Source organism: Melospiza melodia, chromosome 4 (assembly GCF_035770615.1).
Source record: "Melospiza melodia melodia isolate bMelMel2 chromosome 4, bMelMel2.pri, whole genome shotgun sequence".
In the NCBI taxonomy this organism is placed as follows: domain Eukaryota; kingdom Metazoa; phylum Chordata; class Aves; order Passeriformes; family Passerellidae; genus Melospiza; species Melospiza melodia.
In genome coordinates, this window is record NC_086197.1 from 17,403,289 (window position 1) to 17,691,646 (window position 288,358).

At 39.8% G+C, this 288,358-nt stretch overlaps 4 protein-coding genes across 13 annotated transcripts; 2 read left to right on the forward strand and 2 right to left on the reverse strand.

Moving 5' to 3' along the window:
* Positions 1-1,520: 1,520 nt before the first annotated feature.
* Positions 1,521-93,119, forward strand: FGD4 (FYVE, RhoGEF and PH domain containing 4). 6 transcript variants are annotated; one of them, XM_063154074.1, is made up of 17 exons: positions 1,521-1,541; positions 49,823-49,987; positions 58,251-58,422; positions 62,217-62,694; positions 68,135-68,224; positions 70,230-70,375; positions 74,011-74,167; positions 75,222-75,360; positions 76,296-76,354; positions 76,976-77,122; positions 78,366-78,538; positions 80,723-80,753; positions 80,926-81,021; positions 81,952-82,077; positions 84,593-84,733; positions 85,869-86,009; positions 86,194-93,119. In XM_063154074.1, the coding sequence occupies exons 3-17, from the start codon at positions 58,331-58,333 to the stop codon at positions 86,449-86,451; spliced, it is 2,274 nt and encodes a 757-aa protein (XP_063010144.1). In that variant the 5' UTR covers positions 1,521-1,541; positions 49,823-49,987; positions 58,251-58,330; the 3' UTR covers positions 86,452-93,119. The 6 variants fall into 6 exon arrangements, with proteins under 6 accessions (XP_063010144.1, XP_063010147.1, XP_063010146.1 ...); XM_063154077.1 differs by lacking the exon at positions 1,521-1,541 and adding an exon at positions 7,203-7,348; XM_063154076.1 differs by lacking the exon at positions 1,521-1,541 and adding an exon at positions 23,219-23,514.
* An 8,090-nt stretch (positions 93,120-101,209) lies between these two features.
* On the forward strand, positions 101,210-137,618 carry DNM1L (dynamin 1 like). 4 transcript variants are annotated; one of them, XM_063154080.1, is made up of 20 exons: positions 101,210-101,386; positions 112,469-112,616; positions 117,520-117,558; positions 118,720-118,766; positions 119,837-119,908; positions 120,713-120,799; positions 121,411-121,573; positions 122,893-123,013; positions 123,616-123,747; positions 124,015-124,221; positions 124,422-124,542; positions 125,385-125,540; positions 125,654-125,743; positions 126,635-126,727; positions 128,515-128,571; positions 129,787-129,864; positions 132,051-132,218; positions 132,821-132,930; positions 134,098-134,257; positions 135,331-137,618. In XM_063154080.1, the coding sequence occupies exons 1-20, from the start codon at positions 101,285-101,287 to the stop codon at positions 135,385-135,387; spliced, it is 2,208 nt and encodes a 735-aa protein (XP_063010150.1). In that variant the 5' UTR covers positions 101,210-101,284; the 3' UTR covers positions 135,388-137,618. The 4 variants fall into 4 exon arrangements, with proteins under 4 accessions (XP_063010150.1, XP_063010152.1, XP_063010151.1 ...); XM_063154082.1 differs by lacking the exon at positions 129,787-129,864 and having other exon boundaries at positions 101,211-101,386; XM_063154081.1 differs by lacking the exon at positions 117,520-117,558 and having other exon boundaries at positions 101,211-101,386.
* Positions 137,619-140,404: 2,786 nt separating this feature from the next.
* Positions 140,405-145,132, reverse strand: YARS2 (tyrosyl-tRNA synthetase 2). Its single transcript, XM_063155797.1, has 5 exons — positions 144,291-145,132; positions 143,131-143,298; positions 141,875-142,030; positions 141,388-141,558; positions 140,405-141,073 (listed from the first exon to the last, which is right to left on the reverse strand). Exons 1-5 carry the CDS (start codon positions 145,130-145,132, stop codon positions 140,914-140,916), a joined length of 1,497 nt encoding a protein of 498 aa, XP_063011867.1. The 3' UTR covers positions 140,405-140,913.
* Positions 145,133-179,692: 34,560 nt separating this feature from the next.
* On the reverse strand, positions 179,693-221,832 carry PKP2 (plakophilin 2). 2 transcript variants are annotated; one of them, XM_063154084.1, is made up of 13 exons: positions 221,612-221,832; positions 214,510-214,622; positions 210,717-211,411; positions 205,069-205,207; positions 202,337-202,544; positions 198,049-198,226; positions 189,841-189,958; positions 188,071-188,232; positions 187,502-187,675; positions 185,987-186,140; positions 183,925-184,114; positions 182,322-182,409; positions 179,693-180,646 (listed from the first exon to the last, which is right to left on the reverse strand). In XM_063154084.1, exons 1-13 carry the CDS (start codon positions 221,817-221,819, stop codon positions 180,578-180,580), a joined length of 2,496 nt encoding a protein of 831 aa, XP_063010154.1. In that variant the 5' UTR covers positions 221,820-221,832; the 3' UTR covers positions 179,693-180,577. The 2 variants fall into 2 exon arrangements, with proteins under 2 accessions (XP_063010154.1, XP_063010155.1); XM_063154085.1 differs by having other exon boundaries at positions 214,510-214,618; positions 221,612-221,696.
* Between the last annotated feature and the right edge of the window lie 66,526 nt (positions 221,833-288,358).

Sequence of the window (288,358 nt, forward strand, 5' to 3'; positions counted from 1 at the left end):
CATCTAAGTAAGAACAAATGATTTTTAAGACTGTTTTGTCAAATTGTAAGCCAAAATGCTGGATCCTGTACTATATTGTGTCCCAAATTTAGAAAATTTTTGTACATTTTTATTTTATTTTCAAACAGCCCTGTATAGCAAGTAATACTGTTTTGAATGGATTGAGGCTCTTTACAACCTATTTATTCAAACCCATAATGTTTTCATTTGTAATGTTCTCATTTGTATATGTATTTTTCATCTCAGGAGCAAATAATCAGCCTTCAAAGGTTTTGAAACTATTTCCTTTGATAAAATAGTTTTGACCTATTTATCTTAGTCTGTGTGATAAGTATAGTTTTACCTTCAGAACTGTCTTCCCTGCAAAAGAAACTTTAAAGGATCAGAACTCCATTTACCTTCAAAAAGAGGAAGCAGCTACTATGTTTTATTTGATTGATATCTCTATCTTATTGGACAAATAATTATCAAAGCTTCTACTGCTGCATAAACAGCAAGGAAAGGAGTATGGATGAGAAGATTGCAGGTGATGTTTCTATATTTTAGGGTGTTTTTACACCACAGACTATTAAATTAGAGAAACAGGAATGGCTTATCAGATTATTGCTTTTGGCCTGCTCTGGCTGATACTGAGATTGCTTTGAGAGCTGTGCTGTGAAGAGACATCCTTCAAAACACTGACCCAGTGTGAAATGAATACACAATGTTTCAGCTGCAGGACTATTCCAAAACTGTTTTATATGAGTTTATTACTGCACTTGCAAAACTGAGAAGCAATTGCAGTAATAATGAGCGTTCTTTGTGTCCCAGATCTCAAAACAAAAAAAAAAAATTACTTCTTCCTTCTACCAAACAGCTGGGAGTGTGAAGTGTGTTTATGACCATCTCATAATTGTTTTCAATGTGGATGCCTTGTTTTACAGATAACTGGCAAGGATCAGGTATGGGTGACAGAAATCTCACTTTCTATTGATGGCAGCTCACTCATTCCTGTGGGAAGGATGGGGAATGCTCAGCAGGCAATGATACTGCTCTGCAGGGAATGATGAGTGCAGCCTGACAATATATTCCTCTGGTAGCCACACTACTGTGCTTTCCATTTGTCTGGGTGGAATTTCACTATCACTGAAGTTTCTGCTTTCTGGAGGAGGTTATGCATGCAGAGAGAACAGCAAACATGAAGTGGAGGTGTTCTGAGCTTGTGTGGGGTCTTGCCATCTTCCTCTGCATCCACAAATAAGAACAAAATGTAAGAATAAAGCTCTCGCTTTAAAAACATTTCCACATGTTCATAAAATAACTGAAGAGTGCAATAGTCTGGTGGGGAAACAAAAGCTCTCCCTCTAGTTTTGGCCTTGAAAACCACAAAAGGAAGTGAAAGAGGCAGTGGGCCCTTCAGTCTACAGGTTGTGCAGCCACCTTGGGTGGTGGCTCTGAGGATATAGCACAAAGTCAGCCTGGTGTAGAAAGAATCTCTTTTCACCTAAGGAGAAAATGTGAATCCCCAATTTCTTACCAAATGCTCGTAGATGTCTTCACTGGTAAGTAAATAAATTCCTGTATGTAGACAAGAATTCTTCAGAAGAATACGGTAGGGTGTGGATGTTGTAGTTTTCCACAGAACTTCTTACCTTAAGGCAAATATTTAATGCAGCAAATGTTTAAGTGAAAAAGTAATCAGGGATTTGTTTACTGAGAAACACTGAAGGACAAAAAGAAAGGGGAGGGGGGGAATAGAAAAGCAGTATTCTATTCTGCCAACAATGTGATTCAGAATTAAATTCCTGCCTGCAGTTAATTGGGATTGATTGTCTGTTTCTAAATTATGCATAGGAAAAGCAAAGATATTTCTCAGTGGGGTTAATCAGAGAGTTGTGAGAGCAAGTTTGGAGTTTTCTATTCTGCAGCCAGGATTTTACCTGCATATGTAACAGCTAAATATCCTGGTTTTCTGAGATATTGAGATTGAGCTCTTCTGAAAACCACTTCGCTAAGTTACAAGTCTGAATATTGGATTTTTATTTCTAACTTTATACATGTAAACCAACAGATTCAGGTATCTAATTTGGTGGATTAATATCAGTAAGTGAATTTCTAGGTATTTTAACTATTTTTGGAAACCCAGAAGTGTCTATCTATAAAACAATGATTTCTGCCCCTTTTCAGCCTTTTTCTGTAATTGCTAATTGTCAGTAAAAGCTAAATGTAAGCTGAGTAAATGGCTTCTGTGGACAGCTGAGGTTGGTGCTGCAGTGAAAATGCGAGGTCTAGGATGCAGTAATTAGAGAGGGTAGTCAATAGTTGTTAATGAAGGCAGTGCTTGTGATCTGTCTCTGAAGGGGGAGCAGAGCAGTGCTGCCCTTCCTGCAGTGCCTTATTGACCTGCTGCAGCAGCCACTCTGCTCAGCCCTGGAATAATGGAAGTGCTTTCTTCAAGAATAAATAACCTCTTTTCCATAAAACTGCTGGAAATAGTTCAGGAAAAATGAAAGGTGCTTGGGACTGCAAGGTGTATGGGTACATATTGTGTGTGTGCAATTACAAGGAGTGTTGGTGGGGTATACAAGCTCCAATAGAGGCCTTTTAGGAACAATTTCCCTATTTTTAAAATGTGACTTTCATTTTTGTTAAATAGATCAGTCTAAAGGGTTTATGCATAGCTCAAATGAGGGAAATTTAGTCTGTGAACAACTTGCTGCTGTGAAAGGATAATAAGTGAAATATGAGGTTTTTGGCAGGCAAGCTTCAGAAATGTTTCAGTGATTTACTTTTCTGGGAAAGACTGCTGCCACATAATTCCATTAACTGTATGACATGGCTGTGCAGTAGCCAGGCGTGTCACTGCCCTTGAATTTCCATTTTGCTCACTCTGTTATTTGTGCTGTTCCCATGAACTGCTTTGCTGCATCTTTCCTGGGGCGCCCGCTTCTCGGAGGTGATGATCAGAATAGCCAGCTTGTGGTGGTGACCTCTTCAGTATTGTAGCTGTCAGAGCGAGTTTGTGAGGATCAAAGATGGAGAGAGGGGGCTCTATTAGAAAGTGAGTCTTTGCATGGCATTCCTTTCAAGGCTGTTCTAAATCTGGCTTAAGATGAAGAACGTGTCACTGAGGTCTCTGCTGTGCTATTTAGTTCCACAATTATGGAAGAGAGTACCAAAGATGGAGAGCTGCTCATTTTCCCATGAAAAGGGAAAGCTACCACTTATTTCCTTTTAGAGCAAGGTAAATGAAAGGGAGAACTTTTGAAAATTCTCCTGTGAGGTGTTAGTACATTGTTTTAACTAATTTTGGTTGTCATGTGCAGGAAAAACAAGTACAACCCCCCAAATTCCACTTCTTCAATTTATCATGCATTTTATGGTTATTAACGTGATTTGGTAGTGATCAAGGCTGTTTTTAGAAGCTCTTACAGCACTCTACACACATGCTGGGTAAGGTCCTGATATTGAGATCACAGTACTCAAAGCTGCTTTGCATAAGGTAAAGCATTCCTTCCTTCCACTGACTCCTGGGCTCACAATGTTCACATTCCAGAATATATCACATGGAAGCCTGCGGTGATCCATATGGATTTACTTCTTTTCTTCTTTAAAAATGCTTCAGTTATTGAAAATATTTTATTTCTCAATTAATATTTGGAACAATGAACACTTGATATCCTACTGCTGTTGGAATGGAAGTGTTTTTTTGGAAGTGACTCCTGTCAGGACTGCTCCAACTTGGGAGTTGCAGGATGGTCAGTGACAGACCACTGGTGCTGGTGGTGGGCTTTAGATTGCCATCCTGATCCAATGGACACTTAAATCTTCTTTGCCATGGTGTTTGCAAGATGGCCACATAAACCTGAGTGAGTTTTGCCTGGTGGTATATTGAAACCACTTGTTGACCTCTAAAAGGAATGGTTTTCTTTGTAGATGGTTTATGTACTGGTGTTCAGTCTTTTACATTTTCTGCGCTAAACTCAGTGTGGTGGGACCTGAATGTGGAGCCCACTTCAAAACCACTTGTGTGCTCAAAGATAGAGGGTTGAGATTTCAGCCAGGCCAGAGCCATTAGAATGGCAGGGTCTTTCTGGTACATCTAAGGAGAGTAAAAAAGGTCGGAAGTCAAGCTTTTGAGTACACTGAACACCACCAAAGCTGAGTGCTGCTCTTCAGACTTATTTTTCCACTTGTTCTCTTTTTGGTAAATCTGCTCACTGTACTTGAAGTGTAGATGGTGTCTTGTTTGGGAAAGCATAACCTCAAAGCACAAATCTTATATGACTAAAGGATGAGTTACATTGGTCTACCTGTACTTTTTGACAGATGAAAAGCCTTATTTAGATATTTCCTATCTGCTGTCTTGCTGGAACCATGAAGTTCTTCTCTTTCAATGGAGCTTGTGTGTGGTTTGAAGCAAGGAGGAAAGAAAATTATTCTTTAAACAAGGCCTTTGTATCATTGTAGGAGTTCTGGGAACACAGAATAAAGAACTGATGCTATGTGCATGAAATACCATTTTCAATGGAAAATGTTTGCTTAGAGGAAAGTACATTAATGTTGCTCATTTCAGTTCTGTAAATTTTACAGAAGCCAGGCTGGGGTAGGAGAGTCCAGTTTTGCTTTTGTAAGTCCAAAAACCAAAAGCACAGGTGACTTCTGCACTTACTGTCTCTAGCTGAAGTGTCATCTGTCACACATTTGAAAAAAAATTAACCTTCCCATCTTCCTAAGCTGCTTCCTGTATGTCTAAAGCAACCAAGACAAACCAAGCCACACACAGACAGCTGTAATTTACACATGCTGAGGATATATGGCAAGTTTGTCTGGGTTTTAGACTCACCATCTCTCAGTTTGCATGCTCAGCCTCAGTAGGGGAGGCTGATGTGCAAGGTGTGTGATTCTCCCACAGACACCTGATCTGGAAAGTTCTTTGCTAACTTGGTTCTGTCATGAGCTCTTTCTTACTGTCATTTCTTCTTTCCCTCTGATTTCCTCAATGATCTGAGCTGGCCATACATAGCTTTGTTCAGGACACTTTCTGGCTCAAAAGTTTCTATTCTCTCCTCTCTTGGACATCCTTTTATGTGAGATATCTGCCACAGCTCAAGAAATCCTAGCCCTGTGTTCTTTCTCTACCGCCTTGATATGTAATCTTCCTGTGAATTTTTGTCTTTAGGATCCTGACATTGCCTAGAAAGAGCTCATAGTAATTCTATCCTATTTTTTTAAATCAAACTGCACTATAACTGTGAATCTGTAGGATACATGACTGTAAGATCTGTTGAACACAGATGCTGTGATACACAGCACTGTAATAGCAGTGAGAATCAAATTTAATGAAATGCAGTCCTTATGTGGGTGAAGGTTCCCAGTGATCACCCAGATATCTCAGAGAATAGCTTGGGTTTTTTTTGTAAAACTTGTGTCTGTTTTGAAACAAAAATTAAAAATATAAAGGAAAAAGTAAGCGTTCCTCATGAGTATTTTATGACTGTCAAATAGTCAAAATGAAACTGGTGAGCAAAGTGTCAGTGTCTGCAGTAAGGTTTATTTTTAAAACTTTTGTCCTTCTCTTGAATGTATTCCAGATATGTATTTTATCTTCACACCTCCAGAAGATACAATCTCTGACAGATAATTGTAAACTTGATAAACTTTCTTTGCACTTTTACATATCTTGACACTTGAACTTTTAAACATCACTGTTCTATATGTATTAGCCCAGTGGAAAGATGGGCTAAGAAACACATTTGTAAAGAAGGCACTTTTTAACTGACTTTTGCAGTGTGAATGTTAATTTAATTTTTTTAAAATTTAAATTTAGCTTGAATGTAGTCAAGCCACTCTGTCCTTACAAAAGGCTTCTTTGGTGTCCTGTCTTTAGGTTTTCTCTCTCCTTCTGTGTTCCTTGATAAGACTTTTGAGACTGAAGTAGGATGTTGAGGTTCCTGTTTCATGGACCAGTTTGTTCTGTAAATAGGTCAGTAAATGGCTGGCTGGCTACTTTCTCATCAGGAAGTTCATATGCCTTAGAGATTTATCTGTCACTGAAAGTGACATCCATGCTGATTGCTCTGAAACAGCAGTGAAACACAATAACCATGACTGGATTGCTGCTGTTGGGATAATGGTGGAGGGGAGCACCACAAAATAATGAACTGTCAGGTTCCAGCAGAATTCTGCTCTTTATTTAGTATAATGTTTGTGGTTTCCTGTGGCTTCTGCTTTTTGTCATGCTTGCTACATAGGTGTTTAAGCTTTTATAACAGTACCTGATGATAGCCATCTAGTCTTTTGGCAAATTATCACTTTCAGTGCTAAGTAGCTCCCCACACACACTGGGTAATACCCACCCTTGTTAATACAGAGGAAAAACATTGCATGTGCTTCTTCCCTCAAAAGTGGTGAATTTTAGGTCATTTGGTTGTTTCTGACTCAAGAGAAAGGGTGGCAGAATTTCTGGCTAAAAGTTTGTAATCTGGAATAAATGTTTCCTGGTTGTCTTGAGGGGTTAAAATAAATGTCAGCTGATTGTGGGGGTGTTAAAGGGCATGACACTCTGCTTATGGGTTTCTTCCTGCACCTGTCTTTTCAATGCTTTTTCCAGCTGATCCTCTGAGATATATTTGAAACCTAAGTGCAGATGTTATATAATGAATCCCTTTTTTTTTTGTTGGTTTGTGCCCCTTTACCTCACTTCTTCCTGCATCACCTGTTTGAGGGGGTTTCTGTTAAACTCTCAGAAATACTACAATGGTGGTTTGATCATCCTTCATGTCTCTTGATATCAATGCTGTGCCATACAGTCAGACTTTTCTCTTAAAAATACTTTATCTGAAAAAAGTAGTTTAGTTTCAAGCACACTGTTATATGAGGAAAACCTTGCTGCTTTCGTCTTGGATTTTTTGTTTGGTTGGGGTTTTTTACTAGATTTAGGCCTTTTAAGTCCTAAAATACTAGTGAGCTTATTAACAGTGCTTCTCTAAAATATCAACAAATAGTATTGCTGAGAGGTCTGTACATGAATAATCTTAAAATACCGAGAGAAATGTTATATCTGCTGTCTTCCCAGCAGCCCCGTGCATCAGCCAGTAAAAATAGATTAGTGATGATATAGTAGTAGCAACATTCTCAGTCTAGAAGTTGTTCCCTTTGGAGTGGGATGTGCAGAACTAAATCCAGACAGGCACATGGGAGACTGGCAGCCCTGTGGGTAGGGATGTGAGCAGAAAAAAGCAACATTGGTTGCATTTTTGGAATAGCTCTTTTGATGCTGAACCTGGGAAATCATGAGATGACTTTTAACAAAATTCCCGGGATCCTGGAAATTTGCTGTCTTCTCAGTGGAATTTTTCCATACAAGGTCAGTATCTGAACTCCCCAGTGGCATTTTTCAAATATACTTTTAGAAGAGCTAACTCTTGAAACTTGGCAAAGACAAGCAGCTGCCTCCCTAAAATGATCCCTGGCAGTTGATTACCGCTTTCCCCAGCTGGCAAGTTTTCCTGTTGTTTTCCCCTTCCCTTTTGTGTCAGGCAGTTGGTGATATTTATTTGTCCTCTAATAGGAAAGCACTTTCCTCTATCCATTATTAAAACAAAGTCTGATTTTTATTTTGATTCCTGAGGCCCTTTATTTTTTTCTCCTCACATGCAACTGCCTAAAAACACCACGGGTGCCATCAAGAACTGCATGTTCATTTCTCTTGCCTCATAAATATCTGCACAGCCTCAAGTAATTAATGATTGCTTCCTCCTCCTGTGCTCATAGTCATTGGGATTGTTAATGCTGCTGGGGTTATGCACACAGAAATCTGCACAGAGAACTGAGGAAGAAATATGTCGAAGAAAAAATTTATTGTAGAGACAAAGACTTTGAACTTAGTTTTCTTGAAGCAATTCGGTAGCTTACCATAGGAATTTTTTATGTTTTAAGTTCTCCATGCAGGATATCAGCATAATTCCATTGTTGTTTGGATTATCATATTTCCCACATTTCTTCATTAATGGTTTTCTGTTTGTTTGGCTTTGGTTTTGTTTCATATTTTCTTTTCTATCAAAGCATCTCTGTGACAAATGCAGATATCTCTAAATTGGTTTTGCACTTGAAAGTGAGAAGGGCACGGTGAGAGTGAATTTTCTTTAAAAAGGAGTAAGGTACCATAGTTTCTAATGGAGCTCATTTATCTCATAGAAGGTGGAGCCACCTTTCTGAATGGAAAGGCTTTTTAAACTAACTTTACATGTTTTCTATGGTGTCTTCTGGATAATCTATGATCTCTTGTCTAAACTTAACCTCTCATCTAAACTTCATCTCTCCATTGCCCCAGAGTAATCGTGTAAGCTATTCCTCTCCATCCTAAATAAACTGTGCAAGATTTAATGCTCAGCCAAAAGTAAAAATTCTAGATGAGTGAAAAAGAGTCCAAATTAGTTTTTTTTCCATGGTATGAACTGCATTGTTTGAGGGGATATTTTAGCAGCTGTGCTTATTGTTAGTTTCTAAATTTCCTGGGGCACTGCATGTGTCACCAGTTTGCATATGACTTTAGCTAAGTTCCAAGGTGGTGCTGCACTTCATCTATGGAAATTATCTGCAAACTTTTTCTCTGTGAATAACGATAAATTGATATTGCTATTATATTTTCCTAATCCTTGCCCCTCTGAATAAAAGCCAAAGAACCCAAACCTAACATCTTACTCTGACATTTATGATATCAATTTATTTTTATACAAATAGTTGTGCCGTGCCTTCATACACCAAAAATGTAAACATTCTTTCTGTTCTATGAAGTTACTGAACTCAAAAGCTCTTCAAAGGACCCTTGGGAAAGAAACCCACCAGAACAGCTTTGCAAAGTTCTTCTTGTCTCTTTCTTTGTTTATGCTTTCCTTCTGTCATGTACACAAACAGTTCAGGACAGGGAAGAACTTAAAACACTCGAAGCATAGCAGATGGAGACAGAGAGTGACTAACAGTTACTGATGAGATTCTTGTACTTTAAATTATGCTCTAAGTAAAGCAATTTGCCTGGAGGTAAACTGGTATTTGCCTGGAGGTAAACTGGTATTTAAGCTTAGAGGAGGAGCCACCTTCTGCTGTTGTTCTTACATTTGGGGAATGTCGCTCTTTGGGTATGGACACCATGGTCAGACAGCGATTCTGGAGATGGTTTGGCTCCCAAAGCACTTTTGGTAGTCCTTTAGGAGACACTGGTCAATTGATAGGCCAGCCAAGTGGCAGACAGGGAAAGAAAAGGAATCCCATTTTTTCTGGGTTAATCCTGACATTGATACTGTTCCATGCTGCTGTGAACTACCTGGACAAGGGAAAGCAGAGCATCTTCACAAGTGTGGGAATGAAATTACATAGAGAGGGAGCAGCTGATATGGGTAGGGCAAGGATGCTTTTCAGAAGGACTTTTTCAGACTGGAAAAATGGATTGAGAGGAAGTGGATGAATGGATTGAACTTCCATGCAGTTAATTATGAGCAAAATAAAAAAGGTTTTACAGTCCCTAATGGAAAAATCTCTGTGCAACAGCAGAATCTGGTGCTTAGGGAGTAATGAAATGGGGAGCTCATGAGACAATTTGTGCACCAACTGTGTTGGGTCATGGAAAGTGAGCCTGTTAGGGGTCAGACTACATCTGGAGTATTGCCTCCTGTTTAGGTGGATATTGAGAGGAGATTCTTTACTGTGAGTGTAGAGAGACACTGAAAGAGTGCACAGAGAAGCTGTGGCTGCCCCATCCCTGGCAGCGTTCAAGGCCAGGCTGGATGGGGCTCTGATCGTTCTGGTGTGGTGGAAGGTGTCCCTGCCATGGCAGGGGGTTGGAACCAGCTGGTTTTTAAGGTTTCTTCCAATTCAAACCATTCTATGATTCCTTCACTGCATGAGCAGTGCAACTTGATCCGGAGGGGGTCTGACAACCCTTGCTTGCCTCTTGTGGTCTGCAAATGTTCCTCTAAGAGTTTAGATGCTTGCTGTTTAACTGGAAATATAAATGGCCCAAAGCATGGGCCTGCTGAAATAACCTTTCCTGTTGATTGCTGTTCTTTGTAAGGGAAATAAAGCAGTTGTTGTGCCTCCTAAAGCAGAAAAAAATGCACAATCTGCTTTGTCTTGGGTAGCAAAAGAAATCATGTTTTGGTCATGATTCCTGCTTCCTCTAGTTCAACTCCATAGCTGCAAGAACTTAAATTATGTTCTCATTGAATATGTCATGTAATATGTGTTATTGTATCTTGAGACATCTTCCTCATTTTTTAAGTTACTGTGAGCTTCTGTCCTGAAGGAACTATAGACTTAAGATGGAATTTATTCTTGAATACTCATTTTTCATTTTTCCTTCTAAGAGTTCAGGTACATTAAAAAAACAACAGATAAGGTGATAATGAGCTGCAGGATCCAAATCTTGCAAAAATATATTCCTCAAGGTAGGACAGCAAATACATGCCTGTTGTTGCTGGGTATTTATTTCCTTGATTTTGAATTGATTTCCCAGCTTTATGCATCTGCTTTGAAAGTCTTATGAGAATGTCATCATTCATATAAATAGTTTCAGTTCTGGAAGAGGTAAAAAGTCATAATTTCCACCCCCACCTTCATTCCCTCCCCACAGTCTCATGTCAGTCATGGTAGTTGATAGAAAGGCTTAACAGAATATTCTGATTAATGTCTTGGCTATATTGCAAGTCAATGAAGATGTTCAAGCCCTGTACAAAAGAGGTCAAAGAAATCCTTGGAGAAGGCAAAACTGAACTGTTGTTTGGTTGGGTTTTTTTATTTGTTTGTGGGGGTTTTTGTGGTTTGTAAACACTTCAGTGATTTTTAGTTCTTAAAGGTGTGTTTACCACAGAGTGTGTCTTTCTGTGTGCAACTCATTTCAGAGCCATAATGATGATGCCCTAAACCATAAAAAGATTAGGAAGCAACTGAAGAATAACTAGCAGTGCTTGCAGTGTAAAATGGTGAGTCAGAGTCATGGGTGCATGTGGCCAGGACTTGGCAAAAAGTTGGGCAGCTGCTGAGAATCTGCAGGAAAGGGAAGGGACCCAAATTAAAGTGTGTATATTTTTGTGTGTGTGTAGATGTGCATTCTGGTTTTTTTTTTCCCTTCTTCCTTTTATGGCATTGTTCATCTAAACACTTTTTATTTGAAAGAAATTTTAGAAAAAAAATCCAGTGTGCACTGGATGAATAATAACATGGATAGCATGAAGATTTTGGCACAAATCAAACTTAGAGCTTTTGTTCTTGTTTAGCTCTGTGAGTAATTTCCACTTTATTTGACTTTTGCTGCATGAAAATATCTTGTGTGCTGCCACTGCTGATTAATATTTTACCATTTTAATTCCAAGGGACACGTACAGAATGTACAAGTGTAAGGGCAATCAGATGTTGACAACCTGATGTGATTTGATCATGATTAATAATAACTCTGCAGGGCCTGGCTTGTTGATAGGCTTCAAACCAGCCAGCCAAGCAGCCTCACCACCAGCACCCACCCTCAATATTCTCAGATACCAAAAATCTTCAGTGCTTATGTGCATGTCAGTGTTCTCTAGCAGCTCCTCTTCTGCTTTCTTGATTGCAAATCTGAGCCAAATTATGGATTGGACTGGAGGAATTTCAGTTTTGTTATCTAATTTTCCTGTTTCAAGGAGTTAGCACTTTTTTCCCCCTGTTGGCTAGGGGGGAAAAAAAAGTTTTCTACTGAAACTGGATATTGAGTAGATGAGGGCAAAATACTGCTAACTTACTGTTTCCAGAATTTCTGAAGCTTTCTCCTTTGCTGTGGTGTAGTGTATGAGCAACAAACTGTAGCCCCAAAGTACTCATTAATTTTGGTTGTTTATTTAAAAATAAAAGTTTTTTTTTTATTATAATCAAATATAGCTATTGTTCTGTTGTATTCCTGGAAATAGGAGAGACCACAGTGTGAACACAGAAACATTCCTCTGAGCACAAATAACAATTCTGCTTATTTTGGGTTAGAGGTTGGTTGCCTTCCTAAACCAGCATCCAGCAGAGATCCTTGCTGTCAAAGAGGAGAGAGTAAAAAGCAAATATTTATCATCAAGTACTGCCCTTAACACACAGGCTTCCTGTATATCCCAAAAGAACTTCTCAAATCTTTCTGCTTACAAATCCAAGCATCATAATCCCTCAGCTCTCCAGAGAGATCACTGAGAAAGACTGTAAGTCCTCAATGTCTAAATAATTGTGACTGGAATCTCTTTCAGCTATATCACTGTTATTTTTCAAGCTCTTTGTGAAAACAAAATGGATGAATTTTCCCCTTTAGAATCAAGTATTGAACACTGAATAGGAAGCATAGGTGTTCCTAGCAGCCAGCTGCTGCTTTAGAGGGAGGTGGCAGAGGTACGGGATGTGTGCTGTGCTCAGAGAAATGCACTCGAGGTCAGCTTGGCAATCCTCCACTGCTCTGTGCTGTGCTGGGTCAGCTGGGTATTTATATCCACTTCTAGCATCACTTCTGATAAATCACATATGCACATGTCTTTGCTGTGACAAACACATGTCTTAAATTTAAATGTGATTTCTTCTGAGTTGGGGAGTGGGTGCATTTTGGAGATTGGTTGTTTTGGATCACATAGGACTGAACTGAAAATCATTTCTGGGGTGCTTCGTCTTCATTTTGTAGCTTTCAGGTATGAATGTCACAACTTATTAAAATTTCTTCTTGTTATGGAATAGAGGGACTGATTAACAGCTGAATCTGTAACCTGTTAGACTACAGATTTGCTGTATTGTGTCCCATGATACTGTGGGATGGCTTAAAATTAAATATTAGATTACAGTTTACTGAAGCAATGGAAATAGACTAGTTCAAGAGTCAATACACCCCCCTCCAAAAAAAAAATAAATCCCAGTCTTACAAATTAGCCTTAATTACTTGTCATAAAAAGCTTAATGGAAGCTGAAATAAAATAAATTAAATAAATGGCAATGTAATAACTGATATAATGCTAGTGAATTCTTTGTGATGGAGTCCAGGTGAGTGAGTGCCCTTTGCAGACTGTGGGATGCAGCTGTTTTCCTGTTGATGACAGCAATCACTCCTAATGGTTGTAGTGTTGAAGTCAAAGGTAACTGCAAACCACAAACTTTGAAAACTGCAATTTTTCTTTCATTAATTTCTGTTCAGCTATCTCTTCCTTCTATAACCTGAAATTTTGAGAAGAAAGAGTGTGAAAATTTAATGTTTCTGCTGTTACAGTTGCAGGAGGTTGTTAGAAGTAATATGATCAAAAAGATCATTATAATTCATACTGAGCTTTCAGATTATAGATTCAGAGCTTGAATGAAAGGGTCAGAAGTTTCTGGGTGAAATAGGGAACAGTATTGAGATATGATGATGTTTAAACTCCATTTTTTCATGAGAATGCTGAGGATCTTTGCCCTGCTGATAGGAGAAAATGAGAGTGGTTGATTTACACTGGTAGCATCAGACAGCTTTCAACTGAAGAACCATTAAAAAGTACTGTCTTCTTCTTTCTCTTCTATGAAGCTGAGAGAGGTATAGTTCATACTTCTGATGATGTAGTTTCCTCATATTTAACTTCCCAGGATGGGTTAGACATTTTTGCCAATTTTGCTTCAGGGCTGGGTGTTGGACCATGCAGTCTCCTGTTATGTCTTCAGTTTGTGTATTTATAGAACTCTTATTGATCATTAAACATAATTTTTCTGATGTGTAAGTTCTCACAGTTCATGAAGCAGCAGTACAGTAGACACAGACTCCCCTTTTTGGTAGAACTCAGCTCCTCCTGCTTTAAAAAAAAAACCAACAAATTGAGGAATGGACTTCTAAAGAAGCTGCATGGAGTGGGTGTTGTGTCAGGTGAGTGTCTGGCTGTCTAGAGAGCTGCTGGCATCATCCATGCCTGATGCTAGGGGATTGTATCTTAACAAGTTTTTTTGCTGGTGTTGTTTTTATTTGTTTGTTTGTTTGGGTTTTTGTTTTTAATTGAGGCATGGTGGAAATTGTCAAGTCTTCTTCTTTTCCTGAAAATTCTCTCATGCCATTTCAATAATGTAACAGTCAATGCAGAAAGGAGTCAGGAGCTTTTTGCAGTCAGGGCATGCTTGTTTCTGCTGAATTTTGCATGGTGCAAGTGTTGGAGGCCTCCTGCTGAAGTTGGATATAAAGACCACAAGGATGAGAAGCAAAAATAGAGGAGCAAATGACAAGACCTGTCTTGTTTACAAGTTTCCTGCTACAGGAAAATAATAACTTACTACTATACAGTTTATTACTGTAAAAATAGTGAGGCTACAAGTGAAAGTAACTCACAGAAATCCTTTCTCTGAATTTATTCATGTGTTTCCACTTCTTAAAAGCCAAAATACAGGACTTCTCTTCTAGAGAGTAACAGGCATTTTGCACTGCCAGAGCTGCTCATTATTTTCTTAGAAAGCGAGGGTTCCCAAAAGGCCTTAAAGGTGAGATTAGAATCTAGCTTCCATAATGTAGTAAAGAAAAGAACTATTCTTGATGGCACTGAGACAAACGATTCCCAATGTGTAAGGATTTTTTTTCTTTTTAAAGAGAAATTTTAAAGACACATTTCCTTTGACATAGGTGCCCACTCACACAAGCTGCTGTTAGTATGTGTTGAAATGCTTCTTGTTGCTTAATTCCTGAGCCATGTCACTAAGTTATGAAATTCTGAACTTCCTTTTTCATAGAGTGAGTTGATAATGCTCATTCTATGCCCACTTTAAAGATTGCCTCCCAAATAAGTAAGTTTACTTGCATAGAATCACTGGAATGTGAGGATTTCTGCTTGGCACTCCTTCATAAGGCATGGGTAGCTGTAAGTAGCTGTCTTTTGCTTTTGTGGAGATTTTTTCTTTAACAGTTTACTGGTTTTGATGTTAAATAGATGTCCTCTGGGACAGTCTCAGAAATATTTGAAAATCAAGATACACACAGTTTTTCTCATCTTGGCCTGTAGCTTATATAGATCTCTCTTGAAGAATCAGAAATCTGCAGGAGGCCAGTAAGTTCTCTAATAGCCTGTGGTCAAACTTTTCTGTGCAGGAGTGAATCTGTGGTCTAGATGTAGTCTTTCTGCTGGTATCAAAAAGAAAGCTTGTTTCTTGCTGTTGTTGAGGACTAAGTCATCTGCCAACATCCAAAGGCATTTGCACTAAACTGAGTTCTCATGGCTTGGCTGAGCAGCAGCAGAAGCAGAACGAGAATGTGTTGATCCAAGGCAGTTACCATTACAAAGAGAAACAGAGGCTTGTGACCTTCCTCATTGCACACCATGGACTTGTCTTCAAATTTCAACTTGGTTTCTGACATTTTCCTGACCTTTCCTTCCCATTTTTCTGTCACATGCAGTCTGAGAATAGTGATGATCTTCAAAATTGCGGATAGGAGACAAGGGGTGAGTGTCACTATGGTCCCTCACATCACTACCTTGCAGTGCATTACCAAAGATTTTCTTTTCCTGGAAGCTAAGTGTAGGTAATACATTTACTAGAGTGCTCTTTAAATATATCAACATGTATTTATAGATATCAAAACATTTCTAGGTATCAAAATATAAAATACATCCTAACTGTTTAAAATGTAAGTACAGGCAGGCTGGATGGAAAATATTTTATTGTAGTGCATATTCACACTCTATATACACACTTGCACTATATTGTATTAATTAAGGAACTTTGAAATGCAGTTAATTATTCACCCCTGCTGGTACTGCATTCTCTGGACTCATTTTTCTCACTAGTGCAAAGACAATCAAAACTTTAAAAGAGTCTCCAAAATTTTTTTGTTAACAAGATCAGCTTGTTCTGTTTTGTGCCCATGTGTCAGTCTTGCTCGTTTCTCAGAATGTGGAGTCTTTCTTTGTAGGTGTGTCTTGATTTATTTTTGTTTATTTTGCTGTTTATTTTTTTTCCTTATCCTTATGTCCAGTAATTAAAGGCAAACTATGAAAATTCTAGACCTTCCAAGGTACTGCAGTGACTCATGCACTAATATTATTTTCTGTTTCCTTGTAGCAAAATAATACAATCCTTGCAAGATCCCTCTTTGTTGCATTATGTGTTAGTAGCAATAACAATACAAGCCTTACCAAGGTGCTTGCTGCCAGCAATACTGTACAGCAATAGGCTGTACTGGGCTTATTACTTTTGTAGAAAATGATCTGAAATAGAGACAACCTGCTGTATGCCTCTGTATTTGTCAGGAGTCCACCTGGAAGCCCTTACTGTGACCAAGGCCCCCAGTAGTCATCAAAATTTTCTAAACAATTTCTGGCAAAACCTCTTTTTCCTTTACTTTTTGCCCCCACAGCTGTGAAACTGGTTGCTTATTCTTGTGGGAGGAGGTAGACTGCAAAGAAATCTCTGAGCCATTGAAATAGAAACAAAAATAAAACCCAGGAGTATTTGGGTGGCTCCAGTGGAACACAGAGCTACTGGTGGCCTAAGTGGCCCTGTAAATTTGGGTTGTAGAAAAGCTAACTCTCTTGTGTGAGCCAGCATGGGAGGTGGGTACAATTTTTAGGTTTTGTTGGTGTTGTCAACTATCACTAAATCTGGTGATGTTGCTTTTCCTTCCTCTTGTCGGTGGAGCTGTCAGCTGTGGGCAAGGAAGGAGCATGCTCCAAGTTTGCCTGATCAAATACCCTCCAAAATTAGGTTTTTTTAGATGGCTTTTTGCTCAGTCAACCTGTGGAAGGAGCTTCTGGGTAGAGAAAGGCAAGTTGTGTTGTAAAATGAATGTGAGCTGTTACAGACTGCCCAGAAAAGTGCTTGTTTGGGCTGGATCTGGCTCTGGCATCTCTAGACCTTAGAAACCTCTGGCAAAGTGGTGCTTGGTGAGTTTGGAAAGGAATTTAAATCAAATCAATGTGTATTATATGGGTGGATCTGTTAATTGCATTTCAAGAATTTTTTCTGCATTGTTTGCCACTAATAAGTTCTCCACATGCATTGGGCTGAAGCATGATGCAATATTTAGTACTGCTCAAATACCACTGCTCCTGCTGTACCTCAGATCACCTCTGCAAAGACTAAGTTCAACTTCTGGAGTTATAACAACCTCTTTTCTTTCCAAGTTGGATTGATGGAGTATGAGAGCTTCCTGTGCCTGTGTGGAGGGGACAAGCTCACTGAGTACCCATAATGTTGTGAGTTACTTCATTGTGGCTGCATTGGTTTCTCTACATTTCCTTGCTCTCCCACTGGTTTTGATCATTACTGTAGGATAATTTATAGAGGAGGGAATGTACGGGCTATTCTTCTTCCAGCATTTCTAGCTTTGTTTTGCCAGTTCTGTCCAAGAGCAGGCTTTCAGTCTGTACAGACTTTGCAGAAACTCTTTAGTGGAACCTAAGGAGAAAGGAAAGCCCTGTGGCCACAGCTCCCACCCATGTGCTGCTCTGATGTCTGTTCTGCTTTCATTTGGGACTTAACTGGTAAACAAAAAGCACAGAGCAGACCCCTGGGGTTGGGCTCTTCCTCAGAGCTGGATTTAGTCCTGCAGTGCTCAGAACCACATCCAAAGAGCTGTCTGTGATCTCTCTTTGAGCCTTGTGAGTCTGAGCCTTGGCTGGCTCAGCTGTCAGACGCTGAATGTCAAACCTAGGAGGCTGCTGCTTTTCCATGGAAACACTCTGTGAGATTGCAGCAATAATCAGGCACGTCTGCTGGTTGCTGTGCCCTATTGTTGGGTGCTTCCAGACAGTGACCTGAATTGTCCTACCTAGACAAACTGAGTTTTTAGCTGAAATCTGCTCTACTTTTGTCATACCTCTTGCTGCCTTCTTTCTTTCTTTCTTTCTTTCTTTCTTTCTTTCTTTCTTTCTTTCTTTCTTTCTTTCTTTCTTTCTTTCTTTCTTTCTTTCTTTCTTTCTTTCTTTCTTTCTTTCTTTCTTTCTTTCTTTCTTTCTTTCTTTCTTTCTTTCTTTCTTTCTTTCTTTCTTTCTTTCTTTCTTTCTTTCTTTCTTTCTTTCTCTCTTTCTTTCTCTCTTTCTTTCTCTCTTTCTTTCTCTCTTTCTTTCTCTCTTTCTTTCTCTCTTTCTTTCTCTCTTTCTTTCTCTCTCTCTTTCTCTCTCTCTTTCTCTCTCTCTTTCTTTCTCTCTTTCTTTCTCTCTTTCTTTCTCTCTCTCTCTCTCTCTCTCTCTCTCTCTCTCTCTCTCTCTCTCCCTTCCTTCCTTCCTTCCTTCCTTCCTTATTGAGTGCATTAGTGTGACAGCTTTTTCTGCTGTTGCAAGGCAAGCCTCTTGATGTTGGCTTTCCATTTCTCTCCATTTGTACACCACTTGCAAGGCCAGATCCACCCCTCTTGCTGCTGGGTAGGTAGCATCAAAATGAGCATTTTCCTGCCTTGGATGTGTGAGGCCTGACTGCAGTGTGCTCCTGAGGGAGCCTGTGCAATCATACGTTCTCCTTAACAATTCCTCTGTGCACAACGTTTTGCTGTTGACATAAAAATAATCCAGTGTTTACAATGTAAAATTCTGTTAATTAGCTGTGTCTTTATTATCAGCAGTTAGCAAGAGGATTTTCTTTACTAGAGGAAGGGGCTGAAATCTAGAGCCTTTCGATGGCTGGATTTTCTTGAGATTAGATTTTTACATCATTTGCTTTCCATAATACTTGAAAATTATATTTATCAATGTGCCTGGATAACTCTTGATATGCTTTAGGAAGAAACAATATCTTTGATGCAGGCATTGCTAACTTGAAGGCAGTGCTGATACAGCTCAGTGGGAGAGGTGCCATAAACTGCTTGGAAATGAAAGCAGTTCTAGTTTAGAGAATGTGTTCCAGTGTATCAGGCTGGTGCCCTGCCTGATCTGAAAATAACTTATCTTTGGAGACATAACAGTAAAAGTCTTGTTTCTTATATTTCTGTGACTGGAAAGTTATTCTGGAGAGCTGCCTAATAGGGAAGGAAAACTTCCAGGCTTGTGGACCAAAGAGATCACTAAGAAGGCCTGGTAAAACTTCTGTCCCTGTTTCTTTGTTGTCCTTTAGTGAAAGTTGCCAGAAACAGGCATCCACAGGAACAGCTGTTGTAACACTGAGGAAGGATGGCTGCAGGGGATGGAGGCAGCGTCAGGAGGAGGAGAGGAGGGGATGGCTCCTCTCTCTGCTGCAGATCCCCTTCTGTACACAGCAGCACTTTGGAAGGGGAAGGTTCAGCACCTGCAACGCTGGCATCATGTGAATCAAACGCTGCCTGTCAGAACAAAAGCAAAACAGCTGCCCTTCTTCCCAAGCCCAGTACACATCTCCTCTCAGGGCACCCTCTGAAAGAAAAATAAATGACATAGTCTTGTTTCTTGTGGCACTGAGGAGTTTGAAATGGCCGAGGAAGTAACAGGAGGGCAGCCTGAGGTCTCCTTTTCCATCTTCAGAGCCTTTATGCTTGCTTATTAGAGTAGATGTATTTTGTAATGCTCTTAAAAATGTACACATCCTGTCTCCCTTGAGGTGCACTTCTTCAGTACTGGATGATTTGGAGCTAAAAGGAGCACATGAACATTTTGTGCCCCTGTGCCTGGCACTGCTGGGGATGCACCTCAAATTCTGTGTTCAGTTCTGGGCCTCTCACTTTGAGAAAGACATGGAGGTGCTGGAGAGTGTCCAGAGAAGGGCAGTGGGGCTGGGGAAGGGTCTGGAGCACAGATCCTGTGAGGAGCAGCTGAGGGAGCTGAGGGTGTTTAGACAGGAGAAAAGGAGGCTCTGGAGGGACCTTATCACTCTTTACAACCCCCTGAAGGGTTATAGCAGAGTGGGGGCCATGCTCCTCTCCCAGGTGACAAGAGACTGTCCTTCAGTTTACACCAGGGGTGGTTTAGATTGGATTTTAGGAAAAAAATTCTTCACTGACAGGGTTATCAAGCATTGGAACAGGCTGTTCAGGGAAGTGCTGGAATCACCATCCCTGGAAGAGTTAAAAAAATGTGTGGATGTGACACTGGTTTAGTGGAGAATACAGTGATGCTGGGTTAACAGCTGAACTCCATGGTCTTGGAGGTCTTTTCCAACATAAACAGTTCCATGAGTCTGTATTTATATTGAAGTTGTTTTCTCTGTAGAAACAAAGGTGGTACTATAACAGAGCAGATCCATGTTGTATTGTTTTACTTTGTCTGGCAGTAAATGTTGCAACTGTCAGGAATTACAAGCCTGTTTCAGTAGAACTCTAAAAAATAATATAACAAATGGGCAACAACTTGAAACCATGTGTGTGTGGGGCCTGACATGTCAATTAGATGCTGTGGTTGGTATTAGTTTAACTTTCAAATCTTATGCAGACATTGGTGACTAACTGCTGTCTATATACCTCATTCTAAACTCACATAACTTGTTTTGGGTGAATAGATTTTTAAGTGGTCATTACCAAAAAGGCACACCCCACCCCACATCTAATTTGAAAAACATACATTTCTAAAGCTTAGTTTCAGACTTGACCAACCTGAATAAAATGGCAAAACCTTGGTCTGTCAGATAGCAGCTGGGGCTGGAAAAGCTGAAGCACATGGTGCCATTGTTGTGGAAGACAATCCTTACAATGGAATTAGTTCAGGACACCGGATGTCAATATGTTCTTTATTTCCCATTCATGTCTTCCAGCTAAAACCAGTTTATTCCTAAACTTCTGTCCCTGAGCCAAACAAGAAGGAGAGATGACTAAATTTTCTTTTCTTTGTCCACCCCTCCTCAGAATCATTTTGGATGCGCTGTTTTCCTCTGTCCCTTTCAAGGAGCTTGAATAAAACTTTTGTCATATGAACAGAAGAGACTTTTTTAAGCATTGGTCCATGTATGTTACCTATTGCCTTTACCAAAGATTGTAGTGTGTCCCATTGTCCCTTCCCTTGTGTGATGGCTGCTGCATGTAGTTCATTTTTTTTCCATTGTGTCTTTGTAAAACCAGACCTAATAATTAAAGAAATTCCAAGTAAGAAGCTGAAACAGATTCTGACTGCTGTTGCCCTTCATTCTGCTTGCAATCCTCCTATAATGAGTACAGCTAGTTCTTGTTCAAGAACAGATGGTCTAAGGGTTTTTATGGTGTATGGAACAGGTTTTCCAATACCAAGATGGCTTATAATATTTCAGTAAACAACTTAATTTTTAAATACAAAGTTGGAATTAACATAAATCTAGAAAACTGTTTTGTAGGAGGTGTCCCTTTCATGATGGAAAAAAGACCGAAACTGAACTTCAATCCCTATAATTTTGAAGTAATTTTGCTAATAATTATAATTGCTCCATTTTTAAACCCCAGAAATGCATAAATGCTTAAAGATCTCTAAGTACATCAAACCTAATTTCTGAGTCACTGTCTTTATTTTTAAGAGGCAAAAAGGAAATGCCTTTCATGATTCTTTAATGCTGAAATTTTTTTATTATTAATAATTGGCAAGTTGAATAGGATACTGGTTTTTTTCCCTTACTTTATTTTACTGCTGTTGCTGATGGTTTGGTGTCCATATAAGCTTAAGAAATTTTTGATGATGTAAAATTTGCTTATTTAGAGGAAGAAAATGGATTGAAATTAGCAGCATGAGTCAGAATGGTCTGCTAGTCCTGAAGGGCAAGTTGGCAGACCTGGGTTTTGTCCCACACCTTTCACCAGTATCCACAATAACCTTGTGAGTTCCTTCTGAATTCTGGGTCCTCTTCAGCTTTCTGTGATGGGGACTTATGGGTTGATTTCAGATATTCTTGTGCCGTCTGAAGGGCTTCCAATGGTAACGCACCAGCAGTTTAACAGTGGTGTCTCTTACCAATGTAAACTTCACTGGGCTTGCTGTGAAACAAAATAAACATCCTTGTGCAGCAAGGATGAGGAAAATGAAAGATTTGGGTGGGAAGAGAGAGAAAATCATAGAGCTCTGTGCCTGAAACCACTTGCAGAAGAAGTTGTGCTTTTGTGATGGTGGGGTCCAGCTCAGGGTTTTTCAGTCTTTTAGAGGAATTAAAGCTCTTCCGCAGGACCGGCTAGAAGATCAAAGGAGAAAGGAAACAATTTTCCCTTCCTCAAAAGAATAATTTGCTAGACCTAAGTTAGCATGCAGGAACCTGAGGTCCAAATTTGGTGCAGCTTCAAGTAAAATTACCCAGGTTTTTGACAAGCCATTAGTCATAAGCACTGAGTGGTTTTGAGAAAGTTTGTGTGAGTCAAGGCTATTGTACATTCAGTGTTTCAAACCTTAAATATTTCGAGACTGTGCAACTCATCAGTATTTAAAACCTCAATATGTTCTTTCACAGCCCTTTTATTTTGCAGAGGAGATCATTATCGGCTGGATGTGAAAAGCTTCACTTTTCCCTGCAGACATCACCAGTGGGAATTTTCTGAGCTGCTGCACACACCTGCACCGTAGGTGTGGAGCTGTGCAGGGCCTGGCCCGGTGAGAGCAGAGGTTTCAGGCACACCTTTGATATGGAAAAAAAGGCTTTTCCAGACACGCCTCTGCTGGCAGTGCAGCAGGGACAGGGCAGTTCTGCCTGCTGCTGAATCAGCATCCATGCCGGCTGATGCAGAGCAGATGAGCCCGGGGACCAAAACAGAGGGTCTTGTTGAGCAATGGATTATGGTGTCTTGAGGGGAGCAATTTCAAAGTCCGGGAGATAGAGATCAGATACAGGCAGCAAACGTGCTGAAACCAAACCCATTCAGGGGAAATAAGCCTGCCTTCAGAAAATCATTTTGTCAAGGGAAAACCAGCTCAAAATAGCAAATAGAGCTCCCGCACAGCATCACCTCCATCTCAGAGGGCACACACTGCAGGGCGGGCAGTGCCAAGGTGAGAGCTGGCGGCAGCTGTTGTTCAGGTGCGGTGCCCGCCTGCTCCCCGTTTTAACAGCAAATAGAGCTCTCGCACGGCATCACCTCCGTCTCAGCGGGTGTTTCACCCACCTGCACCTTGGCCAGGCAGTGCCAAGGTGAGAGCTGGCGGTAGCTTTTGTTCAGGTGCGGTGCCCGCCTGCTCCCCGTTTTAACAGCAAACTGAGCTCCCGCTGAGCATCACCTCCGTCTCAGCGGGTGTTTCACCCCTGCACCCGGCGGGGCGGGCAGTGCCAAGGTGGGAGCTGCTGGCAGCTGTTGCCGAGGTGCGGAGCCGCCTGCGGAGGCCGGGCACCTGCCAGGCATGCCCAGTGAGCCGCGGAGCCGGCTCTGCTGCTGCCGCTGCCGCTGCCGCTGCTGCGCTCGGGCTGAGCGAGGCTGGAGCACAAAGGGCGCTTGTTGCCCCGCTCCCCGGGAGTCTCCCGGCTCCGGCGCTGGCTGGGGAGGGCTGGTTACCATGGAGGCTGCCATCTGTTCGCTCCCTGCTGGAATGTGATTATCCTCGCTGCGTTGGGAGCCAGCAAAAGCAGGGGAGCGTGTGCTGCCGGCAATTATCTGCAATGGAGTGCGTTAATGGAAGGCTGGAATTAGCTAGCTGGAGGAGCGCATAAAAGGATTTTTACCAAAAACTGTTCATGGTTTCTAGCCGAGAGGAGCGAGCTTTTCGCAAGGTTGGTGCTAAATTCGTTTTGGGTGTAGGTGATTTTTAATTGATGGAGTGGCTTTAAGGTTTGAGGATGGCAGCGCCACGGAAATAATGCTTATTGTTAGGAGGGTGTGGGGGGATTGTGTTTTAAGGATCTTCGTTTGTCTGCTGCAGTTCAAGCAGTTTAATCTGGGGTAGTTCAAGTAGTAAGTGAGAACAATAACTGGCCGAACTGACACAAATGGAGCGATCCATAACTCTCCTCTTTATGAAATGCTCTTTGCTGCCAGAGCTGTTTGATTTACGTGTCTTTTCACGCTGCTTGCTTTTTGTCTGAGTGATTTCTTTTTGGATGAGATACGTGTTTGCTTTTCCTGCTAGCACCAAGGGTGAGACGAGGGGGAAATGCTGGAGCAGAGCTGGTGATACAATGGATGTTGAGGGTGTTTTATGCAGTTTGCCCAAGGAGGCAGCGTGAGGGAGGCAGAATGCAGGAGCAGGTTTCCACTCCTCGTTCCCACCCTCTCTCCCTCTTTCTAACTCGCCAACTGACCGAACATTTTGGGCTATTTCTCTTATAGAGCTTAGTTGTATAAAGACTTGGCATGAGTTTTTGGGATTCTCTGCAAATACTGTGACTGTTTTGATGGCAGGATTTAATATGAAGGGGAAAATAAAATTAAAGGTATATCCTTGTGAGGTTTTCTTGTCCTATAAAATACTTTTTTTGCTGTGTTGCACGAGCTAGGAGTATTATTTTTTCCCCTAATATTTGCATGATGAACATCTTACTGCACTTAAATGAGGGACATGAAAATTTTGCCCCCCAAAACTGCAAAATGTTGCTTCAGCAGATGGTTTTAGTCACATATGGGCTTTCCCTTTTCAAATAAAGGTTTTATGCTGCATCCATCTCACCAGAACTGCCATTTTTATTTGGTGCAGGGGAGAACACTACTAGAGGCTGTTAATTAAAACTGTGTCAGTGCTAATTCAACCTCTCTGTCCTCTGCTTTTAAGCACTGAAAATATCGGGGCATTGGAGTCTGGATGGAAAGTTACTGATAGAGTTAATAAGTCACGATTGCAACATATTTGACTAAGATAAATTTTTAACCTACAAGATGCTTTTCAAGTCTTGGTGCCTAACAAAAGTGTGTGTGGGAGGTTGAGAGGGTTTTTATTTCTTTGAGTACTTTAACTGTTTGTGGTGGATGAGCTGTGCTTGTGGGAGGCTGGTATATGTGCCTGAAGTCCTTTCAGACATCATGTAACACTCTCATGTTGGTGGAATTGTGTGAGCACCCGTAATAAAAGCTGTATCAACTTGTAATTTAAAAAAAAATCCCCTTTTTAAAAATTCCTTTCCTTCCCCAGAATTTAAATATTGCATTGCCTTTGAAGTTGGTAATTTATGCAAAACTTGCTCTTAATGGGCTGCAGTGGACTTGCTCACACGTGCAAGCGCCGAGTCTGTAATTGCATTGTCAGGAGGAAGGGGGCAGGTTGGCTTTTGTCCTTGGGAACAGATCAGACTTTCACCCTTCAGGTGTTATCCTGGACCTGCCAGGAGTGAAGGGCAGCCCTCCCAAGGTCATGCTGCTGTGGGATGTGTTTCTCTTCCCTGCTCTGTTTCCAGGAAGGCAGCCCCCAGGATTCACTGTCACTGCCTGTGAATCACTGTCTCGCTGGCAAGCCTTCAGAGACAGCAGCATCCCGAGGGCAGGAAGGTAATGGCTTGGGTACCCTTTCCAGAGGTGATTTCTCCTGATTGCTAACTGGGGCTGAGCCTGTTTTCCCAGTGCCTCTGCTAAACCTGTGTCAAGGATAAATAGGGGACTGCACATTCTGTCCTCTCCAGCTCTTGTATTCTCATGAGCAGCATGCAAATATCCAAATAGTCTTAGGCAATCAATTTTTTTTTTTAAATTTCTGTCTTGATTGGTCTATATGTGTCTGTTGGATATTTTTTTTTTATTATTAAATTTTACTTTAGGTCACTAGGTCAGTGTTGATTTGTGGATGCAGGATTTAAAGGCTAGACACTGTTTAATCCATTTGAGCATCTGGCCTTTCACAGTAGACATCCCATTTCCATGTAAGAGAGGAACTGTTAAATGTCTGGTGGAAAGTAATGACCTTGTTTAAGGGCTTTTTTTTCTGTTTTTAGTCTTAGGTAGGTTAGTACAAGTGGCTCTGATGTTTATGCTTAATGCAAATAAATGATTGTCAATGTAATCTGCCACATGATCTCTTGAAGGAGATTTAGTCTAAAATACAGGCTCTGGGGGCCAGCAGAGACAATGGGTCATACTGAGCAGTGATTTGGTTGGGGTGATTTTAAGTGGGTAAGCTAAACTTAGGTACATCATCTCACAATAAAAGGGCATTTTGAATAAGCACTCAACTAAATAGTGTCTAGAAATGCAACCTAGTATATAATGAGCTCATAATAATCTTGTTTATAGTGTCTGTACTCACTAAGCTTTCAGGAAACTTGTCATTAAATGGTAAAATCCTGAGTCAATATATAGGAAAGTGGCTTGTACATAAACGATCACAATTGTTTGCTTCAAACAGACAAGTCTTTCTGCTTTTCACTTGACACATGACTGTGGAATGCTGCTTGACATGACTTGGGTTTATTTATACATTGTTTTCGGGCTGCTGCTTGGTGGAGGTTTTAAACACTGCTTCATTTTCAATGCGCTTTGTTTTTGCTGTGTACTCGTGTATGGTGAACACTAAAACAAAAACCCAGAAAAGCTCAGGCTCCCGACTGTCTCCTTACGGCAGCATGGCTGTTTCAAGGTTAAAGCCTGCAGCTCCCTCTGAACGGCCAGCTGTTTTGGAAAGTCCTGGTGCCTGTTTACAAACTGTTCCCTTTGCAAGTTCCATGGAATAATGGAGTTCTCCAGCCTCTGGATGTGGGAGGGTAAACCTGCTGACACAGACACTGCTGCTGTTGGTCTGTTTGCTGGGCCTTAGTCATGTAAAATTGCTGCTGCTTTTTTATGCTTTCTCTGGGTGGGGTCAAAATTCAGGCATTGACACTTCTTGTTCCCACGATGCTGGAAAGCACTGTTCCAGATTTTAGAAAACATCAAATTGGTTGAATTTGTTCTAAAGCTGATCACCATCCTAAACCTCTGCAGTGAGATGGGGAGTAACTAAATGGGAGAGACTGGAAGATGAATTATTTTTGCGAATTGTGGTAGGTTTTTTTAGCCTTTTCCAGAGGGGCTTGCATTTAGTAGAGAAGCACTTCTGTCCTTCCTTGTGCTTCCACCTCATTAAGGTGTCTACTTGAAGAACCTGAAGACTCAGAGGTGTTCTGCAAAGAGTTTCAGAAAGCATTTCTCCCAAGTAATTGTTATTCAAAGTTGGAAGAAGAACAGGATGGGAAGAAATGACTGCCGACAACAGAATATCTTGAAGGGGAATTTTTTCCCGCCCAGTTCATCCAGTTCCTCTTACTATATAATTAGCTGTTCATTTTAAGTATAAAAATACTACTTGGACTTATAAGAGCCATGGGAATTGTTTATTTTTTGATTAATATCTCAGCAAAGTAAGCCCTTGAGTACATTTGGGAATCTGGAGCCCAGGACTGGAAGGAGCCATTTGCTCACTGAGGGGTTTTTGTGCAGGATTTCCCCTCTGCCACCCTCAGTCACAGGTAGCCTTATAACTTACCTGCCATTTAGATAATCAGCAGGCTTTTCTTCTGGCATACTGCAAATCACAGACTCTTATGGCCATGGGAAACAAACTTTAAAGAGAGCTTTAAACTCTGCTAAATGATGAGAAGTCAGTGTTACACCATGCTTCAGAAATGAGCAGGAAAGGTTGAACTCATTGCCAGTGCCACGAGATCCCTGTCAGCAGCAAAGTCGAGCAGGCGCTTTGAGACATGGATTCTGCTCTCAGGATGATGCTTTCTGGGCTCAAGGCAGTCTTCAGTGCCTCAGATGAATGGTAACCCAGGGCAGCCAGATTTTGAATTGAGGGGAGAATAGCCCTCTAGTCCTGACAGATGGCTAGCAGAAGTGCTTTTTCAAGTAAAGTGCTTTTCCAGCTGCTGATCTTTGGAGGAACCTTCATGGCAAGTTTTTGTGTAGTTCTTCTGGCCTAACTGTAGACATTTTCTGGCTTGTGCCTTCTTAAGATTGTACTTTTTTATTGTGGTTTTCTCACTACCACAGATGCACTTTACCTTCATGGGAAGGGTGTAGGTGCAGCTAACCCTGCTATTAAACAGTGTTGTGACTTGTCTGTTCCACTTCTACTTGTAGCAACACTTACCAAAAACCAAAACAAAACCCATGTTCACCTGCTCAATTGGGTGTTGGTGTGGTTTACAGTTCTAAGTATATTTAGAGAATTTTTTAGCTAAGATTGAAACAAAGATTTATGCAAACCTTTGCTGAAAAGGCTCATGACCTGAGGATTGAGGCTGCAGAAAACCTGAATTGCAGACTTTTCTACAGCCAAGATTTGTTTTGAAGCCATAAAGTAGTGCCATGGGTGGTGTGGTGTATTTCCTGGAGAGGTGTTGAACACAGCTGCTGTTTGAGTAGTAGAGGGAAAATTAACTCAAGAGATTGTAATAATACTTTAAAGAACAGCTTGATTCTTTAATGAGTCATTCCTGCAGGGCAGGGCCTGAACTTCTCACCTGGAATTTTTCTTCATCTTATCTCCTCCTCAGTATCAGCATCCTTTGCGTTCTCCTACGCTGCTGTCCTATTTTGTACACCAGCCAATATTTATTTTTTTTTTTTATTCTCCTCCATTCCTAAGGAGGTCACTGATGCTCAGGAAGATGAGTGAAAGAATAACGTGGCTTTTTGTGATTCAAAATAGTTTTTTGGCTTCCCATAGCATGCTTGTAGCAGTTACTCTGAGATTGAGACAGAGAAGAAATAATTTACGCTCATTTTACTTGTTCAGTGTGGCTGGGTATTGTTCAGCTCTGTAAAACATCGAAAGGCTTCACAGGTTATGTAAGATTACCTGTTGCCTTTCTTTAAAGATCCTGTGCCACTTTTCTCTGCAGCTGAAATAGTTCTCTGGCAGCTCTATGTGTCACAGCAGTTTCCAAGACTAATTTTGATGTCTGTTCTCTTCAGTAGCTCTTCTCTTGTTCACGCCATTGCTTGGAGCCTTATGTTGCTGTTATGACTCGGCCACCCACTAGAATGGAACTGGCAAGTGTTTTAGTCCCTTGGCTTGTCAAGATTTCTGTGTGTAACTCAGCTTCAACTGTGGAAGCTGCTACAAACACTCTCAAAGATAGCTGCTGTAAGTCAAAATAAATTCAAAGGCTCAGTGATGGAATTAGAGCCTTGCCTGAGAACTGAAACACAACAGTTAAAATCCAATACGATGGAATACTCACAGTTAGCAGTGTGAGCACTGTTTGCCCTCAGTGAAGTCAGCAATGCTGCACCCCTCTGTTGTCTGCTAGCACCCTGTTATTTTGGGGGAATGCTCATTTTGAAATCTTAGTCTGGAACAGTGTAGATGAAGAGCCCTGCCTACGAATTTTGCCCACTTGCTCTGCAAGCTGTGGCCTGGTTATGTCATAAGAGACTGAACATTTGTGTGTGTATGTGTTTATAAAGCTGATTTGATTGATTTTAAAATACAGTCCTTCTAAATTAAAATTTTCAAGTTTGTCATTGATTTTACTGGTCTTATTCCTGGTGTTTCTCTGGTTTGCCTGAAATATTCCAAATATTCCAAAATTTTCCCACTGTTGAAACATTCTGAGAACTGTAGAATACTTTTTTAGTTGCTGCTTAACACAAGACCAAAACTTCAATTGGCAGGCTGAGATTTTTTTTTTTGTGTATGTGTGTCTTCCATGGAGTGTCCTCAGTTTATATGAGCAGAAGTGTGATATTCCCTCAATCTGATACTAAACATTTTCAGTGCAAAACAATGCCCAGGACACAGTCATGATGAGAGGGAAAAGCCTCTCAATCCAATGTGATCTACTTATGCTCTTTGATACTCCAGTCTGTTCATAATGTTTTAATGGATTAACATTTTCTTTGCATTGCTTTAATCCTGTTTATCACAAAATCAGATGGTGGTTTAGAATTTCCTTCCATAAGAAAGACAGCAATGAAACCTGGCTGTGTCTCTTTTATAGCTGATATCTTTTCTAATTCCTTTTTTTTAGAGTCCAGAGATAGCAGTAAAGGAACTGGGGGGAAAGCTTATTGATTGTTCTTGTGTTGAAATAAATGATGAAAAGTCATTACTGTCTGGCTGATGAGGTCTGGTGTGTGGATGGCAATAATTTAAAGGAAATTACAGTTTCATTAGTGAGGATGTGGTCTCAAAGGCTATGTTTAACCATCAGCACAACTTCACTATATAAAAACAGTCACAGCTCTCTCTGATCTTTGACCCTTACTGCTCCAAAAGCTGAAATACACTTCTACATTCTCTTATTTGTCACCACTGTATTTTTACTTCTCCTTTTGGAATCAAATTGGTTTGTTAAATTCTTTGTAATCACTTTTCTCTGGATAGTTGAGGTACACAAGGCTGGATGGACTGGAAAAAAATCAGCTCTATGTATTAATGGCAGGGCAGAAAACACCCTGCAAAGAAGGGTCCAATTTGCTGACTGTCCTGTAAATACTAGATTATATTGGCCCTAACAGGACAAAGTAAGGAGACTGCAGCTGCAGGTGTATTTGAGGCTGAAGGAAAGAATTGTGAAACAGATGGTGACATTTTTTTGTCCTGGTCTGGTGAAAGATGTCCTTGTCCATGCAGGAGGGCTGGACTGAATGCTCTCCATCCAAATCATTCTATGCTTCTGTGGTTTTTAGGAACTGACCTGTTCTGGAGAAGCTCATCTGATAGTTCTTGTAATGTGACAGGGAGGGTGGAGGAAGGGGAAAGGGAAAATGTCTTGTGCTTTCAAGCTTCTCCTCCTCAGAAAGCATGGAGTCAGAGCTAAGGTGGAATAGCTTAAAAATGCCTGCACTGTCACATATTCTGTTTAAGAAATGTAAATTGGATTCAGGGAAAGACTAAACAAATTCATGGTGAATATGGCTTTCAGCATCTGCACAGTTGCACAAATGACACGGATGATCCATAAACTGATGCTGTAAGCCATGGGGCTTGTGTGTTTGTTGCCTTCTGCAGTGGATTACCCAAACATTCCCTACTGCTTCTTGTCAGATAAAGAATATTTTTCAATCATTTTTTTCCCCTGATCATATTTTGTGTACTCTTATCTAGCCCAGCAGAGTATTAATGCATTCTACTCTGCTGTTTGTTGTGAACCCTCCATGCAGGTTTTATTAACTCAAACCAAGAACAACTGGTACTTTATTTTTAGTATCTAGCACTGCCCTGATTTGATTTTTATATGGAAGTGAAATCACAGTCCCTGCAATTTGATCTGCTTATTTTGTGAATCTGTTTAGATTTTTAATGTGGAGGGGGTAATTTTAAAGTTAGGAATTCAGCCTTTCACTGTGCTGCTGAATCCAATGACAATTCTGTGTGGTGGTCTTCCTGGATGGGGTTATGGCTTTTTTTGTGGGATGCACATGTGCTTTGTGTGTTTGTGTATGACCAAAAGCTGCATTAACTGGAAAATGAGTCTGCCTCCCTAAATCACAACATGAATTTGCAGGATATATATTTATTGTTTGTATATGTAGAAAGAAGCTTTTAGAAATAAAATCTGTTAAACTATTTTTTAAACAGAAGAGTTTGCAAATCACACCCAGTTGATGGAGATACACCCTTTGACCACTTTTCATGTCTAATACCAGAAATCCTTTAACAATTGCTGATCTTTACTGAACAAGATTAATTGACAAAAAACCCCACAGATTCCCGGATTTTAGTTTTTTGTTGTTTTTGTTGTTTTTCAAGTATGAAAGGTAGTTAAAGCTACAGAAATCCAGCTTTATATGTCAGTGTAAAACACACAGTTACCATAGGTCCTTTTTTAAACTCTAATAGAATAGAAGGCACTCAGTGATCTTTGAAATAGTTCTCTGATTTCATTGAATTGCAACCATTTCATTATTTGTTTGGAGTGTTTTGTAGTTGTCTGTATTACTCTTACTCTTGGACTAAATTGCAGACAAGATGCTACAGTGACAAATCTGTGCAAACAAAAAGGACAAAAAGTTCTTTTCCTCTAAAAATTTCTGTTGTGTGTTATTTGAGCACAACCACAGGCTTTCCCTTTGGGACACATAATACAGCTGAGCTGGAAGGAAAGAAAAAAAGGATGGAAAAATACTGTTATTGACTTTCTAATTATGGCATGGTAATTGTTCATCACTTCTACCTTGAGATTGCTTTTCTTGCAATATAATGAAGTCACAATCTCCTTGCATGTGAACCATGAGAGCTAGGGAGGAGAGTGATAGATGTTCCTGGTTTTCTGAATTTCAGAGGGGAAAATGTCCTTTCAACAAATGTGTTTCTGTTGGGCTGCAAATCCAGTGTTTCTTAGTATTTCTCACTTTGTTCAGGGTTAGCTGCCCATATTTTTAAAGATGATATTGCTTTTCCTTGTTGCAGCAGTCCTGAATACTCATTTCTAGATATCCTCCTTGCCCAGCCCACTTCTGTGTGGACTTCACCTCCTTGTTTTTCTGGTGATCACTAATCTCTGGAGCTCACTTCCTTAATATAACATTTCCCCCTATCCTTTTATTTAGTATATGCCTGCAAACCCTGAGATGTGACTCTTTCTTCCTTCCTTACATGCCACTGGGCAAAGCTTGAAGGATGCACTTTAACAAAACAGCAGCTTTAAATAAGTTGTGTGCTTTGAGGGTTTTTTTAATATATTTGTTTAAGCCATCCAGGCTTCTGCCCAAAATCACTTGTTACTGATTTTAGGCTATGCCATGAGTGATGAAAAGGAGAGCATGTGGAAGGTCTGACAGCAGTGAGGGTCACTTTGGGACACGGCTGTGTGGTGTCCTGTAGCTGATCCCATTTCCCTTAGAATAGCTGGGACACAAGTCCAACCCCTCTGCAGAATACTGCCCAGCTCATGGCTTTTAACAGCATCTCAGGAACTCTTTGGGGATGAGGAAGAAGCATGCTTTTATTTCTGCCCATGTCCCAAATCCTGTGATTTTCAAGTTCTGGGGTGTAACGGAGAAGAGAAAGGGGGGATCAGTGTGAGTCAGCCACAGCTGCTCTCTGGGAGCCCTGTGAAAGGGACCTTCCTCTCTTGGGCTCACTGAGATGTCTGTAGACCTCTCACATGGAAAAAGAAAGTTGGGAGGTGTTTCCATACTGAAATCCAGAAGTTCTCCTTTTGAATTCTGTGTCAGGGTGCAGGTGGGTTACTGATCCTTTGGCTGGGACAAAAATCCCTCTCCATCAGTGGCTTACACAAACTGTGCATCACTGTTCTGATGCATGACCCACAGCAAACCTTTCCAAGCACTTTGTGCCTGAAGTGAGTCTGCAGGGAGGAGGGGAGAGGCAGAAGCCAGCCACACTGGGGGCAGGACTGTCACTGTCACATGAGCCACTGTGGTTTTGGGGTTGTGTGTCACAGTGACACACTGCTCACGTAGCTCTTTAATACTTAGCTCAGCTTTCCAGGTTTCCTAACAGTGCTCATGTGACTTCCTTCTCAGCTTCATCACATTAAGAATATTCAAATGAGTTGTGTACACAGTTTGAGTCCCCTTGTATGCAAAATGGGGAAAGTACTGACAAAAGCTGGTGTTCCTTTGTTTGTATTCCAAGTGCTTGGAGGTGGAAAAAAAGTAAGTGCCTTCTATTTATTGTGAGGTGTTTGTGAAAACTTTCAATTATTGGAGTGAGGCAGTCATATATGAGCCAATAATTTTGATTTGGGGTAACATAGTTTCATAGAACTAGTCTGCTGTGCAAGGACTAAAGGGCATACTGTGTTTAGTCTGTGTAGTTATTCTGATTATACTAAATGATGGCAACTTATTATCTTAGTAGTATGACTTTTACGACACTTTAATGAGAATGTTTTATTTAACTAGATGTTCTCTGTGTCTCTTTATCTGCCTTTTAGAGAAAATTAAAAAAACTAATCTTATTTTTAAATTAACTTTTCTTTAAAGTTCATAGGCATGTTGTGGTGACAGGGAAGACATAGCTGCACCTCTTGTTGATGAGTTGGCAGCTTATACTTGCATTGTGCAATTCGCATGTTTCTGCTTTTAAAGAAAGCAAAGTTGGGCATAGAACACTTGTGAAACCAGGGTAATAGGTTAATGAGATATTCCCCTCTAGCAGTTTAATCTCTTCCAAATCCCCTTATCTGCTGGCTAATCAAATAGATATGGAACAATTAATATATTACTTTAAAAAAAAAAAGGAGGCGTTAATTACGTATTTCAAAGATGGGCAGTGGTGACTTCTTTATACCTGTTCAAATGTTGCTACTTCTGGAAGTGAAATAGGATCCCCAGTTTCCTTCATGTGTGTAAAATTCCTTCTTTCTGAGTGGTAGCAGAGCTGCAGTGACTCTCCTTGTCTGGCCCCTGCTTCTCCTTGTGTGACCTCTTCTCTTCTCTCGTTTCTCTCTTCTCTCCTCTCTCCTCTCTCCTCTCCTCTCCTCTGTCAGTAACAATTTATGTAGCTGCTTATCTAAAATAATTGCTTCTTTAATTTTCTGTAGCCATTTGTCTTCTAGTTTTCTAACCTACTATATTGTTTGTGTCAATATTGAAACCTATATTGCTGATTCAATCTGAATTTAAAATCAGGTATTTGTATGACAGGCACTGTCAGTGGTTTTCCTGGGCTGGGGAGGGCGGACCTGGCTGAAGAAAGGCTGGCAAAGCCCTCATTCACCAGCAGATGGACAACCCAGACTCCTGGGGAAAGTGGTTTATTCCAAATGTGGGAAACTGAGCAGAAAATTTGCCTTCTCAACAAAGGCTTTCCTGGAGCAATAAGGTGTTCTGTTATAAAGGCACTTTGTGTGCAAGCCCAAGCAACAGGGGCAAGTTTGAACTCCTGCAGGTGAACTTTCAAAACACAAATAAAACTTATGCACTGGAGTCTTCTTGGTCTGATTATGAAACTCAGCTAATTCTATTTTTTATTTTACTGGTGCATTGATGACCCAGGTGAATAAAATGTGTATGTGTCTTTAAGGAGCCTGGGGTTACTTTCAAGAAATATCAGGGATGAGGAAATGCAACTTCCTAGCTCAGCAGTTTAAATACTCAAAACAGAAAGAAAACTGGTAAATCTTGGCCAAGGTGCTAAAAATGTGTTCCATTTAGGTTTCAAATCCATGTGTGTGGAGCTTGCATCTGCTCATCTCGAGATGAATAAGGCACCAAAAATGTTGAAATGACAGGAGGAAAGTTGTTTTTTTGCTGGTTTTGGCAATATCCCTCTTCCGTACAACATCTGTAATAGAAAGGAAACAATTAGCTGCCCAGAGGGCTGTCCCCTCAGTGACAAACACATTCTCAGGGTTTGTTTTGCAAGTGTGTTCCCTGTAACCCTTGTTGCTCACCCCTCCGAGCAGCTCTGCAGTGCTGTGAGCGTGGGGATGGTGAGAGGCTGGAGACGGAAGGGGCTGCAGGGAGCTGTGGCTTGGGCCAGTGCAGAGGTTGAAAATGATCTCAGCTGCTGCTGTATTCTGATTCATATTATCAGAATTGGCAGGGCTGGATTTAAATCCCACGGTTTTTCTCCTGCTGAGATGAATGTGTGCCAGCTGGGGATCACATGGTGTGGGAGCGCTGAACAATAAAAGAAAGTTACTCGGGGTAACTTCCCTTTCCAGTTAATCCTTTTGCTTTTTGAAACTTTGTATTTCTTCAGTTAATAATTCACTCTAATATCTTTGTATTGTGCCCTGGAGCACGATACGTAGTTTATGTCATTTTAAAAATAGATTTTAAATTATTCTAATCAATTTCAAGCAATGCAAAATAAACTAATGTTTTCATAACAATTCTTTAATGTCGACTCTTTTGGTCAGTACTCTGGTATCCTTTGTCCTGTATACCTAATTCTTGGTATAAATTTAAAGAGAGACTAGTAAATGCAGAGGATTTGACATGAGCACCATGCATTAAAAAGGGAGAACAAAGCACCAAACAGAAAAATGTACTAGCTTGTCCTTTAACCTTGATGCTGTTTTAATTTCAAACAGCAACACAATGAAGAGTAACAAAACTTTCATAGTGGCTGAGGTATTAGACAAAACAACTTACAGCAGTCCCTCCTCCTCCTCCTGCTTTCTCCAGCAGTTTGTAGGTTACATAAGCAGATTTCTTTGTTTTTCCCCTTTCCTCGTGAACAGACTTCACTCTTTTCTCTGAGCAGACTGCTTTGCTTACGCCTCTCCCCTCAGCACAGGCTGGCCCTCCGAGAGGAGGAGCATCGTGTGGCTGAGCCCCAGCATGTGAACTGTGAGCACAAACCGAGCATCTGGGGAGAACTCCTTCCTGGCAACTTGTAGGGCTTGTCAATGGCATCAGTGTGAGCCTCTGGTGGGGTCATTGCCATTGCAAAAGCAGCTCCTCGTGCAGTGGTACTGGATTACGTTTGCAAACAATGTCTTCTGAACCAGGTAAGGCTGACTGGGATGCTTCTGGCAAGCTTTAGTCTCTTCAAGGCTTGGGGTGTGTTTGTGTGCAGAGACGCCAAGAGTTAAACTTTATACTCTGAGGCACATAAACCGGTGAACATCAGCTGCCTTGTGATGCAATACAGCTGGAATGCTCTGGCGGATTTTTGCTCCTATTTGCAGTAAATGAGCTTGAAGTCTCCTGAACGGACTGCCTGATACATCTGCCACACCAATAACCCCGCTGCTTTGGGCTTGTTTTGCTGCTGCTTTCACCAGCTCAGGACTTTCTTAAAAGCCAGTCCGTTTTTTGATGTTTGTAAGTGGTTTCAGTTCCTGGTTCATTTGCCAGATTCACTGAGCTGTGTTCATAGCTGTAAGGTTTCTAGAGGACATATCTATAAGAAAGCATTACCTCTGAGATTTTGTTTTAGGAAGTAGGTGTACACTTATGACTTACAGCCAGCTTTGCACCTATAATGTTGCAATAATCCATTTAACTAATGCTTATGCTACACTTAATGTACAGAATTTGCTTCCAGAATTTTAAAAGAAACTCACATTTTATTGCACCATCCAGTGAAAGGTTTGGATTTTTGCCATTGTATGCTTGTAAATGAGTTTTAAAGAATACTATTAAAAATACTGCTTTACTTCTGAGTGCATTTTTCAGTTCTGAGAAAAACTCAGCTTGGGGTAAGTTCAGTCAAAAGGCATACCCAAGCCTAACACTTAATGTAAAACAGCAAATATTCTGAATTAGGTTTTTCACAGAGAGAGGGGTGATGCTGATCTGTGGAAGGTTTGGGTTTAGCATGCCAGTCTCCCTCTCTGGAAAGCCCTCTGAGGCTTAAGAGAGGGAAGGAAGTTGCCAGCAGAGTGAGTTTGAGATTTGCTAGAGAAGCTCAGAGTAGATGTATGCAGATAGCTCTACCCATTTCTCCTGATTTCAGTACTTGTGAGCATCTGCTTTTTTAGGGGGGTACAAAGAACACTTGTTTTAAAAAATTGGCTCCTTATGTGTTTTATGAGCAAGTTTGAAACTGCCCTTTCCCCTCTAGCATTTAATAATCAACTAAAAGGATGGGAATCACAGCTTTCCTCCCACTCCTTAAATACCATTTTGTTGTATCCAGAGAAGAATTTACATGTGGATGTAGGAAACTTTCTGATCTTTCCCTGATCTGTCTCTTAAGAGCTGTTCTCTAATGTGTATCCTTTTCCTTTAAATGTGACAGGAACCCTTAGGGATCTTTCAGGAAGGATAATGTGGTGTTATAACCACTATTTCCTCTTTCCCTTTGGCTTGCTTTCAGTCTGCAAAGGCCTAGGCCTACAGAATTCTTACATGTAAGAGTGGCAGTCTGAAGGTCAAATAGAGTGGTGAAGCTGTGACTTTTGGGGGTTTTTTGCGATTAACTATGTGATGCACAAATAAATTTTTACAAGCTTTAAGGTGACATAAATTATGCTATCAGGTGTAGAAGAACTGTGGATATAGACAGTGCACAGAGAAAGGGTGACAGCAAATAATTCCAGTCTGTGTGGGTTTTAAATCAAGTGGACAGATATCCCTGGATCCCCCTAAGCAGTGTCAGAGAAGCAGCGAGTCTCTTGCTGAAGCATTGGCTGCCTCCAGTCTGAAACACAAAGAAATCCTTCCAGTGCTGAATGCTGGGACTGGGCGAGAGGGCAAAAGGAGGGACAGTACCTGCAGGAAATATAAATTCACATATCAGTCCATTCATTGCTATCACCGTGGGCAGTTTGTGCAGTTGAGTGTCTGCAGGTACCTGAGCAAAGCAGTTTTTCCAAGCACTAAAGGCCACAACAAATATGGAGAATGTACCTTTCATGGAGTGTTGATGTTTTTGAAGACTCAAACTTTATAGATTTATGTTCTTTTAGTGATAGCATTCACTATAAGGGAAAAAACTGATTTCAAGCAATGGCTTTTCAAAGGGTCACTGATACCATGACTCAGAAGTCAACAGGGACTCCAGTGTTTTCATTAGTGCCACCATTATGCTTTTCTTTGTGCCTGCAGCACTGAGTCTTATCTTAGCCTTTTCGTGATATGTGGTGTATAAACAGAAAATGTCTGTTGGTTTACACCAATGCTTGTAAACCCAGAGTATTTGTTGAGTCTACTAAAAATTCATAATATTTATGCAATTGTCCTCTATCTCTCTCCTTCTCTTCTGGGTTTATAGTTGTTATAAAACAAAGAAATTTCTTCAGTGTTAAGAATTTGGAACTTTAATGCCTGTGTACTTCTAACAGTTTTTGACAGGCAATTCTCAACCTTGAGAAGGACAGGTGGTCAGGAAAAATAGTCTTTCCTTTACATTGCCATAAGATATGTAATGCATTATGGTTACTCTTGCTTGCCTGTGAAAAACCCCTGCAGTCATGACCCGCCACTATAAAAAAGGAAACAAAAAGAAGGGGAGGCAACAGCTGGTTTACATCATGTGAGGTGGAGAGGGATTGGAGTATTGCCAAACCTTGTATTAGAAAAGAAATTAAATGCTTAACCTTAAACAAATGTTATTTTTACGAGTAATTTCGTAGAGTTTATTTGCTCTCTGTTTTGGAAAACTTTATTCCCCATCATGCAAGCCATCCACTTTTTTTAGTGACTATTACAGTGCTCTTTCTACTGATGCCAAGCGTTGAGGCTCTACGGAGAGCGCTAAATATTACATAGGAGTCAGCAACATTCTGTTGGGCTGCAGTTCTGTGAGCAGCTCAGTGATCCAGTGGGCAGCTGCTGCCAGGAGGCTGCCAGGTCCCTTCCTGGGGCTCTTGGGCTCACCCAGAGCCAGCTCAGCTCGTTCCCACTGTACAAAACTCCGGTGTAAAAGCCGCGTCCGCTCGCCCGGGAGCTGTGCGCGCTTACCCTGACCCGGAGAGAAACCCAGCCAGCCCTGGGGTGGGTAAGAAGGGAGCAGTGGGAGTTCCAGGGATGTGGAGGGATGGAAAAGGTGGAACTTCTCATCGTGGTGGGGGCTGCTCACTCTGGGCTAGCTGCAGTTTGGGTGGGAACAGCCTTTTTTTGGTCTGTCCTGGCGCCCTCAAACATTTGCGTTTTGAATGGTTGCGCATCCTCAAGGTGTTTTGGACAAAACTTCAGCCATTTCAAAATCATTTCTCTTCTTGGAGTCTAGTTGGCCTTAATGTATTTTTTACATTACATTACTTTTTTTTTGTTTTAAATAGCATTTTTCTATCCATTTGCACACTCAAAGATAAATATTCATAGGAATATTAAGCTTTTGGAACAGTATGATAGATATTCAAGTTTGCATATAAACAAGATGTTTAAATTATCAGCTTTTTATAAGTTTTAAGAAATTGCATTCAAAATTCATCATACTGTTGCTGTTTTTCTAATTTTTTTTAACATTTGAGATTTTAAATGTAGGTCTAGGAAAGAGAGGAGAGGGAACTAAGCAATAGAATACTTTTCAATTTTAATCTCTCAGCTGTTCAGAGCATGAAGTGTAAAGCTGTTTCAATCTGTATAATGTTCAAGGGGCAAATGCATTCACGTGCAGGTCTGTTCACCTGGAGTGAATTCTGTGGACAGTACAAAGAGAGGTCATTTCTGGCAATTAAGGGCTAAGGGATTTTTTTCCCCATTTGGATTCCAGGCAACTTGTATTTGGCTTCCTTACATAAGGATGATCATGAGCCAGTGGGTTACTGTGAAATGGTGATTAGTTTCTTGTTCCTTATGGAAAGGAGGTGATGTAAAATCTGGCATAATTGTGCTAGGCTTTACAGAAACTGGACAAGGAAGGTCCTTCCTGAATGATTGCACAGGAAGGATCTAAATGCACTTAAACGAGGCTTTTTGTAGCTATTCTTCACTTTTTTCCCTCAACCAGGTCAAAAGCAGGAAGCTCTTGAATTCTTGTGAAGTGTCCAGCTTGGGGTTCTTTATATTTCTGGTTTGGTGCAGCGAGCATTGCCTGGGAGCTGCTTGTTTGGGAGCTGCTGGTTGTTAATGACTTGGCAGGGAGGCTGGGGCTCCTGGGCAGCCGGGCTGGGGGAGGAAGGCAGCGGCCATGGGCGGCCGTGGTGCTGCACCGCTGGGGCCCGGGGCTTCTCTGCATCCCCACCTCCCTCTTCATCATAAAGTTCACGGGTTTGCATTCACTTGTAACCTTTCATGTAACAGGAAGCAGTGCCTGGTAGCCTGTTGTAGTGCTATTGTGCTCTCAATACCCTGCTGCCTCTTCTATAATTAGAGCATAGTTCAAACCATCCGTTTTTAGATAATGCTTGTTTTTATTACTTTTTTCCCTCTCTGTCCCTACTGTTTTCTCCAATCACACTGAGATATGATTCAATAAAATCAGTGGCTACTTGCTTCTGGAAAGAGAATCTTGTATTCCTTTCCCTATCAATAAATTTGCATCTTTGCCCAGGCTCCAGTGCATCTAAGGTGAACGAAAGCGTGGAACTGGCTGCTTTATTTTTTGGGCAGGGTTACATTTCTGATGGCTCAACTTTCCCAGACCACATCCTGAGGCTAGATGGGCGCCAGCCCTGGTGCACACGGAGGGGTGGGAGGGGAGTGGGTGGAATGACTTGTGTCCGTGACAGCTGGCTGCTGGGCGAGCCCTGGGCTGGCAGAGGCTGGCAGGACACACAGACTGCTCAGCAGCTGGATCAGGCAAACAGTTTCCATCTATCAGTGATAATTTTATTGTCTTACGTTGAGTAATTGACTTCTTTCTGCATCTTTGGCTGTTCTGCATTTTGGATGTACTATATTATGTATTTATTTCTTTAAATTACTTCAGTGTGCCTGTGTTTTACAACTTCTGCCCAGATCTTCTGCAATAATACATCAGTTACAGTTTCAATCTTCTGTAATTAGATACTTTATTTTTTTCCCCTTTGGGTCTCTGGGGGCTTTTTGCTTTGGCTTGTTTAGCATCCTGTTTCTAAAAATGTTTTCTTTTAGTCCTTTTATCTACAGAAATAGTTGATTTCATGTCTCAAAGCATATGGATAGTTTCCAAAATAGCTCTGAGTTGAGATGAAATAACTTCTCAGATAACTGGGCAGAGAACAAGATTGAAGTGTCAGTGACTTGTTAGAGAAGTTCAGAAGCAATGAATACCGTGCAAAATTATGAAATTTATAGTTAACTCAAATTTCTCTAAGCACACTGATATTTTATAATGGGTTATGAATTATAGAAGGGGAGATCTTTCTGTCACTGTCTGAGTAATCCCTGCACTTGCCTGGTAGGTATATGCTAATGAATCCTCTTGAATTATTCCAGTGACTTGAATGAGATAGTCAGATGCATTTTCCCTTCAGCTGACCCCCAGTATTGCAGGTGCCTTCCTTAATATGAAGTTAAATTGGGCAGCCAGCATGGTGTCATACTGTTTATCTGATATATAATAAAAGAAAGAAGAAAATAAATCATCCTAAAATTTGACAAATAAAGTGAAAAAAAAAAACTGGCTCACTGTAACAACCCTTGCCCAGACAAGTGATTCTTCTGTGATCAGAAAATCTGTTTTTACAAATGGGGTGTCTTGTTTAGTAAATAGGAGCTTGGGGCACTTAGTGAGTGATGATTGCCATCTGTGCAGAATATGCTGGTGACAAAAACTTAGTGAAAATTTTCATTGTTGCATAAAATAATAGTTGAGGAGACATTGGTCACCTCATGCAGCTCTGTGGAGAAAACTAAAATGAAAAAATAATTCTGGGAAAACGTGGAGGAGCGTATCCTGTCAATCTTTTCTTTTGGTAGGGTGCATAATCAAAGTGACTGTTAATGCAGAAGGAACTCCAGAAAGCCACACAAAACTTGCTCAAGCCCTTCCTCATCAAACATGAAGGAAGCTGTAAAGAGAGCATGGGATAGGGAGGGGAGCAAGTGCCCTCCAGACACAGAACTCACCCCATTAATGTGCTCCCGTTACCACAGTGGGGGAAGAGGTTGGCAGATGTAGTCAGGACGCTGCTGTGACTTTGTGAAATGCAGTCATGTGAGAAGCAGCTCTTGAGCTGAAAGTTGCCATCAGGAGTTATGGCACTGGCAAAAGGCAGTGCTGCCAAGGAGGGAGGAATTGCCTGAATTTTCCTGGTGCAGAAATGAGACAGTAAATAGCAGGGCAGCTGACTTGGGCGACGGGGTCAACTTGCCCTGCCTGCCCTGGAGTGATGGAGCTGATGCTTCTCATTGTACTCATTTTCTGTTTTGTTTTGTGGCTTTGGATCCTGTGGTTCTTAGCTACATGAAGTTCATGGTACATGGCTGTAGGGTCAGGAGCTGTATTCACTTGCAAGTCTTGTAGTCGTAATAAAAGCAAAGAAAAAATATTGTCCAAATCTGCTGAAAGATTTTGACATTATTTCATGAAGCACAAACCATTAAAAGTCTCTACTAGTAAAAGAATACTATTGCTTATTTTCTCTCTAGACTTTGTGCTTGGTTATACTTGTTCAGAGGCTAAAGTGAAAACAAGGCTTTGGGGGAACATATTGTAATACAGGAACTAAGTATGTGGAAGAGGGGTAATTTATTCCTCCGAACAGAACTCCTTGCACTCGGAGCTCTCCCTTCAGTCATGTGTTTCTGGAGATGTGGTTTGAACATTTATTTTCTCTGTGTACTTAAGAAACCCCCATTATTCATTAAATAGCTGATGAAGTATTCCACCATCAGCAAAACCATCGTCGCAGTGAGTACAAGTGTAGGTGAATAATAAAAACCTCAGTGAAGAAATGGTGTTGTTTGGCAGAGGACCTGTCATAAGCTTCTATTTTCAAACTACAATCATTTGAAGTTCTGTACAGTGCTTTTTGTTTTAATGGAACAGCATCAGCAGTGTATGTTATATTATTTTGCTAATCTGAAATTGAAACAAATGTTGAAAGATAATCCCATTAATTGTTGACTCATTTTAATAAGACTCCCAGCAGATGAGCAGGTTGGCCTGCAAGGAAATGATTATCAGAGCCAAAAGAACAAAGATTGCAGCCAGACAGGACAACAGAGTGAAGCACACTGAGTCTGCCTCCTGTAGCCAGCATTGGCAGGACATTTGTCGTGACTGTGAATTCACCATTCACGTCCTTGCTTTGTGTGATTCACTGTATGCTGAGACTGAGATCAGGGGATTACTGATAAATCTGATTTAGTTAATATTTTGGTACTTCATCTTAAAGCTTGGGCATTATAATCTTGAATTTATTACTTGGTGGCATCCATAGCAACTCCCATCTTTTTTGGTTGAAATTACTGAAAGTTCTATTTCAGTCTAGAAATGAAAGTTACCATGGGAAAGATGCATGATTTCTTCCAACCAAAACAACTGTAATGCTTGGCAAAACATGGGAAAAGCAGCATGGAATGAGCAAGTCTCCTAAATACCTGCAAATCAAACCAATCATCTTAGACCAAGCAGATATGGGAAAATTTGATGTTGGGTTCTGTCACTGATGCTCTGCATAACCCTCCTCAGTTTATTAGAAATGAAACTATTTCAGAAGTTGTTTCTTCTTTTAAAATAATTTGGGTGTTGTCCACAGTTAAACTTGCTGAAGTTTCTTTCACTTTTCCTTCTGTGTTGCTGCTCTGTGTATTTGTTGCCAGTGGTTCACACACTGTTGTGCATACCACAGTCTGGAAACCTTTGCTCTCTGTTACTAAGTAAGGTACCATATCTACCAAGAAGTTAAATATTTTCTGGTTCTTGGCAAGTATCATATAGCAAGTATTTGGTCTGACAGTTTGAAATTCAGTAAGGTTTCCTGTTTAAACTTCACTATCACATGTTATGAGGGCATTCACAGGGGTCATTAAACTAAAAGAGCAGCAGTATTTATATACTTTTTGCAATCTACAATTTATATGTATCATATTCACTTGAAGATTTATTTACTCCATCCAGAAAATGCTATGAAAGGCAGGTAATATTGGTTTGGTAGTTCTATTAATGTTTGTATCCAGTGAGAAATAATAGTTTTATATGGTTTGAATCTTTTTTACTCCCAGAAAATGGTCTACCTTCTTCTGTTGAACTTAGAATATTTTTGCCTGTGTCTGGGGAATAGCTCTGCAAGAAAAAACTCTACGTTTTTGCATTTTGTCAGCATAGGTATCTGAACTAATTCTTTAAAAGAACCTGATCTGCCCCCTATCCTTTGCCAAGATTCCATTTTTCAAAGATAATTCTAAACCGTCTGTTATTTGCTATTTATTTTTCTGGCCAGCACCTTCTTGCAGGAAGAAAACTAATTTATTTGGTGAGACAGCCCTCCTGACTTCAGCCAAAGCTATTTTTTTCTCTATTTGCAGTGTTTGGTTGTCAGCTATTTACAATATTTCAGCGATGGCTCACCACAGTAAAGGCTGGCCTGATGTTTAACCTTTTATAGCTCATCTGCACAGAATATCAGTGTGGAGTTTCTGCACTATTCTGTAGCTGAAAACATTCACAATTCTACCACCACTGCAGTGGGAGAGGTGAGGATGTATCAAAGCACAGCTGTGTCATTAACTCGGAATGATAGCATTTAATAGGAATTGGAGGAAGGAAGATTATTATTTTTTTTTTTCATGAGAGCAATGTTGACTTCCAGACTTCCTACCCTCCTCCTTCACACTCCTAATTCTCAGATAATTTGAGTTTAGTCCAGTTATTATTGACATTGGGTATGCTTCAGCAGTATAAGCCTCTCAGGAGCGTGTCAGCTCCCCTCTCAGAAAGGACAAATCTGTGAAGGGGAAGTAGCAGGTTACTTGAGGCTTAGGTTTGAGGGCAGGTTTGGACACCACTGTGTGCAGAATCTGTGACCTCATGAGCTGGATGTCTGGCTCGGCCTCAGCATGTGTTGCTGTGAGTGAGAAGCTGCTTGGTGCCTCCTTGTTGGTGACCAGGGAGCTGCTGCTCGCTCTTGCTGTGCCCTTGCCAGCTCCTGTAGTGTTTGGTGAGTAGGTGGGTGGCTTGGAGTAGTCTGTGCTAGCGTCAGTGTCGCTCAGCACTCCTCTGAGCTGCTCAGGAGAATGTCTGGTTTGGTTGCTGTGCCTGAGCCAGTGCCTTGGCAGGGTCTATTTGCTGAACATCCATTTCTGTCCAAGGCTGGCTTGGGTGAGGCTTTGCATTGATGTTACATCAGTGAAAAGATCCAGCCGTAGAACAGCCACAGCCACTGGGGTAGGTGCTCTTGGGACTTAACACATGGGGCATGCATAACTATATCATTTAAGAGAAGTAATTTTCATCCTTTAATTTTCCCTCTTGTCATAAGAGATTAATACTTCCCCCATTGATTTTGTTTTTACATCCAGAACCACTGCATTTCTTTCGTTCAGAATGCGTGAACAAGAGTGGGATCACAGTGGCAATAAAAATTTAGACAGTGCTGCAGCAGAAGAGAAGCACTATGTGCTTGGAAGTGGGAATGAAAATAAATGCAACAGAAGAGTTAATGGTGTTGAGATTGGCTTATGGAACTGCTGATGGAGGACCCATCAAATGCTAAGTCATTAGTGTAACCTTCCTGAATATAAATAGGCCATTTTTTAATTTTACTAGCACTTCAAGCTGGCTGGCTGTTTGTATAAATGTTCATGGATCCAAGTTATTTCTAATTAAAATGCCCTGAAAAAAAAATATAATGCATTGCCTAGCTTGAAACATACTTGCAGATGCAAGCATGTTTGCAAGCATTCTAGCTTCTCATTTCCTTGCAGATGATAAGCAAAGTAATTAAGTACTTATCAAATTTGCACTGTTTATTTCTCTTTTCTATTAGCTATTATTACCTCTTTCTCCCTTACACTTCTTAAATCTTTCCCCACCTTTCTCTCCTCTTCAGTGTATTTAATTATTCCTGATTAAAAGAGGGAGGGTTTAATCATGTACCAGTCAACACAGCAAGTGGCTGGTAGTATTTGGTTGTGCATGGCATTTCTGACTTGAGGTAAAATTTCTCAGTTTTTCATAATTCATGGGAGTAGCAGAAGTGCATAAGTGTTTCTTTAATCAGGTCAGAATTAATCATGGTGGAGTTCTACTTCAGCCCAGTGCAGGTTTTTTGCAGCATGTCTGCATTTTTGCATATCTAATGGGATTTTATGTTGTATTTACAGGGCAACAACTGTATTTTAAAAAGGCAAATTGTGTCACTGCTTACTTAAGCCTCAAAAATTGAGCAGCCCTACTGAAATGCATGCTCCTCATTGTGGAGCAAGTATTTGGGCTGAATATTGCATGTTTTGGGCTTTCGTTATGACAAAATGTATTGTTATATTACAATACACTTGAATACAATACGCTAGATACAGGAATTTTCACTATGAGTTTGTGTTTCTGCCACAGTTTTATTGTCTGCATCACCTGGAAGGTACTATTGTTCATCACTGTTCATATACTCTTCATCATCATTGCCTAGAAACTAGGGCTCAGATTTCCATGAGTGTTAAAGGATGTGCTTTGCCCAGAGAATATTCAGTTTTGTATAGAAATATGCCGTGGCTAGATTTTTTTACCTTTTACCATTCCAGCTTTTACACAATTAACAAAATCACTGGTTTGAAATATGTGTTGAATGTCTGCAGCATGTCCATCTTGAGCGAGCATGAGAGGAAGGAGGATTTGTTTAATGGCTCGTACAACAATCACAAGTTTGAAGTCGCTCTCTTTCCTCACAGCCCCATGTGCTGGGTTGTTGGTGTGAAGACAGAGCACATCTTGAATGAGAACACTTCTTGTAGCTTTTGTTTCCTGTAAGCAGCTGAAAAAATCCCATTCTAGAGAAGCACTCTTTTCTCTTGCTTGTGGTACCGTTCTGTCTTACAGTGGATGAGCTTTACCAAATGGCTTTTGCACACTGAATGCAGATAATATTTGCCAATCTAGTGGGGACTATGTGATGCTGACAACAAAATTGGTTCTTAAGGCCACCTACTATTTTTGCATTAAAGGTTTTTTTTTCAGCTGTTGCTGTTTTTGCTGGACTTTGTATTAAGGCTGTGTGTGTGCATGTGTAAACCAAGCAGAATGAAAGTCTGAACAGCTGCTGAGGAACTGGGGTTGTGCTGAAATGATCTTATCAGGCAGGTCTAAGGAAGGGCTGCTGCTGCTGGGAGGAGCTGTCCTGTCCCTTTCCAGCCATATTCCCAGCTGTTCCCTGTGCAAGCAGCAGTGCTGGGGCTGCTGAGTGAGGCCAAACCCACCCAAAATGCACTCCAGCTGCCACCTGCCCCATTTCTGCTGCTCATCTCACAGTGCAGTGCAACAAGGGCTGCTGCTGGCCCAGGGGAAGGAGTAGCCAGAAGCAGAAGCTGGAGCAGAAGGTGACAGGGAGCGGGGACCGTGGCTGACCACAGAGCAGCTCTATTCTCAGCAGCAGTTCTATTTACTGGGCGTTATGTGATTGTGAGTGATAACCTTCAACAGGTGTGAATGCCTTGATAAAGATGTGCGTGCAAAGCAAGTTCCCATTCTGGCCACAGCAGAACCTCATTTTCTTAGGAAATCCTTATAATAAATAAGATAGTATTTTGATGGAGATTTTTAGCCTTGGCCTGAGCAGTTGACACAGCAACGGCCCTTACTGAGCTGCACTCTGGGAGCTCTGGAGTTTGAAGCATCTTGGCTGACAAATCTGCAAACCAATTAGTTTTCAGTGAAGTTTAAGCCTTCACACTTTGACCCTCACTGCAAACTTATAACTGATCTGAATATAGATTTATAAATTGTGTGCAATTGCCTACCCAATTTGTACAACCTACTGATCCCACAGGAGTTACTCTTAAATTTGTTTCTGAATTTAGAATTGCCCATTTAGAGTGCAAACTGCTTCATCTGTAGCGGTATTTGTATGGGATTCTGTAGGAGAGGGAAATCCAGCCTGTCGGCTCTTAGGTGGAGACAAGGAAAACTTGCTGGTCCAACTCCCTGTACCATCAGCTTGGTCTTTCTAAGAGCTCTCAGAACTCCCACCCCCAGGAGAGACAGATATGGCACTTGAAGTACCTTGTTGGGCCTTCAGGAATGCTGTGGGACAGCGCTGTCACTGCTGTAGTACAACACAACTTTTTGGGGATGGGGATGACACCAAAGGAAACAGAGTAAAGGAATCTCTGCCTGAGATTGCAGGCATCTGAGACCTTGCTGCTGTGGAGTGGGGGCCCTGTTAGATTATCCTCATCACTCTGGAACAGCCACCTTTATGTTCTGGGGAGATCCCTTGCCACTGGGATGAACTAGAAGAGGGGAAGATGCTGTGCTGCTGCTGCGGGTGTTGTGCATGCATTGTCACCTGGGGCTTTGGTAGCAGGGATTGTTATCTCACCAAGGACCTCTGCAGGCATCTCTATTGGTAGAGGCAGCCTCTGGGTGCAAGGCTACCTCAGTGTCCAACAGGAAAAATAGGCTTCCAGGAAATAAAGAATAAATACTTGAAAGTATTGTTGGAATCCAGAAAATGCTGAAGAATCATTGAGCAGCATAGAGCAGTAGTTGTAGCATCCCTTTCCATTGCTGTTCTAATTGTACAGGCTTGGCTGTAGCTGGGTGGGCTTTGCAGTGGGAGAAGAAGTTGGATGGGACCAGAGGGTCCAAACTCTGCAGAGGAGTTGTTGTTCAGAAGATATAGGAAGATCACCTTATGAAATGGGTGAGTGGGTTTTGGATTTGCTTTTTACGGAAACATGCAAAAAAAACCCCAGCAAAGGCAAGAAAATAAAAAGGGTGGTAAAAAACAACAGGAAATAGAGATGCAGAAGCTCTACCCTAATATTTTTTTTAAATGAAAATAATTATGACAACACCACAATAATTGAGTAATGGGCTTTCCTCCTTTTCCTTGCTCCTCCCACAAAAATGTTCTGGAGTATTTTGGATTCAGAGGTAAATGAATCTTGACCTAAGTGACATCTCAAAGTCCTTCATACTATCCTTTCAGGTTTTTGATTGTGTTCAGAGAACCAATTGCTTTTAAGCCGGAAAACTAGAGTGCATGGTTTTGGCTTCCATAATTCACATTACTTACTGTAATAAGTGCTTTTATTACAGTTTCCATTGTTTGAATATGTTTTACTTTCTATTTTCTTCCACATTTTTTATCAATAACAGCATATTGAGCCCATGAATGAGAATAAATTCCATTCTGCTAAGAAAGAATTTCTCTCTGGCTTTGTGCTGTGCTCTTTTTTTTGGTTTTTTTTTTAAACTGCTTATAATAGGGTCCTTTCCTACCAAAAAAGACACAATTATTTTAGCTGACTTTTGCATCCTTCCACCAAGTAATTAACTAAGTGTTCTGAATATACAGCATTTTGTACACATTTTGAATACAGAAATAGAATAGATGAACAAAAATGCTGGTTCTGTTGAACCAGCTGATCCAGTTCTGTTGAACAAGCAACAATTCAAATGGGAAAAATATCTGTTGGATATTGTCATGTTCCTATGGAAGAGCTCAGGCTAATCATGGTGGAAGTATATTCTTCATATCCAACCCTTCAAGGTTTAAACGACACAACAAATTTCAGTGAAAGGCAAAGAGGGTTTTTAGGATGAGACACTTTAAATATTTTAATATTCTCTGTAGGGAGTTGTTAGCCCTCTAATAAATGTTCTTGTAGTCTATTCCAGCCTATACTCAATCCTATTTCTTACTTTCGTGTGTATTTATACTTTTATTTAATTATACTTATTTTCTATATAAATCCTTGTGTGTATTTATTTTCCAGGCAGCAGCATCTGTCCAAAGCCCTTGATACTGTCCCGGGCTTGTGCAGCAGGTGCCACAGCCAGGCTTGTGGAGCAGAATGTACGCTACGACGCGGCTCAGGGAATAAATGGAAGTGTGCCACTCAGACAGTCCCCACGCTCAGCTGCAAGTCCAAAGCCACAAGGTAAGTGTTCCCAAATGTTTTTGTTAGGGAAGTTGTTGTCTCAGACTTCTGAGAGCAGAGCACCTTGAGAGAATTGTATTTGAAAGAGATAAAACCATGGGGCATAAGCTTGCCGCTTAAATGCAAATGTTCTGTAAATGCCTTGTGATTCTGTAGTTTCTGGCTTATTTTTCAAAAGTATTGCTGTTTTTGAGCAGGGTGGTTTGGATACTGTTTTTAAACTGGAGTGTTTGACAGTCTGGCTTCAAGGCAGGGGTGGTGGGAAGATATTCAGGGTCTTCGGAGTTCTAGCAGAGATTGAGAGGAGCCTTCCTGCAGGAGTATGTGGAAAGATGGGAACTTCATGTTCGTGTATCAAAAGCTGACAGTAATGTACACAGACTAGAATTAGATCTCCTTTCTCTCTTTTTCTGTCCATAAATATCTTTACTTTTAAAGGCAAAATAGTATATAGTAAATAGTATATACTCTCTCTCTATATATAATATAGTAGTATATATAGTATAATAGTATATATATACCCCTGTGTGTGTATATATATGTATACATACTTTATATATGCACACTTTATATGCACATATGTATAATCATACATATATAAAATCACTATTCATATTGACTCAAACCATCTTTTTATGTGGTCTTCTCAGTAACATATTGTTGATTCTGCTGTGGCTGGTCACAGCTAAGAGTCACTACGTTCCAGAAATCTTGATTTCAAATCAAATCTGGACTGATATCTTTTAGAGGTGACATGCAATAGGAACTTTGATTATTTAAGTTTTAAAAAAAGTGAGTTTTGAAGGCATAAATCACAGTGCTGGTCAGTGCATTGGATTCTGAGACACAGTGCTGATAAGACAGAAATGAGAATTACTTACGGAAAATCAGATATGGAGAGCTGACCCTGGCTGAATGCCAGGTACTCACCAAAGCTGTTCTATCACTCCCCTCTTCAAATAGACAGGGGAGAGAAAATATAACAAAAGGCTCCTGAGTTGAGGTAAGGACAGGGGGAAGATCACAAGCTGATTACTGATTAAGCAACATAACAAATTTCAGGGTGCCCCCCATGGGAGACAGTTCTCCATGATCTTCTCCAGCCTGTGTCCTTCTGTGTGCTACAGTTCTCCATGAGCTGCTCCAGCATGAGTGCAGGGTGCAGCCCTTCAGGCACAGCCTGCTCCATCCTGGGTTCCCCACAGGGTCACAAACCCAGCCAGAAATCCTGTGCAAGTGTGGGCTTCCCATGGGGTCACAGCTTCTCCTCAGGCATCCACATGCTCCACCATGGGTCTCCTCCATGGCTGCAGGTGGATCTCTGCAACCCCATGGACCTCCATGGGCTGCAGGAACACAGCTGCCTCACCATGGGCTGGACCTTGGGCTGTGGGGGAATCCCAGCTCCAGCACCTGGAGCACCTCCTGTCCCCCTTCTGCACTGACCTTGGTGTCTGCAAAGTTGTTCCTCCCACATATTGTCACTCCTCTCTTCTCAGCACAGTCATATCTGTAAAGTAACCTTTTTCCCCTCTCAAATGTGTTATCACAGAGGTGTTACTCCCTTCTCTGATGGCTCAGCCTTGACCAGGGGTGGGTCCATCCCAGAGCTGGCTGCTATTGGCTCTATTGGACATGGAGGAAGCTTCTGGCAGCTCCTCACAGAAGCCACTCCTGTAGTCCCCCCAGCTACCAAAACCTGGTCACACAAACCCAGTAGCAGAGCACATCTAAATCAAGTACAGAAGCTAGAATCACACAGAGTCATCATGTGGTGCAGTCAAAAATATCTGTATCACTCAATGGGAAAATGCACCTTGAAGAATTTTGCATCAGTCCCGAGTTTGTCTTAGCGTTAAGGGCAGGAGGAAATTCTTAGAGGTGTCAAGAAAGTTTTGTTTCCTTCAGGAGAATGAGAGCAAAATAAAGCTGGTTTTCTGTGTGTTATTTGTTTTTACAGAACATTTGCCAGTATTGTTAACTAAACTAAGACTTTTTGCCAGTCATATGTAAACATTACTTATTGAGGAGCCTTTCTGCACCATTTCCTAGGTCTCTGGAATTAATTCTCTACAGGAAAGGGAACATGTGTTCTTCCCAAAAAAAATATTTTAGAAGTAATTAATGGATAAATAGAAATGTGCTATCAATAAAAAGATTTAAAGCCTTTCAAAAACAGAGCCAACATACTTATTATAAAATTTTAGCTATTAGATAAATTAGGAGTTTTATATTATTGGACCTCATTCATTCAAGTTACACAGCTGTTGTTGATCTTTCCTAGCCATGTTTCCTTTTGTTTGTCAATACTGTGTGCTCCAAAATGTGTCACAGCCAGGAATAGTGTGGTAGTCTAAGAAATGCAGCTGTGTAGACAGAATTCAATAATACTGTTGTAAATAGTATTTTGTGTCTCCTTTGTTCATGGCTCACTCTCCATTTAATAATATTAACTATGTGCATCAGATGGAAGTTTTATACTATATCTTTTTGTTTGGCTTTTTATTGAATTGAAGCAAAAGAAACCAGAATTAGTGAGAGAGGCATTTGGGAGACTAAATGTTCTAAGCAAACTAGGCTGCTCTGGTTTATTGGTTTAAAAGTGGCCACTATTTTTTTAAAGAGCTTTCATGCAGAGGTACAAAAATGTTTTTTGTTTTTAGCAGCAGGAAACATTTTTCCATATGCTTATTCTAGTCATGCAAATACTAAGTGGCCTTTAATAGTGAAAGGAAACAAGATGACAGACCTGAACTGTAATGACAATGTATTTGGTTGTGGAGGAACTAACTGCAAAATGACCTTCATCTAACCTACCAAAGTAATTAAAATGAGAGATATAAACATGGCTTTGAGGTTGTGTTGCAAGTGTGGTACAACCATTTTCAGTAAAATTTGCTTTATTAAGGGAAATAGAGTTTTAACATTGAGGAAAAATGTTCAAAATCTTGTACTTCAAGTGAACCCTGTACTTTCGTCTCTGCTTGGTCTCTGAGAAGCAGTTTAAGTATTTGGAAACAGTTCACTCAGGGTATCTAGGTCAAGTGAATAAATTTCTGCACGCAATCCTATATAAAATTCTTTATTTTCATTTTAATTTTTCTCCCTGGCATTTCAAGGAGTAAAAAACCTGTTTGATACACTGTCAGTAATAGCAGAATTTTTGTTCTCCAATAATTCCTTCCATCAATTTTTGTTCCCCAGTAATTCCTTCCATCAACAAGTCAGCAGTTCGTGTGTCAGATTTCTGTCTGAAGCAGAGTTTGATTCAGGAAAATCTTTGGAACAAATTTGGAGTAAAGCCTGAAACGGGCTGAAAAGATGATGAGGGAGTTGAGCAAAGGAGTCAGGGCTGCAGAGCAAAGCAGTCAGAGTCTGTGTGTCTGTCCCAGCTGTGAGATGTGCTGTTTTGCCTTTGCACCAGTGCAGTGCATTCCCTGATAAAGTGGACTAATCCGCACTGGAGGCAGTCAGTGGAAATAGCAAAATATGCTACCACATGTGAATCCACAAGAGAGGAAGTAAATTGTTAAATAATTTGAAATTTGCCCTTACCTACAAATATTTGGGTAGTCCTCTGAACCTTGCAATAGCAGAGTTCATGTAGAGTGACATGTAAAAATTACCTTTTCCCCCCCCCTAGTTTCTTCTATTCCTTGCTCTTTGATCCTCTTGCATCAGTTCTTTTATGATGTCAAGTTGCTAAATACTGGGCACTGAAACTGCTGTCTGTACAAGGCAGTTTTTTTGTAGGATGCAAAATATGTGGAAATGCCAACACTTCTTCAAAGCAGTGAAGTGCCTTGTCAGTTCAAGACTGTGCATCAGTTGCTCATTTAAATTTTTCTAATGAGAGCCTAGGAGTACTTATGAGTCTCCTGCTGAGGCTGAAGAGGCATTTTTGTTTGGGTTGGAGGTGAATTTCCACTCCAAATGTTGGCCTGGTTTGTGCTACTGTGAAATGATTGGGATGCAACAGATTCAACACTTAAACTTTGGCATTCAATTTTAGCTGAATATCTGCTGTGTAGCATGAATCCTGCCTTCCTTTCTCAGTTATTATATAGTCTGTGGTTAAAAGTTGACAGTGGCCTGGGCTTAAAAAAGCTGAGAGACCTCTTAAAGGACTGAAATATAGACTGTACTTCCCTGGCAAATGAAACTAAATTGAATGGGAGTGAGTGTAACTAAAACTGACAGCTGTTCCCAGGTAAGCTTCTCCAGTCTTGGTGGTCCTTTAAGAAACCTGCTACAAAGTCTCTTTTTAACTAAAACTAAAAAAATCCCCAAATTATCTCAGTGAAGATGACAAATGAGAGAACAAAAGACATCTGATTATTATTGGTCTTCTCTCTTGATATACTATTGAAAGATTCTTCTTGTGGCGTGAACCAAAAATGTGGAAACGCACATCTCAAAGAGAAGATGATTTTTTTTCTCTCTTTCTGCTGTGTTTAGGTTACTGGTTATTTCATGTTGTTCTTAAGAGTATAAATCTTTGGCATCTATTCAGCAGTGCTCATTTGATATTCCTGGTGATGATGGATGACTCAGCCAGGAGAGCTATAGTTGCTTACCACAGGAACTTTTAACTTCATTTCCATTGAGTCAAGGCATAGCGGCATTTTTAACCATTGAACACATTATACTTTATAAGACAAGAGATAAATGACCTTTGTTGATATGCTTTGGAGTCTGCAAAGGTGGTTGTATCTTTTGGGCCATTTATAAAGCATTACCTGACATTTCCTTATGTATATATGCAAAGTTGAATGCACAGGCAGGCACTGCGGCATAAATCTTGATTTTGGTAGCAGTGTACAGTATCTGCTACCTCAGGATATGGAAGGGTTTTCTTTGGGCAGAATAAGCAGTTCATATCTCCTAATGAGCTCAAAATTCTGCAGTACAGAGGCAAAAGTATTTATAGACTCAAACAGAGCTTTGTATTATGCAGGTTACTACAATAGGGCAGTCTTTTCTCTTTTTTTCCACTTAAGATCCTTGCTCTGTGCACCCTGAAAAATAATCTGATTAAAATAAAACACTACAGAAGTACATTGAGGAAAGAATTAATAGAATTTGCTTTCCATAATCCCTGTTAACAAGGCTGACCTTACAGGAAGGTTTGAGGGTTGTGGATTGCTTTTTTTTTTTTTTTTTCTACACTACTGATTCTTTTCTTTCCATTGATCTTCTGACTATTCTTTCTCCATGGCAGTATTTCTGAACCCTACACTAGCTACAGCAGCAGCTGGTGGGGGAAATGCAGTCTGCTAGGTGCTGATAGGGAGTAAGGAATAAAATATTTTACCTAAGTGAATTGACTGCTTGGTTTTGTGGTTGTCTTCTGAAGACATTAAAGTGATTTTCAGTATATGGGGATTGTCCAGTTTGACAAGAGGTTCCTCATTGCTTGCCATATGTGCTTAGCTGTGGTTTTTCAGCTGCAGAAGTTTGTGACACTTCCACAAAATGTCCTAGAATTTGATTTTTGTCCCTGTGGATCCAGTATAAAAATAGCTGCCAACTAATTCCTTCTGCTTTATCAGTAGATATTAATTCCCTCAAGTTTAGCAGTTTTAATATATCCTTGTGAGGATTATTAACATTTCATGAGATGTACAGAAGAATTGGAGAGCTGTACGAGTCCATTGCATAAGAGATCTCCCAGGACTGGGGGATACAGAGTCCATTGCAAGAGGAAGGAATGTTCCTACACATTGCTGTGGTGTGTTTCATGGCTTTGCAAGGGTTCCTCAGGGTGAGGGAGATAGACGAGAATCTTGCTTCATGGTCAGAAGGCTGGATTTATTAATCCATGATATATACTACATTATTATTATGCTAATAGGAATAGAGAGAGAAGTTCAGAAGCTGCTAAGCTAAGAATAGAATAGGAATCAATAAACAAGAGAGCTCTCTGTGAATCTGTCCCAGAGAGCTTGGTCCCTGATTGGCCCTTAATTGTAAACATGGACCATGGGCCAATCCCTGTTGCACCTGTTACATTCCACAGCAGCAGATAACCATTGTTTACATTCTGCTTCTGGGGCCTCAGCTTCTCAGAAGAGGAAAAATCCTAAAGAAAGGATTTCTATGAAAGGATGTCGGTGACAGTGGTGCTGGTCAGCAAATCCACTCCGTGTCCCCTTTGCTGTCCCCCTCCTCCCCGAGGGGATGTGCTTGTGATCAGTGCTGTGTCCTGCTTTTCCCCAGCCTGCTGGTGTCTCCCTGGCTCAGCTGTCCCATGGCTTTGTCAGCACAGGGAGCTTTTCAGTGCCTGGACAATTACGGGATGCTCGCTGGCCTCATTCTGCCAGGCCTTGCCCGGGATCCCTGGGGAGAGGGAATTGGGGAAAGCTGTTCCACTGCACTGCAGCTGCAGCGGGGATGCATGGGGCTGCTCAGGAGGGACTGCAGACACTGAAGCAGTTGCACAATTTAATAATCTGCTTGTTTCAGGGTTGCAAATAACTGTTTCAAAAGAGCAGCATTACTCCATCCTTCCCCAAACTTGCTTTTTTTCGCATGCGTTAATAAATATAAAACTTCTGAGGACTGAGGGTGCACATATGCACAGTAAAAGCATCCGACCTACACTAATTGTCTTCCTTCTCCCTCTGATTATTTCATCTATCAGCCTTTGCAGTTAATAGGATTGAAGTCTAAAGATTTTTATGGCAAATTCATTTCTTCACAGTGTCTCTCATGGTACTTTTCAGACTGTAGTGATCACTGCAATCCCATTAAACTGCAGTTAGGTTGTTGGAAACACAGACAAATATTACTTCCTGTATTACGTATAAATTAAATGAAGGGAAGAAATGAAAAATTGTCCTTAATTTAGTGTTCCTTCAAGTTTATCACCATCTATGATTAGTGTATTTGAAAGAATTTTTTCAACATCCCTTTCAAATACCAGTTGATGGGATCTAAGATCATTCCTGTGATGCATGGGTTTTCCAGGGCAAGTTAGGAAGATATTTTAGCACCAGCAATGCAAGGAACATGGCTTTTCCACATCCATCTATTGTGTATCCTGTACTGGAGCTTTTGTCCCTACCACAAGAGTGGTAAAAAAGCCAGTTCAAGTCCTCCTTCCCTTCCCTTGCTCACTGGCAGGTTTTATAGTTGCTGGAGGGCCAGCACTGTGCCCCACTGGAATGTGGCGCCTGTGGAGCAGTGCCTGAGCCCCTGGGGCACTGGTTCCACTGGCAGGATATTGCCTACTCCTGCCAATTTATGCCTGCCTTTCAATTACTTTTTTCCAATTTCATGTCAAATGCTTTCACTGCTCCCACAGTATGTTTTGGGGATGTGTGTGGGAATGAACAAGTGTTCTTGGGAATTAAGGTCCTTCTCCATCAAGTCTCTCCTTTTGATGGAGCTGGACATTCATTGCTCCAATGTGGAATGCATTTGGGCCCAGACTGTGATGTGCTTTTGTTGCCCACAAATGCTGCATGGTTGTTTAAAGTTAAAGATTTTAGTGATGTGACTTCAGTTGCTTTATGTGTCACCTTGTCTTTTGTGTTCTAGTCACTGCTGTATTAAGCAGTGGCTGATCATCAACAATCTAATTAGAAGGACTTGTGGTAAGGATGGGGAAAAAGCAAGAATTAAATTAATGTTTTCAGGGGGGAAGGTTTTCAGCAGTATAATTAGACAAAGGTTCAGTGAGTAAGGGAATTTTAAAGCTGAAGGCAAATACCTTTTCTACTGATGATTATTACTGAGGTCACAAGGGATAAGGTAAAGAATGAGAGCACCAGAATTTTGGGACAGCAATTTCCTTTGTCTTTCCTTTGTGCTTAATTCTTTTTTATTACAAAATCTGCAGTCATAAACTTCTCATATGTATTTCCTACAGTATACTATGAAAACAAACAGACAGAAAGAAAACAAGAAAACTCCCTAATTTTCTAGCTTGTTAAAGTAGCATATGGTTCAGCTTTTAGTCAAGAAATAGAACAAGATCCCTAATACCAAACAGTGCATGAAGTCCTTGTATTTGTAAAGCAGCTTTGAGGTTGAATAAAGCCAAGGGTATCTCTTTTTCATTGATGCAATGAGTTCTTTATGCAAAAATCTCATTTGTGAAGGTACCCTGATCTTGCAGAAAGTGTCCCTGACCATGGCAGGGGGTTTGGAACTCGATGATCTTTAAGATCCCTTTCAACATAAGCCATTCTATGATTCTGTATTCTAGAAACTCAAAGAAACACGAGTGATTGATTTTTGTTGTTGTTGTTCTTTGCAGTGCCTCCAAAGCCAGTTCATCTGCAGAAGGCAACATACCAAACCCCTAGGCATAAAGCTTTAACAAACCAGAAACCAAGAATGGAGGAAGAGACACCTGCTGCTGTTTCTAGTGTCACAAAGGAAAAGTCCAGTAAAGTGTCAGATCTCATCAACCGTTTTGAGGGAGGCAGGTATGTGATGGAATTTGTTTTGTAACTCTGCTTGTTGTGTGGGGATTGTTGGAACTTGAAGCTGTTGATGCCTTGTGAAGGCTGACCTAGAGCAGAGGCTAGGCAGAGTTAAAGAATAAAGTAGGGATTTATTAGAAGGCCTCAGTGGATGCACCTGGAGCAGCGCAAGAGCCCAGCCAGGGCTACACCTCAGATGAACCCAAAATGGTCACTAAATTCATGACCAGTCACTTTGCTAAGTTCTGGTCCATTTGCATATTGGAGTTTATTGTCCAATTATAGCTTTAGCTTATTAAGTCCCCTCCTTCTTGCTTTTCTCTCTTCAGTCCACGTTGTTTATGCTCTTGGGCCTGAAATTTGGATCATTTGTCCTTGGTTCCCAGCTAGAGAAGGAATTGTTTTGTTTCCCTACTCTGTGAAGAGAGCTCATCATCCCCTAATATGAGGCTCAGAACTACACAGCAGAGCAGCACAGAATCTGAAAAATGTAAAAGCTAAAACCTGAGAGGCATCACTGTGAGGAAGAACATTGGTACTGTGGTAGAGCTCAATCCTATCCCTGCTAAAGAACTTGATGGCAAAACTGCATGTGCTTTGAAACAGTGGGAGCCAGTTGTATATTTGGCTTAACAAGGTGTGCTTTTTCATAAGGCTTTTTCATTATTCCTAATTTTCCTTTAAAAGACAAAAAAAAAGAAACCTGCAGTATTTTAAAAACAACCTGGAAAATGTCAGCAATTGGAAATAATTTGAAGCTAATTTGAATATTTGAAAATGTCAGCAATTTGAAGCTAATATTAAATACTTCTTTTCTTGAAGGAGAAAAAAATACTTTTATGAGCAAATAGAAAAACCTGAAATACTGGTTTTAATTTCATACTGTCTTAACTTCAATTGTTCATGTATAGAGGGTGAACTCAACAAATTATTTGTAGTGGTATGGCATGCATTCCCTAAATGACTTGCTTTGTAGTACTTGGTGATTTTCGTGGAAAAGCTCATTGTTCTTGAGTTTCAATTCTGTGGTTTATGGAAACATGGAACTTTGGGAAAAAAGAACCACAGCCAACACTGCTTTCACAAAATGGTGTTTCTTGGGTGTTTTTAATTAGATGCACATGATGCATCTCTAAGTGGAGGCATTATAAACTCTGAAACAGAAGTTTCTAATATATCTGCTCTGTACAAAGAGACAGACTTTCCAGAAGGCCCGTGGCAGTGGAACAGAAACTGTCCAGTAAGAGTTGAGCATTGCAAGGTTTGGATGTGGTTCCTTCATGTTCCCTTGGGACATGAAATCCCTTGGATCTCAGAAGGGAGGCCCCCTGTGGGAGTGAATGAATGATGCACAACAGAGTACATGAATCCATGACCTGCTATGGAGTCAGAGTTTAAAAGGCTTTCATTGAAAGAATTTCCCCTCAAGATGGGTGAAATTTAATCCTTTATATGGAAGCTGCTGAGCATTGCAAAAGTGTTTTTGTCCGTTGGAATAGAAATAATTTCAGAGCTTCATCTGCAACAAACTTCTGTCATTAGGCAGAGATTTAATTGCACTTGGTGATGACAGGTTCTCAGAGATGGGAAAACAAGATTACTGCAGCACTGGAGGTCATGTGAATTCTTTTAGCACCAGTCTCTAATCCTGCTATCACTCTGTTTTCCAGTCTTCCTCCAAAGCATCACCCAGCTTTTAAACAGTGCAGTATCCTTAGAAAAATAATGTTAACCTTTCTGAAAGAAAACTCTTCAGGTTTGTTGTGCCCTGCAGCACTGAGCCTTACATTTCTTCCTCCTAGACCTGCTTGCTGTGCTGTGCAGGAACTTATTCCATATTATACAATCATAGGAAGCTATAAATAAAGAAATAAAACTTTCTTGTTGATAGACCTTTACAAGTAGGGACATTTTGTGAACTATGGGAAGCTGTGTTGTTTTTTGGCAGCATAATTTATTCGGTGCACCAGTAATACCTGTCCAATGACTAAATTCTACTCAAGTCTATGATCTCTGCTTATGAGAAACTTTCATTATTAGCATGCCGGGTTCTGGATTATCCTGCGTAACCAGTGGAGGTAATTCCTGTTTTTTTGAATGAGCTCAGCCCACAAAATATGTCTTCTGTGAAGCTGAACTTCAATTTAATTAAGGATCTTGAAATGGCTAGGTAGCATGTTCATGAACTGCAAATTGTGATTGTCAACTCTAATAACTTATTTTCATTAGTATGTTTAGCCCACAAGCATGTAGGCATGTCAGAAAGTTAATTAAACCTCTTTGTGCAGGCAGCTGAAAAACATATATTAATTTTATCCTGGAGTTAAGTTTATTTAATAAAAAAAACATAGTCTTTACATGACTAAAGAAAAAGTGATTTAAACTTTTTTTTGTTATATGATGGAAGAAAAAGCTAGTGTAAATTATTTTTCATCTGTATGCACAAAAGTGCAGGATATGTTTGCAACATTTGTGTAAAGTATCCTATAAATAAGAACTAAAAGTACATTTTGTAAGCAGTTTTCATCCTTCCAGAAGATGGAAGTCCATACCAGGAATAGTTAGGGGACAGTCAGGAACAAGAAATAATATGTTTAACGCAGAGACAAATTTTGGAGAACAAAGATCTTCAGAGAAGATGCAGCATGAAAAAAGGACATTGCTAAGGAAACAAAGGAAACTGGAAATGAGAAAAAAATGTAAAGGTCCTTGAATAATCTGAACTAAGGAAAGGGATGCTAAATGTTCTTGATTGATTTTATTTGATTAATTTTTAATAATTAAAGAGCTGTTAGGGAATGGGCTATTTGTTAGTTTAAGCAGTGAACTAGGACTTGGGAAACCACAAGCCTTGCTCCATTTCTATCAATAACCTTCTGGGACACTTTGGACAAGCTGTCTGTCAGTTTCTTGGTTTCCTGCTCTGTTTCATGGAGCTAAGAATAGAAAAATTTAGGTTGCAAAAGATGACTAAGTCCAACTGTTAACCCAGCATTGCCAAACCACTAAACCACCTCCTCAAGTGCCACATCCTCACACCTTTTAAATACCTCCACGGATGGTGGCTCAATGTCTTCCCTGGACACCCTGTTCCTGTAGCCATGATATTTTCTGAAAAATCCTTTCCTCAGGATTTTTTCTCCTGAGGAGCTGAGAGGCCTCAGGAACAAAATGTAAACAATGATTGTCTACTGCTGTAGAATGCAACAGGTGCATCTGTGATTGGTCTCATGTGGTTGTTTCTAATTAATGGCCAGTCACAGTCAGCTGTCCAGACTGTCTCGGTCAGTCACAGGATTTTGTTATTACTCCTTTTCTATTCTTAGCTAGCCTTCTGATGAAATCCTTTTTTCTATTCTTTTAGTATAGTTTTAATATAATATATATAATAAAATAATAAATTAAGCCTTCTGAAACATGGAGTCAGATCCTTGTCGGTTCCCTCATCCTGGGACCCCTGCGAACACCACCACATGTTCCAATGCCTGATGACCTTTCAGTGGAGAGTTTTTTCCTAATATCCAATGTAAATCTCCCATGCACGTGTGATTCAAGACACATAGGGATGCAATGGCTCAGAATGGGCAGAGGTCTGGGTTTCTGGTAAGAGAAGCTTGTTTGTAAGTGTTTTATTGCATTTCAGGTCTCAGAACTTCCTGATATTAACACCGGAAAAAGAAGACTTTTTGGGAGAAATCAGTTATGTGGTGCAACTCTCCTTTTTCACATGCTAGGATTTTCTATGAGTCCACATTTAACCCTCCTCTCATCCATGCTTTATTTGCTTGGTCTTTTAGCTCCCTGAACCCTAGTGACTTCAAGAAAGACCCCTCCGTTCTCCACATCACTAAATCTCAAGGAAGATATGGGTCCACTCCATCACCTCAGCCAAAACTCCCCTCCCAGCACTCACTACAGACACAGGGAACCAGTAACACTGACAGAACTCAGGTTGCACAGCTGCCCACGGCCAACGGCGTGGCGGAGCAGGAGGAAGAGGAGCGGCGATCGCCGGAGCGCGGCTCGGCCGCGTCCACCCCGCTCCCGGACGGGGCCACGGACAGCAGCTTGACCAACGGGGAAGGAGAGAGCGCTCACACGGAGCCCCTGCCAGCTGAGGCTGCCTGCGAGGAGCAGGTGCTCAACAGCTGCCACAGGACTCCCAGCGGCAACGTGCTGCTCCCACCCGACAGCGAAACTCTAGGAATTGATGCTGATGTCAAGGAGGAGCCGGCTGAGGAAAGGAGTAAACAAGATCAGCCTGTAGAAATAAAGGTAAAGACAGAAATGCTTTCATTCCTGATGTATCGCTACTTTTCCTATTTTCTCTAGGTTTTTATTTACAAAAAATAGGCTTCCAGGAGCAGGTCAGAAATTGGAAATATTTTGGTTATTTTCCCTCTGGAAAAAGATAAGAAAAAAATCTTGCTTGCCTTTTCCCACACTCTCCTCACCTTTTTACTCTTCTCATCCCCTTGGCTCTTTCCCCATTAGTTATCTGAGGTTTAAAAAAAGTGAAACTCAAATATGTGTGCCTGTTTAGCAGCATGCTTCAGCTGTGCTAGCCTACAAGAGACACATGTTAGTGGTGTATATGAAATAAAATGCCATGTGCAGTAAACTGTCATGATAGAGCTTCAGGCAGAAGAGTTGTGTGAATCCCTAACTTGGATGTGGTTGGCAAGTCAAAGCTGAAAAGGCAGTGGCAGTCGGCTAGTGATCAGATAGATGCAATGTTCAGGGTATACTAAATACATGACTTTTAGCGAGGAGAACTTATGATGAATTTGAGTTCCCTTGTGAGGAAGATTTTAAATGCTTAAGCGAAGTAAGTGGGTGGAAGGAAATCTGTCTTGGGAAATTAATTGCTGAAAAATAGTGCATATTTTTCACTTGTGAAAGTTTACTTGTGAGTTTGCCTCCTTGTACCAAAGCAGTGAATGTGATTAACAGTTCTGCTCCAGCCATCCCCTGTTTGGCAAGGGGAGCTTCTCCTCTTCAACACAGAGCCAAACAGCTGATGCTGGAAAAGCTCTGCACTGCTGGTCAGGTGTGCACCTGCAGCAGCTCACTTGAGTTTGGTTAGCTGGGGATCACATACATACATACCAGGAGGTAAATTCTGTAATTCTGTGAGTAGGAAAGGTGGATGAAATATCCTGGGTAATGATAAGAAAGTGATGGGTTGTGTGGTTTTCTTCTTTTTATTAGGGGTTGTTTTCTTCTGTAATGTTTTTTTTTCCCAGTAATGAATGTTCTGATCTCCACCTAAGCATAAGCCTGGGAACAGTCCAAGGCACTTTTGGCCCTCCACACCTGTGATAATGTTTCTGTCTCCTGTTGGGAAATGCTTTTTTCCCCTCTCTGTGCCTATAAAGTGCTGAATTCTCAGTGAGCAACAATGTTAAGCTTGAATCCAAGTCACGCGGTAAGGTGCTGGGAGCATTTTCAAGAAAAAAGCTGAAAAGGGAAGCAGTTCTGTCTTAAAGTTCAGGAAGGAACTGGAGAAATGCTAATGGCAGCAATCTCTTTAAAATCTGTCTTGGAGCTGCTGGGACCAGCACATGTGATCTGTCTAATATTGACTCTGAGTCAGCTTGTGAGGTGTAATGTGGCTGTAACTGGATGTATATTGTTCATTGGTGCTTGAAGGGTACAAAACCAAGACATAGCCATGCAGGGTGACTTTTAAGCTTGCACTGGTGCAGAACTGAATCTGTAAAACGGAGCTGGGTCACAGCAGCCCTTCCTGAGATACCTTGTGCAGCAAGGACTTCCCCTTTAGTCTGGGGGGGTTGAGAAGTGTGTCTGCCACCCTTTACAGAATCAAACACTGATTTAGTTTGCGTTAATGCAACCTGGAGATGGAAATCAGCCCTGTGGTGGTCTAAAGAGCTGCTGCCACGCTGTCTGGATTCGGAGAAGGATGATGAGCAACAGGAGAGTTCTGGTGGAGCCTTAAGCTGTTTCTGTGTTCAAGCACACACTGGTAAGAATTAAGAGCATTAGACAATCTGTGATTTTGCTAAATGCCTACTTAGTCATTATAGAATATTAAAACTGGGATGTAGTCCAGCTGAAGTTGCTCCACACAGGATAACAGCACTCTCCTGCCCTTTTGATTAAAAATGTAAGTACAGTTGAATAAAAGCAAAAGGAGCAGATGCTTGTGAGTCATAGTCAAACTTTGAGTCTGATATATGTATTTTGATGCTGATACAAAGTGTCTTGTCTCTTGCATGTCGTGTTTCTTAGTTCAGGAAAGAGCAGAAAGTGGTGCTCTCTCTCTTTGGAAATGTGTACATGTACAGTAGAAGTAATCCTAAATCCACAGCTGAAAAGGGTGAATTAAATTGGTGACCGATGCAAAACCAGTGCAGAAATTACTTTTTGGACTTGGAAAAGAAGGCTTGTTTTGAAATAGTGTTGCTCTTACAATTATTCCCCTCCCTCTCCCCCCAGTCAGTGTAGATCTGACTAAAGACAGATTATTGCAGGTTCTGGAAAAAGTTGAGCAAAACTTATTAAATTTGGCAGTGATCTGAAACAATTTCCCCAAACAACCAGAGTAGAGTATTCTTTATTTCTCTTATTGACTGAATTAGTTTGAAGGTAATGAAACACAATCATAACAAGCAAAAAGACAATTAAAACTTTCCTGCCTTGCAGCAGAAAAACCTCCTGTCAAAAAAATTGGTTTGTGTAAACTGCGGAGGCTGAATAGCACATGAACATCTCAATCAATTAACTTCCTGAACAACATCTTGTGGGGAATCTGCTGCTGCAGCTAACTGAGGACGAGAGGACAAATGTGTCAGTGTTTGCTGTGAGACTGGTAGGAAACAGGGATCCAGACTGCCTGCATGCCACAGATGGGGGAGAATCCACTGAACATCTTTAAATAAAATCCTTATATGATGTCTTCTTTCAGTGATAGTGCTGGGGGCTCTGGTGTTTCAGATGCAGAAACCTGGTGTAGATACTGGAGTTCTGAATGTGGGGTGATGTTTCAGTTTAACCAGAGTAAAAGTTTTGGTTTTGCAAAGTTAATTCTCTGCCAAGAAATGTTTTACTGTTGAAAGATTTGAGAAGTTCTACCAGCTTCTTGATTCTACAGTTTTTAGCCTTCTTTACCTGAAACAAAGCTGTGTATCTTCAGCAACCAATATAAATGCATAAATCTTCTTGTGAACAGCCACTACTTTAGGGATACCAGAATTTTCCTGCTTTATTGGTTGCTGTGCAAGAAACAAGCACAGTGTAATTTAAATTTTATTTGTTCATACTCTAGTTCTCTCACCCTGTCTGTGTTGTTTAATATATTCCTTCAAATCCCTCAGGGCAAGGGCTATGCCTGAGTAAGAGTGAATCATATACATCACTGTCATGTTGGCAGGTACAGTTTTCTTGACAGGAGATGGCTCCTGTTTGGTTTGGATAATAAGAAACTTCATACTTTCACCAGCATTTTTCACACTTCTTCTTAATTTCAGAGTTCAAAATCACTTATTTTAATTTCTTAAGCATGCATAATAATAGAATTATTCTAGGCATGAGCAGCTTTGTACTAAAGAACTAGATCCAGCTGATAAATTTACTGTAAGCATTGGAGTAGAGATTCAGGTTTGCAGTCCCTGCTGATGCAACTCTTAGTCTCTCACACTGTTGATATTTTGCTCCAGGGATTAAATAATGTGCCTGTGTAATGTAAATTTTCTCCGTATAGCACACTAGCCATTTCTGCCTGGTTTTATACATTCAGTTGCCATGTGTGCTGGATTGTCACAGAAGTTTAAAATGTTCCTTGAAATAATTGTTCCCTGAAGTTCCCCTCAACAACACTCCCTGCTTCCCCGCTGAGGATGTGCTGAAAGAGAAGCAGTAGTAGAATTTTCTGCTATTTTGCTCTGATCTGACCCTCTAGGTGTGTGTTTTTGTGCTGGAATAGGAACACGCCACAGTGATTAAAATATAACTCATCTGAGATGTGCATCTTACCCCACACGGAAGATCCCTCTGTCAGGTTGTGCAATTGATGTAGAAAGGAGGTGCAGGTTCAAGAATTAAGATGATGTCTAAGGTTGTTACTGAGAGGGTTGGAAATCTGGGCTCAGCTCGTTTTATGTGATTTTTTTTGTTTGTTATGCATGATTTTCCCTCTCTTAATTAGTTCAAGTAATGTTCTAAAAACTATGGATTGCTTCTATAGCACTGCTTCAGGGAGAAAGTGGGGTTCTCGGGTGAGGAAAAATAATAAAATTACTGAGGAACCAGTAACCTCCATGGTTTTGTGCCTCAAGTCCACATGTGAGATCTTTTGTAAATGGCTGCACTGAGCAGCAAGCTGCAGCTGTAATAGCTAATCTCCAGCTCCCTGCAATGTCTCTTGACAGCACTTAAAACACTGTTCTGCAGGTTACTGTGGTTGCTATGCTGATTTAAACAGATTTAATGAACAGCTTTGAAGTCACTATTGAAAGCCTGTTTTTAAGGAGGAGGTTTGCCATGTAGCAGTGCAACTGTGAACACTGCATATTAGAACTGAAATATGTTGAAATTTGGAATACTTATTGAATACCAAAATGGGGAAAAATGCACTGAACTGCTTTAAATATAAGACTCTACTTAAATATTTGATATTCTTCACACAATTTTTGTAAAGGTACTTGCAAATGTTTATCATAACCTTGTGGGAAGCAGTGTGCAGCTTGAAATCAGAAACCACTCAAGCTCTCCTCTTTATTTATTTTTTTTAATGAAGAATTTTCATGGTTTGTCTAGCAATTACCAGTTTCCCATAAGCAGTGTGGTAATCCTGCCATTTATTTCAGGAAGACTCTGTTGTTGTTAGATGTGAACAGACAGACTATCACTAGATCTGGAGAAAGAACCTTGTAATGGAAGTGTCAGTTTGTTGAGCCTGACACTTGCAAGCCTGAGGCATTTCCATAATGTTTTGACACTGTAGAAGGCTGTCCTTTCATTGTTTGTTTTGGAGTAATTTTGCCCAGCAACTTACAATTACATATTCTAACATATTTAGTTTAATACTGAAAATTCAATGAATGTTTTAAGTTTCTGTTCAGCAGAAGAACCAGAAATATATTTTGCAGAATAAAAGATTTTAAAATGAAAACTTCCCTCAGAATGCAAAAATTACTCCCATAAAGACTTAATGAAGGAGTCCTCTAATTGCAGTCAACAGTTGTTCAGCAGTGAATGTATTGGTGAACATAAAACATTTTGTACCACATTTTTCAATAATTTTGCTGTGCAAAGAACACGCAGTTCAAATAAGTCCTGAAATGGGGCGGGGGTGAGCACTGAGTGCTCCCATCTGTTCCCTCTCACTCTGTAAATCAGCTCCTCCAGCTCTGAAAGGTCAGTGGTACTCACTTACCAGGATGGGAGCTGATCTGTTGAGTAGGGAGTTGGTGCTTTGGCAAAGATCCCTACACAAACTGGAAAATACTACATCTTCTAGGCTTTGAATTTTTCTTCACAATTTGACTGATATTTAACATTCTGTGGCTTTTGTATGTGTTGATTAAACTGCGGGAAATGATGTATTTTTCAAAGTTGACCTTTATTACTAAATGTTAACCTTGTATTTCTTTTTGGACTACAAGGTAGCTATAAGTATTTTCAAAAAATTTTGTTATTATTAAATTATGTTTTCTTCAGTATCCTAAGAGTTGCTCTTCTTTTCCTTCAGGAGACAGATGAGCAGAAACGTCACAAAATTGCCAATGAACTTCTGCAAACAGAAAAGGCCTACGTTAGCCGACTGGACCTCCTAGATGGGGTACATTTTTCTCAATTTGCTTTTATTGTGTTGCCTTGAATTCACTCAAATGGCTATGTATAAGTGTGGGTATAAATTACAGAAGATGTGGCATGTTTTTCACAATTTGCTGATTTTCCAGTCAGTCATTTTCTGTTGCCTCAAAGTTTTGCCTTTGTTTCTATTTTAAGAGTGCTATATTTTTAATAAGTATTAGAATTTTGTGGCTCTTAATGCAATACGTTCTGTGTGGGGGGATGTCACTTTAAGTAATCATGATGGTAACCAACAAAGAGGATGGATAACCATGTTTTGGCTTCCAGTGAATTGGAGTGAATGTTGCAATCACCCACTCCTTTGAAAATTACTAAATCCTTCTAATTTGAACCACCCAATCAGAATTTTTCTTTAGTCCCAAAGAACCTAGAAATTGCCCATTCCAAAACGAATATCCTCTATTTTACCATTATATATTTAGAAACACAAATTACTGTTCCTGCAAGGAAAGGGTTGGACTCATGCTTTGTACAATCTAGCTGATATTTCTTAAACCGAAAAGTCTGGACTTAAGAATTTTCCTTCCTAAGTCTTGTTTGCTTTCCACATAACACATATACCCTTTACTTGGATGCCTCTGGCTTTGCTTTGCCTTACTACAGGATATTTTTCTCAGACTCTGCAGTTTAAATTTCTTAAGTCCAGTGCAGAAGTGCTGTACAAACAGTTGATGAAAAGTAAAAAGTCTCAACTGATACAATAATTGTTCAGGCTGCTGGGAATCCAAGTAATTGTCCTCAAGAAAGTGGATTTACACAGCAGACCTACATTGTGATGGATGTGTGGTAACTTTTAAAAGCCAAAATATTGCAGGGTGAAAAAAAGTGATTTAGAGAACTTTAAAAATAAAAAAAAAATATGTTTACTTCCTGCATAGATTTTTCCGATGGGTAATGTACAATTATTTTCCTTGATGACTTTTTAAGTGCATTACTGCTATGTCTGTTTTTCAAATATTAACTGGAGAAAATTCTGAAAAATTAGTTTCAAACACAGCTGCTCAACTGCTGCTAATGAGAGAAAAGCAGAAGACTAGGAGGGGACTGTTATATTTCTGAGCTTGGTTAAAAAGTTGTGTAATCTTTATGGTCTTCAAAGTAACTAGCTGTGCTGTTGGCAGTGCAGCAAACTGGGCATGTTTTAGAGTGTATGTGGCAGTACATGGCTTTTTTCCTTTTAAGACACTTTGGCTATCTCAGTTGGGGTGATCAAAGCTGCTGTCTTCAGACCCTTTTCTTCTTTTGCAAGTCCTTGCCCAGACTTTTGAAGCCTTTTCTGGGGATATGCAATCTGTTCAAGCATGGGAGAGGGTGGCAGAGGGACAAGAGCTGTCCAAAAGCATGGAGATTTTTGTGATGTGCATATTAACAGATGCACATTTTGTAGCTGCACCTAGTCAGGTTGAGCTCACTGAAGGAGAAAAAATACATTTAATTTTAAAAGAGACTATAGTCCACTCAGAACTTGGTCTCTTCTGTACTTTAAATGATACATGGGGACAACTCATAGTCTGCCAACTACTTTGATTTCAAAAGGTTAAGGGGATACAACATTCAAGGGAATTGGTGGGGCTAATGGTGATCAGACATCATGCTAATTGCAAAGAACAGAAGAGCGGAAAATACTGCTGGAAGACTGGGGAAGCTGAGATGATGTAGCTGCTAAAACAGACAGGATGGGATGTCTGGAGCTGCTCCCAAATGGCACTGCTTCAGCTTGGCTCTCCTTGTGTCAGCCCTGCCTGCAGTGCTCTCCTGCCTTATGAGAACAAAAGGGGGGTGTCAGGAGACGAGAAGCATTTCACTTCCAGAGAGGGAAAGGCAATGAATGAATTCATCACTACCCATCTGTATTATTGAAATGTTAATCTTGCCTCAGCTGGAGCAGGAGAGGTGGATAGGTGGTCTTCTATTGGTTAAATATAATGGGTTAAATATAATGGGTTTGTGGCTCTTTTTCTGTATTGCAGGTATTCTATTCCAGACTCCTTGAGGAAGCCAACCGAGGTTCATTTCCACCTGAGGTGATTAATAAAATATTCTCCAACATTTCATCGATAAATGCCTTCCACAGTAAATTCTTACTTCCGGAACTTGAAAAAAGAATGCAGGAGTGGTAAGAGGCAATTTACTGGTTAATACACTTCTGAAACTGTGTCTGTAGAAACTCTCTTGCAGGGCTGAGGTAGGGAACGTATCTTCAAATTAGCTCTCCAGGCCCGGGAGCCACTGTGAGTAAGGGAACATCTGCTCTCCCACTCTTCCTCAGGATCTGACTCAGCAGAGGACTGGCATCATTTGCTCAAAATAAAGGACATGGATCATGAGTAACCTCACTGGAGGCAGTGAGATTGCTCATGATCTTGCTAAATTAGGGGCTCAGACTCAAATTATGTGCTACCTGGTGAATTTATTGTACAGAGTACAAAGTTGAGGTAAATAACACTTATGTGATTTATGATAATGCTGAAGTACAGTAACCTCTATTTTTACTGCCTTTTGTAATAACATGGGACAGAATCTTCTTTTTCTATGTTTTAATTTTCTTTTTGAAATTAAAATCCATGCCAGATATATTCCATTTTCATTTCATATTCCATTTCCATTTCATATTCCATTTCATTTCCAAAATCCATTTCCCCCTCAGCTTTTCTTGACCTCTGTTTGGAGCCAGCAAGGACAGAACAGGTGTAAATACACTGTGTAATACTCATGTACAGATGTAGTATCTTTTTCTTGCCTTGGTGTGTGTGTGTGTGATTCTGGACATGTTAAAACACAGCCATACATTTTTGATCTCTTCTATGTAATTAAAAAAAAAAAAAAAAGGTCTCAAACCATTGCTGCTTCCCTACCTTCTTTGGGAAAAAGGATAACCTCATTTAAAAAGAAATGGTAAATATAGTTTCATCCAGTCATTTCACCTCAGCACTTGTTTGGCTCCTATATTCAAATTGTCTAGAATTTATTATGAGGAATTCAAGTGTTTGTCCATACATAATTTCCAGCTACACTGTCATATAGCTCCTTTATTATCAAAAAACACACCAAAAATGAAGGGGAAAAACCCCTTGTTTTGTAATATATATGAAAATCTTAGATGATGCAATGGTGCTTTAGACAGCAGCTGTACATCTTCTGACTCTGTAAGATGATTCCCCTTTAAATGATGGTTCCTTAAAATAGAATACTTCACATGCACAAACACATGGTACCTCTGGGCAGTCTATAATGCAAGGAAGTAATAAAATGCAAGCATTGTGAAATATAAGAAGTTCCCTGCAGAATGACTGGAGTAAGTAAAAACTACCCATTTCTTTTAACAGAACTTGAAAAAAATCAGATAGGAAATACTGATTCCTGGATTCCTGAATGCCTGGATTACATTAGAGTACATGTCCATAAGAAGTGGAGTTTAGATGTTTAAAAAACAGCTCACACCACATTATGGCAGTGCTGTGTGATTTGAAATGAGATTCACAGTGTAATCTTAAAATTCTGCTCTAGACACTTTATGGAGCACAGAGTATGCGTTGCCTTACTTTACATATCTGCAAAATGCTAAACTGCTCACTACTATGGTGTGTATAATTATATAGCTTCAAAGGTTGAAAAGTGCTTTTGCAGATAAGCTTTGACTCTTGGTGCAGAGCTAATAAATTGCATCACAAGGATATTATCTTTTCCAAATTGTATGAATACAACCTTTGTGCTGCACCTGAGACAGCCTGTTTAAATGTCCTTGAAACACTGTGCTTTTGGGAGGAGTTAGAAAAAAGGGTGCAGTTGAAGACAGCTTTTTCTGATCATTGCTGAAAGTAAAAATCTGGGCTAATTTTCTCTCCCCATCACTGGTCTCTGAAATTGTCTGGAATAATAGCTTCTTCCAGATATAGTCTTCTCATAAGTTCCTCTCATTATGCACAAGAAATTAAGTATGTTCTATGGGTAGCTTTATGTGCTTCTATTATTCTTTATCTTCCTGCAAAAAAACCTGGATAAAAATTTCTGACCTTTCCTTGAGTTTTGGTTTAAATTGAAAACTTAGAGTAAAAATATGTAAAAATATGTAAAGCAGATCAAATGCAAATTCTTTCTTGGAAGAAAAGGCAGTGTGAATCTAAACTTCCCAAGTGAAAGTGAAATTGTCTAGTAGCTGCATTTTGAGTGAGTTGAGCAACAGCTGGAGCTGAATATCTCTTACAACATATGGCTTGGAAACACCAGAACCAGCATTGTTGCAATATATTTCTCATGAAAAGTGTGTAACAGAGCACAGCAGTGATCCCATGCCATGGAATCATCAAATGGTTTGGCTTGGAACAGACCTGAAAGATCATCTAATTCCAGCTCCCCTTCCATGGGCAGGGAGACCTTTCACTAGGCTGTCAAATAATGATAATGATAATTAGATACAATACCCTGAGACTTCTGGATCCTAGGATGACCAGTAGCAGGTACTTTGGAATAACATAAGAGCCCTGCATGATTTCAGAGACCAACTTCCCACCCTGTTTTGTCCCCTCATTGCCAGCCCCAGCAGCAGCCCAGTGTTACACAGGAACTCTCTGCCCTGCAGAGGCAGCTGCAGCTGGACCAGTTTTTGTCAGTCCTGCAATATTCACTTTTCAAGTACAACCCTTCTGTTCTGCATGGCTGTTCTCTCAGAGAAGTGGTGTGTTGGAGTGGGCTGAAGAATTTTTCGCTTCAGACCGCTATGAGGACATTGATTTCAGACTTTTAGAAATCCTTACTAAGATACTGAGTTTCTGAGTCTGTCCCTGAAAAAGAGACATGAAATGTGCTTCCTGTTGTAGTTCTTGGAGGGGCCTCTGTGCTGCTCCACATTTTTGTGTGCCCTGGGAGTGCAGCCTCTCCAGCTGCTACTTTACTATTCTGGTTTATTGGAAGGCGCCATCAGGAGTTGGGAAAAATGTTCTCACAAAAGACTGAAATCCAAGGGATTATCTTTCCTTCATATGTTCCCTTAGATAATTAGTAATTAAAACCCAGATGTTAATATGTATATATTTATAGAATGTTATGTTTATACAAGGCACAGCGTGGAAGCTGTACAGAATGGGTTTAGCCCTCAAACCAAGCCACAGGTTAGATATTTTAAGGATTAAATTATGGTCAAAAGAAGATAATGTAATTTTAAGGAACTGCAGATAAAGTAAATTAGGCCATATTTTGTAAATAAAATCTTTCATGCCTTCAATTTCTAGCTTTACTTATTTTAGCCCTCTATGTGACCTGTGGTACTTATACATCATCAAAGGGGATACAAAGACTCTTTCTAGATTTTCTAATTTGGGTCCTCTACATGACCTGTGCTGCTTATACATCATTTAAGGAGGATACCATCACTTTCTAGGTTTTCTTATTTGAGTCCTCTACATGACATGTGTTGTTTATACATCATCAAAGGGGATACAAACACTCTTTCTAGATTTTCTTATTTGAGTCCTCTACATGACCTATAGTGCTTATACATCATTAGAGGGGGATACAAACACTTTTTAGATTTTCTTATTTGAGTCCTCCACATGACCTGTGGTGCTTTACATTATTAAAGGGGAATACAAACACTCTTTCCCTGCGAATTCAGATTTACTGCTCATTTTGGAAATCCATATGAGGCGATCCCAAACAGAAGGGTTCTCTGTTAAGCGCTTGAGACCTTTTATAACCTTGAGTGACTTTTTTTCTTTCCATTTTGCTCTGAGATTCCACCCTCTTGCTTTGCAGGACCACCACCCCTAGGATTGGAGACATTCTGCAGAAGCTGGCTCCTTTCCTCAAGATGTATGGCGAGTACGTGAAGAATTTCGACAACGCGATGGAACTGGTGAAAACGTGGACTGAGCGGTCACCTCAGTTCAAATTCATTATCCAAGACATTCAGGTAATGGGGAGAACAATGGAGATCATCAAGTGATATATAAAAATACATAGGTTTGTGGATGAAAAAAGGATTAAAGAGGAAATTAAATACCAAATCCCTTAGAATTAAGGCAGTTGTTTTTATCCACTTCACACTCTGTTTTTCCCTACTCCTTCCTGCGTATGCGCACAACCCACCCACAAAAATCCAGATTTTTCTCCTGCAAAATAGAGGAGCAATTTGTAGAGGTTGAAATAGCTGAAGATTATAAAAATAGTGCATTTTTTTGTAAATACCAAAGTAAGTACCACTTTAGGATGAAGTGAAAAGGCAGTGCATCCCTAGATCCCTGCACTGCGTGCAATAATATTGTGTTTTCTCCCAGTAACGCTGGGCACAGGGATGCCAGTCTTTCCCAAAGGCTCGTTTCACACCCTCTGGTGCTCCCTGGGGGTGTCTCTGGGAATTGGCCGTGTGTGTCCTGCAGTGTGAGCACTTAGAAATAGAATGGAATATTTCTACTTAAATTTTACTGCTCTGTGGGGTCTTTTGGTTGTAAGGCAGGGAAGAAAACAATGTAGGTTTTAATGTAATTTTTGTTTTTATAATCTAATTGCATTTAAGATTATGGAAATGAATATTCATCTTAAGATATGAGGGAGTTGACATTGTAAATGAACCTCAAAGAAAGCTTTCTCTCACATAGGTAAAACATATCTTTGTAGCCCATTAGAATGATTGTTTATATATGTGGTCATGAACTGTTCTTATTAATTTAGAAGTATTTCTCATGTGTGTTATCACAAACCTATTTTAAAATACACTGGAGTTTAAAAGATTTTTTTGGTAAGACTTTTTGGTAAGACTGTCAAATACTTAGAAAAGTTTTTACAATTATTTTTTGTGAAGATTTTCTGATTATCTGGTTTGGTAAACTAGTTCTGTATTCTTTCAGAAGATCTATCATGCATGTCTCAAAATACATTGTTTATGTTTCATCAACCATTACTTTTATTTTATGGTATTGTAATGACATTTTTGCCTGCTTCATTGAAATATGTTTACAATTTTTTAGAAGGAAAAAGTGTGTGGAAATTTGACATTGCAACATCACATGCTAGAACCAGTCCAACGCATTCCACGCTACGAGATGCTTCTAAAGGACTACCTAAGGAAATTGCCTCAGGATTCCCTAGACTGGAAAGATGCTGAAAGTAAATATCTTCAGGCCATTAAAGGAGCTATATTAAGATATTAGTAAGAGGATACTGTAAATTAAAGATATTTTCAGGAAAGAGCAAGTGAAGAATTACCCATGGAAAGAATGATAGAATTTCTTCAGTGGAATCATAGCATTCCTTGAAAAACAAAATCTGTTTGAACTGAAGTTAGTTTTAAAGTCATAAAGCCTTTAGTACTCTCCTGGAGAACAGAAGTTTTACTTTGGTTTTGGAATAGCGCACAGGTTTTGATTTGTTTGCTTTGCAGATGATCAGGGCTTGTGGTGGCTTTTTAATTTATTTTTGTTGGCATTTTGGTTTGCTTTATGCACATTTGGAATGTTTGACTGCTACTTGTAAAAAAGTGAAGTTAGGCTCATTGTATTTTTAAGCTTCTGCAGGGAAAAAGCGCAGCCCACTTTTAAATTTCTTCCTCTCTGTATTTACATGAGAACAGTTCAAGGTATTTGCATGGAGTGTTCAAATTCACTTGCCAGATAATTCTTTTAAATATTTCATTTTTAGTACCATTGCAGTGAACAATTATAAGATGAGCTGTTTCAACTGAAAAAATATTGTTTGACTTTCTGAACTACTTTGAGAAAAGGAGGGACAGCACCATGACTGTTCTTGTCACAGAAAAATGTGATTCTAAGTAGTGAAGTGCTACAGTAAACTGCAATAATTCTCTTCTTCTTTTCCATATTATTGTTTCTATTTGGTACCTGACTTTTTTCTGCCTTCCACTTTACCTTGTTTTCTTTTTATTGCTAACTGAAGAAATTTATTGTACTTTGAAATTTACATAAAAACAACAAATATTTTTGTAGAATTACCACAGTGCCCCCCCTTTTTCCCCCCTGTGTAGTACATAAATAAGTAAAAGTAAAGCTTTTTGGTTTTACTTATTTTCTTTTTCTTCTGTTTAGAATCCCTGGAAATTATATCCACTGCAGCAAGTCACTCAAATAGTGCAATAAGAAAGATGGTAAATGATCCTTGTTTTCCTGATCACTTTTCAGTATATTATATTTCAATATATGGCCAAGCTAGGAGAGTGAATTGCAAATCTTCCTAAAAATGGCAAGAATTGGTTTCTTGGGTCAAAGTGATTGTTCCTACTTAATGTATTTATACAGCTCCTGGAAATGACAGACAAAATCTGTCATTGGATCAAATTCTCTCAAGTGGAAAATGGGACATACTTAGTTCTCCTGGCTCAAATCACTGATACTGCCCTGGAGTCTTAACCATGTTTCATCTGTTTCTGTCAGTGCAGGACAATGTTTGTAGAGAGCAGTTACTGTTTCTCTGCCTGATTGGGCTGGGATGATAGGATCTTAATTGAAATGTGAGATGTTTTGGGCAAGAAGTAATGCAGACTGTATAAAGACTGCATTTTAAAAATTACCAAGGATATAACATTTCTAAAAGTACTTCTAGCTTTATCAACTAAATTAATCAGTCAGACCACACATGCTGGGTATAAATATGTTTTCCAAAGCTTAACAGTCTCCAGATTTACGCCAGCTCCCATCATTTAATTTAAACTGCATCAAGACCTGTGCTTTCAATTAATAACTTTTATAACTGTATTTTCACCATAAAGGAGAATCTAAAGAAGTTGTTGGAGATCTATGAGATGCTGGGAGAGGAGGAAGACATCGTGAACCCTTCAAATGAGCTGATCAAAGAAGGGCAGATCCTTAAGCTGGCTGCTCGCAACACGTCTGCCCAGGAGCGCTACCTTTTCCTGGTGAGTGTGGGGGCTGCTGCTGCTGCTGAGAACTTTGAAACCCTCATTAAACTGAAATGTAAAAGCTTAGGATCTCTGCCCTGATGGATTGGGTGTTGGGGTCCCAGTAAGTAAGTCTTGTGGTTCTGTGGGGGTTTTATATCGTGGCAGATCGTCCTCTCAGCTGGAGTTTGAAAAGTACAGCCATGCTCCCTTTACAACTCCCTTGGAAGGTTTGGTGGAATTTGTTGCTTCCCATGCATTGAAAATTGCTGCTATATTTTTGCTCAGGGGTCTCTGGCATGGCCCTTCTTCTGGTTAATAAAGGATGTTGAGGCACAGCTCCTCCTTATCTGTGCTTCAAACAAAAGGAGAAATTATAGAATAGAAATACTTCAGCTGGAGCCAGACAGCTGACTTAAATAATGTTCTCTTCATAAGAGAAGTGACAAGCTCAAATGTACTCTGTGTCTGTGATACAGACTAGGCAATAGTGTAGTCAGGATTTCTATGAAATAGGATTCAGCTGAAGTGAGTTTTCAACTGAAGTGAATTTTTCTTTTCAATAATTACTTTTGAGAAAAATGAGAGAGGGGAAAAAAGTGAGAAAATTAAACACTTTATATCTGATTTAATAACTGTGCTTCTAGGCTGTGGCTTTAGACATTTTAACATTATTTAAAGTTCTACTTTAGTAAAGGAATATATCTTTGTCCTGCTCTCTGTACTATATTTTCCCCTTGTGATATGGAGGGTTTCAGGGAATAAAAACTTTAAGAAATGTTCTTTTGTCTTGGAGAAAAGACAGATAATGTCTTTGAATAACATAAGTTACGACTTGTACAAAACAAAATTATTTTTGTACAGGATAAATATAAATGTATACACTGAAGGAAAAAGTCCTTATTCTACAGTTTACAGTAGGTTTTGTAGAATTGGGACATGAGAACAGATTTGGTTAGAAAAGCTTTACACTGGCATAGAATATCTGGTCTGAGTATGATTTGATAATAAATACTATGAAGACTGCTGCATAAGCAGAACAATTATTTTTACATTCACTGAATCCTGTTCCTAAAGAAATAAGAAAGAGAAAGTCTTGCATTAGAGCTTTGGTCATCTTATGTGCCAGCTGATCAGGAAAGAACCTGCTTTCTCACCCACCAAGTCTAGCTTTGTGATACTGTCCAGCTCTCAGTGGACAAACTGTGGCTTTATCTGTGTTTTTCTTAGTGCAAAACCACGTGTTTATTTCTCCCCCCAGTTTAACAATATGTTGCTCTACTGCGTCCCCAAATTCAGCCTGGTAGGATCCAAGTTCTCGGTTCGAACCAGAGTTGGCATAGATGGCATGAAGATTATAGAAACCCATAATGAAGAATATCCACACACTTTCCAAGTGTCTGGGAAAGAGAGGACACTGGAGTTGCAGGCCAGGTAAGCAGTCTTTTTAGCCAGTTCCTTGAGATCAAATATATACACACAGAAGAGTGGATTAACAGATTTGAAGAACGAGGCAGCGGACTTCATCTTAATGTTGGTGTTTTGGAAATAGCCTAGGCTGCCAAAAAATCATGAATTTTCAATCCAGGAATCTCCCTGAGCAGAAGATGCATCTGGGATGCATAGCACATTGGCTAACCTTGCAGAAATGCCCAGGATAGCTGTGAATGGGCTGGCTGGGAATCCGAGGGCAGTGCCAGGGCAGCCTGTCTGACTGAGGTGTTTTAGGACACAGGGTGTGATAATCACTGGTACCTCTGGGTCTGAGCTGCCTTGGTACCAACGAGTCTGTTCACCTCAGGGCAGCTCCAGCAGACAGAGCTCTCCCTCCCAGTGGGTTTACCTCCACAGAACAGAGTTTTCTGCAGAAGTAGCTGATGGTCTGCTTTCCTCTGTTCCTCGGCCTCATTTCCCATCTACTTGTATTCTTCCAGTCCAAGTATCAACCTCCTCCTGGAAGGCAAGCTCTCCTCTTAGTTCTTGGGTCCTTTCCCTCCAGGTGCACTCTTCTCACTGGCACTTATTCTGCTCTCCAATTTATTAGTCCTTGTATCCTCCTTTTGCTGAGTTACCTTCCCCTCACATTTTTGCACTGCCTAGGCTAAATTGCCCCTGTCTAGACTCAAATAGAGTGAGATGCTCCTTCTCTCCTTTTGGGCCTGCTTAAAAATCCTATTCTTAGCAGTCAGGGTTTCATTGCAGGGAGGCAAGGATTAAATAAACAGGAAAATGTCCATGGCTGGTATAGTTCTGTGTTTGCACCATGTATCTGGGGACAAAGCATAGCCTGCTAGCCAATTAACTTTCAAGCTACTTTCCTTTATGAGAAACATGTAATGTTTAATGAGAGTTACAGCAGAGAATGTGCAAAGATAACAGCATATAGGTATTTACCTACACTTTCATTCAATTTCAAATTAGATGTATACTTCAAAAAATGACACAAAAAAACCCTTTCCACTAAGATCTGCAAGATTTCTGGGACAGGTTTTTGGCTATCAGTCATATCTGCTGTAAATTACTGTCTGATATCTTGCTAAATATTTTGTATATTGTTATGCCATACACCTATTTCAATGGTGAAAGGCGGCATCTTGCTATACCATTTCTGAAGCATGTTTTAATTAGAAGAAAATTGATACAGCAAAATAAGTTTATTTTGTTAGCTTTCCTACATTACCCATAGGAGAAATTTTATTGCATTAGTTTATTTTAGGTGAGGGAAGCACAGATTTTTATCTTTTGCTTTGTGGTCATTGTTAGAATACATTAAGTCTGTACAAAACTCCGAAGGAATAGATGCCACAAAGCTCTTATTCAATTATATTAGAAAAATCTTTATCAATGTATGAGTAGTGAATGTACCCTATGCCTTAATGTCCTTAATTCATGAACTTTTATTTGACATTGTAATAATTTTTAATTTACTCTTGGCCTATTCTTTAGTAGGAGGATTATATTTATTATTCAAAGTATTATTGGAGTACATTTTCAATTACTGTTTTAAACAGCTGGTAGATTATTTCTTTGGAAGGCTGCTGGTCAGGTACTATGGTTAATAGCCCAGCTTTTTGTTTTTACTGTAAGCAGGTAGGAAGAATGATTTTGACTGCTTGGAGAGGTTTCTTCTTCCTCATGTGCAGATGGTAGGTGGGAAGGGCAAAGTAGTTTAAGATTCTGCCAGCTTAAAAGTTCTGCTAATAATGCAAAACAACAGGTGGGGAACTGTTTTAATTGAGATATTGTAAAGGTTCTCTTTTGCATCCTTCAGAGCAATCCATAGAAAAATTAACTTTTGTATGACTGGTATTACATGGTGCAGCAGGGTGTTTTCCCCAACACATTATCCAAGGAGGAGGCAACTCTTGGAGAGCAGATACACTGAAGTGTTAATTCTCATGTTTCTAACTTGTCTTCTGGTTTGGTGTGTTTGGGTTTTTCTTTTGTTTTTTGGTTTTGTTTTGTTTTTTTTTTTTTTAAGTTGGACAGTGAACAATTAGTATTGTTTAAATTCTTGAGAATTACTGAACCATTATGTGGCTTTTGCAAGAAATTGTTGATAGTGGAATAGTGTTTCCTAAACTAGTCTGAAACTAATGTGTCAAATATTTCTTTTAGTTCTGAACAGGATAAAGAAGAATGGATAAAGGTAAATTCATCTACATTCTTTATTTGCTAAACATTTTGTCACTGAAGCAATTGGAAAAGTAATATTTGTGTTTTCTGTCTCTACCTTCTTTCTGCTGATCAATAACTGGTCAGAATGCAGAGTCTGTTTTAAATTTTACCATGTCTGAAGAATCTCTCCACTCTTTCCTTAGGCACTTCAGAGTACTATTGAAGCTTTTCAGCAGAGGAATGAAACTTTCAGAAATGCTATTGCTAAAGAATATGAAGACATGCCTGTTGAAGTCTCTGTAAGCTGCTCTTATTCCTTTGTACCCTTCTTAATACCCATTGTGTTCTTCAATAAGTGGAAAAAGTTTGGCAGAAACCTTGTTTTCAAGCTCATCATTCCTAAAGCAGAGTAATCAACAAAACAGTCATCTTGTTGGTAATTGTTTTTCTTCAAAATGCCAAATCTTGTAAACAAGCCTCTATCTTTCTTGAAACACGTAACAGAGCACCCTTTCAGCGATGCATCATGATTTTTCACTGGGTTCTTTGTTATTTATTTTATAGATTTCAAAAAGCATCTTGAGCTATGTTTTGTAATTTCCTTTCCAGAGGATGAGTAATGAGGCTTTTTCTGGGGTTCGGGGTGTCCCCAGCAGGCTGCAATAGGGTCCGGATAGCTCTGACCTGCTCGGCACGGCAGTCTGAGCAGTTCTTTGCCACAGGCAACCTTAGCAAGCTTAAGTGATATCAGCTCTTTCGTGATTATCAGCTCATTGTGATTTCAGCCCTGCAGCTTGCTAGGTGCCTAGGCAGGCAGATGCAGGGAGAGAGAGGAGAAAGGCTGTGTGAGGTTCCACAGGGGTGTCTTTATTGAATCTTCTGTGAAGGTTCCCAGTGACAGCTTTTCTGCCTGAGCTGGGCAAAAGCAGCTCTTTATATAGATTTCCAAAACCTCTTTCAGGGGTTTTGGAAATTGTCCTATAGTAAGGGTTAAAGGAAAGTGATCTATAGTCTTACAGAGAGATAAGCAAGGGGTCCAAAGGTGGAAGAGAGGGGCTTCTAGTCCAGTCACCATGACTTGGCATTTCCTATCTTGGGCTTCTGCCAGGGAAGTCTTACAGGCTCTGGGCCTGCTACAGATGAGAATAACTATTTTCCTTATTTCAAGTACTGTGCAGTTTTTTCCTAGTTTTTAAAAGTCTTTTCTCCTCCTCCTGGCCCTCCTTTAGAATGCTGAGCTTGGGAAGAGGGCGCCGCGGTGGATCCGGGACAACGAGGTCACCATGTGCATGAAGTGCAAGGAGCCCTTCAACGCGCTGACGAGGAGGAGGCACCACTGCCGAGCCTGTGGACATGTGAGTGCCAGCCCCCTGCTGCAGCTGCTCAGCATTGCTGCCAGGCTCTCCAGGCACCTGCCTGGCTTCTCATGGCTCCTTGGCATCATAGAAGCTTAGAATGGCTTGGGTTGGAGGGGACTTTGAACATCACCCAGCCCCTGTGGTCACCCTATTGTTGCGGTGTTGTGGGGGTCCCCAGGATGAGGTGAGAGATGAGAATTGACTCCAAGTCAGAGAATTATGAGAGATGAGAATTGACTCCTTCTCAGAAGGCTGATTTATTATATGATGATATAATTTTCTTTTAATATAATATACTAAAACTATACTAAAGAAAGAGAAAGGAGACATTAGAAAGCTAGACAAGAATGAATAATAAAAACTCCTGACTGAGCAGAGTCCTGACAAAGCTGGCTGTGATTGGCCATTAATTAAAAACAATTCACATGCTGGGTAAACAAGTCTCCAAATCCCATTCCAAAGGAGCAAAACGTGGAGAAGCTGAGGCTTCTCATCTTGCCAGGAGAAGAAATCCTGGCAAAGGGATTTTTCATAAACAATCACAGTGACAAGTGCCAACCCCAGTGCTGTGGGCAGGGACCTTCCAGCAGACCAGGCTGCTCGGAGTCACATTCAGCCTGGCCTTGAACCCCTCCAGGGATGGGGCATCCATCCACAGCTTCCCTGGGCAGCCTGGCCAGTGCTGTGGAGTTTGCTGCTGCACTTGAAGCTGGAAGAAGCAGCTCTGCACACCACCAAGGAGCCTCTGCCTGCTCTAGTCATTAGAAACACATATGCTTGTGTATAATGTCCCAAGGCCCTGCACAAAGTATATTGTTAATTTTGAGAGAACTCTACTAATATGAAGAGTTTCAAGACTATATTAAGATGGCATAATCCAGCAAAATTTCAGTATATTGTTAGTTTTGAGAGACCTCTACTAATATGAATAATTTCAAGACCATATTAAGATGGCATAACCCAGCATTATTTCAGGCTGGCACTGGCTGGCTCCACCAAAAGAACATAAAACCCTGCAGTTTTCCCTTAGGTTAACTTGGAGCTGCTCCCAGCTGGGTTCAATAAGTGTGCACATGTGCAAAGCATCAGGGAAGGAGGGAATGTGAGGGTGGGGAGAGAGTTTTGCTGCTGCTTTCCCTGTGGGGTGGTACAGTAACGTATTCAGCGTGAAAGCAACCATCAAGCAATGGCAGTATGACTTGTGAGTTTTCAGAAGGTAACAAAAGAACAGCAAACACGCTGTGCTTTCTTTTCTTGCCACCCAGCAGCTCTGCCTGTCTCCACCAGATGGTAGCACAAGCTCAGGTTTAATATCTGTTATACAGGGTGTTTCGTCTGATTCCTTTCTAATGTTTTTAAGTGGTATAAGGGCTTGTTGCATTAATAACACTGCTTTTGTGCTTTGCAGAACACTAGAGACTTTTTCAGAAGCTCTAAATTTTACAGTTGTCATAGAGGGTTTTTCCCCCCAGATCTTTTTGTCTTAAAATTCTGTTAATGTTGAAAGCACACCCTCCATTTTTATTTCCTTTTTTGTTTAGACTCTAACTACTTCCCTCTTTTATAGTTCTATGACATCTCCTTGTGCTTTAATTTCAAATTTTTTCATGGGAGTTAATTTGGGCTAGCAATGATGGCTCTCCAAAAGTGACTGATTTGGAATACTTAACAAGGATTGTCTAGGGCTACAAGCTGAAGGTGCTGATCTAGATTAGCACTGCAAAGCCTTAGTCGACAATAAAGTTTTGTTCAGATGTGTTAATGGTTCAAATCCATTTATCTGCCTTTGTTTCTTGAAATAACTTCACTCATATTTTTTTATTCAGGGCATCTTTTTTCATGTAACAGAAAAGTTCTGTGGAAAACCAGTTCTAATGAAACAACTTTGATATGAGATATCAAAGTTGAAATATTGAAAAGAAAAATCAGGAAAAATCAGTGAATATCGACTTATTTATTCTGTGTATTTATGATTTGATTTTAAAATTGCAAATTTTATATGTATAGGTATATGTATGTACATTGAAATATGCTATTATTTCTTGGCAAGTTAAAAATGTAGCCATTTCTGATTTTATCAGAATTTTATCATTAAAAGGTCATCTCAATTGTAGGTTTTTTTTAATCCCATAAACTCATTCTGGTTACATAGAAAACCAGGTGGTAAATTTACCTTTTCACACTGGCATATAAAGAAACTGCCAGCATGGTTTGGGCTATATTCTGATTCTATACTAACTTGAAACTACAGATATAATTAAAAGCTAAATGTGATTTTATGCAAAGTGCAAAATTTCCAGCCAGTAAATAGGAAGAAGCACTTCTAGTTAAGTAGTGGCACAAATTTGGAAAATCATTATTTTCATTTAAGTTATTGCTGACATATTATAAAGACATCTTTCTTGTTCTGTATAATTAAAAATATACTACAAAAAGCTTAACACTAATTTTTACTTATATTTTAATAAACTTCTATAAATACTTAAATATTATATGTATTTCCTTTTCTAAGGTGGTTTGCTGGAAATGTTCCGATTACAAAGCACATCTCGAATATGATGGCAACAAATTGAACAAAGTCTGTAAAGATTGCTATCATGTTATAATTGGTTGTACAGACAGTGAAGAAAAGAAGAGAAAGGGCATCTTGGAGGTATGTCATTCCAAAATACTATATATGTATAGCTGCAATCCGTTTGGTTCATCAGTAGGTGAAAAATGGTAGTACTCTTGCAGAGTTTATTTTCTCTTTGAGAAATAAAAAGTATGTGGATCAATTTAATATAATTCCACAGATTTTGGTTTCCAGTACTCACCTTTGCAAAATTGCCTTGTTTCTTGCAACTTTACATTTATTAAGGGAATTATAAACCTTAGAACTTGTTTGCTTCTTTCAGTTACATCAGTTCCTGTGACAAAATGTAACCTTCCCATATAAATTTTGAGTTTTCTTCTCTTGCACTTAAGCTTTCATCACACCAAACCACTGCTACCAGTTGGTTTTTAAAAATATATACCCAGACTGAAAAAACTGGGGATGGCAATGAGGAGAATGGGGGAGAATTTTGCTCTTCCTTCAAAGTCTGAGAAGTAAGATATTGTTTTGATCAGTGTATAAAATGGGCCTTTAAGTTATCAGGTTGTCCTCAGCTTTTGGCATCTGAAAAGCCAAGGCCAATGGAAATTTTAACACATAATTATTTTGTGTTCTTTCTTATCATCTCAAGTTCACTATTTAATTCGAGTAGCATTTCACTCTGTCTACAGGTTTTAAGCAATTAATCTAATCTTTTCTCTAGGATTAGTGCTTGAATGCTCATGTTATTCTTAAAAATGTGTTTGAACTTGATACTGTCGTAATATTTTGACTGCCAAAGTAGATAAGTTGTCATGTGGGATAGTTAGTGGCACTTCAGTGCCTAACATGGTGCTATTTCGGAAATCAGACATTTTTGTAGATGCTGGGATACAGAGAAAGGCAGGCTGTGGTGGCAAAATGAAAATTGGAGTGATATAGGAGTCTATAATCCAAAGTTACTGATGAAAAAGGAATGGGTTACACATCCTAAGGGAATGTGTGTTGTGATTGCACATGTGTAATATATATATATTCTCCATAAATCCAGTCCTTCATGATCTTTCTTGGGTATTTCCTGAAGCCTTTTTGCAGATACTATCCAAGAGCTGATGTGAATGGCGATATATTTCCTGCTTTTCTGATCTTTCTGTTTTTGGTCTTTATTGAAGGAAAGTTTAGTTTCCTTTTTATGCTTTCTGCTGTCTCCTAGATTGAATCTGCAGAAGTCTCTGGAAACAGTGTCATATGTAGCTTTCTTCAGTACATGGAGAAGTCCAAGCCCTGGCAGAAGGCATGGTGTGTCATACCCAAACAGGAGGCTCTTGTGCTCTACATGTATGGTGCTCCACAGGTATGTACAGGGAAAATGGGAAAGATTTTAGTAATTTTTGTCACTGGTATTTGAGGAAGAGACAGCAAATAGCTTGGGAGTGGAGGAAAGATCCAAGTGTTTTCACCAAACTGTACAGCAAATGAGAAGTAATGGGTAGATTAGTTGTTCTTAAAAAATAACAACTTCTTATTCTTCTTCTTAGGATGTGAAAGCTCTGGCTACAATTCCTCTTCTGGGCTACACAGTGGATGACACCCCAAAAAGTGCTGACCTCCCCCACAGCTTCAAACTGACCCAGTCCAAGTCTGTGCACAGCTTTGCTGCAGACAACGAGGAACTGAAACAGAAGTGGCTCAAAGTTATCCATTTAGCTGTCAAAGGTGAGACACCAGAATGTCAAAATGAACTGCAAGTGAATTTAGAAGAGCAGCCTGAATCTTCTAAAAGATCTGAATGCTGAAGCGCAGGAACACGTGGCATTTTTAAAAATTTTTAGTTGAAATTGTGGTTAACCTTTGTGTTAACCTTTCTTTGCTCAATCAAGGAAAAAAAAAAAAAAAAAGAAAAACTTCCTACTACCGTACACATCTTGGCACTTTATGTTTGGGAAAGAATTCTGGTCTTTTTAGGGATCTTTTTCTTATATTTATGTTCTGTCAATAAAAGTGATGTACAGGTCCATTTCAGAGACTTTTAAAAAAAATGTGAATGCTATTAAAAATACTTACTAACTTTACTGTACTACTTGTTCGTTGTAATGCAATTTTTTTAAAATCCAGTTGCTCTTCAGTTAACATTTAAGAATGCAAATATTTGAAGCCTCCTACTTACATGTTAGGACTTGCAACAGGATAAAAGATATACCTCCACATTGCCAAAATAGATCTGTACTTAAATATGCAGGGACAGTTTGGTTCAATGTATGTAGTTTATAGATTGATTTCCACAGTTCTGTACATATGTTGTATTCACTTGTATCTTTTTAATTAAAGTAATGCAAATTGCTTTCACAGGTATATTGGCTTTTAAGGTTTCAATTTATCAAGGAAACAATCTAATGGTTTTCAATGTAGAAATAAATACCTAAAATATGAGAAAACTGTATATAATATATGTACAGTATTAAAAATGTACAATACTTGATTATTGCTTTGATTTCATGATACTGGGTTCTTATTAGTGAATAATTTATTTTTTAAAAAGCATGTTTTCTATTTGAAATTAAACACAGTCCTAAATTGAAAAATACTGTTCAGTGATTTGTTTTAATAGCTGACACTTAATGATCTTGACATTTTTATGCATCAAAGAATTGACAGTAATGTAAGTGGCATGCAATGGACAAATGAGTTCCAGTTGTGTTTAAACAAGTAGTCGCTTTTCTTCAGTGTCCTATCACTGTTAGCTTTTAAGAGTGCAGTAGTTTGTTGCTCAAATGCAGTATGTGGTTTGAGAAAAGCAACAGATTCTAGTAACCTTCTGGGAATGTGTCTTTTTGCTGTTATGGTTATTGGAGCAAAAGAACAATTTGAACTTCAGTTTTTTAATTTTTGTAGAAGATTAGATATTGTAATGCTTATTTATGACAACAATCTTCAAGGATTCTTGTTTTAAAGTGGAGCCTGGTTTATAAAAGTTTAGTATGAAATCTGAGCTTGCAAATGTTAAATTTTATGAACTAGCATTATTTCTTTCCTGTTCCTCGGTACAAGGACTCATTGGCTTTACAATATTAAGTTCCTTATGAACTTCCATTCCTATTAGAGTTTTTATACATAGAGACAAATGACTTCCATAAAATTTTTACTTGAGTGAAATATGGCAAACTCAGAGGTAGTGATTGACTATCAATTAAAATCCTTGCTGTCTTTCCTTTTTGAAACCCTTTAAGGAAGGAAAACATGTAACTTCTACAATCAGCTTGTCATAAGAACGTTCAGAAGTCTTACTTCTCAATAAATCTGCAATCTGTGTTTTAAATCATGTCAAGCTGAAAAGCTCAGGTTCAATTTTGTTAGTAACATGACAGATTTAAATTGTTGGGTTTTTATAATGAGTTTGCCAAACAAATTATCCACTGAACTCCTACTCCTGCTTTACTCTTTCTGCAACATTATAGGGGAAAAAAAACCCAACTCATTTGCATTTAGCAAGGGATTCATACCTGTTTGTAGTGTCAGGCACACATGAGCATGCAGTGTCATCATTCTTTCATAAAAATGTCATGTAAGTTAATGTTAATGGGATGGATTTTGCTCTCACCTGTACAGATCCAGGATCTACCATATCCTTTAGATTCCACAGCTCTACACCAGTGTTAATAATGATCAGGACACGGTATGGTACTAACTCTCCAGCTGACTTGGTGCATGTCCATTCTGAATTCTCTTCCTTGGGTGCTCCCTGGGTCCAGATTGTTCTGGATATAACCCTGGTATTGCTTTTATCCAATGTGCAAGCTCTTCTGTAATTCTCTTTGGGATTTTTAGTTACTTCTACTGGCAGCTGTGTTTACCTTTAGCAATGGGCAGCTCAAGCCTGGTTTGATTCATGTTGGTGAATACCATCAGGTTTTTGCCAAGGTAATATAAAGATCTCCCTAGCTAATACATGTAATCTTACATACGCCTTGGCAAGAGAGGGGGGAACATTCAGGTAAGCAAGCAGAACTCTTGGTGGCTATCTTTCCTTCATGGCCATCTCCCAAGAGTGGCTATCTTCTACAAAAGCCTCAAGTGCAATTGTGGGGTATGGAGAGTTGTCTTTCCACATCCCAATGTATAAAAACAGTTTCCCATTGTCAAGGTGTGGAGTATAAAGGAAGAAGTTGCTTTAGAGGAGTTCTCAGATAGGAAGGACTGAGATACAGTGCAAATATGATGATACGACTGTAGAGTCAGTTAGGTTGGAAAAGCCCTCTAAGATTACTGAGCCAACCATTGCCCAGCACTGCCAAGTCCACCACTAAACCATGTCCCTAAGTGCCACATCCACACACCTTTTAAACACCTTCAGGGATGGTGACCCTTTCACTAGGCAGCCTGTTCCAATGCTTCAGCTCTGTTTTGGTGACAAAATATTTTCTAAAATTCTATCTAAAACTCCCCTGGTGCAACTTGAGGCCATTTCATCTTGTGCTATTGCTTGTTTCTTGGGAGAAGAGACCAATCCCCTCCTTGCCATCATCTCCTTTCAGAGAGTGATAAGGTCCCTCCTGAGCCTTCTTTTCTCCAAGCTGAACACTCCCAGCTCCCTCAACCACCTCTCACAGGACTTGTGCTCCAGACCCTTCACCAGCTCTTGTTGCCTTTCTCTGGGCCCATTCCAGCACTTCCATGTCCTTCTTATCCTGTCTTTCATGTCCCAGAACTGGACATGGCATTTGAGGCATAGCCTTGTCCATGCCAAGTACAGGGGGCAGCCACTGTCCTGGTCCTGCTGGCCACTCTGTTGGTGGTACAGGGGACACTCTGGTCCTGCTGGCCACCCTGTTGCTGGTGCAGGGGACAACCACTGTCCTGGTCCTGCTGGCCACTCTGTTGCTGGTACAGGGGACAATCACTGCTCTGGTCCTGCTGGCCACACTGTTGCTGGTACAGGCCAGGACACCCTTGGCCTTCTTGCCCACCTGGGCCCACAGCTGGTTCTTGTTCAGCTGCTGTCAAACCTGCACTCCCAGGTCCTTTTCCACCAGGCAGCTTTCCAGCCTTTCTTCCCCAAGCCTGTAGTGCTGCAGGGCTTGTTGTGACCCAGCACTAGGCCTTGTTGAACCTCTTGGAGCTGGCTTGGCCCATTGATCCAGCCTGTCTGGATGTCACTGCAGAGCCTTCCTGCTCTCTCAGCATCCTGCCCATCTTGGTGCTGTGTAGTACATTCTGTTTCCTCCTGCAAATCTCATTCTAAGCCCATTCAGTTAAGAGATTAGAAGTAGCAGTTTCTGTGCTGCCTTATTGTTATAGTGGTGTTGAGCAGTTGAAGGTACTTGAATGGCAGCATCTCTCAGATGAAGCCCAGCATCTGGGCACAAGCAGTTTGAAATGGGAGTTGCTTGTTTGGATATTAGCCTCATGTTTGTTCTCAGCCATTAAATTTTATACAGGATAGCACAGGATATTTTATTTACCCTAGTGAAACCCATTTGTTTGGTCAGAATTGTTCTCTTCTGAGTCAGAATGCCTTGGCACTCAAATACATGGTTGTGTGTGTATTTTGTGGGAAAAGTGTATATTACCAATATTGAAGGACGTCATAAGATGGAGACATTCTAAATTTAACCACCCTGTTGCCTTCATTCTCCACAGACAAGCCCTCCTAACAACAGCATCCCAAACTTTTCCTTTAAATTGTAAATTATGACTGCAGAGAAACAAATACAAAGTTGTAGCTGGTGTGGCTTAAGAATTATGATGAAAGCAGTGAAATTAAAACCATCATTCTAACAAGGTAGAAGCTGTTCCCATTTGAGATAAATTCTTAAATTCTTCAAGGAAAATAAAAAAGGCATTAAATTTGGGAGCATAAAGCTCCATGTGTAAGGAATAAACTAACTAAGCATTCATTCATAATGCATGAATGCATGTGAATGGCTCTGCTGAATTATTTAAGTTTTGCAGCTCTTGTGTTCAAGTAATGCTTGTTTCTCAGTTTAAAAGTGATCACTCTTCTGTGCGATTTAAAGCAGATCAAAACTTATTTTAGTGGTTTTATCTGTGTTCAACCAGAACAAGACTTAAATTTATCATTCATATTTTTGGATCATAGCAATATATTTTTTGAAATTACTTATTTTTTCCCCCTACCATGGGAAAATGGTGTACCATGATATCTGCATGTCTGCACCATTCCTCCAGGCCCTCTAAAAATTCCTTTTTGGTATCAGGTACTCCTGCTTGGTTGAAGAGCTGCTATAAAACCTGTATTATGTAGTATTTTCAAATCCCTTTATGCCAAGTAGTTCTGTTTATTTCTAAGTGTATTTAACTTGTATGTGCAAAAAAGATATTGAGAGTACAAAACATTCTCTTCTATTTGGAAAGAATATTAAACCACTTTAATTGCATGTATATATAGTAGCCCCTTTTTATGCAAAACCATCTCAAAGTGCTTTATAAATCTCCTCAAAGATTCTAACTCTTTTTCATAGAAAAGAAGATTTTTATTGCTCATGTTTTTAAGTTATGGATGAAGGCAAGGCACTGATTAAATATAGAGTAAATACACTACCACCTAAGTAAAATTTAGGAGAAATTATAGAAGTATGCTCCACAGACTTCCAAGTGGAGTCAGAAGGAAAAAGAATATTTATATTGAAACAAGTGGGAAAGATGTGGAAACACTTGACAGGTTGTTTGGGTTCCTCACCACATAGCTAGCATAAAAAATCATCAGCTTTTCATTTCAAGGAAAGATTAATTAAAATTAAGAAAGGGTAGTTATTTCTTACCCTGAAGGAAAGACTTTCTGGAAAGAAATAAACATTCCATGTAGAAATAATCCTAAGCAATAACAAAAGGTCTTTCTCCATATAGCTGGTATAAACTAGCGTGGGCCTGCTGGAGCTATTATACCCTCAGTGATTTAAATTTACATACAATCTGCCTTACATAATATAAGGACACTTGTGGGAGATGAAATTTCCACCATTAGGGAGCTGATGTGATACCAGGTCTCACCTGGACTCACAGAGCTCAGGTGAAGTTCAGATGGAGGTAATGGATGTAGGGGTGAACGTAAACAACTGGAAATATATATCCAAAATAAATGACTGGAGAGAAGTAATTTCGTGGCAGAACTGACTACCCTTAATGTAAATCCATTCTTAGTCTCTGTGGTGTACTGTTATTTGAAATCTGAAATTAAATACATGGGGTTAATGTTTTTTGCTCTAGTCTGTGGCCCTGTTGGTGTGAGGAATTTATCCAGCTGGTTCTGACCCATGGGACTGTAGTATGTTCCTCAGATAGGAGTTTTAATCTGCTAGTCAGATTGTTTCCTAATTCCTTCTCCTTTAACAGATGATAACATTAATTTAATGATTACATATGTGTGTGTATATACACATATGCATATGTATGTGTGTATATGTATATATGTCTATTTATATATTTGAGACTATTATTCAGATGACTTGTTTTCAAGCAGTATTTTACAATCAAAAAAGATACACTGTGCTGCATTCAAAATAGAATGTATAATGATTGTGTTGAGTATGCTTTCCAGAAAAAGATGGAGGTTGATCTGCTATTGTGGCATGTTTACTATTTCAGCCTATAAAAACAAACACACAAGCCCTCACAAACCTGCTAATTCCAGTGAGGCATTTCAATCAGCTTCCTTTGAAACCTTGTGATTAAATTTCTACCTAGAATAAACCATGGCATTTTATTTCACCCTTTCCTCTTCCTAGCACAAGTGAATGTAGAACATGCTTTATTCTCAAAATCCTCAAGCAGATTTCTTTGAATAAAATATGTTTTCAGCCACTGCTGAACATCAGCCTACTTCTGTTTATAGTTCATCCTCGTAGATTCATTAAGTATTTATGGTGGAAACATTCAGAAAAGAGGGAACTATATCAAAGCATTTTTGCATCTATGTGCCCTGGTATTTTTAAGCCAAATTTGTTGCATGTAGAGAACAGTTTGCAGTAGAAATATTATTTTTTCTATCATTGTATTTTCTATTCTGCAGCTGTTAAGGCAGATTAATACAGTAATTTTAGTGGGAGCTGTATCAGCTGTAATGTTTAACATCAGAATTACAGGCTATACATGTTCCATTTCCCTTCATTATGGAAGCATTTCTGATTTTAATTGCAAAAAGATTTTCTAAAAAATTAATAATTGGAAGAATTGTAAATTTGTTTTGGTTTTGCAATAAAGTAAATAATGTTAAAAAGGTGAAATACAAATGCCATTGTAAGTTGTGCAAATGTAAGTCGTCATTTTTATGGTTAAGAAATATATGAATGTAAAAATGTTGAAGATATTGTACATATTTTCTGTAATATATGTATATTTGATCCTAAGGTGGGTGGAGAATTGTAAAAATTAAGCACTTTAATTCATGTTGAGTACCTAAAAAGAACAGAAATTTGTATCCTGTAAAATAAAAGCATCATTAAATAAGTATTGCTGGTTGACTAATTTTTTTTGTCCACCTACCCATTTTGCTGGTAAAATCTTTAAGCTGTATTTCTTGCTGTGTGTGATGGTGAGGACCAGTTTTGGAACACTGGTATCTAATTTGCTGAAGTGCTGGTTACTCACAAGTATTGCTAAGTTGGTGAAAGATGTATTCTGAGTTTATAAAGGGTGTATTTAATGCTATGGTGTATTTATCCTAGGTAGGAAAGATAAATGACATCTGCACAGTTTGCTCCAGATTTATGTAATGGGAATGTGACCAGGATGTTATATGAGTTCTTTATGGATTTCTGTACCACCATCCCCATAGAAAAGTGCAAAAATAAAGAAATTGTTCAGCAGAGCCCCAAATCTTTCTTAGTATTACTCAATACTAAATGATCAGCGTGATCTCATGCACTGAACTAAAGTGGTGCTGCAAAGCAAAAAATGATCAAGTAATTAGCTGCATGTGCCCTATAACAGTCCAAACCTGGTTGCAGTTGCCTCTGATTTCCATCATCTGCACACATTAAACCTGTTTTGATTGTATCTGATTTATTCTTGGTATTCTTCTGCAGGTGGGCACAGTGTTGCAGAAAACACAGAAACACAAAACAGAGGAAAAGTTACTGTAGTACTTGGTAGTTCCTGATTGGAAAGAATTGCATACAAGAATTTTCGTTTCATTTCTAGATCTTCTTCTCTTTGCACACACCATAAACAAATCAGTATTTGAAATAAGCACTGATTAACCACAAAGACTAATGCTTCCCTTTCTGTTTATCCAACTTACTTATTGTTCTGATTTTTTTTTGTATTGTACTCTATTCCAAATCTCATTTTCCCCATTAAGCACAATGCAATGCCTTCTGCATGGAGAAAAAAAAAAAATAGCATTAACCCTGAAAATGTGCTTTAATAAGAAAACACATTTATAAAACTCAAACTACGGGAAATTGGGCACCACAGGTCCTAATTATTTCCTTTAAATCAGCAGGGTTAATAAGCACTGGTATTTCCATGTGGCTGCAAATTGGCCAGAGCCCATCAGGCTGGGGAGGAAGTGGTAGGTGTTGCCTCCTTTGGCTTTCCTGTCTCATTACCAGGGAACTGTTCTTGGCATTGCATGAACTTCCTGACATGAGAGAAGTGGCAGACCAGCCTTTGGTAAACACAGTATTTGGAGCTGGTTAGACTTAGGTGGTGTCTCAAATGGACAAGCAGAGGGATCCTTATGATTGTGATCATTTTATTTCACCCCCTGCCTTCTTGGCCCTGTGCACCAGGCAGCCATGGCAATATTTAGCCTCACCAGACTCAGTTCTTGTGTTTGGTTCCTTGAGGAACACCACGTCTGTGTTGTATGGTGCTGGTCACTTTTAAAATTAAATCACTTTAAAAATAATAATAAATGTATAAATAATAATAACAAACAACAATAATAAGACTTTTCCCATTAAGCTTCCCATTCAGACTTTCTCATGCTTGCTACTGTTTAGGCAATGAATATTCATGAATTTAAACATGATTTGTAACATCTGTATGCCGATGGTGGAATGTTAGTGAGACATTTACACTCCTTTGTTTGGGGTATATACATTTATACAAAAAGAGAAAGTTTCCCTTGTGATCTTCTCCAGAGATGATTTCACACTCCAAAGTCTGGCCATTGTGCTTCTGTCTCAAAAGCACAATGCTCTGGTGTCATGAGCAGGATGTGCTGCCTGCCCCAGTCAGAGTTGACATAGCCTCCAACCATCAAGATCTTACCAAGAAAATTCATTAATACTTTTTAACTGCCAAAATTGAATTTTTTTGTTTGCTGAATGAAGGAAATTACTGCTGTCAGAAGCATTTCCTTATGGAATAGATCCTTAACTGGGAATCTAAGGTAAGGTGAATTTCCAGATCCCAAAGCATCTTCATACTAATTTTACTGAATACTACCTTATTTAATTTAAAGATTCTAAAGGTTTCTGGCTTTGATTTATGCATTTGTAACATTAAAATAACACGTGGCAGAAGAAATGGAGATTGTCTTGGGAGTAGAAGCTGGGATTACTCTCTCTTTGGCAACTAGAAGCCTGTTGTCTTCTGCCCCTTCCTTCTCCTGTCTGGGAGCCAGGCAGTCCCAGCACTCTTGCATGGAGAACGTGGAAATGAACTTTCTCTTGGGTTCACTGGACACTGAACTTGTACCTCTGATTCTGGGAGCTTGTGTTTGGAAACAAGGCTGGAGGTTTGTGCTCTCTTTTGAACATTTTAACATCGTATATGTGACTCACTTTTCCAAACTCTAGGTAAGGGGAAATTCCTGCTTGGGGAAATGGGTTTTAGACTCCGACTGCTACTGACCGGGGGAGCCTTCTCTCAGTGTGAAATTAAATTAATGAGCCTGTGGTGGAAGAAGACAGGATTTCATTGTAGTTCTGTTTCGGTGTACTGCCTAGCATGGAGAACCACCTGCATTGCCTCTTTTGTCTTACTTGAATATTTCTTGCAAAGCAAATCCAAATATCACAGCTGGAGGTCCTGGGACACAGCATTTGCAAAAGGCCTGCCACCTTATCTCTGCTGTATTTGGGAAGTTGATCTCAGACTAGCACTAAGTTGGTCCTTTGAACTGAATGCCTTTTAGTTGCTGAAGTGCATCCTGCAGTTGTGTTTCACATGGAAAGATGCATCCCTATGCCTCCAGATGAACCTGCAGTGCAAAGCATGGCAGGTGAGACATGAAGTGCCTGCTGCCATTACTCTTACAAGCAGGGTGGGATGTTGTAAACCCCATATGCTCAATTGTTACCTTGCCTACTTAAAATTGTGCCAATCATAAGCACAAGAAATGTGTATCACAAGAATAAGAAATTCTCCTCTTGGCACACTATTTTACCTTAAAAACACTACAGGAGATAGATTGTCTTCTTTAACTACTAGATCCAGAAGTAGAAGACACAAGCTCAATTCCTCCTGAATATCAGCAAGTTTTGGTTGAGGTAAGGTTTGGTTGGGATAAGATTTTTTCTTTTCTGTTCATGTTGAATGCTAAGTGTGCACTTTGTTTAGCAATAAAAGTTACTCACTTGATAGCAGACAGGAGGTTATTGCTTTTCTTCCCAAAACTTTGGTCCTTTAACATAAAGAGTCCTCACCTGAAAACTGAACTGCAAACCATTGGGGTGGTGAAAATCTTTTACTGAAGGAACTGTTTCAGTACTGTGTTTATTATTTCAAGTGACCACCCCAGTGGCAGCAAGGAGGGAGCACTGCTGTACAGGAATCCACAAGGATACAGATTTTACTTTCATCTCCAGCTTAAGTTTTTATCTCTATTGACCCTGTGAGAAAAGCTGATGTCTTCCAAATACCAAAATGCTTGGGCTTTGTTACTGATTTATGAGGTTTGACTGCTGTGCTTGCCTTGTGGCTCTTGACCTCTGCTCTCCCCTCCCTTAACTTGAAACCTGCTTCCAGTTTCACAAGCAAGATTTACCAGAAGTTGTCTGGCACCCCAAATAGCCAGTGGATTTTCATAGATAACTTCCCAGTGTTCAGATTAAAAAAAATATAAAGAACTGTCAGTTTTTTAGTTCATATTGTCCAGCAAAGTTGCATTCCTGCTCCAGGAAAAGTTTGTTTTGCCAGAGACTGAGTGTCAGCACAGGTAAATGCTCCTCTCACTCAGGAATTCCTATCAGCACTGTCATTTCTTATAGCCAGCCAAAGCACATAGGAGAGCTTGCTTTGCCAACTCAGCAGAATTCCTGAAATATGGATTTCAAACCTCTGACTTCTGTTGCTTCTGGGAAAAGAAAAAAAAAAAGCAAGATTTTGAATGTCTCAGCCTGGGAAATCTGTGTAGAGCAGCCAAACAAAGGGTCACTCTGTTAAGGGATTTCAGGAATTTATTTATCTCATCTTCTAATGGTGCCTGGTGTAAGAAAATGTTACAGTTACATCTGTGACAAGGTTGCTCTGGAGAATACAGAAACACCATTCAATTTGACTTCACATAAAATCTGATCTCTACCAGACCCATAGAATTGCTGTACTGCATGATTCCAAAAGGTGACATTAATAAGAAATAATTTATAGAAGTATTTTGCTAGTGGTGTGTTTGCAGCATAAAGCAGTATGAATGTATGAGGCACAAATTTTACATTACATACTTGATATATTTCAGTAATAATTCTCTAGACAAAAGAGGATGTCAGGAAAATACTTTGCTGAGGTGCTAGTTTGTGGTTTCCTTGTCTGGCACAAATGAAATAAATGGCAAATGACTTGTCCATTACTGTCAGTATGCCAATAAAAAAGACTCAGCTGTCTAAGAAAAATTGAAGCAAATGATGATGCAAAACTAAAAAGAAATTCATATTGTGAAGAAGAAAGTCTGGAAATGTTCTCCTGATGTCAAACATAAAACCAAGGAGGCTTACAAGGAAATTAGAAGATGACCAATACAAAACTCATATCAAATTGAATTTATGTATTATATATAATTAGATAATGAAATTTACCACCAGAGGTTGTCATCAGAGCCAAGAATTTAGTGTGATGGGACAAAACCCTATTATATGTTAAATAAAGCAATCTAGTTTGCAGTAACATGGAAGAAATATTGAACTGTCTACTTCAGATCTTACAGCAGTAACAAAATAATTTAACACACAGTTTTTGGGATGATCTTATTACTGCATTTTTATATTTTCCCCAGAGGGCTGATGCTGGAAGGTCTTAGGTGAGGTCCTGAAGTAGATTGATCAGGTCACATTTGGTGTGGCAGTTCCTGTGTCCTCATGTCAATTAACTTCAATAACCAGTCTGACTACTATTTTCTTTATCAGAACTTTGAGTTTCTTGCTCAGCAAGTCAGCCATGGGAATTTAGAGTTAAAGCTCCACACAACCATTGCTTGTTAAAATATTTATTGCTTTGGCACATTCCTCAACAGGGCTGAGGTAACTGTTGGTGCAGGCCATGGAACTTCACAGCAGAGGTATTTCTGGCTCTCACTTTTTATCCAGAAATGTGAAATATGCTAAATGTAGTATTCTGATGCTTCTTAGCTTTATATCTTCTTTAGTACTTTCTTCATGCATTCCTTCCTTAATTCACTTCCTCTATCTTCACTGTGCATCTCCCTTGGTGCATCCAGCCCTTGACAGGCCTTTCAACATCTCTGCTGGGCAAGCTGGCTTCTCTCAGCTTGGTTCAGCAACTGATATTTCCTCTGTGTGCTCCTTGAAACATTACACTGATAAAATCCTAAGAATAGCCATAGTGGGGCAGGCTAGCGGGTGAGCACACAGTGCTGCTCCCCCAGCTCCCAAACGCTGCCAGCTCAGAAACAGCCCCAGCTAGATCTGATCCCTACGGGGCTGCTTTTGTACATGCAATGCATTTCTCCTTCTTAATCTAACCCATGCAACATCTGAACCAATTAAAGTTTTACTGTCTTCGGCATCCTTAGGCAAGGGGCTCAAAAGGTCACCAAAGCACCCGTATGGGGCTCCTCTGTTTTGTTCTGAGCTGGCTCTTATTTTCATTAGATGTTCCCAAAATCTCTCTACTGGAAGGGAGAGTAAAGAAATCTGATTCTCTTTCACCCACTCCAGGCTGCTGATGTTTATGCAGACCTCTGGTCCTTGCTACCTTGTGCCATTTTTTTCCTAGAGTGAAGGCTCCTGGCTTTCTTAGTTGGTTTTGACATAGAAGCTGTTCCACACCTTTCATCATCCTTGTTTTTCCTCTATGACTCTCTTCCAGTTTGACACTCTTGCTGAGATGTCCCACTTCTGGTCTAAATTAAGACATAAACCAGGTTTCACTTTCTCCATTTCACAGGGGTGTCCATGAGGTCATGTAGCAAAATAAAACTGGTAGGAGAAAAGAGATTTGCATCGAGAAATAAGCTGGTGGTATCCACTTCATTGGGAGCCAGCAGCTTCTTGCTCTGTGCAACTGGGATGCTTTTTTACTTTTCTTTGCCCTTTCCTTTCCCTTTCCTTTCCCCTTTTCCTCTTCCTTTTCCTTCCAGAGACTCAAGGAAGGAGAGGAGATCAGCCTTGACAGGAAACAGCTAATCTGTTAAAAAGATTATTTGCTGTGTCAGAGAAACACTTCCCTTTGTCCTGCAAGCTGGAGAGGTGGATGCCAAATGACTTTTTGGTATTAATGATCTCTGGGAGCCATCAGCATGCTGAGAGCTAATGAGTGAAATCACTGGATAATGTTTGTGTGACAGGAAGCCCTGACCAATAATTCAGGACCTTCTTCCCAAAATTTTACACGCATTAGCTCTTTCTCTCTGTGCTGAATACACTGAATTTTGAAGTGTTTCAATTTGCTTAGCCATCTTTATGCTTTTATCACAAAAAATATTATCCCTGTGACGAACAGTGTGAAATTCCTCAGCCAAGAATGAGAAACTTTGTTGAAAAAATGTACAAATAAGAACACATATCCTTGTTCTTTCCATTGACATTTGAGTGTTTCAAGACATGAAGACTGCAAAAGACTAATTTGTACAGAACAAGAATAAGAATTCTGATGCCATCCAAAACTTGAAACTTTCAGAAGCCTTTTTACTCTGTTGCTTACAAGAAAGAACAAAGTCCAAATTAACTCAGTGCCAGCATATTCATAATTTATCTTTCAGAAAATCCACTCAAAGGAAAGACATTTGAAGATGAGACAGCTTATTTGTTGTGATCTCGCATCACAAGTCATGCTCTGGTTTCATTCTATCTCTTTTTATAACACAGCTGAGTATTAGATCTCACACAGTTTCCCACTTCCTAAGACACCTCAACCTAACCTATTATTACACATCTAGGTTACAGAATTTCACATGATTATCCAAGAGCCTCACAGCAAAACAAAACACATCCCCAAGAAAGCAAACAGATTAAATATAGCTGTTCCACATGTGTCTATTGTAATCCTCAATATGTGAACAGAAATGGAAGAATATTCCTTTCACTGTGCACTTCATAGGAGCAGATCTCCAGTTCTATTCCTCCCCAGAAATGACCTCCATTATACCTTGTGAAAAAACACCAATCACTTGTTGTTAAAAATTTAAAAGTTTAATATTAATAAAATGGTTATAAAAATAGTAATATAATTAGAGTAATAAAAATTTAAACAATTAAGTTGGGACAATACAAGACAATAAAAACAAAGAGTTATGGACAGTCCAGGTGCCTCTTTCTGGGCAAAATAAGCCCGAAAGAGGACACAAGTTAACAGAGGATTAACCCTTTAAAGCAACAGCCCATTGCATATTCATACATCTCATACATGATGCATAAATTCAATTCAAACAAAGGATTCTGTCTGGCCAGTGTCAACTTCTTCCTCTGAATCCTGACAGTGTCTTCAGGGCTGAGCAAGGCAGGAAGAAGTTAGATTCTTCTGATAAGGGAGCAATAAATTCTTTTTCTCTGAAAGATTTAGGTGTCCTGTGGCTGCTATCTCAGTGCGAGTATCTCATTCCTCTCTTTAAAAAAATATCCCACATACATAGTTTCTATTTAAAGTACAACAGTTCCATTTTAACTACAAAGCAACAAATTACAAAACTACATTTACCATACTATTAAAATGTGAATACAGCATTACTAATCAGTACAACACACTACATATAGTAAATATATGCACAGAGCCATATAACATGCATTTTTCACGTTAGGAAGAATTTGTTCACAGAAGGAGTGATTGTGCATTGGAATGGGAGGTGCTGGAGCCACCGTCCCTGGGAGTGTTTGAGGCAGGACTGGAGGTGGCACTCAGTGCCTCGGTCTGGTTGACATGCGGGTGTTCAGTGACAGGCTGGACCCAAATATCCCAGAGCTCTTTTCCAGCCTCGCTGATTCTGTGATTCTGTGTAATAAAACCCGGCAGATTTTGTGATACAAAACTGGCGCTGTCCGAGCAGGGCGCGGCCCGGGCGGGGCCCCTCAGCCCCACGGCCTACAACTCCCATGGTGCCCTGCGGCGGCGCCGGTGCGCGCGGCGGGCGCGCAGGGGCTGCCGGGGGCCGGGCCGTGCGCGGGGGCCGGCGCCGATGGCGGCAGGCGCAGGGGGCGGCTGAGGGAGCCGCCGGTGCCCGTCGCGTCCATCGCCCGCCGACGCCTCGCCCGGCCCGTCCCTTCGCCCGCCGCTATGGAGGCGCTGATCCCCGTCATCAACAAGCTGCAGGACGTGTTCAACACGGTGGGGGCCGACATCATCCAGCTGCCGCAGATCGTGGTGGTGGGCACGCAGGTGAGGCGGGCCGGGCCGGGGGCGCGGGCGTTCCCCTCCCCGAGGGCGAGCTCGGGGTGTCCGTGGCGCTTCCGCCGCCGCCGAGCCGCGGCTGCCTCCGCCAAGGGCACGGGGGGACGCGGCGGGCGAGGGCGGGCGGGGCGCCCTCGGTGCCCGCGTTCCCCCCGCACGCCCTCGGCGGCTCCGCTGCCTCAGCCCCGGCTGCGCTGGGAGCGCCGCCCGCCCGCCGCCCTTGGGCGCCGCTCCGGAGCGCTTGGAGCGGCCCGGGAGCTCCGCGGGGCTGCGGGCAGGGCCGGTGCCCCCGAACCACCGAGGGGATGCGGGCGGTGTCGGGGATCCGGGGAGCGGCGGCCGCCCCGGTGCGTCAGCGTGACCGCCATCGCACCCGGTGCCTGGCTTCCCTTCTGGGGCAGCGAGGCCCGAACAGAAGGGATGTGCTAGCGGGACGGCATCGTGCGGGCGTGAATGGTTGTCCTTTCCTTCTTGTGCCGTTCGGACACAGCTTTGTCTGAGCTGGTGTCGGGGGTGGAGGTGAGAGGCGAGGCCGGCGGCTGTTGGCTGCAACAGTTGCAACACGTGCGTGTGAGCTGGTAATGCTGCTGGGCTCGCAGATAGCTCAGGGCCGCTCCTATCTCTTCAGATGGGATGCTGCTCTACAGCAGAACTTTTGGCAGCTGAATATGCCTGACCAGAGCTGCAGCGGTCACAAAGGAGTAGCAGATGAAGCTAAGATTTGAAGCTAATGGATCTCTCATTTTGTTTCTGTGAAATTTAAATGTGTGTTGAATGGGCTGTGCTCCTTGGCAGTAGCTTGCTCATCAAAGACTTCAATACCAAGCACTCTGTACTCAGGATTTTTATTGATAAGTTAAAACACCAGCTGTATGTGTAAATACAATGGCATTTTTCTATGTAAGATTGAAAAAGTATTTTTTCCAGTTTCACTTCATGAAGTGGCATTTTTTAAAACTACTTTTCAACAACTCTGTCCCAGTTATCTTTTCCTAGGTGTAAATACTTTCCATAAGTAAATACAGAGAGTTAAAGCAGTATTGACATGTTTGCCTTCATTAGTCTCCCCATCAGTATCAATATCTATTCAGTGCTGTATCCGTGATATTTATGAGCACCCTTGAATTAGCATGAAGTTTCCTATCATGCCAAAACAAAGTCCTCTATGGACTCCAGAAAAATATCTGTCAAAATATCTAGCAAGCTGTATTTTGGGGTGTTTTTGTTTTAGTCAGGGTTGTTGGAAGAAAAAAATGTCTTTACTGACATAATAATTCCATAGATGGTTGTTTTATGCAATTAGTTTAGTTGAAATAAAATATTATTAGTCTGTCAATTTGGAGTTAGCTTATTGGAGACCATATTTCTAGAGATGTGTCAGATATGGCGTTAGAGCTGGTATTTTTGTTGCTGGTAGCTTTTTCCCTTTTTTTCACATGTGCCTTTTAGACAGTGTTGTTTCTTTGTGAAGTGCTGTGTGGCCTTTAAGTTTGTTCACACAGCTGATGTATCTGTAGCCCACTGGCATATGCTGTCTTTGCTTTTTTGTCTGTGAATAATATTCACAATAAACAGTCTTGAATTTTTCACCTCCATTTTTCTGTAGGAGACAAATGCTGCCATTTCAGGTTTCTGTAATTCTCTGTTAGTTGAGTTATGCTTTTTTGCTTTCAATTTGCCACTTGCTTTTTTTAAATGACCTTTTTACATATTCAGCAAGGAGAGGAAAAATGCTTTTTGAAGTAGTTTTCTGTTTATTTTTCTGTCTCTTCTCTACCCTTTTGTTTATTTGTGCTTATGTCTTTCTCTGCTTCTCATTCTGTGCATTAAGTTAATTCTTTATTTTCTAGAGTATTTAGGACTAGAAGCTGTTTATAAGCCTAAATTCTATTTCCCATGTTCCCTTTCCCACCTCTGTTGTTTGGGATTCATTTCCTACCTCCCTTGTGCCCTGAGCAATTGAAATATTTTAATTTTTCCCCTTTCTAGATACATTTTGGTGCTAATTGTGAATTGTTTCTCAGAAAATTTTGCACATCTAGATGGCCTCCTGCACTTGTAGTGGTTTTCCTGTCATTCAGTCATATGAGAATTCCTTCTCATTCTCCCCATAAATATTGTGTAAGTTATTTCTGTATCCTAGTACAGGGTCATTTAAGAACTCAGAGGACACCTTCAGACTGTCAATTTTTCTTCACTGTTTCAGGGTTTTTCTGCCATTTCCAGAGAGGTGTTCTATTTTTTCCCCAATTCAGTATTCCAGTTCCATTTTTAGAACTGTATGACTGAATTGCAAAAAAAAAAAAAAAAAAAAAAAAAAAAAATAAAGCGTCCAGGTTAGGGATATGATATAAAAATATGAGTTCATAATGTAATACTCAGTGTTCTGGTTTATACAGTTGCTTCATGCTCTATATTTTAAGGGATAACAAGGTGGTATTGAAGATCCTCAACTAAACACATTAAAACTACAGTAAAGGAGGCAAAGGGATGAAAAGTGATTTGGTTAATTATGGACTTTTGTGTGGATAGGTGGTATCACAAAAATTAAATGCCTACACTACCAAAGTGATCATAAGATTTAGAAGAAATTCAAGAAAATCAGCCAGACAACAAAATACCTGCCTAGAAATAGGTAAAAATGAATTGTCTTTATTTTTTGTATCATTAATTCCTGGAATATGTTTGGGGCTTTTAGTAGTCATCAACCTGGTTTTATACAAACTTTAGTGTCAGCTTTGTAGCAAAATTCTTCTAATACTGACATTATAAAACACCTTGTGGGCTTTATTTGCACTTGGTAGTTTGAAGTAGAGATATTGTAGTGAAATTGATGTAGCAAGTGATGGAATTGACAAGTGAGATTTTGGAGTGACCTTTCATATGTACATTTATGGAGTACTTTTGCTCGGTGTCATTTTGTGACTAAATGGGGAGGTGTAGTTTACAGTATTTAGTTTACAGTATTTATTAATTAATAAATCCATTCTCTTGGATTTTCCCCTGAGATTGCCTCACAGATAAGCATTGCAGTTATTCCTTTTGTTTTTACTGTTTGGTGTAAGTGTGCTTGATGCTGATGCTAAACCACTTTTTACTGCAAGGTGGAAGGTTTCTTGATGTGAGGTCACAGCCTGAGCACGTGGACATGTATAAGTTTATGTCCTGGTAAGATAAATAGTTGGAAGAATGCTAATTTGGCTGTTAAAAGTTGACAGCAGTGGGAAGGTGATGTACAGCCCTGGCTAGTGGGATGAGGAGGTGAATCCAGCCGATGCTATCAAAGCATCCTGTCTGAGAGAGACTGGCACCTTTGGCTGGAGCTTGAGGTGTTCTGCAGAGTTTGTGCCTTTCCCTGGCAGGGGAACAGAAATTCAAACGCTCAGCTCATTCAGTGTTGGCAAAAAGCCAGGTTGAGGTGGAGGAAACTCCAGTTTGTTCCAAGCAAGGAGGAAACCCCATGCCAGGCACGGCTGTGTCTCCCTCCCTCCTCTCTTGCTGGGTTGGTTTGGTTTTTGTGGGGTTTTGTTCTTGTTGTTTTGTCCAAGGATCTTTCTGGCAATTCAAGCAGATGCAAAACCCCATTTGTATCTACCTTGGAATAGAGGATGTAACCAGAGCATTGCTTCCATGCTGGCTGGGGACAGTTTGTTTTTTTCTCCCAAATGTTTTGCAAACTTCCTGATTTCATTTGTTTTTTTTTTTTTTTCTTTGTTTTCACATCTGACATTTACAGTCTCTGGTTTTGGGTGTAACTGTTTTCCTTTTTTTGCCATCCTTTGCTTCTGTCAAGTCATGCCCTGACTGTTGTGTTTGTTTCAGACAGGCAGCAAAGTGGGGCTGACATTAATTAGCTATTTGCATTTACCAGACACAATAGAAATGTTACTGCTGATGTGATATAGTGCAAACATTTAGTGTTGTGCTGCTTCTATTCTCTGATGGGCTTCTTGTGTTTCTGAGCTGCTGAACTTTTTGGGTGCTGAAGGTTTCTGTGATTGGAAGGATGGCATTTCACTGTTTTTATCTGTAGACTTCATGTGAATTAAAATAAAATTGTAGATCAAATAACTTGATCCTGCATTTTATGATTCTTAATATGAGAAATTATTAAACACCATGTAGAGGATATTAATTTCATTGTTTGCAAATGCCTGGTTATTTTGGAAGAGTGGAGAGTCTGCACAGAATTCACAGTTGTAGAAGGATGTGGATAAAGAAGTCTTGTGCTTCTCTTTTCTTGTTTGTGTGCTTTGTTTTGTTTTGATGCTTTACTGCAAGGGCCCTGTTCTGTTCATCTTGTGATTGGCAATTGTTTTTCTTGGAAAACTGGTGTTTTAATTAGACCAGGTGAATCTTGTGTGTTGTCCAGGGGGCACAGTGCAAAGAAAACATATTTTCAGGAAGATGGAGGGGAAACGAATTAAAACAGCACAGGCATTTGATTTTCACAATCTGGAGAGAAAATGCCTGTGTAGTTCTTGGAAAATATTTGTTTGTACAGTAGCCAGAAGGTTGACTAACTTAGAGATTTGGGGCTTGGGTTTGTTTTAATAATACTGTTGTTTAGAACTTTTAAAATTTGAATATGCACGTTGGTTTTATTCTGATTTACTTTACTGCAAGTCATGAATATAGCAGTATCCACAGTACTGTGTGAGGTCAGGGTATCTGGCTTGCAAATGTGAATCTTCAAATACCTGAGTTCCATGATGGAACTGAGAGCCTGGAACTTGTTTCTACTTAGATGAGGCATTTTTTTTTTCTTAAGTGAATTATTGGAGGGCTTTGGGAATTGATGTACTGAGGAAGAAAACATCTGCTGATCATTGCTGTATTTGCTGTTTGGCACTTGGCTGCACTTAGATATGGTGTAAATGCAGGATTTCTGAAGAGTTTGGGCTGAGCTGTGCCAGTTCTGCCATTCCTTAGTGCTGGTGCATAAGCTGCTTTATGTGGAGTAGTTCCTGTGGCTTTGCATCTCTCCATGACTTACTCAGAGCTCTTGATTCAAGTACATGGGGAATGCCCTGCAGGAACAAGAGTCTTGTAGTCTGGACAAGATCTTGCATGTGTTTTGCAACAATGAGCAGTGCATTATGCTGGTTTTACTGCTTCCTCAAGTTGGGATCAGCCTCTTGTTTCTTCTGCATCTTTTAGAAGCGTTATTTTGTTTCAAACAATGTCTTAAAATAGTCCATTTGGCCTGCTTATAGCTTTAGCATTCTTTTTTGATTAGTAAATAAATTTTTAAATTTGTTAGCTGGTTAGAGCCAGCCTAGCTTGGGGCATTCCTAGTTTGAATAGGAAAATTTTGTTATCTGTTCCAGCTAAAGCAGTTCCTTTGTGGAACTGCTGTGAAACTACATGTGTACTCACCTTGTATTCCAGAATAATTGGTATTTGCAAAATAAGGAAAGAAAAAGAAATACCGTTGTTCTTTGGTTATAGCAGGCTGAACTCTTCCAAAATGGCTACTGCAAATAACTTTTTAAAGCACCAGTGTGTGCATGACATCCCAGCACAAGTGCTTTTATTAGCTTTTATTTCCCAATGATAGAGTGAAAATTTAGGAAATTCTGTGTGTACAGATTGCCAAGGGCAGGATTTACTAGCAGGAATTTTGTACTTGTATGGCAGAAACTGCAGCATTGCCACCATTCCATCCCAGATGCATTGCTTTCCTTAATAGAGAGCTCCTCAGGATTTAGTATGTCTCATTGAGAAGTTTCTCTTTCTTCACAGCTCCTTACTTGAATGTTTGTATTGTGTCACTCCAAAAGTCAGGGAATTCTGACATCACTATCTCTGTTTTCTTCTGCTCTCCTATAAAAAGTCTGTGTTGTGTTGCAGGAGTTCTTTGCATTTTTTTCCTTATTGCATGAAATAGTAAAAAAACTTATCCATTTGCCCTGTTCTAAAGCAATGAGCTAAATTTTACACTCCTTTCAACTAATTTTTTGTTCAAAAGTTTTTCAATAGTTTATTGGACAAGGCTTTTTTCCCACAGATGTGGAAGACAAAGACTTTATGAAGTCTAGAGATAGACAAAGGAAGGCAGGAGATTCTTGTAAGATGACTTGAAGTTGGTTGCAGCTGATTCAAGTCCATGATCATTTTAATAGTACTTGAAATATACAACAGTCACCAATCCAAGCATGTGACTGTAAGAAATTTGATAGTTCTTGTGCATCAGTGAGACTCCAGGTGAGCCTTGTGTTAATTTGCCTGCTTGCTTCATGGGCTTCAGAAGAGTAAGAGCAGACTTTGCTTATTTACTGAGCTAATTGGTGAGACCCTGTGAGCTAAAGGACAGTGAATCACAAGGGACCTGGCATTCCTTTAAGGTCAGCCCCGTGGAGCACAAAGCAATAGTCCTTCCACTTGCTTGGGAGAATGAGTGGAGGTTTAAGGAGAGCAGAATTGAGGGAACTCATGACTCAGCCTCAGCACAGCACACTCGTGCAGGAGGTGGAAACAAGGACAAGCTTGCTCAGGGATATAAAAATCCTGCCTGCATGGGCAGAGATGGTATTGAGAAAGCCACTGTTAGTGGTAAGGGCATCAAAGGCAGCACTGGATCAGGAGTTAGGGAAAAAGAGAAATAGGGAATTAAAGGCTTCCTGCTGTCTGTGACAGGTGATCCAGGGACAGTGAATATGGAGAATGCTGAGGTGCTGGATCCTTTCTTTGCCCTTCTAGGGTCTTGTAGGCCTTTGTCCCTGTAGGCAGGGTTTAAAAATGGAGAATAACTCAGTGCTGCAAGAGGATTGGGTCAGGGTTCTTTTTTTGATATGGAGAAAACATCTTTGCATTCTGTTTGGTGTAAGGAACAAGACTCCTAAAATAGCAGCACTAATGAGGATTTGGAAATAGAGTAAGAAAGCCAATGAAGTAAATGGGATGGGGTGAATTTGAATGGTTGTTCAGAGTGTTACTTCAGCATTTTCCAGATGGAGTCTCTTCCATCTGACTTGTCAACAGCCCTAAAGTGTTTTTGGAAGTAACATCTCTGGCTGTTAATGAAGCTGGACAATTATAAAATCATGCACTTGCTGTGTGTTCTGAATTCCTAAAATTGTGGTTTGTAATGCAGCAGATTGTAACTCACATTTTCTTTTAAGAATTAGTGTAATGGATGGGAGCAAATGCCTTTTGATACTTCAGTGTGCACAGTTGAACCATGCAGGGACAAGTAAAGAAGAAATGAAGGATAAGGAAGCAAAGCAACCCCACGAGGACTGTTAAAAGTAGAGGTGCTGGTTATTTGGAGTGGATCACAATTCTTACAGCTCACAGCTTTTTAGTTTGGGAGGGTAAGTGCACAATTGTTTCCCAGTGACTGCCCTTCACCCTGATTGTCAGCATCATCTTCAAGTTAATCTAAACCAGAGATGAGCATGGAGAGGTGTTTGTAACAGGTGTTACAGAGGCAGTGAGAGTGCTGGTAAGGTTTCAGCACACTCTGACAGTACATAGCATGTAAAATACTGAAGTCCTGTCTGCATCATCTCTATTTCTCTTAGTAATTTGGGGGCAAATGGTTTTACCATCCACCAGACACAGGTGTTTCTCTGTGAAATTAATGGTGGATGGCAGAGCACAGTGTAATACGCTCAGCCATGGTAGTTTGACACAAAGGTTAGAGGAGGGACACAAGATGTTCCTGTATTTTCCCCCCCTCCTTTTTCTCTGAGCAGCTTCTATTAAGTTCCTCTAGGTATCACAGCTAGTAGATATTTCAGGTTAGGATCAGATATTGGTGTCCAGAGGGAAAATCTGCCTGATCACCTATGAAAAGCTAGAGTTTGTTAATGCTTTTTTTGACCCATCATGAAATGAATTTGTGGATTTCAGTTCACGCTTAAAATTACGATGAGCATTTTAATGGGATGACAAAACAAGTGTGGTACTTCTGCAGACTCGTTCCTTAAAATTCCTTTGGTTATCAGTGTTAGTGTCTGTCTACATCTATTGTATGAAGGACTGGCTGAAGTGACTTGGTATTCTTAGCAGACCCACATCCCTTGCTTCCCCCTCACAGGCAGAAGAAGATCAGCTTTGTGTTTGCTGCTTTCTGCACCGTGTTCCCAGACAGTTCTTGGTAATGGATGCTGAGGAGTCCAGATTAAGAAGTGCGTCATTAGATAATTGTATTCCAGCAGCAGATTGCTTTAGTTGGGAGTGTAATGCAATTTGCAAGAATTTCCTGATGCAGGGAGCACTGCAATGTTTCATTTAGTGTGTTTGCAGAGGATCCAGATTGTTCCTTCCCCATCCAGAGGTAACTGGCAGTGGTGTAAGGCACAGTGGTTTGCTGCTATACAGAGCTTGGTGTACCCATTTTAGCTTCCTGCATTCCCCCTCCTTTGGAAAGGCTGAAGGGCAACAGTGTGCAGCAGCTTGTCCCATGGATTTTGGTTTCCTTTCATGGTGAGGTTGTTGATAAGGATTCCTGCTATTTGTTACTGTCCCTTATGTGCTTGGATTAAATGTTCATGAGAAGCCACTTCATCTAAGTCTGATCTCCAGCCTTGTGAGACTGAGTCATCATTTTTCCCATGCCTAAAGAAATCTTGCTCAAGAGGCCACAGAATCCTCAAGATTGGAAGAGACCTTCAAGATCATCTAGTCCAACCATCAACCCAGAATAATCACCCCTAAGCCATATCCCCAAGTGCCACATCCACACATCCAGATGCCTCTTAAAATTTGAAATATTTTTAATAAATGAAGCATTGGTCTTTGTTTTTTGTTTTGTTTTTATTTTTTTTTCCAATGCAGAAGATGAGCCTCTATCATCTCTCATGTTATTGGTTAGGCATTTCACTTGTTTTAAGTAAGTTTGTTGGGAAGTGTTTTGTTATTTGTCTCTGTGAAGTTTGTTTTTTCACGGTCTATAATATCAGTAGTTCCTCAGAAGTGGGCCAGAACAGGAACTTCCTTAGGGAGGCTTGCAGACCTAGTTCATGCTTTGGTCAGGTTGTACTCAAGTTTTTTGGTAAGAGTTCAGTGCCCAATGGTCTGTTATAAGGTGCTTGCAGGGAAGGTGCCCAAAGCTCATTTGGAGAAGGACAGTTGAAGAAAATTATTAATAACTTTCATGGGAGTCTTTTGAAGGAAAAACAAATCCTAATAAGGCTGCATTTCTGCTTGACCCTGCTCTTTTTCCAAGTATTTCTAAACCATTGATCATTGATCTCACTGCTGTCAAATGTGATTTAGATTTACTTTGAATAATACACATAATCTGCATTGGTGTGTTATTTACCTATTGAGACAAATGATATTTTTGATAAAACATCTTTTTTTTCTGGGCCATAAAGCCTATACAATAAAGTGGTACAATAAAAGAAGGCTTCATTTGTTGCTGTTCAAACTTTATAGGGGTTTGGCCTTGTATTTTAATATTTATTTTGTCTTTTTGCATACAAGCTCTATTTCAGTAGGTTTTAAAGCTCTCATATAATATATTGGTGTCTTGTTTTACTGCACTAGTAGAAATGTACTGTCTGATAGTAACATGTTGCTTGACCTCTAATCTATTTTTCAGTTTTAGAAAAGTCACTTAATGTCACTAAATTTGTGAGATTTAAGGATATTCATCAGTTTTTTTATCATGTTATGCTAGATTACATACTCATAATTTGCTTGAAGTCTCAGATCTGTTCCTTCAGAACTGGTAGGCTGAGTGGAGGTTCTGTAGCAGTTACATAATGCACATTCCAGCTGTCAGAAGCATCTGTTGGTTTCCTTTTTTGGTTTTGTTTTCTTGTTTGTTTGTTTTTTGACAAGAGAATTGTTTGGTAGTTGCATTAAGACAGAAATATTTCCTAGATAGTGGCAATGACTGTCAGAGCAGGTTTTCTCATGGCATCACTATGTAGACTTAGAGATGCAGAAAATTGGAAGAGTTCAATGCAGTGTTATTAAAAAGACAAAATCTTCTCAATCAGATTGTTATGTTGACATGTCTGTGTCTATTTTTTATTATTAATTTTAACATGGTTTTTGTCTGGAATCACTTTTGAGACCCAGGTTTTCACAGCTGCTGTTGGACCAACTGTGAATCTTACACAAAAATCCTGCAGGAGAACCTTTTAAGTGTAGTCTCTCAAAGAATATTTGTAATTACACAGCCTTTTAAAAGGCTGTAAAAAACAACTGTATTCTTTGAGAGCCTATATTTAAAATGTTCTAACTGTAAAAAATGTTTTAACTGTAAAAAACCAACTTTTTACGGTTTGTTGTTATGTAAATACTTAAATATATATATATATAGAGAGAGAGAGAGAGAGAGTGCGGGATGCCATGAAACAATGTTTGTTTCTATGTTTAGGGTATAAAACAATGTCTGTACTTACCAAGCTGATACAATATATGATTTTAAAAAAATAAAACAAAAAAATCCACAAAACCCAAACCAAACAAACCCCAAAAACCAACAAAAAAAAACCCCAAACAAACCCCCCCCATCCCACCAAACCTCAAACTGAAAGGATATAACATTGTAGCAGCCTGTGTACTCAGGTATACATAGTTAATATATGTTTGTGTAATGGCTGCTGCTGGCATCAATACAGCCAGGCCTTGTCAATTCTAACAAATACTACCTGAAGGTTGAATTCCTCAGTTTACACAGCAGTTTTGCTTCAAGATGTTGGAATATGACATAGTACTAGACATCAAATTTCTTTCTGAGCATTGTAAAGAAAAGCTTTTTTTTTTCCAGAAATGTTTCTGGAGAGTTTGATAATTGTGGTAGAAAATGTTAAATAGGAGATTAATTTTTTTGAAACCTACTGTGAGTTTAGTTTGACTTTAAGGGATAAAAGCCATGGGACAAACCATGTAGAGGGAAATCTGTTGTGAGTATCCCAAGCAGGTTTAGGCAGTTCCTGGCCTGTAGCAGCCCTGTGTCCCTCAGTGCCTGTGCAGTGGCACTGCTGTGTCTGCAGGGAGTCTGTCACATGCTGCTCTGTGGCAGAGAACAAGACAGATGAAAGCAAACTAAAACATCACAGCATTTTCATGTCTCAGAAAGTAATGTAGCTGTATTCCACTTTTCAGAGCAGTGGAAAAAGTTCTGTGTTGGAAAGTCTTGTGGGGAGGGACCTGCTCCCACGAGGGACTGGAGTTGTCACCCGGAGACCCCTCATCCTGCAGCTGGTGCACGTTTCCCCAGAGGATGGTCGCAAAGGAGCTGGAGATGAAAATGGTGAGTGTGATCCAACAATGAGTTTTGCCTTTTTATTAAGCTCTTTCCTGTCCTTTGCAACAAAAAATCGGTTGCTCTAATCTCAAAACTCTAGGATGCTTTTTAAAATTTGCTTGGAAGAAAACACAGCTGTTGTCACATCTGTTTTTTCCATTTAGCAAATGTCACAAAGTCAAAATCTTTTGGATATTCAAAATACCTTTAATGTTTTAAGCTTTCCTGTTCTTGGGAATTTCTTTTGACAAAAATGGCATTTCACTTGTAAAGATAATTGTCTGGAGTGTAGAGAATGTGATTTTCTTATGTGTGTTTTTCATCCCCTCCCCTTTTGCAGTTTAGGTATAAGGTATTTCATTGAGGGGGTGATGAGTATGAGAGGTTTTAGAAGGAGGGTAGGAAATAGGTGAGTTCTGGAGAAATGAAAACAAACTTGTAGTAGATGCAAACAGAATTGAACTGACAAGTTCTGTAGCTTACACATGCCACCCTACTGGCTTGCACTGAGAGACTTCAAGCGCATCAAGCAGGGCATTTTAAATGTTCTGTGGTTTTTACTTTGAAGCTTGTCTTCTGTTTTTGGCTTCTATTTTATCCTTCAGCAGATCAAGAAAGTGATCTCAGTTGTCCCTTGGGAGTTTCAATGCTCATTTTATACCAACTAATGCTCCTGATTAGGAGCAGCAGGGGTATATCCACCTTCTGATTTTAAGATAGATGTTAGCTTTTTTTCATGTAGACAATAACAACTGCACAGGCTTTTGTTGGCATGATAAACTTGGGACTATAAATACTAATTCTCATTGGGTTCAAATTTTTCTTAATTTGTTTCTACCAATAGTAAGTCAAGGTATCAGATGTTCTTTACAGCATTTATTTTTCTGTAACATTAATGGCCTTTGATTTCTGGAAGGACAGTTAAGTAACTGTCCACAGTATTGTGGTGTTTGAAAGGTTTAAGCTCCAATCTTAATCACTGTCGCATGCAGAGAACACAGTTAGAGTTCATTACAATTAGTATGCAAACCATGTGAGAAATTTTAGGGACAATTCAGGCTGGAAATTGTTTCAGGAGACCTCTAGCCCTCAAAATAGGGCCAACTCTGAAGTCCAGACCAGGCTTCTCTGGTCTTTATCTGCTTTATCTGAAAACCTTGAAGGATGGAGAATTGAATCTCTGTGCAACTTTTAGAAATGGCACATTTGAGATCTTTAAATGCAATTTTACATTGCTTGTACTGTGCAGTGTATAGTTGGTATTTCTAGAACTTCTCAGAATGCTTGCATTTTGAGTTGTAGGGTAAAATATTTTCTTGCTTTTCTTTGCTACTTTACAGGTGTAAAAGGAGGCTTTGTAATTGGAGTATTCTGAGTCAGGGCAGAGCCATTTTGTTTTAGGTTGCATTTCATTTGGGAATTTGGATTTTAAATTAAAAATTAATAGGGATGTTGAGCTAAATTATTATTTATGATGCCCGGTTAGATTTTTTTGGGGAAAGCAATCAATATGTAAGATGTTAATGTTATAATCTCATTTTGTTCTTCTGAGAGAGATGTGGACTTGTTTGGTAAGAGCAGGCATTTGATAAGAAGAGACATTATGATTTACCAATTGAGTTTGAAATGTCTTCTCTCCAAAATTGTGGTTTAAATGGTGGTGTCACTGATCTGGTCTAGCTTATGTTGTTTGTGGTGTTACATCTGAGAAGATGGGATCAAGTAGCTTGGGAAGAAAAAAGATGACAACCTCTTATCCTGGCTGTGCTGTGCAGCATTGTAGTAAGTGCCATTAGAGGTCTACTTGTAGAGGTAATTTTATCTGTACTGAGGTGGATATTGAGGTAGGGTTGAAGATGGATTTGGGATTTCCCAGAGGGAAATAGTCTTGCAGCAAAGGATTTTATCCACATGAGGGATTTCTTTACAAGATGAACATTGGACAAGAGAGATCAGTCTTGGCATGCTGCTCTCTGAATGCTGGCATTGAACTCTCTGTGCACAGATAGTTTTGTACAACTCTCTCTTCTCTTTTGACTTCTGTTTTGTGGTTGTCACCTGTGTCCATCATAATGCTTGCTCTACTGGTATTGTATATTAACACAGCCATTTCAAAATAGCTGCTACTCTGTGGTTCTTACAAGCTTTAGTTTTATAGTTTTACCTCTGTTGGAGTGTTGGCATCCAGAAAGCTTTCCAGTTTTTAACACAAAGCACTTTTGACTGCTCTGCTGTTCACTTAGGGAGGGACAAGTAATACCCTTTGTACTGTGTGCAATAAATCAAGAAAGTCAGAAAATACCAAAGATAAATTTTCCATTAAATGGGAAGTTCTCTATTTTTATAACAGGCTGATCTGTATATTTTACAGAGAATGTGTGTAATTTGATGGGAAGGAAATGTTCTCCTCATGCTTTTGCTGTTTATTGTTGGCCTCTAGTGATTCAGCACATATGGTGTGTTTGATGTGATGATACCACACTGTGGTGTTCTCTGATCAAATTGCAAGAGAAGCAGCACTTATCAGAGAACTGGGCCTGGTCTTGTGAATTATTAAATTGGCCTTGCAGTGAAGACCTTTAATGGTAGTTCAGAAATGGAAACTGAGAGAGAACATACCAGTGGCCAAGTAGTAAATGCTTAAAGGTTCCTTTTTTTCATTTGTTCCAAGATAGGAAACTGAACATTGTTCAAATTCTGAGCAGACAGAATTAATACAGGGCACAGGAATAATTAATACAGATCCATTGCTTGATAAATCAACATTGTTTTGTTAGCCTTTTGCTCTCTACTTCAGATAAGACTCTCTTACCCCTCATGTGGCCTGCTTCACTGGGCTTGGCTTTGTAGAAGGACTAGAGAGAGGAAGAGCTTTCCCTCAAAAGTGTTTGCAGTCTAGTTGGTTTAAAGGATGGGAAAAATGGTACAACAGGTAGTATTTGGGAAGTTCTCATTGCCATGCTGCTGGAAATCCTCTATGGATTTCCATAGTGGAAGAGGTGGCCTTTTATGACTCCCAGCAGCTTCTCCCATTGGAAGTGAGTAACATTTCTATTGCTTTAGAGAGGAGGTACAAAGATTACTGACTTCAATTATTCATGTATTTACTGAGCTTCTTAAAGGAGTGTTCTAGAGTAGGACATAACAAGTACAATTTGGTGGAGGGCAGTCCTGAGAAAATTGAAGTAATGTATTTGCTTTTCTTGGGAATTAATTAAGGTTTGCAGGTCTTACTACAGGATATGGAAAACCAGAAAAATATAGACTTGCTTTATTCACAAGATGTGGTGGGGTTTTTTTGGAAAAGCAGGATCTGTTTGTTCTTAATGGCTGCTGTTTTAGTAATTTCTTACAGTGTGTAATACTGGATTTCATCATGACCAAAGTGTTGTTTTGTCACACCTTTATCTAGCATTTAATCTTTAGTGTAATCAGGCGGTTAATTCTTCTGAAGGTATTGCCTGAAAAGCTTCCAAAAAGTAACATAACTGAGGGAAGACTGATTTAGCAGTTAAATGAGTGATAAAAAAACATTATTTGTGAAACCAGAAAAGTGGGTTGCTAAATGTAGGCTAGCTAAAGCACTTTCTCCTTGCCTTGAGCATTGTTACCTTTAGAGAAATGCAAATCCTTCCTCCTTTCCTAAAAGCTCCTTTCCATTAAATTGGATCTATTGGGAAACTTTTCCATAGGTGTTAGCAAGTTAAAATGCAGGGTATCTTGCTGTATATTTTTCTTCCTGGTTTAAGGCCTCTCTTTACTCCCTTAGATTTAATTTTCAAGAGGAGATGAGCAATACAATACTGAACATGTTGTAGTTTCTTCCTCTATGTGCATTTTACTTTATTTCCTCTGAACAGTAAATAAAACCTGTTAAATAACCTGGAATGTAGAAATCCTTTAATTTTGCACTTACTTTGGAGGTTGGTATGTCATTTTGCCTGTTTACCAACCAACACAAACAAAAGCTTTTTCCTGATGATGTTTTCTCCATAGCCTTTGTGCCTTCTTGTTCTTCTGCAGAACAGTAGGGATCAAAGTTTGGTTTTAAAAAATTTTCCTTAACAGATCCAGTCCATAAAAATCATGTTTCTGTTGATGATACACACACCTTTGACTGAGCAAAACATCAACTCTCCAGATAATCTTTTCAAACAGATGAGTTGATTATTGTTGTACTATCTGAATTTTGTCCCAAACCAAACCAAAAATATCTTTACCATTTTGTTGTGCTGCTTGTACTTTCAGGGTGTTGTGCAGACAGCACAGGAAAATAGAGTTTTAAATTCATCAGCCCCTCAGTAAGAAGTTGGATTTTTTTGTAATGATGTTTCCATAACTACTTTGAAAAATTAGAAGTTGAGAAGGATAATGTATATGTTGTCTCTTCTTAAATCTGTCTCAGAACTGATGTTATTCTTTAATTGAGTCTTAAAAATATTGATGCACAGCATCAGATTTCCTTCCTATACAGTAACACTACTTCCAGTGACATTATAAATGTTTCTTTACTCTTTCTGGTTCTTCCTGTGAGTAAATTATGTGAAACATAATTTGCCAGAGAAGTTCAGCTCTGTGGAGCCCAGTGGTGCTGTTTTCTGTGCTCAGATAAGAAAATACATTGGGCTGTTAGAATTAAGTGTATGGCAATAATAATCATCATTAAGTCAGCTTTGTTGTATAGAATATCTGATTTATAGGCATCATTTCTGTGTGTTTAAGGTCTTATTTCTGTGCATATTGCTAATATGTTACACACTCTCATCAATACTAGAATAGCATGCACATCTGTCTGCATGCATTTGTGCTCTTTGTAATTGAATCTGGTAACTGAAACTGAATAAAATGCTATATTAAATATGAATAAAAATGTTAAACACCTTTCAATGCTGTTTCTCTTTAACTGCAGACCCTGCTACATGGAAAAATTCAAGACACCTTGCTAAAGGTTGCCTTTATCCACTTGCTTTTTCGCCCTACACCTGAAGTGCATGCTTATATACACTAATCACATACATTTCATGCCACATGATTGATTGTTGATTGATCACACTTTTCCTTTTACACTTCAGCTACTCTGGTGATTATTTTGCTGTCTTGTGATCTGATTGATTTTCAGTTTTCTGACCTTGTTGCATTAGAATGAGATAATTTTTGCTTTTCTTCTGTGCTGTTGCTGCTTCATAGAACTTCCTGCACTTTTAATTCCCAAATCCTTAAAAAAAAACTTTGATCAACTTTCTTAAATTTCAACTTAAGTGAAAAAAAATGTTTGGAAAGATTACTTGATTGTAGGTAAACCATGTGTTTGCCAAAGGGCCAGAGTTCTTGTAGAGCAGATTGCTGTGTCAGGAAGCTCAGAGGACATAACTCCAAGAATTGGAAATGGAACTTGCCTCTAATACTTGGAAACCTAATAGTAAAAATGTGAATATCTTGCAGTGTGACTCAAATTGCTGCCTGTGCTACAAAGCAGGATTTGAACAAAACCTCCTTTGCTGTTTCTGGGACTGCTCTTGCATAGTCCCCAAGTAATTCTGGACCTCAGTGGTGACTGACAAGAGTGAAGATGTTTGGTGCCTGACAGATTTGGGAAGAGACATGTTCTCCTAAGGCTTCTTTGTTATGCAGAATTCTTATATATTTTCCGTTTGCTTGCTTTTAGTTCTACAGGTTTTTCTAACTTTTTCTTTCAGCTGTAATTTGATCTCACTTGCATGGTTTAGAATAAAAGATGCTAAATGCTAGCCTTTTCTTTCCCAGGTTTTTAAGCTATTGCTAATAATTCTTTTGTTTTCTGTTACAAGCTGATATTTAGTGAACAAGACCATTTCTGAAAGATTGCAGGATAGGTGATTAGCTCAGTCATAGGTAGGAAGGTGGACCTTGTGTGAGACAAATTAGACATAGTAGTGAGGTGCAATGCTTCAGTAGACAGAATCATAAATCTATTTATGCTGAGCTATTTAACACCTAATTGTAGAAAGCTAACTAATTTTTATTTTGCTGCTTGAAAAAAAAAAATCTCATAGTTTTCAATGACCAGGCCTTGGAAAAAATGTTAGTGAAAAATCTACTTTTTTCTCATGTATCCATTTTTTGTTTTCAGAGGTAGATGCTGCAGAATGGGGTAAATTTCTTCATACCAAAAACAAGGTATGTTTACTCTCTTGATGAAGTAGCAGTGTCATAAATATTTTAACAGATATATACTTAATTCTGTTATTTCTTCCCTTGACTTTCCTGAAAAGATGATGTTTATTGGTAGTACTATACCTGCTGTACTATATGGCAGAATATTGAGGATTTTGTGTTGCTTTTTATGAGTAGAAAACTTATGAAAACATAAAATGTTAAAATATCTGTTATGTGAGTCGTTGATTCTGCTGAGTTCTCATAGTCCTTTTTGGGTTATTTTGTTGTTTATTCTATTTTGTGCATTGCCAAAATCAGAATGGATGTCACAGGACAAGGACAAGGTGTAAGCAGAAGTCATTTCAGTCCATTGAAGAATTGGCTACTTCAGAGGTTTGTTAGAAAGCTGTGAGAAAGAAAAAAGAGCCTCATGTGCATCAGGGTGAAGGAAAACAAACTGAGATGACCCAGCACCTCAGGAAGAGCCAAAGCTTAATTCTTGCTTGAAGACAGTCATATTTTTGTTGGCAGATAAATGATACAAGTGTTTATTATTTTAAAGCGATTTTCTCACATTCTAGGCAATGCTAGAAATTGAAGTGAAGTTTATTGAGGGAATCAGTGGAAGGATAGCTCTGTGCTAACCTTTTTAGGCTGGTGGCAGGAGAAGAGTTTTTACAAGAGTGGAAAAATTTGAATATGAAACTGCCCTTTGTCCTCTTCAGGATGAGAAGGGGTTTAGGCTACATGTTGCTTATTAACTTCAAAGGATTACAACCAGACACAGAATGGAATTAAGTATTTGAAATTCTCTGTAGGTGGACACAAATTAACAACTTGTGGCTGACATTGGTCATAAGTGCTAGTAACTGACATCTCACAGAATTAGTTGACAGATTAAATACCAATTTCTGTAAATTTAGCACTGATCATTCCTGTTTACATCAATTTAAGGACTACAAGTAATTCTCACATATTTTTAAAATATTCTGTATACTTGGGGAGTTTTTCACCATCCCTTGGAGACCATTGTTTTGCAGTTAAGTAAGTGAATGCTGTCTTTGATTTTTAAACTGTTTTTCTCCCTTCAGATCTATACAGATTTTGATGAAATTCGTCAGGAAATAGAAAATGAAACAGAAAGGATTTCAGGAAACAATAAGGTAAATCCTGTCCTGTCCATCTGTTGTCTTGCTATTGATTTTCTTGCTGCTTAAACCTTTCTTAAAGAGTTTCAACACCCAGGAGTGAAAAGCACTAAACTGTTCTAATGAAGAACATGGGAATACTTCTTGCTATCTTGAGATTTTTTTCACTGTGTTCATGAGAACAATTACTTCAGCTGAAAGACAGAGAATTGTTGCTTTACTTCAAGATTCTGTAATAAAAGTGCAAAAAATGAACTTTCAGTTAAACTTGCTTTAGTTTTTCTACATACCTGCCTTTATGTAATTATAAAACTGGCAGCTGACAGATGGTTGGCCTTTTTTCCTTGCTGTGTGTTTTAAGGTATGTAATGAAACTACAGCCTTTGTAGTATGAAACTACAGCCTTTGTTTCAACACCTAGGGGTGAAAAGCACTAAACTGTTCTAAGAAGAACATGGGAATACTTCTTGCTATCTTGAGATTTTTTTCACTGTGTTCATGAGAACAATTACTTCAACTGAAAGACAGAGAATTGTTGCTTTACTTCAAGATTCTGTAATAAAAGTGTAAAAAATAAACTTTCAGTTAAACTTGCTTTAGTTTTTCTACATACCTGCCTTTATGTAATTATAAAACTGGCAGCTGACAGAGACAAAAGAATTGGCTGACAGCTGGTTGGCCTTTTTTCCTTGCTGTGTGTTTTAAGGTATGTGGTGAAAGAAAGTCTTTGTGGTATGAAACTACAGCCTTTGGATTTTCATGTGATGAATTTAAATAATCCAGGCCAGTAATTATTACTTCTTATTAATGTATTTCTAGGGGATCAGCCCTGAACCCATTCATCTGAAGATTTTTTCAGCTAATGTTGTAAATCTGACTCTTGTGGACTTACCTGGAATGACAAAGGTAAGGTGCAGCATGCTCCTCTTCTGACTCAGTGTGTATTTTTGAACAAGGTGTGCCTGTTCACTCTTTGCCATTGTTCTGCATTGCTAGTTAAACTGCTTTCCTGGGGTTAAGTAGTGTTATGTAAATGTGACATGTCACTGTCTTCTGGGGTAAGTTTTGGGTTTCTGCTGCACTTTGCTGATGTCAGAGATAGATTTGCTTATGTTTTTCCTCTTTCTACATATAAGTGATGGTAGGTGTGTGGGCTGCATGTTCCTTTCCATAGAGGAGGTAGCACTGCAGGTCTCAGAGCTGTACCTGCAGATGGATGAATATATGACAACTTGGAAGGTCTCTTCCACCTTGCTTCTCCATGAGTGGCTCTGTGTATTTTGTGTAAGAGGCTGTATAAAGTGAGGATATCCTAGAGAGAAATGTTCAGATCCTTTTTGTTCAGGTTATATATGGAATAATTTTCTGAGGCATGAAGATGACAAAGATGGCTGCCTTCCCTGCCCATGCACACATCCCCACCCCACTCTGCCAGTTGTGCACGTGGTTCTTGGACCCCAAAACTCATGCAGGCATAAAGACAAATTTTAACAGTTCCATCTTGTTTTTTTCTCTAGGTGCCTGTTGGTGATCAGCCTAAAGACATTGAACTTCAAATAAGAGAGCTCATCCTGCAGTTCATCAGCAACCCCAATTCCATTATCCTGGCAGTCACAGCTGCCAACACAGACATGGCCACTTCTGAAGCCCTGAAAATAGCTCGGGAGGTGGATCCAGATGGTAAGCACCAAGGCTAGCTGGATGCTGTAATTCAACTGCTTTTTGAAACTCAATCCTAAAATAAAACTGAGGTTGTTCGAGCAAAATATAGTAAGAAAAGTAAATGTCACCACATTTCCTAGAAAATATAAGTTTAATATTTGCTTAAAGACTTCTTGCTGCAGTCTCTGCAGCTCAAGAGAATGCTGGGATGAGTCAATAACTGATAGATTTCTGGCTTGCCAGCAGGCCAAGTAACTATTCTAATAGTCATAGAGTCACTTCTATTTCCACAGCAGCAAAATAATGTTAAGAATGCTGGGGGTTTTCAGAGTTTTACTAGTTCACAGTGGTCTTTTAGGGCAGCTTCACGCTTTGTTGTCCAACATTGTTTCCTTTGGTAGAGAAAATATGCCACCCCCAGCTAAGTAATTGACTGTCTAGCTGTTAGTTTAGTGACTTTTAGTAAGGATAAGATGAATTCTGTGCCCTGTATTTATGTCACTGAGAACTCACTGATTTAATGGAATAAGAAGATTATAATTTTATATTTACCTAAGGACTTTGAAACAGATCTGAAGCTACTGGCTGCCCGCTTCTTGCTTTTGCAGAGTGCTGGTCAGTACCATTGACTAACAAATGGCATTGTGTGATTTGAAAGAACATGGATTAATACACTTGGAAAATAAACACACAGAAAATTAGGCTAAAATTTAGTGTTGGTTTTAGTGTTGGTACCCTCAAACTTTTCTTTCCATAAAATGTAGCATTTCTTCATTGTTTTCAAACTTCAAGTCTGCTTTGACTTGTCTGCCACATAACCTTGAGGGAAAACCTCTTCTGGCAGTCAGCTCAGTTAAACTGTCCTGGTTCAAGATATCCCTTTTATTTTACTCCTGTAAAAATGATTGACACTGTCTTTTGGATCACTTCCCAAAATTCTGAAACTTAAAGGTCTGGAGTGGCAGATCATGTTGCAGGTTCTGCAGGAGTAATGCTATATAGTAAGAACCTACAGTACTAAAGTAACTATACTCACGTGAAGGTTTCAAGACCCAAGAACTTCCTGATTTTACTGAGAAGCTGGTTTAATTTTTTAGACTCAAAAAGTGTGTTACATTTTAAAGAAAAGGTTCTTGGCACATTTTTTTTTTTCAGACCAGGAGCTCAGGAAATATTGAGGTGCCAGACAAATCCTGTGTGTGTTAACCTACTGGTTTAGATGGGCAGTATTTCCCTATTGAATGAATTTAGGTCACTAATTCTCCATTTGCTGAATTATGAGTTTTAGTTACTCTGATGAAATCAGAACATCCCTGTGAGTGTTTTCCTTTTGGTAGGTCGAAGAACCCTTGCTGTTATCACAAAGCTGGATCTCATGGATGCTGGCACTGATGCTATGGATGTGCTCATGGGAAGAGTGATTCCAGTCAAACTTGGCATCATTGGAGTAGTGAATAGGTCTGTGTGGGCACATTGGTGCTATTTTTAAAACTCTGTTAATATGAAATAATGCTTCTGCTTTTTTAGCCATGAATATAGTTTTAAAAATAAGGTGATGATATTGAAATAAACTTCTGAATAAGCAAGTGAGAAACTTGTGCTCACTTCGCAAAGCCTTTGTTCTTCCACTCAACCAACTGCTAATGCAGACAGGAGTAGAGACACTTTAGAAGAACTGTGGTGTCACCACTTCTGCTGTTGTCCTTCAGCTTGAGAGGTGCTTCTGGTCAGCTGTTCACATTAGCTCTGATCCAGCACAGGTCCTGTGTATATTAAATGCATATGACTGTAGCTCTGCTGTATTTTTTTACCTTACTTAGGTCAGATCTCATGTAGTTTTGGTAAGAGCATTGTTTAGTCTGTATATAGCTGCTACCAATACAGATTTGTTGGCTATGCTGTGTGGAGAAACAAATAAAAACCTTTAAAGTCTAAGGAAGGTGAGATATGTGTGTAAAGCAAAACCCAGTTGTTAAATGTTCTGTCCAGAAAAGCAGAAGTGTAAATTACTTTTACTTTACATCCAGTAACTAGTGTGTAACTCTGCCTTTTACCTTCAGGAGTCAGTTGGATATTAACAATAAGAAGAGTGTGGCTGATTCCATTCGTGATGAGTATGGGTTTCTCCAAAAGAAATATCCTTCCCTTGCCAATCGAAATGGAACCAAGTATCTTGCTAGAACACTGAACAGGTATTCCTTGAAGACATAAACTTATGGGTTACACATATGTGCACACCTTTCTTTTTACCCTTAGTGTCTCTTTTGGTGCTGTACAGTAATGCATTAAAGAAAACTCTGGTTGCAAACTCTGGTTCTCTCGGTTTCTGAATTTACTGTAATTTTCCCAAGTAAATGTTTTGCTTTGGTGGTTATTTTGTGTCTCTTCTGTGTTTTGATGGAGATGATAAGGCTGAAACTTTTCCTCCCTTCTAATAAGGGACTGTTTTCTATTTTCAGATTGCTGATGCATCATATCAGGGATTGCTTGCCAGAACTGAAAACCAGAATTAATGTTTTAGCTGCCCAGTACCAATCTCTACTGAACAGCTATGGGGAACCTGTCGAAGACAAAAGTGCTACTTTATTGCAGCTGATCACCAAATTTGCCACAGAATATTGTAATACTATTGAAGGAACAGCAAAATACATAGAGACTTCAGAGCTGTAAGTACAAATGTTTTCCTGGAATATTGACTGAGCGGTTTGCTTGACTCGGTGATTCTTACTGGCTCTCACTGGCAGTATTACTACACTGGACCATAACATACTCAAAAAAGTTTGAATACAAGCAACTGTAAAAAAGGTTTTCAGTGAGAGCTTCCTTCTTCTTATTTGCTACTTCAGTTGTTCTTTTCTTCTTTCAGATGTGGTGGAGCCAGAATCTGTTATATTTTTCATGAGACTTTTGGAAGAACTTTAGAATCTGTTGACCCTCTGGGTGGCCTTAACACAATTGACATTCTGACTGCCATTAGAAATGCCACTGTGAGTGTTCTTCTGTATTTCTGAGTGTTGTGGCCTATGCTAGATAGGAAGCTAAGGTTTAATTCTATATGAGAAGCACAACTTTGAGATGGTTCAGTGTTTTCCTGACAGATTTGGTTTCTTGCTAACATGGGAATTGGTGTTGCTGAGAATTGACAGAGTAAGGCCACTTTTAAATTTTGCAGTGTATAATAAAATGTTCACTCCTTCAAGCTTGACTTTGGATATCAGACATGTCAGTCTGCTTTTGTACTGTGTCTGTTGTGTGTGGACAGACAGGCAGGTTTCTGCATGGTCTTGGAGCATGAGGTACTCCATTGCAATGATCTGTGTGTATGTTCTTATCCTCCTGTAAATGTAAAATGTAAAAACAGGATTTAGTAACAGGAAATATGTCATGTTTCAGGTAAAAAATGTTATATGTGTAGCTAAGCATTGGTCTGTGTGGTCATAAATGAAATTACTCCAAACACTGAAATCCACTTATCTTATTGGTATGGCATTAGATGCCCAAGACTGTCCAGTAAATAATGTCAATTTCTCTCTCTGAAATTAGAAAGAAAATGTCTTTGCCTTTATAATAGATTGCATCAAAATGCGGATCCTCAAATGTGAAAAAGCATTGTTCAGATTTGTAAACATAAAGTGACATGAGTAGGTAGAAGGTTAATACATTTTGTCCTAAAGATAGGAATTTACAGCTTTTATTTTTACATATACTTGAGATTTGTTCTAAGTGTCACTGTGACCTGATTTATTCTGGGCCTCATTAAATACTACTTCTTAGAAATGCATCATGTTTTATACACAATTTAGCAGCTTTTCCCCTCCTTTTGAACCAGGGTCCCCGTCCTGCCTTGTTTGTTCCTGAGGTTTCCTTTGAGTTGCTGGTAAAAAGGCAAATCAAACGTTTGGAAGAGCCGAGCTTGCGCTGTGTGGAGCTGGTTCATGAGGAAATGCAGAGGATTATCCAGCACTGTAGTAATTACAGTACACAGGTAAAAATGCATGCTCTACAGCTGGGATTGTAATCATGGCGTGTGTGTGGGTGTGTGATTACTTGCTTAAAAACTTGTGGAAGTCTCACCAGTAAAATTTGGTTTGTTTATAGGAATTACTGAGGTTTCCTAAATTGCACGATGCCATAGTTGAAGTAGTAACCTGTCTTTTGCGTAGGAGACTTCCTGTCACAAATGAAATGGTAAGTTTCCATCTACTGTAATTTTGCTGGTAGAAGTGCATGTTTTCTGAAGTCTTGATGTTTCTGTTTGCACAGGAACCCAAGTTATTAAAGGAATCTTAACTTATTTGTTAAATTGATAGTTATTTAATATGTACACATTTTGATGTGTACACATTTAATATGTATTAACTCTTCTATATTATAGATACATATAAAACAAAGGTATGGGGTTAGGGTTAAGCATGTAGTCCCCTATGTTTCAATTTCCCAAGAAGAATTCTACAAAATTTCAATTTAGCATCAACTAGTCTTCCTCATATAGGTTATTTCCCTCCCTTGTAACAGAAGCTGAGTTTATTGTAGAGTTTGGGATGCAGTGATAAAAATTAAATTGTAATCCATATTCTGTGTTTCAGAGTCTTATAATGCCCTTTAGCTAGTGAAAACTAAAAGTTCAACTTGTACCTTTAAATAAATATTTTAATATTAAAATCTGATTTGGACTGCCTGTTGGGCAGTAAAGAGTGTTTCAGTATTTGACTCTGCATTTGATGTAAAAAGCAAAAATTGCTTTTTATACTCACTGTCCCTCACAGTGAACCATCTCCCCCTGGTTCACATATTGTAGGTGGTTTGTGGCTGAGTGGTCTTTTGCTATGGGCAAATCAAGATAAACAATTAGTAAAACCATGCCTATTGCCCCTTTTTTATCTTCAGAGTATGGCAATGAACATGAACACAAGGCTTAGTGATTTTTCCTTTTACCAAACAGCCAACAAAGTGAGCAAAAGACAAAAAATAACACAGTAACAGTAAAATGCTGTGCTTGCCAGCATTGTAGGTCATTGCTCTGCACTGGCATTCGGTTTACTGCCTGAATTTTTGATCTGGGAATATTTTGCATTGCAGGTTCATAATCTGGTGGCCATTGAGTTAGCTTATATCAATACCAAACATCCAGACTTTGCTGATGCCTGTGGGTTAATGAATAACAACATAGAGGTAAGAAAGTATGTTCTCTTAAAAAGTTTCTTGCCTCTTTAAGTGAAGGTGAAATTCATAAAATAACAATAAAATGTGCTTCTTTCCTTGAAGCACATTTCTGCATTTTGAGGCATGAGAAGTGTGATGACTTATGAATATGGTGTATACTGTAGTGATCTGTGGATTTGTTAATTGCTATTGCATATTACATTTAGGATCACAGGTTGATACTTTACTGAAAGGATTCTGTCTGTTTTTCAGTCTGGAAAATAAGATGGGCATCTAATTGAGTATTGCCTATGAAATGAAATTTTTTAAGGCGAAATTTAAATATGTAATTGTGAAATGGTATTCATGTTGAAGTAACTGCATTTTGTCTTTTGATATGATGTATCAATAATGTTCCTCTCATTTGTGAAAATATAATACAAGTATTGTTTCCTCTGTTCAGGTTGTAATTTCTGCTTGCTTTTGGTTTTGTTCTTGATTCTCTGTGTTACCACACTTCAGCCTCCCTGAGACATTCTCTCCCTCAGTCTCCTGTCAGTAACCTTGTGTTTTTCAAGTCCAAATCTGATAATACTTGTTGCTGCCATCATCCTGTGGAAGCAGTTCAACAACCAATTTGCTCTGTTAGATTGCAAAAACACCAGATTGGTTCTTCCAATCTCATTAATAAGAGCTCATTAATACGCTTGTGTTTATCCAACACATCATTTTCATTCATCACAGAATCATGGAATGGCTTGGCTTGGAAGGTAATCTCATTCCAACCCTCCTGCCATATGCAGGGACACATTCCTCTAGACCAGGTTGCTCAGAGCTCCTTCCAATCTGGCCTTGGACAATTCCAAGGATGGAACAGCCACAACTTCTCTGGGCAACCTGTGCCAGTGCCTCACCACCCTCAGAGTAAAAAATTTTTTTCCAGTGGAATATGTAATTTAAACCTATTCTCTTTCAGTTTGAGGCATTCCCCCTTGTCTTGTCACTATGTGCTCTTGCAATGTTTCTTTTTTAAATGCTTACATTAAAATTTCTACTCTATACAATTTCTTCTATAATCTATAAAATTTCTTCCTTCTATACATATATTTTGTAGGTATGCATTTGAATTTAACTTGGTAGACTGCTCTTTAATCTAGTTCAAAAACAATGTGTATGGAAACTGCTGTGAGTACAGAAATTAGGACTTTGTGAAGCTGAACATACAAAATTGTATCATCCTGTGTTATTAAAGTAGTTCTTTCCCAATGTTTTCCTAAACAGGACATTGACATTTTTGAAGAAGCAAACCATGTAATCCCAAGCCTTATTTAGTGGACAATCAATTGTTAATTTCAAGTAAATTCAGACATTTCTTTGTCCTAATTGCTTCAAATTCTATTTTGCTATGAAGCAAATTCTGCTGCCTCCTTCATTTTGGGCTTATCATGTGCTGGCCACAGAATCAAATCCTTTAGATGACTTGGAGGATTTACAGCTTAATGAGGGCTATAGGGTATCTGTGATGAGCCAAATTGTGGAGCTTTGATATTGTTTTTTAAAGGCTCAGGCTTTGATTAGGGAGTGTGGTGCAAAAAAACTTAGCAAAACTTCTTATATTGAGAATTTAGTTTTGACCAGGTAATCAAAGCATCCAAATAATCAAGGGTTTCATAGACCACAGTATTAGCATGGCCCTGGATGAGATGAAATTACTCATATTTGTGTCTGAAATGGAAGTAATCTGTAAAATGTGGCTCTTGCCTGTGTGTTGATCCAGAGTAATGCATAACTGAGGTCTTGCTGGATTGTTTTTAAAGGAGCAAAGGCGGAACAGGTTAACCCGGGAGCTGCCTTCTGCTGTGCCACGAGACAAGGTAGGTAAATGTTTGACTTTATTTTTTACATAAAGGTGAATGCATTCTCCTAGATCCAATCTAAGTATTGGAAATTTTCATATGCTGCTCTGGTAACAGTCTTGGGAGCTTCTAGGTATTGAGTTTTTTCTTTTCAATTTCATAAGATAGAAGTGGAATATAATTTTCTTTTATTTTTTCTTCTATAATTTTCTTAAAGATGCAATATTTGGGAGGTTTTAAATCTGGTATTTCAGAAGACTTGTCTATAAATGTAATAATACACTTATTACTTGAATTTTGTCATCTCAGGTAAGGAGTAAAATACCTGCAGATGTTGAAGATTGACTCAGAACTTTCATGCTTAAATTTGTAGCTGAGACACACTGATTTCAAAAGATAAACAAGTGATTTAAAATGTCCAGTGCCAACATAGTGACCTGTGGTTGGTTTTTGTTAAGTCACTCTTAAAACTGCGGTTTATTGCAGTCTTACTTTCTTTGGGAGCAGTTGTTGGAGTTGACATTTTCAGTTGTTCATGTATTCTGTCTCTGGAGCTTGCTTAACTTTATCAGGTTTTGGGATTAGTGCAGTGACAGGAGTGGAAGAACCAACCAAATGTCATGGAAAACAGTCTGGCTGTAGAAAAGAACAGTCTGACAACAAGCTGGAATTTTAGACAGTTATTTAATACTATGTGAATTATTAAGAATTCAAAGACAGAGACCATAGTTTAGAATCCTCGTGAGGTTGTAACAGGAGTTTCTACAGCTGATAGAAATCTGTTCACTGAGTTCATTACCTTAAAAAGTGAGACAAAGTCCCAGAGCAGATCTAATACTGTTGCCTTTAATCAGTCTAAGGCAACTGATGGATGAACTGGAAATTTAAGGTAGCTGTCTAGAGATTGCTTTCAGTGCTCTTTGATCCTTCATTTTGTTGATTTCATAGTTAAATCATCAGTGTAGGAGCTTAAATGAAATTGAAGGTCAGATAATCCAAAATAACCGTCTTGGAGATGCTTTTATTTTTCTTTTTTTTTTTTTTCTCTTTCTTCTTTTTTTGTTCTTTTTTTTTTCTGCTTCTATTTCTGTTTTTCTTGCAAATTCAAAATATTTCTTTTCTGCATTTTGAAAGATGCTAGTAGGTAAAAGTGTTTACAATTTGCTAGGTAAATTTGGTGGTCTTCAGTTGAATTTTTTTTTCCCCTTTCCCTGCATTTTTTACCTTCCTTAGTCTACTAAAGCTCCAGGTGCATTGGCACCTGCTTCCCAGGAGACTGTTACTGCTGCTTCTGCTGAGGCTGATGGCAAGGTCTGTCTTGATTTCTCCTCTAAGCACTGCATGCACGTTTCTGTTGTGGTGCACCCCAGGTGTAAGGAAAGCAGTTTGTCATTGGTATTGTCACCAACAGTGTGTCCTACCCAGTCTGGATGTCCTCCCCAGTGTGGATTACTTGGCACTACTGGTTTTATGTGCAGTGGCATGTCAAGACATGCCATGAGGTGGCCAAGTCACTGCTTTCTCTTTGAACTCTTGTTTTGCAATATGGTGGGGTGCAAATATGCACCTAATTTACCTCAAACTGTCCATAGATTGTTGGGTGCAACAGTACTGTAATTAAAAGTCTTCAGCATGGCTGTTAAACTGCATGTTTTTAATGTGTTGACAGTTAAAGAAGGAGGACAGAAGATAATCTAAAATGTGAGTTTCCTGCTTCCTGCAGGGAATCTTTACAGGCTTTGTTCAAACTGAACCTCCTTTGTGTTGTGTCACATAATTGTTGAATCCCTGGTTTACTTACATTTGTGAAATGTGCTCTGCAGTGTATTTTACATGTTAGGTGTGCTGTCTCATGTGTTAAAATAACAGCTCATTATTCCTCTGAAGGCTTTTCTGCTAATTGCTCTTGCTAGGAGTCAGAAAAGATTGGCAGTCACAAGTTTATGTATTAGGAGTACCAGGGGAACTCAGGCTTTCTGCTTTATTGCACATTCAGATGTAAATGCAAAGCTTCCATTTCTGTCCTGAGCAAAGTGGTTAAAGTCAGATCTAGTAAATAGTAGAATTTTAACTATGATTTTTATCAGTGTTTTAGAAGCTTTGATATACTGCAAAATTTAAAAAGAAACCAAGAGCCACTGTGCAGGTAGTGTTGTGACTTAGGAAGTAGCAGGAAGCTGCCAGATTTGGCTTGCATTTCCCATAAACCCTCTCCTCTGTGGGGTGATACATTTCACACTCTCTTGTGTGGCTTTGTTTCTGAAACTGCTTTGGAGGTAGAGCAGGCTCCACAGTAACACAGAATGAGAGTGGCATTTTTGTCATTTTGAACAGCTGTCTTGCAGTCAGAAATCATGCAGTGGAGCTTTCCTTAACAACAACTTTCTCTTATTAGCAGAGTTTGATTTGAATTCCTAGTGTGTTGTACAATGCCCCTGAGCAATTTAAACAAAATTTTTGATGTGCACAGCTTAGCTGAGTTTCTTCCTATATGCTGCTGCTGCTATATTCTACTTGCTATGCTTTGTTTCTCACTTTTTTTTTTAGATTTAAGATCAACCTGTGGTGTTTCATTGCAAACACAATAGATAAATTTAGCTTTTTTCCTCCTATACCTGAAGCAAGACAAGTACAAAGCCTTGAATGACCTTTTTCAAACAGGACTAGATTTCAAAGCACAGAGTAAATAGAAGAGCTATTAGGCTTGTGGAAAGGTAAAATAAAATAAAAATTGCCCCTATTCAACATAAAAATAAACTTTGGGTTTTTTAATACTAATTAATAGATGGTGGATACCTTCCACTAATAGTTCTTTTGTTCAGTGATTTCTAATGTTTGACAGATTTCTAATGTTTGACATCTTTTTCTCAGAAGATTCATGAGTTCTTTGTCTGGAACTCCCCAGAATCTCTGATCTTCTCTTCTCTCTCTGAACTTTGAGAGGATGAAGATTTTTGGTTTGATTTGTTATAAAAAAGCCTTCCATAAATATGATCATAGCTGTGCTACCTCAGAACAGAAATGTGCATCTTTTTTAGGTGTTACTGTAACAAGCTTAAGTTTGTATTTAAATAAAACCTGAAGTATTTAAATTCAAGTATTGCAAGAGCTGTGGTGATCTTCAGAATATATTTTCAGAATGATCCTGATAGTATAGGATGTGTAGTCAAAGCCAAATGACTTAGAAAGACCACTCCATATTTTAGAAGTGATTTGTAGACCCTTAAAATGCTGTGGAACTTCTCCAAGTGAGACGTTTTCATACCCTTTATTACGGACAGTATGAGTTTTAAAAGCTTTCATTTTACTGGTACCTTTTGTGAGCTGTAACCAGCGAAGGGACAATAAATGTGGGGAGTGGGAAGAACAGAATGAAGGAATATACCTATGAAAATCTTACTTTTAGTGAGTTTTGCCTGTAGTGATTTGATCAGATGCTTCTCTATAATGGCCAAGTTCTAATGCTGCCATGTTTTTTCAATGTGCTGTTTGTGCAGAATCCTGCTGTAGGAGCAGATGCACCTCAGGAGCCTGGAACAGGCAACTGGAGAGGAATGCTGAAACCCTCCAAAGCAGAAGAGGTAGCAGCAGAGGAAAAATCCAAGCCAGCTGCAGCCCTACCTGCTAGTCCTCAAAAAGGACATGCTGTAAACCTATTAGATGTGGTGAGTCTTGGAAGACAAATTCCTTTTCTTTGTAGTTCAATCTCAGGAAAGAAAACATCTCAATTCCAGCTCTTGTAACTTTGCTGCTAATATGTGGTCTCTTTGTAAATAATTCCCACTATTGCAGCAAGGAGCTCCAGCCAGTCTCTTCCAATCTCCCTGCAACCTCCCTGCCTGCTCCAGTTTCAGGCTGAGATTGTGATAACTGGCTTCCTTTCACAAATTCCTGTGCAGGTGAACTTCTTGGCTAGATAGCTGTTGGTACAGAAACAAATCTTAGCTCAACTCAAATTCCTGCTCTTCTTGTGCTGAATTTTAGTGTTTATATTGGAGCAGAAAAACCATTAAAGACAAAACCCACTTAAGTTAAAAACAGATGGAGATGTTTAGAAAAAATGTAGTGGATCCCTGTGACCTTTGTTTCACATATGTGGATTTTGATACGTCTCTAATTTTATTTCTGAAGAATTACAGGTTTGTTGCAAGACAGATTACATCTATCAAACTCAGGCTAAAAGAGCAATAGTTAGAGCTCTAAGTTTTATATACAAATGCAAATGAGCAGAGTTGGTTAAGCTGAGGGTTTTATTTTTCTCACACAGCCTGTACCTGTTGCACGCAAACTTTCTGCCCGTGAGCAACGAGATTGTGAAGTGATCGAACGACTTATTAAATCTTACTTCCTTATTGTCAGGAAGAACATTCAGGACAGGTAAACCTAAACTTCCTTGAAATATGTAAGCCTTGAAATATGAAATATGCAAGTATTGTGATGTTTCAAGAATCATATATATGATCATGTTACTTATATCATGTCCTTATGTTTGTAAGAAGAGAGAAAATAAATTCATTTTTTAGAAGGGACAGCAACAGTAAAATTTGACCCTTCACAGAATGAAGCAGTTTGAAGAAGCACTTGTTTCCTCTAATAGTTTCAAGTTCTGTGTAGTATTAAGTAAAAGGTTTAATTATTTTGGAGATGCCTCCTTTTCTGGAGGATGCTTCAATTCAGATGGAAGATTTGCAGCAAATAACTGGAATCAACTCTAGGTCCTGTGTACCCCGACAGAATTTAGCTTTGCCATCCTCTTAATTCAAATGGGAAGGTCAAATAGGAGCTAGTGTGTGTGGCTCAGTTTTCTAGCACTTAGCTATAAGGGTGGTAATGGCATGAAAAAGTTCTTTCTCCTGTGGAAAAGTGATACTTTTCCTTTAGTAAGGAATTCTATAAAACTTATTTTGCTTATGTCTTTGTGGAAGGATCTAACTTCATATATGATTTTTATGTATATGGGAAGTCTGGAGGAAGTACAGGAATCTGGAAACCAGATTTTAGAGCAGGTTAGTGAGGCTCATAGGTAGGTGTTTTAGTCTATCCAGTAAACTAATACCTTCAATATAATTTTTAGTATTTCATGGCAGGGGAGTGCTTTGTTTACCTTAACTTTACTGCACAGTTTGTACTATGTAACATCAGAGATGTGAAATATTTCTTTGCTGTTTTCTCTTCCCATTTACACATAAAATTTGATGTTAGAGTTGACATACTTAAATGTGTGTCATCTCATGCACAGTAGAGATAGGTTGCTTTGTAATGAGCAAAATTATTTATTCTTGTTTTGTATTTTACACTGTTCATGTTTTTTACAATGCAGCTTTTCTATTTGGAAGAAATTATGCTTATATGAATTAGTTCTACTCTAATATTGTACATGATGCTGCTTTTACTTGAGACAGTTTTTATTTATAGTAGTGATAGATTCCTGGTAGTTTGAGCCAATGCTATGTGTAGCTGCTTGCCCTCATTGTGCATTCTTCCTCTGGAACAGACCTGGTTTTGAACAATTATTTTAAAGAAACAATCTTGATGTGCTTGCAGTGTGCCAAAGGCAGTGATGCATTTTCTGGTGAACCATGTGAAGGACACTCTCCAGAGTGAGCTGGTGGGCCAGCTGTACAAATCCCTGTTGTTGGATGACCTTCTCACAGAGTCTGAGGACATGGCACAGCGTAGGAAAGAGGCAGCTGACATGCTCAAGGTAATGAGGACATCAGGAGCTCCTGGGAGCAGTTCACCTAATCAATGGGAGGCTTCTTGAAGACTTATCTTTCTTTTTTCTTTACTGCTTTTTAAGACTGTGCCAATGTATTGCTTTTCTCTGCTAGAGGAATTAAAACCAATACATGACCAGAAAGGATTACATATGAGCTTTTAAATCTGCAGTTTCACAGGCTAGATAGAAAGTAGGTGCAGTTTCTCTTTTATGGCAGGCTTTTAAAACTGTGTATGGTGAAGAAGTCTGCCCTTCTTGAGAATTTAATGAGTTGCCACTTGTTTTGTGTCTTGGTTTGGAAAGACAGGAGTCTGCTAAGGAAGGCAGGAGCCTCCCCTGAAATGGAGAATGTAACACCCCCCCCCCCCTCCAAATTGCTATAAACTTTAAATTAAGGGGCTCTCTGGCAAAAAATATTGGAGCAGGAATAACAGTTCTTCATTAGAGAAGAAAATAAAAAGCTAAAATAAACAATGCAGTACACTAGAACAACACTGACAGAGTCAGAATACAACCTGACACGCTGTGGGTCAGGGTGTTGGTAGCAGTCCAATTGGAAATGTGGCTGCAGTCCTCCTGGAGTGTCAGGTGTGGTTCTGTTGGAGCAGGGATCCTGTAGAAGGGTGTAGTCTTCCCCTGCAGATCCAGTGGAAGAAGAGGCAGCTGTTCCTCTGGGAAATCCAATGGAGAAGCCGTGCTGGTGTTCCAGAATCTCCAGATTTTATCTGAGTAGCAATGCTTGGCTCCTCCCTCTGGGTGGGGCATCTCACTCTGTTGCTGTAGTTCTTATCCGTCATGCAGTGACATTCAATAGCCTGTTACCAGCAGGGAGAAGTGGTTGTTGAAGAGATAAGGAAAACTGCCCACTTAACAGAAGACAGCTGCCATACAGATGGCAAATAGAATACAGATTGCTTGGCAATCCAGGACATTTTGTAATGACACTGATTAGCTTTGGTTTGTTTTGTAGCTTTGCACTTCCCAGACTGCTGCTGTTTTGTCCCTGGGGAATCTGTGCATGATAACTAACTGTGGCTTTTGTGTGTCCCTGTGTGCAGGCCCTGCAGAGAGCCAGCCAGATCATTGCAGAGATCCGAGAGACACATCTTTGGTGAAGACTGTATCAGCCACACTATTTATATGCATTGGAGGTTACATTGGCTTGACAATTGCTAGGCATGGTATACGGAGTAGAATTTTTATTTATGAACTCTTCTTATCTGTGTACTGCAACTGTGTAAATCTGCTCATGTAAAGACAGTTGGTTTGATTTGCAAACAGAAAAACATGCTGTATTTTGCAAAAGAAGTCGTATTTAATCCATATAATAAATGGCTCTAAATGTTTCCTTACCAGGTTTCTGGTGCAAATTAAAGCAGACCAAGTCTTCTGTCTCAGTGACAGTCTCATTTGAACTTGGGGAAAAACATTCAAGTTCCAGTGCCTGACTTGCTGAACAGGTTGCCTGTGGTTAAGACAGCCAGTGTAGTCTTGTGGCATAGTTCTAAGCTGCTTTTCCAGTAGAAGTTTCAATACTGTGAAGACAAGAGAGCACCGAGTATTTTCTTTCATGAATATATTGCATGCACTGTGGCAGATGGAGGTCTCCATTTTATAGCACAGTAGAGATGTCGAGCGTATTACTATGTATGTGTGTTCCCTTTTTTTTTTTCTCTTTGTCCCCAAATTTTTCAATGGCAGAAAAAACTTCAGACTTGATTTCATGGAGTATCATGTAGGAAGAATTAGCCTGGAGCTTGTGAACAAGAACAGCCTACTAAAAAGTGGCTGCAGAGTTATTAACGTGCACTGGAGCTTGTGTATGAATGTTGGAGTTTATAATCAGGCACAAGGACACCTTCCCCTTCCTCCCCCCTGGGACCAAGCCCCTGGACCACCTGATAGTAAATTTGCTCTGGCAGAACTGAAAAATAAAACTGGATTTCAAAACTGTCATGGGATAGTAAGCGTTTCTTTTAAAAACAGATCAAGTTGGCCAGGGAGAAGGGGATGCCCACAAATTCTGCAAATTTTGGAATGTATGACAGTATGAAAGAAAGTCTGTGGAATTGGAATATTTATATCAGAGATTACAGTTGCTTTTGAGGAAATTTTATTGTGCTGTAAGTAGCTTTTTTTTTTTTTTTGAGGACAATCATAAAATTATTAAATTTTAGGTTGGAAATTAAGTTGATGAGGTTTCTTTTTTTGTTTTGATTATAATTCATACAGATGACTATTGATCACACTAGCCTTGAAAAAGTAAACATTTTAATTTTTATGAATAAAAATTTATTTAAACTCCAGCCAGCATACTTGCATGTACTTTTCAAGCAGATTCACTCTTTTTGTATAAAGTGAAAATGTTTACTATAGTGTTGCTAATACTTTTTCTTTAACACAACTTGCATGAAAAATAGGACACTGCTGTTAACCTCCATGGCTTGATTTTATGGTATTGGGCCATGATAGTGAGGTTTTCATTACCCATATGCAGTTCCTTCCCCCTGAAATCAGTTAGCAAAAAAGGAATTCCTATGGTAAGCTGCTAAAGACTGAAAATTTAAAAACTCAGTTTACAAGAAGCTTTGTTTAAAAATGTATTTTTCTCATGGTAATATTCAGTTTGGCATCAATATGAGCACAAGGAGTTAAGTCTGACAGATGCAACTTTTGGATCCTTCATGTATGATCTGAGGTAATTGATGCAGAACACAGACATACATATGGTGTATTTTTAAACAGCCTAAGAAGTCATGGTGTATGCATTACATGTAATGAATACAAAGGAGGTACTTTTATCTTGCATTGTATCCAGGGATGATAGTTCTCAGATTTAAGAAATATGACTGAAGTGCAAACCACTTTTTAAATCAATTTGGTGATCAGTGAAAGCTTTCTAAGTTTTGTCAAAAGCATTACATTTCTGTTTGACACCTCTCTCCCTTTTGCTTTCAACATCCAAGAAGTTTTCAACAAGGTAGTGCCGTCCATAAAATTGATCTGCTACCTAAGCTTTAACTCTCAAGTTCAGTCAACAGTCTCTTTGTGAAGAAATACTCTGATTTGTAAAGTTTTGAAATGCTGCATAAAGCAAATGAATTTCATTTATTGAAGAAATTCTTGCAAGTGATACCTGGCTCTGTAATGTCATGTGGAATTTCCAGTGTCAATTTGGTTTCTGAAATGTTATGACTTTTTTTTGTTTAAGTTTCACAAAAAGGTTCAATTTGGTAATGTTTGAGTGCCAAGAAATGAACTTGATTTGTAATCCTTAATGCAAGACTTTGAAGGTCCATGCTGTAACAATCCTGTTATTTAATAAACAGATAATACACAAAACTAATTACTCCAGAAATAGTTTTGGACTGACTTGTAGTTCTGGTGACAGGACTTACATGCACTTGTAAGTTAGTAGTATAAGTACCTATATGTGTACAACCTTAGTTATGATTTCTCTTGTTCTCACTCAATTCTGCATTGTTGAATAGTTCCATAACTTATATTGTAGACAAGCTGTTCATGCCTCCTGATAGATTTGAAACAAGCTGTGTTCTGGAACTGAACTAAAATATTTCAATGCCACTATTACTACCAGCACTAAAACAAAGTGTGGGAAAGCTGTGGAAAAAAACCTAATGAGGGCAGCAACTGAAAAATTCCCAGATTAGACTGATGGTTTACAACTGTCTTCTAATCACCTTATTTAATTTAAACTTGAAAAAATTTTGTCACTAGTGCACAAGTTTTAGCTAACTTGCTCTCCAGTGGTGGAGAAACATGGGGGGGAAAACCCCCTGTAGCCAAGTTCAGGTTAGTAAATATCTGACACTGATACCTGAGCTGTTGTGGTCCTGCTGTAACTAAAACACAGTGTCCTTCTGATGTGAGCAGTTTGTATTCAGTAGTCAGGTTCAAATTTTACTTAGTGAAACAGATGGGTAGAAGGGGTGGTGCTGTCTGTGTGCTTCAGACCTTACTCTGAAGTAAATGGAGCAGACCTTGTGTAAAACCTGCCTTTGTTCATTGCTGTGTGGATTAATGACAGATGCCAGTTTGGATATGGCAAACTCAGATCTCTGCTTTATGGACCAGGGCAGGGGAAAGAAACAACTTGCCACTTGGTTGTGCCCCTGTTGGGAACTTAGTGGAATTATCATGGGTAATTTTTTTTCTGCAGTTTTCTCCTTCAGCTGTGAGAGCAATGGGTAGCTGGTGTTTCCTGAGGTCACTGAGGATCTGCACTACATCTGCTTTTTGTTGCTAATTAAACACTGCTTTGAGGTGAGAGGCAGAGGATTGATTCCTCTAAGTTTAATACCACTTGGATATGGTTTTGTGCTCAATGACACTCTTCAAACTAGTGAAGGTGCTTTCATGCTCCCATAGTTTTGAGTTTTCCTGCTGCATGCCCTTTCACCCTTTACCTCTTAACTGGTAGGTGCCACACTAAGGTTAAACTCAAGTCTTCCAGGTTGTGCTGCACAAATGTTTTTGGTGCAATTTTTTTAGTTTGTTGGTTTTAGGTTTTTTTAAATATCTTGCCAAAATAATTCATTTTCTTTTTGCACTTTTAAATCATGCATGTGTAGCCATGTTAAATACTTTATTATAATTACTCCTTGTTCACATTTGAACAAGTTTGGACAATTTCTTTCTGATTGTCTCAATGTACCTGTATGTAAGAATTAAGACCAGGCTAAGAAAGAATAGTTGATTTTTCCTTGATCCTTGACCCAAGTGTTCAAATGCTCAGTTGTGATGGCCCTGTATGGTCATGGCAAGTATCCAGCTGTTTCTCTGGGAAAAGTCAGGGAAGGGTTTGGAGTGCTAGGACTTGGTCAAAGGCAAGCATGGACTGAATTTCTTGGGGTTTATGAATCTTATTAGAAACCTTGCATGCAAAGAACTTTATTCCTTTTTTGTTTCATGTTGCTAAAAAATAAATTTACTGATTTATTAGAGGTGGATATATATGTCTGTCTGCACGATTTGGTGAGGACAGAAAACAGGCAGGAAAGAGATGAGACATGAAACACTACTTATTCCTGGAAGTTTTTCCTGTTACCAGAAACTCACATGGGCTCTGTTGTATTTCTCTGGAGGTGAATGTGGGTTTGTATTGGAGCATTTTGGTTCCAGGTGCATGTATTCTGATTTGCTCCAATACTTCTGTCTTTTAAGGAACAAGGAGCTGTGTTAGGTGGATGAATTCTCCCCCATCCCTTCTCCCTTTTCTTCTATGTGCTTTCTTTGAGGTAGAAATGACTCAATTACTTTTCTTTGTTATGGAATAGAGATTAGGCTAGAGATGTTTCATTATGAGACAGATGAGTAGGATCTGGAAACTGAAATTAACACTAGGGACATGCTGAGCTTTTGAAAGTGCCATTACTTCAGTTCCATTGCCAGAAGAAACTGTCATCTTTAACAAGCAAGCCACTATATTTTATTACTGCTGAAATCCTGAGTTATGGTGCAAATGAAATCAGCATGGAATTTATCAAGTAAAAAGAAACATAAAAAAAGATACCTAAAACAATAACAAACTCCCTACCCAACTCTAGAATATATATAACCACATTCCAGAAGCTAAGATTAAGGCTTTCCCCCTTGTGGCTGCTGTCACTGCAAATTTGTATTGAAGATTTCATGGACCAGGAAATTATTCTCCATGGCTTCAGTGTGAGGCCTGATCCTTGAAAGCAACACTGCAAAGCACTTCAGCTTCCCTCATGTGTTTCCTGGTCCTGGTTCCTTGTGGTGCTGTTCACCCTCAACTCCTGGGCAGCTAATATTAAAAAAAAGCCTTTCATGTGCATGCTCCAAATCTTCTGGTATAATGTGCTATCTTCCTGACTGCAGAGCCCACAGAACTAGGGCCAGAATATTCCTTCAGCAAGGAATGCTGGATAGCATGGATGTCATTCATAGGACCAAAGAAGTGGAACAATTCTCACTCCCCTTTTAAGCCACACTATGCACAGAGAAAGCCTAAAGGATTAATTAGGTTGATTTAAGCTTTGAAAGGCTCTGTACTTTCAGATTTCAAAAGTGAATTTGCTGTGTATTCCCACAGGAAGGCTGGAAAACTTTGGTGCAATGTGTCCCCATACATAACCAAGAACCAAGTTACATTAGTGCCTAATCATTTATTATGAATCTTTATTATGACTTTTCTGCAGCTTCCTTCAAAGCAATCCTGTTCAGGGAAACATGACCACAGGTTGGTTGTCTTTGCCCCCAGCAAGGATTCTTTCACTGGCTGTAAGGAGGAGTGGGTTTGAGTTTGCTTTGGCTCATTTTCCTGTGGGTTATCCTGTGGAATAACTGGCCACTGTTCCTCTACAACACAGGGGGCTGTTACAGGAGGGGAAGCACATCTCCATCACTGGACTTTGAAATGAATCTTTTCATTTTCTTCTTATGCAGATCCTTATGGATGGTGCTTTGAATAAGGCAGAGTATCCACAATCTCTTCAGTGGTATAACTCAGCTCCTTTATTTGAACTCTGGTGCATTTTGAAAAAAGTGTTGGGCAGTCTGTGAGCTGTGTATTAATGCACAGTACAGAAATATCTTCAAGTACCTCTTCAAGCAGCAGAGTCAGAGACCTGTCCTTTCAGGGAGATACTCTGTTGTCACAACTGCAGCCATTTTATAATGTAGTAATTTTTCTTTCCAACTCTAAGTAATGACACTCCATTCTTCAGAATATGCTGTCCCAGAATAAGAACAGTCTCAGGATTAGTTACACGATTCCCATTTATTGAAACTCCTCCGTCTGTAATTTTCCGGTACCTTGAAAACAAAACAGAAACAACTGTTACTTGCAAGAGAAAGGTATTAAGAAATTAAAGTTCATTTGGGGTATTTTTGTTTGTTTGGTTGGTTTTTGTTGTTGTTGTTGTTTTGGTCTTGTTTTTTTGGTTTTGTTTTTTGTGGGTTTTTTTTTGGTTGATGTTGGATGCATAATTGAAAACATTTTAATTCTTCTGCACTTCACTTCCAGTCCAGGTCAACAGTGACTGAAATGAACCTTAGCCTCTACTATACTTTCTGAGAAGGATAAATACTGTTTTAAGAATTAGCCACAAGCACAGGTGAGAACTCACCCACTAGGTCCATCTGGAATGGCATTTGCTTTGCGACACAAGTCAAGAACAGTCATGCCAGGTTCAAGCAGCAGTTCAGCAGAAGTTGCTTGTCTGAAAAGTTCCTGTAGCTCTTGGTCAGACATTTCTTCCAGTGCCTCCACACTGCTGTGGTAAAGGGCCTTAGTGCACCTGTGAAAACAAAGAGCATTCAAAATACAGAGCTAGTCTTCTCTTCACACTAAGTGCTACCCATCAGATTCCCCTCCCCAGTTTCTTTTGGAAGTCCACAAACTAACAGAAATACTTTAAATACACCCCCACTTTTTAATTGTACCCTACTGCCTTGCAAGTTTTTTTTAATATTTTCAGTGTATTTTTAAGTCTACAAGATTATTACATTTTTAACATCTAAGCAACAACTTAATACACTAAAATAGTTCCTGAAAAGCTATGGAGAATTCCCACAGAAATCTGAAACAAAACTGCCTGATAAATCAAACTTTACCTCTTAGCAGATTCCAGCCCCTCTCTACCATGGACAAGCTTAGTTACTTCAGCAGCCAGTCGTTTCTGAGGGCCCCATTTCTCAGGTTCTTTAGCATGCATTTCCATGATGTGGGCAATCTCCTCAAGAGGAAGGAAGGTGAATAGTTTCAGGTATCTATGAGCAGGGAAAAAATACTTTGTCTGTATAGCCATCATTAGAGATTTCCTGCCTTTGTCATTCAAACTTCAGTAGCTGCATGAAAATGATTCTCAGTCAATTTAAGAAACACATATTAGGATGCTCTGTGCTTTCAATCAAATCTTTAAAACTCACATTTTACTTAATATTCTGCCTAAGGTCAACTCTTCAGGCATAAGATAGTGTGAGATGCTTTTATGAAGCTTGAACTCTAGTCAACAATTTTGTTTTCTCTTGAAACTTGTATAGGATTTACTGGAATCATGTGTCAACTAACAAGGTTTTGTATTTATCTTAGGAGATCTACAATATGCCAATGCAAAATCCCACTGCCAGTCTGTGGCCATCATGGGACAGAAACGTACTTGTATTAGCAAGTATCTCAGCAGGAAGATTATTTAGGATAATCAAGAATTTAAAGATGTACCCTAAGCCTTTACAACAAAGTCCATTTTAATGAGCTGTCAGTCCCATGCAGTGTATTAAAGGTACCTTTACTGGTAAAAAGTCTGAATGGCTGAAATATTTTAGTCTTAAGTACCCACATACCCTTCTTTTCAGTCTGAAAGGTGTTGGGGATCAGAACATGGATTTGAATTATCAGAGGATAAACCTTTCAGAGAGGTAAGTAAGTTATAAGGCAGGTCCCAATATGAAAGGGAAGTAGCTCAGATTTAACAGTGCTATTGATGTTAAAAGTAAAACAGATTTAGAAAAGAACACAGCAACTTATTAAAATCAATGTAGTAATGTAATGTACTGAAAAAAAATGATGCTACAGAACTAAAACTAACACGCCATATAAGAGTCAACCCACTGTCAGAACAAAATGCATTATTGCTTCACTCCTCTGTTATCCCCCTTCTAATTTTCTAGTGCATATTTCAGCACATGGAAGTTCCACTATCCTGTCTATTTAGGAACCAATCATGCCTGTTTATTTCATGAACAGCTATAATTAACACATACTTCAACATGGAGCTTGTGTTGCACATAATTAAATGAAGCATTTACAGTGAACAGTTAGAATCAGGTTTTATAAACAATGACAAAGAGCAAGATGGAGGAAAACTTACTTTTCAACCACATTATCTTGCTGTCTGACAAAAAACTGATAGAGCTCAAAAGGAGAAGTCTTCTCCCTGTTCAGCCAAACTGCATTTCCAGCAGTCTTTCCCAGTTTATCACCAGTAGTACTGGTAATAAGAGGTACAGTAATTCCAAACACCTCTGCTCCTGTCATCCTGAGAAAGAAGAGTCACTGCATGTTAAAATAAATCGTACATTGGTAAAGCTGGCTAAAATACAAGCATTCTGCAAGATTCTATCCTTAGTATAAAGCTAGGGATGATGGGCAAAGATATGCCAGAACACTGTTATGTGAAGAGGGCTTTAGGGATAAACACAGCACCATAACTTTTTAAGTTCTTTTGTATTTATCAAAGACATTTATGTCCTTTAAATAGTTTATATCTTATATACTGCAACTGTCTCATAATCATATTTAGTGTGATTACACCAGGATGTGTGTCCTGGCAGACTTGTCTCGATTTTGTCCCATGCATCAGGTGTTTAATTTTGGTTCTTGGATTCACTAATACAAGAACCTGTTATTTTTCCTAAAAATTCATATAAACCTGGTCAAAATGGTGCAATTAATGGTCAGGCCAATTAATTACTCCTCTCAAATCACAGGGATTTGTGTGTGACCAAACCTCTCGTTGCTTTAGAGACTGTGAGCACCAAGTTGCCCAGCATTCTGTCATGGAATCACAGAATTGGCAAGGCTGGGCAAGACCTCTGAGACTGTCGGGTCCAACCTGTGACTGAACATCACCTAGAGCATGGCACTAAGTGCCAGGGGCATCTTTCCTTACACACCTCCAGGGACAGCGACTCCACCCCTCCCTGGGCAGTGCATTCATGTCATGTCACCTGGAGCATGGCACCAAGTGCCAGGTGCATCTTTCCTTACACACCTCCATGCACAGCGACTCCACCCTTCCCTAGGCAGCCCATTCCATCGTTGCCCTTCTCCAGACTTGCTCCAGGACCTCAGTGTCCTCCTGAATGAATGACCCAGCACTGGCACAGCACTCGAGCTGCGGCCTCACCCTGCCCAGCACAGGGTGCCAATGACACAATGACAACGATCCCCAGTCCCGCTGGCGCCGCTGTCACAGCCTGCCCGATGCCCACACCCTGCCCATCCCCTCCTGGCCGCGCTCCTCCGTACTTGGTGACGAGCTCGTATCCGGACATGATGTTTCCCATCTGGTCGTGGCCGCCCAGCTGGATGCGGCAGCCGTGGTGCCGGTGCAGGTGCAGGAAGTCGTAGGCCTGCAGCGCGGGGTACAGGAACTCGGCCAGGCTCATGCCCTCGGCGCTGCGCAGCCGCGCCTGGCAGCTCTGCCGGCTCAGCAGCGTGCCCATGCGGAGCCGCCCGCCGGCGCCGCCCAGGAAGCGGAGCAGCGGCTCCCGGCCGAGCCAGCGGGCGTTGTCCAGCAGGGCGGCGCGGCCGAGCCGCCCGGCGCCGGGCTCCCAGAACAGCTCCCGGTGGTTCCCGAACAGCCGCTCCAGCCCCGCGCGCAGCGCCCGCGCCTGCGCGCGCACCCGCCCCGCCGGCAGCGGCTCCCGGGCGCGCTCCCGCCCGCTGGGGTCCCCGAGCCGCGCCGTGGCCCCGCCCACCACGGCGATGACGTCGTGGCCGGCGCGCTGGAAGTGCAGCAGCGCCATGACGGGAAGCAGGTGCCCCACGTGCAGCGAGTCCGCCGTGGGGTCGAAGCCGCAGTAGGCGGCCAGCGGCGGCCGGCCCGGCTCCAGCAGCGCCGGCAGCTGCTCCTCCGCGCTCTGCGCCGGGAACACCTCCTGGAACAGCCCGCGCTCGCACTGCGCCGCCAGCAGCCCCGCCGCGCCCCGCGCCCGCCGCGCCTGCTCGTGGGCCCGGCGGCGGAGCGGCAGCGGCAGCGGGGCCCGGCGCAGGCCCCACGGACCCGCCGCCCGCCCGCAGCGCCGGCACAGCGCGGGCGCCGCCATCGCGCGCGGGGCACGCCGGGAACGCCAGGAGGGCGGGGCCATGCGCCGGGACCGCCCCGGAACCGGGAAGCGGCGGGGACGGGCGGGGGAGCGGCTCGGGAGGGCCCGGGGGTGTGTGGGGCACCGGGAACGGCGGGGCTGTGGTCAGCTTTGCGCCGGCTGGCGGCTCTTCTCCGCCACATTAAAGATGCGACAAAACTGGCGTGCGCTGGCTCCTGCTCCGTTGCATTCTCCCAGCCCGGAATACCGGGAGTTCAGGCGGTGGGAATCGGCCTGGCAGAGCGGGGACCGCGTTCCTAAGTTGGTCACACCGGGGCTTCAGAATTTACACCCTAGAATTAGTTATATTACCAGAATTTATTATCTGCATACCTAGAAATTTTTAGCTGTGTTACATATTTGCTTGGGAAGAGGCGGCTCAAGCCACAGATAGAGGTGTGTAGCTGTGGGTGATAAAAGGAAGGCTGAGGAAACATGGGCCCTCTGCAGGGGAACGGAGCACCTGGGATACGGAGAATGCTGAGGTGTGCAATGGGTTTTTTGCCTCACTCTGCACTGGCAGGTGTTCCACGCACCCCGGCAGAGTTGCAGAAGGAAAGGTAAGGGTGAGGAGAATGAACCACCTCCTGCAGGAGAAGATGAGGTTTGAGCCTGTCTAGGAAACCTGGGTGTAGCCATGATATTTTCTGAAAAATCCTTTCCTTAGGATTTTTCCTCCTGAGAAGCTGAGAGGCCTCAGGAACAAAATGTAAGCAATGGTTATCTGCTGCTGTGGAATGCAACAGGTACATCTGTGATTGGTCTCACGTGGTTGTTTCTAATTAATGGCCAATCACAGTCCAGCTGGCTTGGACTCTGAGACACAAGCTTTTGTTATCATTCTTGCTTTTCTATTCTTAGCTAGCCTTCTGATGAAATCCTTCTATTCTTTTAGTATAGTTTTAATATAATATATATAATAAAATAATAAATCAGCCTTCTGAAACATGGAGTCAGATCCTTGTCTCTTACCTCATACTAAGACCTGTGTGAACACTGTCACACCTGGGGGTGCACAGGTCCATAGGACACGATGGGATGCTTTCACAGGACCTGAGGGGACTGTTGGATGAAATGTCTGAGCCATTCTCCATCATGTTTGAGGAGCCGTGGTGGTCTGGTGGGGTTCTCACTGACTGGAAAAGGGGCTCAGTTGGTCATTAGTTACCTTTGAGACAATGGCAAGCACTTTGTAGACATTGTCAAAATCTTTGCCATTCTGTGTTCGAAGCAATTTGTAGAGGTGATAATACAATGGGAAGATCAATAAATGGAAATATTGTGCAGACTTAGAAAAGTGTAGATTATTAATGCACCAAATAATACAAGAGTAATTCTGACACCCTAGATCCCAAAAGCCAGCCATTGTCCTGTAATGCACCACTTTCACACTCAGCTGAAATTCCTGTTCTCTAGCATTCTCTATTCCTATTTAAGTGCTGGCAAAAACAATGACTACAACAAGTTCTTGCTTGCTGTAGGTTCAGGTAAAGGCCCAGCTGGAGGGGATGGTTTGATTCCTTTGTGCTGGAAGGGGCCAGTGGCTTCACATAATCCCTTTTCCTGCCCTTGTTGGCTCACAGCAGCCCCCTGCCATGCTCCAGGAAAGCTGCCTGGGGAAATTCAGCCTGGGGCTGCCGGCTGGGGGCAGCTGCACCTGAGCCAGCAGCGGGCCCAGGGAGCCGGGCAGCCCAGTGACATCCTGGCCTGTGTCAGCAAGCGTGGGGCCAGCAGGAGCAGGGCACTGACTGTCCCTCTGCTCAGCCTCGCTGCTGAGGCCGCACCCCAAGCCCTGTGCCCAGTTCTGGGCCCTTGGTGACACGGAAGACACTGAGGTGCTGGAGCATGTCCAGGGAAGGGGATGGAACTGGTGAAGGACCAGGAATTTACTTCTTTGTAATCTCTGAGATGCTGTGTTGTGTTACCCACAGTGAACCAGTTAATTCTGTTACAGAGCCGATTTTTGCCCTTTTGTTCTTTATTCATGTTTCCTGTATTTCTGCTTTCATTTCACAGGGACAGCCTGTGGCTGCTGGGATGGTGAACCAGCCTAAAGCTCCACAACATCAGCACAAGCTTTAGAATCCACCTTCTCCAGCTCCTGTCCAGTAAATTCCCTGTGCTGGGATAATCACCTGGTGATGGCAGATGCTCTGGCTGTGCCCACTGCCTTCCAGAGCACACCTCATACCAATACACCTCTTTTCTTATTATTGCTTATGCTGCACTCTGAGGGTTTTTTCTTTATGAGGGGTGGGAAAAGCATTTGCTCTCAATGTACATCTGAAGGGTGGCCTGGCTCTGTGATGTCTGTAGGAAAGAGGACAGTTGGTATTTTCTGCAGTCCTTAATCCCTCTGCAACTTTTATCTCTCAAATTAGTTAGAGCATTTGAACCAATAGTTTTCCTTTTCCTTTGATGTGGTTTGTCACCCTCCCTCACATTTATTTTATTTCATTTGATGTTATTTTTCAGTATATCTATTTTTTTAATCTTATCATCTTTTTCAGCTGAAAATTAACTTGTTCCCTATTTTCTCACCTCTCTCCACCCAGGGGTGTTTTTGGTGCTTGTGTGTTCCTTTCTTCTCTGTTTCTCTGCTGTAATTGGTTGTTTAATTTTGTTTCTTTTTCATGGACCTCTTTATATGTCCTCTGATAGGATAGGTGCATATCTGTTTTTAATTGGTCTTTGTGCCATATTGATCTTGTTTTCGATTTAATATCCATCCTTCAAACACCAGACCAATTAATATGGAATATGCTTTCATATTTTTCCATGCTAAATAATTTTTTGACTTTACAATGACCCAGGGGTTTGAGACTATGGTGCTGATAGCTGCTTTTGTCCTTGATTTTAGACTTCATCAAATTCAATTTCAATACTGGGTTTTTCTAAGACAACCCCAAACCCAGAATCAACTATAAAAATCCTCTTTATTTTCAAAATACTGTTGTGACAATGTTACTATTTGTATCTTCTTAACTTTCAGCAATTATTCTTTTTTTACACAGCTTTTTTAGACATGACAGTATCCCAAATCTAAAATCTCTCAATTCTCCACAATCAGTCATGCACAGAGTTAATTTTCAAATAAGATAAAAGTCTTGGGAAGAAAGTTCTGCATCTCCCATGAAATTTAAGTAATTACACAATGTGTATAGGCACAGGGGATCTTTTCCCCAAAGCTTATGTGTTGGTGTCACTCACTAACAAAGTATTTGCTTGTGACATAACTGAGAAAAATTTTGTGACTATTTTGCCACCCTGGCATAATGTAATGGTCAAATTATTCATTCTGAGAACCATTCACTTAAAAGATTAAGGCAAAGCCAAGGATCTCTCTTGGCTGTATAATGGGATACCAGTAATGTCACCAGGGAAAGTAGGAAGTGTTCAGGACTAAATCCCATTAGGAGACAGGCTAAGCCTAAGTAGAAGAAATGTGGATGCAGTTAGAGATGATTAAGGTGTTTAGTCTTTCCATTATAAATTATCAACCTTTAGGTGTGATTGTCTTCCTATAAATCATAAAGCAATTTATTTTAGCCTTGTAAGCAAATTATTTTTTCAGGCATTTTGAAAGCATTTTCACACAAGGAAATCCAGAACTGATAGTAAAGGCTTAGCTTCCATTTTGATAAATAGAATAGTCATGAAAGGATCATTATTTCATGGCAATGTACTTGGAAAAATAACACAGATTAGAACAAGAATTAACAAGACATAATAATGAGAATAAGAATGGTTTTTATTCTAATTCAGTTGTTCAGAATGAATCCTTTATTCTGGCTGACTGGATGATGCTGATGGAAAAGAGAAAACCCTTCTGCTTTCAGAATGTAAAAGTAAACATGCAAGCTGAAACTCCCCTGCTTGCCAGTGCAGGTGTATGAACTTCCTGGTGGTTTGAAGGAAATCACTTGGACAGTTCAGGGAACTGCTATGTGAAATTAAATATAAAATGCTGGCATGAAAGGCCTGGGGGGAGCACCCACACAGTTCTCTGGGCTGTGGCTGATGTCACTTCCAGTGGCAGGCAGCCCTCCACTTGTATTTTCCTCCTTGTTCTTCACTGAGCCCATGGCTCCTTTGCCCTTCACTATTCTCAGGTAGATGCAGATATAATCAAAGCCAGCCCTTACAGTATTGTGGGATGTCATTCCCAAAGAAGGGGAACATTTCCTAGAAACCACAACTCTCTCTATGTCAATTGAATATCAAATCACCTGGGGTCTTGGAAACTATTAAAAGCATTTCCCAGTCAGGTTATGTACCTGGAATAATTTTGAAGTCACTCATTAGTGGCACCGTTGTCCTTTGTGTCCCCCAGGAAGAGTGCCAGGCTGGCACATCATGGGTGAGGTGTTCCCTGAAGTTTCCACTTCATGCCTGAATTTTCACCCACTATTTGATTCCTATTCTTCTTTCAGAGAAGATCCTCATTCCATTGCCAATTATCATTATTAAATGTAACTCAGTTTAAAACTTTGCTTCGATTTGTGCCAGCATTTATTCCCTTATATAACAGAAGGAATTCCTGATCCGCTCTCCTGCCGGTAAAGCCGAGTTATACGTGCATCAGCCACTGGGTGGCAATACAAGAGCTTGATATGCTGAATTTTGGTGCCATTCGTGCCGGGGAAGCTTTGGGGTAGTAGCTAAGTAAATATATTTCCAGTGTTTCTGCAGAGTTTGGCTTTCTCTGCCAGTGCCCCACATCTGCATAATTGACTTCATGCAACAGCCAAGGGAGACTAAGCTGATTTTCTGGATCACTGATTGAAGCCTTTTATGTGGCTAATAATTGATATCTTTATTTAAGTGGCTGAGTAGTGGATGAGAGATGTTATGTGAGGAACTCAGCTGTGGTGAAAAGCAAAATCTCTTAAGAAAGGGGATGCACTGGTAACCTACAGCTGTCCTACTGGGAGTTTTCTCCTGGCTTTAACTTCTGACCTTCCTGAAAGCCAAGGAAACCGGAACACCTCACATGTGTGGAATTCCAGATGTAATTGCTTTACAATATTAACATCTGCCTTTTTCATCCAGGCTTTTTGATTCACTTCTCGTCGTGGCTGATGCTTGTTTTTCTGCCTTATAGAAGAGCATTCAACACTGGTGTCTGGTGGAAATAGTTAATTCCCAATATTTTTCATCCTTTCTTGTAATTTTCAGGCATTAGGGAAACTGATAATATCTCTGTACTTTCAAGGACTAGTTTTCCACCCACTTTAATGGAGAAAGTATTTTAAGACATTTTTTATTTTGACATTAGCTCTTTCAGTAGCAGTCAGTGCTACAGCTTTTCAGAAGGTGGAGTTCTCTGTTTTCTCATTCAGATGGATGAAAAAGCTTCTAGCACAAGACATGTATTGTGGACTTGGCAGATGTCTCATGTCACTATATTCACCACAGTGTTTATTTGAACCTAGAGAAATTATGGATGTGCATTTTGTTATTTCACATGAAAGTGCTAACAGCCTGCTACTGTCTTTTCCTGACATGGAAACAGTTTTCCTCTCAATACTTTATGGGAAATCTCACTTTCAATCAGACAATGCACTGTGAAGTCTGTTAGCAAATATGTCTTTCAAGCACATGCAAGTTTGTGGTTTAGGAAATAAATAGCAGTGTGAGGAGAGGAGCATAGTAGGAAGCCTTGAAAGAGTAAATAACTTTTGAGAAGGGAACTTCCCTAAGAAAGATTTGAGATAAGATTCTGCCTGTGAGTTGGGTGTTCAGTGTGTCAGAAGTGCTGTGGGCAGGGACGCTGGGATTGAATTTTTGTTATTGTTTGAATAACACAAAGCTCTTCTGCATGGGCAGTGATGGCCCCTCTCAGTTTGGGCACTTTGCTAGACCAAGGGCACTGGCCCTCGTGTGCCCTTGTGCCCTCAGAATTCGAGATTCACAACTATTAAAGCTTGAAGGAATTGGCTGATTTGCCCTCTGCAGCATGCTGACCATGGGATTTAAAGAATTTAACAGAAATTGCAGAAATGGAGACCTGTGTTTGGCAGGAGCAGATCCACCACAGCCCAGGTGCCTTTCAAAAGGATCTCTAACCCTGTCTGTTAACATCAGGCAGCCTGCTTAGGCAGCTGATAAATAAACTTTGTCTTCAAAGCTGATAGCAACAGATTTCCCCTGAGAAAACATGCACAATCCTCAAAGCCTCTTCTCTTTCTTGAGGTTGTTTGTATGCAGTCTCAGCTTTCTTGCTCAGATACTGCACAGCCTCAGGCCATGCTTCTGGCAGGTTACATAAAGAAAAGCTTTGAGAAGCTGGCTGGTGATTGAAGAAATGAAAGTGAGCTCTGGGACATGATGCTCGAGGAACTGGATGGCTACTGCTTTTCCCTTGCAGCTTTCTGCAATTATAATCACCAGCCTGGGGGCAAGATGCTGGACACAGATCCCAATGGGAGCCATTTTTCAGGGATAACAAGTAGCTGGTTGTACCAGCAGAAGGATAACTCAGTGTTGAGCTGATAGGATAATATTTCTGTCCACCTAAATTGTTCTGCAGTGTCAAATGACAAAGGTAATTTCACACTTCTGTTAATCCTTGGGCTTTGGATGTTACCCTGACAGCTATGACTGTACAGAATAGCATGTGCCTGTGGGAGGGGGGAATTTGAAAGGGAAAAGAGGAGCAGAATGTGACCACTAGCCTGATAGTACAGTGCTAAAAGGAGAGGCCTCACACCATAACTTTTCTTCCAGAAAAACAAATTATGCCAGTGCTGTGTCTTCTCTCATCATGTAGTTTCTTTTTTCACGTTTATCTTGAAATGGATACTGAACATTTGTTGTATTGCTCATTTCTGATTCTGATTTAAGGTGTTTAGTATATATTTAAACCTAACAGAAGGAATCTGCTGACCGCTTAAACAAGACATGAAATGATGTTCCCTGACATAGACAATGTCATTGCTCATTCTGGGTTGGTGGTTGTTTTCTGTACATATATATATATATATATATATATGTTAGTGATGTTCACAGATGATTAATTTGATGAGTTTGTGGTCTGAAAGCTAATAATTTATATTCCTGCTCTGTTCCTGGAAGGGTGAAGCTTGCTCTTTCTTGCCAGGAATCATTAGTCAATGCGCTTGGTTCAGGCTGTTCATGTGTTGTGTATTGTTATGTGATAAGGGGGAATTACAGAGTGGGATTCTGCCTGAAGTCTTCAAGGCCTGTGGGAGTTCCCCCAACATGCCACAGACTTCTTCAGATACGTGATAAGGCAAGCTGCAAATACTGATAAAAGATAGAGAAAAATGTTTGTTTTTCACAATAGAGGGGGATTACCAACTGGAATCCTTTACAGATCGACGTTAAGATCAGTGCTGTTTGAAATACCTATAAACAATGTGGGCAAGTTACTGAATGGTTGCTGAGGAGAGGATGATATCAGCTCCCAAAGACATTTCAGGGTACTCCAACCTAATCATGTTTAGAGATTTGCTGTGTATTGAGGTGCTATCATATCTGGTCTGGCTTCTCAGGCATCATGGATTTGTCAGGCTGCATGGAATTCAGGAGGAGGAGAAACCTTAAAATTAATGTTTCTGCTAGATTTGTAAGAAAAAAAAATAATCTTTTTTTCTAAAGCAGGTTTCATTAAGAGAAAAAACATTTGTTCCTTCTGTTACCAGAAATACTTTGTTACAAGACCCATTTGCAAACAGGGAGAGTAACTTTGGCCTGTGCCCAGATGCATTTGTAGTTTAAATACAGAGTAAAGCAGTAGTTGCTACAAACAGCCATTGAACATGAAGAACCAAGTCCTGCCCTGGAGCATCCCCACCTTATCCAAGTTACAGCTCAGCCCAGGACACCTGTCCTGGCTGCTTTATAGGGGCAGCCCTGCCTGGCCTCCTTTTGCTCCTGTTGAACCCCCTGGTCTTGCCTCATTTAGCATATGATATGATATGATATGATATGATATGATATGATATGATATGATATGATATGATATGATATGATATGATATGATATGATATATAATATAATATAATATAATATAATATAATATAATATAATATAATATAATATAATGTAATGTAATGTAATGTAATGTAATGTAATGTAATGTAATGTAATGTAATGTAATGTAATGTAATATAATATAATATAATATAATATAATATAATATAATATAATATAATATAATATAATATAATATAATATAATATAATATAATATAATATAATATAATATAATATAATATCAGCCTTCTGATATAACTTGGAGTCAAATTGTCCTCTCTCACCTCATCCTAGGGACCTCACAACACCACACTCCATGGTGGTTCAGTCCATGCCAGGAGTGAACTGGATGCAGTGTTTGTCAAAGAGCATTAGATCAGCCTAATGCTCATTCTCATTATCAGCTGAAAGTGTGTCTGTGGTCCCACATGTCCCCAGAGATGTTAAGTGGTGGGGTTTGCTCCATTATTTGCCTTCCCTTTGCCACCCCTGTGCAGCAGCTGCAGGCTGGGAGATGTCCATGGAAATTGAAGCTGCTCAGTCATGATTTGGGTGGTGGAGACTCAGAGATTTCCTCAGCCTGTTGAAATGGATCTGGCAATGGCCAGTCTTCCTTATTTCTGTGGGACTCCAGTGACCTGAAAACCAGGCAAACAATGGCCCTGTATATCCCTGTCTACAATTGCTTAATTGTCTTTGCAAATAAGGAGAGTGAGGGTTCCTCAGTGCTATGTGTATCTTAGCATTATGGCTAACTGTGGGATATTGTTAGCTGTTTGCATTGCTTAATGTTAATGTTAAACAAGAAAAACTATTTCAGAGCCCAGGATAACTCCTGGCTGCCAAACAGAAGGGAAGAAGTCCAGGTGCAGCTGTGTAAGCACTTTAAATTTCTGTGTGTGTGTGAACCTGAAATAACCTTGAGGAATTCATTACTCAGTCTTTATCATGAGCACACAAACAAACATATTTCTATAAATAGCACTTTCATTAACAGTGGTGGGTAAAGGAGCCTTTTGTGTGTGTGGCCTTGGTGTTGTGTTTATGTACAACCAGTGGATCATTATTAACATTTATTAGGGTTAACCATGATTGCTATAGAACCTATATTATAAACCTATATTATACACTACTATATAACCTATGATTGTATAGCAGCTTATACCTCTACACACATATATGGGATTAATTTTAGTGTATATAAGAATAATGTGTGTGTATATATACATATATCTATGTGTGTATATATGTATGCATATATGTATATATATATTTTTTTTATATATATGTATTATATATATACACACATATACATGAATACAGCCCTGTAGTCCTCTTAAAGCTCACAGAAACTCATGTGAAAAAGAAAGAGCAAAGAGCAGGGAAGTCACCCTGGCTGTTGGAGACTTTACCAGCTGGCTAAAACCAGTGCAGCTGGCTCTTGCTCTCTGTTTTCCACTGAATTAGTTTTTTGCCTGCTGACATTTGTTTGGTCAAGTGCATTTGAATAAGGAGGAAGAGCAGAGGTAACTTCAGAAGCAAAATTTTAAAATAAACCAAACCAAAAGACCCAGAAGTGTGGTCCCTACACTCAGCACAGGCAGCTTTGGCAGCTTCTCTGATGGAACTTTTAATGCTACAGAAAGCTCAGTAATCCAGAGCAACTGCTGATTACCTCCAAAATATGTTGAGATATTTACTAGGGACTGAGAAACATTTTAAGTCTTCCTTTTTACCTTTTGTGATTTAGTGCATTTGGTTCTTTGGAGCTTTCCGCCCCATATCTCCTGTCCCAAGGTGCCCTCCACAAGGTGTTGCTTCAGCTTGAGCTGGTGACGATTCCTGGGAACCAACAAATTCAGAGCTGGAGAATGGGAAGAGTCAAGCCAAAACCCCCTCAAACCCAACATTTAAACCCAAAGGGAAATCCTCCTGTTCACTGTACTCCCTTGCCTGAATGCCTCCATAAAACAGCATTTTTGTCTCGGGGGTGGATAGAGAGGAAGAATCAGAATACATTGAGAAATGATCATGATAAAATAGATTTAAATGCAGCCATTCAAAGGTAAGTGGTAAATCCTTAAATGCAACCAGAATTATTGGACTATCAATCAGTTACAAAAGCTTCAGTGAGACACCAGCTCAAGAAAATGTGCAGCAGCTACAGGGACAAAGTGCTTAGAAAGGTGGGGAGTCATTAGCCATGAGCTGTACCTGTTCCCCATGTGCTACCTGATACAGATGTTTTATCACAGTGACTTTTCTACTTCGTTTCTTTTATTTGAAGCAGATAACTCACTGTATTTCACAGGCACCAGGTTTTTTCATAAGACAGCAATTTAACAGTTGAAAGCCTTTTTGCACATTTATACTCCACTCACCCTTTCCTGTTTACGTAGAGGTTTCCATGTCAGCATTTTCAGATTATTTATTATTTTTGTTGCCTGCCTGGTACATTATGGTATGGTCCTTTAGTGCTTACCTAAAGGACTATTGCCATGTCCTGGGTTGAATATATGAAGCTTTTATCTCCCAAATTTTCCCTGAACTAGGACAAACCACTCTGTGCAAATATTCTTCTCATAATGGTTGGGTTATACCATAAATTAATTTAGCTTTGGCATGTATAATTTCCACAGTGTTTATAACATGTTTCCTTTGTGCTCAGCAGCTTGATTTCTGTTTGGTTGTTTAATATTACCTGATCTTTTGCACTGTGATGGGTGATTAATCTTTAGCTGTCATATTATTAAGCAGTTCCTACACAGTATGAATTCAAAAGTCTGCACTTCCCATTCTCTCTCAGTAGCCTGGGCACATATTAAATTTCATTTCTAATTACATATGTTAGGGTGAGTTATGGGCTATTACTCAAAATAAATTGTTCTTTGATGTCAGTTCAGCAGATGAATGGCCAGTTGTAATTATACCAAGTTAAAACAGAACTCAGTGCTACTGTGCCTAGTCCAAAATAATTCTGTGCTGCTTTTAAATAGAATCAAATCAGCAATTTTCCATTGTTTATCAGCTCAATGCAGCCATTATGAAAGAATTTTTTCCTTTGTAGATTTGAGCTAAAAGTGCAAGTGGCCTGTAAATGGCATTGACAGAGGCAGAGGAAAGGTGATCCTTTCCAGTGTGCCATCTCCAATTTCCATTTTCCTACAAAGGAACCAGCCACTGGTGATTCGCTGCACCTTTGCTTTGGTTCAGTTCATTTTTATCAATGTGCTGAGCTCCCAATAAATGTGCCTGTTTGTCACAGGAAGGCACCATCCAGTGTCTCAGCTGCCCTGTGGAGCAGCATCACACAGAGCTGTGCACAATTTGGGGTAGGGACAGAGAGGCAGGACACACATTCTGCTGTCTGTTATCCACCCCATGGATGTTCCTGGGGTTGTTTTGATGTTAAACACTGATCCTTTGCCGTGCTGGAATGCACAGACATGTTCTGCTGGAGCATGTCAAGCCTCTGCATTTAACACAAACACAGGGCTTTTTAATGAGAGGACTAAACACACTCCTGGTGTCAGACCTTAACTTCCAGGGGTTTGGTTATTTAATCTGTGGCTGGCACGCATTTTGTGCTGGGTGGAATTTGTTATCAGCTGTGTTTACAGGCTGCTCCAAGGCTTTGTGGAGCTGTAAGGCTCTTTAGCATTTGTGGTTCTGCTCTTGGGCTGCCTGTTTTACAAGAGTGTGTGTGCATTAACTGTATTTTTGTTTTAATTATTGGCAGTAAATACACTTCAGGAGTGAAATATGTTTTGTCAGGAGAAAGCTGGAAGTGCTTTCTCAGGAGAAAAATAATTAGAAAGGTTAATGCAATCCACTCTGTATAAGACTTCAAACTCATTTGCTTGGAGATGTGAAGCAGATGCTTTGCTCACAAAACTATATTAAACTAGCCCTGTGGGGTGTCCCATTACTGTTTCTCAAGTACAGCAAAAAAGGCAAATTAAATCTATATCAATTTTCAGTATTGAAGATACAGTTAGCTTATAAGTGTGTACAGTGCCTCACGCAAACAGTCTTTTTACTGCCTGCTTGGTTTCACACAGGCCTTGAGAGAGTGAAAACTGGAATTTTCATTTTATTGTATTAAAACCATGGATCTCATTGTCTGAGCTGCGTAGGAATGTGATTTTTACAGGATGTGAGAATCAGCCCTGGAAGCCCTGACCTGCCAGCCAGCTCCTTGCAATAAATGGAGCCCAGTTTTGGGAATAATTGAGGGGAGCCAACAGAGCTGATGGGTTGCCCTACCTGAGAAGGGCTTGCTCTTTTTGTGGAGAGGTGTTCAGGACAGGCTGTATGTGCATTTACTGCATTGTAAGAAGCCTAATGCTGCTCTTTCTGGGCTTCCATAGTCCTTGTGCTGGGCCTTGAGGAGCTAAAGTGTGCTGGGGCTCAGAGCCAGCAGCACTTTGTCACTGTCACTTTTTCTGAAAAATCCCTTCGCCAGGATTTCTTCTCCTGGGAAGCTGAGAAGCCTCAGAGAAAAATGAAAACAACAATTATCTGATTTGCTTCTCCTATGTTTTGCTGCTTTGGAATGTGGTTTGGAGATTGTTTATTCAACAGGTGGTTGTTTGATTGGTTTCATGTGAATTGTTTTGCCCTAATGACCGATCACATCCAGCTGTGTTGAGACTCTGGAAAGGTTAATGATATTTTCATTAGTATCTTGTTAAACCTTCTGTAAGTGTCCTTTCTCTATTCTTTAGTATAGCTAATATAATATAATATAATATAATATAATATAATATAATATAATATAATATAATATAATATAATATAATATAATATAATATAATATAATATAATATAATATAATATAATATAATATAATATAATATAATATAATATAATATAATATAATATAATCAGCCTTCTAAGAACATGGAGTCAGATCCATCTTTCCTCCCCACTAAGGGGGACCCCAAAAATACCACATCAGTTTCTCAGCTGGTTCATGGCAGGGCAGAACTTCACCTTCTATCAAGTTAGCTCTGGCAGTGACAGTGACACTTCCCTGACACAAATCACACCCATGGCTCTCACTCAATGCCTGCTTGTGCCTATCTGGCTGAAATTTTGGTTGTGGTTTCAAGAGACTTCCTTGCAGGATGTTATAGCCCAGATGTTTCAAGCAGAAGAGGCAGAGGCTAGCCCTTAGTGGAAATAACTTTTTGATTAAGTTGAAGAGAGATAAATCATTTATTTGGCTCCATATAAAACCAGTTTTAGAAGCACAGGTCATGTTTCCTCCTGTAACCCAGATAGGAAATAGATTTCACAGCATAAAAAACCTTGTTCAGGTAATGCTGTAAGTGTGCCTTGAACTTGTTGTGACCCCACTGTCACTGCTAATGTGGGCTGAACTGCTGAAGAGATGCATAAAAATAAATAAAATGGGAAATTTAAGGTCTGTGAATTTCCTCCCTTTGAGATTAGTGGGTCCATCAGTCATTTCAGTTACAATAGGTTTGTTATCTCTGCAAATAATTTTTTACTACTGAAATCATAGCCTTCCTTCTGCTGGAATTAAGGCAGAAATTTGCAAAGAACAGAGGTAACTTTGGGGCTAAGATAAGAGAAGTTGTTTTTCAAGAAAGCACTTGAGAGGAATTAATGCTCCTTAATGTGTTTCTTGATCGTTGCTCGAGCCAAGATCTCATATATTTTCTCAGGCTGATGGGCCAGCAGTATAAAACTTCTGCATTTTATTATCTTGTTCTTTATGCTCCAATTTATTACTTCCCCTTTGTCTGGCTAACCCCAAAGATATATGATACAGGTAAAGCTACTTGGTGAAAATACAGAAATGCAGCTCAGTCTGAGGCACAGAGGGAACAACTACAGAGGGAGATTTTTAATGGAATGTGAGGTTTTCATTTTAGCACTTTGCTTCTTCTCATGTCTCCTGCCTGAGTGACCTCCAGGAATGTTATCCTTTAAGCACCAGAAATGCATGGACTGCTGGTGAAGGGCTCAGCCTCAAGCTCTCCTCTCACACTTGTGCAGTGCTAATCAGGCAGCTCCCTACTAAGCCTTCCATGTTACCTGCCTTTTTTTGTTTGCTTGTTTTGGTGGTTTTGGTTCTTCTTGTTGTTTTTGCAGCATTCCTGTCATCTGAAATGTGATTTATTTATCTTCTGTCTCAGAAGACATTACAGTACTCGTGCTGGGAGTGATGCCCTTCCCAGTAACTCTTTGGCTACCCCTCTTCCATGGTTTGAGCCCAAGCAAACTTGTCAAACCTCTTTCCCAATACAAGGTGACTACAAAGGGGCTCTCAGAGAGCTATTTTACAAGGCACTACAATAATGCCTTTGTAAAAGGCCTAATGCTGCTCTTTCTGGGCTTCCATAGTCCTTGTGATGGGCCTTGAGGAGCTAAAGTGTACTAGGGTCAGAGCCAGCAGCAGTTTGTCACTGTCATATTTTCTGAAAAATCCCTTCACCAGTTGTTGGCATGCATGGAGTTTGTAGTTAAGCTGCTTTTACTTCTTCAGTGTGGAAACTCAGGGCACTGGGAATATTTCTCTGTCTGCTCTGAGGTGCCCTGACCCCCAGGGGAGCACTGACTTTGACCCTCATTCATGGAGAAAGTTTCCTACACTTCAAGATAGACTGGAATCCACAAAAGTGTGAAATAGATCATAGAGAGTAGTGTAGGTGTATCACTAGGTGAGAAATTGAGGGTTTGGGATTTTTGGTGTGTTGTGGATGGAAGCAAGATGGAGGGCACAGGGGATCATCCTGGGTTTCTCCTTCATGCTTCTTCTTCCTTGTCCTTCATGGGTTTGGGTGGCATTTTGTAACTGGGCAGAAAATTCTGCATTGCAGCTCTGTGGGATCAGTTATTGGGTTAAAAGGGAAATAATCTAGGTGTCAGTTCTTAATTGGATAGTTTACTCCTAAAAGACCTTGTACCAAGAGATTGTTGGCCATTCTGTGCCTTCTAATGAAAAGCTGCCAAACTCATGGTTGTGAGACTGTTTTACTGATAGGAAATAATCAACACTTGAGTCTGAACATGAATTACTGTCTCAAGTGCCTTCAATCCAGACCCAGAGACACCCATACTTCAGCAGTAGTATTGCAAGTTAAATAGAGCAACTGGGCCAAAAGTGACTTTTTCTGGCTTAATTCCTTCCTCTTGTCATTTGTGCATGCTTCTTTTGTAGGAAACCACAGCATGTTCCAACAGCAGCTTCTCTGGCCCCAACAACTTTTTCCCCACAGAGTCTCAGTTGCTGAACACCATCCAATAATCCTGTCATGGAGGAATTTCACCTATCAGAAGTGGTGTATTATGAAAAGGAGTGAGTATTTGGTTAAAAGTGTGTTTACTCCATCAAGCTTTGAAAATTTTTTTTAATTATTCTTTTCACAGCTGGAATAGGAGTGCTTGCACATGAAACTACAGTCAATAGTTCTTAACCTTTGATGGGTACACATTGATTTTAATCTCATAATTCTTCTTGTTTTACTTGGATGCCTTCTTATCAGAATCAGGGGCCCTACAAGATTCCAAAACAAGTCTCTTTCCTTGTTATGTGGTAGCCTGTTGGGTTTGATTTCCTAAATTTTCTTCAAGTTACCTCCACACCCTAAATGCTTTTAGTAGTTTAATAGTTTAATTCTGTTATGTCAAGGCTGCTACCCTTGATGTCAAAATGCTCTTGGCTCCAGCTTATGTTAACTAAATCTGCTTTATGTTGCAAAGTCTCCTCTTGCAGAATTCCTGGAAAAGTGATTAATATGTTGGTGATTAGGAAAGCACACGAGTCCACCCTTAGGATTTACTAGAAAGGGTGGGGCTATTGGAACGATTTTAACCAAAAGGATTTAATGAGACTCACAGAAAGATTTGGGTTAGAAAAGACCTTTCAAAGTCTGATCCCACTGCAATGAGCAGATTCTTCAACTAGATCAGATTGCTGTGAGCCCCATGCAACATGGCCTTGAGTTTTTCCTGGGATGAGGCATGGGAAGGAAGCAGTTATCTCTGGAAATTTGCTATTCACCAGTACAGGAATTCTGACTGATGGCTCCTGGCAAATTGCTCCTGGAAGAGTTATGTTACACCTGTGAGCTCTTTGGGTAGGTGAGGGGTGTCACCATCACATTTTCTGAAAAATCCTCTTTGCCCAGGATTCTTCTCCTGGGAAGCTGAGAAGCCTCAGAGAAAAAGGAAAACAATATTATCTCATTTGCTTCTCCTGTGTTTTGCTGCTTTGGAATGTGGTTTGGACATGGTTTATCCAACAGGTGGTTGTTTGATTGGCTTCATGTGAATTGTTTTGATGTAATGACCAATCACATCCAGCTGTGTCAGGACTCTGGAAGGAGTCATGAGTTTTTCATTAGTATTTTGTTAAGCCTTCTGTAAGTATCTTTTCGCTATTCTTTAATATAGTTTTAGTATAGCATTCAATATAATGATATGATATGATATGATATGATCTTATCCTTAGCCTTCTAAGAACATGGAGTCAGATTCATCTTTCCTCCCCATGATAGGGGACCCCAAAAATACCACAGAGGGGCACAGGGTATGCTGGGTATCTCTCACCTTTGGGCTGAGTTATCTCTGAGGTCACCAGAGACTTCTGTGGGCCTCTGATGCATTTTATTTATTTGTGTCCTCCACTTCCCCTTTCACAAAAGAAAAAGTAAAATCTAGAAGTAGGAAATACTATGTTCAGTATGTTCAAAATGCCTTTCTTTTTTTCCTCCTTTAAATTAGATGTTTCCTCTTTTCTTATAAATCCTAATTGGAACTTTTTCAGGGTTTCTGAAGCTGTGCCTCCTCTTCCACCTGGCTGCTGGGGAGCCAAGGCTCAGCAGAGCAGAGGCTTTGAAGTGCCCCATGTTGCTGTTCCCTTGCCCCTGGCCCTGCTGCAGCCATCATGCCACGCTGAGGGGGCAGCAGTGCAAGGTCCCTGCAGCAAGGCTGGATCCTGGCACCAGTGACTGCCTTGGAAATCATTTCCCACTTCATCAACCCTCACCTGCCCGGGTGGCAGTGCCAGGTGAGTCACCAGAGGGGCTGGGCTGGCACTGCCCAGGCAGAGGCCAACGCCTTCCCTTTGTAGCTGCCCTGGGCTGGCTTCCAGAAAACGTCCTGGGATGGTCCCAGCAGCAGGGAAGGGCTGGGGCTGGGGCTGGGCTGGGGCTGGCAGGAGTGGGGCAACGCTCCCCTCAGTTTCCTGTACAGCTGGGAATTCACATGGATGCATGTTGGAATTCAGGACATCCCTCTGGCTGTCCTGGATTGCCAGGAGCCCTGCCAGGGGGCTCAGAGACCCTGGCACAGAGCCCAAGATGCCCCTGTGGGTTTGATTGTGAGCCATGGAGCAAGTTACCAACCTTAGATGAAGATCTGCAAGCCATGGCAGTTTAAGTAGAATGATAGTGAATTTATCACAGGGTGAAAAATGGAATTTTTGGGGTTTTTAGAATGGGGATCCAGGGGGGCAGGATGGAGGGATCTGGGCATGTCCAGCCTTTCTCCTTCTTCTTGGCCTCCATCTTCTGCTGTGATGGTGGCACTTTTAGATTGGTTTAGAGTAGAAGCTCACTGTCTAACATAGGTGATAGGTATTGGAAAGTGATTGTAAACATTGTACATGTAGATTTTAGTATAAAGAAATAACACCACCTTGGGGGCAGGCAGAGTGCCTGGACTGTCTGGCTGAACGGGTCTTGGCAGGACAGGAGAAAGAATTTTACAGAAAAGATGTAATAAACAACCTTGAGACTGAGAAATGAAGAGTTCTGACTCCCCCTGACTCCCAGGCTGGGAAAAGAGACTTTCTAACACATCTCAGGGTCACTCTGAGCAGCTAAAGCCCTGAGAGATTCACTGATTTCTCTGTGGCTGCAGTAATGCACCAGAGAGACTTTCAGTGGAAATTACCTGTGAAAAAAATGAGTAATCCATTTAAACCACAATGAAGGATGTGGGTGTGCCTTTCCTTTCCAGACTGGGGTTCAGTTGGCCGGCTGTGGTTTGCAGCAATCACAGCCACAGACAAAGGAGCCAGGGAGTGACACCCAGTCAGTCAGTCAGTTCCTGGCTGAGCACACATGGCACACACCAAATGTGCCAACATTGCGACCCCACCCTGAGCTTTTACCTCCTGTGCCCTCAGCAGCCTTGCAGCAAGGAGAGCACCTTCCTGAGGGTGGCACTTGGAGACCTGCAGCCCTATTCCCATCATCCCACATCTGGAGCAGCTGAAACCTGCACAGCTGGGGCACACTCCCACTTGGATGCTTTTTCTGTTTCCTTCCTCTAAGGCTGGTTCAGTGTCAGGGTCTGTAGCTTGTCAGAGTGACCCCGAGAAAAGTTAGAAAGTCTCTTTTCCCAGCCCCAGTGCTTGAAGAAGGAGTCAGTGCTCTTCATTTCTTGTTCTCAAGGTTGTTTATTGTATCTTATCTGTAAAATTCTTTTCCTGTCTAGCTGAGGTTTGTTTAGCCAGACAGTCCAGGGCACTCTGCCTGCCCCCAGGGTGGTGTTATATCTTTATACTGAAAACTATGTGTACAATATTTGCAATTACTTTCCAATACCTATCACCTATGTTAGACAGTGAGCTTCTACTCTAAACCAACCAAAAAGTGCCAACATCACAGCAGAAGAGGGAGGCCAAGAAGAAGAAGGAGAAAGGCTGGACATGCCCAGATTCCTCCATCTTGCCCCCCTGAATCCCCATTCTAAAAACCCCAAAATCTACTTTTTCACCTTGTGATAAATTCACTGTCATTCTACTTAAACTGTTGTGGCTTGCAGATTTTCATCTTAGGTTGGTAACTTGCTCCATGGGTCACAATCAAAACCACAGGCATCTTGGGCTCTGTGCCAGGGGCTCTGAGACCCCTGCCAGGGGTCTTGGCCGCTCAGGACAGCCAGAGGGATGTCCTGGGTCCTGACAGTTCAGGGAGACTGAGGAGGCAGCAGGGAGGTGTGGTAGCACAAGTTAGGGACAGTTTGAGCAGCAGAATTCCGGCTTTTCTCCTGCCTGACAGGGAGAGGTGAGGGGAAAGCAGCCTGACACAGGACACTTCCTTTTGTTAATGATCCCTATGTTATTTCTTGTTTCTGCACAGAAACTATCCAAGAGAGTCCTGTCATTTGCTAATGAGGTTCCTCCTTTACAAGGTCAGCTTTTTACCTGGGCACCTGCACTTTGCCCAAGCCTCATTACAGTCAGTCAGCACCTTCCTTAAATCTTCTAAATCTCTTGTGGGCTGACTGCTCTGACTTGGGACTATCAGTGACTGAGATGCTGAACCCCCTTGAAGGTTTGAGGCTGCAATTTTCCAGGATGCAAGTCCTGAGCTCATCCAGAACAGGAACCCAAGACAGCATTTCAAGGCTTTAAGTTACCAGGTGGAATCCAACCAGTGTGGGTTTGTGAGTCACAGGTAAGACATGCTACTGCAGCTCTTCTGAGATTAGTGAAATAATGGGCTGTGATGTGTATCTTTATGTCTTGTTTAGTGGTTGTGTTCCTGACTCAGTGGGCAAGAGAATGCTTCCTGAAATTAATTGCTTTGGGGGCAATTTACATCATCCACGATCATGAAGCAATGTGAACAACAAAGCTTCTGGTTTTTCTCACCTGCCTTGGGAGGAGGTGCAGGTCTGGCACCTGAGTCAAATGGCTTTGAGCAAGAGAAGACTTGAAAAGGATGATTCTTGTCCTCAGAAGGAAAGAGGAAGGGAGAAGCCCTGTCCAGACTAACATAAAAGGTTGAGTCCCACTCTCCTGGCTCACTGCATGAACAGAGCAAGGCAGCCTGGTGTGATGGGCAAGCATGCCAACACTGGAGACATTTTTTCCTGCAATGCTTCTCTTCTGATCAGCAACACCAGGTTCAGGGGATCTGGCTCACTCTATCATTCCTTGAAAGCCCTGACCTGAAGGTGTGGATCACAATGATCTGACTGCCTGGGGACCTGCCATGGGACTCCACCTGACCAGAAGACACTTGATATATCAATAAATTGCACGAAATAATAGCAAGAAAGAGGGGTATCTAAGAGGTCCAGTTGCTGTCCTTGTGGTCTTGATTTCTCATGAGGATGGCAGCAAGTGTCTCTCTCCTCTGAAGAGTAAGGTGCCCATCAGGGTGTCAGAGTCACAGCCAAGGTTGGTGACATGGCCAAGCAAAATGAGCAGGGACATCTCCAGAGCCTCAGCCTGTCCCTGGCTGTGTGTGCCTGCCCCAGTGAATGCCACACACACCTGGTACCCAGGTGAACTGGCTGTGGAGCTACAGGCTCAAGGAGCCTCAGCCAAGGTGGAAAATACAGAAAGAGGGGTCAAATAAATTCCAGAATTCATGCAAGGAGGCAGAGGGAAGGTAGGTCACGAGGGGGGAAAAGCAACCATTTAAGTTGGTTTAAACTAACACAAAACCACACTCTGGGCCAGCAGGGACATCCAGATTGAACAATAGGGTTTCTGTGTCCTGCATGATGAAGGCTGCTGTGATGGCTGCCTGCTTTTACTTTCCACAGTGAATATGTTCTAGCAAGATTTGAGCTTCTAAGTGCTCCACCAACCTGCAGGATTTGAGCTTCTAGGTGCTCCACAAACCTTCTGCATGATCATGTGTTGATTAACCTCCCTAGGGAAGCATTGCAAGGACTGGCCATCATCAACTAGTTGAAAATGAGTCATTAAGCGTATCAGGCTGGAAAGGTGTTCTTTACAAAGGCATCCTAAGTGCAATTAGCTGGTGGTTCATAACACCTTGAGGCTATCACTCTTTGGTTTAATTCATTTTTTTTCTCTTTAAGTTCAGTTCAGAGTCAATTAAATCTCACCTTAAATCACAGGCCATCTTTCTGCTTGCTGGGAGTCTTTTGCTGAGTTTGTGAGAAGATTCAGTGGTGAGGGCAACCAGGAAATTTACTTGTGTACCATTGCTGAATTCCAACAGGAGAAGTATTATTCAAATCTGGGTGACACCTGGTAAATCTTTAGCAGGCAATGAATGAGGCACTTTCAGACTGACCTTATTTATTGTTGGAATGGAGATTAATGTATCATCCCAGAGGTTGAGTTGGTTTGACTGATCTCTAAATTACTAACCTGCTTTTTACCCTCTCTAATGGCAAGTCCTGTGTTTACCATCCTGTGGCCCTTTGGAACCTTCTGCTGGAGATAACTGGTTATTTCCAGAGATTATGGCAGTTTACACATTCTAGAATGTGTTCTACCAAACCCTAAACACTGCAATATGTATTTTATTAGATTAGTGATGACTTTATTTTCCATCCAATCTGTCTTGTTTCATCCATTTCCTTTATCCAAATGAGGTCATTCATGCAGGATTTTTCATCCTCTTAGAGCACTGAGCCTATGGGAGAAGCTGGAAATGCTCTCCTGTTTCTGAGTTGGCCAACTCTGATGCTGTATACAAGGTTCACAAGAAAGGAGTTCAGCCACTGAAATTAACACAGTTCCAACTTCTCTCCATGGTTTCTTAGCTGGACATGCCACAGGCTTGCTGGAATAATTTTTTCTGTTGGTCTTTGTAGTTCAGAAATGGAAGAGAATATACAACAGAAGCAAAATAATGAGGAATAATTTTATTAGCACAAACACGAGGTGAGCATTCCCTGTGAAAGGAAGAAATCTGAGAGAAATCTGAGCAGATCTCAGCTTCTGCAAGGTAATTTCTGCAGAGCTATAAAACTACAGAGCTGAAATACCAAATGTTACGCTCTGTCTGAAAATCTGGTTGTTCTGATTAAGCTGTCTTCTTCCGTTCTGGCCAAGTCAGAAATGTATTTTTCTTGAATGCTTAGAAGATGGTTTTAGTAGTGTCATTAAAGGAACTACATTTGCACAAGCCTTAATAAATTCTGAGTATGAGCTGACAGTTTGCAGTCAGGATCTTCAAACAGGAGATCTTAAAAAGAGCTGTTGGGTCCTGTCCTCCCTGGCAGGCAGACCTTCCTGGGCCATGTGTTCTTGTATTTTTTTCTGATTCTGGCAGAAGTGTTTTGGAAGATTGCGCTTTTATTATTAACATTATGAGAAGGGTACTCTGAAATACGAAGGGATTGTTTCTACCTGAACTGGGCTAGAACAACCAGCTGTTCTAGTCTACCTGAGCTATTTGCTCTTCTCATTCTCCTTTGCAATGTGAGGGACTGACAGTTGCTTTTCTGCATTTTCTGTATTCTTTCAGGTGCAGGGTGAATTTGCAGAGACAGTTGATAGGTCAATCATTGCTGCTCTTGTCCATGCAGAGTACATTTAAAATTAATATTTTAAATATGCCACTTTCTCACTTTTCTACAGTCAGCTCTTGGCATGGGGCCTCACTTTGTGGTCCCAAAAGCTCTGCAGACGTGCTTTAGAGGAAACAGCCAAAATGCAGCAGAAGCTCCTGTCTAAACTTGGCACCTGAACACCTCCTTCCAGGATTGTGGGGAGGAGCTGCCAAATAAATTCTGCTCAGCTTTATCTCTGCATCTGGCTCTCTCCTGGCATGGGCTGAGCCTGTGCAGGGGGAAACAAAGCTACAGCTCCAGCAGAATGCTGAAATGTGGGAAATTAAAGCCCCCAGCCAAACGAAACTTGTAATTGATGTGTCCCTTTTGAGTGAGGGAATGGCTCAGGCAGGTTCAGCGTTCTGCCTGGGTTGCAGAACTGTTGTAATTATCCTGTGGGGTTTTTAATACTTCTGAGAAGAGGAAAAAAGGTGCACTAATTTTGAGAGCTACACTCTGTTGCCAATGTGCAGCATCTGAGGGCATCTGAGCATTTCAGCCAGGTGAAGAATTTGTGAGTACTGAGGCTGGGTCAAAAATTGCTGTTGCCAGTGCAGGCTGAGTGAGTTTTGACGTAATGTGACTTCTTCTGGACACAGACATTAGACTGTCATTGATGATGTAATTTAGTTGTTTGAAGATCAGATCCTTTCCCTCTGTTCCAATGCAGAGCATCTGCTGGAAACATGAGAGGATGGACTAAAAAAAAGGAATTGTACTGTTGGTCCTTCTTAACTTTCAATACTTAGCTTTTTTACCCCCCCTCATTCTCAAAGACATTCTTATTATAACCCTTGCACACAAATTGGTACAGATACACTCAAGCACACAGGTGTATTGAGAGAGACATTGGAATTTGGTGTGCTTGAATAGATTCCACACCTTTCCAGAAACAACCTAGATGATATGAAATCTCTCTTGGCAAAAGAATGCCCTTGAGGTATCATATTTGCATGAGGCAGCTCCTAAAATAAATATGCGTGGGAGTTGCTGAATATATTTAATCTACATTTGTCTGTCAGAAACAATAAATCTCAAAAAAAAAGGAAAAAAAAATCTTTTTAGTTATTTAATCTTGAAGGTGAAGTAACACCCAACCAACTCCTGAACCTGCTGTGCAGATTGCAGACTGAATGCTTGTGAATGCTGCTGCTTCTGCTCAGAGCTTTCATGCTTTCTGATAGCAAGATTGATGAACAGCTATCAAAAGCAATTTACCAGGAAGCAGCAAAATAAAAATAAAGCACTTTGTCTGAAACAGGTGCTCTCAATTCATGACACTATATTTTTATTTATTTATATATATTTATAATTATATTTTATTTATTTATATTTATTTTATATATTTATTATATATTTATTTACCAGGAAGCAGCAAAATAAAAATAAAGCACTTTATCTGAAACAGGTGCTCTCAATTCATGTCACTATATTTTTATTTATTTTTATATATTTATAATTATATTTTCTTTATTTATATTTGTTTTTATATATTTATTTATATAAAAATAAATATAAAATTACATATAAATTACAAAGTATATTATGTATTTATAATAATAATATAATATGTTTATACATAATTTTTATATTATAAAGAAATTATATATAAAATTTTATATTTATATTTATATTTATATTTATATTTATATTTATATTTATATTTATATTTATATTTATATATAGATATAGATATGATAAATGTTTCCAAAAGCCAGACTAGTGCTTGCTGCATCTTCTGGTTGCCATCTTTGAAGGGCAGCACATCATCATTTCACATACTTGTGGCCTTCTGGAAAACAGAAATTTCCTTCCCCTTGGTTCTTTTAATAAGATTTTTCGAAGCATTAACAAACAACAAACTACTACATCAATGCTTTGCTGAGGAAGTGGCTTGGATTGTCCCTGGAAAATGATCTGAGGTGGATTTTTGAAGGAATGGAGCTGTCCCTATGTGTTTGAGGTGGACAGGTGAGGTTAGCTCAGCTCTTGCAGCTGATGCCAGGGCAAACTGCTTGTTTTGAAGGGCACCCTGTCCTGTCCCCAGGAGATTTCACTGATGCCCAGAGGCTTTCGTTGATCTGACAGGTGAGCAACAATCAACAGAACACCTTTGGGTGTGGGAATGCAGGAAACTCCTCAAGAACAGGTAAAACTTGTTCTTTTCCTGCAGCACATTCTGAGCCATAGCACTAACACAGAGAATGAAGTTTAGGCACTCTGCTCAGGCTGTAATTTCCTTTTACTTTTGTACTTTGTAAGCAGAGGCTCAGATGTGCAATATTAAAGGGCAGTTCTGTACATAAGTGGCATTATATGCTTTTTTCTTAAAGTGCTTGCATGCTTTAGGAATAAAAAAATTCCAATTTTTATATGCAACTCTTGATGGCAACTAGGCTTCTTAAGGCTTCAAACATCCTGAAAGGAAGAATCCAGGCTAAAGTTTTCCCTTATGACAAGGTTTTGATGCTTCCCAAACCACTTAATTCAGCTTACTCAGGGCCTGGGCTCTCAGGGCCGCTTGCATCTCAGGTTTGTAAGGACAGGACTAACTCCTCTATTAGTAATTACTGCTGATTAGTTGATGTATTTTTAAAGAACTTCAACTGAGGCTGGTCAATACAGCAGAGTTGCTGAGATCTGGGTATTTTGGCAGACAACCCTTAATTTTTACATCAACTAAGGAGGAAACACAGGATTTATCTTGTGGAAAAACCATCTCCAACTTTATTGCTGCTGCTAGAATAGCAGATTGCTGCAGCATTCTGCCTTGGAGGCATAACAAATAAATTATTTCAGTATGAAGTTCTTTCCTGCAGTTTTGGGCTCTTCCCTCCTCAGTTATGATATCTTTTCCCCTCTCTTTGTTCAGCATTTAGTAAATGACAGATACAGCACAAACATTACCCTCTCCACTGGTGTGTCCCAGGCCTTTCTCCATTCTCCTTACTTAAGTAGGAACAAGTTTTAAAATATGCTCTAAATAGGTTTAAAAATTTACTCTCAGTATCCCTGGGCACTTTAATATATTGCTTGTTTTTATCTGGGTTCCCAGGTGAACCAGGACCTCTAACTCAGGCTGTTGAAAAAAAAAAATGTCAGCAGAATTAAGCCTATTTCTAACTTATCATATTCATTACAAAATTAGCCCCAAAATTTCAAACAGTACATTTTAAATCTTCTCCCCTTTACCCTAATTTTAGTCTCTCTTTAAGAAAAGAAAAAAAAAAAAACCCCACAAAAACCCATGGAGACCCATATACCAAAATGAATCTGTAATTGGAGACTTTAATGATAACTTCTAATATTTACTACTTAAAATGCTCATTAAAACTAACATGGCAACTTTAACGAGAAAAATGAGTTCCACATTATGCAAATATTTGCACGGGTGGACCAAGATTTGAATTTATCTGGATTATAGCTGGTGGAAACAGCCAAAGAACAAGGTCAAGTTTCCTCCTTGTGTCTGAGAGCTTTTTCACAGCTGACTGGGCTGCTCACTCATCAGCTGGGCAAGACCCAACATCCTTTAAGTTATCTTGAAGGGGGATGTGACTGCTGCTTTATGTGGGGGCTCACATGTAAAATCCTGATCAGGGAGCTGATTAAAGGAATTTCCAGGGCAGGCCTGCTCTGGCTGATGGGGACTATTCCTGCTGTAATGTGAGAGCTCTGCTGAAAGGAGAGCATAAAAGGATAAAAAGTATGGTGAGGGAAGCTGTCACCATCATGGAAAATCAAAAGTACAGCAGATTCTGAGAACAGATATGGGGGAGCTCTCTTAGAGTGGTGATTTTAAGACACACTTCAAGAAAGTCTGTAAGCAACTGGTTTTCCTCTCAAACCTGTGTTTTTCCTTTCAGGTATGGTTAAATGAAATTTTTGGAGGCAGAAGTGATGGTTTGATTAGAACAGCAACAACAAAGAAGTACAGAAGCATTCAAAATTCTGAAAAATTTATCTGCTTTGCTGTGAAACTGAGCTTTGTGCTGGGCAATGAGAAAGGGATGAAGCAAACATCTTGTTCTGGTGTCCCTGGCCAATCCCAGTTAATGCTGATGTTAGCTGGAACTAATGTTGTTCTCTCTGCTTCATGCAGCTGGGCAGGGCCTCTCGGACTTTGAATTCCCAACCAGGGGATGAGTTTGCCTTCAAGGGGAAAATATTTACCGGTTCCCCAGTTAAAGTTACCTCAAAGATTTTTTTTCTATCCCCATAAAGCTAAAATGGTATCACTTTATGACCAGAAGTTTCAAAACCCTTAAGAAATTGTACTAAAGGGGAGCAACTGGAGCTCTAACCACTTGCACTGTGCACAGAATAGGAAATATTGAGTGGCCAGGCTGCTTTTTTCTTGCCAAGCCTTCCAAAATAGTAGGAATGGAGCATCTCTGACCTCTCTGGATTGCTGTTTCTAGCATGGCATCACTGTGCTGGTAAGAAATTTTTTCCTGATGCCCAACCTCAATCTCCCACACCTCAGCATGGTGCTCTTGCTCTGTTGCCCTTTGCTTCACTATAGTGGGATAAATTTGGTTCTGTACTCTCTGGGGCTTAGATGCAAGTATTTCTAGCTTGCTTAAAAAGTACAGTCCAATGAGCATGAATAATTTTTAAACAGTCCAAATGCTATGCTGCTTTATTTCTGGGGAAGAATATGAATTATAGCTTCAGTCATGGAAATCCTTTAACAGAATTTGAAAATCCAAGGTGTGATTTAATTTTGTTTTTTTACAACTTGTAGTTTTACCACATCATCGTTTATACCAAACTACAAGCTCAGCTTTCACAGAAAATTTCCATCTTGTTCATCCCTCCCCACCATCAAAAGTCCTTAGAGTAAAGAGCTGTTTATGTGGACAGATGTCTCATATCAGCAGACTTTTAAAAAAAATACTCCAAACAGACTTTATAGTGCACACAGCAACCAGACAAATGCAAAGAACTGCACAGCACAGGTGTTAGAAAGCTTATCTGTCTCCTTATCTGCAAATGACAAGGGTCAGAGATACACAGGTGTGGTGGTGTTTGTGGGTCCCCAGGACGAGGGAAGAGATGGGAATCTTGACTCCATGTTTCAGAAGGCTGAAAGAATAGAATAGAAATAATATAATATATAATATATAATATATTATATATTATATATAATAAAATATATATAATGTTATATATTATATAATAATATAATATATAATACAACATTATATTTATATATAATATATAATGTTATATTATATATATAATTTATATTAGAATCTATAATATAGTATATATAATGTTATAATATAACATTATATATAATATATAATGTTATATTATGATATATATTATTATAATATTATATTATGCGTATAATGTTATATAATGTATATTATAACATAACATTATATGTGATATGATATGATATGATATGATATGATATGATATGATATGATATATTATATATGCTATACTAAAATTATACTAAAAGAAATAGAAAGAATTTCATCAGAAGGCTAGCAAGGAATGAGTAATGAAATCTCATGACAGACTCAGAGAGTCTGACACAGCTGGCTGTGATTGGCCATTAATTAAAAACAATTCACATGTGGGTAAAAAATTCTCCAAATCATATTCCAAAGTAGCAAAACATGGAGAAGCTGAAGCTTCCCAGTTTCTCAGGAGAAAAAATCCTGGCAATGGGATTTTTCATAAAATATGAGAGTGACACACAGGTTTGAAGAAGTCATAGCAGGAAGGAGCAGCTGGCAAATGATGCAGTGTGGGAATAATCTGGTAAATTCAGCCATGGGGGACAGCCAGTGCAGGTGAGTGCCCTCTTGTCAGGAGCAAACACGAGCATGCAGGGCTGTCAAATACCAGTTTTCTCAGAAATGCTGGAGCTGGGCTGTTTCCACCAACCATTGGGCCACAGTTTCTGAGAAATATGTGTGGGCAATTAGAGGACTCCAACAACTGGAATAATATTGCTGAAGATGCTTCCCATCAAAGCTCCTTAGGGAATGATGAATAATAAATGAGGACAAGATCTTTATGACAAGGAGTTTCAAAACCCTAAAGAAATTGTACTAAAGGGGAGCAACTGGAGCTGTAACCACTTGCACTGTGCACAGAATAGGAAATATTGAGTTGCCAGGCACAGCTCTCTTGTCCCTTCAGAACTTTCCTTCCATGCGAAGGAAGTTTCAGTGAGCTGAATCTCCTGGGGAATCCCTCGTAGCCCTGGGAGCCACCTCTCTATCAGCACAGCTACTGTTGAAATGAAGGACACAAAGAGATGTAAATTACTTTGTTTTGGAAAGAAAATCCTCAAGCCACACGTGAAACATCCTTTGTTTTGGGATCTTCCTTTCCCTCAACCCTGTGGGGAATTTCCTGTGTCTGGGGTTTTGGGTTTTATGGAGGTAAGCAAAGTGTTACTCTGACTTCACTGCTGGATGTAGAGGAGATGGAGCTGACTTTGGTGTGGGAGCAGAGAGGGCACTGCTGGATTATTCCTGGATTTTGGTGTGGGAGCAGAGAAGGAACTGCTGGATTATTTCTGGTTTCATCTTTGTCACCTTCAGAGGCAGAACAAAACCAGTTTGTACTTTATAGCATGCCTGCACATTTCAGCATGCCTGCTGTACACAGGGCATCCTGAAAAAACAGGAATTGATTTGTCTTGGAAGAGGCTGGGCAAGAATCATATTTTTCTTAGTTTAGGAGGAGAGTTATTGTTAGAGCCCAGAAAGAATGTTGGCAAGATCTTCACAGAAACTCCCCTCTTCTTTTCCTCTTCCTTACCCTGAAAAAGCAATTGTTAAATGGCATGCATGTAAAAATTAAACTGTCCCCTTCCAGAAAGGGAATTCTGCTTAAAGACAGCATCATAAGTGTAAACTCTGGGCTATTTCCTGTCCTTTTGGTGATGCTGTCAGCAGTCACGAGGGTGTCTTCTGGCCCAAACCACAGGGTCAGGAGCATTTAACAAGAATTTCATGTTTTACTAGAATTGTGGTAAAATATTTTTCAGGCTTGAGATGTTACACTGATTTTAAATTTTATTTTTGCTTTGTGTCTATTGAGAAAAAAAAAATTCTAGCCAAGGTCTCACTGCCTGACTGCAGGAGGGGAAACAGTGACAGAGCAAAATGTGCATCTACCACAGGTGGTTGGTTTGAACAGGTGAGAGATCAGGGATCAGCCCTGTCCAGGGCTACACCTTCACTACCTTGGTTTCCTTTCCTGTTGGCAATCAGCTCACTGCTGTTTGCTCACTTTAATGGCTTTTGTCTCTCTCTCTCTCTTTTTTTCAATGCCTATTTAACAAATCTATATCTGTAGCCACTGCAGTGGGTATGAAGAACATGAGGCTGCTTTGTAAAACACAGATTTTACAAAGCGCCATTACCAGATAAATTAAATAGCTCTTCTTTTATAGCATATTATAGACTGTAGAATTTATTGTGGCTTATTTATTATCCCTAATAACCCTCACAATAACTTAATTACAACCCTGAGGTAATGGTGAATTTGGTGAATTTGTCCACCTCTCTGCAACACAGCAGAAAATTACAGATGTGATCAGGAAATGTGTCCTTGGAGGGTGGGTAACTCATGTACTCAGGAGGAATTCTTTCAAAGGCCTCTGCTCCAGTCTTTCACCCCAGAAGACAATCTTCCCTCCATCTCCTTGTGTCATTTTAACTGTGCCAAATCTTCTTCAATAACACTCCTGCAAGAATATTGCTGCTATCCAAGGCACCAGTTTTTGACTTCCAGGTTTTAAGTAATTTCAGGTCAAGCAGTAGTACCCCTAAAACAAAACAAAACAAAACAAAACAAAACACGAAAACCCACTGCAATGCTGGTGCAAATATTGATTTGTAGATTCTCCTTTTTATCACCATGTATTTACATCATCAGACCTGAGCTTCTCATTCCAGCCTCCCTTTGTGTTAAAAACTCTTACCTTTTGTCCATATGCTTTTAAAATAACAAATATTATCCTATTACAAAAATAGTATTTCAAGGCTATGTGTTTTATATTATCCTATTATAAAAATAGTATTTCAAGGGCATCATATGTTTAGAGCACTTCTTTTTCCCAGCATCAGGAAAGAAAAAACTCCTTAAGAATCCCTATTTTAATTTTTATAAATACGTAATACCTCCCAGGCTCTCACTGCAGCATCCTGTGTGCTGCAGTAACTGCAATGCAAAGGTTGCTGAGCATTTCTCCAGTCTTTAACAATTGTGCAGGGTTTAAACTCATTCAGTTTGTAATGGGGCTAAGCCCAATGTCCAGAGTTTTGGGTTAAAACTCAAGTGTGCTCATGTGTCCTAAGGCACAGTGTGCTTTCCAGGCACAGTTCAGCACTGATACTACAACATTACTGATTTATTTTGTTGTTCTTCCAAGCCAAACACAGCCTGGAACACATTTTCTTATGGCCTTCATGGGCTTCAGAAAGTTTCTGAACTTTTTGAAAGATTTTACCCTTCTTGGCCTATCACTTTTATTTTTTTGTGCCATTATTTTTCTGTGGCTCAGACATGGCTGTTTCTCCTTCTGGTAAAAACACAGTAAGGATGTATTTTTGAGGGCAAAAAATGCCTTTAAATTTCTCTATTACTGAGGAAGACCTTAAGTCTCTTACTGAAGTTGCAGGAGGACCCAGATGTTCAAGTAGTGCTGTAAAGAAGAGCAGGGTGGGAATTCTGGGGACCCAGCTGCTTTCAGGGTGTGAGTGGTGATAGTTTGACTCATAGTCCTAAAGCTGATTACAAATTAGAGCATGCAAAACACTGATACCATGGGGTATTTGTAATATTTGCAAATTTGGGGTATTTGCTCTAAATTGTGGCTGCTAAGAACATGCCTGCTTCCTCTTTTCTGTACCTGTGCACATTTAGGCTGGTCTGAGAGAGGACTAAGAATAACAAGATACTAATAAGAGGATGGGAGCTTAATAATTGGAAAATTGTTAAAGAAATGTTAAGTTCCTAAACCTGAATTATTTACAGTTACATTGGGACTGGAAGATAGAGCTGAAGGAAGGATGCAGGCAAATTCTAATTTCTGATAAGCCTAGAATGCCTCTAATGTGTATTTTAGGCTGTTTTTAGCTCTGAACACATGAAATAAGACAAAAATAGTTTATTTCCCCTTCATATGCAAACCTATAAATATATCCAGAGTAAGCCTGCAGAGAAAGGCAACCCCTGATCTGTGTACAGCATCTGCACTGAAGCCCTTTTGGATTTTTGTGTATTTGAGCAAATCTCTCTGCTGGGATTCCACTGTGTAACATCTACACCAATATTCCAGGCATGACTCTCATGGTTGCACCAATATCTGATGTTTCAGGGCTTGCCCTTGGTGTGCTGTGACGGAAATATGCATTTCCTCTGGTCTGACTGCTGTTTGCAGATCTCTGTCTCCTATCAGACGATGCCTTGAGGTGATGTTATCTTGCCCATGGGATGGGTCTGGAGCATGAGTCAGGAATGTAAACTGAGGTTTTAATCAGCAGGACGTTGAGTAAAGGAGTGGAGGAGCAGCTGCAGGAGTTGGAATAGCTCGGGAAGCAGCAGTTCCCAACACTTTGCATGGCTTGTGCATGACTCAGCGTGTGACTGCTCATCAGGGTAGCTCCTGAAGCACCCCCAGGAGGGCTGGGAGAGAGGGCTGGGGTTCCGTGTGCGGCTTTTGATGGTGCCAGCTCATTCCAGTTCTTTTATGGGCCCAGAAGGGGAGGCTGAACCTCTCTCAATAGATAGCATGTACTTTCTCTAAAGAAAAACCCCACAAAAAAGACAAGTAACCCAAACCCTGTGCCCGTGCACGATATAATGCAATTATTTTGCATAATTCTAGAATTATTCACATAATTCTAGAATTAATCACATAATTCTAGAATTATGGAAATAATTCTAGAATTATGTAAAATAATTCTAGAATTATTTTACATAAATTCTCTTTAGGAAAGGAGGGAGAAGAAAAAGTACTTATGTTTAGGAGCAGTGGCAGTAGAAAATAAGGTAGGAGGATGAAATCAGGAAATGAATGATTAATTCTCTGGTAATGTCTATAATCTACTACAAAAATATCTGTACTATTTAAGAGTTTCTACTAAAACAATTCTGTGAAAGGTGGTTGCCCTAGGTTGTGGTTAGGACACAAGACAAGAGGACCTGGGGTAAGTTCCTTGTTCAGCCAAAAAACTCTTTGGGCACTGCTCAGCATTTTTAAATGCCAGGTTTCCAATCTCCTCTCAGGAACAGAGCAAGTGGGAATGTTCTATTTCTCAGAACCACGACTATGGTGAGGCTGATTTAATTATTTTTGAGATCTCCAGTAGCCCATGGTGAAGTTTACTGGAAAATACCAATTAAAAAGAAGTGAAAAAAACAGATTGTGGGTTTGACAGGTCAGCAAAACTGGGCAAAGAAATTATTTTCAGGAGGCCTCTGATGCCAACAGGAGCATTACACAGCTTGCCTTCAGTAACACTGTGCTGTAGCAGGAAAATCTAAGTCTCCATACCCAGATTTTATTGAAAAATGAGTTTGCCCTTTTGAAGGAAGGGCTAAGGCTTAAAAATACATTTGCTGCGTCCCAGCCAAGTAGGTTCACTAATAACAAAAAGACCAAAGACAGCTTTTTTGCATTAGAGCAAGCATTTATTATTTCTCTGCTTTGTTTTCTTTGGAGCCCTGCTGAAATGTTTTCGATTGCATCCAAGTAGGAGATCAGTTGTAATAAGGTGTGTCTCATGTTTCTCCTGTTGCTGCCAAGACTGAGATAATTCCTTGTGACTTTTGAACACTGCTTTGATTTTAAAGGGGCACTATCATGGATTCATTTTGGTTGAAGAGGACCTTTAAAATCACTGCACCAATGGAAACAACCCAAAAACTCTGTGTTTCCTTTTTAAGGACATCTTACTGAGAGGTACACATATATTTAAAAGTACCCAACACCATTGCTTGTTTTGTTCCTTAAATACCATGTGAGTTTAATGAGCCTTTCCAAAATGCATGAGCCTTTCTAAAAGCTCTCTTCTTGATCTTTTAGACTGCAATTCTTCATTCAGGTTTACTCTTTCTGTATTAATTTTGCCTACCACTTCTTTTGGGCAATAAAAAGAGACTTGTCCAAGTTTGCTGGTGTTCATTCTTTCATGGCACAAGCAGAGTTACTTGGGTTAAAAAGTTAGAAGAGAAAGTTGGATTTTAATTGTCTGTTTTCTATCATATTTGAAAAAGTTATAAAAACAATTCCCTCAGTGTGTGGTGCTGTAAATTCCTTTTTGCCCGCGTTGTTTTTGGATCTGCAGTATTTTGAATATGACATCCTGCAAAAAAATAATAGTATTTTTAAAACCTCCCACTGGAGTGCATTTGATTTGAGTTACTCAGAGCAAACATGCAGGACTAAGAGCCCTCTGAACTTGATCAGTGACAGGAAAGCAGCGTTGTTTGCTTCCCTGCCCGGGGCACATTCTGTCTGTCCTGTGTGCACGTGTGGGGTTTCTGGGACTCCTTGGAGAGCTGTGGGATCTGCCAGCAGAACTGAGCTCCCAGATATGCAGGAGTATGTTTGGACACGGTGCAGTGGTACAACACACTGGTTCTAAATGTCTGGTAGGAGCCAGACCTTCAGCCAGGAGTGTTGGAATGAGGAGGGCTGGTGACCTCCCCTGTGAGGTCCCCAAAATCCCTCTCAGGATTTTGCTCCATTTCCTTCGGGACAAGTTCAGCAGTGAGGGCACAGGATGGGCTCTGCTGGAGCAGCAGGGCTTGTAAACACACATGACAAAATATCCACTGCCATAAAGGTAGCTCACCCACCCTGATTGCAGAAGAGTAATGCCAGATCACACCTGCTGATAACCCAGCAGAAATAAATTCTTATTTAGATAATAATATCCTGCTGGTTTAATGGACAGCCCAACCCCTGGGTTTGTGGTTTTTTTTTGAGAGAAATCTGACTTACTAAATGCAGCAGCTAGGTTTTTTTCTTTAAGTGCTTCTTTACCATGTTGAGCATCATATGATGAAAACCTGAGCCTTCAGGTCCTCAGGAATTTTTTTCCCTCCTATTACCTACTCCCACTTGTGCAGGCATAGTCCCAAAGTCATCACATTGCATGTAATTGCTGTAGGGAGAATAATCATTTCAAATAAGAGAATATGAAGCAGGATCAGATGAATTCCTTAATCAGCACAGAACCCAGCCCCTTGTGTGTGTCTGTTACTTCAAAAATAAAGGCAAGACTCCACTCCCTTTATTATATATAGATTATCAACAGAATTGTTTGAAATTGCAATTTTCTTAAAATAATAATTGAAACACCCACAAATAATTTCTCCACCAACTAGCAAAGAATGATGAGATTGAGTTCAGCCCAAAGTGTCTGAAATACAGTGCCTTAAACCTAGTGGTTCTAGTTAAAATCCTTTCAGGACACAGTTGTGAAATGCAACAGCCATGTGAGGGAGGATGAGAGGAGCAAGGGATGGTAAGAACTATGTAAAATCAGTTTTGCTGCTGTTGCTGATGAAATCTCAAAGGAAAGAAGCTTAAGAACCAGTGAGCCCATGAAAATAAGCAATACAAAAATAGTAATTTTAACTTCATTGGTGCTTTTATAATTCATGTAGTGAAACAGCTTCTTGTGCATACTCATAGAGTCTGGAGATTCTTATTCAGCTGTGTGAAGAAATAAAATAGTGGAAAACGACTAAATTCTGCGCAGTGCACTTGATGCTTACCCACCGTAGAAAACTTTTGGTATAAAACAGTCTGAAAAGAATCTGCTGCCCACCAGCATTTCAAACTCCTCTGTATGGAACAAAGGCAGTCACCTGGAGCTCTGACTCCTGCTAAACCTGGATGAAACTTCACCTCAGCCATCCCAGAGAATCTATCTTTGGTTATTCTTGTACTGACATTTGTATTGATGTTGATATACTGGTGTTGATGCTGTCAGTGACAACGATGTGATGAGGATTAAAAACTCAAAAAAGCCACTCAAGTCTTTATAGCAAATCAGCTCCTTTTTTTCTGAGATGCTTTGTGGATCATGCTGGTGACACCAGCCCTGTGAAGTGTAGGATTGCTGTTCTCCTGGTGCTGTGCTCTGGAAATTCAATCTTTCAGTGAGTTGTAGGCTTTTGTGGTCCTGCTGTTGACAAAATCTGCCTTCTTGAAGTCAGCCTTTGGAAGGGAAGAAACACAACAGTTCATTACCTTCAGTGCTGTTTCCCTTTCTGGTGAAAACACAGTAAGGACACATTTCTGAAGGCCAAAAAATGCTTTTAGATTTCTCTAGAACTAAAGGAAGACCTTAAGTCTCTCACTGAAGTTGCAGGAGATACCCAGATGTTTAAGCAGTGCTGTAAAGAAGAGCAGGGTGGGGATTCATTATCTGCATTGCTGATTCAGCAAGGGAAGGGTGGCTCCAGCTGCCTAAAAGCTGGATAAGGAGCCATGGCAGGGGTCTAGCAGGGTCCTGAGCAGTCACAGGGACAGAACAAGCTCGTTTAGCCCAGGATAGATGAGAGGATAATTGGAATTGCTGACCTCCCTCCACTGTCTGTACCAGGAGCCTGTTCTTCCACCTCAGCTCTAGAGACTCCTAACTTTCAGGTGACTAACAGCTGAGATAAACCTATCTGTCAGAACAAAGAACACAGGGCAATGCCAAAATGACTCAGGATTTTATCTGTTTCATTTGATGAGTGATTTCTGTGGCTTATTACACTGAAGTTTCAAAACTGTCTGGGCATTAGGTTGTTCTGAAGTTTTCAGTGCCATACCTGGTGTCTCTAGGGGACATGGTTTGCACAGGAAGAGCAAATAATCAGCATTTTGGAAAATCAGGTCAGACCTTTCCTAAACTACCAGTAAATTCATAAAATTCATGCCATCGGGGATATTGCTGATGGTATGATAAATTTATTGTATGGTAAATTCAGGAATGCAGTTGTAAAAAAACCAGAGACAACTAGTTAGGAATTTATATGGCCCAACAGCCTTATTCTGGAACACAGATTTCTGGTTTGTGGGGCCATACCTGCTAAGTGTGATGCAACACTGTTAAAGTTTATGCTAAGAAAGTTTTTTTGGAGCAAATTTCAACAAAAAAAAATCTACAAAGAGAAACATCTAATAACAAATGCTATGGGAAACTATGGCAAATGAGACAGTTTTAGATTATAGGGAATTTGAAGTGACAAATTCTGAACAGCAAACACACAAAGATTGAAAACAGTTTGAGATGCAGGGTGAAGGTAGGGAGGTGGAAGTTAACTCAGCTGAGGGTTGGAAAAGCAGGCACAGAGCTTTAAAAATCCAAACTGGTTTGTGGCAGACTCATGCTGGCCATTTTTTGTTTGATCTGACTATGGCAGTAAATGTTTGCCACCAGCTTTCCCAGGCCCTGGGTTTTGTGTGACTATAACCTGGGCTGTGCAAACAGCAAGGAGAACAGAGCTGCTCTGCTTTTAGAGCAGGGAGCTGCCTGCCCTGCCCTTGGCTTTGCTGCCACTTCTGTGGTTTCTCTGTGCCAGGCTGGCTCAGCCACTGTGGATGGGCATCACCTCCACTCTGCATCACTTCCCACCACCTGACACTGCTGGCAGGAGCAGCAAAGCTTTTCATAAGCTTTACAAGTGGATATAAAACCACAGAGGGAGAGAACATGAACACAGAGGAGCAAAAATGAAGGCCATGCATTACTTATACACAAGTAAATAAGAAAACCAAATTCAGGCACCACTTGAATCCTATCACAGGTTGATTCTTAAATGAGCAGGAGTGCTAAGGGCCCCAGAAGACAAATGAAAGGGTTTTAGGTCTGAAGGAACAGATTATTTTTCTTTGTGCTTACCTTTTTGTAGGCACTGTGGAGATCGGTGTGTAACCACAGGGAGTAGAGGAGCACTGAAGCAGCCCTGCTGGCTTTGCTGAACATATTGCTGCCATTTTGCAAAAAACAATGATAGAACAAATTTAAATTCCCACATCATAAGCATGGTGCATGTACAGACCTCAGCAAACATAACCTCACAGCATTTGTTTTATCTCTCTTTACTCCTAAGTGCTGTTTTGCCACCCTTTAGGAATTGTAGCACCTTTCAGGCTGTCCTCATTACTGAAACAAATGAAACATGCTCCCTGCTCCACTCATTCTTCAAACTTAGGGAGAAATCAAGTGCTCTGTAGCCTACATCTGACAGCAATCATATTGTGCACTTTCAGCTGAGGAGAATAACCTCAGCACAACAACCATTTGAAAGAATCTTTCCAGTAGGTAAAATCTCTTGTTAGTTAAACAGGATTTAAACTATTCAGGTCCACATGAGGCCTCCTTTACTGAGATTTATTTCCTCTTTCATTTTGCAAAGAGAGAGCAAGGCAAATGGAATAGTTACTCATATTTTTAAAACATTATTTATCTTTGAAATAAATATTAATTGCATTTGTTTACATATTAAAGAACCATTAAATTTTGAATCTGTTCTCTAAAATGCCAATATGTTATTTTTAAGTACAGATCTATAGGTTCTATAAAATGCATCCCTGTACTTTATTGCTGAAGTTTATCAGGGCTGTGTTACAATGAACAGGAAAGACATTTTGGGTACAGATGAGATCTGCTGATCAGTCACTACATGTATGTCAGAATACAGAAAATGTGGTGCAGTTATCTTCTGAGGAGTTATTTAAAATGCTTTAATATTATTAGTAATTTTATATGCCTAAATTATATAAATTAAATTATATAAATTTATATAATATTAAATGCTTTAATATTATATAGTTATTTCAATGCTTTAAATAAGGACCATTTAAAATGCTGGAACCTGGTGAGTTTAGAGATGGGAGAGCTGTCCTAAGAGATCTTTCTGTATTTCACAATCAGTGCTATTCTATTCACATCCCTTGTTCAGGCTGTCCTGTATTTTGAGATGAAGCTTTTTTTCCCTAGAGTGGCAGAGGTTGCAGTTTCTTTTTTGCCTGGGGACAGAGTGAGGCTTGTGGAGCACTTACCTGTCCTTGATGCTGATGGCAATGACCCTGAGGAGCCATCACCTGTCACTGATGCTGATGGCAATGACCTTGGGGCTCGTGGAGCCCTCACCTGTCATTGATACTGATGGCAATGACCTTGAGGAGCCCTTACCTGTCACTGATGCTGATGGCAATGACCCTGAGGAGCCATCACCTGTCATTGATGCTGATGGCAATGACCCTGAGGGGCACTCACCTGTCGTTGATGCTGATGGCAATGACCCTGAGGCTTGAGGAGCCCTCACCTGTCACTGATGCTGATGGCAATGACCCTGAGGAGCCCTCACCTGTCACTGATGCTGATGGCAATGACCCTGAGGGGCCCTCACCTGTTGTTGATGCTGATGGCAATGACCTTGGGGCTCATGGAGCCCTCACCTGTCCCTGATGCTATGGCAATGACCCTGAGGAGCCCTCACCTGTCGTTGATGCTGATGGCAATGACCTTGGGCAGGCCGTGGGCGCTGAGCAGCAGCCGCGCGTTGTGCGAGCTGCCCTGGGTCAGGTTGAACAGGGTGTAGCAGATGGATGCTGTGGTTTCACAGGCCACCTCACAGCCTGGCACACCCTCGGGCAGGATGGACACCAGGTCAGGCAGGACTTCTCTGGCTGCAGGGTGGGAGAGAGACAAGCAATTCCATTACTACAGGAGTAGATTTAGATTATTCCTCCCATTCTCCCTCAGCAGGGAGCTCTGTGCTCCCACCACACTCTCATGGCTTCCTACCTGCGTTACATCCCCAAAATTCAGCTGAATCTGCACCCCCACAATGGACAGCCTGTACCTTGCCTCATGCACAGTCCATTAACAGCTCATGTGCTGGACTGAACTCATCAGGTGTCACTGTCATATTTTCTGGAAAAATCCCTTTGCCAGGATTCTTCTCCTGAGAAACTAAGAAACCTCAGAGAAAAATGAAAACAATAAGTATCTGATTGCTTCTCCTGTGTTTTGCTGCTTTGGAATGTGGCTGGAGATTGTTTATCCAACATGTGAATTGTTTTTACTTAATGACCAATCACGGTCAGGCTGTGTCGGGACTCTGGAAGCAGTCATGAGTTTTTCATTATTATCTTGTTAAGCCTTCTGTAAATATCCTTTCTCTGTCCTTTAGTGCAGTTTTAGTATAGCATTCTTTAATATGATATAAGTACATAAAATAATAAATTAGCCTTCTAAGAACATGGAGTCAGATTCATTCCTTCCTGCCACATGGGACCCCAGAAAATACCACAACCAGGCATGCCACTTCCCTGCTAGAGATGTTTTATGTTAAATTTATCTCCATTTGATATGGAAGTTCATTTTGCTTGATGAATTTGGATAAATGTAGGTTCATTTTGTTTGATAAATTTAGACCCTTATAATCTACAAAACAGTGTGCCCTCTCAAATGTTTTCCTTTGGCCAAAGTTTTTCTTTTTGGAATTTGACCTGAATTCACACATGCATTCAGTCAATCAAAAAGAACATCTTTTGATAGAGAAAAGGTTCACCTGAAATTCCCCAGTTCTCTCTATTATGGATAAAACAACTGTGAATGTGCAAGATGAAGCACCTGCCCCCAAAGCTTTGTGCTAGTCTGTCTTTCCCATACTCTCATAAATGATTTTTTCCTGATGACATCCCAACTTTTTATCAGTTTAATTTCTTCTCTTTCAGGGGGGTTCACCACCTGTAATTGCTAACACCATATGGATTATCCCTCTGAAATCAGCCCAATAATATAAGATTTTCATTAATAGGGAATGTTCTCTAAGGCTCCAAGATGACCCAGGAGGCTGTTCTGCAGAATTCCAGAGGGTAATCTGTCCCATGAGATATCTTTATACCTGGAATTTCCACTTTCCCCCTTAGCGGCAACACAAAAAATGACAACAAATTATATGAACACAGTTTATCCTGTCAGTAGGAAAACGTCTTAAATACACAATAATTTGAAATGAGAATACTCAGAATAGAAATGGCTTCATTTGGAAATGAGATAATTTAAAAGAATTAACTATTTTTCTATAGCATCTTATAGCTTCCATTATTAAAAAAAATTTTTGCAGGAAAACTGTGTGGGCTGCAAACTTTTAAAGCCTTGTGTCTAATGAGAGTCTGATCTTCGCCAGAAGAATTAGAGATGCTCTGTGATTTCTTGCAAAGCATTATGCAGCAGTGGCAGCACAAAACTCAGCAATCACCTTCTTTTATTTTGAGCAGAAGAAAAGCTCCCTCTCCAAATCTGTGTAAAATTTACTTCAATTATGTATTTTTGAAAGTAACACCAATGGAAGTATCTGAAGAGGAATACCCAATAAAGTGAAAAGCTTGTATAGGCAAAACTCTTCATTTTAAGCCCTGTACAGTGACCGCAAGTATCTGGTGAAAAAATCTACAAAACTAACAGATCAGGGGTTTTTCGAGCGTTTCTTTCTTTCAAAGCATGAAACTTTGATGTGAAGAGAGCAGAGCAAGCTCTGAGTTTTTGCTCACCTATGTCATTTTGCAGGGAGGGGTTTCGGGACAGGTTCCTGAGCAGGGAGACCGCTGTCTTCTTCACGGCGGGGTGGCTGACGTGCAGCATGGCGCGGATGCTCGGGAGCCCGTTGGCCTTTTGAACAACAGTGCGGGCCACTGCCAATGGCATCTGCGGAGAGGCAATTTGTGTCATTGCCAGCAGTGCAGAGCCTCAGGAAAAGCCAGATCTCTGCACCAGTTTAAGCATATTTCAAATAGTTTTAAGCCAGCTACATGTGAGTTGCAGGGTGGCTGACGTGCAGCATGGCGCGGATGCTCAGGAGCCCGTTGGCCCTTTGCAGTCTGGGCCACTGCCAATGGCATCTGTGGAGAGGCAATTTGTGTCATTGCCACCAGTGCAGAGCCTCAGGAAAAGCCCGATCTCTGCACCAGTTTAAGCATATTTCAAACAGTTTTAAGCCAGAGTTACATGAGTTGCAGGGTGGCTGACGTGCAGCATGGCGCGGATGCTCAGGAGCCCGTTTGCCTTTTACACAATGGTGTAGGCCACTGCCAATGGCATCTGTGGAGAGGCACTTTGTGTCACTGCCACCAGTGCAGAGCCTCAAAAAAAGCCAGCTCTCTGCACCAGTTTAAGCATATTTCAAACAGTTTTAAGCCAGTTACATGTGAGCTGCAGGGTGGCTGATGTGCAGCATGGCGCGGATGCTCGGGAGCCCGTTTGCCTTTTACACAATGGTGTGGGCCACTGCCAATGGCATCTGTAGAGAGACACTTTGTGTCACTGCCACCAGTGCAGAGCCTCAAAAAAAGCCATACACAGGCAGCTCTCTGCACCAGTTTAAGCATATTTTAAATAGTTTTAGACCAGAGTTACAAATGAGTTGCAGGGTGGCGGATGTGCAGCATGGCGCGGATGCTCGGGAGCCCGCTGCCACTTTGCACAACAGTGCCGGCCACTGCCAACGGCATCTGTGGAGAGTCACTTTGTGTCACTGCCACCAGTTCAGAGCCTGAGAAAAAGCCAGCTCTCTGCACCAGTTTAAGCACATTTCAAATAGTTTTAAGCCAGTTACACGTGAGTTGCAACACGAAAGGGAAAATATAAAAAAGCAGTTGCACCCTCTTTCTCCCAAGTGCTCTCTCAGACAGATAGCATTAGTTTAGTCTTCAACACAAAAGTGATCTGCTGCTGTGTCAGAGCCCTGCTCTCTCCACAGGAATGTCTTCCACAAAATGACTTTTTTAGTGCTTTTAACATCTGCTCATTCCTCATAGAGTGATGAATTAGTAAACTCCACACATGGAGCTGTACACAGAGGGAGAAGAAGCAGATCCCACTATCTGCCCAACAAGGAAAAGCTGCACTGCTGTTTATGGCTTTCCCTTCAATGTTCTTCACTTTCCTTCACCATGTCAGTGAGCCAGGGACTTGTCAGTGCTTATTTGAGTTCAGCTGCACAGCAGCCCTGAGCTCTATGCATTCACATCAAGAACTAGATGAAAAGAAAAGGAAAAAAGTTGACTTACTGGTCCAGTGCCAGCTGTGAGGTTCTGGAGAGCTCCCAGGGATGCTTCTTGGGTGTAGTTTCTGGTACTCTTTGCTATTAAGGAGAGGTATATCCTAATCAGGGTAGAATGCCAGAGCGACTCAACACCTTTGGGATTGCTCTTTTCCTCAGGAAGCGGGGTGTCCTGCTGCTTCTAAACATGCCAACAGATCAGGCCTTTAGAAACAGTGATCTCCATAGCTTAATGCACCACAAGCTGAACTAGCCCTTTTGTAACTCTGCATGACGAGGTTATTTGGAAACTGTCAAGTTCTGAGCTCAAATAATAATGTGCAAAATTTCAGTACTTAATGATAGTGGCCAGTCCATCCAGTGGGGTATTCCTCAACTAATAAAACATTTGTTATGCCATTGCCATCAGAGAATTGGTGTCAAGAAGGGCTATCAATAAATTTGCATTTTTGTGGCAAGGAAGTGTTGCCCTACCAGATACATCAATAACAAAGTCTTAATTAGATTACAGCCTTATTGTTCAGAGTTTGCTACAAGTCATTAACCAAATGAGATGTAACTAATCATGTACCTTACCTCTTTTACTTTTCTGCTCCGTGTTCCAAAACAGCCTGGTGTTTTATCATTGTTAGAAATATTTCTTCTTTGCACATATATGCTCTGGGCATAGCTCTCAGGGAGCTCTAGCTCTAGCTGGTAGGAAAGATTGTGTAGAATGCACACACAGTTCTCTGTGGCCTAAAATAACAAAAGAATAGAAATTGAAAGCTTTGGCAAGCGTTGAAGGGACATGTACAGACACGGGAGGAGATTTGTGGATCTTCAGTAAGTGACTGCAGAGTTTCTAATGCCTCATGGAAGAGCCAGGCTTCAGGGCAGTGATCCACCAGACTGAGAAATGAAACATGCCCTGGGATGCTCCTGAGCCTAGGGGGGTATTTGGGGCTGCACTGGGAGTGGGGTGCCTGCCTGTTGGAAATGGTCCTGGGACATCACAATTCCTCACCTGTGCCTGGGAATTGTTTGGGCGAGTGCTGCTCGACACAGAGATGTGCCAAGAAGAGTTTAAGGGCTTAGGAGCAAAGATGGTCATGTACACACCTCACCACAGCATCAGCAAGAGGAAAGCCTTTTATCTTCTCCAAAGAGGAAGCGTTTTTCTGTGGTGGAATGCTTTTTAAAACAAGACATTCCTTCCTGAACGTGGCTAAGGTCAGGTCTACAACTTTCTCAGTGGCAAAGAGCTTTGTTACCAGTTGCTCCTCTTTAGAAAGCCAAAAAAGAATGAGTGCTTGTAAGACAAAATGCAGCAGGGAGCTACTGGCACACGTGTAATGTGCTGGATTCTCCCTGGAGCTAATGGCACTGGATGCAGGGAGATGGGCAAGCTCGAATAATTAATCCTAGAACAGAGCCGTAAATGTGCAGCAATTACCACTACACAGCACAAGCTATGGCAGGCCCACCAGAAAGTGCCTTACAGGCTGCAGCCAATGTCAGTGACAGCTGCTCTTCTCACCCAGCTTCACCCAGCTGAAAGACAAGCCTCTGCTCCAAGAATCTGTGTCCAGGCTTCCCCTGCGCTCACTGGGGGGAGGGAGAGTGAGAGAAACTGGCACTGGAGGTGTTCGTGTCCTTGCAGTTAATGCCTTAGGCTTAGGCAGCAAGGAAAAATGTGCAGCTTTTTTTTGTTCCTAAAATACCCTAGGAAAATTGGTTCTGTTCTAAATGATGCAAGCTCCTTAATCACACAGCCACCCAAAGGGATTTAGGTTCTTCATTTCCTAAGGGGTATGTAGCATTAAATATATAGGAGAGAAGCATTAAATATATAGGAGACTAATCAGATTAATTTTTTAAGCTTCTAGCTATCTAGCACCCTGAGACAACCAAAAAGGCAACATCTGACTCTTTTGTGTTCCAGCATTTCTGAAAGCTGTGATTGTATCTCACTTGAAAAAAAAACCAAAAAAACCCCCAAAAATCAACAAAAAACCCCTCCAAAACCCCCAAAAAACAAAAACAAACAAACAAAACCCCCCCCAAAAAAAACCAAACAGAAAAAAAAAAAAAACCAAAAAACCCAGAAGTTTCTACCTTTCTCTCTAGAGATTCTGCGAATGTTTTCCCAGTGCTGAGTTATACTATTCTTTTAGATTGCTGGATAAAAATGCTTCAAAAAGCTTCTTACTGGAATTTCACCTTTGGTGGCAGTTTTAAAATAGTTAAGAAATAAGTTTTGTAATTGCATCACAGCCGTTTCTGAACACTGGTTTATAAACAACAACAGAAAAATGTTCACTTGGCAATTTCCTCTAGGAGAACACTTTTCATCTCAAAGAGTACCTTGTCATTGGGCTCGTGGTCTGCAATGGCTCCTTGGATATAATAGACAAGAGAATCAATCAAGCCCTCACATTCTCTCATCTTCTTCCTTCCTTCTGGGCCAGCAGAGCTCATGTTTCTGTGCAGGAAAGAAAATGTTGGGGAGAAGAGACTTAGTCAGAGGGATTTTCTTGCGCTCCTCTCACAAACTCTTCCAGCCAAAACTTAAAGATACAGAAGTTCAGGTCGACTGCTTCTTTTCTTCACAGGTGTAAGACAATCTGAGCCTCCTCTAGATAAAACTTTCACTCCCAGACAAAAATAAATACTCCAGGGAAACAAACCACTGTGGTTGGATGGGTAAGGTGAGATCTGACTCAAATTTTCATCTCAAGGTTGAGTCAATCCTTTTTAAGCAGTCAAAAAAAAAAAAAAACAACCAAAAAACCCAAAACTTGGACTTGTTTTCCATATTCCATTTTAATTTATAATTTTAATATTCAGGATGGTGAAAATATCATGGATGGAGAAAATTTCCATGCACACAGGTGTCCTTTAGAATTAATTTACCTACACTGAGCTGGTTTTTGATCCAAGATGAGCCATCATCAGGAATATGGTCTGAGAGTTTCAGCAGCATCTGCACATCCACATACACAGACCCACCCTCTGCCTGCCTTTCACTGCCTTTCAAGTAACATTTGCTGGGCTTTGTAGTAAACCAAGTACCACTTACAAATGAATTGCAAAACTGATTTAAAAACTCTTGAAAAACCAAACACACACTTGCTGCTTGAAGCTGCTTGGCTCTAAACAACCTAGTGGTTTCCATGGAAGAAACAACACTTAGACTTTTGGGGTGTAATTATTTTTACAACTCAGCAAAATCTGAATTATGGAATACCAGAATCGTAAATCCAGCTCTTATTTTATTTTTTTTTTTTTTTGACTCCTGCAGCTCTGGTGGACAAAGGACTGCACACTGCACATTCAAACTTCTTTGATGAAATTACATTAACTATTAGCCCATGCCAATCTTAGCATCCATCAAAACACAGAGGGATATGTTCCTTTAGATAGTTTCAGGTTGCTTATTTTCCATGCTTTGCCCATTAAAAATTACAATGTTCACAATTTTATTAATGACAAAGCCAGTAAGGTTTAAGCTTTCCTGTGGCTTATGACTGTATAATGAATGTAGCATTTTATACACTGTCATTTTACCTCTACTCATTTTTTTCCTCTGGGAAGTACATGTTCAGGTTACGTACCTGTAATATTACATTTTTTACATGTGATTTTTTTACTGTAATTTTTACATGTAATTGCATACTGTAATTACAATTTTACTTTGGGTCATGATGTTAATGATGTCTCTATTTATGAGTTCATTTATTCTCTCATGGAATTATGTATCACAGAATCAATATTCAGATCCCACAACATGGCCTGCTGTAGAAATCCCTTTGGAATTTAATTTCACCTATATATGTCATGTTCAAGGCATGTCACCTTTTCCTATGTTTGTGCTGACAGAAGTGTGCACGTTTCAGCCCTCCTGGTGCATAGCAAAAATAGTTTCTGGGGCACACAGACTAAAAATACTGTTAAAGATAAGTGTGGAATTTCCCTTGCCAAAGACACTTCAGCTGATGCAGTGTTTGGTTTTGTCCCACATATTCTAAAATCCCCAAAGCCTTTTACAACTGCTCCTGCTCCTGCTGTGCAAGGAGAGGCCATGCCCTGGCTTTGCTGTCAGCAGGAACAGAGCAAAGAGCTTTTCCAGCTCAGGAGGCAGAGAAGAGCCTGAATTAGGGGCACTGGCCTGTCCTGCAAGGGAAATGAGTTCCTGGGCTCTGTTTCATTAAGAATTTGATGCTCAGCCAGATTCAGGTATCAGTGTGTGTCCCTGTGCACGTCTGTACACACGTGGCTCCTCCTTCCCCCCCTTTGCCTGTGTCCTTAGGGAAGGGAAGAACATTGTAGACTGGGAAGGGAAGAGCTCCTGCTCTCCCACCCCTCCAAACACTGCTGTAACCACCTTACTCAAAACAGGGGCACACAAGAGCATTTCAGGCAAAACCTCAGCTGATTGCTTAAATTTGTTTGCTGACTGAAGCTTAAGAAATTCCAGGAGATATAAATATCATTCGATTTGTGAAAAAAAAAATAAATTCTGAGAAGTGTCACAGAAATGTAAATTTAAATATATATTCTTTCGAAACAATGGAGACATTTTGCTTAGAGAATTTAAAAGCTGACTTAATCTTGGCTTCCTAAGAATTGAAATGCCACCCTCTAAGCTCGGGATTTGGACCTGACTGTAGTGGAGTTCCAGGAGGCCCTGAAATACTCAGTGCTTGTAAAATTGAGGAGAACACAGCCTTGGGGAGACTGGCACTTGTGGGGATGCCCTCCTCTAAATGACTCAGAATTGACCATTTGGCAGCACCCACTTATGAAAAATCTCTGACTCTGGGCATTCTTGGCTGGGGGAATCCTGGTGATGTGCTCAAGCTCTGCCATTTGCTGATCTGCACATCTCATTGATCTCATCTTGCATTTGCTGCTTCTGTCCCCTCTTGCACACATGCATGGTGCAACTGTAATCAGATATAAAAGAGCTCTTTGCCCACAGTCCTGGGGTGAGGATCAGCTAATTTCCTGCTGGGAAATGTTATTTTGATCCAGAGTTGTGAGGCAGATACAAAACATTCGAGGCAGTTAAACCAAGGGTGACTTTGAAGTAAACAGAATGATGATAATAAATGTTCAATTAGCTGATAAATGACAGCAAATGAAAGGGATACTCCCTCTAAGCCAACACTGAGTCATGCACTGACTGTTGGAGAAGGTTCTTGAACTGCTCTGAAAACTCCATATAACTGATAACAAGAAGGATTTTGCTCCTGGGACTCATTCAGCTAAAACTGGTAATGTGAATTTAATTCAAATACCACACAGCATTTTGGGAAATTCTATTCCCTTCTTGCCTTGCACAATTCAAAAATTCACCAAGGAGGTAAAGGTATCAGGGATCCACTTGGTAACTAGATGTGCCAGGTTTCAAGCTGCTTGTTGGAAGTACCAAAATTCCTTTCAGGAATCGGGGGAGCAGATAAACTGAAGAGGAGGCAAGAGGAGATAAGAATGGATGGAGATAAACTTAAAGGACTGGCAGTGCTATGCAAGAGGCCTTGGTTCAAAGACTTATTATCATCAGTCACTTGTTTTACTTGTTTTACATTCTCTCTTAGGAGCTGCCACTGTGAGTCCAAGCTTTCCAACACATGGGGAGAGCTTTGGCTTCACTTCTCTCCAGAGTAAATGGAAGCAGATGTTTCTGCAGCCCCCTGGGTTGCAGTGACACAACTCCCTCCAAACACAGCTCCCCACTGTCCTTGTGGGTCACTGTGTAATTCACAAGGGGCTCAGACAGGGGCTGGGGCAGACAAACTGTGAAAAATAATAATGAGAAAGGAAGGATGGCTTTAATTTTACTGGGTGAGAAGAAAGAGGTTAGCTGACTATCCTGGAAATAGTTGTCTAGAAAGTTTTGAAAAATTAGAATACATAGGAGCACAGGATGTTCAGTTACAGGGTAGATAAAAAGGAAGGCTCTGTAGGGAAGTACAGCAGCTTCAACACTTAAATTAAATGTTCTGTAGGGGAAAATGTGATAACTGTGTATCAATTTGGGAAAGTTCAGCATTGTAGAAGTTCTGGGAAAAGGTGTTTCAAGATAAAAATGGAACCAGTTCATTATCAGCTTTCAAGGTGTGATCAAACAGCTTTCCATTAACCTTCCTTTCAGAGGAGAAGCCATGCCAGATGTTCACATATGTATACAGATAATATTCAAAACCATGCATTCTACATGCTGCTGGCATCTTATCCTTTCAGACTCAGAGGAGTATGGGGAAATATCCTGAAGATTTTTATCCTTTGTATTGGAATTAGAAGCAGAACTTTTATGTGTAAGACTTTCAGGCCAAGAAAAAGAGACTTTACCTTTAAAATCCTACAGGACTTGTCTACAATTGTCTGTAACACTCTACAATTGTCTGTAACACTCCTCTAGATAGTTTAATACACCAGTTTTACTTGTTCAGCTATTGTCAGGCAGCCAGTGAAGTCTGTTGATTTGGCTTACTCTGGGGGTCCAAGCAGAGTGCATTTTCTCATATTTCACAACCAAATAACACTATTACTAATTTTAACGGCCAATTCAGAATTCCATGGTTTACACAGCTTATTTTTACTACACAAAGCTTGTGACCTGTGGTTGCTGTACAGCTTTGCTTCTCACAGGGTCTTAAGACAAAATGCAGGCCTAGAGAATGGGATTAACAAATCCTTCTAAGGTCAGAGCTCCTTATCAGTGACACAGAGATTCAGGACTCACAGTGCTTCTGGCAGGAGCTGGGGACTGCTCTGGTCTTGCTCTCATTCCAGTGCTTGAAGTACCTGCAGTATTATCTGCTAGACATGGATTCACTTCTCCTGCTGCTGTTTTCTCACAAAGTATGAAGGAAGCTTTAATTTGTAATCTGGTAGTGGTGTGGTGCAGTGCACATACCCCCACCAGGTGCTAGGGTTGGGTTTGGGCTGTGCTCGTCCCTTTTCAGCCAACAGTGTAATGGGAATTTTTGAAAAGAATTTCTGGCATTCTCCTGTAAGTAAGTACAGTACTGTGCATAATGTATTGCACTTCAAAGATGTATTTTTACCCTCTAATAGGAGCTGCAGGCTACAGACTCTACCAACACACCCAACAAACACGTTAGCATCACAAAAGGCAAGACTAATTACAGATTTATATTCTTGCAAATAAGCAGACTCTTTTAACATATTCATAAGTAACATCATTCCCTCAGTGCACACTTTCAGTACTCCATGGTGTGCCCTTCTTTTTATTGATGCAGAGATTTTGTGTTTTCGTAATACATAAGGGAGGAATAATTCCAGTGACCTAATCTGGGAGGTGAGTCAATTTCCAGAGAAGAAATGCAAACTGGTTAATCTTAAAGATCTCAGCTATTTAGTCTGTACAAATAGGTAAGCCTTATTCAAAACTACTCTGTGCTAGAAAGTGTTGTATTCACATTGCTGTACAATTATATTTCCTGAGCCTCGTACCTTCTCTCGATGGTTTTCCCATGGCAGATCTTCCCAGCAGTGGTGTTGCTGCTTCTCGGTCAGGGCTCCTCTCCCAGGCTCTCCCTGACCACCCCGCCCCCTTTTATCTCAGCTACCTGCATGGGCTACAGCTGCTGCCCAATCAAGGACATTACAGCTGCAGCCCATTTACAATGACTAGAACCAGGGCGGGGTCACTAATACAATAGAGAGATCTTCAACTGCCATACATACAATACATAAGTTAACTCAGGCCCCCAGATACACATTCACTCAGCCCCCTACATTTCCCCCTTTACTTTTACTTACTTTACAATTACAATATGTATATCTGTCCCAGCTCCCAGGCTGCCACAGCTCGCAGCTGTCTTTTCTTCTGTTCCAACTCTCAGGCTGCCAGCTCTCAGCTGTCCTATCTTCTGTTCCAGCTCTCAGGCTGCCACAGCTCGCAGCTGTCTAGTCCCAGCTCTCTGGCTGCTACAGCTCATACATAGAATATATACATATTCCCCTTTTTTTTCCCTTTTTTTCTTTTTTTCTCTTTTTTTTTTTCTTTTTTTTCTTTTTTTACTTTTACTTTTTTTTTTTTTTTTTTTTTTTTTTTTCTTTTTTTTTCCTCTTTACTTCTAGCAACTTTATAACTACAATACACATATTTATTTTAGCTCTCAAGCTGCTACAGCTCGCAGCTGTCTTTAAACACACACACAAATCCCTAGATGTTCTATATTTTAGAGTCCCAGCTCTCAGCTGTCCTGAATACATACTTTACAGTCCCAGCTCTCGGCTGTCCTTTCTTCTGGAGTCTCAGCTCTCGGCTGTCCTTTCTTCTGTCCCAGCTCTCTGGCTGCCACAGCTCGCAGCTGTCTTTACTTCTCGAGTCCCAGCTCTCTGCTGTCCTTTCTTCTGTCCCAGCTCTCTGGCTGCCACAGCTCGCAGCTGTCCGGGGGATTCCATACCTTCTTTCCTTGGCTGCATGTTTGAATCACGTATACCTTCTTTAGATGTTCGTTGTGGCTCCAGCTCTCAGCTGTCCTTTCTTCTGTCCCAGCTCTCAGGCTGCCACAGCTCGCAGCTGTCCGGGGGATTCCATACCTTCTTTAGATGTTCGGCTGCACGTTCTTTATCACGTCGGGGTCACCAGATGTTGTATTCACATTGCTGTACAATTATATTTCCTGAGCCTCGTACCTTCTCTCGATGGTTTTCCCATGGCAGATCTTCCCAGCAGTGGTGTTGCTGCTTCTCGGTCAGGGCTCCTCTCCCAGGCTCTCCCTGACCACCCCGCCCCCTTTTATCTCAGCTACCTGCATGGGCTACAGCTGCTGCCCAATCAAGGACATTACAGCTGCAGCCCATTTACAATGACTAGAACCAGGGCGGGGTCACTAATACAATAGAGAGATCTTCAACTGCCATACATACAATACATAAGTTAACTCAGGCCCCCAGATACACATTCACTCAGCCCCCTACAAGAAAGTATGTGGCAATCCTGCAGATCATTTTTCCTGGGAATTTTCAAGCCCTTCTTTTTCTATTTCTAATTTTCAGTGTTGAAGCTCTTAGAAATGAGAAGGATTAGAATGTGGATATCATATTTTTAAAATAGGTTATGTCTCCTTAAGCACCTACATAAGGGCAGTTTCAGAGACTTTTAACTAGGGCTGGAGAGCTCACAGCAATTCTGGAGCAGCCCCAAGCACTGACTTTGTGTCCAGAGTAAGGTTAACCCAGGAATCCACTTTCATTTAAAAGAACCCAGGTACTGTTACACCTTATTTGTCACAGAACAAGCCCTGTCAATCTGCTGAAACAAGCTCAGGAAGAGCAACACCAGCTAAACCTGAGATTATCTATGCCACCATCAGCTGCCTCATAGGGAAGGGACAGTTCCAGAGTCCAAACACCAAGAGAGGAGCAGCCAGACTGGTTTCTGCAAAAAAGGCAGCTTGGGCTCATTAATTTGAAAAAAGACACCCTCCTTCCTTTCCTAGACAGCAGCACTAAGTGTTAGCTAGAGAGGTTTTATTATGGGTGGTCAGTATTTATTTGTATTTGTTCTTGAGTCATCAGAGTAAATAAAAGTTAATTATTACTTAGAGATGTAGTTAATTAGCAGTTAGTGGGCTGACAGGAGTTCCTGCAGAAAAAGGTGTATTGTTGTTGAGTATTTTGTAAGGCTTTTGTAAGGCTACAATTCATTTGTCCTCTGAAACCACACGAGTTAGACGCAGAGCTGTTGCACAGGAAAAATCAATGCCATACACACACAAATACTCTGCTATAGGACATGTCAGCATAGCAGGTATGTCTGAGGCAAAATGGGCACCTTTCCAGCCTCCAAATTCCAAACTTCATTCCTTGTATTTTTCTAGAAGGAGTTTAAACCTCAGGTTGTGCCTTTGCAATTGTACATTACTCCTTAGGCAATTCAAACTGTGTCCTTGTGTGCCTTTTTAAATGTGTAAACTTACTTAATGTGCAATGACTTTGAACTCACAAAGGGCCCCCAGTTTATAGACTGTTAAAGATGTTTTTATTGAAGATGTGATTTTTATACTTCAGACATTTAGGGGTGTGTTCACTGAGGCCTTGTGTGTTTCTCTGTGGTAACTGCTACTGTGCCCACGGGTCTATTAGCAGAGTGCATCACTAAATATACAACTATAAATCACAGAATCACAGAAATTGTGATTCTAGGCTGGAAGAGACCTGTAAGAGCATCGAGTCCAACCCATGTTCAACCTCAACTAGATCTATTCTCCCACCCCATGGCTGCAACTTGCTTTTGAACTTGTGCAAAAGGCTGGACAGGGATTACTCTGCTTTAAAAAATGACTGTCCCATATTTTAAGTTGAATCACTTTCTAATCAGTTTAGGCACAGATTATGATATCTTCAAATAAGCATTTTTAGTAGCAGCTGGAAACAGAAAACATTTATGTGCTTGTAGGTACCATTGTCCCCTTTCCAAGTCATCTGTCTGCATGAGAAGTGATTGTGGCTCTGTGTATTTATCCAAAAATAACTGAGCAGACCTGTTGTGCCATCACCACTGCTTTGGGTAGTTGTGGACAGAGGGCTCACCTCAGGCATCCTGTGGCATTGTAGAAGATATCAGGGTCAGGCAGAACACTGGATTTTGGGTAATCTCTGTCTGGCCAGCCCGAGTGGGGGATGAGGACAGCCTCAGTCAGGGTCTGCAGGGCTTCTCTGACCAGCAGGTGCTTCAGCTGGTCATTGGAGGACAGGTTCCACAGCAAACCTGCAACAGCCACGAGAAAATCAGAGAGGCAAAAAGACTCCTCTGCACTTTGACAGACTTCATCTCACAGCCCTTGGTGTTAATGAGTGAAGAGCCTGCCTGGCACTGATAATCTGGAGAGAAACAGAAGGGATTGGTAAATGCTCACCAGTCCTCATCCAGGGACATGGAAACAGGGGAAAAAAGGGGGCACAGTGATCCATGTGAATAAAGTAAAATCTCTACACAGTCAGTCCAATGCCCAGCCAAGAAGTGCAGCTTTCCATGGCTCTGCATTGTCCATCTGCTGCTATCACCTTCTCTGTAACAAAGCAGCACAAGCTGAGGGAAAACAAACTCACAAAGGGGATAGATGGGAGGCGCAGAGAGTTTCCAGGAGATCTGCTGGAAGACAGGAAATGCCCATTACCAAGTTTCTCTAACACTTGAGAGCAAAATTTCTCATAGGAGGGAAAGCTGTTAACACTGGTTGGCTGCTACTGCCCAGACATTAGTCACTAAACAAATCATTCAGTAATGCTACAGACCTTGTCCACTCACAATCTCCAAGGCTAATTTCAAATATAATCTCGTTGAACTGAACAGGTTCCATTATGTTCTGTTCCAACAGACAACAATTCTTTTTAAAGTCCTCTTCCCTTGGAAAACAACACATATTTCTGCTTTTCACTACAAAGACATTCATTGTTCCTCCAGCTTGCTGCTCCAAGTTTCACAGACCTCCTCCTCCACACACTGGCAGAGTATTAGTGAATGTTCCTTTCATCAGCTCACAACAAGAACAACAACAAAAAAATGTTTCTTTTGTATCTCCTTACACTTTGAATTTAATTTCAGTTATTGTGAGCAACAGTAAAATCAAAACAAAAGCCAGCCAGAAGCAATCCATTCCTTCTTCTGGGATCAGCTCTTCAGCCTCTGAATCAGGGGATGAAAGGAAGAAGGTGCTTTTCTGAAGGATAGGTAAGGCTTACAGGAAAACAGACAAGCAGTCCAAAGGGCATTGCTAAATGAAGCAAGTTAAGACAGAAGGGCACAAATGCAAGGAATGGCACAAGGACAGAATACACTTTGAAAAAGAAAAATATACATTTGGAATTACAGGCAGATACGTAGAATTGTCAGAAGAGAATCTGAGATACTGCTCTCACTGTAAATTTTCCAACAAGAACCCTACCTTTACCCACAGGCACTGTTCCCTGGGCTCAGATGGATTCTCTCAGTGGGTGTGGATGAATTTGTGCACATTAGGAATTGTCTTTAGGAGTGGATTGTTGCCTTGCACCTATGCTATTTTCTTAGGAGCACAGTTTTCCCTTAGATGGTTATTTGGAAAAATGGGTGGGTCTGGTTTTAGATTTACATTTCTTTTAATGACAGTTCTGCTCATGCTGTAATCTTCCCCGCAGGAAAAATTTTCTTTCATTTCTTATATTTATGCTGCATGATAACAGGATCAGGAGGTTAGCTGCTCCCTGGAGGCTCATCTGGCTTACCTTTAAAAGCTAAAATATTTTGGTTCTTTCATGCCACAGCCATTTTATTTTCTGTTCCTCAGTGTGCTCTCCAAATACTACAAAACTCCAATCCTGTCTTAGGTCCCAGAAATGAAATGAAGATTTTGGAGGAACCTCACTCCTTTCCTAAGAGTTTTTTAAGTAGCTTGGGTGCCAAAGAAAGGACAGAGCCTCTGCTGACTTTAAGAGTATCAATGCTTTTGTGAAGCTCCCAAATTCAGTCAAATTCATTTATCTCCACACACTTGGGCTGCTCTCAGTCTTTTCTCAGCACAGTACAAGGCACAGTGGGTCACTCTGTGTTCCTAAGCCTGGGTCCTGGAGAAAATCCAGGCCATCAAAGTATTCCTTGAGAACACATGATAAAATATGGATTAATGTTAGGCAAGTGCTTGTCTGTATTAACACTGATGGTCCTCATAAACCAGTGACCTTTAAAGATAAGCTTCTAAGGCTGAGATTTACTTATCTCAAGTCCACCAGGACTGTATTTCTGACAGGTACAGTATCAGAAAACTTCCATCTCAGAGTTTTAATTTCCTTTTCTCCTAAAACTTCCTTATCTCATACATACATATGATATATATATAATATTTATTATACATTATAAATATTTATTATATATTATTTTAATTATATATAAATGTATATTAATATATAATATATACTTATCATATATATGGATTACTATTATTATTATTATTATTATTATTATTATTATTATTATTATTATTATTATTATTATTAACAATACATTAAAATGTATATTTTTTCATACTTTTGTTGGGTGGAGTGCTTTAGCACCAAGCTTTCCACACAGAAGTAGAAACCAAAAACTTCCCTCTACTGAGCTTAGACATCTTTGTCTATTGCATGCTTTCAATCCTTGGCCAGGAGTTTTTCACTACAGTTCAATGAGGTATTATCAGGTACCAAGATGGTTTTATAAATCTTTTATGGGCAAAGACATTTAGCTGAATAGGATGCCATACATTTGGAAGTCCCTAATTTATATTCAGAGCAGGATGAGGAAAGACAAATGGACTTCTGGTGCTGACTGGTGTTAGACCAAATCTTTCAGAGAGATTGCATGCATAGATATGATATTCTACCAGTCCTGTATGAAGTCAAAGGCAATGCAAGAGGTGAAATTATTTATCCAGTCCGCCCTTTGCTCTTGCAGGCTCCTTGCAGCTTCCTAGGGAGCTGGAAGAACTGTTCAAGTGATGGCAAAAAGTATGCCCTGGTGGTATTTTCATTAAGGTACCCAGTGCATTTCCTCCTGGCTGCACATTTGGTCTCAAACAAAGCAAGAAACACTTCTCTCTTGGTGTATTTTTAAAGTTGTCCTTTGCAACTGATAGGCATGAAAGCACATCATAATATTTTGCTTTACACAAACTACATCATCCTGCTTGGCATAAATATTTTTTGGTGTCTTCTTTGTTTTGTGAGTAAATATTCACATTCAGTGACAGCAGTAATTGCTGAAAGAAGATTTTCCTTTGTCCATTTCCACACTGGTGAAGGGGAAGACAGTAATATTCCGAATAGAATAGAATAGAATAGAATAGAACTCAAAACACATGTGAGTTATCATGCACATACAACATTTTTGTCAGAAATTGTGAAACTGCTAGCAAGGAAAGAGAATTGGCTTTCTGGCCACTCTGCCACCACTTTCACTGCTTCCCTCACTGGTCTGTGACAGCACTGAGAGTTAAGGCACTGTACAGTAAATTACTACGTGACCCAGTTCTGCAACTGATGAGTGTGAAACTTCAAAACATTTTAACATTGCAGAGCTGCAGCTAAAAAAACTGCTGCAGAACTGAGCTAAAAAAGAACCAACAATACAAAGCTTTGTTCTCAAGCTTAGGGAGCAGAGTATTTCAAATACTATAAAGAATGCAGAATTACAGAAAGTCTCAACATGTCTTTGCTTCAGGACAGGGCTGTTGGGCAATTTCAGTATCTTTTCACGCACTGCTCTCTTAACAGATTTTGTTCCTGGTGTCTTTAAAGCTCACTTGAAATAAATTCCCATTCATTTATTCATGTTTTCCATTTATAAAATATAAGCCTGCTCTTCCTTTGCATGTTAATTAGAAAGAATGTGGGTCACAAGCAGTGGAATTCCAAGAGGCACACTGGGGACTGCAGGGATGAAGCAGGAATCTGGGGCAGGGGGTTTGTGGGGAATAGAACAAGCACTTTCTGTCCAGGGCAACTGGGTGTTCAACTTCCAGTGGGTGCTGACTGCACAGAGTCAAAAAATTAAAGTTGAGCTGCTGTGTAAGTAGCAGGCATTAATTATGGTCCCCAGCACCCCTGGAATATCAAGGATTTAAAGCTTCCTGCAAGCATGCTCAATCTCTGAAGAAGCTTTAAGAGGGGAAATTGCAGTTCCCAATCTCTTGTTGCTGACTGAAAGACTGGTCTTGAGTAATGACCTTGGAATTTCACCCGGCGGGAATTGCTCAGAGCAGGTGACAAAGTTTTTGTGTTTAGTCACTAAACAATCGTGTACCTCTCCCTGAGAGCTTTTGCACTGCTTAAAGCACTTCACGCTCGGCTGCAGAGCAAACACTACCTGTGATTTGCTTCTTGGTCTCTGTGTCCCGGGTGTGCCGGAGCAGGCGGAGCAGCAGCGGGATCCCTCTCTGCTCCGACACTTCCAGCTTGTTGTCATTGTCCTCAAACACCAGGTTCCTCAGAGCACCACAGGCTGCCCGCTGAATGTCCTCATTCTGAACCTCAAGGAGCTGCAAAAGCTTGGGGATACCACCGAGTGAGAAAACCTGCCAGGAAAACAGAACAGAGCAGAGAATGCTCAGATGCTGTAAATGACAAACTCCCCTTTCCCCTTGCCCCAGCAAACGTTTCAATAGTCATAGAGACTCCTTTCCTTTGCTCCTATTTGAGAGACTTGGTCATTAATCATTTGGACATGGCTATTGACCTCTGGGCTTTTGTGTGACTAATACTTGAAATCCACAACTAGAAGAGGCAACATGTTTTCATAATTAATATCAGAGAATGATGCTAAATCTCTTCCCGCTTATGCCACAGATTTGTACTCTCTGACATGACATTTAATCACTCTGCTCTTTGGCTTCCATGTTGGTGAAATGAATATTTGAGATTTAATTCTGGAACATTTATAAACAGGTTGTTCTTTTTTTTTTTTCCCTCAGCAATCAGCCTGATGAGAAGACAGTGTTCTTCCCAATGCACGGATTGAAAGTGTATTAAAAACCAATACATTATATTTAATACTTCTTAGCTATGGCACAGAGAGGAAGAATAGTAAAAGTAAGCATGAAAATGTAGAGCATTAGGCATTGTTAGCCAGCTATCTACTGACAGACTACTTTTCAGTGTTTAAGTCTTCAGAAAACGCGCTTTTGGCCCCAGATAAATGAAGGACTTAAAGGATGTTATTTTACAGTAGCTGTATGGAAACAAATAGTTTATTGTGGAGAATGAAGAATCCCATACAAACTGTGATATGACACAAGCAAGCCTGAGCTGACTCAGGAATGAATTTACTATGGAAAGTTCCTTACATTAATGTACCATTGCCAACAGTCTCCTCCAGCATCTCAAAATGCCATATGGTTTTGTGGACAAACTCACCCTTGTGCAGAACCAACAGCACATGAAAGGCTCAGAAATCTGATACAAGTGTCCTAAACAGTCCAGAGTTTAACCATAAAAAGAATTCAATACAACCAGCAGGTGCTGGCAACACGAAGAAACGGAATGCAACAAAGCCTTTTGTCCTTCGTGGAGCAAACTACACAGCCTGGCAGCCTCTCCTCTGATCCACCTGTACAAAAGGCAGGGTTTCTTTGTCCTGCTCTGCTGAGCTGATTCCCCCTGCAATCCCTCAGCAATCACCCAAATGCCAGCAGAGTGGGATACAGGAATATCTGTGGTGCACAGACCAGGCTGAAGGCACACCAACCTGTTTCACTGCGGTGGATCAGCCCTTTTGACACCAATACTGTAGTTGTTTGGTTCCTCTAAATGTTTCTGCAGGCTTTCTGTCAATAATTTTAAGGCATTTATAGCTCTTGTAAAGGGAGTGCTATTTCAGCCTAATTTGCTGAGAATTTACAGCTATTGACTGGTCCTTCTAAATTTTCATTAGTAGACAAAATTCACCAAAATACTGAGAAGTTCACAGAAACAGAAAAACCACTAGACCCACAAACTCTCAAATATCAGGGAACAATAGACAAAGAATGCAGGCTGAAGGGCTAAAGAGGGGACAAAAGACCAAGACAATGTGAACAAATCTGATGGGCACCAAACAGAAAAGCTCATTACAGGATAGACAGGAAAATGTAAGGCAGCTTCAGGCTGACTGCTCCAATCTGGACACTAGTCAGCCTCTGTTTTTCTGGGAAGCTGCCTGAGAGAAGTCTGTGTAGTAATCCACTTTCAAACATTCAGTTCTGAAGCTCTATTCTCAGTTTGAAGTTAAGGTTGACACCTGTACTGTTATTTTCTCCCAAAACTGACTCTGATGTATCCTAAAGCAAGTAAAAAGGACAGACACATTTGGCTGTCACTGAACTGAACTGCACTGCATGCCCATAATTGTGGAAGTAAGGCTGGGATTACTGAGCATATTACAAACCAAAACAGGTGTTAAAATGAACAATCACCTTACACTTTATTGTACAGAACTGTTCAGCAGGAGAGACATATTTGTGTTCACAAGTGACATTTAAAGAAAAGGAAGAGAGAATATTTGTAATAGACCCTTAAAAAAAAACTTCTAAGAGACTTAACCAGTTTCTTGTAAGAGAAAATTTCAAATCTTGAAAATTTGGTAAATCTAAACAATGTAGTAGTGCATGTGCACAGTTCCAGTGAGCCCTTCACATTTTTGCTAATCCATGTACTTTTTTTACACATTTGTGCAGTCCTAGCAAACCCTGATGCTTGGATAGTTTGCACTGTGCTCAGAATTTTGTTTTTTGGGATATTTCTGCATGCAAGTCAAAAAAAGGAGACAGGAGCAACTATATTGACAAAATTCAGACTCCATGATTTTTAAAGGCTGAAAGAATTTGTTTGTTTGGCAGAAAAAGGGCAAACTGAGTGGGTATACAAGTGGATTCAAAAGAACTGCAGCAAAACACACCAATGCATTTTAGAGAAAATATCTACCATCCGTATCCTATATGGTTACTCAGATTGCCTTCTTTCTTTTCATGTTGGCACATAGTGCCATAGAGTATAGAACAGAATAAAATAAAGTACAGAATAGTATAGAATCTTATTGTAACTGGCAAAAGAATAGTGACTTACTTTTCTCCTGGCATCTGCTTTTTGGAAGCACTCATGCTGAATGAAAGTCACTGCAGCGAGGATCCTGGGGGTGGTCTGGGTATTTTCACTCTTCAGAATGCTCACTGCCCGCTCCAGGGTCATCTCCACTTCTGGGCTCCTTCAAAGTACAGACAGAGAGATCTAGTGAAGAAAGACTGAAGAAAAGTGACCAGTCTTGTAAAACTAGGATTTTTGTGTTTTTCATGTAACTCTAGCTTTTCTTAGATTTTTTTTTCCTTTCCAGTAGCAGAAAATATCATAATGGCTTTCAGAGGTACTGACATTCAGGGGGCAGAGAAAGCCATAAATAGAAGTGTGGTTCTGGAGAAAGCAGGTCATGCTTTAGGTTATAATAACAAAATGGAAATATCAGTAGATGTTTGTATCAGTGTTTCCAACCAGTGGATGAATGAAGAATGTGAAAGGGAGGATGAAGAAGTGGATGAGGACCAAAAGAAGGCCATAACCATGCCAGAGTCACTATTACTGGCTGTGAAGATACTTTGATGTTTTCCTCAATAGTGAGAGGATTGATTCTTTATATTTGTCCTTATGCCTTTTATCAGTGTCTTAGTTCCCAGACTACACCTATGCAGGATTCAGAACCTCATTTTTTCAAAAAAGGAAGTTGTTCTCATTTGAAATAGATGGGCAAAGCTATTTTTCAGGTGGGAAAAATAAGAATACCACTCATTAAACTGAGTATGTAGAGAGCCAATGTAGAGAATATCAAAAATATGTGCCACCCCTTCCAACTTCCAACATGTTTGCTTAAATGATTGATTGTGTTAGACTACCATATAAAAAAATGCAAAGAGAGGTCACCAAACACATTTTTTTCCCCAGTAAATGGAACATAAAACAATTAATGGCACAATCAGGTGCATTAGCTCTGGGACAGGTGGTTATGCTCCCCAGACTTTTTATTTACTTTTGGTTTCAAATATGCTGCATGCAGATAAAAAAAAAACTGGGGAGAGAAAAGTTGAGAAGAATGTGAGCATTCTTTTAATTTTTTTTTTAATCCAGAGCATTTTGTAGTAGCAGCTGTGCCACCAGCCAGAAAGGGATGAGAGGGCAGTCTGTGACCCACAGCAAAACAAGCAGTAATTGGCAATAACTCCCCACTGCAGAGCTACCAGAATCAGAATGGTTTACTTCATAATCATCTCAGTAAATGAATATGCAGTTAGACATTTTAACTCAATTGCCTTTTACATTAAAATGAGCACCTGGGAAGTAGATTAACTGAAGTTGAAACTTTATTTTTTTTTTCTTTAAACTAAGCAGAAATATTAAATAATAATTAAAAATGCTCAGAAAAGTGGAATATGAAAAATTAGCCAGATGATACTCCTTCTTTTTACTCTGTAGTGGAACTGAAAAACAGGCTTTTCAACCTTTGGTTTTAGTTATGTGTCTTAAATCAGCAAAGGTTTTGAGAGCATGTTATAACCCTGCCCCTGTGACCATGTCTACCTGTTGGACACAGCAATAATTTGAGAGTTTTGTGACCAAACTCAGTCACCTTCTATGAGCAGCAGACATCTCTGATGATCTGAATTGTGGCATTTCAGTGACCAGCAGCTGAAGAGGAATGGAACCACGAGCTTCCCAAGGTCAAGGATGAGCTTATCCCTCAGGCCACACCAGAGAATTTATGTAGGACCTCAACCTCAGGATGCCAGGGGTGTTCTAGGGGAGTAAAAACCTGAGATGGACACATGGACAGGCAGACAGTGCATTTCTAGGTGCTGGGTGTAGCTCTGCCCTGAGACTGACAGCAGCTCTGTGGCATTCACAATCTCTGAAAAATCCCTTTGCCCAGGATTTTTCTCCTGGGAAGCTGAGAAGCCTCAGAGAAAAATGAAAACAATTCTTATCTCATTTGCTTCTCCTATGTTTTGCTTATGTGGAATGTGTTTGGAGATTGTTTACCCACAGGTGGTTGTTTCATTGGATTCTGCTGTGAGTTTTTTTCACTCTTTGGCCAATCAGGGCCAAGCTGTGTCAGGACTCTGGAGAGAGTCACGAGTTTTCATTAGTATCCTTTGATAATTTAGTAATGTATTAGATACTTACTAAAATGCTCAAAGGATACTAATGAAAACTCTATTCTTCTGTATTTTTAGTATAGTATAGTATTCTTTAATATAATGTAGTATCACAAAATAATAAAGTAGTCTTCTGAGAACTTGGAGTCAGATGCACCATTCTTCCCTGCCATGGGTGCCTGCAAACACAATGCAGCTCCCCAGTCACAGTTACCCCTCCATGCAGCAGGCAGAGGATTTCCCTCCTGTTGTGCACTTCCATACTTGGATTGCTCTCCACTGGATAAAAGCAACATTCCCTAACGTTTTATCTGGCAGCAATAAGGGATGCAATACCATCTCTGACCCTCAGTGGTATTCATAAAGCTGCAGCACCCTAACTCCTGTCAAAACAGAATTTGATGCAAAGATTCTGTTCCCACCCTCAAAGTATTTACAGGCAAACTTAATTAGCTCTGTGGCAGAGTGACACATGAAGAGACACCAAACAAATGGTCAGCCAGGCAGAGGTTGTTCAACAGAACAGTGATTTGACAGATTCTGATTTCAGCTTAATTGCCAAAGTATACCAGTTTTGAGACAAATACATTTTGTGTCAGTTTCAGCACATTTAGACGTCAAATTCTGCAAGCAGCCATTTCTCAGACAGCTTCAGGTTGAGCTTCTCTCTTTCCTAAGCTCTTAATCATGAGGATGCTCTTAACTGATTCACTGCACCAGAAGATACAGAGATAGCATCTCTGTACTTTGATTTTTTTCTACTTCGCTTTCATAGCATGAGCTAATTCTTTTACAGGAAGTTTGAAAATGCATTTGTGATACGTTTCAAATATTGTACACAATATTTGAAACGTATCACACTTTACTTACGCAACTATTTTACATTCTCTTAATTCACTTGGAAAGACTTAAATTGTGGCCTGCATTAAAAAAAGTACAGGTTTCTGGAAAAGTTAAATTACTCCAAAAACAAGCTTATCTTTTTTCTCCTATTTACATTACTAAGGGAGAAACAAGTAAGGTAGCAATATGTCAGATAAATGCAACCTTCAAATAAGAGAATGAGCAATAACAAGAAAACGGAGAGTGTCAACAAATTCCTTGAACTGAGAGAACTTTTGGCTAATGCTGAACCTAAAAACTGGCCCTTACGGAATTATGCCATCACAAAGATTTCCAGCAGATCACAAATCTTCTATCTGAGTTAACATGGTCACATTAAAGCCACTTGCACAATGACTCAAGACTGATTTTTACATCTGAAGGTATTAAAATATTTTGGTTGATGCTTGTACAGACAGACAACCAGACTCCAGTGTCTGCATCTGCAAAAGAAAAGCCAAAATTGCTCCTACATGTAATTCAAGATAAAAATTGTTGGTTGTGGCTCAGAAATGCATTCTAGAATGTACCAAAAGTGAAGCAGATTATTAAATCAATGGGATTAATGTTTGTAAATTGTTTTACTGAAAAACAAAGTCCTCCCTACTGAAAAACAAAGCCAGGTACCTATTTTCAGTATTACTACTCCAAAATCTTTAGCTGTTGTGAGCTCTCGGCCACTTTTTTTGGAATTACTAGCAGCAAAGTCTGAATACTTATAAGTCAACATAATTAATGTCACATCTCCTAAGTCCTGCATCACCCAGAGGTGAAAATTTCTGATGAGAACAGAAGTGAACAAAATATGTTTGTAAATACAATCATAACACATTACATTTACTTGACAACAAAAAATACCTGATCTGCACATGGCAGTGATATGAGGTGATGCCTTTTCTCACAAAGAAAGAAACTCAGAAAAAGAAGAAAGATAGGTCTTCAGAAAAATGAACTTAACAGCTACACAGTTATGGGGAAAAAGCCATGTCTTAATAATGCTGTTGTAAATTACAGTACCATTAACTTAGCAGAAATTTTAGGATCCCTATTTGAATTCTGAAACAACAGCAAAAACCAGAATAAACATGCAACCTTCTCCTGTATACCAAGTGGCTTGTTCTGTCCACTGAAATGTAACAGCTCTGGAAACATTCAAAATTATTTTAAAATTAGAAGATATTCACTCCTGAGAGGAAATTCAGAAATAATAAAATTTCTCTTTTGAAAATGGAACAGATTTTAAACATTCTGAAATCTCTGGAAAGGAATTTTTGGTGGAGGAAGTAATTTTGGGAAAAAAACCCAAAAAACCCTTTCCGGTATTTTAAACGATTTTCGTGAAGTCTGGGGCAGATTTGGGACTTTTTGTCATGGAGCTAACAGAGTTTCAAATTAAGATAACTCCCTCAGAGCATGCAGGATCTCATGGTGGTGGGAAGCTCTGGGGTCTTGTGATTCAGAGCAGTTTGTATTTGTTCTAGGGAGGGATGGTGCTACAGAAAAATTTCTGCCTGTGTTTTACTTGAAGTTTATAAAAACTAAGAGGTGTCCTTGAAACCATGGAGGATTTTTAACTGGAAATTGTCAATCTGCCAAAAGCTGTCCCACTGCTACTTTTCTGACCTGTTCCCGTGAGAACCAGTGCTGATATCGTATGAGTTCTTGTGAGCACAACATTTGCCAATATTATTTTGTGTATTACTCAGTGACAGTTTTATGTCTCCTGATAAAGTTTATAAAAACTAAGAGGTGTCCTTGAAACCATAGAGGATTTTCACTGGAAATTGTCAATTGCCAAAATATCAAACTGGTTGTTTTCTGACCTGTTCCCATGAGAACCAGTGCTGATATCGTATTGGCTCTTGTGAGCAAAACATTTGCCAATACAATTTTGTGTATTGTAACTTAGGCTGTAAATTACTCAGTGACTGTTTCATGTCTCCCAATAAAGTTTGTAAAAACTAAGAAGTGTCCTTGAAACCATGGAGGATTTTTAACTGGAAATTGTCAATTTCCAAAATGCCCCACTGGTACTTTTCCGAACTGTTCCCATGAGAACCAGTGCTGATATCGTACAGGCTCTTGTGAGCACAAAATTTGCCAATTGTGTATTATGACTTAGGTTGTAAATTCTCAGTGATTGTTTCATATCTCCTGATAAAGTTAACTCTTGGCAAAAGGGTGTTCCAAACTTCAGCAGGAGGTGTACACCTTGCACTGTACATACACTTTTTTCTCCTCTTTCCTCCGTTGCACTGGATGTGGCTTTTTAAAAGCCAGTGTACTTTCTGCCTCCTCTGCACGGATATTTCATGAACCAAAGACTATCAGTTGACTTTCTAACAAGCATGTTCTTGTCCGCTGTGAGAGCCCAGAGCCAAAGCAGGTCCTTTACTATAGTAGGAGTCCTAGTAAATATCTGTGTTGTGTAAGTGGCTGTGCCCCAATCCTCGTTGTTCTAAATGGGCTACAGCTCCGAAGTCCTTAATTGGGCAGCAGCTGTGGCTTGTGAAGGCAACTGGGATAAAAGGGGGTGGGCTTTCCAGTCAGGGAAAGCCTGGAAGGAGCCCTGACTAAGAAGCAGTAACAAGCAGAGGAAGAAGTCTGTGCTGTGAGGATCTGCCCATGAGAAATATCACCGAGAAGGTACAGGACTTTAGAAATACGATTGCAACACTTTACTGTGCTTACCCCAGCTGAGATCCATTGAGGGTCACTTGCTCGCTCTGCAGGAACCCATTCCTCCCCGCTGCGGCCACGGCAGCTGTCACTGGCATCCTCTTCCCATCCGTTTCTGCGGTCACACTGCCAATGGAAGCTGGCTGGGAAACCTCCCTCCTGCTCTGGGTGTTTCTGAAGGCGGTTTGGTAGAAGCTGGACCTCACAGAGTGCCGGTTCTGCGACAAGCGGGACGCGGCCGGGGACCGCACTTGTCCCACGGCGCTCTCCGAGGCCAGGTAGTTCTCCTTCTCCAGGAGGTTGCTCATGCTGCGGCTGTTGCCAGGCTGGTGGTGCAGAGGGACAGCGGGGCTGGGGTAGGCACCGTCCAGGAGAGCATCACTGGCAGCCCCCAGGCGGGAGTGCCTCCTGAAGGAGCGGCCCCTGTGCACGGAGTCGCGGAGGCTGTACCCCACGATCTCGGAGCGCGCGTAGCGCGGCGGCACGGTCCCGCTGCACCTCAGGACGTCTCCTCCGTGCCTCAGGGACAGCCCAGCTGAGATCCCTCCATCGTAGAGATAATCCTTGGGTATGTAGGCCAACCTGTCCGGGTTTCGCTGGGGTGAAACCTCTAGTCTCTTCAGAGGCTGCCTTTGAGCTCTCTCCTCCATCGTCCTGTAGGCAATCCTTGTCCCCCAGCCGTTGGTGTAAGAGGATGGGGAGCCAACCTGCTCCAGGGGGCACCAAACAACAGGAGCCACAGTAAGGTCACAGAACTTAGGATTAGCAGCAGAGAAACCAAACCAAGACAAACCAAACCAAGACAAACCGAATCAAACAAAGTAAACGCAAAAATTCTACGGTCTGATCTCAAAATCACAAAAAAATACGTCAACGTTGCCAAAATCGTGCACCAGTTGTGCTTCTTGGTGCCTCCCTCATGGAGGCAGGAAGATGCACAGTCTAAACATCAGGAGGCAAAGGCTAAGCATCCTGTCTATTGTCATGAAATTAAAACAGCTGCATAGGTCAATTAAGGCAGGTAATGAACAGTTGGATTATTAATGGAGATTCTTCTGTTGAAACTCCAAAATCAGCTACTAAAGCTAAATTAGGATTAGCAGCAGAGAAACCAAACCAAGACAAACGAAACCAAAGGAAAGGCAAAAATTCTACAGTCTGCTCTCAGAATCAGAAAAAAAATACGTCAACATTGCCAAAACTGTGCATCCAATGGGATTCTGCCACACTTCTTGGTACTTCCCTCATGAAGGCAGGAAGAAGTACAGTCTAAAGATCAGGAGACAAAGGCTAAGCATCCTGTCTTTTGTCATCAACTCAAACCAGTTGCATAGGTCAATTAAGGCAGATAATGAACAGTTTGATTATTAATGGAGATTCTTCTGGTGAAACTCTTTGGGCCAACATCTGCTACTAAAACTAAATTAGTATTAGCAGCAGAGAAACCAAACCAAGAGAAACCAAACCAAACAAAGGACAGGCAAAAATTCTATGGCCTGCTCTCAGAATCACAAAAAAACCCCTGCGAATGTTGCCAAAATTGTGCATCAAATGGGATTCTGCCACACTTCTTTGTATCTCGGTTATGAAGGGCAGGAAGAAGTACAGTCTAAACATCAGGAGGCAAAGGCTAAGCATCCTGTCTTTTGTCATCAACTCAAACCAGTCGCATAATTAAGCCAGGTAATGAACAGTTTGATTATTAATGGAGATTCTTCTGTTGAAATTCCTCAGGGATTAGCACCAACATCTGCTACTAAAGCTAAATTCAAGTCTGTTTAATAGACAGAAGAAAATTAATCAATCAGATATAAAAAAAATATACTAAAATATTTTGATATTGGCAATAACCTTATGAATATAAAATTATTTAGCACTTGTGTTCATGTGTGGTAGGATCTAGAAAAAGATGGTTCCTTCTCTGTTTGTTTAGCCTCTTAAAAATTAAGGAGACTGTATAACATTCCAAGAAAATTAAAATGACCATTTCACCATCTCAACAACTTCCCTAATTCTACAGTTGCAATTTTAGATTATTTTTTCTTCCTATACCTGATGGGGAGAGACTGTATTAGCTCATAATCTGGCTTTACAATTTTCTCTTTTCTAAACCAAACAAATCCACTGCAGTCAACCTTTCTTTGTAGAATGTATCTTCAAGATTCTTACTTTTAGGTACCGTTTGAAGCCTCAATTCTTACACTTTTTTCTTGCATACTCCATTCAAAACCATCCAGAACTAAATCAACTCGAGACACTATCTGACCTTGAAATACAGGAGTCATGGACCAATTTCTTAAAAAATCAGTAAGCATAGGGGCATACAACCATAAAAGAAAGCTCCATATCTCCACATTGTGTTACAGTTTAGAAATATTACAGGCATTTTTTAAGGTAAACTGAGAAGTTTACACAAGCTTTTAACTGAAGAAACAGTGCTTAGCAGATAGATGCCAGACTGAATTCCCTTTATTTCACTGTTGAGGAGATCCTGAGGGTGACAGATGACTCACAAAAGGAGTAAAGGTTATAGAAACTAGCAGGCTCAGGCAAAGATCATTGGATATATCTGTTTATTCTACAAAAGTTATGCAAGGATATCTTTATCTGTTGTTTGGGGACAATTAACATTTTTTGTGAAGTACTAGACCTTGTGGCTTTTCCCAGCTTTTACACTTTTTTCTTTTTTATCCCCAGCCCCTGCCTGGTAAACTGTATTATTTTTTTGTGATTCCTATGTCACCTCCAGCTTTCCTCTTGTTGCTGTCTTCTGGAAGGAATTAATTCAGGTCAAATATTAGGGACTGCAGGACAGGTGAGAATAGAGGATGGGAGGACAGAGAATGAAATGTGTTTAGGTAAATGCTTCTGTCCCTCCCTGTACAGAGCCAAAGCTGCTTCACTGCCTGGTCAAAAGCTGGGCTATTGTTTTTAATGACAAAACACCATTCTTGAGTAGTCTAAAATTAGGAAATAATTGCCCCCTTCATACACAGTTATTTACCAAATAAATGTTTCTGTTCTCAAGCCAAAATGCTTTCAGTTTACTGAACTGATTGTGCAGGAGCATTGCTATCGAGCTGTGGCAATTTCCCACTCGCTCCTTCAAATAGGTCCAAAACCAATTATGAGCTGTGTCAAAAACCCTGCAGAAAACCAATTATTTATCTCAGCATTCAGGCCATGACCCCAAGAAAAGCTGGTCAAAATAAAAAGAGAATTTATGATTACATGGTTTGGAAACACCATTGTATTGCCAGGACTGTGCTGCTGGAATTCTTATAACGATAACACAGGTTACAACAGGAGTATTGAAAATGATAAGGAACCACTCTACATTGTGAAAAATAAAGTATTTGTGAAACTAAAGCAATCTGTTTTCCTTTGGTTTTGGATGCTGAATTCTGTTTGCCTGGTCACCCTGAGGTGCAGATGTGCTGACTGAGCTGCTGTCTTGTGACAGGGATGAAGATCTGACTTGTCACAGCCTTTGCCTCAGTGGAGTGTAAATATGATTTTTCATTTTCTACCCTGATGCCAATCCTCACAAACCCAACAGGACTGCAAACAGCCCATCTGTATGATTGGCTTGAATTTGGCTACTGAAGTCATTGGAAGGAAGGGAGAACATGAAGAGATTTCATTTTAAAACCCTCATTTTATAAAAATCAGGCTTTAAGAAGAAAACAAACAAGCAAACAAACCTCGTAACACCATCTAAATGCTATTTATTTGTGGCAACAAAGTGAATAAACTATGTGTGCGATACTATTTTTATTTCTACTCATTGTCCTTCTTTCCTCACCTGGTTTGCCTGGTAATATGAGAAGCTGTAGGGAGACCTTGGTGCAGAATCATTCTCAGTGATGCCCATGTTGTAGACACGCTCTGGTACACTGGATGCACGGTGCAGGCTGCCTGGAAACAAAAACTGATATTAGCAAGATCTTACCAAAACATGGCATTCTTATAAGGGAAGATACATAATACTGGTATAATACTGGTATATACTGTATAATACTGGTGGCAGTCAGCACTGACATTTTTGTAAGCTGAAAATTGAACAGGGAAATGATGGAGGGATATTTGCATTTTCCCAAGGATACAAGCCATTTTTTTTTCAGTTCCCTGCGTACTTTGCTTAAGAGTTTTTTTTTAGCTTTTAGGAGTCCAGTGACTCCTGCAGCTGTGAAAAATGTTTCAACAAAGCAAGCTGATACTTTAAATATCCCAGATAACAAACTGATTAAGAGCTGAAAAACAGCATCACTGAACTAAGAACACTTATTTTTCACTGTAACCACTTTGAATGTACATGCAAATATAAAAATGCATGGTTTACCATGGCTGACTGTGTACACAAGAGATGAAAATATTGCAGCTGTAGACTGGAGCTGAGAAACACAGGTTGATGTCTGTATTTGTTACTGTGCATGCTAGAGATGCAGATTTCACCATGTACAGCTGTAAACAAACTGCACACACTGAGAACAGACTCCTTATTTCACAGCTGTCTGCCTCAGCTGCTGCTGTTTCCTCTCCCTCAGGTGCCAATTTAATGGCAGTGTATTGGAGCAAATAATGCCTCACTGATCTCAGTGCTCCACCAAAGAGTCTGTGAACAAACTCTACAGCTCATGGTGCTGTAAAGTTGGCTTGTCCAGTGGCACTTCAAATCTGCACCTGAAAGCTTCAAATAATACCAAATATCCACATCTTCTCTGGTTATCTGCTCTCTTTTTTTCCATGACCCAGCTCTGAAAACAGAGCAGCACACTGTGGTTATTTCTTCCAGTAAAACCCCAAACAGGCCCACAAAATCTTTGAGCTGTTCCTTTTTTTCACTCCTTTCATTTTCAAGGAGGGAGTGCTTCTATTAATGAAACTTTTAAAAGCAACAGATATTAATGAAATAATTATTCATGAGATTCTCATGCTACTACAAGAATCTGCACAGAGGAATGTAATTAACACAGATTTAAAGAGGTGAAATAGAAGTTGAAAGCAGGACCTCAAATCAGTCATAAATGGTCCTACTAGGCTGAACAGGCAACAGTGGTCAATAAAGAAGTTAACTGGCCATCAGTTTTCAAAACAGCAAATATTACCTGAGGTACTGCAGAGAAGAAATCTAAAGAACCAATTGCTGACTTGCCCAAATTTAGGTATCCCATAACACAGTAAAATACAATACAATATAATGGCAGAATGTGATAATTTGAGGCCTAATTCAACCATAAATTGCAATTATTTTGCTTGTATAATCATACTTTCCAATTCTCTCATTTTGGCAGATTTAAACATGTATGAGGTGTTTGTTAGGACACATTCACAGTAACTTTGTGTCATGAGAGTGGAATGGTGCAGCTTGGTCAGACTCATGATTTGGATTGTAATAATTCCTTCCTGACATTACAAGGTTACCATAGTCCAAGGGTTACCTGAGCACATGAGAAAGAGGCAGGAGTAAATTGTTCTCTTATACTCTTATACAAAAAATTCACAGAAATGTGCACATCCCAAATCTACAGATTTATATTGATGTCTCATTTGTGTCACACAATTCCCACAGAAATGTACCATTTCAGGTGCCCAGTAAGAGTCCATCTCAGCTAAGTGCTGGCTTTTTAAAGATCCACTTTCTTCACTGCTGCATATTAAAGGACTTTCATACAATGAATCATGAAATATAAATACCCATAAATTTCTGTTTCTTTACAGTTTGTATTTTTTTCCTGTTTACTGTACTTAGTGAGAAAGTATTCTCAGTTATCTACTTAAGGCACAAAAGGCCCTTTCAGCAAGTAATTTTTGCATATTTTAGATAACTCTAAGCTTGTTTTTATTGAAAATAAAAATACAAAAAAGAGGACAAGTTAAAAATAACAAGGCTGCCCATTAAATGGCTGATAAACAACATATCTAATAGTTCCCTCTTAGAAAAACAAAATACAGTAAATCAAAAATTGTACTATGCAGTTATTTTTCAAGCAGTCCCCTTTTTTTACCCTGTGAAATTATCCATCAATAAAAATTTTTCTCTTTCAGAGATGAACACAGTACTTGTCAACCTATGGAATTTCACTTGGCAGTTGTGTCTTGATTGCTCTTATCACATCAGTAAGTTATTCTGCTGCCCTTTTACCTGTAGATTTATTAGGCAGACATGAAAGGCATGGTTTTTACTGTGTGCTGGTTAGTTGTGCCAAAAGTCAGTGTGGTAAAGGAGAAAGTGGGAACTGAAGTGCTGTGCCTTTCCAAGAATTATGAGATGCAGAATAGGTGACCTGATCAGGCTTCCCTCAGCTTATTTTCACTGTACTACAAAATCTTACACACCCAGAGCAATGTTTTGTTCTTTGATTTTAAAAAGCCGAGAATTATTGGTTTTAAAATTTATATTATGTTCTTTTTTGCTGTTAGGACCAGTACACTCTGACTGTGGTTCTCAGTGGTTTATATTATTATTACTTATATTATTATTACTTATATTATATTATTATTACTTATTATTACTTATGTTCTATATTATTATTACTGTTAGGACTAGTACTCTCCAACTGTGGTTCTCAGTGTTTTAAGTCTCCCAAAAACTCTCTCCTCAGGAAATAAGCACAAGATTCAGTTACTCATCCACAGGGGACAAGCACTGTTTGAGAGGACATAGGACACCACACTTGATTTCCAGCAGCCAGTCAGGAAAAAAATTGATTTGCTGCAAGCCCTGCATCATGTCTGTCAACCCATAAGGGTATTTTGGACAACCCAGGCACCTCAGACAGCATCAGACACCCATGTGTGGGCAATGGAGCGGAGCTGCTTATCAGCTATCCCTCTGCTGTCAGTGTGAACTAAAACAGCCGAGGAACACCCTGGATCTGGTCAGTGGAGGAGGAAAACTGAACCCCTCTGCTCTTCTCCAGCCTAAAATAAAAACTCTGCACAAGTCACCTGATACTGCAACAGTTACAAGAAAATTCTGAGTCCAGAACAAATAATTCCAGTATCAGGAGGCAGGAGGAGGCTGTAGAGATGAGAGAGCAGAAATCCCATCTGCCTCCAGAGAGGCTCTTCTCAAAGTTCCCTTTGTCCCCCTGGAGGTGACAAGCCCAGCACCTCCCAAGGCCTTGGGAATTTCTCCCTATGGCTGCAGACAGACCACCCTAATGTAATGTCTGCTTTGCTTTGCTTTCAGAAGCAGCAATGATAAGAGGCATCTCTAAGATATCTGGAAGATGAAAAACACAATTACCTCTGCTAAGGGGCTGGGTGTCTCAAATCCCCCTGAAATCACACACAGGGGGAACTCTCTGATGTGAGTTTTCATATTTGAATGGACACCATGAAAGCCAAATTTTGGCTTTGAACTTCTCAGTGCAGTGATCAATGATTCTGTTCCTGTACACATCAGTGCAAGAGGACCTGAGGGACTGTCACACACCCTGCCCAGTGCTCACTGCCCACTCCTGCTCAGGGCACCTGGGTGGTCACCTCCTCCAGAGTGGCGCCCTCCCATCCCTTTCTGTACTTCAGCACTCAGGATGGACTGAGATGATGACATTTAATGATGGCATATCAAAACCATCACTGAATCCCTTCATCTCCAGATCAGAGAGCCTTCCTTTTGATGGTGCTCCTTCATCACTCTGCCAGCACGTGCCTGGTCCCAGAGGAGCTTTTCTAACATTTTGTGTTGGTTAGGACATTTACACAAGAAAAAGATTTTTTTCTGGCTCAGAAAGCAGAGGAATGTAACAACACCAACAAAAACTGAAAGTCAACACAGATATTTTTTCTACTTCCTTATCCCAGAAAGATAGAAAATTACGATGGAGCAGTTAGCATGCCAGCATTCTGCAAAATAGAAAGCTAAGGACAGAAAAGTGCACAGAGTCCCTAAAAGAAACTGTAACAAGAAAATACTAGGAATTCTAGAAATTATCAAATGTGAGGAATAAATAAATCTCTGATTTCCCTCATCTTATATCTGATGCTGTTTATTTGGAAATCACGTAAGATTGAATTCAGCTTTTATTTTTTTGTTTGTTTGGTTTTTTAATAAACACACTGTGTTTATAAAACTTGTTAGAAAAAGAATCAGTCCACAGACAGCAGTTCATCAGGCCATTTGGTTTTGTGTGATAGATTACTTAATTCTGCCCTCAATTTTTACAGTCAGATAAGGTATCCTGATTTACATCCTGCTAAGGATGCCTTAAAGAGCCAATCAAAATCCAAAAGGAACAAGAGCAGAGGCAAGTGGAATGAAGTTTAAAAGATTCCTAAAATGTACATGAAATAAAAACAGCATGTGCAACAAAACACCAGTCATTAAAATCTCTGATTCCAAATGCCACTTTTACTTTGATGAGGTGGAACTACCTACCATTGTACTTCCATTCCTAAATAGCATCCAGAAATTTGATATGACTGCTTTAGTTGTTCAAAACTTTTAAGTGCAGTGGTTTAATTTATAAAGGCTCAGCAGTGGGTAAACTGGACAAGTTGCAGCTGTTGTTGAACTGCTTGAAAAGCTATTAACAATCCTTGACAACATCTTGAAAAGAGTTGAGCACATAGGTAACTTCATTTCTTTGGCAGCAAGTGGAATCCTCAAATCTGGAGATTACTGGATTTCTATTATCAGAAATAAACACACTTTCCAAAAGGGGGGAAAGGGCATGAAACAAAAATATATGGGGGTAGGAGGGAAAGAAAAAGTTCCATATCAAAGTAGTGCTGAAGGCTAAGCAGACACCTCTAATTTGAAACTCTAGGGAGAAATTATGCTGGCTGACAAACTGCTTCTTGTGGCTTCAGAGTTTCAGTAGAGTATAGTCAGAGTAGAGTCAGCAGAAAATGGGTGTGCACTGATGATACTGGGCAAGAACTGTTCCTACCACTGATTTTTCACACCCAGTGGTTATGTGCTGGCTAATTTTAGGCATGCATGTGAACACTGTGGCTCGGTATGCACTAAGTGCCTTGCTGAGCAGAGTCTGAAATACTCCTGCAGACAGGACAGTTATGTCACAGGGGAGCTCCTGCTCCCTCTAAATCTGTGTAATCCTCCATGAAACTGAAAACAATGTAAGAACCTTGATGAATGTAGCCAGAAAAAGGCTGTAATTCACAGAAAGGGGTGCTTTTGCATGTAAAAAAGGGCATATTTTTAAAAAGTTCCCAACACATCAGAATTCTAATGTTTCTGAAAGCATGGTCCATTTTTGAGGAAGTCTGTATAGAAAGCACATTGGGACACACATACAAGTTTATGTATATTTTTCAGGAAAGCCGACATGTTAAATGCAAGACTGGCTATGATTCACATTATATATATATACAGGTATTATACATATGTATAAATTAATGGACTACATTTCAATTTTCATTATTTTTTTTCTGAGTTTTACAGTGGGACTAAAATTTGTACGGCACCTTGCCCATAAAAGTAAGTTTGAAAGAAGAAAAGTTCATTTTTTTTGCATGAACAAGCCATGTTACAGACATGCCACTTTCCACCCCTTATCCTGAAGTTTAAAAGCTTTGGTGTCCCAGAAATGCAAGGGCATCAAATACTTGACCTTTAGAATAACAAAGCAAACCAAGATAACTATCCCCAGATACATCAGGTCTGTTAATGTACTCCAGAGAAGCCGGGATGACTTGGGAGCAGGGGAACTCTGTTTTCATCGTGGTTTATGCATGGTTTAGAGGCAAGAGCTCAGGTTCACCACACTGTAACATTAAAAAGCTACCCTTACAAAGCTTTTTGCAGGCTCTCTGCTAAGAGAAAAAGAAATTAAGCTACCCTAAAAGTGTTTAGAATGGGTATTTAAATTACAGCAGCCAAGCTAAGGACGTGCATGTTTGGGTGTGCACATTACACACCCATTACATACCCATTTATGTGATTTGTACAACTGATTCCTACAACCAGAACATGTCCATTTTTGCCATGAGCTGTTTTTTTAAAATAGAGGCCAGACAAAGAACAAGAAAATATTTTTCTGCCTGTCTCTTAAGATAGATGAGTGAAGCATGGTTATAAAGACTTTTGTTCTCACAGCTTTTAGCAAATGAAAGGTGACAACTTCTTTAAGGACAATGGAGCAACAGGGCAGGTAGCCTGAGAGTCAGCCATATCTTCCCATTTAAAAACAAAATTAAAGTTCCATGGTATATAAAGTTTTGATGAACAGTTAAGACTAAGCCGCTGGAGCATCCTGCCTTTAACCCCAGCAGCTGGCAGCCACCCTGCCGTGCCTGGGGCCGTGGTCGGGCTCTGCTTGGGGCACAAGGTGTGGCCGCGGGTTTCCTGATTTCCCGACGGGTTTGGCCTCCTGGCTACGAGATCTGGGAAGCGAGGGATGATTGACGTCAATTTGCAGCACGCATGTGAAAGAGCTGGGTAAATAATGTCTGATAGCGTTATCGTTCTGCGCTCCCCATTCATGCCTTTCCTACAGTTACTTTTCCAAACTTTTTTTTTTTTTAATTTCACGGTTAATCAAGGCAAAACTTTTCCTATGATTCCTCCCATTTTACTTAACAAACAAGAGCAGTGGGTAAAGCTAAAGGCATTAAAATAAGCACATGAAGGGGTTGTTGGATTAGGGGGATTTCGCACAGAATTTCAGCTCGGTTCCCGTCTCGGGCAGCGGAGAGCCTGGAGCGGCCCCGGCACACACCGAGCACGGCGGGGCTGGGAGGGAGAAACTCCTGGGTGGGAAAAGAGTGAAAGAACAGGCGACAGAGACACGGTTTTGATTTAATGCCCGAGCAATCCGCACGCCCCAGGGCCGGGAAGCCGCGGGGCCAGCAGGGTCCCATCCCGGAGCGGTGTCCCCGGTCCCATCCCGGAGCCGTGTCCCGGGTCCCATCTCCCGTCCCGGGCGGGCACTCACCATTGTAGAGTGAGCCCCGGCTCTTCCTGGCCAGCGTCTGCTGGACCTGCCGCTGGATCCGCAGCGCCTTCTCCTCCCCGGCGCGATCTCCCGACAGCTTCAGCCGCTCCTCGGAGGGCAGCGCCAGGCTGGAGCTGTCCAGCTCGCCCAGGATCTGCTGGCCCAGCACGGTGCGGATGTAGCCCTGCTCGGGCCCCGCTCGGGCCATGGGCTCGGTTCGGCTCGGCTCGGCTCGGCTCCGCGGACTTGTTGCGCCTCCGCCGCTTCCCGAGCGCCGGGGCCGAGCCGCGCCCCGCCCGCCGCACAGGTGCCAGGCACGGCCCCCTGCCCGCCCCGCCCCGGCCTGACGGGACCGGCCCTGCCCTGCCCTGCCCTGCTCGGCCCGCGCCGCTATTCCGCTCCCCTGCCCTGCCTACAGGGGGAAAGAGTCTGGGGGGGCTGCCCGGCACAGCTCAGCCCAGCCCGGCACTGCCCGGCACAGCCCAGCCCAGCCCGGCCCGGCACAGCTCAGCCCGGCGCAGCGCTCCCCGGGACGGGAGGGGCCCGGCCCAGCCCGGCCCTGGCCAGCGGGGAGCGGCCGCCGCCTCCGGGAAGCGCCGCCCGTGCCCGTCCTCCCTCCGGGGCAGTCCCGGAGCGACCGGGTGTGAGCTCCCGGGGCCTCGATCGTGCGTATTTGTGTGTGTGAGAGTGTGTGTGTGTGTGTGTGTGTTTGTGCGAGTGTGTATTTGCATGTGTGTTTCTATTTGTGTGTGTATGTTTGTGTGTTTGTGTGAGTTTTTATGAGTGTGTATTTGTGAGTGTGTTTGTGTGTGTTTCTATTTCTGTGAGTGTTTGTTTCTATTTGCTTGTGTGATTGTGTGTGTTTCTATTTGCTTGTGTGTTTGTGTGTGTGTGTGTGTGAGTGTGTGTTTGCACGTGTGTTTGTGTGTTTGTGTTTGTATGTGTGTGTGTTTTTTTGTGTGTATCTGTGAGTGTGTGTTTGTGTGTGTTTCTATTTGCTTGTGTGTTTGTGTGTGTGTTTCTGTTTGTGTGAGTGTGTGTGTGTTTGCATGTTTGTATGTGTGTGTGTTTGTGTGTGTATCTGCGTGTGAGTGTTTGTATTTCTGTTTCTGTTTTTCTGTGTCTTTGTGTCGCACCCGCCAGGACACCAGATTCCTGTGGCACTCACCCCCCTCCCCGTGAACAAACACACGGACCCATTTTAAACATACAAATATGCACTGTCCTCGCATGCCATCCCTCACAGATGCTTTGCATCACAGTATATATCAGGTCATTCTATGTTCTTGTGCCTTTACACATTTTGTACCTAAGTTTCAGCCTGGAAATGGACGATGCTGTAGGCGTGGTGATCCGTGAAGACCAAACTTTCACCCTGTGCAGACCAAACTTTCAGGCGGGAGTGGTTGTAGGGCTGCTGGTTTGGGAGGTTTTCCTGCTGTCTGGGATTTTCCAGGCTGCCCTAAGGGATTGCAGAGAGATGAGTTACAGCCGCCTTCTCTCCATGTGGTTGTAAAGAGGTGATGAGGGAAATGCTCAATTAAAGCTCGGAAAAACCCCGGCTGGCTCTGCCCCTGCTGTCCTGAGCGGGTTTTGCCCCACTGGGGAAGGCTGAAATTCTCACACCATCTCAGGACACAGCTTGCATTTAGTGTTCAAACACTTTACTCACGGTGTGTTCAAAGGAGGAGGAGCAAGGGAACTTGGGGAAAGGAAAATGAAGGTTTTAGAAAAGAACGGAGAGATCCAGGGTTGCACAATTAAAAAAAAAAGCCAACAAATTCCACCAAACTAGATGTAGGTATTTCAACAGAAAACCTGTTGATTCTTAAAAGCAAATGATAACTAATGTGGCTTTCAACTTCCTGTATTGCTATTTCAGAGACATGCTGGGACTCAAAATGAGCTGCTGAAGCTTGTGTTTTACCAAATTTCAGACAGCAGCGGGGGTACACATGGCTGGGGAGGAGCTGGGGGGATTTTTCACTTAGGCTATACTGCAACATAAGAAACTGGACACCTTCTCACAAAAATCAGGATGGGGAGGAAGAACTGGCTCTGCACTTCTGAGTTCAGAATCCGTTTACCCCTGATTTTTACTCTTTGTCTCTCTTCTGTTATTTCATTAAAAGGGGGAGGGAGCTCTGGCCCTTCTCTGAGTTAAAGTCACTCCCCTTTGTTCTAATGTGGCACCCACGGGAGAGGTCATGCTAGTGATGCATGAGAATACTTTCACTGGTTGAGGGAAAATAAATGAGTGACACACTCCCTTCCTTATAAACGGGGAAAAATTATATATTGGAGCAGAAAGGTTGGAGGGGGAGGTGGAGGTGGAGGGGGAACCAGCTGGGAAAGAGGAGCAGGAATTTGTGGAGAGGAGGAAATTGGAGGTATGTGGCAGAATGGCAGATAGCAGTGGCTCCTCAGGCATGCAGCCCTTTTTGTTGTGCAGTAGGAGAGGAATAACTTGCACCCTATTAACTAACTTGTTAATAAAGCTGTGTTCATGTCATCAGTCAGTCATACACTCCTGATGAATATGGGCAGAATTGGGATGGACAGGAAATAATTGTAACAGAAAAGTGCAAGGGTAGAAAAAAGAAAGAATGGAGAGGATAGGGTAGGAAGAACAATGGGGAAGACACATCACAGCTAGAAAGGAATGTAAACTATGTCAGAAGCTATGTTAGACCCTTTGCTGACATGCAGACAGTCACAAAAGCATTTCCAGTAAACAATAGATACTTCATTCTCAGGCAGTATGAGTGAGGAGATTAGAAATAGTCTAAAAAATGTGAAACATTTCCTCCCCTCCTTCTTTTCCCTGCCCTCTTCTCCATCCCTGAACTCCAGCACAAACACGAATTCTAGATAGTTTTTATAGTCAAAACCAATTTAGTTTAACACAAACTAATGCACCTGAAATGGATTTAATATTTAGAAAATACTCTTGCAGGCAGTGTCCTCAGATGCTGCTGACAGCACAGAGTGGTTTGCAAGCTCTTGGCACAGTGGCATCACCTCTGTTGAATTGTTATTAACTTTATTTAGCAAGTATGTGCATTGATTTGTGCTCATGAGATCCATGGCAAAAGAAATAGCAGTTTGCTCTGGGCTTTAAAATATTTAGAGATAGATTTCTCTCCTTGTAACTAGGAGTGCTGACTGGAAAGTTGGGGGCAGGGAGAGACAGGAGAAAGAAAGAATTTTGCCTGCTCAGCAATTCAGAAAATGCTTAGCCAAGATCTGAAATAGAAATGAATTAAGGTTTTTCCTTAGCTGAAGGAAATAAACAAATATCATGTAACAGATCGCCCCATCAATTCCTTGAAGTTGATTCACTTTGGATTAATATCCCATCTCCACTGAATTAAAAATAAAAGCCCCAAGTCTTTTGAGAGTGAAATACTTTAGCAGTGTCATTTGCAGGGAGGAAACAACATAGCTGGGATTATCCCTAAAAGATTGCAACTTGTGAAGCATGTTTGCTCATTAGATTTTTGAAAAAGATAATTAATTACAGTGCAAGTGCTGATTGAGGGGTGTGAAACACCATATAAAAACATTTGCTTTCAGCCCAGTGTCCGATGCAGTCAAGCAGATCAGGAAACCTAACTTTTTTTAATAAGACATATTTCTTATTCTTACCAGATGTGCTTGGCCTAAACCACAAAACCTTTCTCCATCAGAAATTTCCCACAAGTGATATTTATGTGAAAGTTGTGGCGATTTGTTCTTTCACTCTTTTTTTCTTTCCCAGTCCCCCTCTCTTTCTCTCTGTTAGGACTTATGGAACCAGCTGGGTTTGTGCCCTGGAAACAGATGTTTCAGCTGCAAAACGGGTGTAAGTATGATGTGTTCATTTAAATGTGAAGCAACATCTTCAATACACCCAGAAACAATGTGTGTGAATCTCCAGGACAGCACAGAAAGTGGATTGCCGTTCACTCAAGGTTTGGTTTTCCCCCCGTTTTTGTTTTGGATCCTGTGGCTGAAAGTGCTGTACCTAAGTGTTAAAAATGAGAGCAGGCTCCTGGTACTGAAGTGATTTCAGGTTTTATTACAAGAAAAAGAAAGGCCTGAAGCAAAGAGGGCCCAGGCTGAGCAGGAGCGCTCCTGTCGGGGATGCTGCAGCGCCGGTGCTGGGGCTGGGGATGTCCCCAATGTCCCAGGGGAACGGCACAGATTCAGCGGGTCAGAAGCCCCTTTTTATCCTGTTTTTTGTCCCTTTGGATTGGTTTCTTTTTTGGATACTTCAAGGTTTAAGGCACTGGATTGGCCCATTACAGCTTTGTCCGGGCTGGCTCGTTTCACTGGGGGTTGCTGCACTTTGCTTAGGTGTATTATGGTTCATTGAGTACCATATTTCTTATAACTACCCTTCAAACCCCTTTTACAATATAACAACCAAACTAACACGTTTAGCAATTATCAAATATTTTACAACAGTTTCTAACCTATTTTTAACATTAGTACGGGCTAGTCAGGAAGAGCAGGATTTTTTTTTCCCTACACGTGTCCCCTTCCCTGTGGTTAAATTTGGTGATCCCGCCGAGGGAAAGGGAAGAAGCCAACTCGTTCTGGCCGGGAGGAGCGCTCGGAGGAGCGAGAGGCCACAGTGCCACCGCGTGTCCCCTCGCTGGAACGGCACGGCCGGGCCCGCCCGGTGCCAGCCCCGGCAGAGAGAGGTTGGAAAGAGTGAACTGCGAGCTGTAAAACCGCATTTCATTGCAGCTTTCTTTGTACCTTCTTCCAGTAGCTTTTTTTTTTTTTTTTTTTTTTTTTTTTTTTTTTTGGGTTTTTTCTTTTTTTTTTCACTCTAGCATCATTTTTGTCAATACAGAAGTGGAAGATGATCTATTTGGTCCTGTAGGATAATTTAAAGTAAATATATATAATTTTTTTTTCTGTGACACCTAGAGGAAAAGTGCTATTTTTACATTGGCAAAATTAGTGTGGTAGGAGTTCTCTGCCTGTAAGAGATATGGTAATAAACGGAGTAAGGGCTGTGATTGAGGCTGTTATAGATGGATAATGAGATGATTGGCTCTCAGAATTAAAAGATAACTATTGTGTGAATATTAAGAAAAGCTTTAGTGCTGTACAGTTATGTTATTGTAGTTTAGACACCCTCTGCTCTCCCCACAGTTCCCTTTCCCCCCTGTGTTGCTGCCATCACACAGCCTGGGCTGTCCAGGACAGGTACAAAGAAGCTGCACAGGTGTCCCTGGCACGGGGCAGGGGGGAATGGAAAAGCTTGGGGGTGCTCAGGGGGGCAGCATGGCAACACCTGACCTCCAATCCAGTGACAAGAAAGCATCTCCACTGATAAATGGCAAAGAGGAGCTGAGTGACAAACCTTGGGAGGGGCCAGGGCTGGCTGATGCAACCCCAGGGGTATAAAAGACTGAGCATTCATCTTTAACACAAACTGGCCATGTGGTGTGCATGAGGGCAGTTACCAGTGCTGCAGCTTTTTCCTTATGTAGTCCTTTTGTTGTATTTTTGTCAAGGTTTAATAAACCTTTTTAAATTTTCAAAGTGAGCAGTTGTTTCTCACAAGGCTCTCTCCTGACCTAGACAGAGTTCAAAGGAGCAGCACATTGCCTGAGGAAAGGGAAACCACAGTCACACACACATTATGAAAATTATTCTCATTGAGACGTCACAAACCTTCACTCACTTCCATGAGGTGGGTGTGGAACTGCTGGTTTTGAAATTCCAGGCCATAGCCTAGAGCTGACTAAGGGACTTGAGCAATACCAAAGCTGCTGCATGGCCATGAGCTTTGCTTTATGTCTCCAGAGAGCCAAGGACTGCAGATAACAGTGGCTCCTCAGGCTTCTCTTTTTTATTGTGCAGTAGGACAGGACTCTCCTGCATCCTGCCCCCTTTAACAAAGTTCATTTCATCACTCAGGCCTCAGTTTGTTTCTCCCTGCAGCTGGAGGTGTTGGTGTCTATCCCACCTAGAACAGGGGGCAGCTGGTGCTGGCCAGTGCTGTACCCCCAGGTAAAACCTCTGCCACAGTCTGAGGAGCAGCTTTGTGTGGTGTCACTGCCACACAGTGACAGATCTGATGGCAATGGGGTGGTGCTGGCAGAGATCTGCTGGAGAGCTTTGCTGGGCTGCTTTCAGCCAAGGGATGTGTTTGAAGGCTCTGCCCAGCACAGGTTGTGGGGTTGGATTGTGCCCTGCTACAGCGGAGCAGTCTCTGAGAGAAAGGGTCCTGCCCTCGTGTACAATGACATCTGTCCTCTGTGATGCTGTAGAAGAGTTTTGTCACAGTGAAGGAGGCAGCAGGAACAGAGGGAGCTGAGACAAAGTTTTTAACATGCTTGACTATGAGTAATCCCTGTGGAGCTTCCCCAGACTGATCTTGGGGAATGTTTTACTTGATAGCAAGCTTCTCTGCACTGTGGCTAGGGGACAGTCTGGCTGCGCAGCCCCATTGGGAAGATATTTTTCAGAGATTAAATATGGAGGAGACAGCATTAATGTAAATTTTCTGTCTCCCAGCTGATCCTTTGTGTGTGGCAGGACCACCTGCACGCTGTGATCTGGAGGTGGGGTGTCGCAGACGTCTTTTATGAAAAATCCTTTCCTTAGGATTTTTCCTCCTGAGAAGCTGGGAGGCCTCAGGAACAAAATGTAAGCAATGGTTATCTGCTGCTGTGGAATGCAACAGGTGCATTCTCCTGTTGCATCAATTCTGTGATTGGTCTCATGTGGTTGTTTCTAATTAATGGCCAATCACAGTCAGCTGGCTCTGACAGAGAGTCCAAGACACAAACCTTTGTTATCATTCCTTCCAATTCCATTCTTAGCTAGCCTTCTGATGAAATCCTTTCTTCTGTTCTTTTAGTATAGCTTTAATATAATATGTATCATAAAATAATAAATCAAGCCTTCTGAAACATGGAGTCAGATCCTCGTCTCTTCCCTCATCCTGAGACCCCTGTGAACACCGTCACAGTGGGGTGCTCAGCAAATTCTGGGAAGGTGGCAAAGCCCCTTCTGTCCCAGCCAGTCAATATCTTGTGGATAACTTTCCCCTGGCTGTGCTCTTCTTGCCCGGTTTATCTCAGCAGGCTCAAGGCTTGCTGGCAAAGCAGACAAAACTGAGCAGCAGGGAAATATGGGCAAAGCTGGTAATGCTGCATTTAAGCGTCAATAAAGTAACAGCATGGCCCTGTCCATGTGTTGGACTGTTGTCCTGCTGACTCAGGCAATTGCCTGTGCCTAAGTCTTGTTCTCTGGTCCTCATTTATTTCCTTTCCAAATCCCTGAGCCCTGTTTCATCCTATCATTTTTAGACTCTAACAATCAAGTGTAATACTTTAAAAGAGTCTGTTTTCTTCTTCTTTCTCCTTTTCCAGCCTCAGAGATGCACATAAGCAGTTTTTGGAACGAAGGTTATGCCCTGCATCTGTCAGTCCTTGAGTCATCTGGGAGCTGGGAAGACAGCCAGGAAAGATGTGGGAAGACACATTCAAATGGTGCTGTCAGCTCCTGTGCCACAAAGACCAGCAGTGCAGTGTGACTGTCTGCAGGGCTTGGAATGAAAGGAATGGAGTGGGGCTAATGCCAGGAAGCTGCAATCTCTGCTTTGGGTAACACTCTTATTCTGTTGTCTCAGGTGTGGATGCTTTGCCAGGCATTAACATTTTGGTGAAAGAATGTGCTGTATATGTAAGTGGAGGTATAAATATTCTGAAAGTGAGGACATTTGGGTTTATTTGTGTTTATTTGAGCTGTTATTGCATGCAGTAGCACCTAGAGGCTCTGAATTTTATCAAGGTCCTCTATCATTGGGTGCTGCATGTGTGAGTTTTTTGGCTTCACCCTGTGCTACAAGGAAACAGAACCATCCAAATGGCTGGTGTCTCATCTTTATATATAACACAGGGATGGAGAAATTAAATGTTTTTTCCTAAAGAAATATGGTATCCCAGAGACTGAAAACCATCTCATTTTTTGGCTCCTAATTTTGAAATGTATGAGATGGGGTTATTGAGGAAAGTATTAGAGTAACATTTTAAAATGCTTTTTTTTTTTTCCTTAGTGTTAGTAAAAGAGTTTCCATTGGTCATATTTCCTCCACCAAAAAGATGATAAAACTTTGAGACAAAACTACATTAAAAAAAAAAAAAAAGGAACTGTCAACAGCTGTCCTTCAGGCAAAATGAAAATTCGTATTTTCATTAAACTATCCTAATTTATTTTCCGATTATATTTAGCAAAGTTGTAGAAATAAGTGCTAAGGGGGCTTGAGGAGTATATCTACTCATCTTCTGCTGTAAAACAGGATTAACTGTATCTAAAACAACACAGATATCTTCCTAATCTGCTTTTAATATATTTCATGTGTGATGGGAAACTATTTCTGTATCATTCTGTTGATCCACAACCTGAGGATGCACACATGAAAGATTTATTATAACAGACACTCTATCTGCATAATACCAGGTAATGCATCCATCCTCCCCGGTCACCATGAGAGAAGGACAGAATGCACTAAAATTTACAGGAGATGAAGCTGGAAGGAAAATGAAGTGTACATGCCTGTTCATTGTGGAATTCCTGACTGCACAAAGCAGGCACAAAACTGGCTGGCCTCTGTTCTTGGGGAGGGAAAACCTCAGTGAGACTCCAGCTGCCAGAAGAGTTTATAAGCAATCAGAAGAGTTTATAAGCAATCAGATGAGTTTATAAGCAATCAGAAGAGTTTATAAGCAATCAGATGAGTTTATAACAATCTGTGTGTAAGCCCAGCAGGTCCACCTGCCCAGCAAGGACTGCTGTCAGGAGCTGCTCCATGACACAGTGACTTCCCAACAGTTTAGGGAGGTTTTTTGGGGATGGGTTTTTTTTAGATCAGTCGGGTTGATCCACATTTTATGGGCACATTTTTTGTGAGTGATGTCAGGAAAAGCACAGTCCAATCTGATCCTGGCTCAAAATAAATGCAAGCAGGTTTGCAGTAAAAAACTGCCTGGTTTCCTAAACTTTTAAGGTTTATAGCTCTATTTACGTTTTGCTGTTAGCGCAATGAGTGGTGGGTATGATACAAGGAAAAAGTTAATATCCTAGGCATTTCCAGCAGGGTTTAGGGAGTCCACAAGAGCCATGGCTACCCTAAGGTAACTGACCCTGCTCTCTTGGTGGCCAGCAATGGATGATATCCGGTATAAAACCAGCACAAAGGTGGAACAGCACTCCCTGAGCATCCTTCTGCAGCTTACAGCAGTGTGCAGCTCTCATGCCTCCAGCCAGAGGCATTACCTTTGTGTTTAATTGTCTTTAATGATTTTCCCCCATTCGTTTGAATGATGCCTTTTTGCATGACTGTTGCCCCTCTGTAATAGGTTACACAGCTTAATGACAGGGTATGGGGAGACACATTCCCTTTTGTGTTGTCCCAAAATGCTGGATGATGATTTCATTTGATGTAATCTATTTTTGGTATTATGACAAAAAAAAAAAAAAAAAAAAAGGAATTAGAGTTTCTTATTCATCCTATCTGTTCTACTGATTATACACTTCACTGTTATGTTCCTCTGAAATTGGTTTTCCAGGCTGAAAAGTCCTCTCACCTTTTCATCTCCCTTTCTATGCAAATTGTTTCAGATTGTAGGTCACCTTTATCAGCCTTCATTTTTCTTGCTCAACTCTACAATTTTTAAGATGGGATGCCAGAACTGCACACAGCATTTAAGGTGCTGAGACACCTTGGACTTACACAATAATATAGTCATTATTTCCTTTCTTTTCCTCTTTTCTTTCTGTTCTGCACCTAATAATTCCTTTATGTTCAGTTAGCATTTTTGGCTGCTTCTAAACTGTCATTTTGAAGCCAAACACTAGTACAGAGGATTTTTTTTTTGACCTTCACATTCCTTGAAGTATGTTGAATATAAACACATTTTAGTGGTTATTACAGAGATAGTCCTTGATAGTAACATTGTGACACGAGCCAAAAATGCCACTGGGAAGGGATACAAAACCAGATGCTCCCCCTTGAGCTGCCTGACTAGCTTATCCATGAAACATTCCTGCAGAGTGTCTAAAAATACCAGAGTGACATTTAAATGTACATAGGAGTAATTAAATTCTACTATTATGATGGTATTTGCAGTCCTGGCAGACTCTCTGAAAGGGATTTTTTCTTAGTTTGTCCCTGTGGTTTACTGTCCTGATCTTGACCTGGATTAGTGCTAATGTGTAGACTTTGCTTTGAGATTGCTTTAAAATATTTTTCCTAACACATCTGTAGGAGATTTGAGATTTGCAGTTCAACATCAAACCACTGCTGCAATTTTGGTGGTCATTCAAGGTGTCCATAGGGCTTTAGAATACACATCAGCTTTAATGATGAAGGTGAAGTGTGTAAACGCAGTTTAAAATTGTGAAGGTCTAAAGGAGTAAACCAAAATATTTGTTAGAAACATATTTCTAACCTGTAGAGAGCAAGCAATGGATGAAACCCAAATTTAAATTGTTTGCTTTGTTCCAAAGTCTGCAAAATGTTTCACTTGTGTTCATGAACCAAACTTGACAGCATCACCCAAACAGAGAGTTTGACACCTAGGGCCTTCCAGCCATCTGCAAAATGAGATTAATCCTTGGGGGGGTTCTTACAAACACTCTCTAGCTGTGGCTTGATCAATATACCCAAACACTCTCATGCCTCCCCTTTGCTCCCCTGTTGCATAATAAATTCAGGTGTACTTATCTGTATACCACAGCACCTGCCATCTGTTGATCCAGGTGTTAAATGTGGACAGTGGAAGTTCTCTGTGCCAGTTCCTTGCTTTGTGTTGCTTCTCCTGAAGTCAGCTATCATTGTCATATTGGCAGGAGATCTGGATGCTGCTGCTTTTTTTGCCAGTTTGTGGAATCTTTTAGGTAAATTATAGAAATATGTGCAGACCCATTGTGCTCTCTGTAGTATCCTGATTCATTTTTAGATTCATGAAGACTGTAACTAGGAATTTCCTTCTCTGTGCCAGCAGACACTGTATTTCACTCCCCTTTGGCAACTCCAGGCAATCATTCCAAATGGGAGAATGGGATAAAGTGCTTCCTGAAATTCTGAATAATGCTTCCAAATGCATCCCTGATGTGAAGCCACTATCAGTAATGCAGATACAGCATGGATGGATATTGTCTTGGCCTCCACTGAATCTGTTTCATTTGGTTTTGGCAACACACTTGAGATTTTTTTAAAATGAATCTGTCAGTCCCTCCACAATCTGAATCCAGTCTGGCTGATCTTGTTAAAGTGTTATTTTTTTTTTTTTTTTTTTGCATTGATGAAAATTAATAGATCCCTAGACATGCTGTTGATACTAATTTATTTCCTGCAGCTGCAAAAAGCCCTTATCTCAACAGGCAGTTTAAACTGGAATATTCAACCCAAAAGCAGTCTAAGCAGACAAGGACGTTTCTTTTTTTGTCTAGATCTTATTTGGAAGAAGGGACTGCACAATACACAGTGGCCAGTAATTTAACTGGAAAATCACTGTGGACATCTTCTGTTACTGACAGGTTCCTTTCCAGCCTCTCTGAAAGCCCTGTTGAAAGTTTTCCCCACTAGACCTGGAATCATGTGCACAGAAAGGGGGGAATTCCATCCCCAAACTCTGCTTTTTTAACAAGGAAAGAACACCAAAGGCCTTCAGTTGCTAAATCACTATTTCATTTAGAATGCAAATCAATCAATTTGGGCATCACAGTTGTTTTAGGACTTTTTACAGTTAAAATGGATGAACTATAATAAATCTCCTTCCTGACCACTCTGATCCTTGTAGGTCTGTTTGTTTCCCCTTGCCCACCAAGAGGACATTGCAGAAACTCCTGCAGCCTCCTCTGCTTTGCTAAGGAGGTGCCTGTCTCAGGGTGCTGTGCAATGCCAACTTTCACATAGTTTGCTGCCAAACTGATAGGTCTCACTTCTTTTTTTGCACTTTCAATAGATGCTTTTGTTCTTTCCTTTGTGGTGGGTGTTGCAGCAGCTTGGTCACAGGGTGAGGTTCCAGGTTTGCCTTGCTGCAGCTACTGCAAAACAAGAAATTTCTGGTTTTTTTGGGTTGGTTTTCTGTGAGATTGGCAGGTGAAGGAGCAGCACCAAATCTTCGGGCAGTAGCTGGCAGGTGACTCAAACTGAATAGGTTTGTTATCTCCTGCAGGCTGCTCCTCACTTCTCTTGGGGTCTCTCCTGTTCAGTGTAACTCAGAGTGCAGTGGCCCAGATGAGACAGACATTGCTCTCTTGCAAGATGATAAAACAAAAAAACTCCACAGTATGGAAAGGAAATTAAGTTGTTTCATCAAATATATGTAGGCAAACATACATGTAAAATGCATACATCCAATTTTATGCATTTTAAGTGGAAAAGAAGATGAAAATTCGTGTCTGTAGGAATTGCAGTCAGTTGGAAAACATGCACAAGCTACTTTCCATTAGCTTTCCTCTCACTACTGGGATCCATCAGTAACAGTTTGTTTATTCCCTCCTGGACTGAGTAATTTAGCTCCCCTTTTCTCCAGCACAGGGACATGGCTGAAGAAAGGCTCTGTCTTCTCTGCTGTATTCCACAGCTCTGAAACAACATCTTGGCAATACCTCAAATCAAGAAAATTGATTACTGTTAATATAGATCTCTTTGTGCTGTATCAGCTTTCTAGGATTGTTTTTTTTTTTTTTTTCCTCAGTTTCCTCTCCTTCCCCATTGTGAAAGCTGCTCTGAGGTTTTTGAGCCCCTGCTCAGCGCTGGGCTGTGCTCTGCTCTGAGGTTTGGCAGTCTGTTAGTAACGGGTGATGTGGCTCTTCATTTTTTGTGTATGAGCACACAGAGGAATGCACAGACAAGCACAGACTAATGCTCTCATTCCTCTGTCCAGGGCAGTTCACTGGAGAGGAAGAAACTCTGGATTTCTTGTTTACTCATAGCTATGAAATAGGACTGCAAACTGTTTTCTAGGGATGTCGAGGTTTTAATCAGTTGCAATTCCACATGGACAGAAAATCCAAGAACAAATTACTTACAACATGGAGAGCATAGATCTGTGCATTCAGTGGTTGTATGTGGGACCAAGGAATGCATGTTTCATCCAAACCAGAGTAGAAGTTTGACCCCTTTTTTAATCAACATATTTCCCAAGCTGTATCAGTACAGAGCTCATTGTATCTTTTCATGCTGTCTGCAATAGAAGGGGGGGACAAAAATGCCTTGGGCTTCTGCCATCATATTCATGGGAATTTGGCCATATAAAATAAAAGGAAAACGGGATTTGGCCATATAAATGAAATAACATGGCTGCACTATATAATGTTTGGCTTCATGTAGCCACGCTTCTTTCCTCTGAAAGCAAAGTGTGACAAGGGGGAGTGAAAAAAGGTGAAAAAAAGGAAAAGAAGTGAGCCTTGCATCCTTGTATGAGCTGGGATTTGTCCATGGCACAGCCTCTGTCCAGTTCACACTGAATCTACCTTTTAAGAAATAACCTCAGTAAGTCAGGCTACAAGATGGGGCAGCAAAAATCTGCATGACAAATCCAAGTTTGCCAGCTGGAAAATGGAGACAATAGAAAACCCCAGGAGATCTCCTATTTCACTTTGCCTAAAGCCATACAGGTCTTGAATCCTGAGATCCAGTCCAGGACTTTGACCCTTCTGCTGGTGATTTCTTTGTTCTAAGTATGAATTTAATGGTTCTTTGAGCCATTTCTCTTGTATTAATCATCAAATGGCAATAATGCTGTTCAGGTAGTTAAGAGCCTTCTATCCCTGTTTTTATCTCTTCCAGAAGGAGAAGCACTCAAAAAACCATAAATTTAATTTGTATTCCATCTTGTAAAGAATAACTATTATATTATGGGCTTCAGTGTGAAATAAAAGTGATTAAGAAAAATAAAGAGTCTGCGTATCAAACATGGGCTGTTTTGCTGAAACTTAACTACATTTGTCAAACCTATGATCTTCTCAGTGTTCCTCAAAAGCTGATTTTTAATTACTGACATTGTTTCTTGGTTACTGTACATAGAAGAGGAGTGTGACTGCACTTGTCAGCCACTTTTCCTACACAATGTTATTCCTTTTCAGAAATTATGTAATCTTGTAGCGTACTGAGAAAGAAATTAAACAGCACAGAGATTTAATCTTTGAATAAAATTGCAATTAAAGTTACAATTGCTCAAAGTGTTATTTTCCTTTTTCAGACTTAGTAAAAGGTCACTTGGAATATAGCTAATGACAATTTTGAAGGAGTTATAAGAAAATGTGCTTCTATACTATTTGACTTCAAAGTCACATGAAAACATTGCAATTAAGTTCTGTGAGAGTCACTGAACTCTTTGGTTTCTTTATGTGTAGACTTTTCAGGAAAGGTTGCAGGCAGGAGCAAAGAGGGGGCTAAGGACTGTGGCTTACCTTGAGCAAGGTGAAATCTGCTTCCAGCACAGAGATGGGGAAAGAGCCACATTTTCTGTTTTCATCAAGAGGAAATAAGTAGGAAATGATGAAGAAAGAATAATAAAAAGAGATGGGAAATGGTGTTAGATTTATTCACACTGAGAATAGAGCCTTCATGAATTGAGTAATAATAGCAAGAAAGTATTTGGACTTGGGGTTGAATCAATCTGCTCCAAACTTTAATGAACTTTGAATTGTGTCTCTGTATTGTTAGTGTCTTTTTAATGGGAAATAATAAAAGATTGGAAATATAGGAAAGTTACATGTTACAATAAGCATAGTAATGAGACAATAAATATGCTAAAATATTGTAATAAACATAAATCTGAAAATGTAAAACAACTTTCTGAAAGCAGAATATATTGGGATGTCATAAAATGTCTCATTAAAAATCTGGATGATTTATTTTCTAATTGATACTTCAAAACTTTTTACTGAGACAAATAATAAAGAAAAATTACAATTTCTCTTTGGTCACACAGGCCAGTAAAAGTTTTAAGAAAGTTATTTTATGTAAGAGAGAAGGAAGGGTGGGTTGAATTTATCACACTATAAACCAAAATGGGGATTCATAAAGTACTAATGAGTCTGCATGTTTCATACCCATCATATTATATTCTGCAGAAAGTGAAGATTTGTGGGCTATTATCCCACATTGTGGGATATTCTCTCTCTTGGGACCAAACTGACATGATGTCCATAGGGAATTGCAAGTTTAAAACCTGTTGATACACCATGGCCTGAAAAATAGATAGAATATAGTGGCCTTTTGAAATATCATGTAAGATAATTCCACTCAAGGATATTATAACCCATCCAGCACCTCACAGCTCTAGAAAGGGATATTTGCACAAGCACAACATTTTAGAAGAAACAAGGATAAAGTATGATGGCTATAAAATAATGACTGTGTGCAACCTAGAGGCCACTGAAGGTGGAAAGACTTATTTTGAGCAAAAAAGTCATCTTTGTTTTTTGTTTTTTTAACATTTACATTGAAATAACAGAGATAAGTCATGGCTGAAATTAAGACACTTCTTGCATGTCCAAGAAAACGATCTATTGAAATGTGTGAACTTTAACTGTGATCATCAGGAGAGCTTTTAGCTTTAAATTTAGCCTATATGAATGAGATGCATCTGAGATGTGATAATCATTAAGAGTTCAAAAATCTCCTATAGAGAAAAAAATGAAAGTATCATTTTGGGCATTCATCTGTCTGAGAGGCTTCAGTTCACAGAAATCACCTGTTCTGTGCCAGAGGCAACCTAAATTAAGCTAAGTCAATGATGTCTTTCAAGATTGGAAGGTACTACCTCTTGTGGGATATTGATGGAAAATATGGAAGACCCCATTTTAAGATAATTGAATGAATCCTGAAAAAAAAAAAATCATTAAATAATTTGTGTTGGAAAGGAGCTTTAAAGACCACCTAGTCCAACCCCCTGCAATTAACTGGGACATCTTCACCTCATTCTAGTTGCTCAGAGTCCTGCCTTGGAAACAGAGGAATTACTGCATTATTGTCAAGCACATTTAAGAAGGAACAGGCTAAACCATCACACAAATGTTTCAATTCTGGGATAGTAGTGTTTGATACACAGGTACCCCCCAGGACCTTCTGCTCTGCTGCTCTTTGTTGTTCCTGTGCTGCTGCACAGTGCCTGAGTGATTTTCCCCACTCTCTTGGATCTTTTTGAAAAATGAGATTTCTTCCCTGGGAGTTGTTACCAGCTATCTTTTGACAGATTTTACCCCTCTCCAGTCTGTACAACATCAACCACAGGATGACATTCTGCTTCCCAGGAAAGAAATGCAGGAAAGCAAGTTCTTACAAGCTGTTCAATAATTTTTTCTTTGTGTCTACAGTGCAGTTCAAAAGAATATGGCCTAGCTTGCATGTGACATTTCCATCTTTGAAGGTCTGTATCAAACCAGGAGGTCAGGATGATTTCAGTGGCTTTATTTTGTTGGAGGAAGAGTGTCACTGTCATATTTTCTGAAAAATCTCTTTGCCCAGGATTTTCTCCCAGGAAGTTGAGAAGCCTCAGAGAAAAATGAAAACAATAATTATCTCATTTGCTTCTCCTGTGTTTTGCTGCTTTGGAATGTGTTTGGAGATTGTTTACTAACTGGTCATTGTTTGATTGGATTCTGCTGTGAATTGTTTTGACTTAATGACCAATCAGTGCCAAGCTGTGTTGGACTCTGGAGAGAGTCACAAGTTTTTCATTAGTATCTTTCCAGCCTTCTGTCTGCATCCTTTCTCTTTAGTATAGTTATAGTTTAGTATTCTTTAATGTAATATAGATCATAAAATAATAAATTAGCCTTCTAAGGAGTCAGATTCGTCATTCCTTTCTCCCTTCATTGGGAGTCCCTGAAAATACGACAGAAGAGCAGCAAGGATGAGAAGCATCAAAGGGAGCAGCAGGGTGACAGGGACTGTGAGGAATGGCTGGCTGGGCACTCGTGTTGGTGTTTATCAGCCATGCAGACGCCATCTCCTGAAGGAAAAGCAACAGAATAATTACCACACTGAGTGGATTGTGCTTCTCCCTCTGAAAAGACTTTTCTGTGAATCTTTCATGGGGGAGAGGACCTGAAATCTCTATATCCAATCATATAAGATAGTTACCATCACTGGTAATCATCTGGAAATGAGTATTACTGTGTGAAACGAGGATTCTTTCCCTGGAAATGAGTATACCTGGCACAAAAGCCCTCAAACCACTGACACACAATATAAATTAAAGCTTGCAGCTTTAATTAAGAGAACTTCAAGAAGAGAACACCAAGGTTATGAATTCAAGGATTTTGAGTTAAGAAATGTGAGAGTTTAGACACACTTTAGACACACATAGAATATGTAGAGTTCTAGCCTGGCCAGCAATAATCTGGAAATAAATAAATTATAGGAAAATTTGCAGTGGAAAGGGTCAGAGTAAAGAAAAGGAAAATGAGTCATCTGTTGTTTAAATGCCTTTTGATATGATAAGAACTTTGGATTTTGATCAGTAAATACACTGAAAGAACTTTGTATGAACCTGGCTGCATTAAACTGAATTTTCAAACTGACTCAAATAAAGGATAGGCCAACTTTAGCAATAAACTCCAGCTTCTTTTGGAAATAAGATTTTAATGCTGTGATATTAATCTTGCCAGCATATTTTTACTCCCCAAATAAAACTAGAAAGAAGGAAAAGAAACTACAATATGAAGACATTGGAACTGAAGAATTAAATGACTTCGCCAAAAAATGCTGAGTATGAACATTCTGTGTGTATTTTCCATGTCATCTGGAGGTAACAGACTGCCCAAGGGGCTTTTCTCAGTATGTGCCTTGGCCATCAACTAGAAATTATAAACCACAAAATTATTCCTATGGGTAAAAACTGACCTGTAGTAGTTCTTTGTAATCTTGCAGCATTATTTTGAGAATGAAGTATAAAGTGGAGACACAATTCTGTGTTCTTACATGTGTGAAACCTTAAAGGAGCCATTTTTATACAGTGTGCATATTCATTTCTATCCAGTGTTCAATGCTGTATGTAACATTTACCAGGAGCAGTGCTAAAAGGAGGTCATTTGACTACATTCTTTCTTTCTCGATACCTGCTATCAGCACTCAGTATCACTCTTTTAATTTGTCTGTTCCACATAGCTCTGCTTTGGTTGGATTGTGGTATTAGCTGAAATAAGACTTCTTCACTCCAGCCACTCTTCTGTTGTCAGCTATGCCTTCATGTTCTGATTTGCAGCATAAAAACATGTGGATTTTTTTCATTTCAGAAGATTCATAGTGTTTAAAACATCGATAACTTAGGGCTTTCCTTTGATATCAAACAAATTATTTTCTTGTTCTTCCAATATCATACTTTGTAGTTTTGAATGATAGTTGAATCCTGTGGTCTTATAAAGAGAGCAAGAGTAATACATGATCTTTCTTTCAGATTAATTTTCCTGGTAAAGGCATAGATAGGATCTTGGTGGGGATGAATTATAAAATTAAGGGACTGCTGCAGCCATACCTTTTTTCTCTTTTTCTTTTTTTTTTTTTCTCGTTTTCTTTTCTCTCTTTTTCTGTCTTGCTCACTTAGTCTTCCTTCCTTCCTTCCTTCCTTCCTTCCTTCCTTCCTTCCTTCCTTCCTTCCTTCCTTCCTTCCTTCCTTCCTTCCTTCCTTCCTTCCTTCCTTCCTTCCTTCCTTCCTTCCTTCCTTCCTTCCTTCCTTCCTTCCTTCCTTCCTTCCTTCCTTCCTTCCTTCCTTCCTTCCTTCCTTCCTTCCTTCCTTCCTTCCTTCCTTCCTTCCTTCCTTCCTTCCTTCCTTCCTTCCTTCCTTCCTTCCTTCCTTCCTTCCTTCCTTCCTTCCTTCCTTCCTTCCTTCCTTCCTTCCTTCCTTCCTTCCTTCCTTCCTTCCTTCCTTCCTTCCTTCCTTCCTTCCTTCCTTCCTTCCTTCCTTCCTTCCTTCCTTCCTTCCTTCCTTCCTTCCTTCCTTCCTTCCTTCCTTCCTTCCTTCCTTCCTTCCTTCCTTCCTTCCTTCCTTCCTTCCTTCCTTCCTTCCTTCCTTCCTTCCTTCCTTCCTTCCTTCCTTCCTTCCTTCCTTCCTTCCTTCCTTCCTTCCTTCCTTCCTTCCTTCCTTCCTTCCTCCCTCCCTCCCTCCCTCCCTCCCTCCCTCCCTCCCTCCCTCCCTCCCTCCCTCCCTTCCCTTCCTCCCTCCCTCTCTCTCTCTTTCTCTCTTTTTCCTTTTCCTTCACCTTTTCCTTTTCCAACAGCTGCCTTCAATATGAGCCATGGTGTGTACTCTGACAAAGCTTTTATGTTTGTGAAGCAGGGAATATTTTTTGTCCCAGAGCTGATTCACATACCTAAGTGATGAGCATAAAGAAACTTGAGAAGGCAGAAAACCAGGTATCTTATAAAAAGAGGCTTTTCCTACCATATATTTTTTTTGTGTGTGTGTGTGATTAACTCTCAATCTCATATCCTAGGTTAAATTAGATCTCTCTGAATCCATCTTTGTATTTTTTTAAAAAAACTGATTTGTGCTTCAAACCTACACGGGAAAATTTTTGTTGAGAAAGATAAATGGCACTGTATTAAAAAAGCAAACCAAAACATGACTGATTTGAACAGCAATTTTTCTTAAAGTTTATTAAACTATCATCTGACAAAGTGCTCTAACTTCCCTGCAGCTGACAAATAAACAGGCATTTTACAAATATTGTGTGGGATGTTACAAGCTAATATCAATTAATAGGTTGCCAAGTTAGAATTTTTAATTGCGTTCAGAGTTGTTTAATTAACTTCATAAATTTCAAGTAAAAAAGAACTGAAGCATACAATCCAAAACATGCTAATACAAAATCTCAATTAGCTGTCAGAGAGTTTGGTCAACACCTGCAGTGCTGTGGTTGTCAACAAAACTGTAGTAAAAAAACCAAAACCCATTATACTCCTGAGCAAAGGAAAACAGCTTTTTTAGTCAATACTGGTTTATATGGTAAACATGACACAAAAGGTACTCTGGAAGAAGGGGTAGATGGTTGTCAAGATTCCTCTGTGCAAGCCTTTTCAATCTTTTTTTTCCATGGAAGGCTTAAGATCAATTAAATACTGTTATTTCCTGTCTAAGGGTATAGTAAAAAAGGTGATATAGATATTTTTGAGGCTCAGAAGTCAGTCACAGCTCTACTGCCACAGACTTTCCAAAAAGGAGACACCCCAGACGTTCCACCTTATATCTGAGGTAAAGCAAGGAGATGGCCAAGACTGAGGACTTTCGTTTTTGGTGTTATAGATGCTGAGTCAAGAGTTGGAGATATTTCACGTGTCCTCCAAACTGTGGTGACTTTCATGAGGCAAAAGAAGGGGGAAATCAAAGCTGCCTAGGGCCAACAATTTCAGGAATTTATAGCCCCTGTTAAAATCCCAATGCTGGGTGAATCTCAGGGACTGGAATTTATCACTCTGTTGTGTTGGGCTGTTTGTGAGAGATAAGATGAGGCCAAGAGGCCAATTTTTAATTGAACAATGATTTTCACAAATCATTTTAAGTGAGCTTTGCTTTCAGCCTCAGCACACACAGAAAATACAATGAACCATTGCAGTTCTACTTACACTTTTTCCTTTGGAACCAAACTTCCCATCACTGCCATGAGTACTTGGAAAAATGAAAACCACAAGATTTCAATGATCAAATAAATCCAGCTTTACATTGTCACAAAGCTGATATCAGGATTGGTATATTTTCTCAAATGCGTTTATCCTCACCTGAGTGAGAAAAGCAGAGCTCCCTAGGGCTCAAAAATGCAACTTCCAAATTGGCTTAGCACTCATTTGTAAGTAAATGAGAACAGTCTGGACAGACATTTTCCTTCCATTTTATCAAGACTGCCTGTGATTTGTGACAACCCAGCTGGAATATGGTCTTTCATAATATTCATGAGCTACTCCTCTCCATCATTTCACTATGGATTGTATTTTCCAAGAGTGATCTACTGTGTGAGCACAGATAATCACCTGCTCCATGAATAAGACATTAATTTCCCCAATTGAAAGGGAAAAGGAAAGGGAACATGGGCTAATTTAGGGGGAAAAGGGGGTCATCCACTGAAACAGGTTGCCCAGAGGTCTTGTGGGGTGTCCATCCTTGGGGATACACAAAACCTGGCTTGACACAATCTGCAACCTGCTCTCTGACCTTGACATGAGAAAGGGCTTGGACTGGATGGTCTCCCAAGATCCCATCTCAACTATTCTGTGAGACTGTCCAGGCCAAACTCCAAAATGGAATTGAAATAATATTGTCTAATTGCTAGATGTAACCAGCCTGTAACTTAATTTCTGATCCACCTGTTTAAGGCATGGGCAAATTCATATTGCAATTGTAATTGAAAAAAGGTCTGTAACACAAATCATGTTTTACAAATACTCTTGTTTTTGCAGCAACTCTATTAAATACATATACTTTAAGAAAAATAAATGACTGTAAGAAGCTAGCAGCAGAAAATTAAGTGCTATCAGGAGATTTTGATGCAATGCCATTCTTGATTATGTTTATTAAGGTTTGTTTACTAAACTGATCTACCTATTTTCATCTCATCTAATTAAAATTAATTACAAGAGGAGTAATTATGCTTGCAGTCAGATTGCTACACTGAGCAGATTATTTACTTGAGTTCTAATTTTACAGCTGTATCTGATTTTGCAGTATTGGATTTTAATATGTGGATGCTCATCTTCTTGCAGTTTCTAAAATGAAATTACTTATGTCATGTGTGATTACTGAGACTTTCAAGAGTCATTTTGGTCTAGAGTGAGATAATTTTCCACTTTACCACGGAAAGATGGAATTTAAGCTGAGGAGATTGCTGTGTTGGAAATATATGCTTAGTTAAGTTATTGTCCTTTCTCTAAATAGAATTAGAATAGTCATTTTATGAACATATATGTGTGCCACTGGCTTATGCTGGGCAAATAGAGAAATAACTGCTCAGTTTAAAAAAAAGGACATTTAGAAATTGCTAGAAGATTGAAATCAGTGGGGATGGCTTCATCATGTTTCATGCAAGGAAGTGGTGTGCTCCTACTAATACAACACTTTGTGTCTATTTATAAATGTGTGGCATATATTTCATTAAAAGTCTTAATAGTTTAAAAGTAAGATGTGGTTTGCCTAAATGAAGCAGGTTCAGCACTTTATCTGGAAGACAAAAATAGATTTTTCTATCTCAATGAAAATATAAATTTTCTTCTTACAATCAACAGTGATAAATAGAAATTAATACCTCTGAAAAATTATAAGAAAGTCTTCTAATTTACACATCAGCCTCAACTTGCAGGATGAGACAGACATCCCAGTGATGGAGATGTGTTTTGATAAATTGTGGTGGTGGAAAGGTATTGGTTTCTCTGGGTCTGGATTGAAGGCACTTGAGATGGTAGTTCATGCTCTGACTCAGGTGTTTATTATTTCTTATAATTGAAACAGCTTTACAACCATCAGTTCTGCAGCCTTTCATTGGCAAGACGAAAAATGGCTAACTCTCTCTTGTTACAAGGTCTTTTAAGACTAGACTACCCAATTAAGAAAGGACACCTAGATTATTTTCCCTTTTAACCCAATAACTGATCCCTCAAATCCTGCAATGCGGACTTTTCTGTCCAATTACAAAACATCACACAAACCCATGAAGAAGAAGGAAGAAGAAGATAGAGAAGAACAACCTACCTTCACCCTAAAACCTCCATCTTGCTTCATATTTATGAAAAGCTCAGGGAAAGGATGGAGTGGAGGCTCCATTCTCCCACCAAGCACATTTCCCACTTGTTCTGGTTGAGAGATGAAGTATGATTACTTTATTAAGTAATTCTCAAAGAATAAAAATAAAGGATAAAGGATAAAGAAAGAATAAATTGGCCAGTGCCTACTGTGCACCGGTGATGAAATTAATGGAATATAGTGACTGAGAATAGAAACTGAACTCACCGTCTTGGCGGGTGTTTGCTCTATAAACCAAGAGCACCTGAACACAACCAACCTATTCAGAAACAGCAACTGGCCTGAGAATGAAAGCAATTAATCAACTTTCAAAAGCAAGATCCACTGTAGTTTACTTATTTCAAATTGCTAAACAAGTTCTTTACAAGCCTTTTGTAACCAAAATCCCATTGTCTACAATTATTGATAAATTCTATTCCTGCTGAAAGGGAATGTTTTGCTTATCTTAATTATACTACCTCCTATTTATCTAAGATAAAATGCACGGAAATTTGCTCATGTAAGCTGAAATATGTTGTTAATAATTGAAACAATATAAGGGATGTGCCACCTTGTTTATTTGTTGTGTTGGGTTTGTTTGTTTTCTATTTTTTATTTTAATGCCTAGGTAATGTTGCACTGAAACATACACGCAAAAAATCTAACGACACTAATCAAAACCCCAGACAATATTTCTCCTTGATTGAATTTTCTAATTATTTTATGTAACCTGAAGACACTAGGCTCTTTAAAAATGTGATGTACTTTAATAAATGGATCACTGGAAATGCAGCAATGATATCACATATGTACCATTCATTTAAAAGTACCAAAAAAGAACCCAAAAGCAAATTGTATTTAAAAATGCATTATTTAATGGTGTTATTCCAGCATCATTTCCTTTTCTTCACTGAATGTCCTCTTGCCTTAAAAATGCTCCAAGCATTTTGCAAGTATGTAAGGATAAAAGAAGAAAATTAAGAGAGAGATGATGCAGAATAAGCATTTTAATCAATACAATTTTTAAAATAAGTTAAAAAACCCCTTAGTATAGTGCTTTAGATGTATACCTAGGAAATATTCCTTCTTTAAGCAAAAGTCCTTTTCACTGAAAAAAAGAGAAAATTTTAACTTAAGTCAGCATAATCCATCTGCAAATCATTTTTTCAGATCTTCAAATACACAAAGTCTGCATCTTTCTTTTCTTTAAACGGAAAAGGATAAAGAGAGGATGCCATCTGGGGAGATTTCTGACATTCTTCAGTTATTTTGCCTCTTAACTATTGAATGGTGCCCTTAAATGGAAATTCCTGCATCACTCTGTTTTTTCATGAGTTTTTTCAAATCTGCTTAACCTTCTCAGAAAATTTGAGAGCATCAAGCCTTAGTAAGAATTCCAGACCAAACTTTTCAAATAAAAAATAAATTTCAGCGCAGTGGAGAAAAATTCAGCAAGACATTCTGCTGAGGTTTCACTGAGAGTTTAATGCCCAAATCTTTTAATCTCAAAATATTTGACAACAGCTTTTTGCCTAAATGCCTTATTTTCTTGATTGCCTTCAAAATTTAACTACTTTTTAATTAAATTAAGTGCAGCTTACTTCCTTAGGGGAATTTTAGTGTGTAAGTGAAAAGTTATGGAGACTTCATATTCCACAGGAGGGAGCCTCTCTCCCACTGAGCTTGGAGCAAGACTTAGGCATAGCATGTTTTTCTCTTTTAAAACCTGTGTAAAAAGACAGTGGCCTGCACAAAAAAGTTTGAGCATGTTGGACTAACTTTAAAAAAAAAAAAAAGAAAAAAGAAAACCCCTCGCTTTTTCATTATAAGTGAAACTTTGGGATAGACGAAACTTATGCCATTGAAATATTTGAAATCTAAAAAAAAAAACCTCTGAAGAAATTTGCAAAGATGGCATTGAAATTTGAATCTTCCTTTAAATTTTGCCTTGAAAATGGTTTGGTTTTTTTCTTTTTTAAAATAAATATATAGTTTTATAAGTTGAAATAGGTTTCAAATATATCTTGAGACAGAGACAAGACAAGAAGCTGTTTTGGGATACTTAAAAATGGAAGGGTCTACAAAATTCTTCAGGATCGGCTTTCATAGAATAATTTTCAAATTCAATAACAAACCTTACTGAAAAGGGTAGATTCTTATTTACACACATTAAAGTAAAGCCTGATAAAAACACACAGGTTTATTGTATCCTGGCAGAGACTGTGGCAGCCCTGGACAGCTCATGTGCATTTAGAAGGATGAAGCTAAATGGACTTCTTGTCCTGCAGGCTGCTCAGGAAATTAAATTACAAAGGATGGAGGTTAACTAGTTAGGCCACTCAGGAAACAGGGAGAAGACTGAACTAAATTTTAATGAAGACAAGTGGCAGCAGCCTCCACATCCAACTGCACCTGTGGTCTGTTCTTCCTACGGGACAGGACACCAGATTTTGGAAGGCAACCCCAACTCAGGATCTTCATTTTCCTTCATGCTTTGTATTTCCTTCACCAGAAAATTTCTGAGGAACTTTTATTGCAGGAAGCATATTTTGGATTACGTCTGGGGATGCTTCAGGACTGTGGCAGTGGATTTTTAAGAACAGATTGCACTGCTGTGGTCCCCAGTCATTTCACACTCAATTTCTTTACTCATTGCAGCTCCTGGGCCCTGCTGTCTGCTCGCAGGTGATCTCAAGAGAGCCGCCCCTGCAGAAGGGAAAACAGGATTCATGGTCCTGACACCTCCCTGAATATAATATTGCATGTGAAATCTTACAGAGGGGTGATGAAATCATAATGATTTTTCCATAATCTGGGCATTCTTAGTGCTAAATGAGTCCATACAGCAGCAGATTGACCAATATGCAAAGAGTTGCTTTTACAACATTACGGGACAGCAAAACAAAATTGGGAGAGTAAATCCTTCTTACTATTGTTACTACTACTACTATCAATATGAATAATACTATCATTATAACAAGAATTATTATTGTAATAGCAACCAACCAGAACAAAGCAAATAGTAAACTTCAGAAAAGTTATTTTTCCATGTTTCCTTTGAAAAGGTCTTTCCCAGGAAAAACTGAATTAAATAGGAAATATCTCTCAAAATTTATGAACAGGTTGAAAAAGGCTTCTTGTGATGTTAACTCCATCTTTAACTCTTGCAGACTCAAAATACTATTTTATATTGGGCACAAAAATGCCAGGCATAGAAGAGTGATACTTTAGAAACTTTATACCATTACAAATATGGACTTTCATGACCTCACAGTTCCTTTCCAGTTGAAATGGGAACTAACACAAAACAATCCCTATAGAGATTACTTAAAATGCCTGGCTGGAGCAGGAAGTCCTAAGTGAGAAAATCTATTATGCGAAAAATTATAAATAAAAAGCCACATTATTTTGTGTTCTCTGCTGTACTCACAAATGCAATATGATTGTTCCAGAGCCAGATTGGACATCCAGAACTTTGTGCATGAGAGGAACAGGAGCAGCACAGCTGAAAAGTTGCTCAAGAGCCAGTGAATTGCTGTGGAGCTCACATCCCTTGTTCCCTACAGAATAAGGAATGAATGGCTTTTGACCCCAGAGAACTCAGATTTCCCCAAGAATGAAGCAGATCTCCACATTCACAAGGAGAAATGGGGTAAAAATTCTGCCTGAGAACCTTTCTGCTCTGGATTTTTAGCACATGTTCTTTCTGCATCAGAGAGAGGGAGTTAAAGGAGGCAAAGTGTCCTGTCAGAGGTTTCAAGGCAGATCTGCTGGAATGGGAATAACCACACACATTCCTGTAAGATCTTCCAGACAAAGTCGCCACCTCACAAATATTTTAAAGATTTAATAAGGTTTGTCAGAAGCCATCTGAATATTGAAAGTGAAAGAGATGCTGCTGCATATTTTATGAGATATTTTCCAACTGCAGTGATAAAATTTTTAATGCTATTTCATCTTTTTTTTTTTTCCCTAGAACCACTGACAAAATAATTGTTTTACAGCATTCTTAGATTCAGGATCCATTTAATAATGTGGGGAAGTGAATGCAAAATGCAAGACAGCAGCTGAATACTGTTTTTTTCTCATTGAAAATTTCCCAGGAGGGCCATGCACAGAAGATTGGTTTTAACCCTTTATATTTTTGCATGTTAGTTCCAGTCAGAAATTAAAAAGTATGTGTTTAAAACACATACATTAGAGAATATTATCTGAGCACACACTGAGAAAGGTTATTTTTACCATGTCATGTTTTGTTTTTGTTCTTCAAAGAAATAAAATCACCTCCAATTAACTCATCTCTTTCTCGAGCTCCATCAACAATTCCTGCTCAGGTCCCATCCCCTCTTCTGCTTCATTCTGCAGAATGACTTCCCACACTTCCTTTTTGATATCCTTCTATTCCTACCTAAGCTCAAATTTGATGTGTTTGTTGGAAACTAAGACTTTGGATGAGATGATTTTATAGAGCTGTATTTGCTGTTAACAGGCCTGTGCCATGTATTGCCCCTTAGTTTTTCTTCTCACATTTTCTATAGCATTAGGAGAGGTCCTAAGATGGTTCCTAAGTCAGGGGGCTGAACAGAAGGGCTCCTGGAAAGGACAGAGTTGTTTGGAATAGCAACAGGGTCTGCTTGAAATAGAAATACTTAAGGGCCCAATTTCTATCTCAAAGCCAATCAATCTTCATTGTATTTTAACAGATCAATTGGAAAACTGAGATGTTATGCTTTTAAAAATGGAAGACAATGACTTGTATTGAAACAAAAATGATGATGTCCTGATTTTGACAGAAATAAATTAAATTATTAACAGACCCATGGGCTGTCTGTGTTCAGCATTCAGATTAATTGACAATGTGAGCAGCTGCTATAATATTTAGGTGGTTTTGAAAATATGGATGGCCAGAGTGAGAAAAACCAAATTATTGTTTAGAGATCTGAAACAAATGCTATTAGTGCTGTGTAAACAACAATGCTGTGAAATAAGCTAATACAGGAAACTCTCTGTTTCCATGCTGATTTCATTTTAGTAACACATAAATATGTTAATAGTTGTATAGATCATCTAAATTAGTTTAATTGCAACAAAACGGATTCGAAAATGATAACAAAACAGAACAGAAATTTTGATAACAAAAAAAATGGAATTATATTTTACATGCTGATTAGCCTGTTAAAATGATTAGTCTTACTATTGAACTAAATCTGCTTAATTTTTAGAGGTGTTTGTGAAACACAGGCTTAAACACAAATGGGTTCTGATTTTAACAATTTAACAAAACATATCCAATTTTATAACAATAACCATAACTGAAATTTCAGCTTTTCTTCATGTATTATATTGCTAGCCTTAAGTAAAATTTAGTCCCTGTATTGTTACCAAATTTGTCTTTCAGATGTTAAATACACATGGAATAATTAAAGTAAACTCCAAATCTATCACAGATATAAAATTATCAAACTTGCTGCTTTAAGTACATTTCTATCTCTGATAAACGATGTTTTAGCTAATGCTGACCTTGTCCAAAGCAGTGCTGGCACAGTCTCAGGGGCTTTTCTGCTCCTCCCAGTGCCCTAAAAGTGAGCAGGGACAAAACCTGAGGGGTGCTTGGCCGCCTGCTAGGGCTAAAGCATGACAGTGAGCCCTGATTCAACTCCACTGAAATACAGGGGATGTTCTTGAAGGTTTGATGCTGATGTCAAAATGTAAGAGCATTAATGGGGTAAGTGGCTCATTATAGTCAATTTGATATAGTGTCAGTTAAAATAATGGAATGGTTTCATAACAAATTTAAGTAAAAATAGTATAATTAATGTCGATCGATATGAACTTATGAACAACTGATCTCGTGTGACTCAATTAACTTGGCATCTTTTATTATGACTTATTTCATGGAAATAATTATGTCTGTGCCCTGTACCAGGGCTTCTGCAGGGTTGTTTTACCTGGTTATCAAGGAGCATGAATAATACAAAGTCAGTGTAACACAGATCAAATGATTGTCCAAGTCGGATGTACCAAATTTTAATTTTTAATGGAGAATTTCTCTCCTAGGTAGCTCCAGTGAATCTTGGAATGATAAGTTTTTTTAAAAAAAAATCTTTAACCACTATAGCTTTACACTATGGCAATTGAAAATTCCAGGTATTCTTAAAAAAAATAAAACAGGCAACTCTGCAAGCAATCTCAGCCAGTTCATAATCTGAATCCATTAAAAAGATAGTTATCCATAAATCCACTTGTGTTGATACTGAGAAAATAGGCTGCATCTACAGAAGAAGCATTTAAGACCAAAATGTTGTTTAGATGCCAAGTTCCCTTGGGCAGAAGGCCTTTAAAGGAGGAGCACGGATGATCCACTCAAAGCAAAACATTTTGGTTTTATTCCCAGGCTGACTATGATGAGAACTGACAGTGGTGAGACACTTTGTGGTGCTACCTGTGCTGCTATAGGATACGAAATGGAACAATGCAGATACTGGAATTTCTAAGGTAAAAAGAAGGGAAGTTTAATTTTTGACTCCAACATTTATAGACTTTCTAAAGTGACAGTGGGTTGGAGGATGACAGTGCCACCTCTCCAATAACACTAGACAAACCAACAGTCCATCAAATTTCTCCTCCTCCAGAAAACAATGTAAAATAATAGTTATTTGCATAAAACTGCGTGAGAAAGTTCGTTACAAGAATGTAAACACCAGAAGGCTTAGAAGAACTTAGAAGAACAGGGTGACACTACCTGTGGCCCTGGACCTTTCTGGTGTGCTAGTTCAAGTGCTATGCAGACAATGGAGATTTGTGCTCTAATAACAATTTCTGAAAACAGACTTCTTGGCTTTGTCCTATTATTTATCTGGCAGTAGGATAAAGTGTTTTGGCATCTCAGATCCTTATTTCAGCTTCAATAGAAATAAAATGCACATGGGTGGGTTTGAAGGACCCAAGCTGCTTACTAGGAATACATTGATTTATGAGGAAAAAATGTTTAACAGCTGTGATTTAGTTCTCATTTTAGATATTTGTATGCCTGGTGTAGAAATTAACTAGAGGTAGTCATGAAACATTTTTATTTCATAGGAGCAGCAGTCTAGGGCTGTGTACCTCTATTCATGGATCCAGTGACTGCTAAGATATCTTTGTTTCTCTCTGCTGACTGTAAGGGACCTCAGTAAAAATGAACATATAAGTCTTGTAGATGGCTGAGTTGGACAAGATGAAGCCTACACTGGCTGGTGATTTCCTAGCCAGGCACAGAGAAGAGCCAGACTTGAAATCACAGAAGGCCCAGGCTGCCTGGTGTAATATTCAGCTTCCTAAAGAGTAGGGTTGTAGCTGCTTGGAAAACAGTGACAGAAAGAAAAGAACAACTGAGGCATCTCTGGCAGGTAAGACAAGGACCTGCTACACCACGAGAGCTCCTGGTGTACTTAATTCTGAAGAGATGAGTAATTACTTTCCTCTTCAGCTAGGTACTGAAGCACACATTTAGTGGCAACATCAGCATTGGCCAATGCACTTTCAAAAAAATTTGCATGATGATGGGTAAGTGGTTTAAGTACTTCACTAAAACGTGGCCATAGGGCAAGAGACAATTTCCACTTTACATACCGTGCTGCTAATAGTTTTTCTGATCTCTGTAATGGAGTTCTGAGGGCACAAAACACAATTAAATTAGAAAAAAAATCATAACAAAGCACTTAGTGCTGCAGTATCATATCTTTGCATGATGGAATTCCTGTAAAAGGGCAGCTACTCAGTTTATTTACTTCCAGGAAAAATGATTTTTCCCTGACAAAAGCAAAGCCCAGCCACACGAAACAGTCAGGTACAATTTTATCTGGTCCCTGTGTAGGAGTGCACAAACAGCTGACAGCTGGATCAAATAAGGCACTGCCACACCCACTTGGTAAATAATACTGTGGTTATAGAAGAGATGTTTTTAAAAGGCAAGAAAAGCATGAGGAGCTGGTTAAATAGATGAGACTTTGTGCCTTGTCCCTTTACCCCAGGTTAACCATTCATCACAAGGTGAAAAAGACACATTGACCTTGCTGGAGCCCATGAGCAGATTGCCATTGATTGCATTACTGCCATGGCATAAAGTTGTACCTCAGAAATATTTCTGAGCAAAAAAATGACAAAATGATTATTGACAGAATGTCAGAGGCTAAGCAGAACTCAATCTTACACCACTCAAATTCTAGTCTCTGTAATGTAGATGTTAGGAAAGAAGGAGAATATAGTTTAACCAAAAGAAAAGGTACATTACTATGTAATTTTTGCTAAATTTTAACTAGCTACAAATGTATATTACTATGTTGATTTTGTTATGAAGTTGTTAAGGTTGTTGTTTTGGCCCTCAATATTGCCATTGGTATTAACGTTGAAAGTACTATAAAGAAAAGTTTGTAAGTAAGGTCATAAAAGGTGTGCCTGAGCTAAACTAAGTGTCCTCTCAGCGACAAAAGAGTGAACACCTTTAAAAGGTGAAGACAATGCCAATTATGCAAAACCCCTGCTGCATTCAGGATAGACCCCAACAAGGTTGTGTAAAATTATTCAAAATATGTAACTGTCATATTTTCTGGAAAAATCCCTTCACCAGGATTTCTTCTCCTGGGAAGCTGAGAAGCCTCAGAGAAAAATGAAAACAATATGATCTCATTTGCTTCTCCTGTGTTTTTCTGATTTGGATGTGGTTGGAGATTGTTTATCCAACATGTGAATTGTTTTGACTTAATGATCAATCACCATTGGACTCTGAGGAGTCAGTCATGAGTTTTTAGTTAGTATCTTGTTAGCCTCCTGTAAATATCCTTTCTCTATTCTTTAGTATAATATAATATAATATAATATAATATAATATAATATAATATAATATAATATAATATAATATAATATAATATAATATAATATAATATAATATAATATAATATAATATAATATAATATAATATAATATAATATAATATAATATAATATAATATAATATAATATAATATAATATAATACAATAATAAATTAGCCATCTAAGAACATGGAGTCAGATTCATTCTGACTCATTTTTAGGGGACCCCTAAGAATACCACAAAAACAAGCCTGATGAAGTCCACTGAAGCATAAAGCTGTGTGTGTTCTTCCTGGTTCTTGCCTTAAATGCCCAGTTTTAAATTATTTCCAGTAGTGGATCAGTTTTCCCCTGTAAAGCTGGGCAGCAGCTCATCCTCCCAGGCAGCTGGGTCAGCTGCTGGTCAGTGGAGCTTTTCTTATCTTCCCCTTCCCTGCAGTCCCCTGTGCTGGGCCTGCTGCAGATACTGAGCAAAACATTGGCGTGATGCCGCTGCTGGGGAAAGGCAAACATGCATGGTGAACTGCCGGCAGCTTCAATGACTGCCAAAGCAAAATCCAGATTCAAGCATTTGTTTTTCAAGGCTTTTCATTAGGGTGGATTTTTGTGTTAACCACACAGAAAATAAATCTGTGGAATAACCAATCAATCATTTCCCTGCTGTGCATAACCCAGATGGGAGAGGACATATGTTCTCTTTGATCCAGCTTGCTCTTTCCTTTAAAAGCCCACCTTAAAAAGTCAAGTAATAATGAGTGGTTGGACCTTTTATGACTGGGCTTCACATCTGTCACTCCTGCTAATTTTGTGTGACAGTCTTGTTAAAGTTTGACCAGCCTCTGTATGGCTAGTTTTGTTATCAGTGAGAAACTTTAAATCATGGTTCTCGGAGGGTAATAGAGTTATTGCATCATGTGTTTATTGCCTAACAGGTTTTCAGATATTTTTTGACAGTACCACGAACAATTTTCATGGTAAAGATATCTTGGTTTTTGGTCTCCCCATTACAGCTACAGAGACACCACTGAAACAGGCTTTTGAGGGGTTTGGGAACTCCCCAGAGGAGCTGTTCTTTCTGTAGTCACTTAATGTCACATCTGAAAATGCTCAAACTCAGTGCTCTGTGTCTCAATGTCAAGCTGGCTCACCCCTTTCTACAGCAGCTTAAAGATTTTTTCAACCTTAAAGAATCTTGTTTGGGTACAGAAGACCTACATGATGCTCAGTCCAACGCCTCTAATCAATATTTGTTGTGGAAAGTTTAGCTGGAAGTTAGATGCTCTTTTGAAGCAGTGTTTAAGAGCTGGCCACGGCCTGCAGTGCTCGGAAAAATCTGGATGGGATTAATGGGCTGAGCACAGGAGAGACATTCAGTCCCAAAGTACCAAAAATCATCATCTGAGCATTGGTTGTGCATAGAGTAATATGTCTTCACAGGTGATCTGGCTTTCAAGCCTTGTAGATTTAATCTTCAATTCTAGTTTATATTTAAAATGTCAGCTGAATTTTATTGGTATGCAGGAAACATTTAATCTTACTCCTTTATCACTGAGAACACATTGCTGGTGATTTAGGGCTTAGTTAGCTTGTAAGAATTGCTTTATGTTGCTGAAGATTATTGGCCATATTCAGTCAGCCTAAATTCTGCCTTACCCTCTAAATCTAGTGTTTCTGACAGGCTTGATCTTGAAAGCTCCTAATTCAATCCCTCTCACCCTGTGAATTACTTTGTCCATAGAAGTAGGCAAAATTTAGGCTTTCAAAATTCTCATTTCTTCTTTAAAATCAGAAGGGGATAGAGAGAGAGAGAAGTGTGATATTTTCAGGGTCCTCCGTGGCAGGAAGGAAATGATGAATCTGACTCCATGTCCTTAGAATGCTAATTTATTATTTTATATAATATTATATTAAAGAGTACTATACTAAACTATACCAAAGAATAGAGAAAGGATACTTACAGAAGGCTTTACAAGACACTAATGAAAAACTTGTGACTCTCCAGAATCTGACACAGCTGGATCATGATTGGTTATTAAGTAAAAACAATTCGCATATTGGACAAACAATCTCCAGCCACATTCCAAAGCAGCAAAACACAGGATAATTATTGTTTTCATTTTTCTCTGAGGCTTCTCACCTTCACAGGAGAATGAAGGGATTTTTCAGAAAATATGATGGTGACAAGAAGCACAGTGTAAATATGTTTCTTGTAATCTGTGCATCCACCATGAATAATTGTGTCCATGTAGTGGTACAAAGAAATCACTTGTGGATCTTCAAAAGAAGCTTTCCTAAGAGAAGTGAGAGGGCTATGACAGATGGAAGCAAAAGAAAAAAAGTGAAGGCTTTCTGTTACAAACCTCTAGAGTTTACCAAGAAAATATGATAACAGTTTGTTTCTTGGAGTATGGGGCAAAATTAGTTTCAGCTAATACTGCTCTTCTAAAGAAAGGTTTCTGGGAAATTGTGGACCATCAGAGCTGATTGGTCACGCAGGGTTGGTTTGAAAGTCACTGCTCAGGGGAATTTGTATACATGAAGGAGACAGAGGCAGCATCAGCTACACTGAGTGGCTTTTACTGTGATGTGGCTTTCAGAGATGTTGTCCATTCCTGGAAACAGAAGCAGAATTTTACAGTGGTACCAAGATGTCTGAAAATGAAAAGAGTTTGTTGATGTTAGAAAGCATGGTATAGGCAGGATTTAAATTTCCTAGATCGTTTGCATATCCCTATATAAATTCATTTACAACTAAATTTCTTTTCATTACTGAAAAATCACACATGAAACCTCTTATCCTAATGTTCTCAGATGTTTCAGATGAGCTTGTGTTAGTAATGGAGACTTTGTGTTTGTTGAAAGTTGTTAAAGAAGATTTTGTGTTGCATAGATAAGTCTGGAAAAAAACACAAGAAGACAGGCTGCTAAAAGTCAGATGAGGAGAAGCAGTAGGTGTCTGAGTCATCTTCCAGTTTGTCCTTGTGTAACCTCAAAACTGCTTCTGGTTTTCTAAGAAAAGGGCTCTGAAGATGTCATTGCTCAGTTTGAGGAAGATATTTTAAATCCCAAACAAAATACTTTGTTACTTCCATGAAAAGGTCTGAAAAACACAAAAAGAATATTTTGATTAGAAGTGGCATATGATCAAGTTTCAAAATTAGAGTTACACTGGAAAAACTTCACTGAAGGGAAAAACATCACAAGGTTGATTACAGGGACACAGTGGGACATAGACCTGGACCTCTTCTGAGTGTTTCGCCAACCTTCCACCTCCCTCCGATGGCTTGGTTTAATTGCCAAGCAAAACCAGGTGGAATTGGAACTACACAACTTCTTCAAGCTTCCTTCTTTCCCAGACCTGTGGGCTAGGCTGTGGGAAGAATGGCAGCAAATGGTTTTCCTGTTCATGGCAAACAGTGCAGGGGAGCTTGTGCTAGAAGGGTCATTTCTGGCTAATCTCTTGGGGGACCTTGGAGGTTGATAGAAAAGGCAGAATTTTGTCTCAAGAACATACCAGACCACAGAGAAAACACACTTCAGCAGGTACTTGAACAGAAATAAGGATTTTCTGGTGAATGTTTCTTGCCTCTGCTTCATTTTAGTGGCCAGCTTTCAGAACTTCATTTTCTGTTAACTAGAATCACTCTAAGTGCCTAATTGAAAACCTGGGACTGTGGCAAACTTGAGGAATTGAGAAGACTGTACATTACTTCCTTTTGCATCTAGTGATGGAAGAAACAAAAAGGCAAGGTCATAAATGTAAGAAATGCAGGGGAGCATAGAAAAGTTTTAAATAAAAGTAGATTCTTATTCACAAATCTGTGAAAGGGAAGCAATTTGATTCAACAAATTGGTGTGCAGCATGGTTTAAAACCAAATTATTTGGTCCAGAACTGAAAGCTTCCATAGTTAAATACCACTTTTGTAGAGATTAAAACCTGTCCACTTAACAGGAATAATGATGGGTTTAGAGCCTGGGAACCATGTCCTTTGCCAAAATTATTAGATAAAAAATATTTTTCATAGTGACTCTTTCTTCTGGCAGTGAACTCCTTCCTCTTTGAATTCCTGTTTGACATCAGTCAGACAAATAATTTAGAACTTAATATGTACAGTACAAAAAGATTTATTTATTGAGGAGATAGTAAAAAGAACTACCACAGCTGTATCAGCTTACATAGCTAAATTTTAGTGTACACTTAATGCTGAGATGTGTACCAAATGATTTTTAATACATCCTTCTCCTCAGGTGTGAGTAATTTCAACCACAGCTTATCAGGAACCCACTCTCTTTGCTGTGAATTGCACAGTGCAAAAGATAACATGTTATTCCCTCCTGCTCCCTGCTTGCAATTACCTTTACTTATTTGGGATCACTGAAATAATACATTTCATGTGAATCACAGTTGTTTAATTGCTATGCTGCAGTGGGATAAAGCAAGCAGCCCAAATGGAGACCTTTTCTTCTTTTTTTTTTTTTTTTTTTTTTCCTAGACAGGCAAAGAAAGCAATGACTTAAAATCCACTGAGGTTGGAGGGGTGCTGTCCATTGATTCCAGTGCCTGTTGAAGTAAAAAATACTTGGAAGTTATGCACCCAATAATGGGGGCTTTTTCAAACCTCTCTAGGCAACTGTCTGCATCTTTAAATGTCAGATACTGTTATAAATGTGGTTGTCTGTGTACTGCCCAAGGTAACATGGGAAAAACACAGGGTACCAAATTTCAGTTCCCTTGTATTTCAAGCCAGTGCTTTAAAAACATCTCCTTTAATACCTGCAGATTTCAATACGTGTATGGATGCAGTAGTTGGACATGAGGTACAATAAAGTTGTTCGGTGATTGAAGAATCACAATATCATGCAAATTTTCAGACACAGAAGCCTTGCATTGCCTTGGTAACCGGTAGCTCTCAATTGCTTTCAGCCAATTAAATGACTTCTTAATTTTCAGTTGGTTTCCATTGCTGCGTTGAGAGTATGATTTGAAATCAGCTTTGTGTCTACACAGCTGAATGTGAAGGCAATTGATATCACTTGAAAGAAGTCTGCAAAAAAACACTCTATGGATGTGTCTGGTTAAAGAATTTAGGATGATTTCTCCTTTGGTTGTAATCAGAAAATTATGAAATCTGTTGCTGAGCGGTGAGAAGGAAAGAAATGGTGCTGAATGTCCTGTAGAAATGCTTGATGTGCTATGCCTGGATGCAAGTTTGTTTGGGAACATATTAGGAAGGAGCCTGCTCAGGTTTTCTTTCTGAGTTACAACAGTTTAACAAAATGCTTTGCCTTCTAGATGTGCATAACTGTGAGAAGGAAGAAACAGCCAAAACAAGCTGCCTGCTTAGCTCTGGAGGTTAATGAAAATTTATATGTACATGTATGTTCCATGTACAGGTTCAGTGTAGCCATGATATTTTCTGAAAAATCCTTTCCTTAGGATTTTTTCTCCTGAGAAGCTGCAAAATGTAAACATTGATTATCTGCTGCTGTGGAATGCAACAGGTGCATCTGTGATTGGCCTCATGTGGTTGTTTCTAATTAATGGCCAATCACAGTCCAGCTGTCTGGACTGTCTCAGTCAGTCACAAGCCTTTGTTATCATTATTTATCTATTCTTAGCTAGCCTTCTGATGAAATCCTTTTTTCTATTCTTTTAGTATGGTTCTAACATAATATATATAATAAAATAATAAGCCAAGCTTTCTGAAACATGGAGTCAACATTCTCATATCTTCCCTCATCCTGGGACCCCTGCGAACACCACCACATCGCAGGGCTGGAGAACTTGAGGTTAGAAAGCAACTGCTGTAAATTGATCTTGGGCAGCTGATTTAGTTCAATCCTTTCCGTGCTGCCATCCCCAGAGTGCTGTGAGTCAGCCCCAGCCTGTCCTTTTCCAGCCAGACCCATCCACTGTGAGGAATTGCGCGCAGCCCTCCATGGCAGGCTGTGGTGGGTACCCAGGCACGGGCAGGGAAAGCAGCAGCCGTGCAAACCATGCCTGGCAGTGCAGGACTCCTGCAGGACACCGCCTGTTCTGCTCTAAGGCACTTAGAAGCTGCATTCTGGGGCAAACATCATTAGCACCATTCAGTTAAAAAAATTCCACACAAGTCGAGGAAAAAGTAAGGATGAAACTATGGCATTCCGTACAGCAGAGATGGAAAATCACAAACTTTAATTCATATTTACAGCAAACACAAATGTCTAATGCATTAGAGTTCTGCCCTAAATTTGGAACACAGATCTATCTCCCCTGCCAACAAAAATACCTGATTAATGATTAATTAGTAATAAAAGGTAAAACAGAAGTCCTAGCTGTAAATGAGTAATTTGTTTGACTAAGGCTATAGATTTCACACTATAGCTGTTGTGGTTTGCACAGCTTTAGAAATTGCATATATTCAAAATATTTTCCTGGAATTCAAAGACCTTTTTTCATGTTTGTTTTAAAACTAATTCCAGTTCTTCTCTGATAAAGTAATTATGGAAAATTTAAATTTAATTAGCTCTATCTCAGATTAAATTATCACAGCTCCTTGCCAAGCTAATTACTTAGGTACTATATGTTGTAAATTGATTAAATTAGCAGCATATGAAAGAATTTATATTTCTTTTTCCTGAAGAGTGAGTTTGGATGCATTGTAACTATTTCACTGTGTTAAGAACAATAAAATATGCATTGTTTGGGTTTTTAAAAATGTTTTATGAGCTCAATTACTTGAAAAAAATAAGAAGGATTTATTGTAGTAAAGCTTCTACCTCTATTCACATGAGATCATCTTTCCAAGCACAGAGACTTACCTTATATCATCAATATGCCTTAAATATTGACCTTAGAGAGCTCTGCTGCTCTTTATAATATAAATTAATTGCCTAATATCCATGGTTGACTTTGAGAGATACCTAGGTATTAGTTTTGCATTCACATCTCAGATTTACTTTCCTAACTTTTCTGTGTATTGGTTAAAATTATTGATGGATACTTCATTTTGGCCTCAAAGATACAGATATGAAAAAGTATATTAGGAAGTTTAAATACATTTTCTACTGTGTATATTCACAGTTTCACTTTAGCTTTTCAATTTGGTATACTATAGACTTTAAAAAAACAATAAATAGAAGAAGAAAGATTTTGGCTATCAAGTGTCCTAAAATAAGAAGGTAAGATTTAATTATTAAATAAGTTTCAAATAGATAAATACATAAAATGACAGTAAAATTTTTTGTTTTTTAATCTATACACTTTTGGTCTCACGTCAGAAATATGTACAAGCTGTTGTCTCAATTGGGCAAAGCCCTTAAGCACATATTTAACCTTCAGGGTGAGATACCCTCATCTAAGTGTGAGTATTAATAATTGACTGCACCCTCTATAGGAGCCCAAACCACTTACAACCACCCTGCAATTAATTTCATCTAATTTGTCCGTGTGTGTTTATGGTAACAAGTCTGCAAAGTCTGACTGAATGGACAAGAGTTGCTGGAAAGGATTAAATCTCCAAGATGTGCCTTGCCAGGAGTGATGCCCTGTCATCAGCAAGACATGAGTGCAGCAGCTCAGATGTAGTCCTTTGCTTTTCACAGATGAATCGGGAAAAATTCCAGACTCTCAGTCCTTACACACTGATCTGTTTAGCATTAATTTACACTGGCATTGTAGACCTTTTGCTAGTCAGAGCTTGGTGTCTAGAGGGATTAATTTTCTATAGAAAAAAACATTTGGTTCGGTCACATATTACGTGCAGCTCTGCACTTTTACAAAGAGCAGACCTGGAATATTTCTCTCTGTTCTATTCAGTGAAAACCAAGACTGTTTACATGCTTACACTTTCAAGGCCTTGCTAAAAGCTTGGTTCAAAAGCTTTTTCTCTTGCTGTGAGTGCAGCTCATTCTTTCTTGTTGACCCTCTGCTTTCTCTGTTAGTTCTCACTCTGACTGATGCATACAGGGAATCTTTCTACTCAGATAAACCCTTCATGGATCTCTATTTTGGATTTTGGGTGTTATTGTGTCAGCCAATTAGAGTAGGTTCAGCCTTGTGTGAATTTTTTTTATAAGAGAAACTAAATGGATTGAAAATGAGGAAAGTGGGGAGGAGGGTTAGGGGAAGGCAGGGTCTGGTCTGACACCCACAAACATCCTACACTGATGCTTATTTGTCCTTCTTCAAACTGCCTCTGAAGCTACTTGGTTCTAGACGAGAAATTTACTTTTCTCTCTTTTTTTAATAGTCCAAACTAAAACTGCCTGTTACACTTACTATTTTAAATGCTGCTTATCTCAAGCTGTTAAGCTACCTCATTTTCTATAAACACATTTCTTCATCATTGTTTTTTCTTTTGCACTCATCTCTGTTAATCAACTGCTCCTTATGTAACATAGACTGTAATGAAAATACATGACACAAACTGCTCCAAGCCACAGATCATGAAGCTCTCGTCTTGCACTTTCCCGTCAAGAAGCATTTTGTTTAAATTATGTGCATTGTGTTCGTTCTCCCTTCAATTAGAGTAACCAGGTAAGGTAATTGGGCACCTAGGAAATGTGGCAGCTGCAGGCAAATAATCATAGCTCCAGCACCTGCTCCCATGGCAACTGATGTGTTTACACTCACAAAAGTACACATTTTCTTCCTTCTGCACAGTAGAGAGAAAAAAGGATTTAGAGCTACAAGGAAAGAGCTTACAAGGATAAATGTTTAAGCAAGCGGTTGGGAGGAACACTGCTTGTTGCTTGGAGTGAAAATGTAGGGAGGGAAAATATAACAATAAGGAGCTGTTATCAGACAGCAATTAAACATCATCTTCACCTCCTGACCTCAGCGTGAAGAGGCAACTCTCAGAAGCAAATCTCACTCCCTTTAAAACAAATTCCTCAAGAGAGAGGGACACAGAAGGGATTCCAGAAGTTGGTGCTTCACTCTGCTTCTGCAGATGTGATTCCAGTGCTGCTACAGAAACACTTTTTTAGAAGTTAAAAACGATTCCTTCAAAGATACCATCTAGAAACATCTAATTGCTACCAGCTTTGGCTGTGGGTTTGTACATCTGCTGCATCTATTTGTGTGTTGCCAAGTGGCAGAGAGAGATGTGGGTGGAAGTTTAGGGCCTGAGCTATGTGCATCCAGGCAAATGAAGACCTTTTTACCTTTCCTTGCCTTCCCAACAACACAGCATCCTCTGCTTCTCCTGCTGTAAATCCAAGGCAGCCAATACATAAATGCTATTTTCACTTTCCTGCCCACACATACTCTAAATTTAAATAGAAGGGGGACCTGACCATGCTGAGAATTCATAGCAAAGGTGTGCCTGATCATGTGCGTGGTTTTGGAAAAACAGCTATAAAACAAACACAGATGAAATTGTAGGAAAACTGGTCAGTGGTAGCAGAGTTGACCTTGCTTAAATTCTTATGTGGAAATGTGGGCATAAGAGAGCCTTAAGCTCCAGAAATATATCTGTCATATTCTTGCAAAAGATGGTGCTCTGAATGAGTATCTCATAAATAAACATTAAGAAATGCCTGTCCTGTATATCTTAGACTTCTCTTTTCTTTCTGTGAGATTTTCATCCTAATGAGCACTTATTCCTCTGCACTGTGGCTCTTGGTTGACTCAGAACAGATTCCAGTCACTGGAGTAAAATACCTGGTAAAAGTAATTTATAAGCACTTCCTCAAGCATGGAAGTCTGGACTGCAGAAATAAGCAGTTAAGAGACTTCTGACATTCTGTAATGAGCTGTGATTCTTAAAAGGAAATTTTCCAACAGTGCAGCTGAAGTTGAATGTGTCTGCTTCTTATTACCATGAAGCTTCTCAAGCTTGGAGAATCATGTACATGAGGGTTGGGCCAAATTTTGTCTGTTTATGGCTGCAGTTTACCCCAAAGTTATAAAAGAGGCACACCTGTTAGGATTGCAAAGCCCTGCATCCTTACCTGATAAAAAAGGAAGAAATTATATGTCCTCTCCATTTAACTACCATTTAGCAGGATTATGAGTGAAGATGTTAAAATGTCTCAGTTTAAGACTGTGATTTGTGATTTAAGCAATGAGAGCTGGTGTTGCAATGAGACCCCCTTTACTTGTATGCAAATTCACTTATGCCAGTGGATCTCTGCTGGGACATTGATCTCCCTCTGCAGAGATTTCATGGCCAGATTGTGTTTTAAGTGTTCTGGTTTGTTTCTTCAAATAAAAAGTTCTGTTATGGCCAAACAGATGGAGTACTTCAATAGGATTAAGCACATCAGGATTTAGCTCTGCAGAAATGATCCTGGCTCTGCCATAGGCGGTCTAGGTGATGTGGTGCATGTTCTTTTTATCCTCTGCCTCTTTATCAGATTTTCTATGTATGAAATGTTACCTGTCTACTTAATATTGCTTATGTTGCTTAGGAATACTACATGCACTGCAAAAGTTTTAGATTTTTTTGTGGTCCAGATTATCTGTAATTTTGAGATTATAATGATATTACCCATACTGACTTTTATATATAATTTCTGATGTCAAAAATTCTTGGCTGCAACCCTTTAGAAGAACTGTGACAGACTTGCCTTAGTGACTGCTCATAAAATGTCAGTTACATAGAGGTGACATCAAATGAAAATGTTAGATGTGGTACCCCATATAAAGGTAATAGAAGATATTAATATATATCTACCAGAAGACTTCATTGATGTTTTAATCACTTTCTAAAAAGATTCTTCTGGGACTTTTTTGTTTTTAAAAATCACTTTGTGCATATTCAGTCTTTTCTGCACACTTCAAATACATTATTTCAGTGCAGTCTCAGTGGGAATAGTGTCACTGCACAAAGATGTACAAAAGAATTTTATGATATTTAGGAAGACGGAATCATAAGTTTTTTCCCTATTATTTAGGGAAAAACTTATGATGGGTTAATAAAAATATTTTATTGTTCAGTAATACAGGACACCAGAGTAATATGAAAAAAGGCCCTAGAAACTATAGACTAATTAGCTCCATCCAGGTGTAAATATTTTGCAAATGGTATGACGTTTTCAGTTTCATTTTGGAACAGAGAAATTGTGGCAAATTTAAAAAGTCTTCCTGCAGATTTTTCTAGATAAAATTTGTATGTAATTTCTATGTAAGTTTTATTTTGAAGAAAAGTATTCTAAAGTAAAGTGAACAATGAAAACTGTTGCTTGGTAATGTATTTTCTTGTTTAAATTTCATGTTTCAAATTTGATGTGTAAATCATCAGTATGTCACTTTTTGAAGAGTTTTACCTCTGCCCAAATGACTTATGGCTTCTTCTTCAATTTGTTAGCCACTTAAAGCAGTGTAAAACAGGCTAGAAATAAAGGATAGAAGAGCCATTTGATTTTTGAAATCCATTTGGAGACATTTTTTTGTATTATCTAGCAAAAGCTGAAGTAAGGTTTATTTAAGAAGTCAGTCCTCATACCAGAAGTGGTGTGAGGAGGTGATCTTAGTGTGCCTGTATTTGAGGAGCACAGTTCCCTGCCCAGAACAAGGGTGCAAGCTACTGCTGAAGCATTCTGAACATACACTGGAGCTTCCACAAGATCAAATGAAACATGAAGCAGATGAGTGAGAAAAAATTTGCAATGTGGCTTTTTGATCTGAACATACTCAATTTATGGAAATACACAGATTTTTGTGAATTTTCAGAATGCCCTTTTTCACAATATGTATTATTTGTGAATCTGTGCTGACACAGAGTTCCAGTGTGGGAGAGGAACCCTCAAAAAAGAAAAGAAAAACCAAAAGCATAAACCCACTAACACTTGCACTAATATCCTTTCAGCTGTAGGAACCAGCCTCCTCTCTCCCAGCCCCAGCTCAGTTATTCTAAGCATATTGGATCAAACAGGACATTTGTGTCATTCCAGGCTCAGATCAGCAATACAGGCAGCTCAACAAGTGATGCATACCTAATTATGTTGTAATTGAATCATACATCAATATCTTGTGCTATCAGTGCTCAATGTAATCCCAGTCAACATTATTCTAATCATTTAAATGGCAACAGTGAGGATACTATGAAAGCAATAGAATTTCACTATGGCTCTGCTCAATGCTCTTGCAAACAAATTTTCTGTATAAAAAAGGATGAAGGAAGGACAGGAGTTCTGCCCTTGGGTAAGGGTGTGCAAATCCCCTTCTGGCTCCAGACTGCTCAGGAAGGTGAAAGGATGTCTTCATTTGAGGTAGAGTTAAAGCAAAAAACAACAAACTCCTCCATTTTTCTTTCCCCATCCTCCAGAAGCTGCAGTCCAAGCATTTATTTCTGCTTTTGTTAGATTCAAAGGTCTTATCAATAGTTTACTAATATTACTGTAGGCAGGCTAATGGGATCCAAGTTGAATTAAGGACTGTATTTAATTTAGTTTGTTTACCAAAAAACCTCAAACAACCAAGAAACTGAAGACAGCCCTTCATCAAACATGTTCCTATTAAAAGTGGCATTTGCCCTATATCTGGAAAAGGCAAAGGACTTTGCAATACTGAACTGTGCCTGAGTCTCTGCTGGAAATGACCTTTCCAAAGCCTTGTGTCTCTGTTGCATCCTGAAGTTTTCTTCTTTCTATTATCTTTGAAAGGCTGTTCCCCCTCAGGATAAGTCAGGGTACATCTCCTCTATGGTCAAAAATGTGTGGGCCCATTTCATCGTTCCCCTTTTGACCTTTTCCTCTGAGGTTCCACTGGAACTCTATACCGTAAGACCTCCATAAGGCTCAGGAGACCAAAAATCAGTGGAAAATGGTTTTTAGAGGAATAGAGAGAGATGACCAGAGCACAGCAGCTGCATTTGGTTGTCTCTATCCCTGGTGAAGGGCCTTGGCAGTCCTCTGAATATATCTGGCTTGCTTTGCCTGAGCCTTCACGATATTCCCTGAGGATCTCCAGCCACATCAGCCCCTCAGGGCACTGCTAGTGAAGTCCTTTTGTCTGTCATTCTGCTGAGAAGTCTTGCTCACAGTTCCATATACCGTATTTCTAAGATCATGGATCTCTTGTGCAGCTCAGTTAATATTTGGAATATGCTTTCTGAGAGAAAGTCTCCAGGCTGGAGTCACTGTCACTGCCATTTGCTGATGCACAGGGACCAGCAAGTGCAGTTGAGGTTAATTGAGCACCCAGGCACTGCGGGCTTTGCTTCACACCACATGAAAGAAAGATGAGAAATAGGCTCAGACAGTGTCCAGAGAACAGAAAGGAAATATCCAGTTCTACAGAGGAGCTTAAAATCTTCATGGGAACATTTTGAAATTTTTTATACTTTGAAGCATCAGAAGGCACAAGAAAGGCTGTTTCTATCTGTGCTTTCTTCTTCTTTTTCTTTTTTATTGTAACAGGAGCCAGTGTATTATTGGAAAAACATGAAGGTTTTGTCTTACTGGAATGTATCAGCTCAGCTGAGGATAAATTTCATAAAATGGGGCAATTTCATTTGCTGTCACAGTGTTAAGGATTATATACCTTTTTTCACTTTGGTAGAAGCAAATGTATTGTCCATATTTTGGCAGCTGTCAGCAAAAGAAAAGGTCTTAAGATTGTTATTCCAGAAATAATATTAATATTTTTTATGAGATGTTCCATTTGAAACCCAACATTTGACAACCCACAAGGATTGTAAAACTTTCTCTTCACACAACATGGTCTTATGATTAAACTATTGGTAACTTTGATGCTCTGACCAAAACCACTCCCTCACTTGCTCCAGAAAGTAATGATGCTTTGATTTTTAGGGAAAATATCTTTAATTTCTGAGTAAATATTGCCATGGCAGTTACTTGCATATCATCATCCATACTAGTTTAAAACTGAACTGATACAACTGGATGTGCCTGAGGGAATAACAAGAACTGCCCTAAATTCTCCCTAGAGTTCTCTGGGTTATAAAGGTATAAAGGTATAAAGGTATAAAGGTGAGACCTTTTGTGACAGTGTTCACAGGGGTTCTTGAGTGAGGAAAGAGACAAGAATGTCGGCTCCGTGTTTCAGAAGGCTTGATTTATTTTTTTATGGTATATATTACATTAAAACTATACTAAAAGAATAGAAGAAAAGGTTTCATCAGAAGGCTAGCTAAGAATAGAAAAAGAATGATGACAAAAGCTTGTGTCTCGAAGTGTCCAAGACAGCTGATTGTGATTGGCCATTAATTAGAAACAAGCACATGAGACCAATCACAGATGCACCTGTTGCATTCCACAGCAGCAGACAATCATTGTTTACATTTTGTTCCTGAGGCCTCCCGGCTTCTCAGGAGGAAAAATCCTAAGGAAAGAATTTTCCATAAGAGTTGTCTGCAACAATCTTTGAGGTCTGTCTAGTGATGAAGGTCGTTCAAAGCTCTGTAAATCACAAAATTTGAAGCTGGTTGGCTGCTGCAAACCAGTTCACTGTCCCATCTATGCATGTGACTGTTAGGAGATTCTCAGACTCCTCAGGGAAAAAACAAATTAAGCCATTCCCACAGGCACAGCCCTGATGCCCAGTGACTCCACAATCAAATCTCACAACTGCAGCTCAATTCTAACCCTTACCACAGAGCCACTGCTACACTCCTACCTCAGAGGGGGAAATTATCCAAAGCCTGTAATCTTCTTCAAGTGTGCTGTAACTCTTGCTGGCATTAGTGGGAGGTAGTAGGAAACATAACCACCTAAGATGACTTTACTCCAGTCATAGGGATAATTTAACCTGTCAACAAAAGGACTGTACCCTGCCTGAGGCCAGGCTGACTGGGCAGGAGAGGATCTCCAACAGCTCAGCTGCTCTTTCAGTCAAGTGTTGCCCACTTGCTCAGTGCCAGCATTTCAGAGACAGTTCCAGACAAATGCAAATGTCCTGCAGGCAGGTGTTTATTTGAATTTTCATCTCTTCATATATATAAGATGCTTTGAATGTCTCTGCAGGCTATTAATAGGCATGGGGATAAAAATAAACCAAAATTTTGTGGCTTAAGGAAATGGTTGTTTGCAGGGAAGGCAAGGACTGCTTTGCTTTTGATACTGATCACCTTGCTTGTGGCTAAAAACAATTCCTAATCAGAGGGACACATAGATATGGGAAATATAAGAACTTTTATTTGCTTCTACTACTTTGTAACTACTGAAAATATGAGGAAAATTATTGAACAGCCATCCCGAATTTTCTTTTTGTTGGAGGCAAAACCAACATTTCAAGTACTATTGTTAAAAATGCTCTTGCTTGTTTGGTGAATAAGATGGGGCACAAAAGGGGTCATTTGGCACCAACTCAGTGTAAAGGCTCTCTCAGATTTTGTTTTGCCAGCTCAGAAAGACACTCACGGCTCTAAGTTGCTCATATTAAGCTCAGCTACTTTCCTGTTGGTCCCTTGGCTTTTATTACCCATTACTTCAGCTCTAACAGTTCTTGCCTGCCTTTTATTTTGACAGACTGCATTGCTTGGATACTAATACCGTATTTCTTTTGAATTTAATCTGCCAAAATGCAACAAAGGTCTTTTCTTGAGTACAATTTCTTCCTTCAGCCAATGACATTCGGTCTTTACAACAAGCTGTATAAGTTACAAACATTTTAGAGATTGTAACTTTGTTATAGGGAAGGGACATAAAACAGTCAGGTTTGAAATATTTACAGCTGAAGGGAGTGCAGAATGGGTAATCAGTTTTCTACCAGAATTGGATATAAGATCAAATTATAGAGATGTTAATGGGACCCTTTATGGTGCTAGAAAATTTCCTGCCACTTTCTCAGACCGGACTTTGCTTTCCTCCATGGCAGACTTCTTCCATCTTTGTGTTCTTTCACATTTCCAAAGTGTAAACGACTTACAGATGGGCCAACAAATTCTAAGTTAAATTACACTCAGTGCTGCATTGAGGCATGATACTCAATGCTTTCTATCCATCACCTTTGAATTTATTGCAGTTTTATCCATCCATTTGAGGGCTGAAGCCTTCTGTTCTTGGCATGTTTCTTAGAGGTTTTTTGGTGAGTTTGATTAAAAGCCAATTTATTTACTTTCAAGAATGAAATATAAAAATGGGTTGTTTTTTTCCAATTATTTTGAATGGCAATGCTTCTTCAAGAATTAAGATAAGAAATGTGAAATTCAACAAGGTCAAGCCAGAGCAGTTTCTTTCATCCTCACTATGCAAATACATTTGAAATTGTTGATAATCACCTGTTGATAATCTATGCAAATGCAGAGAGATAACCAAATGGTAATATAAGTATTTCTTCACCTTGCTTAGTTTATTGATTCATCTTTAAATTCTTGCATCTGAGTAATGGCAGAATGAATTTTCTTTTACAGATGCTCTTTTTCCTTGTCATAACAATTTTTTACCATAAGGAAAGAACATTGTATGGAAAGCAAGGAAAAAATGCAACATTCTCAATTCCAAATGTAACAATTCTAAATGTGATTTTAAATTAAGTCAAAATTTTTCAGAATAAGTGCACTGATCCTTACACTTATAGTTGAAATTCATGTTGAAATATATTACTTGATCAAATTATTTTGGAAACTAAATATACCAATGAGCTGAACTGCACTGAACAAGACCTTGAAAATATAGATATCAGTTCTCCATGATAAGCAAATTTTACAGTTACTGAAATAATCTATCATTATTATTGCTGCTAATGAAATGCTGAGATTTCATCAAGTCTTCAAAAAGTAGTCATTTAATATAATATTGTATATCATTTCATTATTACAAAACTGTTAAGGCCTCCTGAGGAAGATGGAACACATTTGTCTCTCTTTTGCTTTGATTTTTAAAATTAATTAATGAATGAAGTTGAATTCAACATGGACAAAAAAGTGACCTTGACCAACAAAATCCATTTAATATCTTTGTCCCTTCTATGTGTTCCACCTATCTGGCATTGATTTATAAGGAGAGCTTTCAGAGAGCTGTTGCTAGGGGACAGCTTTTGCAGGCCCCCATTAAAGTAATATTCCTGAAGAAGAAAAGTAATTTACATGTTTCAAGTGCTGCCTACCAAAAAAAAAAAAAAAATTTAATCAAGCCCAAATAAGTTATAAAAGAGAACAAGGATAATCTGTATAAATAAAAACTCTTCTGCTAGGGACAAATAGAGCACAGGTCACATATTCTGATCTAGATGCTAATCCTTTGCAACCTGGCAGACAACATTGGTGATTTTTTGCTTTATTAAATTCCTTCCCAATTTATACCTCATAGCCAAGGTCAGAATATCTAGAATGAATTTTACCTACTGTATAGATTTCCTACTTCCATTTAACAGAATAACTTTGATGTTAACCAAAGTGCCAGTCTCCAGGGTAAAAGCCATAGGAGGGAAGAAAACTGTCAAGACCACATCTCCTTGTTCCCCAAGTAGTCAGATGCTTTCTGAGTTGTTGCCCTGGAGGGGAGTCTGCCTTAACTGGGAAGAAGCACCCCTGTGATGGGACTTTTTACAGGTGTTTATGTCCAATTTTTTAGTTCCTCTTATCTTCTTTTTTTTTTCTTTTTCTTTTTTTTATTAACTGCTCCATGTGTATAAATGCATCTGAAACCTTTCTTTTATTAAGCTTTTTAATATACATTAGAAATAAGATAGAAAAGGAGAAAGATATTGAACAAAGTGTTCTAGAGAGGAAAAGAATAATTTTCTTTCATGAGGGGAAACGGAAATTAATTGTTTGCTTTAATCTTTGTGGAAAAGGTAGATTGTGCTGGATACCTTAACATTATTTTTAACAAGTTGCTTGGAATTCAGGCTGGAGTAGAGAAGAGAATAGTTCAGGGAATATTTATGTAAAATTGTTACATTAAAATTCTCAGGATTTGATGAAATTCATTCCAAGAAATGAGCCAAAGTAAACTCTGAATTATTAGTGATTATCTCTAGAAGATGCAGACAGGAAAGATCCTAGAGAATGAAGGAAAACAAAACCTTTCATAGCTTTTTCAAAAAGGAGCCAAGGGATTATAAATCAAGCAGTCAGGTTTCAGTTCCTGGAAACAATATGGAACAAATTACTGAGGTAATTTTAAGTACCTAAAAAATATAAGGGTTGTAACATCAGGCAACCTGGAACTGTCAAGAAAGAATCATATCAAAATTTTCTGATTACTTTCTTAAGAACGGTGGCAGCCTGGTGTAGATAGGAGAAAGCAGTAGATATAGATGTAAATTAACTCTAATAGTGTCCTTAAAAGTTTTTTCAACAGCAGAATCTTATACGTTTAGGAAATATGGCATGCATGGATTTGCCTTTGGGTAGCTATAAAAGTAGTTGAAAACTTCATAATCAGTGAAACCACATCAAACATGGAAGACATGCTGACTTAATCCCCTTAAGCATTTGGTCAAATTCTACTTGGTATATTCATGAAAAATATGAATAGTGGAATGGAGACTATGCCTTTAAATTTATGGCTTGTGCAAAAATGAAAAGAGTTTTAAGTATTTTGAGGAAAATGCTAAAAATGCTTGTGGCAGATTGGAGAGTTGGTCAGAAATCTGAAAGTTTGCAGCCAAGTATTGATGAACCAAAGTGAGAAAAAAGAAAGCAAATTAAAATTTGAAACAGGATATGTTTTCCTTAAAGAAAGCAAAGAGTACAGTGGAAAAAGATATAGTAGGAAAGTACTTTTCATTTTAAATTTGTGAAGCAGAAGTTTATACAGAAAGCATCTAGTTACACTCCTCACTTAACTCCAGAGAAGCCTTGAAATGTACATCATCTCTGTTTGGGAAATGCATTTTTAAGTCAAAATGAAGAGAATCCAGCAGTGTGAATGATGGGTTCAGAAAGCACAACCTGGGAGGGACCTGGTTCACTGGGAGGTGCCAGAGGGTGCCAGAGGGTGGTTGATCATTTAGTGATCGTTGCGATATCAACAATCACTAAATGTTTTCCAAGGACTGAAGAAATCAATTTGTCTTTTATCACAGATGATGATTATTTTGGATGCAAAGGCTTAGAAAACTTGGGAGGATGGTGAAGCATAAGACTGCATAACCTGAAGGTACAGAGAGTTTGCTTTTCAGAGAAATTGTCAAGATCAGGGCATGGTACAAATTATGAAGGATGGTCAAGGCCTGTATGATCCTGGTTTTGGTGGGGACATCACTTTAAATGATCCCTGGGGTGCTCTTTGAGTCCAGCAATCACAGAACAAGAAGTTAGAGAGGATTCATTGCTGCTCATCTGGAAGAACCAATGCTGAAGGAGAGAAAAAATGTCAATCTAAGGAAAAGAATATGAGCTTTTGAGGTGTGGACTCACACTGTTTTATGAAGGAGCACAATAATCTCTTTTCAATATTAAACTTGTCAACTTTCAGAACCTATTGGTTCTTGCCACTTCCTGTAATTGTTTTGCCATCTCTAAAATCTGTTACACAACTAGAGGATATTATGCTTTTATCTTAATTTTTAAAAGCAAGAATATTTTGAGTTTTCCATTAAAAAGCTCTGATGACAATCAATTTGTTACTTTCTTTACAATTTTCTACATTAAATTCTCATGTGGTAGTTTTCTGACATTTGGAATAACTGAATTAATTTGTAGGAGTGAGATCAGGTTCAGAGTGAGAGGGTGATGGAGAAGAAAGGGGTAAGACAATGTACCCCATATCTGAATGCCAGCTCACAAGCTACTGTTTTGTCTGGACACAAACAAAAGCCAGTAATGAACTGAATGTATTAATTCAATTTATATGATTGATTAATCTCTGGCTGTCAAATTACGTGTTTTGCAAAAGCCTGAATGTGGATTGTCAAACTGTCCATCCAGGAAGAAAAAAGCTTTTTTACTTACAATGGGCTAATGATTGTTTGACAATTTAATGGTACAGCAGGGGAATTCTGAAGAGGAAATAGGGTATGGATGCAAGTCTGCTTATCCACACTGAAGTTTACTGCTTTGAGCTGAATTTGAAGACACAGCATATTGTAATTAGAACAAGTTTCGCACTCCACACATTCCAAAGAGCTTCTTGGACGGGTACAGAAAAGGGGACTCTTCAAATTTGGTCTGAAGTTAAGCTGACCAAATTTGCTTTTATACCTGACACTGGACTCCATAAATCTTTGCACCTAACTTGTCAGTTATAGTTTCTTTTAAAAGCCAATGTTTGTTATTTGCTGTAACTTTATTAATGCTTTTTCTATAGAAATTTTCAGTTAGTTGGTTGGCATCTCACATTTCATCTGTATGGTGTCTCATTTTAAAACCAGGGTTCTGGCCCAGACTTTCCGTGGCCAGGACATGGTGTGTTTTTCTAAGGCATCCAAAGAGTGAGATGCATCCTCCAGATCCTCAGAATAGCTCAGGAGATGGTTATACAAGAGATCAGAAAGAGCTCTGGTGATCAGCATGACTAGGAAAGTTTGGCCTTAAACAGCAGGTTTGAGGAAGTGAAAGCATCTGGAAAATTGTTCATTAAATTAATCACTTTAAAGCTTCCCTAGCTTTTTTTGCTTTAGTGATAGACTTGTGAAGTGTCAATTTTAAAGGAAGCTTTTTTTTACCACAGGGTAAAATTCACAAATTCTGTGTCTCTGAGTTCAGATCAATTCAGTTCATGAAGATTGCAAAACAATTATCAGACACTAAATCCTCCTTTACACTGACTTGAACTATTTTTAAATCAGTGACCTAGAGAGGACAGTCTTGCTAAGGTGCTGTTAAATTCCCTTTCATTGTCAAGATTTTCCTTCTTGACAAAGAGCAAGGAGATGAAAAAGTTTGAAATCAAACATTTAACTCAAATCTCCTTAGACACAAACACATTCCATTGCCTTTGAAACAGGTGTAGTCTTCCTTTGCTTTACAGTTTAAATGGGGAGCATAAAAACACAGTGAACATTAAGCCTTTCTTCCAAAAGACAGTATTTTTTGATCATGAAGGACAATTCAGATACTGAAATACCTTTCTGTTAAAAACAGGCACATCTCCACATGTCTTGTTAGCACTGATAACTTCCAGATGGCACTGCAGACTCTCATAGCCTGGCTGTGTCTGGGAATCCACAGCACAAGCTGGAGAAAATGTCTATTGGCACCTGTGGTACAGCTGAGAAAGGTGCTGAGAACATCAGGGAAAAGGAGCAGTTCTGCACTGTATTCCTTTCCTTGAGGTTTGTGATTTATTATAGAGTTTTAGATCATATTCAGGTACTCTAATGTGTTGACAAAACATGAAAGCCCTTTCAAAACCAATTTGGATAACACCATAATAATAATGTAATAAAAATTGAAAAATGCTAAGTGCTACTGTGTGATCTGAAAAGCCAGGTTCTTTGTTTTAACTTTCTAATTAGACTGCTTCTTCAAATAAAATAACCCCGAAAAAGAGGGTTATTTTTACTGATTGAAAAGCCAAGTTTTCTAGACAATGGCATCAGAGGATTCCATGAAGCATATTCTTAATGAGATGTGCCAATTAATATCTGTATTGCCTTTGTCACCTTACAGTCCTTGCTGACTTCACCCGTATTATTAACATTCGAAAAAAGTCACATTCTTCCTTTAGAAACAGAAAGAGAATTGTGCTCTGTAGAACTGATGGAAGTTATTTATATTTTCCTGCAGTGTGCCAGCATTCTCCAGTCTTTGTGCAAGTTTTTCTTCAGATGTGCCTTCTAAAGTGTGTGACAGGACTTTGGCTGAATTTTTACTTGTCCTGTCCCTTAGGAACAGCTCCCCAGCTTTCAGAGATTCACAGAAGGGTTGAGGTTGAAGGGGCCTCTAGAGGTCCATATTTCCCATATCCCTGCTCCAGCAGAGTCACTAAAGCAGGTTGCACAGGACCAGATCTTTTGAATATTTCCAAGTGTGGAGACTCTACAATTTCTCTGGGCAACCTCTGCCAGTGTTCAGCCACTCTTAGAGTAAAAAAGTGTTTCCTGATGTTCTGTGTGAACCTGTGTGTTTCAGTTTGTGCCCACTGCCTCTGGTCCTGTCACTGGGCACCACTGAATAAAGCCTGGCTCTGCCTTCTGTGCACCCTCCCCTCCTTTATGCTATTGGAAAATTGGCTGAGGGTGTGTTTTGTCCTATCATCCAGATCATTAATGAATATGTTAAATGGGTTCTATTTTTTAATAAAGCCTGGGCAAGCAAAATGTACAGATTTTCATTTTAGAAGTGTGCTGCTATAAGGCTGCTAGGAAAAACAGTGATAATTTTTTGTTCACCTTTTCAGGATTCATGAGATGTAATGATGGAGCAGAGGAGACAATTTGCTTTTAATTGAACCCTCTTTTCTCCCAAACTAATTTTGGAGTCTTGTTTGGAATCAGTCAGAAATTTGTTGCTCTACACAAAAAAGGGAACTTTGGGAATCAAAAGTGCTCCAAAATGAAGCTAATTATGCAACACTTTTTAATGAGCTCTTTTTGATGAATAACTGGTGTCTCTTGGGCTAGCTGGTAGACATTTTGTATTGAGCTAGACCTTGTTCATGGGTTTCATGAATAGTATTAACTTGTCTTTTTTTCCTCCCTGGAAATTCTTAGATCCAGTCTTTGTATGATCAGGAAAGAACAAGTTGGAATAACAATTGGTAGTTAGATAGCTCTTCCTCTCATTTCTATAGACTTGTCCTGTAAATCATTGTCTAGATAATTAGAGTCTAGACAAAAATATAGGACTATAGTCCAGTACTCATCCAAATTGGATTATCCATGGCTAAATGTCATGGGTTTTTTTCTGTTAACTGGTATAATTGAGAATATCATTGGCTGTACTTAGGACTTTCTTACCTTTTCTCATTAAAAAATCCTTTATCATATTAGGTTTGAAAATTTTAGAATGTATCTGTTTTCTTCCAGTAAAAAAGTGTGAAATTTGAGTATACTGTATTGAAACAAATAGACAGAAAATAGACACAAAGTTTAAGGAACACGTATTTTTTCCCCTTTTCTCTTTCAGTGATCATCTCCAAACTCAGAATCCAAGGTGGCTTCCTAAAGAAAACCTTCAAAGTTAGTTGTTCAATTTTTTTTCAACAGGACTAAAAGAGACTCTGTCCAACATGAGCATTTGTGTTCAGATAATTACAGTAATGCGCTCATATCCCTTCTCATGGGTTAGGCAATGTGATTGAAGTGGTCCTCCTGTCCTTCAATGTTTCAGTTTATGACATGAAAAACTTTTAAAGGAATACCCAGAAAGAAAATCCATTGTAAAGGCAAAGTGTATTTTTTCCATCAGTTTAATTCCCTGAGATCAAACCTTCTACATTGCATCTGAATTCTGTTTCAAAATATTTTTAAAGATTTTTTTGACAGCTTAGAATTAAAAAACAGTTTGTGAGTTTGTTTCTTTTGGTCAGCTTCTTGGAAAAAAACATTTTCTAAACAATATGAATTTCTGTATTTTTTTTTGATTGGCTTTTTGTTCATTTTTTTGCTTTGTTTTCCTTACTGAACAGAATGAAATCAGTAAAAAGAGTGATGCCCTCTAAATTAATGTGATTTCTTTTTGATTCTTGAGCAGTCTTGTCACACAAAGATAGTTTAGTAACTAGTAGCATTTGTGGTACATAATTTTGTTACATCAGCTAGGCCAACAATTTTTAATTTAGGATGTTAAATCAAATGGTTTGAATCTGTCAACATAAATGATTGAACTTGTGACTGCAATTAAACAACGATAGTCCAGAATAAGCAAACCATGATATATTGTCAATATAATGTCTTGGTTGTACAAAGATATTGGTAAAAATTAATATTTTGCAACCTTGATTAAAGGATTTTCCCTCCATTTAACTGATTTATCTCCTCATCAATTTTCTTCCAGTGTTATTCTGACTTGATTAATGAAAGTATTTGTGTCTGAAGTCCCAACTCTAAACAATCTAAACTCATATTAGGATGGGAAAACTAGTTTTTACCAAGGATATTTAGATATTAACATCATTTAAACTGCTTAGGGATTTTTAAAGTGAACTTCACCTATGAGCCCTCTGCATTATGAGGTAATTTAACACATGTATGTGGCTCATGGGGCAGATTTGGCAGCAAGCAATATTAAATTGGTTATTAAAGAAGGTAGTGGGCACCATAATCAGCAAGGTTAAAGTGATTTAGTGAAACTTTTCACTAAAATACAAGCATGATTTCAAGATTGAAAATAATGTAGAGAGTTGCTCTTTTTTAACACGTGTCCTCTTCCTTAGCCCAGTGCAAGCAGAACAAGAAAATGATGAAGAGAACCTCAGTCAAAAGAAAAAATGTGGACACAATGAAAAGAGTGTGTGATGTTGCAGAGCAAGGGCTAGAAATACATCACTGACCAGGAAATGTAGTTTGATAGTCAATTATTTGCTGTTATTAAAACAGAGGCATAACAAGAATATATTTATAATTCAGAAATGAAACTTCTGAATTGTAGCTGGATTGTAGTTTGTAGACCAAAGTAGCTGGGTGATTTAACGAGGTCAAATAAAAGGCTTCCTGGAATTATTGGCACTTCCCTCTGTGATACAGGGAACAAAGAAAGATATTCTTCATAAAATTCTGTCTTGAAAAGTTCCTACAGTACCCTCATTATTCCCAGACATGATCTTAGGCCCTCATGTCCCTTGCTGCCCTTCTCTTGTACTTCACCATGAGCAATTCTCATGTAGCTGTGTTCTTTGAATGATAAGAGAAATCCACTAAGTCAGTGTACTTCATAATTTGATCAATATCATATGATTTGGAATTGTAAAGTTAATTTAAAAATATTTTCTGCACCATTTTGTCATAGCAGTATATAAAATAAATCCAAAGTTACAAAGTTCAGCATTTCACTGAAAGGTAGACTTTCATTTTTTGGACATAATGCAGTACAGCATGAACTTGTAAATATCCACCAAGAGACTTAATTACCAAAGGAAATAGAAGATAAATCTGGAATTGCAGAGTCAGGAAATAGAAAGGATCTCTGAAGTCTGAAGTAATGGCCATGGAAACAACCTTTCTTTTCCTATTAAATAACAGACTGATGAAACTCAGCAGATCTGCTCCCTAATAAACAGCCCCACCTTGGACTACAAGTCTTGAGAACTAAGAGTCTTGGTAGAAACAGCAATGGATGAGGCTGTGCCATCCACAGCTCTTTTGGTAATGCTGGAACACTAATGGATGCAAAACCATAGCAACAAACCTTGGACTCAACACCACCACCCATAACTTACTAGTCAGCCTTTCCAGCATCCTTGGATTGCTCACAACACAGTTGGTTGCTATTTACCAATAGCAGCTCCATGAGATAAAATCTTGCTTTTAATTAATTTTCAATTAACAAAAATGGACTTAAAAGGAAATGAAAAAGCTAATAATTAAAAAAAGCCCTTGAACTGTACACTGCCATGACAGCTAAAGATGAGCTGTGTACAGGTATCCATACAGACCAATTTTCTCTGTTTCTCTGTTCAAAACTGTGCTGCCACAGTTGGCCAGCCTCTGTGTGGGGTGTCTTGTGTCTGCCTGCCCCAATTCAGTGAGACAGGAATTAGTGTCACAAGGGGTGTGACACTCCTCAATCAGACCACAGAGCAACTGCTTGGGGTGTCCACACTGCTGCTTTGCTCCACTCTTCTTCCTGCTCTGCCTGGTGCCAGAATTGATGTTGCCATTGCCAAAACTGATGCTCTGTATCTTCACAGCTGACTGACAGAGCAGAAGCCCCCTGGACCAAGGCTTCTCCATAAGCCTGTGCTAACAACTGGCACAGAGCAGCTCTGGAGTGGTGTTCTGGCTAGGAGTGATATGTTATGTGTCAAAAGGAGAAGACTCATGGGGTTGGAAGAGGCAGTCAAAGAGAATTTGTGAATTCAGATCCAGAACCTGAGGTGAGTCTGATGGATTGATGATGCCCAACACATCACACCCCACAGGAAAGTGCACAGTCCAGCAGGATCCATTGGAGTATCAAGCTGAGCAGTATTATCTTCCAAAATGCTTAATGTTGGGAGAAAGTTTCTGTTTTGTTAAAATAATAACAGATTGCAGTAGGATACAGCCAGTCTATAGAGACAAAAAATCATGAATTGTTAAATATGCAATGAATAGTTCATCCAAACACAGTGAAAAGTAAATCTCTGTAAACAAGACCCCTCAACCTCTCTTTTCCTATCTGACAAAATAAAAGCTGAGTATATTGAAGGTCTTCTAACCTTTACCATAATGATATATTGATATATATGTTAGCACACATTTGGAAAACTCTTAGTATGTGACACGTTATGAATTTTATCTGTGCATTTTGTTTTGTAAGTTGTTTTGTCACAAAGGTTTTGAAGCACGTAGCTGATCTGTCAACTCCAAATGGCTGCTGGCTGCTAGGGATGTAAAATTCTGCTTGTGTATTAAAATTTTTTATTTCCTACTCAAAAGTTTGCTCCATCATTTATGCTGCTGAAATGGCTATTTAGCATCTGGCTCTTGTGTGAGTTAATGATACAAAAAATAGCTGTTGACATTTAAGTAGCCATAATATGCACTTATTATCAAGCAGAGAGACAGAAATGTTTATGTTTGTTAATTATACAGAGCTTCCTTGTCAGTTTTTGAAAGATTAATCTCCCTTTAGAAAGGTCCTATAATATTTCTTATTTTATACCACATTTGTGAGCAGTGTAGCTGAGTTGTGATATTGAGTGTCATGGAGTATCAAGAGCACCACCACATTTGTGAAACCATTTTTAAAAATTTTTAGATGCTTTGGCAAATTATCTTGGTATACATAATGGAACAAACAAGATTTTAATGATTATCTCCATCCCTTCAGTTCTGGATCTTTTAGAGATTTACTAAATAAACCTGACAAGCCCTATGTGTATAGCTGTTGAGTTGCTAGATTAACCTCCATATTGTCTGTTGTGATATCACCACAACAATATAAGATGGTGAAAAGATGTCTCCATCCTTGTGCTTCTTACACAGTCTCCAGCAACAGAAAATTCAAGCAAGACCACTTTGATGAACATAGTTATTTGAATAAAAACAATGATTTTCCTCTAAAATGATTATTGCTCTGCTAGCTAAAAATTGACAGACCCTAAGAGTGTGAGCCTCTGGTTATTTTGAAGATGATACCAAGACTTACAACTCACATCAAGCTTGAAGGACAAGAGTGTTGTGATTTTTTCAGATGCAGTCTGCCCTCATCTTAGAATGCAAACTAAGCATTTGCATACCCAAATATTAATTTTGCTGATGTATTCTTTCTAGGAGCGATAAAGCAAGAAGTGATGAGACACACTTAAAATAATAATGGACTTAAGCAGACAGTTTGACACTGGACTGAGTGCAGAAGCACTTGCTTTTCTTGGAGCCTCAAATCTCCATTTATTTATTTATTATTTAATCAGATATACCCAAACTCTGAAGAGGAGATTGACTTGTCATATTATCTTGCCTTGAAAATACAACATTTCATTACAAAAAAGACTACTTGCAGGGAATACAGAATTTTTCTCTTCTACTAATTATACAAGTTCTCCTTCTTCCTCCTTATCTTTCTTGTCCATTTTGAAAGTGGCAGGTAACAAAATTATTGCACACTCTTGAAGTAAATTCCTCTACATCACTCCATAAACTTCTGTACTCCATGCATCAATCTCCCTCTACTTGCCTTCATCTTCTCCTCTGATATCTGAACTTTCATGTGTTTAATTTTCCCAGTCTCTCATTGAGTTCTTCCTCTTGTTCCCTTCTGGGACGCTCATTTTCCCCATGGCAGATTGGTCTCTGAATTCAATGTGGCTCTTAGAAAAGTGGTTCAGTCAGGATTTTTCCTGTGCAATGCTCTCACTCTCTGTATCCAGATCTGCCTGTGTGTCTTCACTCTACCAATCCTATCAGAAAGTATTCCTTGTCCATTCTCTATAGTTAATGGAAATTATTTGAGGTTTCTCTACCTTTAAATTTTAATAGGAAGAGAAGACTGAGTGGGAACAGGAGTTTTGTTTTACCCCAAAAGTTCATGAACCACAGTTCACTATGTCTTTGGTCAGAAATTAGAGAGGAGGGTGAACGTAGCTACTTTTTCTTTGCTTTTTTCCCCCTATTTATTTCTTTAATGCTTGCATCTGTCACAAAAAAAAATCTTCTCTGTGATACCACGAAAACACTATGAAATTTCAGAATGGATTAGCTGCAGCATTGAGCATTTATCATGGTACAAAGAAATGCCAGACAGTTGAATGTGAAACATTACCTCAGTCAGCCAAAAGGATGGACATTGTTTTGTCCTCTGGAAGCCTTCCATTAAGGTTGTTTGTCATTGGCTGGGCTGACTCCAGAGGAATGTTAAAAACATATTTTGTGTCTGTAGAGACTGATTGCTATGTATGTGGATGACATATGTATTGGTGAAAAATCTAGAGTCACCTTTTCCATAATATTTATGAGCTCCTAAATGAATATGTTAATTTCAAGAGATATGATGAATGATAACAAACTACAAGTTGTGAGTTGATAAAGGTCGCATCCAGTCTGACTTATGTTTGGTAAAACTGTAATTCAAATGAATGTTATAAATTTGCTTTACCTATTTATAAAATAAATTAGAGGCTAGATGATTAGTGCAAGGTAAAGAAGGCTTAAAGATTTAGCAGATTTATCACTTCTAAGTCTTAGTTGGGAGAGTTTAAAACGACATGTACTTATTTAATTAAATAAATGTCACTAATGAGTGCTTCACAGTTATCTTTCTGTGTGTAGTGTATTCATAAAGAGGACTCTTTTTTCCTTTTGTTTGTTTTGGGGAACCCATGAATTACAAAAAAGAACAGTAAAAATGTTCAAACTTGTTTTTCCCCTAGGAGTTATAATACAACCCTCAGAGTACAAATTTTTTTTCAGTTTCTCTGTTAATGATGCATTACTGATCACACAAATATGTGGTCAAGGGATGTTAGAGCAAACAATTTCATTGTAGTAACTGTGAAAAATAAATGCAGTAATAACAAGATAAAATCAGCTTCATTCTGCGGCAGGTTTTGTTTGAAACAGATGAAAAAATTGTCTTCATATTTCAAAGAACAGCAAGCCACACATCAGATTAGCTGAACTATTAAGGATTACAGGTTTAACACCTTTTTTTTAAATTTTTGTCTTGAATTCAGGTCTTTTTGTCATGTGCATTTTTCTCAATTTTGCCTGGATCTTCCCTAATAAAACCATGTACAAAAAGAAATTTCTGCATACACTTTCTCTAGAGCCATAGCATCTACTTCCCCATGCCTAGTCACGCTTCTGTTAAAAGATTTTCAAGCTTATTCAGGTTTTTTGCAACTTGGCTAAGTTTGTGCATTTTATTAAACATTTGGTACAGAAAAATTAAAAAGTGCCAACAGCTGAACAATGCTTAGCAGCATTAACATATAAACAATCTTCATTGGGTTATATTTATTTTAGTTTAGCTAGAATATTTGCTTCATAATAAGATTTTTAGTCTTTATCAAAGACTAAAAATCTAAATTTATGCTTCCAAAATTTATCACTTGCTCTAGCAAAAACATCCCCAAACGAACCATAAATAGATCCTTGTGATTTAGTTATATCTAGTCACTGTGTCATGATTAACCCTTTCCAGGAATTTCTGTTTAATGTTGCATTTAAGGTATTTTCAATAACACAAACACTTTTCCTTATTGGTATTACATTGGAGCAGGACACTTAACATTGAAGATGAGCTCTTGAGAATGAGCATTCTTCTAAAATTTTTCAAGAAGTTTTACAAATTCTAATAAAAGTTCTCAGCCTGACACGTGGAAACCTAGCAAATGATTCTTGGCAAGATTTGTGACAGAAGAGGGAAAGCTGGATTAGCAGTGGTCTCATTTCCAGCTGTTTCCAAAGTAGCAATATTTCAGTACTCTATTTTAAGCAGAAATTCATATACTGAAAACATAGACATGTGGTTAGTTACTTTTTTCAAGGGCATCAGTTACCAGACACTGAAGGGGTATCAGATATTTTGTTAAGTCATCGTGTAGGGTACACAATATGTGCTTCAAGTGGGTGGTGCAGCTGCACTGAGGCACATTTTGTCAGAAGAAAACTGCTGCCTGAGACACCTGAGGATCACTCAGTATCTGAAACTTGTCTGATATGTAGGATTTTTCTCAATCAATTTTATAACCTCGACTACTTAAACAATAGCAAAATGTCCTTTGAATCAATGCAGCACTGTGTCCAGAGAACATAATTCATGTATTGGATTTAACTTCAAAATAAGTGTATTTCTAGCAGCTGAACATCTGTTGGCATGCAGCCTTGTTACATGTCCCTCATGGCTTGGAAGTTAATAGCCAGATTCAAAGATTTTTCTATTGCATTTTCCCGTTTCAGAAGATCATGCTGACAGTACCAAGGGGTGAGAAATTGATTCACCTGCTCCATTTCTAGTGCATTTATCGCTAAGTCTAACCCCTAAAATATAGCTTGTGTCTCAGTATTTTGAAGAACTGAGCATTATATAAAGAGCAATTTCTACCAAGAATTTGTTCTGGCTATGTACAAGGCAAGTTCTAGGGAGGAGTTACAAATTTTATATCCTTTTGCTAACAGCTATTAATAATTAAAAAGCCTTCCTTTCCCAATTTTTACTAGTGGAGTGCCCATTTGCATTTGGATTTTGAAGCACAATTACTTTGTTTTATTCATCATTCAGGCTGAGCCAGTGGCTCAGCAACATGCTACAATTCTCTTAGTTGATGGTTGTTTATGTGGTACCTGGAAAAGGAGAGAACAAAAATAGCTTTGTTTGCTAGTACTGTTTTTATTTATTCCAGGTTCTTGATTTGGTTTGTACATGTATTTTTGCCATTGATAATTTAAGATGGAATTTGCTTTGATCAGATCTAGTGAAAGTTGTTCCTGCCTGGGGAGTCAGATCAGATGACCTTTAAAGGTCCCTTCCCACACAAAACATTCTGTGATTCTATGATAACAGCACTCAATTTGGGGGCTTCTACTAATTTGCTTACTTAAAAAGAAACTAAGTTTCTGGAACTGCAAACTGCGAACCAGAAGTTAGGGAAGTTGAAGGGGAAAATAACAACTTGGAAGCATTAAATTTTAAAAGCAATGTATCACAAGGTGATATAAAAATCACTCAGAGGATGAGATGTTTGATCAAGAATGCACAATGGAGATAAAAATATAATCTGAGAAAGACAGTGCTTGTAGTCTGTGATCTGTTATTTATAACCAGAAAATGTGGTCAGTGTGCAGTCCTCAGTTTCCTAGTAGAAACTACAGTTTCTTTGTTACACAGTAAGGACTAAATTGGGTGTTTTCTTCAAGCTGTGATCAGGGAGCAGCATGTGGCTTGTCTGTTACAAGAAACTAGACTGTGTTTTGAAGCCCTTAATTTTTCTGTTTTCTTTCTTTTTTTTTTTTTTTTTTTTTTTTTCCCTAATGTTCAGAGACTACCTTAGTTTCCCATCTTGTAGAAAAGAGAGTGTTTCTTTCTGTGGTAGTGAATGAGGCTGAAAGCAGATTTGCTATTGTCTCTGTAATTCTAAATTCTCTGAAGTGGATGTAATCCTGCCCTGAAGGTATATCTGTGCATCCAGCTCCTTCAGGCTGGACAGAGGTACAAAGGACAAAAATCTTTTCTTGCAAGGCTTCCAGAGTGACACAAATCATTATAATTGGTAGAAGCACTTTTTTTTTTTTTTTTTTTTTTTTAATACAGAAGGCATTTTTCTCCTGAAAATAAATGGTATTGTATTAGTTACAAGCATTGTGACATTTCAAAGGCCATCTAGAAGAATATTTTAACTTATATTAAGTTCTATTTTGTCTCTTCCCATCTAAAACTGCAAGCTGGCCAGTTCAGTTATCTTTGACAGGCATAACTGCTGTCCAGATTTGTTTTCTTCCTTATTTTAAAGATACACAAAACAAACTTTAACAAAGACTTCAATGTTTGTTTTCAGATTGACTTTCATTGACCATCAAGACAATACTGGAATAATTTTGGTAAGATTTTTGTAAGATAGATGCTTCTGGAGTGCAAAATTATATATCACATACAGAAGCTAATATTGAAAGGAAAATTAGATATAAGTTAAAGTTAAAAGCAGAGAAATCAAAATTTAAATGGAAACACCTCCCTCTTAAACAAATAAAGAGAAAAAAACTCATGAAGAAATTTTAGACGCCTTACCAGAGAATGTCTCACTTTCCAGAAGTTTTTCCTTTCAGTTTGCTTCAATGTGTTGTGACCTATATGAAGAAAACAGTAAGAAAGAATAATTTTGTGACTTTTGACACCCAGTTATTACAAGAAAAAGCAGAAGAAGTCCATCTCTGCTTCAGTGTACAGAAAAGAATCATGACAAAAAAAGCTTGCATTGGGCTAGGGTTTGAAAGCATAAAAGAAGCTGATATGAGTTAAACAGTTATAAAGTGTTTGAACTAAAAAATGTTAAAGCTTTCACTTTAATTTCTATTATAGTTGGAGCTATTTACATCCAGTGGTTTCTGTCCCCACCATTTTCTAGAGAAACAGAACATAAAAAAAATGTGCATACTTTAATGTTAGATTGAAGATGAGAAAGGAGAAGATGGCAAATGAGATGTTAAAATCCTTCCTCTTAGAATGACCTTGATGAATGCATTAGATCTTGCAGTAAATCTAACCCTCCACTTAACATCAAATGAAATTTTTGCTGTGTACATAATTTCTTTGCTTACCACCACACTAAATTCTTTGTTTCATTTCTTCTTCTGCCTTGCCCTCATCTTTCTAAAATAATTCTTTTCAAGTGTCTCTCATCCTTTACAATTCTTTCATTTGATTTAGCTCAATTTTCCTTCTCTTATTTAATAGACTACTTCTACCTTTCTTTTCCAGTGATTTCCTTCTTCTGCTTCAGTTCAATATATCAGGACAGTTTTTTTTCTAGTCAAAGTAAAATTATATTAATGAAGGAATGATAGAACACTATGTGGCCAATAGCTTTGCTAACTTTTTTGCTTTTAGAAGAACTGAATTTGAAAGAAATGGTGCAAAACAGGGGTATAAATATGTATATATAAAGTTGGGTACTAGGAAGGTACAAATACCATAGCAAAGGCAATTTTGAGGGCATGTCATAATTATAAGCTTATTAAGGTGACTTTGCTTTTTAGTCCAAGGCCACTGTTTCAAGCATTGCCATTGGAAGAAAAGCATGTTTCCTCTCTCACAACATGTCTTGAGAACATTTTATTTTTGCTTTACCAACTGCAGGGAAAAGTCACAAGAGAAACTTGCAAACACTACAGATTTGAGATTAAAAAATACGACCAAAATTCCCTCTAACTAGGGCTGCCAAAGAAAATAACAGGTCCTGTTGTCTCACTGCCTGGTAAGTGGAAACTCTCTGCTTGAAAGACTCAGAAAGGCTAGCAGCTGGTACCTGGACCTGAATTTGGTTGCAACAGCCAGAGAGAAAGGCAGTACTCCAAGGGAAATTTATTATAGCAAAATTCAATCATGGGGCAAAGGAAAGATCACAGGTTTTTTCGTGTTTCCAGATGCATATCTGGAATAGTTGAAAGAGCTGGAGATAAGAGGAGAAAGAAAGAAAAGGAATGCATCCCCTTTTTTAACAGACCAAAAATCAATGTCTACTAATAGGCAGAAGTCCAATACCATGGAAAAGGAACAGCAGATAATCAACACAACCAGCAAGGACTGAGCACTGCTAGATGAATAAGGGCATTGTGTTTGCAGATGGGGTGTTGAGTCTTTGATCACAGGAGTCAAAGGTGGGCAGGTGTCAATGTAATCAAGAATTAAAACATCTCTTCAAAACCAATTTTGAAAGCTCCTTTGGATGCTCTGGACTCAGATGCAGAAGGCGTGCTATGATCTCAGTTATCAGCAGCTCTACATCAGAACAAGAGGAAACAATGACAAACTCAGAGGGTGAATGCAAGAGTCTTCATCCTTTCTGAAGAGGTAGATTAGGAATTAGAGAACTATCATAATGATACTTGCATTGATGTGCACTATCACCTAAAAAAGAAAGGACTTTTATTTTTTTAATGGAGAAATTATGCCAACGGTATATTTTGGTTTTGTGGTAGGCCTGGGTTTCTTCTTTTTGTTAAACAAGATGGTAAGAGAAAGTCTGTTTATTGAGTTTATAATCTAAATAGATGTGTGAATGAGGCAGTGATGAGATTATTATCTTTCTTTAGGGGGTGGTACAAACTGATCAACTGTCTAGTCCACAATTAATAAGCAGTCTGTGGCAGAACTTTACCACAGATTATTTTTCCTCTCTGAGTACCAAGAAAGTGAGTTTGTAGAGAAACTTCAGGCAAATGAGTGCCTTTGTGGGAGAACAACTTGGTGCAGGAAAAGAATATTTATAGGCATAATACCTAAAAACATTGGATAGAAAATATGTTTGCATTTTTCTTTTCGGAGTTTGCTAAATTGGGGAATACCATTCCTAAACCATGATATGAAGTAACCCAAATAATCAACCCTTGATCAAATGCGGTGATTAGGCACATTGTATTCACAGAGGAACATTCAGTCTTGGTTGAGGGTGGTCCCAAACAGTCTTCCTGGGAAAAAGTATTGAAAAGTTGTGCTTTTCAGCTCAGAGAAGTGTAAAAGTAATGGTAAATGCAAATATATTTATTGAGACAAAAGGGCTTAAATGAGGAGGTCTTAATTCCAATGGGGTTTGACCTTCCAATGGCAAGAGGGAAAGAAGAAAGAAAAAACCCCAAAAGAATGAAACCTGGAGCAGATATCAGCTAGTTATGATCTATACTTAGAAGGGAGGATAGAACAAAATGAAAGATATTTGGATTTTAGAATACGAGGAACTAAAATTGGTCAGGATCTATACTAAATTAGATGGCAAGGAAAGAGTTAATGAAAGAACAATAGGAAGAACTAGAAAACTGTCTGCAGAAAAGATCATGAAGGTGCTTGTGGTGACCACTTTAAGACCTTTTATAAATGTGACAAAAAGACCAAGTCTGTTTATGCAGGAGCACATCATGTAGGAGAAAACGTATTATCTGTCTCTGCAAGTTTCTTGAGAATTTGAGCTGAACCAGTATTACTCTTAGTACTTCAAATACCAAAGATGTGTGCAGTCTGAGAAAAAAGAACAAAAGCTATTAACTTGATGTCAGCATGGATGACCAAGCAATTGAAACCTGGT

What these genes read in the sequence shown, in the direction of transcription:
- DNM1L (XM_063154080.1), top strand. Translation starts at nt 101,285, where the DNA reads ATGGAGGCGCTGATCCCCGTCATCAACAAGCTGCAGGACGTGTTCAAC. An exon ending in CTGCCATTAGAAATGCCACT is followed by an intron (nt 124,543 to 125,384) that starts GTGAGTGTTCTT and finishes CTTTTGAACCAG; the next exon opens with GGTCCCCGTCCTGCCTTGTT. An exon ending in CTGCTGTGCCACGAGACAAG is followed by an intron (nt 128,572 to 129,786) that starts GTAGGTAAATGT and finishes TACCTTCCTTAG; the next exon opens with TCTACTAAAGCTCCAGGTGC.
- YARS2 (XM_063155797.1), bottom strand. Translation starts at nt 145,132, where the DNA reads ATGGCCCCGCCCTCCTGGCGTTCCCGGCGTGCCCCGCGCGCGATGGCG. An exon ending in GGATACGAGCTCGTCACCAA is followed by an intron (nt 143,299 to 144,290) that starts GTACGGAGGAGC and finishes CTTCTTTCTCAG; the next exon opens with GATGACAGGAGCAGAGGTGT. An exon ending in GGGCTGGAATCTGCTAAGAG is followed by an intron (nt 141,559 to 141,874) that starts GTAAAGTTTGAT and finishes TTGTTTTCACAG; the next exon opens with GTGCACTAAGGCCCTTTACC.
- PKP2 (XM_063154084.1), bottom strand. Translation starts at nt 221,819, where the DNA reads ATGGCCCGAGCGGGGCCCGAGCAGGGCTACATCCGCACCGTGCTGGGC. An exon ending in AAGCAGATGCCAGGAGAAAA is followed by an intron (nt 202,545 to 205,068) that starts GTAAGTCACTAT and finishes TTTTCCTGGCAG; the next exon opens with GTTTTCTCACTCGGTGGTAT. An exon ending in TCACAGCTGGCACTGGACCA is followed by an intron (nt 186,141 to 187,501) that starts GTAAGTCAACTT and finishes GCCTCTCCGCAG; the next exon opens with ATGCCATTGGCAGTGGCCCG.
- FGD4 (XM_063154073.1), top strand. Translation starts at nt 33,199, where the DNA reads ATGCAAAATGGGGAAAGTACTGACAAAAGCTGGTGTTCCTTTGTTTGT. An exon ending in AGACTGGAAAGATGCTGAAA is followed by an intron (nt 75,361 to 76,295) that starts GTAAATATCTTC and finishes TCTTCTGTTTAG; the next exon opens with AATCCCTGGAAATTATATCC. An exon ending in ACACTGGAGTTGCAGGCCAG is followed by an intron (nt 78,539 to 80,722) that starts GTAAGCAGTCTT and finishes TATTTCTTTTAG; the next exon opens with TTCTGAACAGGATAAAGAAG.